At 57.8% G+C, this 261,724-nt stretch overlaps 1 protein-coding gene across 5 annotated transcripts; it reads left to right on the top strand.

Moving 5' to 3' along the window:
- Positions 1-88,540: 88,540 nt before the first annotated feature.
- ARNT2 (aryl hydrocarbon receptor nuclear translocator 2) lies at positions 88,541-230,716 on the top strand. Of its 5 annotated transcripts, none has more exons than XM_044232102.1 (19): positions 88,541-88,627; positions 124,240-124,354; positions 129,863-129,910; positions 137,519-137,720; positions 141,193-141,406; positions 169,254-169,356; positions 171,638-171,703; positions 172,005-172,090; positions 193,202-193,278; positions 194,600-194,734; positions 197,047-197,121; positions 202,279-202,430; positions 210,713-210,785; positions 211,518-211,641; positions 214,425-214,524; positions 216,671-216,809; positions 217,339-217,504; positions 225,196-225,358; positions 226,817-230,716. In XM_044232102.1, exons 1-19 carry the CDS (start codon positions 88,597-88,599, stop codon positions 227,115-227,117), a joined length of 2,370 nt encoding a protein of 789 aa, XP_044088037.1. In that variant the 5' UTR covers positions 88,541-88,596; the 3' UTR covers positions 227,118-230,716. The 5 variants fall into 5 exon arrangements, with proteins under 5 accessions (XP_044088037.1, XP_044088036.1, XP_044088040.1 ...); XM_044232101.1 differs by having other exon boundaries at positions 88,542-88,627; positions 137,507-137,720; XM_044232105.1 differs by having other exon boundaries at positions 88,544-88,627; positions 137,507-137,720; positions 225,196-225,332; positions 226,817-226,982.
- Positions 230,717-261,724: the final 31,008 nt, after the last annotated feature.

The raw sequence follows: 261,724 nt of genomic DNA, 5'->3' as shown, positions 1-261,724 counted from the left end.
TCGTGTGTTTTGGTCGTGCCAGTTATAAGCTGGGCTGCATGTAGCACAGCTCCTCGGGGAGCTGAGGAAAGCGCAGGAAACGAGACCAGACTGCCAGGGACGGGTCTGGTGGAGATCCACACGGGCAGTGGGTGGAAGCCTCGTCCGACCAGGACGTTGGCTGCGGGCTTCCGGTGAAGAACCTTAACCAAGCTGCGGGCGCTTCCTCCGTCGCCGTCGCCGGGACAAAGGGCTTACCGGCTCTCAGCTTTAGTACCTCCTACGGAGAACGGGGCATGAGGATACGGGGCTCGAAACGTCGTCGTCGGGATTGGAGAAAGCACACGCGGCTGCTAACACAGGCCCGACACAGTAAACATGTGACAAAATGAGTCATTTTTATGAATTCCAGGATGCTCGTGAGTTTCCGGATTTCCCAAGGCGAACCTGTGTTCTCCTCCTTAGTCTCCCAACAGATACCTTCCCGTTGCTCCAGATCTGTTTCCTGGGACAAATCCTACTTGCCGAATTCCCTTTTAACGCGCGGCTGGATCTGAATGTGAACGTTTCATCTGGGGCGACTGCAACCATTACGGAGTAAGATGGGAATCTGCTGACGCCTTCGTGTGTGCTGTCCTGTCACATTCTTTTGTATCAAGGTTGGGCTGACTTCTAAGCACACACTGGGGGATTTCTTTGTGATTCTGTGCTCTTTAGTGGCTCAAGGAAGACGAATTATCTAGTCCTTAAGTTTTTTATTTTATTTATTTATTTGCAAGAGAGAAAGAGCACAGGCAGGGAGCAGCAGAGGGAGAGGGGGAAGCAGGCTCCCCGCTGAGCAGAGAGCCCGATGCGGGACTCGATCCCAGGACCCTGAGACCATGACCTGAGCCAAAGGCAGAGGCTTTAACCCACTGAGACAACCAGGCGCCCCTTTTAGAAGAGTTTTGAACTCAGCCCGTGACCGGGGTCATTTTGGGGGGAAACGGGAGATGAACAACACTGTTCAATTTTTGAATAGATGAGAGTATTTTCAGATTTTCTACCTCTTCTTACAGCAATTTGGGAAATTTATTTTTTTTTAGAAATTGTTCCTATTATGTACATTCTGAACTCCAGTGACACAAAAGTGTATACAATATTCTCTTATTATTTTGCGTGTCATTCTTAGTTGCAATTATTTGCTAATTTCTTTCTTTTTAAAAAAATATGTATTTATTTGACAGTCAGAGATCACAAGTAGACAGAGAGGCAGGCAGAGAGAGAGAAGGAAGCAGGCTCCCTGCTGAGCAGAGAGCCCGATGCGGGGCTCGATCCCAGGACCCTGAGATCATGACCTGAGCCGAAGGCAGCGGCTTAACCCACTGAGCCACCCAGGCGCCCCTATGCTAACTTCTTACTTTACGCATTACTTAGCTGTGTTTCCTCTTGGTTAGGACTTCCACAATGTCTCCACTTTGCTGGTATTTAACAATCCCTGACGCTGCAGATCAACTGTGTGATTCCTCCTGCTTCCCAATGCATTACCCTCCTCACGCACTATTTTACCTTTTTAAGTCATTATCATCTGTGGCATTTCTGCCTGTCGATATTTTATGTGAAACAGGTAACCCTCCGAAAATGAGAGAGACTAGAGTGAATGTCTGTCCTGCCCAGCTTTAACCAATATTGACGTTTTGCCATGTTCGTTACCTTTTTTCAAAAATAAACAAAACAGAGTCAATTGCATATTTTAACGAAGGCCCGTGCCCCGTTTTGTATTCTTACTGTAGGAACAGGTGTCCCTACCCTGTATTTCCTGTGGGTCTTGGTCTCATCCATGTCTGTTGTTTGGACTTCATCCTGTTCTAAGAATCATCACTTCCCTGGTGTCGTGCTTCAGAAAATTTCCCCCCAGTTTGAGGTTTGTCTACTAATTTGTTCAAAGAATCTTACTTATTCTAGTTTAGGGTATTAAATTTCAGTGCCCTCGTCACTCTTCTCTTCCTGTGGCTGCTGTCTGTCCGTCTGTCTGTCAAGGCCTGGTCCTCTGTGGTTTGCGATATCGTTCCTGTTTGCATTTTCTGTTGGGCCGTCTTCTGCGTAAATGAACGGCAGAGACTTTTTATGTATGAATTTTAAGCCCCACCAACTTCCCGAGCTCTGCTAATAATCCGTTTGACTTCTGTTTAGACAGTCAGGGCGCCCGGGGGGCTCGGTCGATGACGCATCTGACTCTTGCTTACAGCTCAGGTCCTGATCTCAGGGTCGTGGGATCGAGCCCCGCCTCAGGCTCCTGTGCTCAGCTCAGAGCCCTCCTGCCGCTCACTCTCCGGCCCTCCTCGCACGCTCTCTCTTTCTAAAATAATAAATAAAGTCTTTAAAGAAAAAAAGAAAAAGAAAATCAGCGTTTGCCAGGAACAGTGTCTTTCTTTGCACACGACTGCTTTTCCTCTTTCTGTCGAATTTATCGTGGGCAAAATGGCCAACTGTGAGGGGGACAGTGGGCGCCCTTGTCTTGTTCCTTTTTTTAAAAATTTTTAAATTTTTTATTTTTTTTTAAAGATTTTATTTATTTATTAGAGAGACAGGGAGAGAGAGCGAGCACAGGCAGACAGAGAGGCAGGCAGAGGCAGAGGGAGAAGCAGGCTCCCTGCCAAGCAAGGAGCCCGATGTGGGACTCGATCCCAGGACGCTGGGATCATGACCCGAGCCGAAGGCAGCTGCTTAACCAACTGAGCCACCCAGGCGTCCCCCTTGTCTTGTTCCTTAGTTCAAAGGGAATATATCTAATTTTTCATCATAAAAATGATGGGATTGATAGGTCTGATTTCACCTTTATCTTACCTTGTTCTCTTTTTTTAGTTTTTGTTGATCTTTTTTTAGCTTCACAAGACGACAGCTTGATACATTCGTTTCCAATCTTTCTTGTGAAATATAACGATAATTTTTAAAGCTCTGGATTTTTTGAATACGATTTTTTGCTGCATGCATGGAAAAAATGTGTTATGGTTCGTGGATTTTATAGATCGTTTTCCTCATTGCTATTGATTTTTACATAGTCTCTGGTTTTTATTTTGATTTAACGGTTGTCTGGAAATGTGATTTCTCGAAAATTATTAGATAGTTAGAAATTTTTATTTATTTTAAAAAATGTATTAATTTTTAGTTTCATTGCATTGTGGCCAGAAAACACAGCCTCTTTCAGGTTTCAGGAAGATGGGGCCCTGGGGAGGGCGCGGGAGACCCCGGGGTCCTGCCCCGTCAGCACGTCCTCCCCAGCTCCGGCGCCCCACGTGTGGGTGAGGACGGCTTCCCGTGGACCCCAGCCCCAGCCACCACCTGCCTTCGGCCACGGGGAGCCCCTGACTGTAGCTGTTAGTTGTGCCCACGTAACCCCCGTCTGTGTGAACAAAATAAACATTTACTGTTTTAAGCCAAGATTGGGGTGGTCCATTACACAGCAGTCGATGGCCGGGACAGTGCCTACCGGTGCCGCTCTAGCCCGTTGTCTAAGAAAAACCCTCGTCTTTTCTTTTTACCAACACCGTTTCCTCCGTTCCAGCTGCAGCGTGAGTCTTGAAATCGGCTGGTGTCGGTTCCCCTAACGTGCTCTCAAGACTCTTGGACTTTCCTGGTTCTTTTCCTGCATGCGTCAATGTTGCAATCAGCTCATCGATTTCCACAGAAATACGCCCGCCGGGATCTCGCCCGGGGCTGGGCCCATCGGGGCCCGCGGGGGACCATCGGCGTCTTCACAGCATCGCGTGTCCCGACAACGCACGCGGCACAGCTCTACTTCTCCGAGGCTTTATTTCCTCTGACCGACTGACGTTTCCTGAACGTCTCAAATAACTCAATAACTTTCTTTTGCCTTTCCCAGACTGTTGTTCTGCTGAACGCAGATTTCTAGGTTTAAGGGGACCCTTTCTCAGAACGTTAAAGACACTGCTTGATCACTGTCTGACATTTCAGCACTTAATGTTAGAAATGAGGCACCTCGGGGCGTCTTGGTGGCTCAGTGAAGCGCCCAACGCTTGATCTCAGCTCGGGTCTTGGGGTCAGGGTGGTGAGTTCAAGCCCCATGATGGGCTCCACACCGGGCATGGAGCCTATTTAAAAAAACAAAGAAGTGAGACATCTAATTTTTCTGTCCATTGTTGGCAACAAATATGCTAATTTCTGGTCCAGAAGTTGTATAGGATTTAACCTTTGTTCCTAACATTTGAAAGGTTCTACAAAAAGATTATTAATGACTGTGTCTTTTTTCCATATTTTTTTCCTTGAGTTGGGCACTTTTTTAAAAGTAAGAAAACAATTTTACTGAGTGTGTAACAGAGATCCGGTGTCTGTCCACAGCAAAACGGTCACAGCTTGTCAAGAGGAGCATCTGTCACCAGACAGAGCTGCAGGTTTTTCCTCGTGATGAGGACTTTTAAGATTTACTCTCTCAAGTTCAAGTTCAAGCCTTTCTTCAGCTCTGAGAAATTTTTTCCTACTTTTTTCCTTTCCACATCCTCTTGGCTCTACCTTCATGGTTTTATTATGCGATACTGACTTCGGGGCTCTGTCCTCCGTGCCTCCGGCGGTCTGGCAGGTGATCGCTTGCTCCACACTCGTGACCCCGAAGGCCGCTCCGGGGGTCTTTTCCATGGGTGATCTAGTTTCCAGCCGGGTTGACCCCGTTCCTCATGGCCCCTGCTAACCCTTCTGGTTTGTCTAGCGCCCTCTGAATTTCAAAGACGTTCCCCGCTTCTCATACTGTCCTCAGGTCAGAGTAGCTCGCTCTTCCGTTATGAAGTGGTACTTTTGCTTCATAAATCAGGCTTCCTGAGGACACCCACTAACGCTTCATTCTTCCTCCTGTTCCCTCACTGCCTTTTTTTTTTTTTAAAAATTTAAAGACCATGTCTTCTAACTGCTCATGGTGTTGGGACAGTGGATGGAGGAGCTGGTGCGTCTGGGTTGGTGGCTGGTGGGTCCTTCCACCGCTGCCCTGGTTTGGCCCCTGAGCCAGCTGCTGTAGGAGCAGAGTCCACTTGGTGCCGGGGCGGGAGGGGGCTCGCAGGGCAGGGATGGTCGGGGTGGAGACTGACGCAGATTAACCCTCCCCTCCCCCCCAACAGGGTAAGATGGGAAACAAGTCCCCAACTGTAGCCACTCCAGCAGGATTCGGGGAGACGTCCTGCCTTAGCAGAAGCTCCGTGCGGGGCTCAGGGTAGAGACCTTGAACTCCCTTTGTTGGTTCTCCAATGCCCAATGCTCTCCAGGTCTTATGAGTGTGTTTGGGGTAGGATGGAAGAATGTTTTAGCGGGAAACAAGGGAACACCTCCAGTGAAGGCAAAAAAAAAGATTAGAATATGGTTGTTGCATGCCTGGGTGGCTCATTGGGTTAAGCCGCTGCCTTCAGCTCAGGTCATGATCTCAGGGTCCTGGGATCGAGTCCCGCATCGGGCTCTGCTCAGCGGGGAGCCTGCTCCTCCCTCTGCCGGCCTCTCCCCCTGTTGTGTGCTCTCTCTGTCTCTCTCTCAAAAATAAATAAGTAAAATCTTCAAAAAGTTTACCTCTGTTTTGTGCAGTACATCCTTTCCTACACGTTTCCCCTGACTTCTAAATTTCAGCTTCTTCCTTAATGTTACAAAAACAAAACAAACACGGTAACCTTGACGTGTAGAGGAAACGCGCTTCTGCTTCTCGGGGCAGACGCAGTGTCCCGCAGAGGCTCCTGCCCTGGGAGCAGGAGGGGCCCCGCACTGGTCACCTGGACCACGGCTCCCACTTTCCGCTGTTTCATGCTTATCTTCTAAATCGATCAGCATTAAAATTTTTATTCTGCCTGGGTTTACCGACACTTTGATACGTTGGTGTCATGCCCGTTACAGAATGTATTTTTCCAAAAAAGAGGACTGCTCTGGGAGGGGCACTGACTTCGAGGTCGCTTGAGGTTTTCATGGGAAATCTAGGCGTAATTACCGAGAAAAGTAAACTGAATGATGTCATTCAACACGCTGTTAGGTATAGAATTGCTAAATCATTACAACACGTGCTTCACACTCATTCGACTACATTAATTACAGCTAAATAAATGAAGGAATGAAAGAAAAAAGTTTTCAAGAAAAAAATGTCTTTTTTGGGCACTGATCTGACAGATGGAAGCAAATCCACAGCGTCCTTCGGCTTTAAAACGTCTGCTTCAAGGTTCAGCGTTTGTGTCCCACTTCCCAGCCCCCAGGGATGATGCCGGTGGCAGGTTCCTGGATCCCGGAGGTGAAGGTGCGCCTGCTCCTGCCTGCCCTGGCAGACGTCCCTGGCGGTCGGCCACGACGGTCCTCAGGATCCTCCCCGACTTCTGTTCCCCAAAGGATGACTGCTGGCCCTCTGCCTGTTTCCAGGAGTCCGTCCACGGAACCCCTCTCTCCCAAAGCTGGACCTTCGTCCCTGTCCTGTTCATGTCCGGGACACGTGGGATGTCTGGGTGCGCAGACGGCGGGAAGTGGGAGCTCGGCTGCAGGCCTGTCGTCCTGCCCGCTCTGCGCCACTTGTGCTGCATGTGCCGGCTGCAGGTGGGCTCACGGTGGGGTCCTGCCTCTTCCCTCAGGTCACCCCCAGCAGTGAGCTCCTGGGTCAGTGTTCCCCAGCCCCTGATGTGTCCCCGTGCGCTCTGAGAGCCTATGCTGAGGCGAGGACAGGCTGGGTCCTGAGAGCCCGTCCCCGGACACGCTCAGCCTCCTTGTCCCCTTTCTCCTTCCCAAAGTCTCCTGGGCGAGAGGGACCATCCAGTTTGCTGCTTCCTCTGCACGCGTGCTCCACGCCCGCCCTTGAAATTTCTGGTTCACGCCGGGAGAAGCACAGGCGTTCAGAGGCCGTGCTAGGAAACGTTCATAGCGACGTGACATTGCAGTGACATCCAAAGGGGACAGCAGACTGTCCTCAGAACGGGACACAGACGGTTGAGTCACGCGGTCCGTGCTGAGCACGGATCCTGCACAAGACCGCGGCTGGGTCCGGGACAGATTAGAAATGTAGACGGGAAGGCAGCGGCTATTCTGCGAAGCCCTGCCCTCCCTCACAGTCCCTTTCCGTCCTGGGGCCTCCAGCCCTGGCGCCTGGCTGCACACGGGGCTGCGGGAGCTTCCTGTCCATAGGACGGAAGAACTCTGTGACCTGGACAGTCGAACGGAAATCAGAGGGTGTGAGGGCGTCCTCTGCTCCCCGGGGATTCTGTATCGACTTGGCAAACAAAGTCAGAAGCTGAACGGGCCATTCTGTTTGCAGTCCCGTTGTCATGTGCTTTCGGCCGATTGGGGGAGAAGGTTAGAGGCCCAAAACCATGAGCCATACCTACACAGACTTTATAGTTTCTCTTGCATTTGTATCTCAAGGCAAGACAGTTCTGCTGAGGCTCGAATAAGCTTCCCAAAATACAACCCTTCTCCATTCTCCTTCCACATGGTGGGCTGAGAGGCCTTGGAAACTGGTAATAATTCAGATTATTCCTTCCCGACGCAGGGCAGGGAACTTCACCCGCAGCAAAGGCCGCCCCCAAGGTGATAGTTTCATTGCTCTATAGAACACCGAGAAGTTCCCGTGTAAATGGGCCTTCTCTCTCAAGGGCTTTCTTGAAAAGTGACTCCCTTTTCCAACTCTCTAAGAGCTGGATTTCCACTGCGATGGTCCCGTCGTTCATGGATTAAAGAACTCACTGTTCACTCCACGTGTTTTCATGAGAGTTGAGATTCCAACTTTCTGAAAATCATACTTGGACACTTCTGTTATCCCCTTGGGAGCCAGACAACAAAATGGACAATCATTCCCGCGGGGACGCTGACGTGCAGAGAAAATGCAGGGTCTTTATTTTACCTGTGATTTAAGTCATCTTTTTCTGAATGTTACATATGGTTCGGAATTTATCTGACCCAGTGATTTATCCCAGCACCATGAGGCAATCCGAGGGAAAACATGTTGTGTACATGGGTAGTGTGCCCGGGTCCTGGGAAAGACACCCGCGGGTGCGCCAGTGGCCCCCGTGCCCTGGTCTCCAGGGCAAGGTCACTGGTCTGCTGTTCTGTGCGCCCCGTGGCACTCCTTGGCACAGGCTGGGGACTGTGTGCCTTGGGGTTTGCTTTTGGTTCTGACACGGCTTCTCACCTGCTCTCCTGGCTGCAGAACCTGCGCCCTCGTGTCCCCGCCACGGGCCTGGCTCATGGGCTACAGAGAAGGCCAGGAGCCTCAGAGGGCAGAGCCTCCCCTCCCTGCATCTCAGAGGCCACGGCTTCTGGGGAACGGAGCTTTTAAAGAAATGTGTGCGTTCCATCTAAACGGTCCAACTGGCCCCATCAAGTTGTGGGGGCTGCTCCCCGACCGTTTTTAATGTCCAAGAATCTGAAGTGATGTGGTCTTCTAATTGCTGATGTTGGTGATCTACATTCCTGTTCTTTCCTTTTCTTCACTAGTTCATAGGTTTCATCGATACTTTCAAAAATCTAACTCTCAGCTTGGTTGTGTGTTTACTTTGATTGAACTGAGTTCTACCCTCACTTTGACTCTTCTTTCCCTTCGGTTTTCTTTGGGTTTAACTTGCCTTTCTTTTTCTGGTTGGTTCTGTTGGCAGCACACATGGCTGATGCTGGACCCGCCTTCTTTCCTCACTGATGCGCTGAGAGCTACCCCCTCCCTTTAGCACTGCATCAGCTGCCACCCACAGTTCAACGCAGTCTCTCGGTTACCTTGTGATTTCATCTGTGACCCGCGGGTAGTTTTCGGTGTTTGCTTAGTTACCGGTTATCACTACGTGATTGTCTGAGCCCTAGTGCCCCAGCTCTGCCACACAGTCTCCAGCAAAGCTCTCTCATCCCTAAGGGGCAAGGACCCCAGACCGCACTGTCCCTTCAATGGGTCTGAAGCACTTTGCTCCTTCCGGCCTCAGCTAGAAGAAAAATGGGGGGACGTTCATCTCACTGCCTTTTCTCTTTCTCACCACCCTCTACCGTTTTCATCCTGCCTTGTTTTTCCTTCCCCTGGGCCAATGCTGCCTTGTTGAATGCAGCTAGTATCTCAGGAAGGACAGGGGCAGAGCTCCGTGGGAGAGATTCATGTGCCAAAACCTCCAAGTCGGTTTGTGATATGCTGAGTAAAAAAGGAAATAAGGGAATTTGGAAAATCTCTTCTCAAGAAAATAGCCTGAGTTGCAAGGCTATTATTCCGCTGCATAATCATATTTCTGATTGTCAGGACCTGAATAGTAGTATGGCCTTTCTTGCCGCCTGCTTCCTGTAGCATTCTAATCTCCTGCCGGGCAGATCGGTGCTTAGGATGAATGAGGTGAAGGTCACACTCCCAGGAACAGGAACGAGAAAGGCCCATTCGCTTTGTACAAGTATTCCCCACCTTACAAGAGAAAGTTCTGTGCACGAGGAGCGCGGCAGCTGCGGATACCTGGGTGCAATCTGAATTTTGAAAAAGGGTTTCCGCTCCCTGTGCCCCCTCGCTCCCCCAAATACAACCCAGAAGCCTCAGCAGGAAGCTCCTTCCACGACACAGGCCCGCGTGCTGCCCAGCGCGTGCCCAGGTGAAATCAGAAAGCTCGCTCATCCGGAGGGCTGGATGTGCTGGAGTTCACGTCCTGGGACACAGTGTCCAGGCTCCCACCGTGGCCTGCCATGCGACACCAGACGAGGGACAGAACTTCAGCCTCCGTATCTTTAACACGGGGAAGTCCCGTCCCCATGCACCTCCCGGATCTGAGAAAGAACGAGGACGAGGCCCGTAGTAGACGCCCAGCATCGGACGCCGAGTCCGCGGGCAGTGGAAGTACCGGCTATTGCATTTCTTTCTGTTTTGATGGCTTCCCTCCCCAGGGCTCGGTCCCCCACGCTGTCCGCAGAAGGACGAGATGCTCCTGTCTTCGGCCCACAAACCTCCACCTGGCTCTCAGTGCCGGCTTCCCCAGAACACCACCAATGACACAGTAGGACTTGCTGTCCTCTGACAGGGGGCCACCCCACAAATGACGAGTCCCCTGGGGATACTGCCCTCCACCCAAAGGGAGATCAGAGGGCTGGGAGCTGCATCTGCAGGTACAAGGGGCTCGGGAGAGCCCCACGTGCTTGCTTCCACCACAGTAACTCACAGCAGCAGGGGAGAGCTGCAAGGGACGGGCTTGGCTGTCCCCGAGACCGATGAGTCTCCCTGAAATTAATGGTCCCTCCAAGGCAGGCAGCCGCAGAGGCTGTGTTGCTCCAAGCTGCGGGACTGGGCTGCAGAAGTGAAGACGCTGGTCAGGGACCCACAGGGCCGGCTGTGGGTTCTGCAAGTGCTCAGGAATGGGGTCCCCACTGCAGGGTTTCGTGCTACCTCTTTCATCCCCAGAGACAGAGGAAAGAGTGTCCCTGCGAGGAGCCGGCCTGCCGTAGAGACGCTGAGTGACCTTGAGCCGGCGCCGAACCTGGTGTCCTCGGCCGCGGAAGGAGCAGACTGTCCTGGAGGGCTTGGTCCTTGTGGGCAGGGCACCGTGCCGAGCACAGACGACAAGGAACCCCCGGCTCTGTCACCCCAAGTGGGCACGGACCAGTCCTCGCTGGGCAGCCCGGCCCCTGGGCCAGGGGGCTCCCCACCCACTCCCCAGTGCCCCGGGCAGGAGCAGTCCACAGGGAGGGCTTCTGAGAAAGCTTCCCCCGTGTAGCCCCCTGCCCACCCCCTCCCCAGGGCCTGGAGTGGATTTGGGGTGGTCGGGGGCGGGTTAGCAGGAAACACATTCCTGTCTTCAGAGGAGATTCCCAAGGCCCTGCGTTCCCCAGGCAGAAGGGTCAGCCTCTGCTCTCTTTCTTCCTCTCCCCTCCTTCTTCTCCCCTCCCCTCCCCTCCCCTCCCCTCCCCTCTCCTCCCTCTGCCCCACCCCCTTCCCTCCCCTCCCTTTCCCTTCCCTCCCCTCCTCTCCTTTCCCTGCCTCCTCTCCCCTCCTTCTTTCTTTCCCCCTCCCCACCCCTCCCTGCTTCCCCTGCCCTCCTGCCCTCCCTCCTTTCCTGCCCCTCCCCTCCCCTCGCCTTCCTCCCTCCGCTTCCGTCTCTCATTATGCTCCTGTCTCCCTGTTTCTCAGAGACTGTAGGGGTTTTTCCCACTTCCAGGCCTTTGTTCACACAGACCCTCTGCCTGGAGAGCCCACTCCTCTTAGGAAACCCTTCAGGTCAAGTTCAGACGTCACCCCCTCGGATCTGAAGACCCCCTATCGGTTCCTCCCCACGCACCCCGTCACCTGCCTGCCTGTGCTCACAGCACGTCCCCGGGCTACACGGGGAGGTCAAGAGCCTTGGCCCCATCGATCTGCGGTCACATGACCCATGCCCCCACCTGCCAATCCTTGGATTTGCCTCCACCACTGCCTCCTCCTCAGGAAGGAGGCTGGGCCGACCGCACCTGCCCTGCTCCCTGGCCTCCCCGCCCGGATGGCCACAGGTCAGCACGGCAATGAGGCCGGGCCCCGGGAGCCTCGAGAGCGGCCTCTGCGGCTGGTGGCTGGGGACTGGGGTGAGCAAGCCCGGCCCGCTGGGTGCAAGGTCAGACCTGTCCAAGGACGGTACCAAGACGCGTGACCAGCCAGGCGATCCCCTGTGCCCGCTGTCATGTCGGCAAACTTTCTGGAGCCGGCCCAGGGGCCTTGAAAGGAGGCCTGCGTAGCCACTCGGGGGTGAGTGATGGGGGCCAGGGGTGGGCGGCACATTGCCCTGGCAGAGTCCCTGGGATGGGGGACGGTGGCTGCGGCAAACGCCCAGCGCCCGACGCCGGAGCTGTTCTCTCAGGCAAGGCGGGTAGTGCCGAGCGGAAGGACCTCGGGGGTTGGTGTTATGGTCTTCCTTTTTTCTCGTAAAGCTCCCGGTACAGAAGTGTCTCTCCTTGCCCCCACGTGTTCATAGTGCCTCCCGACTGAGCGCCAGGAAGATGCCGTCCAGTCTCAGACAGAGCTCAGCTCGCCAGTCACTGGGGTTCTTTGTGCCTCTTCCCGTGCTGGGGCAGCGACCCCCCTCTCTCGGGGTGGACGGCGCAGGTGGAGCAGTGAACGCGTACGAACGTGTCCGCACAAGTGGACAGAGCCGTGGGTCTGCAGGCTCGGGACGCATCACACCTGCTGGGAGCAGGAGGCAGTGGGGCCCCGGGGGTGTCCACCACCATGCATGGGCCCCGCCATCCCTGCCCCTGGGCCACCTCTCGGTGCCTTTGTGCAAAGCCTGCCACAGGGTCCCGGCTGGTGTCCTGTTCCTGTCACCAAGGCTGTGGGAGACGAGAGGGGCCCCCCGCCCCCCGTGATGAACTGCCTTCCCTTGTCTAGAGTACTTGGAAGCGTCGGCTTGTTTTCTGCTGAACGTAACGCCGTGATCTCATACTCTGCTAACGTCCTCTGTCCTCTGAGCCGAGCCAGCGAAGGAACAGAGAAGACCAGAGAATTTACGGGCAAAGGCCGGTGTTCAGGTCAGCAGGGATACCCTGGTGAAGGGAGTGTTGAAATCCCACATGTTAGGATCATCCTTTTATTATTCCCGATAAATGCAGCCGTCAGGAGGGGCAGCCTGCTCAGGGTGGGCCGTGGGAACTGGGCTAGCAGATGCCGCCTCCCGGCTCAGACGAGGGCTGGGCACAGCCAGACCCCACTCTCCCCAGAGCACGTGCGGCGTAGAGAGAGACCTCCACTGCAGGAAGAGGGAAGATCGCCCGTGGGGAGGCTGGGGCAGACCCTCCGAGTCGGGCAGAAGGGCCCCTACCGAGGGAGTCACGTGGGCGGGTACTTCGCGCAGTTCTGGCTGTCGGACAGACTGAATGAGGCCGCCCTCCACCGGACGGGTGACGCTGACCCCAGGGATGGGGGCTGTGCTCCCAGCAGGTGCTCTGCGGCTGCTGGTCTGGGAGCCCTGAGGCCTGCGTCCTCACATGGTCAGACCCGACACCTGCAGAGCCACAACGCCAGGTGAATTCTAGCGGCCTCCGTGGGCAGGGAGAGAGGCTCAGGGCCGAGAGCGGGACTCGGAATCCCAGCCCAAATCCCGTTGACTCGCCGGCACCCTGGGTGGTTGGCTGAACCTGTGGCTCTGTTTCCCCAGGGGCAGAGCAGGGCGGTGAGGAGGGCCCAGCCCTCCCGGAGTCCGTGCAGAGCGCGGAGATGCAGCCGGCTGAAGGCGGACGGCGGCCAGCTGGGGCACTCCTCGCTCCCCGACTAATGCCTTGGTCTGCGGCAGGTTCACCTGCTCTCCTGGAGATCTGTAGACACTGGCCTGCACAGGGAGCGCCCAGACTTTCCCAAACAGCAGCCCGGATGCCAGCAAGTCCGTGCAGGGTCGGGCCCGTGCAGGGTCAGGTCGGCACCCGACTAACCGCCCCGGCACCTGCTTCCCCTGCTCGCAGCCCCCACCCTCTTCCCCACTTTCCCCTTTGAAACCTGCCGGCTCTGCCTGGGCAGGAGATGGTCTTTGAGACGTCAGTCCCCGGTCTTCCCTGGTGGCCAGCTCCCTGAATACAGAAAGCTTTCTCCCTCGTCTCTCGGATATTGATTTTCAGCATCAAGGAACGGAACTTGGGTTTGGAGCCGGGTCTCCGTCCGGCCACAAGATAGTCTATCTTCAGCCGCTGTGAGTGAGTCTATCCCTTCTTCGGGAGGAGCCTGGTCGAGCACCTGCGGGTCGGGCCCTGGTCATCAAGGCCCTTCTAGGCTCTGACCCCAGCCCGCCTCCCGCTGCCTGTGGGATCTCATGTTCCCCTCCAGACGGAAACACACCCTGCTCCTGGGCAGGCTCTCGTGATTCACTCGAAAACCACTCTCGCTGCTTCTGAATCTGGAGGGTGACAGCTTAGTGGGGAGCCTCGGTGGGGCTTTGTCCCGGGGCACGGAGACTCCAGGGCGGCACAGAGGGTCCCCAGAGAGAGACCAGCCTGGGCTGTGGAAGGCAGAATCGTCGCTTCCAGCCCCGTTTCATTCACTGAGGTGGCCGCAGCTTCCAGCCAGGGCTCCGGGGACGGCACATGTGGTGGGGTGAGGGGTGAGGAGACCCCAGGCGTGTTTAAAACCACCCCGAGGCTCCTCGACTTCTTCCTGATTCCCTTCTGCCACCTGCTCTCCCTGAAATGCCACCTGCTGGGCCCCATGACGTCAGCCCCGCCCACTGTCCCAAGCCCTGGGGGCCCTCCCTGCCTCCGGCCGCCCCGAGCCTCCTGTGTTCCCGCGACCACGATTCACCGGGTCTCATCCCCACGGAGTCCGCTGGGCAGCCGCCCCAGAAATGGTCCAGCGCGGGGAGAACCTGCGGGAAGCATGGAAAGGTTTGTTGCCTGCCTGGGGTCGTAGGTAGGAGACATTTCCTTCTGCGACATTTTTCAGAATTTCCTGAAACTTCTACAAAGTCCATCTATAACTTGAATCATTAGAAAAATATTTTGCTGGGAGGAGGACACTTTAAAAATAGATGCCCGGCGCTTCTTGCCCTGAATCCAAAGCCCTTGGCTATTAGGCTCTTAAAATCTTTGTCCTCCAAAGGAGCAACCTGTCTAATTCCAAAGTCCACTCTCAATAAAGGGGACAAAAATACCGCACGACAGATCAAAGGCGGACGGAGAGGCCCTTGCGCTGCACTGGCGGAAAATGGAGCAATCCTGGGCTTGTGGTGGCGAAGCAAGAAGCATTAAAAGGTGCCATCGCAGCACGCGCAGAAGCGGTTTCTCTCCGTCCCCGGGGTCGCAGTGTGTCCTCCTGTGATGCCGCAGGGCCGGTGCAGACAGGCCGGCGAGGCTCTGGCCGCTGCCTCGTGACTCTCGTGGCAAACTGATGAACTACTCGTGTCCCGGGAGGCCCGTGGGGAGGGGGCGGGGGGTTAACGTGCGTCTTCCTGAGCCGCGGAGGGACAGGGTCCTGCTGGCGGGGCCCTCCAGGGAGGCGTCCTTTAAACCCGGCAAGTGCGCCTGCTGCCCTCCTCTCTCCAGGCGGGGCTGGCCATTCCCCAGCCTCGGCCTCTCGAGTCAGGGTGCCTCGTCCGGTCGGGCTCTATTCTCCGTGAGCTCTCCCCCGGTTTAGGGGGTTCCGTGAGCTCTCCCCCAGTTTAGGGGGTTAGCACTCGGACGTCCATCGCCTGGGAGAACACGGAGCTCGGAGCATCGGGGGGTGGTTCTCGGGGGGGTCCCACGGCTGTGAGCGGCGCAGTCAAGATCCGGAGGCAGAGGCCCTCGGGGCCCCCTGGCAGAGTATCTCCAGGCTTCCGTAACCTGTGACTCCACCAGCTGAGGTACTGATTCCCGGGTCACTGTCGTCCTTGACCACCCGGCCCCATTCCACATGTGGGGAGACCTCATCTCCCACCACCTCTGCTTCTGAGACTCCTCCAAGAGGGGACCTTTGTGAGAAGCTCTCTCCTCAGAGTCACAGTGGGGGACACCTGCTCCGAAGGGGGTGGCCCTGGGGGTGGGGGGCGAGCGGCTGGAGCAGGAAGTCCGTTCTGGGCGGCGGTCCGGCCCCGAGACAGTGCAAATCCACTCTCCCCACACGGACACACTCCCAGCACCGGAGGAGCGTTCTCCGAATCAGACACGTTGTCGAGCACAAAGACGACTTTAGGAGAGTCAGCTGTCCCTGCGCGTGTCCGCTCATGGATAGCAATGGCCTTGCTCCGCCGCAGATGTGGCTCTGGGTAGAGGCGGGATTTTCAAAGCTCAGTCCACCAAAAGTGGCCACGGTTCTCTATTCTTCTGTGGACACCAAGAAGGAATGCAGCAGCCTTTGACCTGGGGTGCAGGGAAGGGAGACCCTCGCTGTGACCGCCCTGGGACCCGGGTCACACGCTGGGGGCTGAGTCCAGATGTCCGTCTGTCCAGCCCACGGGCCCCTGAAGGGCGTCTCTCAAGCATCCGTTCATAGGATGGGGAACGGACTGTTCCAGGAGGAGAGGACGGTCCTCCTGGAAGCCGCACGGCCACACTACTGAGCCAAACCACTGATAGATGTCCCTTCCAGGAACTTGGTACTATGGCTGTCCCCAAGCTGTCCCCAGGCTGTCCCCAGGCATGGGGCTTCACTGCTGTGTCAGCCTGGACCACACCCTCTCAGCAACCAGCAGGCCAGGCTCAAGTTCTTCTCCATCTGCTGTTGTCACGGACGTAATGGTGTCCCCCGCCCCCTGTACTGGGGTGCTCAACCCCATACTTCAGAGTGCGGCTGTGCTGGAGAACACACTCTCCAAACGGGCCTGGTCGTTTGCTGTTTTGGCTGTTTTTTTTTTTAAGTCGGCCTCACATCTAGCCTAGAGCCCGACGCACGGCTTGAGCTCCCGACCCTGAGACGGAGACCTGAGCTGAGATCAAGAGTCAGACGCTTCACCCACCGAGCCCCACCCCCACCCCCGAGGCGCCCCCGGGAGAAGGGTCTTTTAAAGAGATGATTAGGGCAACATGAAGTCAGACGGGCGAGCCCCAACCCCATACGCCCGACTGGGGTCCCTATGAGAAGAGAGGCGGGCACAGAGGGCACCGAGGAGGGACGTGTGAGGACGGGAGCGAGAGACCGAGGAGGGGGCTCAGAAGAAATGGGCTCTGCCCACCCGTGGATCCGGGACGTGGAGCTGCCAGCGCCGTCAGCAGGTCCGTCCCTGTTGGGGGACGCCCCGCTAGGGCGGCCCCGGAAGCTCATACGCTGTCCCGGCTGTCAGAGCTACGCCGTCGTCAACGGCTATCGGAGGGGCCAAGGGCAAAGGGGAGAGGCCGGCACCTGTCCCCTCGTCATCCTGCGGTCCCCCGTCCCAGCTCAAAGCCAGGTCACAAGCCGACTCCAGGCAGTTGTTGCGAAAGACCCTGAGGCCCCATCCCGGCTCCGTGGGAAAGAACGTCATGATTGATGAGCAGAGGCTGTTCCGGGCAAGGGAAGGAGGCGTGACAGATGGGTACCATCAATCTGCCGTCTTCTAGAACACAGGGAGCCCCACCCGCGCCAAGGAGAAGTCAGGGGAGCCAGAGCGCGCTGGGCACGGTTTAAAGGCCGAACAGTCCCCGGGCCACTTCCCGGCCAACGCTGCCAACCGCTGGACGGCAGACAGATGTCACCGTGACCGCGACCCCTGGTCAACTCACTGTGGCCACTCGAGCATGGCACGATTTATGCCCGTGGAAAGAACGCGGTTCAGTCCCCACTGCCCCGGGCCTGGATCTTGGGGGTGGAGGCACAACTTCCTGTCTTTCTGAGCCTGTCGCAGTCTCCGGGGGAGCTCGGGGACCTCTGCCATCACACCATCCCAAGGACACGGACGAAATGCCATTTTGGGGTCCATGAGTTCCATGGGGCCAAGGGACAAGGAGGCGGATCTTGTAGAAGAAGGACAGATGGCCAAGGTCCTTCTGAGTCTCAGAAGGAATTAGAAGCTCCCGTGCACCAGCCAGCCGTGATAGAGCCGATTAGAGAGGGACCCTGCCTGCAGCCTCTGCACACGTCCCCCTCCCACGCGCAAGTGGTAATCACGGCTCCGGGCGAACGCACTCGGTGGTGTTGAGTGCGGACTCTCGGTCACGGATGTCCCCCCCAGGACGGGGCAGCACAGGCGAGAAGGACCCAGACTTCACAATCCCAGGAGCTCCGTCAGGAATACCAGCTCCCCTACCCTGAGCCGACCTTGGGTGAGTCGCTTTGCTTCTCTGCTCCCAGGAAAGCAAGGGTAAGAACCGCGGCCCGGGAACTCGGCGGCATCCCGACAGCCCTCAGCCGACAGCCCTCAGCCCACGGCGAGCGCTTCCAAAACCGGACCTCCTGGGCTTTAGAGCAACTTGTCCCGGTCATCTGACCAAGGCACAGCCGGGAGCAAGTGCTGAGCTCAAGAATCCTTCTTCCCTGCGGACCCTGGAGAATGAGGCCCGGAGCCAGGGCCCACCCGGAGTCGTCAGGAAATGTCCGAACGCCCGTGAGTCAGCTCTCTGACTGCAGGAACATGGGATGCACTTGAGGAATATTTTCTCCCCAAACCATTAAAATAGTTGAAAGCGTCACTTCTAACGTTCCCATGTGGACCTCAGTGATCTAAACAATTCATTGACATGGACCCGTTCCAGAGCCTTCGACACCCAACATTCAGAGCCATTACGGTCTTCCATCAATCCGGAACTTACTGGAAGTATTAGCCTCAGAGTCTTGGAACCTTGTCAATTTTATAAACACTGTTCTTTCTAGCGTGGCCGGACAGGAGAATTTAAGGACACTTTCCTCGCTATCACTTTATTTTCCACTCCAATCATGGCCGCACTGTTGCATTTCAGAGATACCGTGCACAAACCCCTGTAGGACGAAAGCCTTTCAGTCTGTGCCGTGATAGTGCAGTCTGGCTGTGTAAATATTTGTTGGAGAAAGATTAACTAGCGAGTCAGTGTACTGGGAATGGCTGCCTCTCTCATTAGCCCAGGAAGGAAACAAACAGGAAAGATGGGCCTTTCTCTACATCACAACGTACAAGCACTCACTGAACATCCAGGCAAGTTACTTTTTTTTTTTTTTTTTCCAGGCCAGTTAAGGTTCTTCCTATTGAAAAAAAAAAAAAAAAGGCTTCTATTTCACCATGACCTTGCTCAATGTAAATTTATACTTTAAATATGTAACGGGCAGAAGTTCTCTACAGTCTTCCAAATTCATCTGACTTCAGAGACCCATTATACCTCATGCATTCGTTGCCTGCATATTGTTCATAAATAATAAATACGGCCAGAAAAAAATGACTGGGAATTAATTGTTCAGGACAAGAGCACATTCATGCAAAGATTACGCTTCAGAAATGAACAGCTGGCCCTCGATTTCTCTTCGGGACAAATGTGAAGCTACGGGTTCCAGAGAGGTTCCCAGACATAAGCGTTTGCTCGCACAACCTCCCTCCTAGTGGGTCCTCAAAGCGGGTCTTCTGCGGAGTCGCCCGAGCATGGAACCTGGCCCCGAATCCAGTTTGTAAGTCACATTTTACAGTTGGATGTGTGGCTTTATGATGTCTTTCTGCAGGCTGGCAAGGGCCACCCGTCAGGTTCGTACTGTTCCTCCCGAGGGAGCCTTCAGGAGGCAGAAGGATTCGCAGGGGACTTGAGCCCCCCAGCCCCTAGGTGTAGTACCGGACCCTGGACGCAGACGTGACATGAAAGAGTAGTGCTGCACGGCCCGGCCAAGCCAGGTCCTCCGGTCCTCTGCTGGGCTCCGGGGAGGCTCAGGGAGACCCACACAAGGAAGGCGCTGACGCAGACCTGCGCGGGAGCAGAACCCTTCCCAGCCAGGCCTGCATGGGGGCTTATCTCTGGGTCTGAAGCCACACCGTGACCTGACTGAGAATCTAGGGAGAAAGAGGGTCCCTTTGGTCCTTCCTGACAGTCTTTCCCTTCCAGAACTTTCCCAGTGGGCAACAGAGAGTCTCTTACAGAATTCGGTTCCATATTACATTCCCCAAAACACCTCCCGGAGGCATTCGGCACCCGGATCCCCGGACAGATCTGAGACATGGCCTCAGGCTTCTCGGTAGATCGGGACAGAATCCGACTGAGACCTGGCATTTCAGAAAAGCTGCCACCAACAGAACTTTTCCCCGAAGTTACATCAGTTGTGACCTTCATCAGCCACACTGAGCAATGTCTGTTTGCTGTGACTGTCAGCCCCGAGCAGGGACACAGAACTTGACGCGAAGGCGTCTGTAACTTCGATCCAGCTCCACGCACACCCCCTCCCGCTCCCCACCCCGGGACGGAGGGCCGAGGCCCGGGTGCGGAGGAAGGGGCGGCTCAGTCCGGGGGTGGGGGGCGCGCCCCGGCTCCGCGCGAGCTCCAGACTCCGGAGCCCCGAGCCCGCAGCCTCCCCGCCGGCCGCGGCTCCACCGCCTCCGCGCCCCGGGGCCGCCCTGCCCGCCGACCGCGGCGCGCTCCGGGCGCAGAGGGCGCGCGAGGGGTCCCGGGCAGCTCCGGCGGTGGCGGCTGGACCCCGGCGGGCGGACCCGCGCTCGCGGCCGGCGGGCTGGCTGCGGGGCCCGGTGCGGACGGCCCGGCCGGCGGCGCGGACGCCGCTGCGGCGGGTCCCGGGGAGCCCCGCGCTCCTTACCTGGCGAGGCCGTCCCGTGCGCTCGCGGGTCCCGGGCCGGCGGGGCGCCCGCTGCGGGGCTGGGGCGCGGGGCGCAGTCCAGGCCCGGCTCCGGGGGCGGCGGGCGGCTGCGGCTGAGTCAGCGCCCGGGAGGAGCCGGCGAGCCCGGCCCGGCCGCCGACAGGGGCTGAGAGCGGAGTCGCGGCCGCCCCGGCATTTTAAAGGCGAGGCAGCTGGATGCCGTTCAAGCGGAAACGCAGGGCGAAACTTGGCCCGCGGGGGGCGCCGGGGGAGGTGGGGGCGGGGCGCCGGCGCGCGGGGAGGGGGCGCGGGAGCGGGCGGCCGGCGGGGGCGGGGGGCGCAGACGGGGGCGCGCGGGGGTGGCAGAGGGCTCCGGCCGGGGAGGGGGCGTCGAGGCGAGGGGGTGGCAGGCGGCGGGGTTCGGGGGCGCGGGGGGGGGGGGCGGCGGGCTCCCGCCGGGGTGGGGGGCGTCCAGGCGAGGGCGCGGGGAGGGGGCGGCCCGCGGCGGGGAGCGGGCGGCGGGTCCCTGGCAGGTGCCGGAGCCGGGCGATCTCAGGGCTCCTCCAACGCGCTGCCTTGGGGGATTCGCTGGGCGGGGATGCGGGGGGCCTCTCACAGCCTCCCCCTGCAATATGCTTAAGAGCCAGACAACGTTTTCATCGAAGTTGGAGCCAGACCGGGCCGGTTTGAGAAGTCCGGTCAATGCGACTAGACCAGGGTAGAAAAACGGTGTGAAAATCTCAGATTCTGCCTTTGCAAAGCCAACCCCACCCCCACTATTTTTTTTTTTTTTTTGCCTTTTTTAAAATTGGAAAGCAGGGAAAGCGATTGGTATTTGCAGTGCATGGGATGGTTCGTCTGGAAAATCCAAAGTGCAGATGGAAACAGTAGCCTTTCCAAGGAACTGGCCTGCTGTCAGGGGAACGTGTCACAGTAGCAGTGCGCTCGGGGGCTCGCCAGCGGGTCCGGAGAGGAGCTGGAGAACTGGGATGCAGGCGGATGAGGGAATTCGGTCTAGTCTGGAAGACTAAGCACCTGCTCCTTACTGGGGGACCAGAGGAGACTTGAGCCTACCAGGGCACAGTCCTTACTCTTGGCCCAGAAGAAGGGAACGTCATCATCCTATCACATGGTCCTGATGCATTCGGCCCAACCTCCTTCAGATTCCAAGTGGGGTTTTCTTTCCGACTTGCGGTGGTGATTCTAGGTCTCTGGGGAAGTGTAGACAACAGTCAGGGGGCCGCGGCTAAGAGTAGGAGGGAAACCGGCCCGGCTGGATGAGATGATGGGAGAACACGCAGGCATGGAGGGATAAATACATAAATAACACAGAGCCCCTCGGTCTTACTGCTCCAGCGCGGGCACACGCACGCCTGCCAGACGTGCCCGGGACCCTGTGAGGCCGACCGCGCCTTGCTCTCACTTTCAGGTAAGGAAGTGCAGGCCCCGAGGGTAAAAGTCACAGGGGAAGTCACGCAGCCAGCCGTAGAGGGCCAGGGACCGAGGCGGGCATCCTGCTCCGGAGCCGGCGTCTGTGCCAGCCCTCTGTCCCCCACATGGCCTTTCTCACAAAGCAGCGGTAATGAAAACAGCCCGTTCCCGGCCCGACAAGAGTTCAGCGCAGAAGAAAGAAGAGACCAGTCAGCAGTGGTGTTTGTGGGGACACTTCAAGCAGATGGGATGGTTGAATATGTCAAAAAACATTATTTTCAAAAAAAAAAAACCAAAAAACCAGTAACAATAACTAGATGGTGATTAGCACGGGCTGATTTTCTACCCGGCTCTCTGGAGCAAAATAAATCCCCAAATCCATCAAAGAGCGAATGCAAAAAACTGAAGCCAAAAAATAGTAAGACGCACATGTAAGTATTTGTCACAAAGCCAGGATCGTGAGATGCTCTCTCATGTATATTGTGAAGCCATAAAGGAGAGCAGCAGTAGGATTATTGGGATTATAAAATACACGAACAAACGTCTTTATTTTAAAAAGAAACATAAGCAGAGTTAAAAAGTGATAAACCAAAAAAAAAAAAAAAAAAACAAAAAAAACCCCACCACCTGACTGTGTATATGACATGGGATTGCTAAGTTCAGCCAATGAAAATACAAACACCCGTTGAATTCGAATCTCAGGTAGACAACAAATAATTTTTTTTTAGTATAAGTATGTCCCATTCCTTGTTTATAGGAGAGTCAAGTTTGACTGGATGTCCTGTATTTTATCTGGTACCTCTGATATTACAGAAACATTTGAAGGTAGAAAGTTCACAAAGATCTCTTATAATCATTACAAAATAGGACCTTCCCGTTAGAGCAAGGAATAACAGAGACGCCGGCAACTGGAAATGCTAATGTCCAAAAGACGAATAGAAGAACCATCCTGCGGCCGAGAAGACACTCAGAAAGCGATGCTTTTTCCCACTAGACTGCAAATTTGAAGATACTGAGAAAGTTCGGTGCTGGTGCGGGCTTGGGGGGAAACAGGCGTTGTCTCCCGCTGTTGATGAACGTGGCAGTCAGCACAGTGTTTCCAGAAAGCAGTTTGAAAACAAGCACGCAGCTGAGCCCGTATGTGCTGAGAGATCCACCCAACAAATCCACGATCACGAATTTATCCTAAGACACAATGTTACGAGTGGACGAAAGGCATGAAGTCAATCCTTTTACTTTGCACAAAGATGTAGAATAGGGAGAAGTCCGTAACGGCTTAAACGTCCATATGGAGGGGAGAGGCTAATTAGGTAATGATTAAACTTACCGGGATTCAAGCATTGGTCTAAGCACCTCTTGCAGACACAAAAGCAAAACAGACCCGTCCCACGCCCCATGCCCCACTTTCCCCGAGTGGGAAGGTACTGTGAGTGTCCCCATCTTACAGGAAGACAGGACAGAAGGGAGGCAACTTGCCTGAGGTCCCACAGCCGGAAGCGGGGGACGGGGACTTCAACGGAGTAGTTGGTCATCAGGGAACACAAGGTCAGCTCTGTTCTCTGCCACCCGATGGGATCTCCAGGGACGGCATGCCGCGGTGACCTCATCCATGGGATCGGAGACTGTATGGTCCCTAAAAATGACAACACGGCTTTGTAGGAGTTGGCGCAGAAAATGTTCATGGCACAGTGTTAAGTGAAAAAGGAAGTTTCCAAAAACACATTGCTACAGACTGAATATCTGTGTCCCCCTACATTCTTGTGCTGAAACCTAGTCCATCATGGGAAGGTACTGGAAGGGGAGGCCTCTGGGAGGGGATCAGGTCATGAGGGTGGAGACCTCCTGAATGGGATTTGTGCCCTTAGGAAAGGGACCCCGGAGAGCTCAGTCACCTTCCTGCCTCGTGAGGATGCGTCTGTGAGCCGGAAGCTGGCCTTCCCCAGACACAGAATTTGCCTGGCACATTGATCTCGGACCTTCCAGCCTCCAGAGCAGTGAGAAATCAATGTCTGCTGTTTATAAGCCCCCCAGCTGATGGAATCTGTTGTATCAGGTTTAGTATGATCCCACTTATGTAAAATAGAAAATACTTACTTATGGCTGCATAGAGGCATAGAGGGAAGCCTGGAGGAATGGTCACTGACGTATTAGCCGGCTTTCTTTCTGACTGATGGGCGTTCTGGTGATTTTTTACTTTCGTCTTGATACTTTTCTAAATGACTCAGGTTTTTAGATTATGAACGTGTATCACTGAAATATCCGGGGCGGGGGGAGAAGAGCCAGAAAACAAAGTCTTCCTGTCTTATGATTCAGTCCTTCAGGATCTTGAAGTTCTAGGGTTTTCCCAAGCCCTCTCCGTCTGAATTCTGGGAGCTCGGATCCTGGCTGAGGACTCAGTTCTCCGCCAGGAAAATCCCAGGCATCCCTCTGGCACCGGCTGCCTGGCCCCTAGCAGAGTGAGGAGGGCAGTGCCGTGGACCTCGGACCTCTCCGGTCAAATCTAGGTGCCGTCACAAAGGACCCGGAGAGCCTGGGGGCCGTGCTGGGCACCTACTGGGCCCTGGTGTCTCAGCTGCACCATGACATGTATAAGATAGCATTATCATTGCAGAGGACAGAAATCCAAGCGAAGCCAGCTTGAGAAGTAAGGCGTATTCCCCAGAAGGGTCAGAGAATCCAGGAATCCCAGGAGAGGAGGGCCACCAGCGCCGCATAAGGGACGGAGATGCGTGTGAGCCTACACCGCTGCGGGGAGCATTGCGTCGAAGGCTTCTCTCTCCTCCCTGCCTCTGCTCCTCTCGGGGCATCCGTGCCCTCCTCTCCCCTGCGGCACGGGCTTCCTCTGCTCCTCGCTCCGCAGAAACACGGCAGCCTCCTGAGCGTCACAGAACAGCTTTGGTCACCCAAAGAGATTCATTTTCTTGGTCCTTAGCTTGAAGATGAAGTCAGGGCTTCATTGGCTCAGCTGCGGACAAGTGTCGTCCCCGTGTATGCATCGTGGACAGGCTGTGGCTCAGCTCCAGGTCACGAATCCCATTTGGGGCTGAAGAAGCAGTTTCTGCATGGAGCGTTTTGGTCCTAGTGGCCGCGGGAAGGCGAGGACAGCAAGCCTTGGGCTTTGCCAGGCAAAGTCACACGGCTGAGCCCGGTGTCAGTGGGGAGGAAGCTCCCCCAGAGCGGGGATCCCGCCCCCACCTCCAGCGCATGGGGTGTCCTAGCCAGATATGGATCGATCACCCCAGCCACTGATGGCACAGGCAGGGCTGCCATGTTCTGCCGCATCCCCCCAAAGAAGAAGGCGCAGGAGCCAGGAGTGTGACGACCGTGTGATGCCGGGAAAGGGCTAAGGGGCCACTGGGGGCCGCTGGGGGCCGCTGGGGGGCACAGGAGGGAACGCTGGGCTCGGAGTCAGACAAGCCTCGAGTTCGGATTCTTACTCCGCCGTGGCCGAGTCGCAGCGTGTGACGTCTTCTCCCTCGTGGCACAGAGGACAGTCCTCGCGGGGCTGTGACAGGGGCCAGCGCAGCATAAAACGCGAGCCACGCAGCACAGCCTGTCTCGGGGGCTCAGCCCTGTTGTTAACCCTTGAAGAGAGGACGTTGCCCACCCGCTCCTGCTCCGTGTCTGCTGGGAGCAAAGCAGTGCAGAGCCCGGGGAAGGGGGTCCGACTGCGGTCAGAGCTTCTCATGGTGGAACGTCCCCTCTCACTTTGACGCTTCCAAACAGGTTGATCTCAACAGAATTACTTAAGCGCCACTCACGTGCACCCGACTTGGACATTGAACCCTGCTGCCGCCGAGCGGGGCAGCCTGCGTTCTCGGTGATAGGGACGGAAGGTGGGGTGAATCGACCCTACCTCTGATCTCTCTTCCTCGCTTGGAGACGTCCCCATTGGCACCAGCTGGTGCCCCAGGGACGCCCCCAGGGGCCTAGAATCTGTCCCCAGGGGCTCGCAGCACATCTCTGATGGCATCACAAAGCGGCCACATAGCTCCCTGACCCCCAATTCCCACTGGTGGTCCAGGGATCCTTTACTTCAGGGGTGAAGTTCGCAAAGGGACAGTTCAGGGAAAATATTTCCAGACTCTCTGGCTCTAACCCGGCTTGGGGTGCGTGCTGGCTGAACAGGGGGCACTTTCTGTCAGGGGGATATTCAGCAAGAGGGCCCCGGGGTACAAGAGCCAGTTTAATTTTTTTAAATTTTTTCAGTCCTTAAGCCATTGGTAGCGTGAGCACCCCAGAGTGTTTTCAGCCCCGCACTGGGGAGGCCGTGTCTTGAGGTCATGCTGGTCCGTGTCCCAGGCGGGTTCCTGGGTCCGCACGGCCTTCTCTTGAGCCCCCGAGGGAGCCCACCCGCAGAGGCCAGCCCTGCCCCGTGTGGGGAGGTGTCAGCCGTGGGCTTCAACTCCATTTCGAGCTTGCAGTTTTAAAAAATTTTTACTTATTTATTTTTTTTAGAGAAAGAGCATGTGCCTATCAGGGGGTGGGGGCGGGGGAGGAGGGGCAGAGGGAACATCAAGCAGACTCCACACCCAGCATGGAGCCCGATGCAGGGCTCGATCCCAGGACCCTGAGATCAGGACCTGAGCCAAAGTCGCTTAACTCACGGAGCCACCCAGGCGCCCCCCGTCCTGCAGTCCATTTTAAGGCTCTTTCCGGGAGTCTCCATGTACAACTCCTGCTTGATGAAGTTGCCCCATCTGTAAAGTACGTGGCTGAACCCTTGGACCACTCCTCCCCACAGTGGCCGGAGCTGTCCCTTTAAAACCTGACTCCTGCTTTGCCCGAACATTTCCAGTGGTTTTCCATTTCGCTCAGCATGAAACCCAAGGTCTTTTGATGACTGACAAGTGCCAGGAGATCAGCTGGTCCCTCTCCAGCCTCCTTTCCACTCCCCACCCCCCAGGCTTCTCCTGCCCCGACATCCCCGGCCACCCCTGTCCCTGCGTCTTTGTGCTTTCTAACTGCTCTCCCCCAGAGATGAACACGAGGAGCCTCTCTCTCTCTCTCCTTCCTTGACTCAAATGTCAGCTAACTTCTGTGGTCATTCTGGGCAAAGGAGAAACTCTGTCCCTCTGCCTCTGTGTCTGCTAGAGTTCACTCCCAGGGCCAGAGCCCACGCCTACTGGGATGTCCGTGGTCTCTCTCCACTGGAGTGCCTGTCCATGCGGGCCGGGCTTGGTTTGGTTAGATCCTGCGTCTTTAACGACCGGCCCAAGTTTAGGACACGGATGCTCGGATGGCTTGCGGAGCAGGGGAGCCTGTGGCCTCGGCTGCGTGCACTGGGCGTGGGGCGCTGGCTCCCAGGATGGTTCTCCACTGTGGGGAAGCACAGCTGGAGCTTCTGCCTGATGGGCCACGTCCCAGTCCAGCCCAGCTCACTGCCTTGTAGACCCAGGAAGGAGACCCCCAACGACCCTCAGAAAAGCCCGAGGGGGCCGGCTCAGGGGCGGGCTGGGTGGAACGCACTGGACAGGGTTCTGCCCGTGACCTTGGACCAGCCCCTCTCTCTTCCTCGCCTCCTTTTCCCCACCGGGTCCGGGCATGTGGTGCTCAGGGCATCCTGTCTGCCCTGGCACTGCCCGCTCCGTCCCTGGATGGGCTTCGAGGCGGCTTTTGAGGGAAAGCTTGTTGGAAAATCCCCAGCTGTTGGCTCTCATCTGCATCGAGCTCTGGGCTCTTGTGGCGCTGCTGACGCGTGTGCTCCGGGCTCCCGGCCTCTCTGCCAGATGACGCAGCAGACTGCGGGGCAGCTCATCCTTCTCCCCCGCTCACCCCGCTCCTCGGGGCCGGGACCCCTGGGCTCAGTCGTGCTCTCGGTGAGCCTCACCGGGAAGGCCGCGGGCGGGGGCAGACTTCGGCGACAGCCCATCCCCCCTTAGCATTTTGGGGAGGGCTGAGGGGCGACCGAGTCCTGAGAGCAGAGGCTCAAGGGGAGGGGCGGGGTCTGTGGGCCGGCCCAGCTGGGGGGTCCGCAGCCCGTTCTCCTGTGGCGGCCACGCTGGTCACCCCACTTCCGGGCCGAGCAGAGCGGTGGGAAATGATGCAGGACACGAGGCCCAGAGTCCGGAAACGTCAGGCCCAAGTCCCAGATCTAGAAACCAAGTCCGCTGAGTCTTCACCTGCTGCGGCTCCTGCCGCGCCCAAAGGCCTCCCCGGCACATGGTCACACACTTGAAACTAAAGTGGTTGCGTGTGGCCAAGTGGTCCCAGAGCTCGTGGTCTGTGGCTGAGCCAGACTGTGACCCAGACTGTGGCTGACCCAGACTGTCTGGCGTCTTCGCTGCAGCAGGCGGTCAGCCCTGTGGGGGCTGACTTCCCGGCTCTGCACCATCAGCCCGAGGGTGCCCATCCCTGGGCCCCTACCTCCTCTGTCAGCCCGAATGGGGGACCGTGTGTAGGGCGGGGGTCTGCCGAGAGGCACTGTTGAGATGGACCTGCTCCGGGGAAGGTTGGGTTCACGCTGGTGACGCCCCACAGGAGCCGCGATGCTGCGGAGCCCCGGGATCCTGGGGACTTTCTGTCCCACTCTTGCCCGGGTCTGGAGTGACTCCTCCTCCCTTGGGAACTTGGGTCTCCCCACCTCAACCTGGTCTTTCGGACTCTCTCTTGGAGTGGGTCCCACCTTCCAGCTTCCCTTCTGAGACAGGCCTGCTTTCAAGGGGCTTCCTCCGACCGCTGGGCGTGCAGAAGGCAGAGACAAATGGCAGGGGGCGGTGGATTGGAGTTTCGGGAACTCCGAGTTCTCACTGACCCTTGGTCCCGATCGTCGCTCTGTGGCTCCTGACTCTGCCCCTGGTGGGTCAGGGTGGAGGTTTCCCTGAAGGTTCTGTTTGCTCAGAAACCCGCGGTCCCCAGGAGAAGCACAAGGCACCCCTGCTCCGAGAAGGACCGTTTGCCCCTCCACTCCTTGTGCACTGTCTCCCCGGAGGGCTGGGTATGAGGCACGGCTCCAGCCTCTGCTGGCGTCTCCCCAGCATCTCGTGCTCCGGCTCCAAACCTCAGCACCGTCTACCGGATGGGGGCAGCTCCGATTGGAGCAGACCGTGTCCCGGTGACGGCACCACCCGCGGGGAGAGAGGCAAAGCGGGGAGAGAAGCTCTGGACCCGGGACAGGAAGGGAGAGAGACCGGCATGAAATCTCAGGTCACTCGGTCTGTGATCTGTTCTCGTCTTATCCCCTAAGGCTGAGGACTTTCTCATCCACAGGGGTCCGTTCGACAGAGGGAGAGCCCAGGTCCCCTTCCCTGTGATTCCCGCCGCCGTGCTGGCGTCCCGTGGGGCAGCCCGCCTCGAGAGAGCCGGGCCGCCCAGAGCGCCGCCTCTCGCCGCGGAAGAGGCGCCGTCGGCTCGTCTCGTTCCCTCTCCCGTCATCCTGGGCCTGGGAATTCCACGTTCTGCCCACGGCTCCGCAGGAGGACGCGTATTTATGTCATTCTCTCTTTTGTCTTCCCATCCGCACGTGCGTGAGACCCCTCCCCGCATTCGCGGAGCAGGAATCGGAGTTTCCGTGGTGCGGTCCGTGAGTGAGCAAGCTGTGGCCCCTGCTCGCACGCAGGTCAGGGTCCAGCGGGCTAGGGTGACATTAACGGGACATTTACACGATATCTGGTTATAATCACGTTAAGTGTCATGACAGATGAGGGCAGGGCACGGCGAGGGAATGAAGGCAAGAGGAGACCCGAGTGAATCTGGGCAGTGGGGAGGCTCCCCGGAGGAGGGGATGCATGGGCTGAGGTTGAGAGCCGGAGCAGGGGCGGGGAAGGCGGGAGAATGGGAAGCCGACCAAGAGGGCCTATGTGCAAAGTCCCTGAAGTAACATGGAACTGGATGCCAAGGAGAACCGGAGGAGGGCGGGGGGGCGGCTGGGCCTGGTGGGAAGCGAGGCCAGAGTGGTGGGCAGAGGTCGAATGTGAAGGACCTCAGAGGCCTCCACGAGGATTTTGCCCTTATTCGGAGAGCAGGTTTGGCCTGAGAATGGTTCTCAGGAGGGAGGGACGTGGTCAGATTTGCATCTTAAAGTAGCGTGGGGGGAAGGTGTCGAGGTGGGTGAACACCCATGGTGGGGCCTGGCCAGGGTGGGGTGGGGGGACCCATGAGGCAGAGGGAGGGGGACTGCCAGGCGCGTTTGGGGGTACAGCCAACGGGACTTGGCAGTTCGCTAGTTTTGGGGAGTCTGGGGAGAGAGGCCTGTCCAGGACGTTGCTCAGGATGAGCCGCGGGACAAGGCAGGGCAGGGCCGGAGGGTGAGGGACTTGCCTAGGGGAGAAGCAGACTGGGGGGCACCCGATCATCGGTTGGGCCTTCATGTGTCGAATCTGGGATGTCTGGGGATGTTCGAGTGGAGATTTTGCAGCTACGGTTGGGTACACGGAATCCAGCTCAGACGAAGAAACGGGGAACGTGTGGGTAGTGGAAGTCGCACAGCAGCTGGGGCCGTCTGGGAAGAAGCAGAGGCGGGGAGGAGGGAGGACGCCCCCTCCGCGGCTACCAGCACTCCCCTCGCAAGACGGTGAAGAGGGAAGTGGCATTGCAGAGGGTGTGGGGGGCGGGGCCTCTGGGAAAAAGGGGCTGCCTGACCCAGGGAAGCTCCTGCCAGGTGGAAGCCAATATCGAAAGCTGAGAAACCACGTCCATGAGGGCTGAAAAGCAAGCCTGGGACTTGGCCGTGTCAAGGGTTGGGGTAACCTTCCCAGGAACATGGGTTGCGGAGGGCACGGAGGGAATTCAGACTGGCCAAGGAGGAGGCAGGAGGGGACGAGAAGGGGAGACCAAGGTCAGATGACTTGGGAGGAGAGAAGAAGGCGGGGGCTGTATGTGGCCCGTGGGGTTGGAAGACGCGCTTTTTGCCGTTGCCAGACTTTGTTATTGCTTGTGATTGTTTTCCAGAGGGACATGACTTGAGCGGTTTGGATGCTGGTAGGACAGCAGGGAGAGAGCGGGGCGGATGCGGATAACGGCCGATTCTTGAGGCCTGGGAAGGCTGACAGCGGGGTCTGGGAGGAGGGCTGACCTCCCCTGTCCTGTCAGAGGAAAGTGCCGCCCGGCTGCAGGTAAGGGCCACTTTGTGAACGCCCCGAGGAGGGGCCGGAGGGCGCCTTCTGCTGCTTTCTATCTTCTCTGTGAAGAGTGAGGGCCAGTGTGAGCTCCAGAGTGAGGAGGGAGGGGGCGGTCGGGGGTCAGGAGAGAGGAGAAGACACATTACCCCGAGAGGTGATTGTCAGAGCTTTGCCTTTGGAACAGCAGCAAGGTCTGGGGGGTGATGAGGCTCCGTAAGCCACAGGTTCGCCCTCCCATGCCCACTTCCCCCAGGTTCCTCATCTCAGTCCTTGTTCCAAAGGCAGATTTCTACGGTCTACGCCATGGCTGGTCTACAGCCTGACTCACGCCTCCCTGACCTCCCGGCTGCAACCAGCCACCAGGGGCAGTTAGTTCATACCTCGGCTCGCCTACCCCCTCCTTGCCGTCTGCCACTGCTCTACCCTCTTCCTTCTGCATCAGAACATTTAAAACAATCTCGGGCAAGTCCAGAGCTTAGTATCACAGACCCTGAGCCCCTGCCACTCGTTGAAGGAATACAGACATTTTGCCACATTGGCCTTGATTTTTCCTTAAAAAATGCAACACGTTACTAGAACCCTTGCCCTCACAACCTATTTGCTTTTGACTTACATTTCTAATAGGTAGACTGTCATATGCTCCAAGATTCACAGCGTGGAAGACTCCAGCCTTCTCCCGTCTCCCGATGGTACCATCTGATGTCAGGGACCGGCTGTCTCGTGAAGGGGTGTGTGTCGGTTGCCAGTTCAGCAGGGCTGCGGCAAGGAGTGGGGAGGGGCAAGGGAGGGTTAGCACCGACACATGGCGTGGAGCCACGTCCTTCCAGTCCACCAAGAACCCGTCCCCCAGTGACAACTCCATCTGGGTGTGATCCGAGCTCAGAGTCAGGGCTGAGTCAAGTCTGTCTCACTCCCGGACCTCCATCCTGCCGGCTGCCAAGGAGAAGAACGTGGCGATGGGTCATGGTCTTTGCTGCCCTGGGGACCGTGAAGGTCACTGGTGGTGGTGCAAAGGGACCCGGTGCCCTTTCCAAGGACGTTCTCGGCCGGTGGAGCAGGACCTCAGGTCCCACCACCTCGACCGGCAAGGAGGCAAGTGCATCCCTGGGAATGTCATAGAGAACGGCAGGAGGGCCGCTGGGGCGCTGGGGCACGGCGACGCCGAGCAAGGTGCAAGGCCCTCTCTGCCCCGCTGCGTTCCTGTCCCCACTTGCCCCACGTCCTGCACATCCTGGGGCTCCAGGGACCTCGCCGTCACTGGCACCAGGCCACATGGCAGGCAGAAAGCAGGATGAGTTCCCCCCGCGGCGCAGCCCGCGCAGTGTGCTTTCCCTTCAACGGAGGAACACAGCCGCCTCCCTCCAAATGCCGTGGGGACGAGTCGCCCAAGCCGTGTTTCGTCCTTGCGGGTGGGCGCAGGGAGCTCCAGCCCACGCTCTCTGTCATTCAGAAAAACATCCACTAAAGGCTCCCAGCCTGCACCAGACGCTCCCTGGTGTTAGGCACCACGGTGCCCACAGAAGGGACGCCGGCTGCCCACTGAATTCTGGACAGCCAAGAAGCGGAGCCCAAGGCAGGGCGTTGCCAGCTCCTGGACGGTCCCGGCGACCTCTCTCCCGCCCTGCCCCGGCCTTCGAACGTGTCTCCGCTGCCCCTCGCAGGCTGCCCTCGCTCCCTGTTCGTCGAGTCGGGCTTCCCCTCCACAGGGCCCCGAGAGCCCCATGAAGCTCCCGAGGGTGGGGTGACTCCGAGGGACCCCAGATGCCAAGGGCGCCTCTGGAAATATCCTTCCCCCCTCCCTGCCTGATGTCTGCATTCGGCTCAGGCCGCGCGCCCTCTGTCCTGGGCTGCTCAGGCTGCTGTACCCAATGCCACAGCTGGAGCTCAGAGACGGGGCTGATCTGTCACGGGAAGCTGCAGGCCGAGACGGAGGCCCCCAGGGGTCAGGCAGGACCTCGTCCTGGCTTCAGGCCGCCCCTTTGCTGCCCCGCTCTTGCGCGCTGGAAGGAGGAAGCTGTCCTGTCTCCTCCTGCTCCCGTGAGGGCACAAACCCCAGCGCAGGGCTCCCCCTCGTGACCTCATCCGAACCAAGTCACCCCCAAAGGTCCCACCTCTCCGTCCCGCCATATTGGGAATGGGGGCACAACGCATGAATTTGGGGGAGACACAGACGTTGGGTCCGCAGTCCCCTCCCCCCTCCCCTGACTCCACATTCTCTGTCCTGCAAGACACGTGACACTTCGGCTGGTGTGTCCTCCTCCTCCGGGATCACTGTCCCCCTCCTGACCAGCGGGCCCACCTCTCCCGCCACGGGGCGGCTCTGCCTCCGCCGTCGGGGTCCCAGCCCCCCGCCTCCCTCCTCCGCGCTCCCCTCCCCGTGTGTCTCATCCTGGTCCCGCCGGTTTCTCAGTCCGATGTGGGAGTCGCTCGGGAGGCCCGCTGCGTCCTCACGCCACACACCTGACTCCCGGCCCCGGGCCTGCCCTCCGTCCGGTCACCCTCGCCGTCACGGCCCCTCGCCTCTGCCTTCGTTATTTGCGGGCGCGTCCGTCCTCGGTCCGCTCTGCAGCGCGTGGTTGATGTGACCTTCTGAGAAGGCAACTCAGAGCTCGTCTTTCTCCTGCGGGAAGCTTCGAGACGATCCCAGTCTCCACCCCCGGGCTTGAGCCACAGCGGGGGGCAGGGGGCACGTCGGGACCCCACTGAAATCCATTGTGTCCTTTCTTTGTCCCAGAACTAATTGGAGGGAATTTCAAGACACCGACGGGAGACCAGAGAAAGGGGTTTGCCACCCCCCCATCCCCTCCCCCCCCAAAGTGACCTCAGGCCGTTCTGATGGCAGCCTCCCTGGTTTCAGCCTTCAGAGAGGGAAATGGTGTTTGCTTGTAGCCCGAGGAGTTCTGGACACTATTATTATCATTATTATTACTCTGAAGGGGTGATGCCCCCGGAGGGTTTCACCTGCAGCCGGCGCGAAGGCTGACGCTCTAATCCCTTCATTCCCTCCGGAGGCATCGCTCGCCGATGCTGGGATGCGACGATCCCTCCCGTCCGTCACGGGCCGTGGGCTCGGCACGGGGTGAGGGGTGGAGGGTGGGAGCTGTGCCGGGCCAGACCGTGCCCAGAAGACCCGCGCGGCAGCTGCCCGCCACGTTCTCGCAAGCCCCGCGTACGCGCTCTGCTGACGTCGGAGCTCATCTGCCCTTCGGACGGGCGGACACACCACTCTCTTCAGCGGCGCCATCTGCAAGGGTTAGCGGCAGGGGTCAGAGAGAGGACCAGGTCTCTGTGAGGGTGGGGCTGGCCACACGCCTGGCCGTGGTCTCTCAGGAAGAGTTTCAGGCCTTTCTGCCAGTCCTACACTGGATAAGGAACTTGTATCCAGAATATGTAAAGAGCTCTCACGACCCAACAATAAAAGGACGAACAACTCCATTAAAGAATGGGCAACAGGTGTCTCTGAAGACAGTATTTCAGATGGGCGATAAGCACGTGAAGAGATGCTTGACACCATCCGTCATGGGGGAAATGCAAACCTGGGGCCCCACAGCCGCCGGGACGGGTCCCGGGAGAAGGAGCTGGTGCGGAGGGTTGGGGGGATGGGGCGAAACGGGGTCCCTGGCACTGCGGGAGGGACAGCGAAACGACGCGTTTACTTCGAGGAACACCTGGGCAGCTCCTCACAAGGTGGTTCGCAGGGGTGACGTGCAGCGGGGAGTTCCACTCCAGGGAGCGCAGGAAACACAGGTCCTCGCAAAACTCACGCACGGGCGTCCAGAGCAGCGCTGTCCGCCCCGGCCGGAGAACGATGACGCGGCATCCCGCCGCAGGAAGGAAGCCGTCCCCGACGCACGCGGCGACACGCGGGAACGCTGGAAACGTCCTGCCGCGCTGAAGATGCAAGGAGTCCGCTGAGCGGAGACATCCGGAGCAGGAGAGTCGTGGGGGCAGGAGTAGAGGAGTCGTTTCCAGAAGCCGGGGCCGGGGGAGCTGGGAGTGGCTGCTGCTAGGGCTGGGATCTCTCTGGGGCCATAACGCTACCCAGAACTTAAACACGGTGGTGGGTGCAGCTCCGTGAACGCGAACACCGGATTTTATACCTCGAAGAAAAAGTGAGTGCGGTGGCCGGCGGATTCCGTCTTTTTTTTTTTTTTAAGATTTTATTTATTTATTTGACAGACAGATCAGAAATAGGCAGAGAGGCAGGCAGAGAGAGAGGGGGAAGCAGGCTCCCCGCTGAGCAGAGAGCCTGATGTGGGGCTCGATCCCAGGACCCTGGGATCATGACCTGAGCCGAAGGCAGAGGCTTAACCCACTGCGCCACCCAGGCACCCCCGGATTCCGTCTTGATAAGGCTATGGAGACAAACAGAAACCACGAGCAGGACAGTGTGGCTGGCACAGTGTGCAGTGGGACTGGGGACCGTCACAGAGGACTGGGGCGTAGGGGGGCCTGGGGAGCGTCCTGAGGACACGGGTGACACGGGACAGTCGTGCCCTCCCTGGCCGGAGGCTCTCGGCCAGGATGCCGAGGGTGGATTTGGAGTAGGAGGAGGTGGGGGACATTCTGTCAGCGACCAAGGACGCGTGTTGGCAGGAAGCCGGGCTGAGGTTCTAGCGGCATCTGTGTTCAGGCAGCAGAGTAACTCCCTGGTCTCAGGCTTCCCACCACCCGCCGTGGGCCCAGCTGGCAAGGCCTCCCGAGCCATGGAACCTGATTCAGCCTCCGTGGTCCCGGAGACGAGTCTTCACTGCCCCCTCACTCGTCGACACCGTCTGGCGGGTGGCCTGGCTGATCCCTTCTCCCTGGAGAAACATCCCAGGGCTCTGTGGGTCCAGGACCAGTCCCGGCCACCCACGGATGGGTGTGTGGTCACCGTTGACTCTCCGTGGGAGCGTCTGGGACTTTGAGACTCGGACACATGCAGGCAGGGTCTGTCCACGGCAGTGACATTGAGAGGGTCATAGGCTTCCGGGACCAAGGCCATTGACATCGAGGTGGCTCTGCCCTTCCTGAGGCCTGGGGGTTCAGCTAAGCCTACGGATGCTGTGAACTGACCCCCGGCCTCGTCTCCCTCCGTACCCCCTTATGCTCCGTGGGCTGGAGGGGTTTCAGAGGTGCTGCCCGCCAGACCCCTCTCCACTACCCAATGGCACAGGCAAGCCCTGTGTGGCCTGTGGGACACGGTCTGTCCCCAGTCTTGGGGACCGAGGCCCGAGGAGTTGGCTTGGCCCTCGGTGAAGGTGTGTGGGACAAAGAGCACATTCTGGAAGATCCATCAGACTCTCCCTCCGCCCAGGAAGGGTCGGGGCGAGACCACCTCGCCGAGGAAGGGACTTGGGGTGGAGAGAGGACGTTGTAACAAGGCACCTCTGTGTCTGTCAGGGGCACGTGGGGACTGTCCCTACCACGGGGATACGCCTCAGACCCCCTCCAACCAGAGCCTGCTGCCCCTGAGGCCCGTCAGGCCCGCAGCCCAGTCTCCCCCGCTACGTGTCACACACACCCCCCCGCCCCGAGTCTGCTTCTGGGGAGCCCGCGTCCGGCACACGGCACACGGACACAGGCTGCCACACTTCTGTCCCATGATCATCTGCGCGGCTGCTGGGGGAGCGGCCTCTGTCCTCCGTCCTCTGACCCAGTCCACGGGGTGCTCTGCCCGGCCGCAGAGACCACCCACCAGCCGTGGGGAACAGGACGGGCGGAGGCGCTCCGAGTCGGGAAGTCCCCGTTCGTCAGGGCACGGGGCTGTGCCGGCCGTGGACACCCCAGCGAGCGTGAAGGGAGAGGCCTGTCTTTGTATACGCGAGTGACTCCAGTGAGTTTTCAAACGCAGGAGCATATATGGTCACATTTCGGCCACGTTTACTTTTAGTGATCTTTGCCCACGGTGAGGCCACGTGGCTGGGAGCCCTGCAAGCCCTTCCCGCCTCCTCCAGAGACGATCCAGTAGACACACGCAGCTTGGTGCTGGGGCGGGGGGCAGGGGAGTCTGAGCGTCTCAGGGGCTGGGGTGCAAGGAGGCCGACCCCCTCCTCCGTCTCCTCTCCCCCAGGAGTCAGCGTCTGTGGGGAGCTGCTGGCACCTGCAGAGGACCCCCCACAGACACGGCGAGAGGCCATCGCGTGGGGCAGAGGGAGACATGGTCAGTCCGAAGGTTTGGTTAGTAAAACCAGCTCTGTGATGCGCCAGGAAGCAAAACTCATTTTTAAAAAAGATTTTATTGGGGCGCCTGGGGGGCTCAGTGGGTTAAAGCCTCTGCTTTCAACTCAGGTCATGGTCCCAGGGTCCTGGGATCCAGCCCCACATCGGGCTCTCTGCTCAGCAGGGAACCTGCTTCCTCCTCTCTCTCTGCCTGCCTCTCTGCCTACTTGTGATCTCTCTGTCAAATAAGTAAATAAAATCTTAAAAAAAATAATGAATAAGTAAAAATAAAATAAAAAATATTTTATTTATTTGTTTGATAGACAGAGATCACAAGTAGGCAGAGAGGCAGGCAGAGAGAGAAGGAAGCAGGCTCCCTGCTGAGCAGAGAGCCCGATGCGGGGCTTGATCCCAGGACCCTGAGATCATGACCTGAGTTGAAGGCAGCGGCTTAACCCACTGAGCCACCCAGGTGTCCCAGGAAGCAAAACTCTTGATGAAAAACCCATCAGGAGTCCAACGTGAGTGTGGTCGAGTGGTCAGGGGAGGGAAAGGCCTTGGAGGCCACTGGACCATCCCCTCCTTATCTGGGTCCAGGCAAGCACGGCCCCAGGTGACTCTGGACAGGGACAAAGTCTGGGGTGGGGTGGGGGGATTAGTTCCTCCTCCTCCGATTGCCAGTCCAGGACAGTATTTATCCGAAGGGGACCACATGCTAAGTGGCCCTGTAAGCTAATTAATAGAATTTAAATAAATTTTTAAAAAAGAAAAGCTCAAAAAAAAAAGTGTTTCATTAAATGTAAACATTTAAGATTTACTATAATTTTCCTAAACCCACTCTGACAGTTTTAAACTTTTTTATATACTGGCAGCCTAAAAAAACAAAACAAAACAAAACAAAACAAAACAGCCCACCCAGAACCACGGATCTGAACCCTTCTCAGCGGGAGTTTCATGAGTCAGTCGCCAACTTCCACGGCTCAGCCAACGCCCCCGCGCGCAAATGGGAATGAGAAATGCAGGTTATGGAAATCAGACATTTCAGCCATTTAAAGAATAATTTCCTGCCCATATGGGCCCCGTTGTTTCAAGTCTCAGGTCCGGGACACGACGCGTCTCCAGCCCCTCCCGCCGTTCCCTGCTCCGTGGGCCGCGGCAGCCCCGGGGGTCCCGGCGGGGCCCAGGCCGCGCTCTCACCTCCGCGCACAAACAGGGCCGGCTGTCTCTCGTCCTGGCAGGGGGAGGAGGGGTTTGGTACAGAGCGATGCCCTGTCTTAACTCGTCCCGTGAGGGCTTGTGGAGTGTGACCCGCGGCTGGGGTGGGGGCAAACGGGGGACACGCTCGGCGCTGGACTCCCAGACGCATGTGCGTCCACGGGAGTCCTTGTGCGCGTGCTCAGTGGGAAGGGGGAGTCCCTCCGGACTGCGGTCCTCCGACCGCTGGGGACCCGAGTCCCATGTCACTTGCTGATGCTGAGGTCCAAGTGTTATTCTGAAGGTCATACGGAGCTTCCCGGGGACAGGGTCCCCTTGCAAACACCAACCTGCAGGGCACCCACGTGCTCTGCTCTCCTGCCCCACAGTGGGGCTGAGTGTCCTCCTCCCGCTTCTGGCCCCCCACCTCTGCTCTGGAGCCCGTCCCACTTCCAACCCCCTGCTGGTTGGAGAATGTCTTCCTCTCCCTTGTCCCCACCAGGCAAGGTCGCCCATGGAGCCCACACACAGGCCTCTGGTGCCTGTCATGGGCCAGGCTCCGTGTCTGCGTCTGGAGATGCAACCGTGAACAAATACAGTCATCGGTGACCCTGCCTTCAGGGAATTTGGAGGTTACTGGGGCTGGGGGCTGGCAGTGGGCAGATGGGCCAGAGGGGACCCTCGGGAAGTCTCCGTGATGTAAAGTAGATGGGACCCAGGGATGGAGAAGGTCTCACATTAACACCGGAGCTGGGTTGATTGTTACCATTTGTCATTGTTTATAACCGGCCCTGGGAGTCTGTTTTCCTTTTTCTTTTCTTTTCTTCTCTTTTCTTTTCTTCTCTTCTCTTTTCTTTTCTTTTCTTTTCGATTTTATTTATTTATTTGACAAAGAGAGAGACAGAGCAGGAGAGGGCACAGGCGGGAAGGAGAGGCGGAAGCAGGCTCCCTACTGGGCAGGGAGCCCTATGTGGGGCTTAATCCCAGGACCCCTGGATCATGGCCTGAGCCGAAGGCAGACGCTTCACCGACGAGCCCCCAGGCACCCGGGAGTCTGTTTCCTCACAGCGCCCGAGAAGCAGGCCCAGGGTCAGTTCTACGAGGGTCCCAAGTCTGCGATTCCAAACGACGCTTCCGTAAGGGCTGAGACGTCAGGTCCCACCTCCCCCTCTTTCTCGCTGCAGAATTAATTAGTCCGTAACTTGCAGACACATTACTCTGACACCTCGGGGTCCCCAGAGCAGCACCTCATCAGGGAGGCAGTGCTGGACCCGGGGGGTTGGCGCCCTGAGCCCCGAGCGGGCCGCCCTCCGTGTGCGCTTGTGGGGACTCTCTGGGCTTAGGTCCTTACGCTGCCCCAACTTTCCCCGATCATTCTTTGAGATGCTGCGAATCTTTCTCCTGCTGCTTCTTCCCTTCCGTGTTTTAGAAGCTATAGGTCTTGCTCGACTACACTAGTTATTACCTTTAAGGAAAAAACATAAATTTGAAATTGTCTTTCTCTACTGAAATGAAAAATAATTCTCCTCTCCCTAAGTAAAGCAAGAAATTTAATATGCCTTTAAATCTCTCCTCCTGTCCCCATTCAACACTCTATTTTCTTGGAATAATTTGGGCTTTTAGATGGCGTTATCGTTAACAGCCTTTCCTCCTACAACCTCCTTGCGGGGGTGGGTACGTAATGTTTGCATTAACTTAATGCCCACGTTAATGGGAGTTCTTTAAACCTAACTACCCATTTCATAAGTTTATTATCACATGTTTTATTATTTGTCTCTGCTATTCCTAGAGTCCTAATTTTAACAGGACTGGTTTCTTTGGTGGGTGGGGGGATGGAGTGAGCTGTGTACCGTAGCACGCCTCCCCGTGCCCACAACTGTGCCATGACTCATCCGGGATGGGGTGCCCTTCTCCTGCCCTTGACTTTGGAGGTGGTCGTGTGACTTGTCTTGGTTAGGAGTACGTTGTCTGACATAAAAAGATATCAGTTCTCAGTTTGACCTTCAAACGTCCTCGCCCTTTTCTGCTAGTCCTCCTGTGCCCCACCACCCCAGGAGCGAGAAGCCCTCGCCCATCCGCTGGTCCCAGGCAGAATACCCCGCCGGCCCGTGGACCTACAGCGGGATGCAGTGCCATCCGCCCACATCCCCCCCGGATCAGCCAAACCTGACCAGGTCATTTGTCAGGAAATCATAGGCGACCGATTCATAGGAATTCTTCAGTTTTATCAAGAGACGCACCCTCTTGGCCTGTGACTTGTGTTAACGAGTAGAATCTAGTGCGATTTCTCAGCTGGCCCTTCGGAGGCCTGGCAGCGTCCTCTGCCCTATCCTGGGGTCCAGCCTCCCTTGGGGACAGAGAAAGGCCATGCCAGCCTCACCCGTTCCAGCCGCCTCAGGGAAGGCATCGGATCAGCTATGAGCCCTCGGAGCTGCCCGACGCACACCCGGGGACGAGCCTGCCGAGCCCAGCCCACGCCCCGAGGCTGAGGAACATTAGCTTCCAGGCTCTACCAGGAAAGAGGAAGCAAATACCGGGGGACCTGCTTCGGCCATGCCATGCCACGAAATCTTTTGTAAATAGTAGCACCCTGGAGTCGATGCGGTGGCTTGTATCCCTGGGAAGGTCACGCAGCCCACGTAGAGGTTTGCCGGGACCCCCAGCCAGGCGAGGGCAGGAGGCAGCCGCCCTCCCAGGCTGAAACAGCCCTCGGTTCCTCGGTCGGCAAACGGGACTCAAGGACCGAATTTGGTTCCTGATGTCCGACTCAAGAGGGTGCCTCTCTTGACTTGCCCGAGAAACCCAGACAGGGAGCGGGTTGGGGGGGGGCGCACCCTCGGACGGGCAGAGGGACCGCTGCTTCTCAAGCCTCAGAGGATCCCCAGCGTTGACCAGTACAGCAGCAGGGACGACGTCGAACTCAAAAAATAAAAAAAAATAACAGGTGCTTGAGGACGCCTGGCTCCTGGGGAGGTGGGAGGAGCCTTTTCTGAGGTTGGGAGGGCTTCTAAGGGAGACAAGAGCGCGTGTGCTAATATTCAGTTCAAGGTGTTTGCTGTCGTAGGAAGTCATCTTTTTAAAAACTTATGTTGTGGATGAAACACGTGGCGGGACACCCGCCCTCTCAGCAGATTTTGAAGGGCAGAGCCCAGTGCTGTCCCCTGCCTGCACGACAGTTCCTTCCTCTAAAGGACTAATTGTGTGCCCCTTGGTTAGCTTGTCTTTATTTCCGCCTCCCCCCAGCCCTGGCAACCCGACTCTACTCCTGCGTTTTCTTTCTTTCTTTTTTTTTTTTAAAGGAGTGAGCAGAGGAAGAGAGAGAACAAGAGGGAGGGAAAGAAGAAGGAAGGGGAGAGGGAGAGAGAGAGAGAATCCCCAGCAGGCTCCACGCCCAGCACGGAGCCTGAGGCGGGACTAGATCTCAAGACTCTGAGATCATGACCTGAGCCGAAATCAAGAGTCAGACTCGTAACGCATGGGGCCGCCCAGAACCCCCACGACTGTTTGCCACTCGTAGTTTAGCTGCCTCACAGAAGGGGAATTGTGTAGAATTTGCCCTTCTGCTCCTGCCTTATTTTACCCAGGGGACGTCCTCCAGGCTAATCCGTGTTGTCACGAACAGCAGGATTTCTGTCTCTTTAAAGGCTGAATGAGATCCCATTCCATTGTATGCATTTACCACGTTTCTTCCATCCACACACCTGTTGACTGAAGGATGGACTGTCTCCCTGTTTTGGCGGTTGGGAGTGACCAGGGAGGCACGTGGGGGTCCTCCTACCTCTTCAAGATGCCGGTGTCAACCCTGTGGCATGCACACTCTGCAGTGGGCTTGCCGGGTCTTCCCTCTGCACCCCACATCTTCACGGGAAGTCTGCTATGCGCGCACGCGGGTAGGCGGGCTACGCTTTCGGGAGCCGAGGACGGGGCTGGTCCTTCGTGTAGATCGGAGCACCGAGGATGGAAGGATGCACCTCTGGCCCGGAGAGGGGGTCATGGTCAGCTCTCCCTGGAACCCGGGTTGGAAGGAGGGGTGACCATGGAGGTCTGATGCCTTGGGGTCTGCAGACCCCCTGAGGAGGGCCCAACCCATGAAAACAATCATGTAGATGGTGTAGTGGGGACACTGAGGGTGCGTGGGGACAGACGGGGTCAGACTGAGAAGACATCACCAGGCGCTCCTTCAAGAAGCACAGGTCCCCGAAAAAGGCAGCCTCCACCCAGCTCCTTCCTGTCTCTGGGGCCCCGTGAGGAGCCGTTGCCTGACCAGCCAGAGAGGCTTGTCCCTCTGAGCCGGGAACCAAATGAAGGTGGTGGTTACACACTGCTACCCACGCAGAGCCTTCTGGAAGGTTCCGGAAGGAAGTGTCATCGTGAGGAAAGAGAGGAGGAAGTATGACGGACTTACGGGTAAGACGTTCCCACCTGGAAAGCTGAGGGAAGAAACCCAACCGCTTCAGGATTCAAGCCAAGAGGACACAAAGTAAACAGTCGAGTCCTCGATCGTCCTCGTAATAATTACATGGCAAAGGTCCAGGGCTCCACGAGCAGAGAGCGAGGTAATTTATAAACTACTTAGGAGTAAACCTAATAAGAAACTGGCTGGCTCTTTATTTTTAAGCATTTTTCTTAACTGGGGGACGTAAATGTCAACGTGAATAAATGCAGAGAAAATCTATGCGAGAAAGGGTCGTCGCCAAGGCAGTGGCTCTCCGAAAACTAACTCATACATGGAATGTGATTCTAACGGGTCACGAGGAGGTCATTTCCGAACGTGTCGAGTGGATTCTCAGTTCATGGAAAGGAGAGGTCACAGACGCCAAGATGTCGTTGGAGGAAATAGATTATTTATTTATTTATTTGACAGAGAGATCACAAGTAAGTAGAGAGGCAGGCAGAGAGAGAGGGTGAAGCAGGCCTCCTGCAGAGCAGAGAGCCCGATGCGGGGCTCGATCGCAGGACCCTGGGATCATGACCTGAGCCGAAGGCAGAGACTTCAATCCACTGAGCCACCCAGGCGCCCCGTTGGAGGAAATAGAATCACTGACGTCCGCGTTGCGCTCTGAGCGTTGGCTGAAGCGACCTCGGTGGGAGCCGTCCGGTTCAGGAACAACCAGGTGGGGAGAAAAGAAACCAAATGTATATTTTTTAATTGAGATATGGTGAAGATGGCGCTTTGTAGCACTGGGTGAAATAATGTTCTTTTTTTTAAAGTTTATTCATGTATTTAAGTGACCTTGACCGAGATCAAGAGCTATGCACTCCTCCAGGGGAGAGAGCCAGGCCCCCCTTTTTAATATTCATTTTTTACAATAAAATATCTGAGTGTTGGCCGGAATGCAGAAGGGTGTGGCCACTGTGGGAAACAGTGCAGAGCTCCCCGCCAAATTAAAAATAGAATTATTGTATCATCCAGGAATACCGATCTTAGGTGTTCACCCGAAAAATGAAAGCACTAACTCAGAAAGGCCTGAGCGCGCCAGTGTCCATTACAGCCCTACTTGGAGCAGCCAGGATGTGGAAGCAGCCGTGTCCGTGGACTGATGAAGGATGAGGAAGACGCGGGGTGTGTACACAAGGGAATATTTCTCCGCCTCAGGAGATGAAATCCTGCCGTGTGTGACCGCACGGACGGGCCTCAGGGCATCATGCTTGGTGAGGTAGATCCGAGCACCACAGACGTCCCGTGAGCTCCCTTGCATGTGGGATCTCGGAACCAGCACACGGAAGCCAAGCTCACCGACCCGGAGAGCACACTGGAGGTTGGGGAGGGGGAGGCTGGAGGGGGTCAAAGTCAATGGACAGGAAGAAGCTGCAGAAAGGCTCGGGTGTGGGGGAAACGGCCGAAGTCTCAGATACGAGCTGTGGGAATGGGGGGGCCTCCGACGGCATCTTCCTGGTGGGCCCCCCCCGCCACCCACGGGCCTTGGGCTCCTGGCAGTTCGTCTGTGGGTGACAGGTGCCGCGGAGTCCCCAGCACAGAGCGGGTGCACGGAAGGACATGCCGAATCAATGAATGAACACATGAATGAGCGTAGACGTGGGCCTGAAGTGCGGCTCGGTGGAATTCTGGTGTAAGTTGGCTTGTTTCCATGATCAGTCCAAGGACGCAGGCTGAGAGTCCAATTATCCCCCCAAATGCAAAATAACCCCTCAAACATGCATTTAACTTGATAGTAGTAATAAGGGATACTTAGGAAAGGTCAAAAACGGATGTGCAGATTTAAATAAAAATAAAAAGTGGGAACCTCGGGTCTTTATCCCAAAGTTAACTCCAGGCGGACGAAGTACTTACACGCGAGAGTAATAAGAGGGTCAGGAACAAAGCCCCGGACACAGCGGGGAGGGGCTGCTGTGTGCAGGCGGCCTCTGGAATGCAGGTTCCTCGGCCGGCGCCCTGGCCCGGCGGCTCCGGCCCAGCTGTGCTTGCGGGCCGAATCGATGGGAGCGCCTCCCGGCACGCGGCCCCGCAGCATCCGCCGCTTTTAAAACAACAACAAAACAACAAACCTAAAAACTCCAGTGCCCACGGGAAAGGGGATTTGCTGCACATGCAATGAAGGAACAGTATTTCCCATGTCGGACGAACATTTGGAAATCACCGGTCCTCCCTGGGGAGAAACCAGCAGTTCTCGAAGACGTGCGGAGGGGGTGGTTGACCGGCAAGCGCACCCCGTTCCGGGATCTCAGGCGCCGGCAGGAGGGGGAGACCCCCGTCCTGGACAGCGACCCCCTGGTCTATCCAAGGCCACTGAGATGTGTCCTTGTGCAAACCATCCCAGCCAGCGCTCCTGTTCGCAGTTTGCCTACTCGTGGCTGTGCCCGAAGAGCTGACGGTAAGAACGGGGGGAAACGGGTCACCAAAGGCCCCTGCGTGTATTGATGATACACACTGCGGTAAACTTGCATCGCAAAGGACACGTCCTGCTGCAGAAAGATGGCCAAGACAACGCTTTCAGTATAAAGGGAACTCGATGCCCATGCTGAATCCTATTCCGCTTTTGTAAAAATTAAATCGATAAAGTATTCAGATAGGCCGGACGGGGAGGAGCCTTCTCTCCGCACCGTGGAATTACGAATGACATTCATCTTCTATTTGCTCTCCTGTAAATTTCTACATTGCCCATGATTTCTGCAACAAAATGCGTGTGATTAAGAAAAACAATTCTGGGATGAAAAGGAAGAAGTTGATGGACCTGCCAGAGCTGCCAGAGCTGTTCCTCATCTAAGGGAGAGAGGGAGAGACGGACACTGAAGAAGCTTCCAGGGGCCTGGGAGCCGTCTGGACGGGCCGTCCTGGGGCACAAGTGCCCGGGGCCGTCAGGAGAAGAGCCGAGGCTTCCCCCTGCCTAGGTCTCCCTGAGTCGTGGGGGCCAACCTGCTGCCCTCCTTCATCTGCCTCTCCCCAAGCCTATTTACAAGAGACCCCAGGGCGGGAACCAGGCTAGTTCTCCAGAACATTCTTGTCCAACCCACATATCATTCCTCCTGCCTGAGGACTCCTGGCCCCAGGGACCGGTTTAACTTCGTGCCATGCTGTGTTATTCCTCGACTCCTACTTTTAAAATGAGAATAAACTTGTCAGTAGCAGGAGAATTAAGGGATGTACCACATGTCACAGATTCTCTTCCCATTGTAGATTTGACTGGTTCTCCCTTTCTGCCTCTGACAGTATTGGTCTCGAATAAACTTCTTTAATGCTGTTTTTTCCTTCCTTCCCTCCTTCTTTCTTCCCTTCCTTCCTTTTTTTTTTTTTTAATTAGTTTCAGGAGTAGAATTTAGTGATTCATCAGTTGCATGTGACACCCAGTGCTCACGAAGTCACGTGCCCTCCTCAGTGCCCAACCCCCCGCTACCCCATCCCCCACTCCCTCCTCCAGCAACCCTCAGTCCAGTTCCTAGATTTAAAAGTCTCACGGGGGGCACCTGGGTGGCTCAGTGGGTTAAGCCGCTGCCTTCGGCTGGGGTCATGATCTCAGGGTCCTGGGATTGAGCCCCACATCGGGGTCTCTGCTCGGCGGGGAGCCTGCTTCCTCCTCTCTCTCTCTGTCTGCCTCTCTGCCTACTTGTGATCTCTGTCTGTCAAATAAATAAATAAAATCTTAAAAAAAAAAAGTCTCACGGTTTTCTCCCTCTATGTTTCTGTCTTATTTTATTTCCCCTCCCTTCCCCTAGGATCCTCTATCTCGTGTCTTCAATTCCGCATATGAGTGAGATCATATGATGATTGTCTTTCTCTGGCTGACTTATTTCTCTTAGCATAATACCCTCTAGTTCCATTCGCGTCATTGCAAAAGGTAAAGTTTTATTCTTTTGGATGGCTGCGTAGTATTCCATTATGATGTATAGATACATCCATCTTCATCTTTATCCGTTCATCCGTTGACAGACGTCTGGGCTCTTTCCATAGCTGGAGACGGGGGGCACCGTCGTGATGGACACTGGGGACATTCTTTCTGGAAGAGCAGTGGGGACTGAGGTTTCTGCTGGACCGTCCCTGCACCCGTGTGCTGGAGGGCATCCGAGAACCACTTGGCCCCGCTCCCACCCTCTGTGCCTGCTCGACAGAGACGCATGTTGAAGCCCCAAGGCTTGGGTTCCCTTCGTCCTCCCCGTGCGACCGCCGGCCAGGTTTTCTGCGCTGTCTTCCCGTGCTCCCACCCCTTCCGCCCAGCGCTTTCGTCCTTCTGCAGGTGCTCGTAGGCTCTGGGGTCCCAGCAGCCTGTTTCCCCACATGTGAACGCAGCGGCTGGGCACCGTGGCTTCTCCCCTCCCACGAGAGACCTTCCCTGCAATGCCGGGAGAACCAGATGACAAGCTCCCCCACCCCTAGTGCTGGGTTCCACATGACTTTGCATCATTGCACGTATGATGTCAGCAACCGCCCCCCCTGCCCCACACCATCCAGCCCCCTAAGGCGCTCACTGGGACCTGGGGGTCCCAAGACATCAAGACCTGGGCTCAGGCCTCCCCTTTCACTGGTCTTCCTTCTTATTTTCCCTGTTAGTGGCACTGTCTTAGGGTTTCTAGAACAAAAGGAAAATATTGCTTCTGTGTTTCTTTAAATAGTTACACGTGATGATATCCTTCACAACAGGATTCCATTTTTGGAAAGTAAGTGTGTGTGTGTGTGTGTGTGTGTGTGCTGGACAGAAGAAAGACCATCCTCTGTCTCTGGTATCCTAAACTCCATCTGATTCCCATGTGTCACTTTGACAATCTTGATGTGTCAAGGCTCTGTCACTCATAATAGGGGTCTCGAGGCCACGGCCTTTATTTCCGTGTCTGCTCCACTTTTATGTTCTGCATAAAACAAGCCCCGCCCGTGCAGGATGTGGGACAGGCAGGTGTAAATTAGATATGCTCTCCATCTCTCCGGTGACTTTCAGTTCTATCGACCAGGATTCGGAAAGCAGAGGGATCAGCACTGGAGAGTGATGGGCGCGTGGCGGAGGACGTGATGTGCTCATGGCTGGTCTCCTAGGCTGGCACTGACCCCGGGCAGAGAGACGAGGGGGCAGGTGGAAGTGTGGGCACGGATCTTGAGTTCAGGTTTGGGCGTGTGCGCATGAGAGACCCAGGGCATCTCCACGGGGCCATGTTGGGTTGGCGGTTCCATAAGCAAGTCAGGAATCCAGAAGAGGGGATATCTGGGGACCCGTGTGCACAGATGATAGAGGGGATGAGAGTCAGAAATCCCCTTCTAACCTGAGTCACAAAGAAGAGTGCTTGCGTCATCTTGCTACGGAGCAGTACGTCAGCCCGACACTGAGGTCTTTGACTTGTTTTCTAGGCGGTGTGAGAAAGAGGCCCGGCTTCCTTCTTCTGCAGGGGAACATGCAGTGGTCCCAGCACACAGTCGGAAAGACTGTCCTCTCCTCATTAAAGTGCGTGCCCAAGACTGGCTGATGAGGACAGGAGGCTTATTTCTGGACTCCCGTCTCTGTTCCGCGGGTCTGGACCTCTGTGCCCGTGCCGCACTGTCGCATTGCCGTAGCTCCGTGGGGAGTGTCACAGTTAGGAAGTGCGGATCCTCGGACTGTTCTTGTTCCTCAGGGCTGCTTTGGCCGCTCAGGACCCGTTGCAATCCCGAAGACATTTAGGGGTGAACCTGTCCACGTGTGCAGAGAAGTCAGTTGGAGTTTTGGTGGGGACCGTGCGGGGGTGAGCAGCCATTTTAACGACGGCCGTGGGTCTCCCGGGCATCAACGGGGAGTGTCTTCCCGTCTCTGCGAATCTCCTTCAGTGCACTTCAGCATTGCTTTGTGGGTTTCAGCGTCCAAGCTCTGTACCTTGGTTGCATGTATTCCTACGTATTCGAGTCTTTTTAGTGTTCCTGTGACCGGAGCTGTTTCTCGGTTTCATTTCTGAGCGCCAGCGTGCAGAAATATGATAGAATTTTACGCATGGAGACGGCTTGTGTGTACGATCTCCTGCTCCTTTCCCCCTGCGTCCCCCAGTTTACTTGGTCTGCGAGGATGAGATCCCTTCTCACAATCTTCCTCTACGATTTCTCTAGGGAAAAAAAATAGACATTACTTTCCAGTCAAATCCACTCTGCTGTGGCAGAGACGCAAGTCAGAGCTTACCGGCCGCGTCCGACCACGGCGGACTTACGCTGTGTTCTAAGTATCTGTGACCCCTGCCCCCCAAATTCACGCATTTGAAGAAAGACCCTTTGAAGAAAATGCGGAAACAAAAGCCACGGTGCTTTTCATCCCCACGAAATGTTCCTTTACAGGATAAGGGAGGAGTTACTACGAACTGAACAACAACGTTCTGAAATCACCAGCGTACTCAGCCCGGAGACCAGGCTCCTCTACTTTCAGAGCATGTCCTACTGGTGGACACTCTCCAAAGATTCTAATAATAAATTTGCAGCCTCTGGACTCTTCCCGTCCAAGGACCGTCTCTGTCCTCCGGGCAGAGGGGCGAGACGCTGCATTTTCCTCCAGCCGCAGGTGGGCACAGCCGGGCGCGTGAACTGCGCGGCTCATCTCCCACCCCCGCGCGCTGCTTCTCTTTCTGGCCACGTCGGATGCGCGTGCGGCGTGTGCAGATGGACAGATGAGACGCAATTAGCCTCGGCCAGCTGGAAGGGCCGGGAGACAGCACCAGCGCGAATTACCCGTAATGGATGCCCACCCGTCCCCCCGGTCTGAGGAGAATACTGATGCTCCCGCGTCCCGAGGAGCGATTTCTGGTGTCAAGTGAGGTGGAGAAGGAACTTTCTCCCCCCCTTTCAGCGTCGGGACGCAGCTCATCAGAACTGATTTCCGGGAGGTCCCCAGAGACCTCGCCAACCTTATGGCAAGACACTTAGAGAGACCAACGGAATGGGTTCTTCATTAAAGTTACAAACTCGCCGGAAAAGGGCGCTCAGAGACACGTGCCTGAGCTGGCGAGCCTTCTGGCAAAGTGGTCACGGGCTCACGTGGACCTTGTCAAGTTTTGCACAGAGGAAGCCCGGATGGGGGTTGTTACCGGACTTCGGGCACGGGGAGCTGGGGGTGCCGGGGTGCGGGGGGAAGCCTAGTGCACCCCCTCTAGAAAGCTCCAGCTTGGAGCTCGATCCCCTGAGCATCCAAACTCCTACTCAGATTGACTCTCCCCTTCCCCCCGCCCTCCTCCCCGCGCTCCTTCCCGACAGGGAGCCAAGGGCCGTGGCCATCGCTCGGCTAACTCCAGGGGCCTCTCCAGGCCCGGAGACACCTGGGGCAGCTGGGACATGAATAGCCTTGCGCAGATGCGAGGGCTCCTCCTGTCCCCCCGAGACGCCTTTTTTTCGATCCCCCTCCTCCCTTTTCTGTCCGTCCCTCCAGCCCTCGGTCCCCTCAGCCCCACACCCACAGTCATCCATTCCTGACCTGTCTCTCCAAACACGAATTTAAGCTCACGTCCTCTTGCTCGAAGTAGAAGGCGGCACACGGTCACACTGTTCTGCACACCGTTGTTAGCTTCATGACGCTCTAATTTTGCGAGAAAACAGAGTCCCCTCCCCCGACCTCATCAGGAGAGACGAGTCCATTCACCAGTTTTCCTCTGATGGATATTTGGGTCATTTTTAATCTTTTAAACTTAAGGCCACAATGACTAATGTGGCGCGTACGCTGTTTTGTAGGTGTGCTACGGGGACCCCTCGCAGAAGCGTGGAGCAAAGGCAGCGTAATCGGGGTAGAGAGCCACACATCCTCCCCCTCCGGGGGGCCGGGGGGCGTTGGCCAATCTCTGCCCGCCCAGTGCCACACTGAGGCAGGGAGGGGGCAGCGTCTGCCCTCCCACCTGTGAAGGCAACAAGGGATGCATTGTCTGTACAAAACTTAAAAACCGATCATAAAACCAAATAAGAATTGGTGTGCTATGTTTTGACCCCATGACTTGGAAGGTCTACAGTCAGTGATAAAATCCTCCCTGCAAAGACCTTCGGTTGGTCTAACTTCTTCAGGATCATTGCAGTGACTGCTGGGTATTCAACATCTACAAGAGATTTTTTTTTTTTAAGGTATTTATTCACTTGACAGAGAGAGCAAGAGAACACAAGCAGGGGGAGCAGCAGGGGGAGAAGCAGGCCTGCTGTGCAGGGAGCCCGACGCGGGACTCCATCCCAGGACCCTGGGATCACGACCCGAGCTGAAGGCAGAGGCTTCAGTGACTGAGCCCCACAGGCACCCCTACATGTGATCCTGGCCTCCTGTCTACATGGATTGAGAGAGAATGTTCCTGGAGGCAGCGGGAGCGTGTCGGGAGGCTCACTACCAGTACAGCCCTGCCCACAGCCCCCGCCCTGCTCACGCCTGCCTTTGGACTGGAGTTACTTCAAATTGATCTTTCTGTGTGATCCCTTAAATCTTCTATTTGCATTTAAACCTTACAAATTTGCAGAATTTAGTCTTAAAACTCAAAAATAACTGCATATTACTGGGGCGCCTGGGTGGCTCAGTGGGTTAAAGCCTCTGCCTTCGGCTCAGGTCATGATCTCAGGGTCCTGGGATCGAGTCCCGCATCGGGCTCTCTGCTCAGCGGGGAACCTGCTTCCCTCTCTCTCTCTCTGCCTGCCTCTCTGCCTACTTGTGATCTCTGTCAAATAAATAAACAAAATCTTAAAAAGAAAAGTAACTGTGTATTATTATTTGTTACGAGTACAGACCAATATGTAGATTAAAAAAAAAAAAGAAATGACATAAAGAAGCATTAGGTCATTTTTTTAAAACTGCAGTGGTCATGTTATTTTATGTGCCTTTTGGTCTTTTTGCTGGTTTTTTCTGGTTTTTTTTTTTTTTTTTTCTGGTGATTTATTATGTGTGGGAAGTCCAAGAAAAGAAAAAGATGACTGCGTTTCTTTCTGGACACAATAACTCCGTGTTTGTTCTCATTCACTGAAAATAACCCCTAGCGAGGGGAGGGGCTGTGGAGTACGGTCTGCTCTGGGTGTCCAAGCGCCTCTGCTGTTTTCTCCGCCCCAGCCTGTGTACGGGGACCCCAGAAAGCTCACGGTGGGCTCTGTCACCGACTGTAGCATGTGGCCTCTCCAGTCCCTGGCCGTGGTGCCTCAGTGCTGGCTTGCATGGCGCCCGTCTCATCCCCCGTGAGGCTGAGCATTTCTGTGCAGAAGAGCCCCCCACGCTTCTGCTCGCTCTCCGGCCCCGGCCCGGCCCCTCCATTCCAGTCGTCCCCGCTGCTCGCTTCCTTCCGGGGGAGCCTCACCCGACACATCTCTGCCCCGGGTCATGCGCTCCCATGGCCGAGCCAGGAGCAAAGCCCAAGACTAGCTTCTCCCTGGTCTGGACCCTCTGCTTCTGTGAACATCACCTCAGCCTCCATGTGTTTGAAAAAAAGATGTTATTTATGTATTTGAGAGAGAGAGAGAACCGGACGAGGGGCAGAGGGAGACGCAGACGCCCCCTGAGCAGAGTCCGACGCGGGGCTGGATCCCAGGACCCTGAGATCGTGACCTGAGCCGAAGGCAGATGCTGAAGGGCTGAGCCCCCTGCGCCCGTCCCCATCCACTTGTGAAAGCGTCCCCAGCTACGGACGCTGTCACGTTTGGGGTCAGTCTAACCTTCCGTTCCTTTGAGGAGCGACCTCACTGATCTACCACACCCGCAATTCTCCACGTGAGGACACGGTACCTTGTTTCAGGGGCCCGTGTCGTTCTGTTAGATTCGTGCCACCGTCCCAGGCTGCGGACGCAATTTTGGCTTCTGCCGTCGGCACCTGCTCCCAAGGCTTTTGAAAGCGTATCACCGTGACGGCAGACGTGAATAGTCAGAACCACGGGTCCCGATTCTGGTCACACACACAAACCCAAATCCTACATCACGGAGCAGCGAATGTCAAGAGCAGATCTCTGTGGCGGACAAGGCGGGGTCTCCCATCCCCCTCCATTATCACGTACGGAACACGCTCCTGGAGGAGCCGCCGTGACACGCTTCTTGCTGTTTTATCATTATTTAGGAAGAAATATGTGCTCATCCTGGGAAATTTAGAAGATAAAGGGAAACATGAAGGAAAAAATGAGATTCTCCTTCCCGAGAAGACACAACACATTAGGGTCTTCTTTAGGACACGTGTCTGGGCTAAAACAGAGTAGCCCCTTGCCCCACGGGGCTGAGCCCTGGACGCACGCCTGTCCGGATGGAGACGTGTCCCCAGTATAAACTCACCCGGGAGTTTGAAGACTCAGCATGGAAAACGTAAAACGCAAAAATCTCCTTCATAGTCATCCGTATTGATTACGTGTTGAATCAGTACTTGTGACGCGCTGGGCTACGTCGCACTAGGAAACTAACTTGCGTCGTTTCCCCTGGTGGTTCGCGGCTGCTCGAGCGTCTCAAATTGCGCACGTGTCGTTCCACCGCCCGCGGCTGTGTGTTTCCCGCACGTGAGACCTTCCGGCTGTGACGACAGCAGAGGGGTCCTGCGGAGCTGTGACGCGGCTGGGTCTCCCTGCGCTCCCCGGGCCCCTGTCGGAGAGGACGCAGCTCTGGGGACACGTCTGGCAGCTTCGGAGGAGGCGCCTCGCCGCCGACCCGGCCCCTGCCTTGGCTTTGCCGCTCGTTGTTCAGGGGCTCCCGAGCGCGGGCAGGGGCTCCTCAGACCCCTACTTTCAGATCCAGTTGAAGACCCGTGTTTCTAAGTGATGAACTGTGACTTGAACATACGGTACAGTTTCCTGCGGGGCCCAGGGTTTCGTAGGTATTAGTGTGTGCACACACGCACGCGCACACACGCACGCGCACACACGCACGCGCACACACGCACGCACGCACGCAGAGTCATAATACACCCGCGATTCTACTGGTTCAGTATTTATTCAAACAAGGTTTCCAGGTTCCTTGTTTACCAGCCGTGCAAGAGAGCGCTGGGTTCAGTCTCTCCGTCCCGAGGGCAGCGCAGGCGAGCGTGGAGGAGGCGTCCGTTTCTGCACCGAGACCGAGATCAGCCAGCAGCTCCCAGCACCTTCCGGAGACACGCACCCGCGATGTCAGAACCCGCCTGGCTGCGTGCCTGTGCTCTCGAAACCAGTGTCCTGGGCCCGTTCTCCCACCGAGAGCCGCGGCTACAGCCACACCAGGTGGGTCATCGCAAGCCCAGCCGGGATTCTGGAAATCGGCTGCGAAGGCCCTCGTGACACATGTTTCGAGCCCCCACGCTGATTTAGGCAACGTGCAAGATTTTCGAGCCTCTTCGTATCCCATGTTGTGTTCCAATGCTGTGTGTCGCCGTTCCGTGTCTCATTTCCCGACTGTTACACCTGCGGCTGTGGGTTTGACCCCCCGGATTAAATAGCATCTCCCTGGACCCGCACGGGGCACCCGTCGTCAAGGGTCTCTGTGACCTGAACGCCGCGCCTCCAACCACAGGGTCACCTGACTCTGTGCGATGCCCCGGCTGCGAGTACAACCTTGGCATTCACGCAGCCACGTCATCTAGCCCAGAAATAACCAACAGATACATAGCGAGGCCTCCGATGCCTGCAGCACTATCTCGGGAGTGGGGAACCCTGAGCAGGTACCGTAGCTTGAGGGCACCCGGGGGCAGGCTGGCGGGCGGCGTCTCCCGAGGGGAAGGCAGAGGGGGAAACTAAAGTTTCTCAAATTTCTCCTGTCGCCACAGGAACAAGGAACCACGGGGACCAGAGGAACGGGAAAGGACGTCTTCCCTGCAGGAAGGAGTTCCACTGGCCTCTGGCCCTTGAAGGCAGGGACCCGTCCTCATCTTTGGAGTTCACGGAGCCCAGGGGGAGCGGGTCTTCTGTATCGTCAATGAATCGATGCGTGAGTGACACACAGAACCGGACAGTTACACAAGTTGTACCCGTGTCTCGCTGTGGGTCTCAACCACGTGCCCTTCCAGAGACGGGCCCTCCCGACGAGGACAGGCCCAGCTATGTCCCCAGACGGGGCACCTCCCCACAGAGCTCCCTACTTCCACGGCCGGGGAAGGCAGCCCCCGTAGGCACAGACTGACAGACGACGGCAGGCCAAAGGCGGTGGGCTAAGAGGCCGCAGTCTAGAGCAGCGGCTTCCGAATCAGAGTGATACACGCGAAGTGGTTGAGCAGGAAAATGGGAAATGCAGAAGCAACGATTTGTGTCCAAATAGGAGTGATTCACGGGCTGCTGTTTCGTTTTTAACTTCCAGCGAGCTCGCCTAATCTCATTCCCGGGCCGTGAACTGATACGACATTCATTCCTCGTGATATTAAACAAAACCGAAGGTGGCACATTAGTGTGCACCCGGCGCGTGGTCTGCAGCGTAATAAACCGAATTTAAGAGAACTCAGACCGTGACATTTATCTTTTAATCACGTGGAAGGAGAGCTTGGATGCATTCTCTTGGGCAAAAGCGTCTCCTTCTTTAAATAAGCCGGCCGGGCTGGGCGTCGAGCGGAGCAGTGCACACCTGCGGGGGCTCGCGCCTTCATTGCCAATTCCGGATCAATGATCTGCAAACACGCCGCGGAGACGCGTCACGCAGAGACAAAGGATGGGGCCCGGGGGAGACGCGCACGCGGACCCGCTCTCCGGTGCCGGCGCGAACAGGGGACGCAGGACACGCGCTCCAACAGAAGCGACAAGCATCTCCCCGGAACGGGGCTCTCGTCCCCTCCCGGAAACGGATCGAAGATGCGACGTGACGGCGATTCAAGAGGAATTTTCCTTTCAGCGTCGTTTGTTCCCCCGAGACCGTTTGTCTTCCGTGGATGCCCTCAAGCATGAATTTAATATCTTTACCCTAAGACAAATAGCTCCTGGGAGGCTCGGAGGACAAGGACGATGTTACAGTCTGCCGGGCGCAGTGCGATCATGAATTATTCCGCTGCCGGTTCTCCGAGTTGATTGAACAATTGTGAGCTCAGCGAAATCATCTTCAGCCTGGCCCGTGGCCCGAGAATCCATTACTCATGCACCGGCGGGTCCCTGGTCTGTCCCCGCCATGCGGTGGGGGAGCATCTTTCCTGTGCTCTTGGCCCTCGGGGTGGGCCCGCCTTTCCAGTCTTTGGACGAGTCTTCAGCCCCGCGGGCTCCTGCCTCTCGGTCTGACACCGTTTCGGATCCGAATGCCTCCGGTGAATCTGCCCGCCCAGCCCCGGAAGGCCTTTTCCTGGGAACTCTGTGAACTCCCCAGAAGGGGAGAGTCTGTCTGTCCGTGCGCCCCACTGCTCTCCCGGCCCTGTTCTCTCGCCCCGTTCGAGACGGTCAGAGAGTCCAGAGAGGCGTTCTCATTGCCTTTGTTGTTCGCTTTGCCCTGCGGTGCAGGTATGACCGACCTCACCCCGCGTCGCAGGATTGCTTAGGACAGCCTGGAGGTAGTGGCTTGGACCCTGGGAACCAGCAGGAATGCACCTGATGTCCACCCCACCGCCTCGGGGTGTTTTTTAAGGCAAGACTAGGAAGCAACCAGAGGAGAGAGGAAGCCTGAGTATTCACAGGGCTTCTCCCAGGGAGAATGGAGCCCCAAAGAGGCTGTTTCCTTCTTCCAACCAGATGGGAGAACCCCCTTCTGCCACAGCCTCAGGTGCAGAGGATGGAAGTCCCTGAAATCAGGCCTGAGAGTCACCGTCGCCTTCTCTGTCATCATCCCTGTGTCCAGCTCCTCACCTACGCACACACTCACACACACTCACACACACACACACACATACACACACGCTCTCACACACTCAATTACGCTGCATTTACCGAAGACGCCCTTTCAAGGGCTCTTCTCACGTCTCCTCTGCCTCCCTGTCTAACCCCGTCCCAGCGTATGGAAGAGCCCAACGGGGGTTTCCCATTCCTCTCTCTCCGTTCCTGCGCCCGGCCACCTACCGTCCGTCCGTCTGCGTATCATCCGTCCAGCACCTCTCTATTATCCATGCCTCCGTCCATCTATCGACCTACGTCCCCCTGCCCATCTGCAAGCAGACTTGGACTGGGGGCTTGGTCGGGGCGATGAGGCCGCCTCACGCACGCCTCCGTGCCCCCACTGTCCTGGGTCCGCGGGCTCGGGCGCACAGCTCCTTGCTAGGGGGGCACGTGCCAGGAGGGCAGGTCCTGCCTTGTCACCGCCTGCTTTCCAGACACGCACGCCTCTCGTTCCCGGGTCGGGTCACCCTTTGTGGTAGTAAACACCCTTGCGCATGACGTCTTGGGTGTTTGGTCCTTTCTCCCCTCCGGTCCCAGGAGTGAGATCAGAGCATCAAGGAGTATGATTTTGATTTTCACTGACGAACTCCCTGCCAGACTGTCTCCCAATGGTCTGAAGCCTTTCCCATTTCCATCCCTGGATGTCAGCAGCTTCTTCTTCCTGAAAGCTTGCCGGAGGGAGAGTTTACCGTTTATTTTCATTCTGTCAGTCTGATGGGCCTGACACGATGCATTATTTATTTGGCAGTTTGCAGACTTCAGAGGACGTCGAGTGTCTGTTCACGGGCTTCTTGGACACCAGGCTCTTCTCTGTTAATTGCCGATTCTTATCCTTTTAAAATTAATTTGGACGTTACAGATAACTGATTCTTTTCTCTACTCTAGGAGTTGAATTTTTTCCCAGTCTACCGTTTGTCTGCTGAATTTATAATATACAGTTTCCTCTGTGAAATACAAGCGGGTTGTTTTGAATTCTGTATCGCTCGCCATGTAAAATTAAAACAGAATTATCTTGAAAACAAATGTGTTTATCCTGCCTCTTCTCACTTCTGATTTATTGTCTTGGCACAACGACACGCACAGAAGCGATGAGCTGCGCCCAGAGCAGCAGGAAGGATTTTCTGTGGCTTAAGTAACAGTGACCACGTTTTGTGTGGGACGGGGCTCTCGGTGCGGCTTTGCTGGGTGCCTGGGTTCTGGGTCTCCCCCAAGGCTGTGATCCTGCTGTTGGCTGCGCTCCCGTGACCGCCTGGTGGGCGGGACAGAGTCTGCTACACGCTCGCAGGGCTGCCTCAGGTCCTTGCCTCACGGGCCTCTGCATGAGGTGAGAAGGAGTGCCCGCCAAGGGGGAGGTCATGGCCGTTCACGCTTGAATCTGCGAGGAACCACACGTCACTGCCCTTCTACTCTATTCACCAGAAGCAGGTCACAGGGCAGCCCACACTCTGGGGAAGGGATCCCATCACTGTGTGACTCCAGGAGTGGGGGCACGGGGGGCCGTCTTGGCAATCTGTCTGTCCCAGTGACAGAGATCATCAGCCCACGTGCTTTCTGTTTTTCAAAGGAAAACAGTTTTGTCCTAAAGTAGTGCCTTGTGCCCAATTTTGTGTTCTTTATTGGTTTGACCTTTGACTTTAAACTGAATCAATTTACTTTTATGAAATAGTACCGCATTGTCTTTTCACTCTCTCGTTAGGGACTAATATCCGTATCTTCAAAGGCACATACCAGTGCAAAGGCTGAGTTGGGGAGCCACTGGACTGGAAGTTTCCCTCTGGTTTTCAAACCCCTCGGTGCTGTTCCAGCCAGAAATTACCTTTCCAATGCGGCCGTGCTCAGCAAAGCCCAGCTCACCTGTTACAAACGCGTCCTTATTGTCTAATTAAGCTGCTTAGGATTTAGTGAACGGAGAACCCGTAAGTGCACTTTATCTCTCCTTTCCTTACGCAGATGTGGCTTGATGTGCCTTTTGAAACCGATACACTGACTTTTTACATTTTCATTTCAAGAAGAAAGGCTTTAGCCGTGTGCGAACGACATTAAATGAAAACCCCGCTTAGCAACCGGCGCGGAGACCTGGGATTTCACCGGGCACCAGTGAACCCGAGATCAGACTCACACCCGTGTTTTCTTGGAAATTAGTTCCCTGCAACCACAAAACTAAAACAGAAGGGAATTACTCTGTTTTTATGATTTTGTTTAGCCGTGCGTACTTGACTCTGTTTACTTGCTGGAGGTATAATAAACGGATAATTTGCTATTGGGAAGCCGCCCGGAGAACCGAACAGTAGGAATAGGAAGGAAAAGGACCATATTAGGGGTGGCCTGTGCTGTCTTCGGAGGCTAAAAGATGTGCAAAACACATGGTGAGAAATTTTTGATCATGAGAAGTAGCCTTCGTTCTCGGAAACCAACCAGGCTATTTTAAGTCTCTTCCGGAGCGTATCCACCTTGTGCTCAGGCTAGTGGTTTACGCATCAGATAAGCACCGGTGGGGGGGGGGGTCGAGGGCGATTTACTACAACAAGAGCGGTCAGAGGCTGAGAAGGCACGTTCGTGATTTTCACGAATGAGTGTTTTCTTGGGGCTCACAGTGCCGGGCCTGTGAGCACCACCCAAGGCGTAGGGTCACCGTTTGTTATCGGATTTAAGCTGCGGCCGCTTTGGGGACGTGCAAGTGACGAACGCCAAGCGGCACGTTTTCAAGCACAGAGTCAGAGGAGTCTGACACGCGCACACGCGAGAAGCCGTCGCACAGTCAAGATAATGAACGGACGGCCACCGCCAAGGGCTCTTCTTTGCGCCTTCGGACTCCTCCTTCCTCCCGACCCTCAGCCCCTCCCTCCCACCATCCGGGCGACCTCTGACTTGCTTTCCGGACACCATAGATGGGTTCGCATTTTCCGGATTTTTCACAAACAGATTTATCCAACACAAGCCCTTCGTTGTCTGGGCTCTGACCGAGGGCTCACTCCTTCCCACCGCCGGGTACCGGGCCACAGTACGAATGGGGCAGATTCGTGCGTCCGTTCCCTGTTGCCGAGTGTGGGGCTCATTCCAGCTTCTGGCTCTAAACGGAGCTGCTGTAAACGTCTGCATGAATGGGCTTCATAGACTTATGCTTTCACTTATTGGGTTAAATACTTAGCCGTGTGATTGGTGGGTTTTACGGCAGATGCCGGCTTAGCAACTTTATAAAGGGTCAAACCATTTGCCGAGGTGGTTTTGCCGTTTTCTGTTCCCACCAGCACTGGATAGGGGCCCCGGTTCCCCTGCACCTTTGCCACGGAATGACTTTCGTGAGTATAGATTTCTTGGGGCACATACACTCTTACCAGCGAAGAATACACACAGAACACACACTCTTACCAGTGTCAAATACACACCGTCCCCATGATTTTTCATTCCACGAGGCTCAAGGGACCTTGTTTCACTTTGAAAGTTTTCTCTGAAGCCAGCACTGCAAACGGAGTGTGTTGTAGCGGGGGACAAAGCCCGATGAGCGGCTCCCAGCTCAGGGCGCCGGGAGTCACACCCCGGTGGGGGACGGAGGCCACACAGCCCGACTCGAGGCACCACACGGGCTGGACCTCGGGTCTGCTGAGGCCCCTCTCCCATGGCCCGGGGCGCCTCGTTGGACCCTACAAACCACTGCACAACTCAGAGAGGGGCACCTGACACAGCGTGGGGGTCATCGTCATCAACCTGGGAGGCGCAGCGTCTGAGGAAGATTGAGTTTATATAAAGAAATACCGGAAATGATGCCTTTCTAACATGTCCACGCAGTGTCGACAGCCAGAAGGAGCTTCTCGGGTCAAGCAGGAGCCCAGGCCAAGCCGTGATGCAAGCAGGGGTACCACGGCTGGGAGACATGGCCGGGACCAACGTCAGCGGACATCCCCGGAACCGGTAACCCGCAGAACCAGAGCAGATCTGTGGGGCCCCGGGACCAATTAAATCCCTTTAAAAAGGGGGGGGATTGGGGCAGCAAACTGTCAGAGTCTGCAGACCTGACCCCTCTCTGTCTGACCCCTTCAGAGAGGTAACTGCCCCCCAGGCTCTGCCCGATGGGTCTCCAAACAGGACGGGGATCCTTCCCTGCGTGATCACCAGAAGCCGTCAGGGCGGAGAGCATCTCAGCCACGTGCCGGAGACAGAATGTCCTGTAGCTGGAATCACACGCTATGTGGCCTTTTCAGTGTGTGTCCCTCCCCTCAGCAACAGCTTTTTAAGAGTGCTTCGTGTCTTTTCGTGGCTCGATAGCTCCTCCATACTTGCCGTGTCGGAAACATCCCATTGTCTGGGCGCACACCACAACGGAATGACCCATCCCCCGCCGAAGGCCGTGTCGCTGGCTCCCACGTTTGGGGGAGGATGAATGCGCCGGACGTGCTGGTGTCCGTGTGGACGAGGTCGCTGGTGAGGGTATTTCGGGTCTGCGGGGACCGCCAGGCTGTCCTCTGACGCGGCCCCACCACGGCGCACTCCCCGCAGCAGCGAACGAGCTTGGGGTTTTCTGTGCTCGGGATTTTAGCCGCACTAACACGGCTGTAGTCGTGTCTCCGTGTTGTTGCTGCTTTTTAAATTGTGATTTAATTCCGTTGAATGAACGTTTACTCTATTATTAGCTTCAGAGTGGGGGTCTGCGGTTCATCAGTCGTAGGCAACGCCCAGGGCTCATCACATCACGCGCCTTCCTTGGTGCCCAGCCCCTGACTGCCCCCCCCACCCCCCCAGCCCCCGACTGCCCCACCCCCACCCCCCTCCAGCGACCCTCAGTGTGTTTCCTGTGACTCACAGTCTCTTCTGGTTTGTCTCCCTCTGTTTTCATCTGACGTGATTCTTCCTTCCCTTCCCCTATGTTCATCTGTTTTCTTAAGTTCCACATATGAGTGAAATCATGTGGTATTTGTCTTTCTCTGACTTATTTCTCTTAGCACAACAGCCTCTTGTTCCGTCCACATCTCAAATTATCCTTGAATCTTGTCATGTGGTTGTTTCGGATCTGTGATCTCTTCTTCGATGAGGTGATCTGCTAAGGTCTTTGTCCCATTTTAATTGGGCCGTTTGTTCTCTTATTGTTGAATTTTCACAGCTCTTTGTATATTTTGGTAACAGATCTTTATCAGATGTGTCTTTTGCAAATACTTTCTCCCAGTCTGTGGCTTTTTCTTTTCATTCTCTTGACATTGTCTTTTACAGAGAAGTTTTTTTTAAAATACATTTTTATTTTAGTGAAGTCCAGCATATCGAGTATTTTTTTCACAGACTGTGTCTTTGGTGTTGTATCTGAAAGTTACGACCACATTGAAGACTATCTGAATTTTTTCTTATATTCTTAATGATTTTTTCTTATATATTTTTCTTATATTGTCTTCTGAGAATTTCACTGTTTGTATTTTACATTTGGGTGTGGAATCCATCTTCTAGTTTCTGCGAAGGGCCTGAGGTCTGTGTTGGGTTCACTCTTCTGCGTGTGGAGGTCTCGCCTTGCCAGCCCCGTGTGTGGAAGGACTCCCTTCCTCCAGCTGCTCTAGTACTTGGAGATAGAGGTGGTCGAGGAGAGAAGCCCCAGAGGCGTTGGGAGTAGCCGGCATCTAGAAGCAGGAAAAACCATGTGGGGACGGAACTTCTGTTTTCCTCAGCAAGCCCTGCAGACTCAGCCGCCGACTTACCCTCAAACTGAGTGCATATGTCGCTTTGACAAAGCAAAAAGTAGGTTTTAGTTTATTTTTTTTTATTTTTTATTTTTTTAAAGATTCTATCTATTTATTTGGCAGAGAGAGATCACAAGCAGGCAGAGAGGCAGGCAGAGAGAGAGAGAGGGAAGCAGGCTCCCGGCTGAGCAGAGAGCGTGACGCGGGGCTCGATCCCAGGACCCTGGGATCATGACCCGAGCCGAAGGCAGCGGCTTAACCCACTGAGCCACCCAGGCGCCCCGCAAAAAGTAGGTTTTAGTAAACGGGCAAAAGATAGAAACAATTTACAAAAAAAAAAAAGAGAGGATGATTGGCTGGGCAGGAGCTCAGCCTCCCCCATAATCTGAGAAACGCGCGGCTCCCGGCGGGCTGGCAGCGGTCCAAGAGGCTGGGGACACTCGGGGTCGCCGGCGAGGACAGTACAGCCGCAGGATGAGACGAGGCGGGTTCACGTGCTTGTACGGGAACGTCTCCTTGCTAATTCGCGAAGTGAGGGAGGCTCGGTGTAGACACGTGCGCGGTGCGAGTCCGTTCTGGAAGGAAGAGGAATAAGGAGGAGGAGGAACCGGTGTGCGTCCTTGGGCGGCGGCATAGGAGCGTCTCCCCTCGATGTCCTCCGGGGCGTGGACGGGGAGCTGCAGGGATTAAACTTATGTGTCCCTTTGACTGGGACGTGGGGCACCCAGATGTGGGGTTCCACACTCTCTCGGTGCGGCTGGGAGGCCGTTTCTGGATAACAGTGACCCGTGAGGGGGTCGCCCGGGGAGAGCAGCTTGGCCTCCCCCACCCTGGAGCACTGACTAACAAAAGGCTGAGTACGAGAGAACCCCCTCTCCCTGCCCACCCGTCGTCCAGCCGGGATCCCGGTCGGCTCCTGCCTCCGATCCAGACTCCGTCTCCTGCTTCTCCTCAGACTCGGACCGGAGCCAACCACCAGCCCTCCCGGGACCCTGGCTTGTGCACTGGGGCTTCTCAGCTCCACGACCACGTGAGCGGGCTCCTCCCAGTAGTGTCCTCCCCTGTCCAGTGTCTAGTTTGTGCCCCACTAGTTCCCGCTCCTCTGGAGAACCCGGATAAAGAGCAGAGCAAGGGCAGAGCTAGGAGGAGGACATTCTACCTCGAATTTACGCTTTTTGAGTTTGAATCATGTACATGGACTGTGCCTTCAAAGGAATGGATTTACCTTAAATGATGAGAGTAAGTGTATAAACAAAATAATTCTGTTTATGAACAGAAACACACATTTCTTTCCACAAGCTGAGCCTCTGGGAATCGCGTTCATCTTCGGGTCCCCAAGTCCGACAGTCCTTGTCCTTCTGTGGGCAGCTCCCTCCCTCCCCTTGTCGCGCAGTCCTTCTCCGCGTCCTGTCAGCTCCGAGGCTCTCCGTGAGAGACGGAATGACCAAGAGTGACAAAATAACAAACTGTTTCAGCGACACACCCACGTTCGTAGTCCGACTCCCGTCCTGCTGGCTCAGACACAGACGGACAGACAGACAGACAGATGGAGATAAATGGAACAGAGGTCACCGGGGACACACAGGGATCGCCCAGAGTCTGATTAGGGACTTACAGTAGCAAAGAGATCTGGGCAGACAAGATGCTCACGTTGTCCTGAACGACACCTGCTGACCCAATAAACAATCGCGGAGCCCTGCGCTTCTAACTGTTTCTTGGGGAGGAAAAGTCCTTCCGGTGAGCGTGCGGGTGTGGATCTTCTAAAGGTGCTACACTTCCCTGCGTCCCGTTCCCTTTTCTCACCTAAGACCCCTCTGCCCAAGAGAGCTCCTGCATTCCCCATGGCTCTTTCCCGTTTTGGAAAAGACAGGTTTGGGGCACCTGGGTGGCTCAATCAGTTAAGCATCTGCCTTTGGCTCAGGTCATGATCCCAGGGTCCTGAGATTGAGCCCCAAGTCGGACTCCCTGTTTCTCCCTCTCCCTCTGCTGCTCTCCCTGCTTGTGTTCTCTCATTCTCCCTCTCTGTCAAATAATGGATGAAATCTTAGGAAGGAAGGAAGGAAGGAAGGAAGGAAGGAAGGAGGGAGGGAAGGAAGGAAGGGAGGGAGGGACAGGCTTACCCATCACTTATTCCAGCTGTCACCCTGGTACAGATATCAGCAGACAGTCTTCACGTGCTCTTACTAAATCATACTTCCACCTAAGACCTGGGATTCAAAATCTTTTTTAATATGATAGGTATAAAACAGTAACACAATATTTCAAAAATATATGTGTCACTGATAATTAGAGATGTTCAGAATATTTTCATGTTTATGGAACGCATTTTTCTTCCATAAAATGTTTCTTACACTATTTATCCATTATTTTTATTGGGTTGATGTTTTTAATCTGATTGATGAGTAAGAATGCTTTCATGGAGTCTCGATGCTTATCCTTGGTTAGTTACGCAGATAGGAACATTTACTCATGGATTTCAGGATTTTCTTTTTCTTTCTTTCTTCTTCTTTTTTTTTTTTTTTTCTCCTGGAGGGCTGTGAGGGGGTTCAAGTTTGAATACAATCAAATTTATCAGAATCTTCCTTAAAAGTTTACACTTTCTGATCTTCTCAAAAAACAAAACAAAACAAAGCAAAAAAACCTTTGTCATTCCTGGGATGCGAGCATATTCTTCTTCTGTATTTGTGTCCTTTTTTTTTGCTTGCTTTTCATGTTGTTAGTTTTCAACCCACCTGGATGCGATCTTTGAGTACAGAGTGAGATGGGGAAGATGACGGGTAGCCAGGAACCCCACCATCAGTTCGCCAATCCCCGTCTGCCCCCCCCGGGTAGCCAGGAACCCCACCATCAGTTCGCCAATCCCCGTCTGCTCCCCCCCCGGGTAGCCAGGAACCCCACCATCAGTTCACCAATCCCCGTCTGCCCCCCCCCGGGTAGCCAGGAACCCCACCATCAGTTCGCCAATCCCCGTCTGCTCCCCCCCTCGCCGGGTACCGACCCGTACCACGGAGTAGATGGTCCATCCTCCGTGTGTCAGCTTTCTCTTCTGTTTCCCGTGTTTGTCTGTTCCTCTGCCAGTCTTACTTTTCAGTTATTACAGTTTTGAAAAATGTTGACTTCTAGTTGGGCAAATCAAAGGTTTTTTGTTGTTGTTGTTTTTGTTTTTTGGTGACATTTTCCTGGCGTCTTTTGGCCTTTTGTTTTTCTCACATATACTCAGGAGTCAGCTTCTTAGGTCCCCAGGGAGTTCTCCTGGGCTTCAGATCGGCACAGCATTGAGTTTGTAGATTAATTTTGGAAAAACTGTCATCTTTAAGTAACTGAAATTTTTCCATTCAAGAACATGATCTAATTCTCCATTTACCAAGGGTGACCTTATATTTTCCAAGAAAGATTTAAATCCTTTTCTAGAAGATCTCAAACATCTTTACTTACAGCCAAAGTGAGTTCACCATTGTGAGTCAAACTTTCTTCCAAGTTGTATTTGCTGGGTTCCTGGGTGGCTCAGTCGGTTACGTGTCTGACTCTTGATCTCAGCTCACGTCTTCATCTCAGGGTCGTGAGTTCAAGTCCTGTGCTGGGCTCCCCGCTGGACGTGGAGCCTACTTAAAAAAAAAAAAAGTGATATTTATTCTTTGTGGCAGTTTTATAAATGGCCACGAATTCCCCCCCACGCCTCTGGCTGTGAGGGGGCGGCTCGCTCCCCTTGACTCTGGGACGGCTTTAGAATTTGCTTGTAGCCAGTCTGTTAGGGCAGAAGTGACAGGTGTGACTTCCACGGCCAAGTCAGAAAATGCCAGCAGCTTCCTCCGGGTTTCCTTGGAAAACTCATTTTCTGAAGCTGTGCTCCCCGGATGTTCTGTCTGATAACCCAGCACCACCCAAACCTCACGAGAAGCCCCCCACAGGCACCCCTCCCATGGCCACCCCAGCCCAGCCCAGAGCGAGTGAAGCAGAGAGGGTCCCCCCGCCGGCTCTTCCAGCCAGCAGTTAGCAGGGGCCGGACAGCAGCAAGGCTTGCTGTGCCTTTTCCAACCGTCTGACCCGCAGAGTCTGTAAGCATAACAGTTTCTTTTTTCTTGGGTGCGACTAGGTTGGGGTGATTTGTCACAGAGCAACAGTGAGCAGAGCATTCTTCATTGCCATTCATAGACGTCCGATGATGAGCCGGTTCAGGTCCAAAACTGGAGGCAAACATGGGCTGCAGTACATGGAACAATTCACTTAAGAAAGAAAATGGAAAGAAAACAGGAAACCATCCTTTCCTGTGGAGATGTGTGTGTTTATGGTAAAACCAGCCCTTCTTCAAAGAGAATCCGCATTTATTAGTGAAAATGAATTTGTCGATTGTACCCAACCTCTCTGCAGCCTTTATAGCTACTCCTGCCGGGGGTGTCTGACTCTGAGGCAGTGTGTGTGGATTCTCCAGGGTGTGCTTCTGTCGTTCTCCGTAGATCTATGTGCCCTGGATGCTAACCTACATTTAAATTAACATTTCCTTCTGTTAAAATTAAACATACCCACATAAACTGTATATCATTCTTTTTTTAAGATTTAAAAAAATTTATTTGACAGAGATCACAAGTAAGCAGAGAAGCAGGCAGAGAGAGAGGAGGAAGCAGGCTCCCTGCTGAGCAGAGAGCCCGATGTGGGACTCGATCCCAGGACCCCGAGATCATGACCTGAGCCGAAGGCAGAGGCTTAACCCACTGAGCCACCCAGGCTCCCCTAAACTGTATATCATTCTGCACAGTAAACTGTGACATCATTTTGAAAGCGTTTAAACCTACCTATACCACACCATCCTTTGTACTCCGTGATGTAATTTAAAAAAAAACAACAAACTGGTTGCCGTACGCGGTAGCAAACATAGCAAACGGGGAGCGGACGCTGCTCGCAACAGAGCCGAGAAGCCACGGCGCCCTTGCCCACGTTTGATAGCGTGAAGGAAAGAAGGATACTCCTAGTAAGATTGCAAGCGGACAGGAGAGATTCCGACACGGTTAAGTGGACAAGATAAACCTTAAAAAATGCAGAGAATTTTGTGATGCTGAAATGGTCCCTTATCAAAGGAAAACAGGCAGAAATATTAAAATATCAAACTGGTATAGTTCCCCAACTACTTCATAAAACTCAACCCCTCAGACAACGTGCAGGTGCTGTTTGAGAGCTGACGAGCAAATATTCCTGGAAATCGCCTTTCGCTCTCTCTGCACGGGCTTCACCTCCGACCACTCTGTGAGTAGCTCCAGGCCACGTGCAGCAGAACGGCGATCTCACCAACGGGTCCCAGGTTTTGTGAACCTGAGTCATACGACTATCATGGTCAGAAGCAAAATCATATTCAATTAAATACCTTTAATTAACGCAATAACATAAGGATATCAAGAAATAAAATAATTAATACAGTGACCTATTCTAATACCAGAAGCAAGTAGTGGAGGGGCCGTGAGGCCACAGTGACAGCCCCAGATGGAAAACACGGCAAGTTTTAACCCCGTGTTAATATCCGGGAGAAGCCGGTGGGCTTCAATACAAAAATCACTTAATGCTGAGCGATCGTAGTGGAAATCTTTAGTTGGATCCTAATTTCTACTGATATCCCAGACCCAGAGACATCATAAACCAGAGGACGGCCCTTGCTCATGGTATAAGCTCTTCATCTTTGTTCCCCCTTAGGAAACTTCCCACTGTATCCCCACCCCCACCCCCGACTTTCTGGGACTCGGGCTGCCAGCCTGGAACGGGCGGTGCATGGGGGATGCATCGAGCCTCCCCTCAAACGTGAGCTGCAGGGGGCCCAGGCATCCTGAGAAGGGACAGCTCCGAGCCGCCCCCAGGGCGTGGGGGGGCACGGATCTGGGGCTGCACGGTGTGCCTCCCGCCCCATCACCGGAGCCCTGGGCCAGGCGGGAATTGGACGTCCACCTAGCATTCGCGCACCTGCAAAGCGGGACCCCCACACTTCCTCACAAGGCCGGGGAGTGGAGGTTCAGGCCGCCGATGCGCCGCCCACTCAGTGAGGGACAGTGAGTCAGGAGCAAGGGCATTCCCCGCTCCCCGGGAAACCCAAGATGCACCTGTGACTCCTGCTGGTGATGGCCGCTAGCGCTCCCCGCGGGAGTCGGGGTCCCTCCGTGCCTGCCGTGTGTTAGGGCTTTAGCTGGGAGTTACGGGCAGACCCGGGAACAGGACGCGAGCGCTGCCTCACGCCCTGCCGGCCTTGTGCGCAAGACGAGCAACAAACCGCTGGGTCCGGAGCGAAGAGGAAAACAACACGGGGCGGCGAGGCGGGGGGCCGCTTTGCGGGAGGGCGTGCTGGGGGCCAGAGCCGCGAGGGGCTGGGGCTGGGACCCTGCGGCACTGTGGGGTGCCAGGGGCCTTCTGCGCTGGGTGGGGGTTGGGGGGCATTTGGGGCCCGGATGGGGGAGGCAGAGCAAGCAAGAGAGGGGGCACGGGGGCGGCGCGGCGGTCCGGGGCCAGACAAGCAGGATTTGGGGTGGTGTGAGGATGACGGCTCCTGCCCCTGGGAAGGCGACAGCCTGGGCCCATGACACCACTTTTAACTTGGAAGTGTCCCTCTGCTTGTCACGAAGAGGCTGTGGATGAAGGCCGGGAGGTGGGAAGGGGACTTGTGGCAGTGCAGGTGACGCGTGCTGGTGGCCTGGAGCTCGGACAGCGGTCGCGACAGGAGCCGTGACTGAGGGGCCGGAGGTGGGGTGTGAGCACGAGACAGGAGGCAGGGGGGAGCCCGGCCGCCACTGGGCCACAGGAGGACCTGCTGGGACGGGGCGGGTTTGGGAGGAGGGGTCGCCGGTGACGAAGGCTCTCGGATTATAGTGAAGACGTCACATGGCGCTGGAGGTCTCGGGTTAATATCAACGTATTAACGGTTAGCCCTGATGACACCCCACAGAGCGGACTCTACACCCGTTTTACAGATGGGGAAACAGGCACGGAGAGGCCATGTGAGCAGGAGCTCTGTGCCCGGCACCTCTCAGGACAAGGGGAGGTGACTCATCACGGAGCAGGTAGAGAAGGAAAGTTGTCCATGGCAGGTCACTAGAGACGTCGGCCGGATCACAGAAGTGGCCCTGGGACCCGAGTCACAGGTGGACCTTGCATTCAGGTCCCACGGCTCCACCTTTTCCTGGAGCCACGTGGCCGCCTCGCCTGCCACGGGTTCTACCCCTTCTGCCGTGTCCTCCTCTGCTGCGGGGCGTGGACGACACCTGTCTACCTGGACGCGGAAAGAGAAGTGGGATCAGCGTGGTGCTTTCCCGGGGCTACAGACCTCTGGAATGAGAAGGGTTCCTAAGAGCTGGGAGCTGGGACAGCCTCTGTCCCGTCCCCCAGGCCAGCTGTCCCGGAAGCCGCAGTAAACAGGGTCGACCGGAATCCAGTCTTCCTCAAGGTCAGGTCTCCTCCTTGCTCAGGAAGAAGCTCCCACCTGCTCAGGACCTGGAAAGCCAACGGTCCCCCCAGCACCTCCCGGACTCCACCGCAGGACGGTCGCAGGAGGGGATAGTAGGAGGAATGCGGCCTCCGCGCTGCCAGCTCCCAGACGGCCTTTTGTGCGCCTGGAAATGTATTCGCTCCCCCCATCCCACAACCATGGAGACCGACAGCAAAGGCATTTTTATTAAGTTCTCGCTCAGAAAGCTTCATCACGTTTCTCTGTGACACAGAAGCATACGCTGTGTCCTCTCCCCTGCCCCTGGGGTTTGGGCATCGGGCCTGTCTCTCTGTAGTTAGCTTCCCGACTACACTGGCCCGGCTGGGCTTTGTGCCGAGTCCACGGCCCCTTCCCAGTGCCCCGTCGATCCGATAGATCAACCGGTATCTACCCTTTCAGTCTGCAAACAACAAGGCGGGTCTCTGAAACCCAGCGCCCGAAGGGTTCTGATTTCACTCATTTCTTGCTGAGCCACATTCCCCGGCATGGCCGCAGCCGAGTGCAGTGTGTCTGCGCAGGAGAAAGCGGGGAAGCCGGCGGGTGGGTTGGAAGACGCCAGCGGGGGAGGCCGGGGCAGGGGGCAGAGCGGGGGCGGTGGAGGGTCCAGTCCCAGGCGTTTCCACAAACCCGTAAGAAGGGGACGAGGCCCCGACGGAGGACAGGCCTGCCGGGAGAACCGGGCCGGCGGGGAGAACGTACGCAGTGTAGCAGGCCCGGTGCCGAGCGGGCGCCCAGCTCTACCCACAGTGAGTCCTGCGAGCCCGCCGGGAAATTCCCAGGACTGCCGTGAGCCCGTCCACTTTGTGGGCTCAAGATGACCCGGCTGGACGGAGTTTCAAGCTGGGACTCACACGCAGGCCATCCCCGGTCGTGCCCGACACACACCTGGGCCAGCAAACAGCTGAAGATGTTGATTTTGCATGAACTCCCTCGAGTCCGGTCTCCCTCAGGGTCTCTGCGATCTAGCCGGGGCCTCTTACTGGCAACGGATTAGCCGCAGAAACTCTTTCACTTACTTATTTTTTAAGATCTTTAGCCTTACATCATCTCTACAGCTTGAACTCACGACCGGAGATCGAGGGTCGCACACTCGTTCGACTGAGCAGGCCGGGCGGCCGCGGCCACGGCGGGGCGAGGAGCTGTCCAGCACCAACCCCATGAGCCTCGCCGCTCCCCCTGCTTGTGCTCTGTCTCTCTCTCTCTCTCTGGCATATAAATAAATAAAATATATAAAAAAAGAAAAGTTCTAACGGAACAAAATCTCTCCTACATTTGATGGAATACACAGTTCTACCATTCGGGAGTGCCACCGTGTAGTCTAAGTTTCCCCGGGGTCTTGGAAGCCGGGCTCATCACCGAGAAACACGGGCAGGCGGCTGCCCACGGCTTCGCAGAGAAGCCAGGCCCTGGGAACGAGCGCCAGGCTACCCACGGGTCAGAGGAGGGAATTTATGACGACTTATTACAAAGTACGGATTTAATTTGGAAAAACAAGTCTCATCCTCTCTTTGTATTTTTCCAAAAAGCGGACTGCTGCTTCCGGGAGAAACAGTGCTGTTCTCCTAGGGAAGCTCAAACGGAAATGAAAGGCCGGGCACGGTCTTCTGGGCTGTCTATTAATATTAATGCCACAAGCCACAGCACACCAGGCAAAGGCCCAGCTGCATGGGGGGGTGGGCAGGGAACCGCGATCAGCTCTGGGCCTGGACCCACGCCTGGCCCTGCTCTTTGGTTAAAGGCTGTGTGTCTTCGGAAGCGTCGTTCCACCTCCCCGAGCTTTTATTTCCTTCTCTGGATAATGGAGAGAATCATGGCCTGTAGGGTTGCTTGCAAGAGGCGAACGGTGTCATTTCAAGGGAAGCTCACCTGGCCGGCACAGGGAGGCGAGGGGTTCAGGTGACGCTTGCTCACACGTGCCTCGGGTCACTGTTCCCCGACAAAAGCAGGAGCTATTTAGGATTTGGGTTGGTGACTGACTCCCGTCCACCTCCAGATGACCGTGGAGGCATGACCGTGTCGGGAACATGGCGGGTGGAGGGGGAGTGTGAACGCCAGCGTGCCCACTGCCACGTGGTGTAGACCAGTGGGTGAGAATGTAATCTGCTCCCTCCATCGCCATCACGGAGCCAGCGGGGGCTGCCCGGAGCTCAAGGCTCTGCCATATCCTGGGCTCCGGTCCCAGCCGCCCTGCCCCGCCGACACAGCGTCTCCTGATTCAGGCCGTGTCTCTTGTCACTGACTGGACACAGTCGTCGGGACCACTGCCCGGCCTGGTGGTGGTCAGAGTCCAGCAAGCATTAGGATCCCCTCGAGGGCTGGTTCAAACGCACATTTCTGGGTCTCAGCCACCGAGAATGTCTTATTCGGATGGTCTGGGGAAGAGCTCGAGGATTTGGATTTCTTTTGAAGATTTATATGTTTATTTTAGACGGAGCGAGAGCGTGAGTGTGCGGGAGCGTGGGGGAGGGGCAGAGGGAGAGAGACTCCCACTCAGACCCCGTGTGGAGCACGGAGCCCGACGCGGGGCTCGATCCCATGACCCCACGATCACGGCCCAAGCTGAAATCAAGAGCTGGGTGCTTAACCAACCTGAGCCACCCGGGCGCCCCAGAGTTTGAAGTTCTAGCACATTCCCAAGTGATGTTGATGCTTCCGGTTTGGGACGTCCTTGGAGAACGCTTGTCCAGGCTTCTCTCTCACAGGGAGCCCTCACCGCGGGGCCGTGGGGCAGACAGTGCTTCCTCCAAGACCCTCTCCCGCGGCAGCACTGCAGAGCACAGCCGGTGGGTGGGGGCTCGGCGGTTTAGCTGACCTGTGGGTTGGACCTTTCAGGCCACTGGGATTTCAAGCCGCTGGAGCCGAGGGGCTTGGCAGCCAGAGGTGTGTGGCTGAAGGGTTGGCAGTGGGCTAATGAGGGTCTGGGGGATGCCCGGTTGTGGGGAGTTACCGGTCCCTGTGGCGTAGATTCACTGTAGGCGATTTCATACTGCAGCTGTGCTACCTCGTGCAGCCTCCCAGCCGCCGACACCGAAGGCGGGAACAAAACCCTTCCTCCGGGTTTGGGAGTGTTTGCACTTATCACATCAAGTCCCGGGAGCAGAGTGGAAGCCCCGTGCATGTGTACACGTGTACGCTTGTTCTCGGGATCCCCCCAGAACGCCCCAGCAAGCAGTATAATTCCTCCCAACGAACGCTGTCTGCGAAACTTCGGTCAGAGCCGGCGTATGTCCTCCGTGTCTGGCATCTGTGTTTTAGAACCTATTTTAGACTGTGCTGGGAAAGTTACGTTTTCCGTCCGCGTTTGCCCTGAAAGGAAAGCACGGGGAGCTTGTGCTGTGCCCCACCCAGGGTGAATGGGAATCTGGTCTCTTGTCATGGGCCGGTATGGTCTCTCGTTCCACAGCAGTGATGGAAGGGTTTTTAAATCATCAGTTATCACTCATCGAAGATTGCCATGCTCTTGCCCTTTGCCTGGCAGACAGTGCTGGGGAATTCCCCGAAACCCTAAAATAATGGAAAAGCAGACCCTGTCCCCTCTTTCGATGCTGTTTCAGAGAACAGTTCTCTTCCGTAGCAGGCACGTGCCCTCCGAAGACGATCTGGGCAGCACCAGACACATCAAACCTCCAAGTGTGCGGACCCCAAAGCTGCCCACTTGGCAGGCACGGGTGGGCCGAGAAGTGGACCGTCCCCCTGCCGCCCACCACCGACGTCTGGGTTGTAGCGAGGAGTCGGCAGGACTCCTGTCTCCCAGAACCCTCTGCCGGCTGGGGTCCACGGGCAGGTGAACACTGAACACACGGCAGAGCAGGAGGGACGCCACCGAGCGTAAGAGACGAGCTTGGGCAACGCCAGGAGAAGACCCGGGCCTGGCCCGGCACCGTCGGGTCCCAGCACTCACATCTGATTTCGTGACTCGGGCATAGCCCTTGCACGAAGCAGTCCAAACTTCTGTGGAGTGTGTACGCATCACAGTCACACTGTCGGGCTGCGGGAAGGGGGGACAAGGGAAACTGAAAATGAGTTCAGGCCTAGCAGCGGACGTGGCTCGGGACGGCTTCTAGAGCACCTGGGGGAGCACGTGAGGAGCCCAGAGCCCCCTGCCCTCCACCCCCCATACAGCTCTCCCCAACCTCCCTCCCGGTGTGGCGGCCTCTCTCCTGTCTTTCTCCCGTCCGCCTTCCCAGGCACAGGCGGGAGACGGCTGCCCACAGCGGTTAAGGGTCTTCCTGAATGGAAACCACGGTAGCGGCCTAGCGGAGCTTCTAGAACAACAGGGCAGGGACCAGGCCCTCAGCCGGCGAGCAGCGTCCTCGGCGAAGGGGAGTCGCTGGGTAACCACTAGGCTGGGACGCGAGCGGGGATGCGGCCTTTGCCCCGAGGAAGCTGTCCACGTTGCACGGACAGCAAAAAGCGTCAAAATGTAACCCGCATGGCGAGGGCGGCGTAGACCAAGTGTGGTGGGGGGTCCCGCCCGGAGAAGGTGTGACAGCCGGTCGGGAAGGGACAGGAGACATGGAAATACGGCGGGAACGGAAGGGGCGCTTCCGCCGCTAGGGACTGAAAGGAAGGGGAAGGCTCGGTTCATCGCAGCGACCTCGGGTCCCAGAAACAGGATGGGGGGGCAGGGATGACCGGAGACAGGCGGCTCAGAACACGCTCCGGGAACGGCCGCTTTGGCGGTTCTACGCCTGTGATGGTGCGACCCTCCAAACGGCTGGGCCGAGCTCCTCGGGGCCCTGGGGGACCGTCCTGACCTCGTTCTGGCTGTGCCTCTGCCTGCTTTAGGCCTTTTGCATCCTGAGCCCTTGAAATCGGCCGGGTTCCCCGTTTTCATTTGCAAAATTCCTCAGAGAAGCGTGAGAGCTTTGGCAGCTGTGTGGAAAGCAAAAGAGCATCTACGCTTCGCGCGGGAGGTCAAACAGGAGCCGGCGCGTCGGAAAACACGTGCTCACACTTTCGGCTCCTTTAATTGCGAAGACAGATCAACGGTCTTGGGTGTCCAGGACTCCCGCGTCGCGAATGGGAAACAGCTACAGGAAGTGCGTCCCGCAGCGTCTATGCCAGACTTTTTTTTTTTTTTTTTTTGGTCTAATTATAAAGCAGAGGCTGGAGTCGTTTGCATCGATGTATCCAATTTCCTATTGTCAAGCGCTCTGCCTGTCCTTGATGTGATTATGTTAATGTGCTAATTAAGCGTGAGGTCCTGTGTTGCACGCTCCGCTTTCAGCAAAGGAAGACCGATGTCCCGGACTGCGCTTTCCTTGAACGTGCTCTGGGACGAAGAGGGAAAACGCCCCGTGGGAGCCGGAAACGTTATCCCGGGAGGCTGAGCGGGCTCGGGTACAATTTAGTGGGAACAACCCATCGTATTTATGAGGCACTGGAAGCAAATAAAGGAGGACTCACACGGTGCAGGGTGCCCGGCCCGGCCCACTGGCGCCACGGCCACGGCAGCCTTGCTGGTACGGGGGTCTCGGTGTTGGGGGTGCGCTGTGGGGAGGAAGAGCACAGGCTACCCCCCCTTAGGTTGCCCCCAACGCCACGTTTGACTCGAAGTTATATCCTGTTCTCTGTATTCCCTGACCCGACTTACACAGAGATTTTCATCGTCCTGCCTGTCATAACCGCTTCTGAGGTCACTGTGCAGCTCTCGAAGGCCCGGGCTTTGTCGGAGATAACGGGTGTTTCCTAGAGGAGACGGACGCGTCTGCTGTTTCAATTTGCAAATGGCCCCAGGAATGCTGGTTCCCAGACCCCCAGATCACAGAGAGAGGCCCGAGGGCCTGCCGGGAGCTCCCGCAGCCTCCCCGCATCCCTGCGCCCACACTCTGCGCTTCGGGGGCTCCCACAGCAGACGGAGCTGCGGCCGTCACGTCGGAAATGCCGCTTTGAAACGTGCTAAGAGCCGGGGTATGGAGTCGGAGCGGCCTGAGTGAATACCTCGCCTCTGTCTCTGCCTCACGTCCGGGCAGGGGAACAAAAGTGTGTCTCAGAGACACCGACGACTCTGCCGTCCGTCGCTGGCCTATGCAGCAAGACCAAAGGAACAGCACTGACGTACGTCCTTAACACCCAAATCCTTCTTTCATGTTATTGGAAGAGTTCTTTTAGATGTATCTAGATGTATCTGGAGAGCTTTTTTCATCATACACCGTTCTTTTAAAGAAATTCCAGCATAGTTCACAGACGGTGAGATTTTAGTTTTAGGTGTGCCGTGTACGACTCACCGCTTCCGTGCGGTGCTCCGCGCCCGTCATCAGCGCACTCTCCAGCCCGGCCCCTATGCCCACCGTTTCCTCACAGCTCCCCTCCGGTCACCATCCCTTGTGTTCTCCATAGTTAACAGTCTGGTTCTTGGTTTGTCTCTGTCGTTTGCTTTGTTTCCTAAATCCCACATGGGAGGGAAATCATGTGGTCTTTGACTTTCTCTGAAGGGCTTATTTCACTCAGCATAATACCCTCTAGCTCCATCCGCTTCATTGCAAAAGGCAAAATTTCATTCTTCTGATGGCTGCGTAGTATTCCATTGTGTGTGTGTGTGTATGTGTGTGTGTGTGTATACCACATCTTCTCTATCCACTCATCAGTTGATGGACATTGGGCTCTTTCCATAATTTGGCTCTTGTGGACATCACTGCTATAAATATTGGGGGACCTACAGCCCTTTGACTTAGTATTTTTTGTGCTTTAGGTAAGTACCCGTGGGTGGAATTCCTGCATCACATGGTAATTCTATTTTTAACTTTCTGAGGAGCCTCCATACTGTTTTGCAGAGTGATGCACAGCTCGCGTTCCCACCCACCGTGCACAAGGGCTCTCCTTCCTCTGCGTCCTCGCCAAGGTCTGTTGTTCCCTGTGTTGTTGATTTTAGCCCTTCTGACGGGTGTGCAGTGGGGTCTCATCACCGTTTTGGTTTGCATTCGTGTATCTCTGTTATGCACACATAAGTTCCTCTTGTCCTAAAAGTTGGAAGCATTCAGAGCTCTTCTTCTGAATCATGTTCAGCTCAGACTTGTCAGCACCCCTGTGTTTCCTTGTGCGGTCATCCCCTGGGCCATCAAGACGCTGGAAAAGGGCAGTGTTTCTTACACGAGCATTCACTGGTGTCTTCAGGACATTCTGCAAGTCTTGATGCTGTCCTTTCTGGCTCTTCCTACAAGGGACCAACAAAAGGTTTTTTTTGTCCAAGTTTCGCATGGAAAGGGGATTCCTATGGCATCTACGTGACAATGGTTGTGAAGCCCAGTGACTCTAAGGCAAACCCTGTTTCGGGAAGTATGCATGCAGAACCCATGAAGTACTGCTCTAGAAATTTCCTCCCCAGACTATTCTGAGAAAACCAGCAACGGAATCTCGGAATGGCCTCTGTGCCCGTGCAAAATTTGCTCGTGGATGTCTCTAGCAATAGTATTGCTCATCATCACCCAAACAAGGAAGCAACCCAGACGTCCTTCTGCAGGGGAGGGGATAAGCACACTGTGGTCCACCCAGACAACGGGGTTACCATTCAGCACTAAAAACAAGTGAGCAGTCTAGCCATGCGAAGACTGGAGGGACCTCACTTAGAGAAGCCAGTCTGAAAAGGCCACCTACTGTAGGATGCCGACGTGATGACCTTCTGCAAGAGGCGAAGATGTGGAAGCAATAGAAAGATGTGGGCTTGCCAGGGGTTCAGAGAAGGGCAGAGACAGGCAGGTGAGAACGGGGTATCTTGAGGGCAGTGAAACGATTTGTATACCATGGTGGACAAGAGTCATTAAACATTTGTCAAGACCCATAGAACATACAACACCCAAAGTGAACCCAGGTGTAAACTATGGACTTGGAGTGATTGTAATGTGTCAACATCACCCATTCATCAATGGAACAAATGTCCCACTGTCGTGCAGGACGTTGGTGGAGGGGGATGCATGTGGGTGCAGGGGACATTTGGGATTTTTCTGTGACTCTTAAAGTGTTCTACAAAAATAAGGTGGTCTAAAGGGAAAAGTAGCAACATTTCTAGATTAAAGAACACTCTAGAGACATGAGTATGTATAATTTTGGATCGGGCTCTTGAACCAGAATTCCCTTTTTCCATAAAGAACACTTTTTTGGATAATTGGGGAAAATGAATAATATTTGCAGCTTAGATAATTACAATGCATCCTGATCACTTCGTTTTTTGGTAATTTCTTGATTGTAATCGTGATACTGTGGTGACGTAAAACCGAGCCCTTGTTCTTAGGAAACGCACACTGAAGTGTGGCAGAAAGGGCTACGGTGTCTCTGATATTCTCAGATGCTCAGAAAAAAGATAACGTGAAGATCTATGGAGAGGAAGCAATAAAGCAAGTGTTGTAAAATGTTAACATTTGGGGTGAAATGTGTATGATCATTCTTTCTACTATTTTTACAACGTTACTGGGAGTCTGAAATTATTTTGAAATAGAAGAGTACAGAAAGTTGGGAAAGCAAACCGCTTTAAACGAACTAAAAGGAACCTAAGAGGTATTAAACTCATTCTGAAGAGGCCGTACGTTCTAGCTCTCCCCCGCATCTCCACCTGCATCTCTGTGTTGGGGACCAAGAGAAGACCTCCTCACCCTGTCGCCGATGCTACAAACAGGATGTCCAGGCACAGACCTCTGGAAACACAACTTTATGCTTTAGAGAAGTGAGGTCAGTTTGCTTCCGATTTCACCCAAACATCCAGCACAGCTGGGGGACCCATCCGGACAACCAAAACCACCAGCAGCACCAGGAACAACCCGCTCCTCACAGGGTTTGCTGACCAGGGGACCAGGGGGACCAGGCGACCAGCCCTCAGAGCACTCAGCCTCCAGGTTCCCGCCACGGGGGCCTGACCTCACCCCGGGCACGAGAACCATCGAACCTTCTCACGCTTGCTCACGCTACAGTTTCCACAGTTTCTAGCCTCCTACATCGTATTTCAGGTCACCTCATGAAGCTGGTCCAGGAAGCTACATTTCAAGTGTGCGTGTTAAAATGAGATAGCGTCGATCAGTGGGCTGGCTCTTTTTTTTTTTTTTTTGCATTAATTAATCCTCAGAGATTGAGGAAGCAAACACTTTGGACATAGACCAGTCTGGGTTCATCTACTTAGCTCTGGAACTCATTCGCTGTGTGACCTTGGGCAAGTCACTCAACCTCTCTGAATATCACTCACCAGACCTGTGAAATGAGAAAGAGAATAAGTGCATTGAAGAGTTACAAAGGGTGGGACACCTGGGTGACTTAGTCGGTTCAGCGTCTCACTTTTCATTTCAGATCAGGTCCCGATCTCAGGGTTGTGGGGTTGAACCCTGAGTTGGGGTCTGTGCTTGGCGCAGAGTCTGCTTGTCCCTCTCCCTCTGCTTCTCCCCCTGCTCGTGCTCTCTGTCTCTTAAATAAACAAATAGAATAAAATAAAATATTTTTTAAAAGTTACAAAGGGTTAAATAAAATATATACAAAAATAATTTTGAATCTTTTAGGCATTTTATGTAGATATAATATATGCATAGATACAAGCCTGCATATTCACATAATTGCACATGTGATATAGTTGTTGTTTAGATCATTTTGATTAAAGCTGGAAACCAGCAAGACCACAGCGCCCTCCGGGGCAGCCACGAGGTTCTCAGCACCAGCCTGGGGTGTGACCTTCGTGCATGGTCTGGAACATTCATTTTTTTTTTTTTTTTAACCACAAGCAGACTTGTCAGACCTTGAGAGACAGACTGAACTGACCAAATGCCAATTTATTTTTAATGGGAACAAAAATAGAAAGTACAACAGCTCCTGTGGGCCGACCAGCTCATGACCTCCTCACAGCAAACTCCTTCAGTAACCGGATTATACCAGGGAAGGAGAGGGGGTGTGTGGAGTGACGGCAGAAGAGACAGGTGACCTCGTGGCCAGTGTCCCTAAGTCACGATAGACAAATGCATCCCCCGCCGAGGGGAGGAGCCAGCCACGTGGACGGGTTCCACGGGAGCCCGGGACACACGTTGCTTCCTTGACACAGACCACGGCTTCCTGTCCACAAAGGAGTCATTGATTATATCCATTTTCTGTTTGGTTTTCTGTTTCTTTTTATAAAGATTTTATTTATTTATTTATCAGAGAGAGAGAGAGAGAGAGCGAGCACAGGCAGACAGAGAGGCAGGCAGAGGCAGAGGGAGAAGCAGGCTCCCTGCAGAACAAGGAGCCCGATGCGGGGCTCGATCCCAGGACGCTGGAATCATGACCCGAGCCGAAGGCAGCAGCTTAACCCACGGAGTCACCCAGGCGTCCTGGGTTTCTGTTTTGACTGTTGGTTGCAATTTCTCTTGCTCCTCCTCCTGGCCTCCTCCTCTTTCTTCAAATATATATTGATCTTCAGGGCAATACTCAGATTCTCGGTTCCGGTTCTTTCCGCTTGTGAGTGAAGAAAGAGCTTTCGAGTCGACATCTGCCTCGGACAATTCTGTTGCTTTCGGGTTGGCTTCCCGCCTCCGAGCTGAGCCCTGAGCTCGGTCCCAACCCAGGGTCCTGACTTCAATTTTCAGTCGCTCAGAAATAGCCGCGCCGACCCGGTGAAGGGCTCTTCTCTGTGGGCACCGAGAGAGTCACGAGGGAATCTCCCAACGAGGAGCACACCCATCCCCGGGAAAGAAGGGACCGTGAGGGTTTCAGGACATCTTCCACTAACAGCGTCTGGGACGCGTCACCCCCGGCGAGGCGGCTGGGGTCCCGCGGGCGGGGTCCCCGTCTGAGCAAATCCTTGTGAGGTGTGTGAACGAAGCAAGCCTCTGGGGGTGTGGGGGCGGTCAGGCAGACGGTTCTCACAGCACATTTTTTCATTATTAAATTAAATCTATTAATGATTAAATAATAAAAGTTATGATTACCTTGAATATTATTACTTTTCCCTTCAAGGATCATAAAGCCAAAGATGATTTGATCTACGAACCTTCTGCTTAAGTCACAGTTTTATTTATTTATTTATCTATCTATTTATAAATTTTATTTATTTATTTGACAGACAGACGACAAGTAGGCAGAGAGGCAGGCAGAGAAAGAGGGAAGCAAGCTTCCCGCTGAGCAGAGAGCCCGAAGCGGGGCTCGATCCCAGGACCCTGAGATCATGACCTGAGCTGAAGGCAGAGGCTTTAACCCACTGAGCCCCCCAGGCGCCCCAAGTCACAAGTTTAGAAGCTTGAGGGATGACAGAGACACGCGGAGATCTGTGCTTTCTCCCGAGCATTTTCTCGCTCGTCTCCCCTCACTGACGCCGTCAGTTACAGCTCACCGAACGGTGACGGGCATGAGGGAATGACCCCCTCCTAGCCGCCCCCCTTCCCCAACCTGCACTGATCTTTCTATATAACGGGAAGTTTGCTTTGTAATCATACGTCAAGCTGGAGGAGCCCAGGCGTAGGGAAGGGCACCACTGCCAGGCTCGCCACCGTCTTGTCGTGACCGCAGGGGCAGAGAGCGGAACCTGCAGCCCGGTGGGTCCGGAAGGAAAGGCGGGTCCCCCCTTTCCATCCTCTCCGGGAGCTGGTGACCGTAAACTAGTTGGCCAAGGGAGGGATCTCCCCTCTCTCTGGGAGCTTGCGCAACCGGGGCTCTGGACTTTAAGAAGCAGGGGAGGCTAGAGCACATGGGGTGGGCTGGGGCGCGGGGGCAGGCGGGCCGGTGGCTCCGACACACCCTGTCCCGTGGTTTGGCTCCGTGTTCTAATGCCAGCAAGTGGGTTTTGAGTGCAAGGGGCAGATGGGTCAGCAGCATGTGGAATGGCCAGTTTCTGGGGCCGTCAGCACCTGGCCCCGCAGCTGGAGACCCCGGAGGGATCTGGTCCCATTCACAGGTGGTGAGAAGAAGAGAAACCGCCCTTTGTGGATGAGAGCAGAGGCCTGCCCTCTGGTCGGCCCAAGACGGCAGCCCTGCTGTGGGCAACGGTGCCCAGAAGAGCAGATCCTCCTGACGGGATCCCCAGGAGACACGGGTGCCGAGCAGCAGAGAGGTCTGGAGCGGCTGACACGAAGAGGTGGCCGGCTGCAGTGCTGAGGCCCGTGGGACGTTCAGATCCCTGGAGAGCCCCAAGGCACCGGGGGGCTGGAAACCTTGTGGAAGACTAGACCCCTGCTAATGGGGAGAGGCGGTGTTCATGTCACCCTCTGAGACACAGCAGTGGAGCCACGGAAATGGACCCGCCTCCCCAGCAACCCCCACCTCACCAGGGATGCTGACGGCTCGGCCCAAAGCTGGTCCCCCTCTAACTTCGGTTCCTGATGGAGACGCAAGCAGGGACAGCTGGCGAGTTTCTAAGGTTCGCCTCTAACTTACGTTTGAGATGGGTTTTTTTTTTTTTAAGATTTTATTTATTTGACAGACGGAGATCACAGTAGGCAGAGAGGCAGACAGAGAGAGGAGGAAGCAGGCTCCCCGCTGAGCAGAGAGCCCGATGCGGGACTCGATCTCAGGACCCTGAGATCATGACCTGAGCCGAAGGCAGAGGCTTAACCCACTGAGCCACCCAGGTGCCCCTGAGATGGTTTTTTTAAAGTTCAATTCTAAAGTCCCAAGACTGTGTTTAAAATAGGGAGATATTCAGAAGACCAAAATCTCAGCCCTCCAGGAGTTCGACTCCGCGGGCTTAAACTAAACGTTCTTCGACAGAAACACGCTTACCTCCCTGTCAGTGTGACCTGTGGGGAGGGCGCCCTCGTCACCCGTCCCGTGTGTGGCCACACGCGGGCTGAGGACGGAGCAGTCACAGACCAGCCGTCCGGGTAACGAGCTCGGCCCGGGCATGGGCCCTCGGAGCGCCGAGCGGGCGCCGCGGAATGCTGAGGATCACCCGCGGACGGAGAGTGATCCTTCACCAGCCCCATTACTCGCGGCATTTTTAAGCAGTAACGACTCTTTACAAACAACATGAGCCCAAAGGCACCTCTTTAGAATCACCCTCTAAGACGGTCAGACAATCTTATTATGCTGGAAAAAAAAAAAAAAGGCCATCGGTGAGGGTAGTTTCCAAAATGGATTAATAAAATGGGAACGCGGCTACCTAAGAAATCTGAGTAAATGCCCACGGCGGCATTTCGCCATGAACAAGGTGAACTCAAAAATGCCCAAGCCAGGAAGCCACGGAGCGAGGCGACTGGAAGTCCTCGAGAGCCGAGCGTCGGGGAGCAGGGGATGCGGTGGCCGCTGGAGACAGAGCCACGGGGCTCCTGCTCACGCACCGGGGGAGCAGGAGGACTGCCCCCGAGGAGGGCGCCGAGCTCGGAGTGCCCCTTACTCATGCTCCTTCCCTCTTGGTCCCCAAGAGAGACTGATGCAGCTTTTACTATAACACGATCCGGATGATAGCAGGAAAGACGGTGAAAGCCCAGCCAGGAGGCGTTGTGAGGGACGTGCGGGGACGCGCCCTCGGCAGCGTTCACCGTGTGTCCTACCGCAGAGGACACGGCCAGAGGCGCGGTGGGCCCTGCGAGCACTGTGGTCCGGTGAGACGGTCGCCTTCCCCGCATCCGCCCCCCACTCACTCCATCACACTAGACCATCTCCTGTGGCTCGGGATAGGAGCTGGGCACCAGGGAAGAGACACAAATATGAAAGCCCAAGCTCACAACTGCATGAAATACGCATACACAAGAAACGGATCCCAGCACAGCGGGCACATGCAGAGTAAGGGGACAGCTGGCACACGGAGCCCCTTCATGGGGGAAGCTCCCCAGTTTCCGCCGGAGGAGAGGAGGCGATCGGCAATGGACGGTTCCCGAGGAAGCAGAAGCCCACGGGGAGAAGGGCATCTTGGGGAAAGGAGGTACCTCGTGCTGTGCCTCGTGTGTCGGAGACGACAGAGCTGGACTTGATCGGAGCGTCATGGCTGGTGGGGAGGGCAGGAGCTGGTGGGTGGGTACGGGGCGCTCCTTTCCAAAGACCCGCCCTTGGACTAACTCACAGATGCTTCTTCTTATTTCTCATAAACATTTCGGACTTCTTGCTAAGTCAGTCTCCGCATTTGCCTCGGATCCTTTTTTCCCCTCGTCGTAGTGGCCATCTGTGGAAACAGCCTTACGTTAAAGAACAGGACACTGTCCCTGTTCTCTGGAGCCACGGGCTCCCACCGGGAGGCGCCTTCTTCTTCTATGACTGGGTCTCCCACCCCGAGAGGGGACACGGTCACTGACCCGTGGGATGGTTGAGCCCGGGGGTGGGCATCGAAGCCGGGCAGCCCCAGCCTTGAACCCTACTGCAGGAAGAGCCAGAGCCCCTCTCCACGCGGGGGAGCCAGAGGCTGTGCCGACTCTCCTTGTCCGGAGCTGGGTCTGCCCACGGGGAGGGACGGTGGGGGACGAGGAGAGGAGACACGCAGCGAGCCCTGGGGACGCTCAGAGGCACGGTTCGGTTCTCCCGCAGTGTGACTGTGTTGGCGTCCTTCACTCTTCCCTTGGAGTCTTCCGTGGCCCGTCGTTGAGCTGTGGAGCTCTCAGTGCAAAGCGGTAAGTCCTCACCGACAGCCTCCGCCATGTTAACCGGAATGGGGCTCGCTCGTTTGCATCGATTCCCGTTTAACACAAGTATTTGCGGCTGTGACTGTGTCTCTGGGCACAGCTTCTGCTGTGCCGTCGTCTTGACGCTATTTTCCCAACTGTCAGTCGCTGTGGGTTTGGATTCCCTTTTTCTCCCCCAAAATGTGCCCCCTTTCATCCTTGGCTCCTGAACCTTCCTTCTTGGATAACAACCAGTTTCAGCAAATACGTTTTGCCAACCACATGCGAAATCGTGTTCAAAGCCTTTCTCGAATGTCAGCTCCCTTGGTTCTCACAAAACCCCTGTGGGGTGAGTAGTTTTCTCCCTGTGTCACAGACGAGGAAACTGAGGCACGGAGATGGAGCCACGCGGCAGGTGAACACAGTGTTTGCACACGGGCCGTGTGGCTCCCGAGGCCACGAGAGTGCGGTTTACAGAGCTCCACGCGGTCGAGAAGGCCACCGGCATGCCGCCGGCGACCGAGAAAGCCTGAGACCCCGCCAAGGACGGGGACAGGCACCTGCCGCACCCATGCCTGAAGAAGCCCAGGTCGTAGGATGCTGGGTTCTTCTTGCCCGAGAGCAGCTCCCGGGGACGGATTCTCCAGGGAGGAGGTTCGTGCCTGTGGGCATTTTCACCGTGGACGTGGGTGTCCGTTATGTTCTGGCTTCGGAATGTCCCTTTGTGCCACGTGTGGGGGCAGAAATCCACTCACCCCAGACTCCTTGAACCAACTAGACTCTCACCTTGACACAGACGGGATCTCCTGCGCCGACGGGGGTGTCCTTCAGACGGGATGCAGGGTCCTCCCAAGGCCTGCGTCCTGCCACCCCCTCTTCAAGGAGGTGTCTGGGTGGGGGAGTGGGAGGGGGACAAGGTCCCTGGGATCCCTGCTCCCCTCCGTCCCGAGTGGCTGGGTGGTCGCCTGGCCGGTGAACTTGAAGGCAGTTTTGGGAGGCCTGGATTGTCGCTGAGATCTGGGGCCCTGGTTTGGAGGCTTTGTTCGAGGAGCCACTCGTCTTCCTCCCCCAGGAGCCTGGGAGCCTCGGCTCAGTACCGCCGGGTCCCCTCACCCGCGGGAATGCAAGGATCCCCAGCACGCGGGACCACGAGGAGGCCACGCAGAGGCTCCACAGAGCCGGAGCGTCACGGGGGGCCCAGCCTTCTGTCCGCATCCCTCAGTCCCTCCAGAACCATCCTGAGCGGTCCCCCTCCTGCGCTCCAAATGGGGGGAAGCCCCCAGCTGTTGGCTTTTCCATCAGCTCAATGGAGGTGCCTCTGCTGGGACTCGGGCCAGAAGATGGAAGTCGGAACACGTGGGTCGGGCTGTCAGCCTGTCCTTCCCCCTTCCTCTCCCGCTTTCCCTGGGGCAGAACCAGAGGCTCTGCCCCTCCCCGGGTGTGTGTGTGTGTCTCTATGTCTGTCTGTCTATCTCTCTCTGGTGAGGGCTGGGGGTTCCTGCCACATGTTCCTTCTTCTCTGCTGGGTGATCCGAGTCACCTTCTAAAGCCTCCTGTGTGTGCAGGGCACCAGCATCACCACGTCCACGTCCATGGTCGCTGGCACTCAGCACAGGGGGTCGCCTCACCTGCCGTACCGGTGCCTTCAGGGGTTTTACCAAGCTCCAGGGCAGGGAGCAGGGTGTGTTGGTGACAGAGGACACCTGGGCCACACTCCGTTTCAAAGGCCGTGCTCCTGTCTTTCTCTGTAAACCCGCGGCCCCATTCAGCTCTCGGCTAAGTCCCTGCCTCTGAGAGTAACCGGGAGACCCACTAGCCGGGGGTTCCACCACCTTCTGTCTGGAGAAGAGCAACAAGTTGGGAAGAAGGGGGAGCAGCAGGGGGGAAACGGGGCCGAGCAGTGTGCCGCAGAGAGGTGCCCCTGCTCGCAGATTCGGCAGCCTGGCCGTCTGTCTGTCTGTCTGCCCTTCCATGCCGTCTTTTCCCGAGGAAGGTCCTGCTTTCATTCCCGGCCTCTTGCTATCTTCAAGGGAAGAGAAGAGAACAATCGTGAAGAGAAGAAACACATCGTGCGACGGGAGCCCTGTCTTTCGTGTCAGGATTCACAGGGCTGGGACGCAGGGCGAGGCGACCGGCTGCTTCCCTCCGCCAGTGTCGCCCGCGCGGGGGCCGCCGGCCCAGGGCACTTCTGGGAGAAGCACGCTCCCCGTCACGGATCACGTGCTGTGGGCCCAGCGGGTCTGCCTTCATTCCTTTTTTTAAAACATGCAAATCTCAGCTTCCAATTCAACAGCCTCCTTCGGAATTTAAAAGAGTTCTAGGTTGTTTAAAGGTTGAGCGGAATTCCTGAGCCTGTTAGCTGGTCACAGTCTACTAGCTCTCCTAATTAGCACGAGACCACTGTGCTGTGTAAACGCCACTCAGTATTCAGCAATGACTAACCGCCCCATTTCCGACTGTTTACTCAGGAGCGGGGGCTTTCCTCCACAATCGATGCTTCTGGGTATTTACCTATTGAACAAGAGGGAAGAGAGGGAGCGAGAGAGACGAGACAGAAGGTAAGGGTCCAGACCCCCCATTTCTCTACCCCTTCAGGAAACCTCCCCTGCCCAGCCACCAAATCCTGGCGCCATGGGTGAGCCGGTTCCAAGTCTTGCCGGGCTCCCGAGCCGCGTGACCTTGGGATTCTCTCCCCGGAGCCTCTGGTCCCTGATCTGCAAAGGGCGAGGGCTGAGTTGGTCAAGGTCAAAGATCACCCACCGGAGAGGTGCAGGGACTGGGGGAGAAGGTGGAATGTCTCCTTCTGTTCATGTCACACCCGTTCTCACTTACCGAAAACCACAGCGCGACAGACCCCAGACTCGAAGCAGAGTCTGGACGCGTCGCAGCCCCGAGCCGCTAGCCGTGTGCCACCTGTCTTTTGCAAAGGACAAAGGCAAAGAGAAGAATTAAAGATGTCTGCCAAGTGACCTTTGCAAAATGGGCAGCAGGGCTCAGCACAGTACGGAAGTCAAGCTTGTCAACACACAGGCATGTCCGTGTTAGGGGTGTGTGTGTGTGCGCGTGTGCACGCGCGTGTGTGTGGTGATGCGTTATGTCCCCCCAATTTCCTTTTTCAGGACAAATATCAGAAATACGTTTGTTTGCAGGCGATGTCAAAGGGAGCCACAGGTCACGGCTGATAGGAAACCCCCCCCCCCTTGGAGAAAGGCTGACTTCCAAGGGGCGCAGAGGGTGGGAGGTGCAGAGCTCGGTGGGAACAGGGGTGCGGCGAGGCCGGTGCCTTGCACGGAGACGCGCCACCAGACACAGCCGCCCGTGGCGAGCAGGGCCGGAAAGGGAACATGTAAGAGGGATTTCCCCTCGTTGGACGTGGTGCGACAAGATGAACTTGCTCTCGCATCTCCCGCCCGGAATCTTGAGTCAGTACTGCGCAGCGGGCGCGCGTGGGCATCTGATGGGGCATGCGGAAAGGAAGCTTCTCCCTTGGCGGCGTGGCGGGGACAGTCTGCTCCATTCAAGGATGCGGGGGCTGCCAGCCGGGGGCCGAGTGGCTCTTTCTCTCCTTACCTCCCTGGGCCGGGCCTATCGCGTGGCCAAATGCGACATGAAAGGAAAGATCTTGTCCATCCGCCTCTCCACGCCCTGCTCATTTCATCAGAACCCAATTTTCGTTTTCCATGATCACTCACTTCGTGGTCTCTCTGCCTGCGCCCCTTCAGCCTACCCCCCAACCCCCCGCAGCAACTGTGTGCGTCCCGAGTAGGACTATCTTCTTGGGGCTCTTCTCTTCCCCAGCCCCAGGCTAGGTCCTGGGAAAACAGAGCCCCCGTGGCTTCCTTCCCACCGTACGTACACCCAGCACCTAGCTGGCACACGCAGACACTCGATGTCTGCCCAGTCGATAACCAAATGAATATCATTAAGTGCCTGTTAGTCAGCTCAATAGTCACAAATACTCCCCAAAGACGGCGCCTATTTGAAAATACATCCCAGGCACTGTTTTTCTACCCTCCTCCCCATGCTTCTTTGGAGGGATGCGAAAGGGTCGGATGCTTCTGCAAACCTGTCTCCATGAGGAGCCATCTTGCCCTTCTCTGGCTCTCACCTGGGATGGATTCGCCCATCCGTGTGAGCTTCGCACCTGGGGCACCCGCCTCGCCCACTTTTCTTCCTATGAGCCATGAGCTTTCACAGCCATGGGAGTGTCTGCTCGAAGAACAGAGGGTCGCCCCAGCTCTCTGCAGCGTAACCTCACCAGGACATGCAGATCAAAACATTTAAAAATCTGTTCAATTCTGTCTTTGGCTGTGTCCCGACGGCTCTCGCAACAACCTCGGGTCATAGCCAAGGCCAGTCCCCGGGCCGGAGGAGCAGAGCTGAGTGCCCTCCTCAGCGCTAAGTCGTTCGCGATTCCTGGGCCGGCTGCCGGGCCGGGGCGTGCACCGAGCGCGCTCCCAAGCTGTCCGGGCCCTGGGAATTTCTGGGCGCCGGGCGCCCACCCCTCGGCCGCGGCTCCGGCCCCGGAGAGCCAGGCTGCACGGCGCCGGCATGCTAAGTGGGCCGCACTGGGCGCCTTTGTTCCCCGCGCCTCTCAGGACCGCTTCCCTCTGCATCTTAATGGGCTTCTCGCCCCACCCGCTCCGCGCCCCGGCCCCGGCCTCCGCGCTGCGTCCCGGACACCCGAGCGCCGGCCGGTCCGCCCCCCGCCCAAACCCGCGCGGGGCCGGCCCGAGCACCTGCGCCCGCCGCGCCCCCCACCCCCACCCCCACCCCGGGGGGCCCGCGGCCCGCGGCGCAAGTCTCGCGGTGCTACGGCCCGGCGGGGAGCGGCGGCCAGCGCCCCCCGCCCCGCGACAAAGGCCGGCCCGGGAGGCGGGGGCGGGGCGGGGCGGCGGCGGCGCGGGGAGCGGAGGCAGCGCCCGCCCGCGCCGTCCTTTGTGTGGCGGCGGCGGCGGCGCCTGGGCCCGCCCGCCCTCCGGGGCCCGGCTCCGCGCCGCGCTCCGCCCCGCCCGGCCTCCCGGCAAGATGGCAACCCCGGCGGCGGTCAACCCTCCGGGTGAGTAGCGGCCGCACCCGCCCGCAGGCCCGGCCCGGGCCCCGCGCGCACCGGGGACGGTGCCGGGGCGGGGGTGGGGGACAGGCGCGCCCCGGGGCCCGCGCGTCGCAGCATCAGCACCGGCCCCGCGGGCGGCGGACGCGGGCCTCGCTGTCCCCAGAAGCGCAGCGCCGGCCCGCGACCCCCTCGGCTTCCGAGAACAGCCGCCGAGGGCTTCCCCATCGCGAGCTGCCGCCTGATCGCGCCCCGGGCCCCGCGGCGTCTCCGGCGGCGGTTGGGGCGGCGGGAGGGCACCGCGCGGGCGCGGGGAAAAGTTTGGAGCCGGGATTCAACAGGGTGGCCCGGGGTGGAAGTCGCGCCTTTCCCCGCGCGGCCCGCTCCCGGGCGCCGGTCCCCTGCGCTCCCCTGTTCCCGCGCCGCGCCCTGGTCCTCGGTGGGCACCGGCGCCCGGCCCGCAGCCCCGCGGCCACCGGAGCATCCCCGCCCAGTCCGGCTCGTGCCCGCTGCCTCCGCGGGCGGACCCGCCCTCAGGGTGCGGTCTGCGACCCCAGAGCGCGCCCAGCAGATCTGGGACGGGTGACTGGGTCATGAAGAGTGGGCATGTGTACCTGTTCGGGAAGGGGAGCAGGGAGTTCTGTTTCCGGCGGGGAGAGTGCCCTACCTGGTGAGGAGGCCTCCCTGAGGGCGCCCCAGAATGGGAAGGCGGGACACCCGGGCTGGCGGCTGTCAAGTTTTGGGTGCTGCGTGCTGACAGCTACCATCCCACCTTGGTGCTTACTAAGCCCCTGAGGAGGTTGCTGGTGGCAGTCAGACCAGGCCAGCCCTCCAGGAATTCCCGGTGCAGAAAGGTCCGTGTGTTAGAGATTCAGGTGTGTGTGTGGGGGGGGTGGGGGGTGCCTAGTAAAGAAGAAAGTACGGGTCATCAGAGTTAGGAGTAAAGGGTCCCCTCCATCTTTGGCAGGGGAAAGCTTCTGGAGTTGAGACTTTTCCCAGCCCACCTTGGTGGGACTGGAGGGTTTGCCCGTGTGGAGCTGGGGGCCCACGGTCCTTGCAGGTGGAGGGGGCAGCTCGAGGGTCAGATGCACACTGGGTAGGTTTCAGTGAGTACGCGGGGCGTTGGAGGTACAGGAGGGAGCAGTGGGATTTCACTGACTTGTTTGTCTTTGAGGGACACTTTGAGGAGACTGGACCCCCCTCCCCCATCCCGCAACACACACATTAAGGAGTCCTCAGTGGTATTGAACGAGGAAGTCCCATGATCACTTCTTCAGGAAGGCGGACTTCTAGATAACATCGGAAGGCGCGAGCCTGGAGGCAGGGAGGCTGGTCGAAATGAGGCCCATGGTCGGGGGGAGGGTGGTGAGATGTCCAGGACCCAGCTCTGGACAGAGAGGAACAGCACCCTTGGGCAGGTAGGGGCAGGGCTGGACTTGGTACAGCTCAGATGTGGGTAAGGGTAAAGGGGGCAGGCCCTGGAGACACAGGGGTGGGGAGTCGGAGGCGTTCCAAGGAAGGAGGCTCCGTGAGGGACACAGGGAGTCTTGGCGCTCAGATCGGGAGCTGGTGGTCCGAAACGGCGAGCGGAGCGTGGCCCGTGTGGACACAGCTGCTCCGGCTGGCTGGTTCCCGGAGTCTGTGGTTTCAACCTGGTCGGCTGCTGGAAAATCAATAGCAAACCGATGGACTTCAGTGTTAGGACATTAAAAAAAAACAACAACGAAGGCGGTTAAACGAAGGTACTGTAGAGGCTTACATTGGAAAGAGGAGCAAAGTCAGAGCGGGCGTATACCCAGCATAGCCACACGCGGAACCCCTTACAGCACACTTGAAGGGGGTCTGACCCATACACTGTTCCAGAGGCGTCTGGACTCAGTCAGGGCAGCTGCCTGGCTTGGCGGGGCCGGGCACCCGAATGCCTGCGCCCGGGCCGGTGGGAGACTCTCCTGCCGCAGGTGTGGGTCATCTTGGGTGGGAGCCTGAGAGGGAGACTGCAGATTGGACTGGCTATAGAGGCAGGGCCCCCAAGCCTGTTGCCCCAGCCCACTGCCCCATATGCGTCTTTGAACACTGCCCCGTCTTCCTGCCTCTCCCCTTCCCGGGATGTTGTTGCTTTGCAAAGGGTAAGAGCTTGGTAAACACGGGCAAATGCACCAGGAGGCACTGAGATTTATTTGTGCTGCTCCTTTGTGCCCAGGGTCCAAAGGCCGTAGCCTGTCACCTCTCCCCCCCCTGCCCACTAGTTCCGCTTTCCCAGCCCGGGGCTGCCCGCCGGCAGGCCCCTGTACCGGTAGCTGTCTCGGTAAGGCGTGGGGAGGGCACTCTGGATCCGTGATGCTGGACGGAGCTGGAGTCTTCCCATTCTCCGGGTGTTCGGGTGATAGGACCCCCATTTAAACCTCTGATTTGCAGCTCGCAGGTCTCCTGTTTGGGTTTCAGGTCCGGATTCTAGCAGCTCCTTGGGGGAGCCGTGGTCTCTGAGGAGAGAAAGGCTGGACTCCCCCGAGTTCTCCTGGCTTGTGCCCCCCTGCCCTCCCGTCTGGGTGTCCAGTCGTGCCTGACCCCTCCCGGCTCCAGGCCCTACACGGCTCGCTGATTCTCCCTGTTCTCTCTGGCTGGGGTCGACCTCTGTGCCCTAGACCAAGGGATGGTGTTCTAGAATCTTCTGTTGCGTTTGTGCATTGTCTGTTTCACCCCCTCTTTGGGTGATATTTAAGCATTTCTGATTTATATGGAATAGGAAAGGTTTAGATTCGTTTCACGCATGGAAGGTTATCCTTCACCGAAACGGCACAGGGGACAAGGGGGCGGCCTTCCCGGAGCCTGCGCTCCACCGTCATCTCTTGTAGCAGAAGCAGGAGGGTCTCAGGCACAGTGAGACCCAAGAGCATCGGGAATTCGGCACCATCAGGCCGCTCCCTGCAACGAGCGTTTACAGGGAGTTAAGGAGGCTTGCTTGCACACGGTAAAGGAATCGAAAGGTATGATTGCAGAGACTTAGAATTTCTACTTTTTTCCTGAAATCCATGACTAGACTTCTTTTCCCTCCGTGTTTCTGGTCTTTGGAATTGAGTGTATGGCACGGGAAGGTCGTCCTCAGGGCAAACAGCTGTAGGCGGAGGGACGTTTGGGTCGGTTCAACAGAGGCATCGAACACTTCGGACGCACCAAGCACTGCTCTGGGTTTGGGCCAGGGTGAACGTGAGGAAGGATGCTCTTGGACCTCTAAGGGTTCCGAGGCTAGCGGGAGGCGCAAGGAAACTGACTCTGTAACAAACAGTAGCGTGAAGTGCGTGCTGGACAGGTGTGCTGTGTGATGCTGGAAACGCACACAGAGCGGAGAGAGCTTGTCCTACGGAGAACGTAGGGTCGTTCCGGGCTCGGGTTTGTGGGCAGACGGGGGAAGGCACGGGCTGTCCTCCCGTGGCTGTCCTCACAGAGCTCCTGGGGACCCAGAGGGACGCCCAGGGATGCGATGGACTCAGAGCTCCGAGGGACGCCCGTGGAGCTTGTGGGGGCCCCGTGGCCCTGCCCACCCCCCTGCCCCAGGGTGGAGGAGCGCCGAACCCAGCATACCCTGGAAGCCCAATTTCTTTACATATCGCATTTCACGGAACTCACGGGCCCATCAGTTACGAGACACATCGCTGTTGAAGGAAGCCCGGAGGGAAAGCTCTGCAGTTCAGCCCAGACTCTCTGTCAGTTATGTAAGGTGCGTCCGTCTCAGGTTGGCTTAAAAATGTGTGTTTAGAATCAGTCAGGTACTGTGCATTAAGAGAAAAGTTCTTTTTGCTGCTGGACCATCCACATGTGAAGCCTGTGGTCTTCTTTTTTTAAAAATGCATTTAAATTCAATTAATTAACTTACAGTGTTGGTCTGCTTTCCAGTAAAGAATCCTTTTAAGGTTGATCTTGTAGCCATGTGCCATGAAGCTGGCGATGCACCGACAGCCCACTGGCTTCTGCCCCGGGAAAGGAGTGATGTCTGAGAAAGAGGCTGGTCTGTCCCTCAGCCAGTATTTACTGAGCAACTACTATGTGCCAGGTACGGAGAGCTCAGGTGTGGGTGGTCAGCAGAGCAAAACCAGGACCGCCATGACCGCTGAGCTCCTTGCCGCCCGTGGGCACACGCAGCCGTCAGAATCCCACAGATGGGTTCGTTGTAAGATTGTTAACAGTGAAGAAAGGAAGGAGGTTTGAGGCTTGCCCCTTGGAGGGGAAACCTTTCTTAAAATTCTTTATTAGCGTTTGATTGTATTGCTTTCCCATTTGGATCGGCCCACAGAGAGCAAACTTCCTGCCAATCACCAGGTTTCGAATCTGAGCGCTCTGATATGGCAGTTTCTATAAAACAAGCTAAAGGACATTCTATCCTGGGTCCCTAGGCGGTCACGGTTTTTAAGAGTTGGGTGCATTCATCGAGGTGTCCTGGGGTTTGCTGGTTATCTTGCGCGGGCAGTCAGAGGTGCGTACTGAGCACAGAAGTCGCTGCTGCTCCCACGCTCCCAGACATTCTGTAGGTGAGAGCAGGTGGGCGTGGGGCCCCGTGGGGCCCGGGGAGGCGCCGGGTATCTGATCTGTATTGTAGCAGAGGTTCCGTAAGGCAGTCCTTGGGGGCCAGGGGGCCAGCGCTCGCTGTTGGCTGCGGGGATGGGATGCCTTCGGCCGCGGGGGCGGACGCATCTGGAAGCGGAGGAGGTATACATGGACAGAGTAGGTGAGGACGATGTAATGAGATGCCTTACGGGGTTATATTCCAGGTTGAGATTAAACGTATTTGATGTTCTTTTTTTGTGGTCGAGTGTAGTTGACACACAACGTTGTGGGAGTTCCAGGCCTGTCACCTAATGATTCTGCGGCACATGGGGCGCCCCGCCGGGCTCCTCCAAGCGCGGCTACCACCTGTCGCCGCCCAGCACGGCCGGGATACCGCTGACTGCGTTCCCTGTGCTGTTCCTTTCATTCCCGTGACTTACTCGTCCTGTACCCGGAAGCCCGGACCTCCCACTCCCCTTCCCGCATTTTGCCTGTCCCCTGACTCCCTTCCCGTCTGGTGACCACCAGTTTGTCCTCTGTGTTTGTGAGTTTTTGGTTCGTGGTTTGGTCTTCTAGCTCTCACCTACAAGTGGAATCAGGTAGTGTTTGTCTTCCCCGTCCGACTTGTGTCACTTAGCAGAATGCCCTCTAGGTCCTTTTGCGTCCTTGCAGATGACAAGGCCTCATTCTTTTCTTCGGCCGAGTCCTGCTCGGTTGCGTGTGTGCGTGCATACGCGCCACAGCTTCATCCGTGCGTCTGTCCACGGACACTTGCGTTGCCTCCTTGTCTTGGCTACTGTAGATCCTGCTGCCGAGAACACAGAGATACATGTATCCTTTTGAATTCGTTTCTGTTTTCTTTGGGTAACTGCCCGGGTGGAATTGTGGGATCGTAGGGTAATTCTATTTTCAATTTTTTGGAGGACGCCCTGTGCTGTTCTCCAGAGCCGCTGCTCCCATTTGCTACCCCAGCAACAGTGCACGAGGGTCCCCTTTCCCCGCATCCTCGCCGGCACTGGTTGTTTCTGCTGTTACTGATTTGAGCCCTTCTGACTGGGCGAGGCGGGACCTCTCTGTGGTTTCGACCTGCCTTTCCCCGATGCTGAGGGATGTGGGGCATCTTCTCGGGTGTCTGCTGCCCATCCGCATGTCTTCTTTGAAGACGTGTCTGTTCAGGTCCTCTGCACATTTTTAAATCAGATTATTTGTTGTTTGATGTTGAATCGTGTCTGTTCTCTCTGCATTTTAGATATTAACGCTTTATCAGCTGTGTCCTTGGCAAATATTTCCTTCCCTTCCGCAGGCTGCCTTTTCGATTTGTTGACTGTTTCCTTCTCTGTACAGAAGCATTTTATCTTGATAAAGTCCCACCGGTTCATTTTTGCTCGTGTTTCCCCTGCCTGAGGAGATGTAGCTAGAAAAATGTTGCAATGGCCGATGTCCAAGATGATTGCCCACTTTTCCTTTCAGGAGTTGTGTGGTTTCGGTCTCACGTTTAGGTCTTTCCTCTATTTTGAGTTGAGTTTTGTGCGTGCTGTACGAGGGGCCCATTTTTGTTCTTCCGCACGTGGCGGTCCAGTTTCCCGGCACCATGTGTTGAAGAGCCTAGACTGTCTTCCGTATTCGTCTCTTGAGGAGGCAACCTGTGCGCTGCGATCTGGGAGATGGAGAGAAACAGGGGCAAGGAGGTGCATTCTGGACGAAGGGAAGAACGTCTGCAAAGGCCCTGAGGTCTGAAAGGCCGGTCTGCCTGAGGAACCAGATAGCACAGAGTGGCCGGTGGTCCGGGAGGGGCGAAGTGGTGTGGGAAGCGGAAGGCGTGGGCGGAGGCGGCTCCCAGAGGGGAGGCCGAGGAGCCGGTCGGACTTTAGGTGCAGTAGAAGGCCGCCACGGGGTCCGGAGCCAGGGAGGGACGTGCTCTGCCCTGTGTGTCACCGTGCTGTCCCCGGCTGCTGTGTGGGGAGCAGATTGGAAGGCAGGACATGAGGCAAGGCTCCAGCTGGAGGTTGCTGACGTGGCCCGGCCGGCAGGGGAGACGGAGAGAAGTAGGAGGAGGTAAGACAGACGTTGGGGCTGGCAGGCCGTGCAGAACAGCGCCGGGGCACCAGGCTCGCCTCGTCCGTCGCAGCGGGGCCGCCCCCCACGTAGCCGCCCGCAGCAGCTCTGTCTTTGGGCAGAGCTGTCAGGACTCTGTGGCAGGGGGTGGGAGAGGGTGAGAGGAAGAGGAGGTGTCGGGGAGGCCCCCGCCGTCCGTCCCGACGCCTGGGTGGTGGGAGGCGGCAGGAAGGCGGAGACACATGGGGCCGGGGGGCGTGCTTGAGACTTGAGCATTGGACACAAGTTGGGGTGCTTCCGGGACACGGGGCTGGAGCTGTCGGGGAGGCAGCGGCCACCTGGCCCCAGGGACCTGGGCTGCAGAATGAACACTCGGGGAGGGACGTCCACTAGCCTTTCCCCGGCTCCGCCGAGCACTTTTCTTGGGGGGAGTGAGACCCCAGAGGACAGAACAGTGGGGCTGAAGTACCTTGGTCCCCGGCGGCACCCCCACTCACCGCTTCACTGTGGGTCTGCACTGACTCTCCCTCACCTGCCTAGGAACATCCTTTCCGCCTCTCTTCCTCTTGCCCTAAGGTCATGTCTGCGCGGGGCTGTAAGGTCAGGAGCCTGCCCTGGCGTGGTCCGGCGGCGCACGGCTGTGCATGGAGACATGGGCCTTTCAGACAGAGGCTGTGGGGCGGTCGTTGCGCGGGGCAGGCTGGCGGACGCGGACACACACAGAGCTTCCTGTGAGTGAACACTAACTGTCTCCCGCCTCTGGCCCAACCTCTGCCTCCGAGGCTGACACCCATCCCAGTTCACCTGTCTCTCCTGCCCACGCCACCCCCCCCCCAGGAGTGTTTCCTTGTCCAACACTGGTTTCTTCTGGTCTCAGCTTGGATTCTTACTCAGCTGGGGGGTATGGGGGGGCCTTTCCCGATGCCTCGATCCAGATAAAGCTGCCTGCACGGAGCCCCGTGGGTGGACTTCACCTCCAGAGTGCTTCGCCTCACCGGGAATGAGATGGTAAATCGTGTAGTCATTGGTGGACACCTGGGTCTCTTGCTGGCCTGGAAGCCCCACGGTGGGGGTGGGGGTGGGGATGCCTTTCTCCCTGTGCAGCCCCAGCACCTGTCATGTCGCGTCTGGTGTAGTGGGTGTCCAGGAAGGTGGCTGCGTGGGTGCCTGGGTGCCTGGTATGGATGCCTGGGTACCTGTGTATGTAGATGCGTGGGTGTCTGGGTGCGTGGGTGCATGGGTGCGTGGGTGCGTGGGTGCCAGGGAAGTATGTCACAGCTTTGTACGTGGCCACCTGTACATGCCTGCCTTGAAGACAAGAAAGCAAGGCTGCAGCCAGTGTATTTGCAGGTCTCTGAAACAGGAGGCCAGAGCCGTCTAATTTAGATTCTGGTCTTTATTTGTGGGAACTGATTTTGATCTGTAAATCCTACCAGGGTAGTCTCTCCCCAAACCAGTTCTTCCAGACTTTATCTCATTATAAAGGAAACTTGGAGAAGCACAAATCTTATCATCCTCCCCAGGAGGGGAGGTCAGACTGGTCATAACCTGGCCAGCAGCTGGGGGTAGCAGAAGACCTGTCCCCACCAGGTCCCTTATTAGAGTGCCACGGGGGTACTCCTGGAAGGGGTCCTCCCCCCCGCCTTCTGTGTGCGGAACCACGGATGGGGCTTGTATAGTGACCGGCCACCGCAGATAAGGTCCACTTGGGACTGGCCAGAGCCAGGGGCAGCTTCATTTCTGTTCAAAGGACACCCCACCAACCCCCACTGGCGGCTGCCGCGGTTGCAGCAGTCAGAGGTCGGAGCCCTGGGCCGATAGGGAGCCTCGGGCTTTCCAGACTGCAACAGCTTGACCATTTTCCAGGCAAATCCACAAACAAGCGACAATGTTCACAAGCAAGTGGTTCCCATATTTGTACGTTGTACAGAAAGAGGAGGCATCTTCTCTCACTCTGGTTGTGCTGGGAGAGTGGCCAGGCAGAGCCGCGGGGTCCCCTCGCCCCTGCTGACCGGCCTCCTTCTGTCGCCCTCATCCCCGCCCCTCCCCCGAGGCCAGCGGTGTACCTGCTCATTCTAAACAAAACAGCTGGTAAATGTACAGAAGTGAAGGTAGTTCCACCACCGGCCACGAGCATCTCTGCGTGTGTCACGGCAGGCTTTCCCGCGGAGCAGCGCGTGCGCGTACAGAGCCGGGCGTCCTTGTGTCGTGTCGTCCCCCTGTCTTGGTGCCCGGGTCACTGTGGTCTCCGTGTCAGTGCCCTGCCCGTGTCCGTTCGCTCGGCCTCTCCTGTTGGGGGGCATTTGCTGCACTTTTCCGTTTGCCCGAGTCCCCCCAACAGGGTCACAGCTGTCCCCAGAGATAAAGAGGTCGTGACGCGATTCCTGGTTTCCCTTACCTTAACGTCCTGGGAGAGAATCGACCCGTCTGGTGGGTGTCTGTGTCTGCATTTCCACCTGGTTTATGCAGAGCTTAAACCCGAGGCTCAGCCCAGCTCCGAGACCTGCCTGGGGCCCCCGCTGTACAAGTGGGGGAGCAGGATGTGGGCCCCTTGCCACGTCACCTCTCCCACGTGGCCTCCCCGTGGAAGGGGCCGGTAACTGTCCTAGAAGGCCTCGATCGCTGCCAAGTGTCCACACACGCACCTGGACGGAAGGACCCGTTTCCAACCAGACGGGCCGGCTGCCGGCGCCCGGGCTAGGAGAGCTCCCGGCAGGGTGGGGGCCATTGTCCCTTTGCCCGCGCGTCACGGCTCAGACGGTTGGTGGCCGTCACTCCAGATTCAGACGCAGGGTCAGGAGGTTTTAGTGACCGAGGGAAAGTGTGTTTGATTTTGTCCCTCCTGCACTGGGCCCCTCTCTACCCAGGCCCCGGTGGCAAAAGACAGGCTTGTTTGGTACAGCCGGGGAGGACCCCCTGGAGGGCCCCAGGGGTGCTGTGTGGAAAAAGCCACTGAAGCTGGTAAGTGACCAAAGGGAGGCAGGAGAGCAATGTGGCCGCTCTGTAGGGCCTCAGCTAAGGAGCGGAGCTCCGGACTCCTGGGCACCAGGAGGCCTGAAGTTGATTCTTGCCCCCATTTTTTAAAAAAGATTTTATTTATTCATTTGACAGAGCGATGGAGAGAGAGCACGCGCGGGGGCAGGGGCAGCAGGCAGACGGAGAGGGAGAAGCAGACCCCCCGTTGAGCTGGGAGCCCGATGTGGGACTCGATCCCAGGACCCGGCATCACGACCTGAGCCAAAGGCAGTCGCTTAACGACGGAGCCCCCCAGGCGCCCCACGTCCGTTGTTTTAAATTCAAGGAACGCGGATGATACTCTGTCTCCTCTCCGAGGGACCTCGGACTGGGCTGTGTGGCAGAGCACCGGGGAGGCTGGCATGGGGGGCAGAGGCGTGTCCACACGACACAGAGCTGCAGGGGGCATCGGGGGTCTGGAGGGCTTCCTGGTTGTCCCAGCCCTGGGGTGGGGGTGCCCTTGGCAGGGGTGGGGATGCTGTCTAACCTCTTGCAGGCATGGGGCAGCCCCCCGACAACAAAGACTTCTCCAGACTCGGATGGCCCTGGTGCCCAGGTCGGGAAGCCCTGGTCTGTGCGCATGGGCCTGCTTGTCACCTCTGGGCCGTGGCAACGGGAAAGGGGACCCAGAATGTCTGTGGGACGCGTGGCCAGGAGAGAAGAAAGGGGTGGCTCTCGCGACCACTGCCCAATGTAAGAAAACCCGGTGGCCGGAAGGATGAGACGGCCCCCTTCAGATCATCACGACACCCATGAAGAAAGTTAATTTAAATGTGAAATAACAGAACGGCAGGAATTTTTTATTATTATTTTTAGAACAGCGTTGATGTTTCTGTCCCATCAGCAGTTTGAGACGAGGCGTAGTCTGGAATCATTTGCTGTAATTTGATATGCTTGATGGAGTCCAGGCCCCCCCAAAGGATCAAATGAATGAATGTGATCAAGGCTCACAGCTGTGTTCTCTCCTTTTGAAAGCATTTCGCACCAGAAAACTTCCAGCGCGGCTCAGGCAGCCTCCCCCAGTGCCCCCGCCCCCGCCCGGAGGGTGCCGTGTCCCGTGCGGGGGAGAGTGGGATGCTGAGCGCAGCAGGCCGGCTGCGTGCGTGGCCAGCGGCTTCTGGACCGCTCTCCAGAGCAGGTGTTGTCGGGACAGGTTTATGCAAGTGACCGACAGCGCGCTGGAGGCCGAGGGCACGCCGACCCCCGCCGGCTCCTCTGACGGGCAGAGAAGGATGCTGAAGGGGTGGGCTTGGGGCAGAGGGCTCCGTCTGGGACAGGAGCCTGTGCCTTTCCCTGACGTCGGCCTCCAGCTGCCTGCCCGGCGTATCTGTCTGTGTGTCCCCGAGGCTCTGCCAAGCCTATACCTCCTCTACTTCCTCCTCCCCCTCGGTCCCCGGTGGTCATGAGTCTCCATCCACTGGCCAGAGCCAGACACTAATTATTTCAACTGCCTAGCCACCTAATTAAACAAATACTCATTTGCATGCCAACCGTGCGCTCGCCGCGGCCTGCAGAGCCAGGCGCGGTTTTTTCGCTTCTCCGGAGCTCAGCGCGTGGTCGGGGAGTCGGCCGCGTGCGAAACGATCCCATGTGGGAGGCTCGCCACAAAATAAGGAGTAGGAGAGAAAGGAGTCTTTGTTTTGGAGGCAACAGGCGGCTTCCGAAATGTCGTGAGCAGGGTGTGATGTGACCCAAGCAGTGTTCTGGAAAGCGCTCTCCGGCCACTGCATCTGCCCGCTGGGTGAAGGAGACCAGTGGCAAGGCCGCGTGGGCGGTCCAGGTGGGGAATGGGCGCAGCCTGTGGACGTGGGGGGAGACGGGGGGACCTCGGGGTCGGTTAGGAGTGAAGCCGACTGGGCCGATGACGGGCTGGACGTAGCTGATGCGGGGACGGGAGCAGCCGGGTTCCTGATGCGCCCCGGGTGTGTGTTGGGGGGGGTTGGTTAGGGCACCACATCCCAAAGCAGCAGACGTGGATGAGGTCTGGAAATTTGGGGGCATTTGGGGGGAAGTGGCGGGGGAGCACATTTGCTCTCGGACGTGTGGAGCTTGAAACACCCAGGTGATGCGGGGATTTGCCAGAAAACTTTGAGTTTCATTTCCGTTCCACTTGGAACCTGTTGTTTTTTTTAAACCCCAGTGTCCCCCGTCCCTCACACAAGGCCTGGCACATAATTAGTGCTTAATACGTATTTCTTGAGGGGATGACCGAACCGGTGTCCCTGTCTCCCGGATGACAAGCCCATGAAGAGTTATGCCGTCACCTGAGACCCACAGGCATGACATTCCTCAGGGAACGCACAGCTGCCTTCCCGTTCCTGCAGAGACGAAAAGTGGCCTGATCTCGAGGACAGCCAGACCTCTAAGGTCCCCAGACCCTGCTCTCAGCATGCAGAAATTCCTTACGTCATCTCTACCCCCTGCGTCCACAAACCCGAAAGCACAGAATGAGTCGTGCCTCACCTTCCCAGGGCAGCTCGCCCTGCCCACGCGTCCCGTCCCCGTGCTTTCATAAAAGCACCCTTTTGCACCAAATTCGTCTCAAGACCGTGGCACTTGGTGACCCCACATCACTAGGAGTAAGGACATTCTCTCGCATAGCGACAGTCTGCGACCCGAATCAAGACGTCGGCGCTAATAGGACAGCGACGTCCGGCCACGGACCTTACCCGTGTTGTCAGAGCGGTGTCCTTCAGAGCGGGAACATCGTTCGCCTGGCCCTGGGCTTAAGCCAGAGTTGCAAATTGTATTTAGTTGCGGCGTCTCTCTCTTTGTATCGTTTTCTAGCGGACCGAAGCGCGGTGTAACAATGTTACTTTAGCCTCAGTCGGGTGCACGCGGGGCTCACGCCCGTTCCCTGCGCCGCACTTGACATCACTGCGGCCGCTTTATCTGTAACTGGGCGTTGGTACCTCTGCATCCCCTGTGGTTCATGTCACTCCCCCCAACCACCACTTTGTTCCTGTATTTAAGAAATCTGGTTTTGTTGTTTTTGTTGCTTATTCGTTTGTTTGATTTCTTGTTTCCACACGTGAGGCGATCACGCGGCATTTGTCTGTCTCCGTCGGACGCGCTCTGCTTTGCGTGCTGCCCTCCAGGTCCGTCGGCGCGATGCCCTTGGCCTCCCCCTCAGGGCTGGAATCATTTCTCAGAGGCCCCTTTGGGTCTTGTTCTGTCTTTTCTTTTCCTTTGGTGGCCTTCACGTTGTGGCCTAGGGCAGGTCAGTCATTTGGTGAAATATCCCTTCGTTTCCTTTTGTTTGGTGTTGCGCAGGGTGGCATGGGCGTGGTGCTTTTTAAAATTCTTTATCAAAAACGCCACCAAAGTGACCTGTGTCACAAGACTACTTTTAGCAGTTGTCGCTCCGAAGGGGGTCTCTGGGTGGATGAGTCAGGGTCCCGGGCAGACAAGGCTACGGACGGGGATGAGCGGCTTCCGACGACCCTCCTGGCATGTTTGCTGAGCCTCGTCTCTGGGCTCTGCACACCGCTCACGGGTGGTTCCAGAGACTCCTCGGTGAGTATGGGTCCCAGGGGAGTTTTAAAAGATACCGAAAGGCTAATGCTGTCTTAAACCAAATATCCACTTCATTTGACAAATAAAGTAATTGTCATCTATCTGTGTAAGAATGATCATGTCTCTAACAAAGTCAATAGGGACTTGAAGTGTTTAATTACCAACTTTCCCGACATACAAATTGAAAAGCTTTTCAGGTAAGATGCTCATGTGGAATGCCTGAAACGCACCGCAGTTAGCAGCCAGATCATCCTGCAGACGGCAGTGAGCGTGAGACTCGTCCTGTCCTCCGTTGCTGGTGCACAGCCCGGCTTCCGTGTGTGTCTGCATCTGCGTTAAGGAAGTTAATTTGCCCCTTCTATGTCCCACTTAAAACCAAGTTGGTATTTGACTGTGACTTTGTAAAGACCTCGTGACTTAAAAACCAGAATAATTTTGGGTGTAATTTGCCTAAAGAAACTTGCTGCGTTTTCCGAAGTCTGAGAATTCCTTCCTCATCCTTCTCTCTCTCTCTCTCCTTCTCCCACCTCCTTTCCTTCCTCCCTTCTTTCACATGCCACCCCCCCCACCCTCCTCCTCTTGTCAGAGACCCAAGAGCCAGTCGGGGGGATGTTGGGACCACCCCAGTAGTTCCTGGTGGCTCACCTCGCTGGGCAGGCGTGTAAGAACCCATGGGAGTGACGTGAACGCAGTTTGCTAGGACGTGGTGCAGACGAGGGCCTCTGTTTACCCATCTGTTAAATGGGGCAGCTGTTTTATTGCTTGCCATGGGGTCTGTTCTGTGTGCTCCAGGTTCGGAGGGGAACAAGATACCCCCCTGCACTGGAAGTGGGCTTGTGGTACCCGGCCCGTGGCTCTTAGCGCCGCTGCTCCCAGACATGGGAAAGGGGGCGCTCGATGGTTTGTGGTGAGGACTGGAGGGTTGTGTGTCATAGTGTTCGGGGCGGTACCAGTTCTCACTGTTGCTGTTCCTGTCGGTGTCACGGTGGCATGGAGTGTGACCAGGGCTCCGAAGGGAAACAGGAAGAACTTGGGGAGCCCACAAGCAGGTGTGCTTACGGAAGAAGGCAGCGCTTGTGAGGAAGCCCCATGGCCCGCAGCCCTCCCAGGCTGTTGGGGGGCATCTCGTGTGCACACAGTTCCTCCTGCCTGTCTCGTCTCTGGGAATGCGGGCCCTGCCTCTGCTGTCCCCGCCCCTCACAGCCAGCACCCCTCCCTGACACGGCTGCACTCCTGTCCTGTGCGGAGTGTCCTCCTCCCCCGTCCTCCCCACCTGCTGCCTTCCAGCATGGTTTGGCTCCCAAGTGCAGACCAGTCATGCTGTCTCCTCCCTGTCCTCGCTGGCAGGGGGGTGGGGGGTGGGAGAGGGGGGCCCTCGCCCAAGCACACTGTCCCTCCCAGCCTCTCCCATGCCCTGGACAGACCAGGACGGGGCCAGCCTGACTCTGGGCCTAGAACTCGGCCTTGCACATGGTGGCTCGGTGCCTCCTTCTCCTTCCAGCTGTTTAACTGGCCCCAAGACCATCGGGTTTGTGCACTTTGTGGACAAGCGAGAAGTTAGGACTTGCCTTCATCTGTTCAGCGGGTCTGTCACCTGTCTGTCCAGCGTCGATCACGGGGCTCAGATGCTGGGACACACTGTTAGAAAGCACGGCGGGGTCTGTGCCTTCGAGCACGTACATCCGGTCTGCTGGAGGGCAGCGTCTGCCCCGGGGTCACGGAGCAAAAGGTGCCGGCGGGGAAACGCTCCCTTGCCGCGGCGGGGCAGTTAGGCCTGTCCCCCACTAGGTGGCGCCGCCACACAGGCCCTGCCCCGGCTCCGCTTGCTTCCGCTTCTCCGCCGGTTAACAGAGCACTGCCCCTCTGGCCGGTCCCAGGCCCCCTGTCAGCAGGTGACCAGGTGCTGCTGGTGCTCCGGGCTCCTGGACCACCCTGCAGGCCACAGGGCAGCGGCAGCCAAGCCCAACGCCCACTCACCCCTGCTTCGGGGCCATGGTCTCCGGGGGTCTGCCCGATGGCCGGGGCTCAGTAGCCCCACCTCCCAGCCGGCGGCTGCTGAAGCTGCTCTGAGGCCCGGCGCACCCCCTTTCCGCGGTCGTCACCCTGGCTCTCCCGGGCCGCTGCGGGAGGAAGGCGCTGGGCGAGCGAGCCGGCTGTCCCGGGAGGTGGAGGGACGGCGTTAGGTGGCCCGGGGCGGCCTGCGAGAGCGAGGGGAGGGCCGTGTCGGGGCCCCTGTGCCCTCGGGCACCCCGCGTTCTCTCTTTGGGCTTTTTCTCGTCTGTACAGTGAAGGGTTGGTCTGTGGGGTGGGGATTTGTGTCATTCTCTGTTCTGGGTGTTGATGGGCCCTTTCGACTAGAATCTCTGACTCTCAGGGCTGAATACTTAAAAAAAAACTAAATTCTTCCTCTTACTTCTCTCTTTCTAGAAATTGTTAGCTGGATGCAGACTTCTCAGAATGGTCCCCCGTCTCCTCCCCCACGCCCCACCTCCTTGATCGCGTTGGGGAGACGTAGAAAATAGACCGCTCGTTTCTTTTCCCAGAGAAAATGCCCGTGGGTCGGCCTCTGGGATTGGGCCATCGTCGCTGTCGTCGACGGGGTGTCGGGAGGAAGGGAGAGCCTGGGCGGGCGGGAGTCCGGTGTGTCGTCGTCAGCTGGAAAACAGTGACTTTCCAAAGAAGCTTAGGCTAATCTCTTTTAAAAGAAGAGGATTCTCTAATTGAGTAGAACCAAAGATGCCCGACTGTACGACCGTATTCTCCTATTTACAGCTTGAAAAAAGGGACTGAAAGGTTTGAAAATTAAAGGATTGCCCGTGGTCTGTCAGGCTCATGTGCAGGCCAAGAAAGCCACGGTCACCGTGTTAAAGTCAGTAAAAACAGAATTAACGTCAAAGCCGCGAAGTTAAGCAGTTCAGTAGCTGATACGGATTTCTCACGATGCTTGAGCACAGGCCCCATCTTACTGCAGTTTTCCCTCATCAAGTTAAATCTGCCTCGTCCCTCCCGGCTTGGCTCTTAGAACCTCCCATTTCATCTTGCCTGGGCGAGATGCACCTTTTCCCTGGGGTCATTTACCACCCTCTGGGCCTTCCCTAGCTCAGAGGCACCGGGAAGGGGCCTGAGATGCTGAGTCACTTGTGGATCTTCGTGAGACGCTCGTCCCCCAGGGGTGCTCAGGAGCCCCGTGGAGGCAGCCGGCCGGCTGTCGTTAAATCCAAGTGGGCTGTTGGGAAGTTATGGCATTGAAAAATAAACAAAATCAGGGAGTCAATGGACGGATTTAATAGCCACTAAACACAGATGAATGGAGAATTAAGGAATTAGAAAGTGGAGTGAGAGAAATTGCCGAGCATTTAGCACAGAGACAGAGTGAGGACGCACGGGTGCGTGGCCCCGAGACAGAGGTGAGGCCTCCTACTTTCGTGGATACTGTGGGGCTCCGGTCAGAGACGGCAGCGGGGACAGGGCCACCGGTGGTCGGGTCATTTTCTGGACTGAACCAGCGGCCCTGAGCCTCAGAATCTGGGGCTACAGCGGGTTCCAAGCAAGGTAAATCAGAAGAAACGCAAACCTAAACCAAGTGTAGTGAAAACAGACCTTAGCAAAGACAGAGAGGACCAAGGGAGCACAGGGACTCCACGTGACTCCGAAGGGCTCCCCACAGGAGTGCCGTGCTGGGAGCCGGAGGTGCCCCTCCATCCGTGGCTTCTCAGATGTGGTGGGCTTCTATTCCCGTGGCCCCTAAGTGACCCTGTGCACGTGGAGTCCTGATGGCTATGATTCTTTCCCACCTTCTTCAGTGACGATGGCATTTCAGCGGCATTTCTGTGGGATGACCTGCAGGACCTTGGGCCCTATTTCAGGTTCCCAAGTGTATCCACAAGGTTCAAGTGAATAAGTACTTTTCAGAACGGGACATTTAGGAGAGAAGAGAGTTCTGTGTATCCGTGCACGGATGCAGGAGAAGAGGTGGGCATGTGAGTGTGTAATGCCTGTCGTCTTCCTCCTGTGGCCAGGGGAGAAGACGGTTGAGGTCTCTGCTGCTTCTTTATGTAGCTCTGGGTTGTTGGGGGCAGCCAGGCCTCAGAACCACCGTCCCTGTACTTTCTACTTTGAGTGTAGCCAGAAGAGCACAGTTGGCTTTAGGGCATCATCTTTGTAGGGTAGAAGGGAGCCCCAGCTGCCACCAGAATTCAGTCTCTCTTGACCTTGTGTCCAGCCCAGCAAACCCCAGCTTCTCAATGGTGCCTGTCCCCAAGGCCACTCGGTGGGAGTGGACCAGGCTAAGGGAAGGGAAGGCGTGGTCGATGCAAGGTTATGGTCCTTAGTCATGTGACCATTCTACCTTGGGGTCCGTGAAGAGGGAAGGGTGTTCCAGTGCTCTTGACCAGGTTAAATTACCATGTTGAGGGGAGCACGCGTCCCACACGGGAATCATCCCTTTCAACTCGGTCCCGTTGAGCAACAGTGTTCGCCAACCCAGCTGCCGTGACAAAGTGCGTAGACCAGACGGCTCTGGCGACTCAAGCTCATTTCCTCCGTTTGGAGTCTGGGACGTGCAGGACTGAGGTGCTCGTCTGGCTCCTGGTGTGAGGCCCCCTCTTGGCGTGTGCTGTGTCCGCACAGGTGGGGACAGGGGGACAGGCTCTCTGTTGTCGCCTCTTCTCGTAAGGACACTAGTCCCAGCAGGAGGCCTCACTATCAAGGCCTCATCCACACCCGGTCGCCTCTCGGAGAGCCGCCCCCACGGGTCGTGTCAGGGTCAGGGTCTTGACACGGAAATCGGAGCGAGGCTGGGGAGGTACAATGCCGTGACAGCGCTGGTGCAAAATTAGTTTCGTTGGATGTTACTGTTGCGATCCACGTTTGGGCCATAAGGTCACAAACCCGAGAGGAAAAGGTGAGAAGAAAGTGACATCAGGGAGGGAGCCCGCGGCGGTGGCTGGTCAGGACCCAGCCGGGGCTCCTTCCCTAAGACACGGACACGCGTGCCTTTGTCCCTCAGCGACGTGTCTTCTACGGCATGTTTTACAATTATTTTCTGGCTCACACCGACTCTGTATCAGACCATCCGTCTCAGTTCTGAGCCTGAGGACATGCTGGGTAGGGTACCCGACACCGAGTAGACGCCCAGATTCCGTCCGGGAAGGCCGCGGGAGCTGTGCCTCCGACGGAAGGAAAGCGAGCTTCTGCCGGCGGAGCGAGTGGGAGGCGGCTCGCCACCTGGTCTGGGGGAGAAGCCGAGGCCGGCTTCCCTGTGGAGACGGGAGTTAACTGTGGGAGCTGTGGCACGGTACGCCAGGGAGTGGAGGGCACAGAGTCCGTCTTAGGAAGGCGTGAGCCATTTGTCTTGGGAGTCCCCGTGGTGACGCCCGGCCTGCTCGCCACCCGGGGCTTGCTTGGTGCACTCCTGGACACACACGGAACTCACAAGCCACCCCCCCCTTTTTTTTTTTTAACATTTAGGCTGTGTCAGGTCTTGGAACGTTCTCTGCCAGTCCTCAGGACCTGCCTCCCTGACAGTTCCCTGTGTTCTTGACTCTGACCTCTGGGGGATCATGGCTGCGTGTCTCTTCCCTACTTCCTGCCCGTTGACCCCGGGCCCTGCCACCCACTGACCTCTCTGGGGCTCCTGTTAGGGCCATCGCCACCAGCCCATCGTGAGCACGGTGGGTGCGGTCCTCGTGTGTGCTCTGTGCACCCGCGGGCCTATGCGGGGGCTTACACACCACCGCCGTTTGCACAGTAAAGCTGCACGTGTTGGTGATGGCGTGTGGTGTTCCTCGTGGGCCAGAGGGCGCCTCTCCCCAGCCCCGCCGGAGGCAGGGCTGGGCACTCACGCACTCCGTCCGCGTCCGCGCGTGGACCCCAGGTGTCGCAGGGAAGCTGTCCAGCAGTGTCACCGTCCGTGCTCCTGTGCGTTCGACCTGCTGACAGTTGCTGGGACATTATCTCATGAGGCATGAGGATGCTGCATGACTTACAGATGGATGGAGTCAGACTGTGACTCACCCGGAGTCCTAGGAGCGCGGGGCAGGAGCCCGGAGATTCTCCTGTGTCCCAGCCACAGTCCCCTGTTCAGCTCGACACCGAAGTGGCGCAGGAATGACCTCACTGGCTGAAGTGTCCTTGTCCGATCCGTGTTAATGCTGGGACTCGAGGAGGGCCGGGGTCCCAGGGAGGGGGAGCATGCCCCTGGGCTCCGTGTCCCACCCCAGACGCACGTGCACACGGCAGACATTTTCAGTTTGATAGGAGGGAGCTCTGTTCTCTTCCAGAAGAGAAAGGCAGAGGACCCCGAAGGAAGCAGAGAGCTACTGTTGATTGCAAGCCAGCGTCCCTTTGCAGACAAGCCCAGCTTTCTCCCCATGTCCCCTCCCCGTGGCCGCGCCGGTCTCTGGAGCCGCCCAGCAGTAATGTTTCTGCGTGGAATGACCTGACCTGAACCTTCGGGATTGATTTGTCACCATCTTCACGCCGGGAAGTGGGTTGGAAAGATGGAGGGTTCGCTTTTATGCAGTAAGTGTCTCTGGGAGATACCGTCTCCCGGAGCACAGGCCTGCGGTCGCAGCTTTCTGGGTAGAGAGCAGGGAAATGAGCTCGACCAGTCGGGGCGTCAGAACCCACGGGGGTGGCCGTGGTCCGACATTCATGACCAGCCTCTGGCCACCCTTTCTCCTCACCTCCGGGGTCCTGGCCAGCCCTCTGGTGTAGGAAGCAGAGGCCCCCTGTGCCCCCGCAGCTCCTCCTGCCTCTCCTGGTCCCTCCGCTCTTACGGTCACACCCACAAGACATCATCCTGAGAAGGTGGCCACAGGTGCCTCTTCCTTCCCCCCACCCCCAAGCCATTAGGTCTGTCTGTCCTTCTCTTAGCACTTCGGGGCTGCTCCCCAAGACTAAAGCCACTGTCCTAGGGACACTGCCTCCCCCCTGCCAGGCCTTCTGCCTCGATGCCACCACCGTACACAGCCTTCCCAGGCCTGCACTAGAGTGAGTGGGATTGGTGCTGTGGCTTCCCCGCTCCCCAGGCCCAGCCTCTCCTGCCCCTGCCCCTGCCCCCAGGCCTGGCTGCCACCCTCTTAAGGACTCCCAGTCTGAGGGAGTCCCACGGGAGACAGCAAGCATCGACCGGTGTCGTGTGTCTGGTCCAGCCGGACAGTCCAGCCCGCGGCAGAGCTGCCCAGCGAAAGCCTTTCCTCTCCTGGGAGGTCACTGGGTGTTCCCTCTCGGGACAGCCTTCGAGGACAACGGTGCACCCGAGCCTCCGCCTCGGACAGGTGTGGCACGGCAGCCTCTTCAGATGGCCCGTGGGACGGACCGCAGTCCGGGGGAGGGTCTGGCTCGGTACAGAGCCCGGCCATGCTCTCCTGGGAGCCCAGCCTCCAAGAATGGGTTTTTCTCAGGGCGGGAGTGCAGGGTGCGTCCCCCACAGCTCAGCTCCTGCAGGGCGCGGGCTGGGATGAAATGTCCGTGCACCTGCAGCGCTGCTGCGGTCGGCCGGCTGTGTGAGCTCAGCCCCTGGCTGCTTCCGGGGCCGGATGCCTGGGCTCCTTGGCAGAGGACAGAGGTTGGCAAATCAGGCGCGATCGGCCGCATGTGGCCTGCTCTTTTCTTCTGTGCCCCACAAACTGGGAAATAGTTTCACATTCTTAAATGATCGGTGTTGGGGCGGCATAAAGGAACAGTCTCTCGTGATTTGGAAATTACGTGACATTCTAATTCCGATGTTCGTAAACTGGCGCCCAGCCGGGCACGCTCGCGCACACGGCATCTGTGGCTGCTGCTGGACAAGAGCCACACGAGTGAGAGGTGGCCACGGAGAGCCTGTGGCCTCTGAAGCCCGAAGCAGCCACGCCCTGACCCTCACAGGAAGCACGCCGGCCCCCGCACAGACGCTCCAGGCCGAGGGACCTGCTGCTGGGCCGTAGCCTCTGGACACTGGATGACCGTCCTGTGAGCTCCAGGAGCCCTGGTCTTCCGCAGCCAGAGGGCGAGTCTCACGGTCCCTGAGGGCCTCTGCAGCCCGGGCTTCCCAGGGGCGCCCGGAGCCTCGGCAGTCTCTCCCTCAGGAGCCGCCCACGGCCGTCTTGGAGACCTGGGCCGCCGGCAGAGGTCGGGCCACTGAGGACAAAGCCCAGCTGGTCTGTAGCGCCGAAGAGCACAAGAACAGAAAAGAGATTCCAGAGCCTTCCGTGCGCGCAAGCATTTTTGCTATTTTGTATATTTCACAGTTAGGGAGTAATTCGCTGTTTAAAATTGAACGTAAAAATCTCTTTGTCAGATGACGCATGAATACATTCATCAAGGCACACAGTCAGCAAGAAAACCACTTTGTTTCATAGATGGTTTCCGAGAGGACGTTGTATCAGTGGAAAGAAACGTGATTTCCTTAACCGGTTTGTTGTGCAAACGGGGTGTGTTCACCTTTATCCGCCCCCCCCATTCAAGGCATTTTTACAGAAAGAATTGCATTTCAGCACCGGGGAGGGTCATCTGGTTTTGTTAGGGTTCTCCGGGTGCCCCCTGCCCCGGGGCGCCGTAGCAGGGGGTGTGTGGGAGGCCGAGAAGCAAAGCTGCCGTTCCGGACGCCCCTTAGCGCACCGACGCTGGTGTGCCGTGGGCGGCCGTGTGTGCCCCCGCACCGCCGGAGCCTGAGGCTGAGTCAAGAGGGACAAACCCAGGGCAGAGGGTGTCGGAGAGAGAGCTGGGCTGAGGTGTGTGTCCGCTCCTGGGTGCTTCTGTGTCTGGGAGAGGCCGAACATAGGTGGGCATCAGAGACTCCAGGGGCAGCTCGGGGTTGGGGGCAGGTAGGGGGAGCAGAAGGGAGGGATGGAGTGAGGGATCTGGGGAAAACCTGAGGTGGGGTGGGCAGGGGGCAGAGGCCTGTAGGGACACAGGTGGGATCCAGGAGGGAGGGACACGGGTGGAGAGGAGGAGATGGCAGGAGTAGGCTAGGAGTTAGGGGGTAAAGCCAGGAGCTGGGGTGAAGAAAGGTAAGATGTCTCCGCTTCGGGAAGGTGTTTCGTGAGTTTTCCGTGAGTCTTGAGCGCAAGGTGTGTGGGGAGGGGTGGGGGGGTCAGGTGGAAGGTGGGACAGTCCAAGACACCTCCTCCTCTTTTGTTCGTTGACCTCTGGGGGATGGCGAGACTCTGAGGAGTCGATGTGTGTCAGCCCCTCGGTACCGGGACGGGCACACGGTCGGTGACTCAGAAGCTGTCACTGTGCTGGTAACTTGGAGAAAAGCAGGAAACATTGAGGAATTCAGGCGAAGGTCACAGCATACATTGCACCGGGCTAAGTCAGAGGCCGTTTCCCAGACCAGTGGCCGCAGGTGCCAAAGGTTTTACACAAAAGCTTTGTGTAAAAAGCGCGGCCTCCACGCAGCAGCCCTGAGCTCGGAAGCTACAGAAGCAGGAACGGGCCCATGGGCAGCTCTTCTCGGAGGGCGTTACCGTGGCCGGAAGGCTGGAGCCCAAGGAGGCTCGAAGAGTGAAACCCAAAACGAAAGGAGCCAATGTCCCAGGCCGCCAGGCTCTCTAAGCCGCAGAAGGAGAGAACCGCAGGCGAGAGCTGGGGCCGGAGGCGGGACGATGGGGTGCACCAGACGAGCAGCTCGCAAGGAAACGCAGGGTGGAGGCTGGCCGAGGGCAGGGGTGTGTGTGTGTCCGGGCGGCACTGGAAACTCGCTGTGTGTGAGGACACCTGGGGACTGGGGGCTCCCCGGGAACTGGGCCGCAGCGAGGGCGAGACGTCCAGCTGTCCACATGAGCCAGGACAGGAACCCAGACCCAGGGGTGCCGGGGGCTCACCCCGCAGGGAGCGGTGAGCGGCCGGCCCCTCTCTGTGGAGAGGACAGAGCCTCCCGTCCCTGTCACTCCTGGTGCGGAGCAGCCGGGGAAAGACGCAGGGTCACTCCCTGGAGGGACACGCGTGTTCCTGTGGCCACTGGGACCCTTTGTCCCTGCCTGTGAGCTGGCGGCGTGCCCCCGCCTCTCGGAACTGATTCCCTGTATCTGCTGGGCATCACCTTTGTTTCTCACGTAGTGTTTGTCCCCTTCTCCCGTGGGGCCTCCCCTCCCCGTCCCGAACTTCCCTGAGGAGCTCCTGCTGTTCCCGCTGTCGTCAGGGAGTCCTAACGTGGTCACCGCTGAGAGCCACCGCCTTACTGTGGGAGCTCAGGAGCCTGCAGGGGACGCCTCCCCTGCCCTGCTCTCCCCCATCCCTCCCCTGCCTTGCCCTCCCCTCCCCTGCCCTCCCCCATCCCTCTTCTGCTCTTTCCCCTCCCTTTCCCTGCCCTCTCTCATCCCTTCTTTGCTCAACCCTTGCCCTCTCCCACCCACCCCCATCCCCATCCCTCCCTTCCCCTCCCCTGCCCTCCCCTCCCCTGCCCTCCCCCATCCTTCCCCTATCCTCTCCCCTGCCCTTCTCTCCCCAGCCCTGGCCTCTCCTACCTCTCCCCTCCCCTACTCTGCCATCCTCTCCCCATCCCTCCCCTCCTCATCCCTTCTTCTGGGATGGGCTGCAGGAGGCCCAGAGTTCACAGATCTCACCCGCGGGGCTCTGCTCCACTCCCCAGCTCTGTGTTCAGAGCCCCTGGACAGCCGCCATGGAGCCCAGAGTCCCGGGTCTGCTCATTTACTTTCGGCGACATCCCCTGCACCGCACCCGACTGTAGGAGTCACAAACTCTGCGTCTTCACAACTTAGAGGTTACAGGAACTGCCAAGTGGGAGGGGAACGTCCAGCGCAGCTGTTAGCGGTGCCCTCTCTCTGGCGGCCGTGCTCGAGGACCCGCGCGCACACATGCGCACACTCGCTGGAGGACCCGTGCACACAGGTGCGTGCACACACAGGGCCGCTGCACGTGCGCACGCTGGGTGTGCGTGGAGGTCAGTGAGGTGCTCTGAGTGCAGAACGGCTGCTGCTGAGGCCGTCGGGACTGGATGCATGAAGATCTGGCATTTTCGCAAAACAGGTGTCGCTACTGTTTTGTTACTGTTTCCCGGCCACCGCGTCTCAGAAGTCTGACGTCAGCTCAGACGCCGTCTGTCCAGCTCTGTCCCCATCTGTCCAGCTCCGTCCACGGCCAGGCCGCCCCGTGCTCCCGGCGCGGTGTCCCGTCCGTCAGACCAAAGCCACGTCTGTTCGCAGCGGAGTCTGCTGGCGGGACGCCTTGTTGGTGGTTCTCTGTGTTTCCCTCACATGTCCGTTCCCTCCCCTTCCTTAGTCCCTTTGTTTTCTTTGTTGTGTTCAAATGGATGATGGGTTCCTGTAGACTGACTTGGGGTGCCTGGTTCCGAAGGCTCCCCAGGTGTGCTCTTGGGGTAGCAAAGCTGAAAAGTTGGTTGTCAGGTCCTCCTTACAAAGACATGAAAGCTTCCAGGTAGAACTTTTTCGTGAAAGGCACGCGACATAAGCAGAAATTTAAAAAACCGTTGTAACAGTAATAGTCCTTTATGGCCACGCAGGCCAGAATGGCAAACAGTTCTGCGGGGACACGTGCTGGTTACAACGCCGCGATCATCCCTCTGCTTCTGCTTTGTGTCTCCGCTTCTGGCTCGGTGCATCTGTCGGTGCTGGGAGGGAGGTATGGTCATCGACAGGGGCAAGCTCATGCATTCCCTCAGCAGTTCTGCTGTTTCCACCAAAAATGTCCTTTTGCATTTAAGTATTAAAGTTCTTAATAACTGGTTTTGCACATGTGATCTATCGCTTTCACCGCCCGGCCGTGGGTGACCACGCATTCCACTCCCGCCGCAGCACATCTGTAAACCACCGGGTCGGGGGAGTGGGGACGGGTCCTGCGCACGCCGTCTGCGGGTTACTTTGTCTGGGGCGCACTGGCGGTCGAAAGTGAGTGTTCGGGCTTGCAGGGTGAGCCCACGCGGCGCGCCTTGTTCGGAGCACTGAGGGTGACCGGTGTGGTCGGTGGTCCCGGCTCGCGCACCAGGGCAAGGGGTGCTGGAGACCGTCCTGCAGGGGGTTCCACGGACTGTCCTTCCCAAGGCCCAGGCGCTGGCGCGGAAGGCCAGGCCGGAGAGAAGGTTGGAGGCAGCAGCTCCGGCAGACCCCGGCAGACGGCTGTTCGCGTGCAGGATTTTGCGCCATGAGTGTTTCCCTGCACGTTAGTCCTTGCCGTTGTGACAGTCCACAGCGGAGTGGTCCTTCTCGGGGCGGCCGCTCCGTCCTGTGTCAGCTCCTCGCTTTACGCCGGACATTTTAGTGGATTTGGTTTCTGCCCGACTCCCCAGTGTATCTGGACGGCCGACGCCTCGTCCCCTCGCGGCCCCAGCTGCCATACGGAGGCCCCTGCAGGGGTCCCAAGCGGCCCTTGTCCCTTTCACTGTGGTCGCTCCTGCTCAGGGCTCCTCCGGAAGACGAGCGTGGTCTGGTCTGCAGGCTCTGCTCCACACGGCGTCGAACTCTTCCCAGCCCCTGGTCTTTCTAGTGCTTTCCAGTCTGTGCGTCAGAGCCCCCTGCAGACTCCCACCGGTGGCCCAGGCCTGGCCCTTTCTCCTGGGGCATCAGCGCTGCTGTGCCACTCTCCGGTCCTGAAGACTTGGGCCCCGGTGGGTCACCGCAGGGTCTCAGCCAGGGCCACCAGGAAGCCCTCCTTCGGGGCAGCCTGTCCACTGACAGACCCCAGGCCTTCTCCGCGGGTGCTCTGGCCCATCTTCGCCGGGCTGCAGAGATCCCCTTTCCTGGGATGGCCTCTGGCCGTCGGATTAGATTCCGGCCGAGACCGGTGGGGCTGGGGGTCCCATCACGAGGGGCCGGCTGGGGTGGAGTTTGCTCTCAGTGTCTTGCTCCAGAGTCATGATCCCAAGGTGACCTTCTTCCTCTCTTCCTCCTAGCATGACCACTTCCCTGTCCTCTAGCTGAGTCTGTGTTTTCCGCCCTCAGGGCAGGGGCGCTGGACTTCAGGTGGCAGGGAAGCTGGCGACTGTAGTGGCGGTTCGGGAGTGGACCCCCGAGCGGACCCCCGAGCGGAGCCCCGAGCGGGCTCTGGCGCAGCGCCCACATTCCAGAGGGCACGATGCATGCCTAGGGCAGCCCGGGCAGCAGGACCGTGCCTCCGAGCCCCGTTAGCTGAGGCGGGGGCTGCCTTGAAAATGGTTCCAGTTGTTTAATGCGAAAACCCGCCTGCCGGCTGGGAGCGGCTCAGACACAGCCGGATGCCCGGTGTCCAGGCTGGAGGCACCAGCGCGTAGAGGCAGGGCCTGGCCTCTTCTCATACACGTCTGCCGCCTCCTCCCTGCTGCAGAGACCCAGGGCCTGCCTGTTGGATGGGGCTGCCTCGCGGACAACATGGGCGGGTTGAAATGTAGCAAGGACCCAGGTTCACAGTCACCCGACTCTTGGGCTCATGATCTTTCTGTACATCGGCTATAAAAATCCCACCCCATGGAGGGCTTTGGGGAATCACGTGCCCCGCCTTCCATTCGAAAGCAGAAGGGACCCTCCCTGGCTCTCCTTTCAGGATGAACCCCTTCTAATCCCCCCTCCCCCCGAGATGTGTTAATAATAACGTAGACAATTCAGACGTATACTGTGGTGGCACAAGAAACCCAAGTCCCCGGTTTTTCAGAACCTAAGCAGTTAATGTTAGAAATTTTGCTGCAAATAAATTGATCAGTATGCAAGACAGTTGTCACGGCTGAATCATGGTCCACAGTTAAGGTAAACAGATCTGTGATGACATTTTCTGAGCAGAATACAAATGCAGCTCATTTCCTCCCAGAGGTCCCTAACATTTCTTCTGCACGGATAACAGATTCTCCCAAGAAGGTGCTGGTCACAAGGAAGAGAGATCTTTGTTTAATCCCTCGGAAAAGGTAGGGCTGTGATGTGTGCTGTGCTTTCGGGGGGGAAAGAATGTTTCTGAGAGAGACGGCTGTTGGGGGGAGGGTTTTTCTCCGCTGAGCTGCCCCCCTTACCCCCCCACCCATGGAGAGACCCTTCTGGCTTTTCCTCTGTTGGAATTATCATTCAAGCATCATGTTGTTTATTGTGAAAGTTCGCATGTAATTGATTTTTTTTTTCCCAGTGTGAAGATTGAGGGGTGTTTTTCATACGGAAATGCCCGTGAACAGGGGGACGAAATGTCTGTCACTTCCTCATGTTCCTTGTATCTAGAATGCTCTCCCGTTCCCTCTTCCCCGTGTTTTTGCTGCCTGTGCTGTGTCGGAGGAATCCTGCACAATATGTCTGCATCTGAAATGTGAGATCGTCTGGGGAGGGAGGCTACGCCGTCAGCCAGCTCTGAGTTCTGTGTCATGGCGAAGCTTTCACTCCCTCGGCTTGCACTGAGGTTAAAATGAGCCGGAAACCTCACCAACTTCGCATGGGGCGGGTTGCCCTTTTGCCTGTGTGTGTCACGGGGAACCGTGCTTCCCCGGGGGGCAGGGGACCATCTGCATTTGGAAGCAGACTGCTGAGGAGAGAGGTGTTCTCTCTGCTTGTGCCTTCGCTGTTGGCTGTAGCCTGGGACCCTGCGCCGAGGTCTGCAGCTGAGGGCTGCGTGTGAGGCCAGGGAATAAATTCTAGATCTCATGGGACTCGGAGCAAGATCCAGGGACTGGGCGTGAACCGGGGGGGTGGGGGCGGGGGGCTGGGGGGGTGGCGCACGCCCCTTGAGGGCAGGACAGGGTGGGTCTGCCCAGAAAATCCACAGCAACTGAAGGAATCCATTTAGGAAAAGGGCACCTTTACGTCCTGTTTCATTGCTCCCAGGGCGTTTTCCTTGCCAGGAGGCATCACTGTGGCTACCTCCAGGAAGCCTTCTCGGATCCTCCTGGTCATTCCCACAACGCCCGTCACTTAGCCCAGTGCGCGGCTCTCACCAGGAGATTGCCCGACTGTGTGTCTCCACCCGAGGCGGGTGGGGGTGGGGGTGGGGGGCTCTGTTCCTCTCGAGTACCCGGCTTCTGCCACAGCTGCCGGCTCAGAGCTTTCAAATGCTGTTTGTAATGGAAACAGGGTCCCGTTTCGTACAGCTGCCTCTGCGAGAGGAAGCGAGGTCCCGATGAACCCTGTTTGTTAGCGGGAGAACAAGTGGAGAAACAGAGTCACGCACGGGGAAGCTGGAGCTGGGGCCAGCCCCGCGCTGGCGCACAACGCTCTGAGTCGATGGACGTAGGGAGGTGTGAAGGCGCGTGCCTGGCCCTGGCTGCAGAGTCCCCGCAGGGCAGGCGTGTGGCACGGCCGACGTAGACCCGCCACCAACCCACCATATTGTTCTTCCTCCTCCGGAAATTTTTTGCCCCATCTGGTCTCGGTGTAGGAGGATCAGGTGATCCGGCTCTTTCGAATCTTCCCTTTCTGGGAGTTGATGGTAACATAGGGAGTATTTTGAGGCACTGACATCATCTCTCTCCTCCTGGATGCCCTCTTTGCGATTCCGTCGCTCTGGCCCTGCCATCTTCTACCTGGACAGCTGCGACCTTCCTGGCTTCGCAGGAGAAGTACAGGGATGGTAAGGGTAAACACGGGGCACCAGACCTCAGCTGGATGGGGAAGGGACTGGCCAGGGACAGGCTTCCCCGGGAAAATAATGTTGGAGCTGAACTGAATGACTGTTGGGAGTTAGCTCAGTGAAGAAGGAAGGAGAGCTTTCCTCCCCCGGGGTATAGCAGGTGCAAAGGCCCTGAGGTGGGTGGGAATGTGGTGTGTTCAAGAAGCTGACGGAGCTGTGTAGCCGGAGCTCAGGAGGTGTGCTGCAGGGGTGGACGGCAGCCGGGCCACATGGGGATGGGCTGATCGTGGCCGGGAGCTCCACGTGTGTTCCAAGAGCAAGGAGAGGCCGCTGGAGGAGAGAAGCAAAGGCCTTGGCAGATCTGGCTTCCGTGAGATCGATGAGGGAGAGTAGGTGTGGGGGGGCCAAGGGAGGAGGTTCTATCGTGGGGGCTGGCAGTAGAACCCAGAGGTGGAGAGACCTCTGGGGGTAACAGCAGGATCTGACAGCTGCGTGTGGGATCGTGGCCACACTCCTGAATGAGATGAGGTGCCCTGGGGAGAACAGGGGTGGGGAGATGTGGAGGGGGCCCAGAGGAGTCCAAGAAGGTGGGGCCTGGGGGCAGGAGGGGGCAGTGGGGCCCCTGCAAGCTGAGGAGGGTGGTGTGCGGGTGGGGGGTCACCCCCAAAGGGGCCCTTCCCTGCCCTGGAACGGGCAGCTCTCTAGCAGGGTGACGGGGCAGAGGTCTGGCTGTGGAGGGCTGTGTGGGAGCCCAGGAGGCCTCAGGGTGAGACACAAGGGGGGCTTCTCCGCATGACCGACTTCCATTTGTACGATTGAAAACCTGTTTCCAACCTTGATTTAAATGTCGCCGCGTGACGTTCTCTCGGTTCCGTGCTGCGCTAGACGACTCCTTTTTCCGTGTGGTCAGCGTGGGGAGGGGAGGCGTGGGGAGGTCAGGGTGAGGACCGTGGCCCTCCCTCCCCTGCGGTGTCTGCTGGGGTTGCCCTGGGAATCTGGGGTCCGGGACTTCTGGGCCCCACAGGTGCACCTGCTCGCGGAGGCGCTCCACAGGCTGTGTCCGTGGCAGGTTTGAGACGGGGCTCACGTGTGCGTCTCTGTGTGAAGCCCTGTGGGGCCCCGGGCAGGGGAGCGGTCAGGGAGGTCGGGGGCGAGCACGTTCAGGGTCTGTCTGTAGACCCCCCTCCCCGCTCCCTGCAGTGGTGCCTGGGCCCCTGGGGGTTTAGAGGCTCCATGCTGTGCAGGGTGGTGCGTAGGGTGGCCCAGCGCAGAGCCTCGTCTGTGCTCCCCCTCCTCACGGCCTCTTGCAGCGGCCTCCCAGGACCGTGTTGCGAGCGGGCCTGCTGGGCATTCAGGAAGGCCTCTCCTAGCGCCGTCCCCTGTAAAAATGAAATCACAGAAGCAACTTAGCTCCTTACATTAAGACAGTTTTGGCAGGTTTTGTCAGCATCTGTGCGCGCGTGTGTGTGTTGACTTAGGCCACATTTAAATGAGCTTATACTTCGTGCCCAGCATCACTCCGGGGTTCTATGGATATGAGCTTCTTTCATCTTCCAAACAACTTCCTGAGGCCCTTCCCGTTAGGAGGCCCCTTTTGTAGTTAGTAGACGGAGGCACAGCCAGGTTATGTGCTCAAGGGCTCCGTAAACACACGCATGCACACAGGCACATGATGTCTTAACAGCCTTCTCTTGGGGGAAAATTAAAGGGCAGAGTGGAAATTACTTCTGCCGGCTGTCTCACATCAGTGACCTTCCTTAACCCCCCAAACAAGGGTACGAGAACGTGGCAGAGTTCCTGACGTCACAGATGGGGACTCTGCAGCGTGGGGAGGATAAGTCGCTTGCCCACGACCCCAGGGCTAGATGGAGTGACCCCAAAACATGAGGGTTTCCTGCACATCACATGAGTTCCTGTCTGGACTTCTGACCTCAGGACATCCCTTGTCACCCCGGCAGAGGGCGGGCTGCTTGCCCAGGCTCTGTCTGAGCACCCCGAGTGGTGAGGGCCCTACGGTGGCTGGCCGGGCACACAAGAGCCCGCTTGGCCCCTCACCGGCTGTGTGGCTGGACATGGCCCCTGCCTCTTTCCGCCCACGTCCCTCGTCTGTAAAGTGGGCTGACTTGACTCTTCTCTCGTACAGGGGAACACCAACACACATGAAGAGCGTGGAACGTGGTTGGCACCCAACATAAACCTTGCCGTCTTTATGCAAAAATATTTTAGTTATGTGCATAGAAAACTTTTATCATTCTCTGTAAGCCCATCCATTCTGCTGTCGGCCGGTCCTGTTGGTGAAAAGGTTTCCCCTTTCTTTGTCTTGTTCGTTCGTCGCTTCTCGCTCTCCAGCCGTCTGTGCTTTTCACCCTGTTGTCTACCAGAAACCCTCAGAAGATGTTTGTTATTCTCGCCGTGGTCATTAAATTAACACATCATTAGACTCACATTAAAGTAACACATGTTCGTTGCAAAAAAAAAAAAAAAAAACTATATGGAAAGAGTTTTTAGGAGAACATAAAACCCCACTCGGATTCCCACCCCAGAAAGGGCCACGGGAACACCCTGCTGTCCCTGCATTTGTCTTCCGGTCCCGTCCCAGGCAGGTAGCCTCACACGCCACGCCAGGACCTGCTCGGGTCTCAGGGTCCGCGTTGCCAGGGCCCCCCTCGGAAAGGCTGAGCTCACGCGCACCCCACAGGAGCAGAGGAGGGCGGCGGGCATCCGGGATCGTTTCCCCTCTGCCTGGTGCAGCGCTCAGGTTCCACTTTCCTTCATTTTGGGGTGAACTTGGAGCAGGTCTACAGTGTGCTTACAAGGCAGCTTCAAGCCCTGCCTTGGAGACCCTCGCCTCTGAGCTGGTGGGAGACCTTCCCCCGTCCGCCTTTTCTGAGGGGACATCCCAGGAGTTATCCTCCCTTCTAGTCAAGTCACGTAGAAAAGTTGCCAGATTTGGGGACCAGGTGTTCACTTTTCCAAGGAAGGCCAACAGCTGATCCCACGGGATTCGGGCATGGGTTACAGAGGAGAGAAACGCGTTTCCGTAATGTCTTTTATGGGAATGCATGGAGGGTGGCTCCTGAAAGACACTGAGGTTTAACCTTTAGAAAAGTGAATTTTAGTTTCATTGATTGAAACTTCCACTTGGCTTATTGGAATCCAGAACACTATTTCAGTGACCAAATGGCATTTCATAAAATGATAAAATGAATAAGGTTTATTCCTGAAATAAACCTTAATAGGAACAGGAGCAGATTTCCTTATCTCAAACAAGCTGCTCATTCCCGTTCAATCCAGGACCAAGCAAGGTTGCTCACCAGCACCATAATTATGACCATTTTAATCATTGTTTCTTGAGTGGCATTCTTTCCCCCCAGACCCTGTGTTGGGCGCTATTCTTAATTTTTAGAATGACCCTTCAGGGTAGATTATCATGACTTTTTGACCAGAGTGGCCTGGTCACTCTTGTAGTTGGGAAGTGTGGAGTCGTGATTTGACACCAGGTGTGCTTGATGGCAAAGCCTAGGGTCTTGGGTTACCCAGGTCTGGGCCATTATTACTGAACGTTGTTCTGAAGTTCTGGCTAATGAAATAAGACATGAAAAAAAAAACCGAAACATTTCCCCGTTGGAAATGAACATAGCATCCTTATTTGGAGTCCACAGGCTTTGTGAACTTAGAAAGTTCACAAGAATCAGCCAAAAAATGATTAGAACAAATTAGAATTTGGTGGGATGGCAAGACACAGGATGGTGACTCTGGACCCCCTTCAGCCGGGCACGCGCATTTTGAAAGGGTGACACGCGGAACTGCGAAGGTGGGAAGAGCAGTGGCTCCTTCGCGGCTGTGATGCGGGGAGGGACGGGGGAGGGAGCGGGTAGGGGATCTCGGGCCGACCCTGTGCAGAGCCACTTGTGGGGCTGGGGCGCGATCTCATGGCCCTGAGATCATGACCTGAGCCCAAACTGAGAGTCGAAAGCTTAACTGACGGACCCACCCAGGCGCCCCTGTATTCTGGAATCTAAATGGAAGAAAAAGCCAGAAAGAAGGATGGCGGGAACTGGACGGTGAGGGCAGTGGGAGGAGGTCCCCTGCTGGGTATCGGAGGACGGTGTGGGGACAGCAAGCACAGACCGCGCGGTGACCGGCGGAGAAACGGAGACGCTCGAGGCAGAGCCACGTTCAAACACAGCGTGGGAGAGAAGGCGCATCGCGGCCCTTGGAGGTAGAAGGATTCCCGGATGAGCTGAGCTTGGGACGCTTGACCTTTGCTTCTGCTGGGGACTGAGTCATGTCCCCAAAATTCCCGTGTTGAGGCCCCGGCCCCCACTGCGACTGAATCTGAAGGGAGAGCTGTTCGTGGTGATCGAGAAGGGCGCTGGTGAGGAGAGGGCCGTGGGCTTGGTGGCCTGCTAGAGGAGGGCGTGCAAGGCCACCAAGAGGAGGTGGCCGTCCGCAAGCCAGGGAGAGGGCGGCCACCGGGACGTGAGCTGGCCGGCACCGTGACCTTGGACTGCGCAGTCCCCAGACCGTGAGAAAACGGAAGTCCATTGTCGGCGGCGCCCGGCCTGCAGAATTCTGGGACGGCGGCCCGAGCTGACCCACGCATCTCCTTCAGCCTCGTCCTCCGAAAGCGTTCTCTCGCACCAGCGGAAGCTCTCCCCCTTCAAAGCAAGTGGCAGACTGGAGAGAAATGCCGGCAAGTGTTTTCAGACCATACGCCGGAGTCCTCCCTTCGTTACCGAAGGGGCTTGTGCAGACAGATGAGGAGGCAACGCCGAGTCCCCGCAGGAGAGGGTTTCCCGGACGCCTGGCGCTGGCCTCCCGTGCTGGGCCACCACCACCACCGTGTCACCCCCCCGCCGGTGGGAGCCTCTCACCTTCGCCTGTGATGGGAGGCCCCAGCCCCAGCTTGAGGGCGCTTGGAGACAGGTGCGCGTGGCCGGTGAAGCATGGGGCTGACTCGGCACACCCGCCGGCCGCATCACCTCCGCGAAGGGCCCCGTGTCCACGGCGGAGCCTGCTGGTGTCCCCGTCAGCTTGCCCTCCTGTCCCGCACAGCCGTGGAGGGCTCTGGGTGGGCTCAGTGGGGTCTTTGGGAGCAGGTGGTCGTGGGCTCGCCCTCACACAGCCGGCCCCTCTGCTGGGCGGCGGAGGCCGACCCACGTGGAGGTCCAGGGGAGCAACAGGATGCCGACGTGCAGGGAAGACCGGACCCGCCCTGCCCTGACCACGCGTGAGCAGTTGTCCGCGGACAGGGTTGGACGGCGGGTGTTCCCAACCCCTTGTCTTGTAGCCGGATTTCATGGCACTTTACTTTCTGTAACTTGTATTACAAAAACAATATTTTTGCTTTCTCGAAGTAAAATTGGATGACTGTCGTTTTGTCGAAACGCACATTGTCTCCCCCACCTTTCCCCCCTTTTATGACACGCCGGTCTGACCAAAGTTAAGCATGACTTCCTGATACAGGACTTCTCAGTACGTTTTTAAAGGATGTTGGAATCTCCAAGGATAAGCGTGTGGCTTTTCCTACTTTGCTGAACCAGGGGACCTTTTTCTCGGAGAGTCTTAAGGGTCTGCGGTTCTCTGTGGCTTATTTTGGGACGTGGTGACTTTTGTCCTCACTCCTGTTCGCGCTGGTGGCTGCTGTGCCCTCCACTTGCTTGGCGAGGGGCGGGCAGTGGACTTGATCTGTTTCAGATTAAGTTGAAACTGTTGCAAGGGAAGAGGATGCCTTTAAGAAATGGATTGTTCTCCCTGGAGGACTTCGCAGTTGTGTGCAGTAGGTTAAAAAAAAACCAACCCAGCAACTGTAACAGCTCTCCAGTTTTTGTGAACAGAGCGGAGTGGCTAAATTAAGATGTTGTCTGTTAGTATTCGAGAATTCTCCTTCCAAACTTTTCAGTGGGATAGTTTGAGTTGGTCTTAGAATGTGTTTATTAAACACGATGTCTTTGGACGTAACATGGGGCAGCTGTCCGGTGCCTCCCTGGTTTCTGGAAGGAGGGAGAGGGCAGAGACCCACCCCGTGTGAGCACGGCCCATCCCCCTGACAAGGGCCCAGATTCCCTTATTTATCCTGACCTGTTTTCTTGAGATACACTCTAGCAGACCGTGGCATCCCTTCTGAGCGGTGTGAGAGCTGAGCTGGGCAGGCGAGCGCTGGGGGCGTTTCCCTCTAGAACAGGAGGCAGCGTCGGAGAGGACACTTGAATATTTATTTAATATTTGGAGGAAAGTGGTGCCTGAGTTGAAATACCTTCTGCAAGGAGGAAGGAAAATTCTTGAACTGTGTGGTTTCTCTGAAACTGGGCATGCTTGGCATTGCCTCAACGAGCTTCCAGAAGCTTCTAGCTCGTAAGAAGTAGTGCCCCAGGGTCGTGGGGCCAGGAAAAGCGTGAGCCTCTACCCCCACACCTGCGTATCCCGGCAGTAGCCCGTATCCTGGGGAGGCCTGGCCGTGGAGAGCCGGGCCCCTCGGACGGGCCGTCATGGAGTCTGTGTGGGCACTCGCTGTCCTTGTCATGAGTGGGGAGGCCACACGAGCCCCTTTGGTCACGGTTCTGAGGATTCGGGACAGGGAACAGCCTTTCCACCTGCAGGCAAAGGCCCAGGGTGAAGGCAGCTCACCGGGGGCCCGGCCACAGGGGACAGACACCCGACTTCTGCGCGTTTGCTCCGTCTGGATTGGCTGCCCGGGCTCTGGGACACTGCCTGGATCCGTGGAAGTCTTACCCGCCGCCAGGTCACCTGGCGTCCCTTCTGAGAGCTGCAGGTCCACGCTCTTCTTCACCACTGACACTGAGCATGGGCTTCTGCCCGGGATGGGGTCCCGTTCCAAAGCAGGAGGGCAGAGCCCAGCTGGGGGAAGGGCTCCCCTGAGTCACATAACCAGCCTGGGCTGAGTGGCCTCAGGGCCTTGGGCTCTCCTTCCGGCTGCTACTTTTGGGACCACTGGACAAGTTTCTTGTTTGTTCCTCGCACTGATAAAACCTCTCTTCTTGGCTGTGTTCCAGAAATGGCTTCTGACATCCCTGGATCGGTGACATTGCCCGTGGCCCCCATGGCGGCCACCGGACCCGTGAGGATGGCCGGGGCCATGCCCGCCCGTGGAGGAAAGCGGCGTTCTGGGTAAGCAAACAGCGTTTCCAGGAACGGCTTCATACGTGTTGCGTAACAACTCTTGACCTGTTAGGGAAATGCTGTCTCTCCCTCCCGGAGAGGAAAAGCTCAGCAGTCTGCCTGCTTGTTGAGATTTTGCAAGATCCCCAAGTATGCATGTGATTTGCCTCTAAGTGTCCGCCCCAGCGGCCAGCGGGGGCCTCCTGCTTGTCTGCCTCCTGGTGGGGACGGGCTCTATGGTCCTGCTGGGCCCTGCTCAGGCTGTCTCTGGGAGCAGGGGGCTCATGGGGACTCCTGTGTGAGATGCCAGCCAAGGGCAGTGCTGTGGACCGAGCCCCAGCCCCCGTGGGCCACGAGGAGGCCCCACTGCTCGTGTGTCCGGGGAAGCCAGTCTCTGCCGGCTGGTGTGCTGGAACTCTCAGAACGTCGGCTCCTCCGGCCCCACAGCTGAAGGCCAGGCGTGTGCCTCGTGCACTGCATTGCCGGTAAAGCTGCTGAAGGTGGAACATGCCAGGACCAGGAGCCCCGGGGACATCGCCCTTGGGCTGACGGACCCCAAAACCACTCCTGCTCACAGCTGTGGCTCCTATGGTTGCAGGCGGATATCAGAAACACCAGGCAGCTAACAAAACTCCCTGTGAGGACAACGAGACATATGTACTCACAGCCCGCTGTCCCCCGGACCCCTCTCCACATCGAATCCGTGTGATTTTCAATGAACTGGAGAATAACGGTTCTCAGGAAGTAGAGTCAGCTTCTCCCCTTAGTGCTGCTTCCAACAGCCCAGGACTCCCCAGGAGCAGGGAACACACTGCCCCCAGCCCCAGGCCTGCGGGGTAGGCTCCGGTGCCGGCCGGCCGTGCTCCAGACCTGCCGTCCGTCTGCCCAGTGTGGCTCTGGAAGGGGCGGGGGACGGGCGTGCAGGGAGGCCTGGAGTGGGGTGCGCGCCCACTGCAGGTCTGGGTCGTGGGCGAACACTGCTGTGTGCTCCCCACGGTCTTGAGAGGAGGGTCTCAGCTTTGGGTTTGTACTGAGAGGGTGGGAAGGGCTGGGACACCGAGCTCAGTGGCCCCAGCGTGAGCTTTCCCCTGACTCAGGGCTCACTCCCCGGGTCCCAGTGCAGCAGGCGGAGGGCTGGTGCTCAGGGCAGGCCCGTGGTATGCTGAGTCGGCGCCTGGGGCCCAGCTGGGCAGATCCTCGAGTCCGGGGTCTCCCTGCAACCCCCCCACCCCCAGCGCCATCCTGTGGGAAGCGGCTCTTCCAGCCAGTGGGCGCCGAGCTGAGCGCATCCGTGCCGCCGCGGGGAGACGGGCCCCGTCGACCGTCCGTGTGCTGACGTCTCTTCGCACAGTCCAGGTGTTTTAAAATTATTTTCGATGTGTGTGCTCGCTCACGTCCGTTCCCTGGAGACAGAACGCTGGCGGGGGCCCACGCCTGTTTACGGAGAGGCTGGCCCAGGGAGGGGGTCGGGGTCTGGCACGGGCAGGGATGCGCAGGGCAACCCCTCTTGGCAGGCGAGCAGCCCCTCTGAGCCGGTTCTGGGCCCCCCCCAGGATTCCGGTGCTCGTTCCTCCCACCCCGCAGGGTCGGTGCTGGGGGTCTGCGCGCGGGGCTGGGCTGCTGGCCCCGAGGCCGACCCTGGCCCACGTCCAGGCCCCGACTTCCGCCGGCCGACCTGGCTGACGGCTGGACATGGGTCCGGCTCTTTCTGAAGACGTTGTCCCCAGCTGGTCTCACACGCACGCGTGCTCACACACACTCACACACACACACACAGAGCGTGCGCGGGAGGCAGGGGAGGACCCCGAGTGGGCCGACACAGAGCCTGGAGGTCATCCCACCTCCAGCCACGGGAGTCAAACATCAGGAAAGAAAAGACACGAGAGATTCGACGGAAGGGACCGCAGCGGCCGACACGCTGGCCGCCTGTGCAGGCATGGCGTGGGCCCTTTAAGACAGACGGGAGGCCGGTCCCCCACTGTCCGCTTCCTCTTCCCCGTCTCTAGGCGAGGAAACGTGCACGTGCACGGGGCCGTTCTCCGGATAATTCCTGCAGCTGCCATCGTGCACGGCTCGTCTGCGCCTGATCACGCCCGAGCGGCCGAAACACGTAGCTAAACGCCGCGTGAGCCTGTGGGGCGCAGGAGAGACAGAGGGCTCGGGTGGGGGAGAGGAAGGGGCAAGAGGTGAGCACCTGCTTCCTGCCCCCGTCCCTAACCCGGCTCCCGGGGCTGGCCTCCCTCCGTCCTGGTGCTTCCAGCCGTGCAGAGCTGGCCCTTGGCAGGTTTGAGGGTCACTGGCCGCCTGCCTGGCCCATCCCTGTGGGTCCCTTAGGCTTGAACACGCTCCCCCGTCCCTGACGGCCTTCCCCGGAGTCCCCGGCAAGCTGAGCGCTCGCTGGCCCCGGGACACAGGTGAAGGTGCAGGAGTTTCCGATTCTTTGAAAAGTGACTCCACACGCGTGGGAGAGAGGAGCAGGGGCCAGTCACCTTGTTCTCTTCCGTCGAGACCTCCCTGATCTCGGCGCCAGGGTGTTGGCGCCCGCTTCTGGGGAAGGGGACAGTGGCGGGGATGGGACAGGCTCTGCCCCCAAAGCCAGACGCTTGTTCTGGCTCCACGGTGGCCGGCCCAGGCTCTGCAGCAGGACTGTTCCTGCTCCCGTGGCTGCCCATGCTGTTAGCAGGAGCCTCGGGCCCGCCCCCGGCCCTCTGGTGCTGCCGCTCCGGGGCCTGCCCTTCTCCGGAGAGCGTCTGATGACTGCCCTTTGATAATGCGCGGTTGCGACCCAGTCCCGGTCCTGGGGACTCCTATTGCACACTCTTGACTAGTTCCAAGCTCAGAGGTGCCTTCCTGGCATTTTATCAACCGAGAATTCTCGCTCATTGCTGGGAAAGGGAGGCAGTGCGGCTTCAGCCCGTCCTTTGAAGACTGTCACAGCGTCCCCGTGTCGTTCCGAATCCTTCAGCGAGAGCACAGTGGGATGTCAGAGTTGTAGCTGGGTTTCCCTTGTTAGCCAGGTGCTTCAGGGGAAGAGAGGCACGTAAAGCAAAGGACGATTTACTTAGAGTTTTTATAGCAGAAGAAAGAAGCCCGGCCTCTGTGGGCGCGGTTAAAGCAGGGGACCAGCCGTGGTGACGCACGGCCACGGCAGCGTCCTGGGGGTGATGCTCTGAGGAACCTGCGTCCCCGGGAGCACGAGACTGGTGGGGTCAGGGCGTCGCCCCAAGGACCTGACCAGTCGTTCGTGGACTGATGTCTCTTCCGGGCTCACGCCCACATCACACTCTTCCGAATGACCGAGTCTGATGGCTGCACACGTGTGACCTCCTATGCACGGACGGGAAGGCCCCCTTTCGTGGTCTCCAAGTTTCTGTAGCAAACCCGAGCTCCCCCCGACTCCAAGAAACCCTGGCTCCAGAGTGGGGCTGCCCCTCCTTACACCCTTGGCTTCCTCCACGGAGCCACAGCTCACCTGGCCTCAGTGGCACCGTGTCCCCGCCCGTCTGCGCCATCAGGGTCCAGGGTAAACAATAGAATGGTCTTCCCGAAAACCAGGGAGACCAACCACCCTGGTTGGCCTGGGTTTTTCCCAGTTATAGCACTGATGGCCTGCGTCCTGGGATGCTCTCAGTCCGGGAAAATGGAGATGCTTTTCACCCCGAACACCCCCAAAATCCTGCAGGATGAGGCCAGGGGGCAGACCAATACATGCATCCTGCCGGAGCCCGGGCATCACCCTCCCGTGAACTTGCACTGGCATCTCGTGCTCGCTCGAGGCTTTGCCGCCTGCTAACATACATCCTGAGGAATTTTGGAAATGCAGTTTCTTCCAGAACTCTGAAATGTCTGCGGCCGCGGGGGTTGGGTCGTGTCCGTGTGCTGCTGTTCCCGCGGTGAGCACTGGAGGTCAGTGTGGCTCCGCGGCTCTGCGGCCCCGGCAGTCGTGATGGGCCCGCGCCGCGGTGGCTTCTGGTAGAGGGAGGTGGGGGCGTGGTGGCTGCGCAGGCTGTGGACGGCTTCGCTCCGAGCCGGAGTCCCTGCGTTTGGCCCCCTCTTGCCCACAGTGCAGGGGGGTCTCCCACGGCCACCTGGGGGCCCTGTGTCACCGCGGGGTGTGCATGCCGCCTTTCACTCTCCTCTCCCTTCCCAGCCCCGCCTGCCCGACCCAGGGGCTGTGGCGCGTCCATTTTCATCGCGGTCGCCTGTCCCTGCTCACATCTAACTTCGCCTTTGCTCTTTGCTCCTAGAAGCCCGTGTGGCTCACGTGCCTGGAAGTGAGGGTTCTAGTCCCTCCAGTCATCCCAGACAGACGGGTGCCCAGATTAGGGCCGTGGCCGTCCAGCACATATGCAAAACAAACATCAGCGAAGGGTCCCATTTTAAAGAAGAAAATACTCCTTTGTCCTAAATCCAGTCCCTAAGTTCCCCGAGTTGGTGCCCAGCTGAGAGAAGATCGTTTGTCTCATTAGGGTCCTCTCCTGTGTGTGTCTGTGTGTGTGTGTGCGCGCGCGTGTGTGTGTGCATGAGTGTGGGGGGTATGTGTGTGCATGTGCGTGCGTGGGTGTGCACGTGTGGGTGTGGGTGTGCGTGCGTGTGAGTGCGTGTGCATGCGTGTGGGCAGAGCTCTGCCTCTGCCCCCTGGCCCTTCCTTGTGCCCTGGGCCTCCTGTTCATTCCCCGAGTCACTGTTACCCACCAGAGCCAGGGGTGGGGGTCCCGTTCCCCCCGAGGCCAGCACACCCTCATTCCTGGGCTCAGCTCTCTGTCCTGGCTGCCGGGCAGGCCGGCCTCCCTTCCGCGTGGAGCCCATGGGACTGCACGTCTCCGGGCCCCTCGGGTCCACTGAGAGCAGGATGGCAATACTGGGGCTCCGGTCCCCCCGAGGCATTCCCCTGAACATCCCGGAGAACGAGGACATCCACACTGTGTCACCTTTTGTCCTTGGAAGGTTCCGGGTACAGTTCACATGCACAAATTACCCCGGCACCTTTGGGGTAACGTTAGCTGACCTCAGAGGGGCCTGATGTTTCGAGAAGGACAGTTTGGGCTATTAGGGAATCACACACCCATCGAGACTTTTCCATTTATGTTTATACCGAGAGGCTCAGGGAAGTGGGTTCTAAGTATTGGGTGAGTTTTAACGAGCAGACGGGTCCTTCGGGTTGCTCCGGGCCCAGATGACTGTTTCTCGGTCCCCATGCCTTTGTTTGGGTTTGGATGTTAGGGGACAGTGGCCTGGAATGCCCCTCCCTGACTCGCCCAGAGTGGCCATGTCGGCCGGCAGCTCGCCCCCCGCGAGCCCGTCACCGCCCCGAGCGGCTCCAGTTCCCCGCAAGCTTTCTGAGCCGCTGACAGCGGAGCACAAGATGAAGGACGAAACGCCGGTGGTGTTTCCTGAGGGCAGGGACTGGGACGCGTCTGGCCGGCTGAACGAGGACCCCTGGGTGGGGCCGGCCCCTCGGGTCGCCCGTGGAATGTTCTGTCTGTACTGAACCTCCTTGTGCTCTTGGTTTTTCAGGATGGACTTTGACGACGAAGATGGAGAAGGGCCCAGCAAATTTTCAAGGTGAGTTTACGTTCCTTGATCTTCAAGAAGCCGGCAGCCAGCCGTGTCCGCGGGGCGATCACAGGGATTTCAGGGTCTTCTGTCGCTGAGGAAGCCGTTGCCTGTTGTCGGAGCCCTTGCTTGCCCCTTGTCCTGTGCCCGTGGGTGACCCGGGACGGGCCATGCCCAGCCAATGTCACCAATGGAGGACACTTGACCTCTAAATGTCACTAACGGGGTATTAGCTGGGTTGGCCTTTAACTGAGACAGTGACCGCCGAGCTTTAGGGTGACGCAGGCTAGCGCTCAAGTCTAGGAAAGACTATCAAGGTGTGGCCTCTTCTGCTGCCACGGGCGGGATGGCACCCGTAAGGACGCAGGGTGGCCCGTCCTGGGCACGGGCTGTCAGACTGCGGGGGCCTCAGAGCCGCGTCGCTCACCGGCCGTGTGACCGCGTGGGAGCCGGGCTCCAGGGGCTGACCTGAGTGCAGACCGTGTCCCTGAGAAGACAGGGGGTTGCGGGGCAGGTGGTGGTCCGTCCACCGGGTATGGTAAGGCAGAGACAGCCCTGCAGACCGGTCCTCTTTCTCTCTTTTTTTCTGGTTTTGTTTGGCTGAAGTTCGCCGGAGGTTTGGGAGTGTGGAGAGAGGCACGGATCACACCATTGATCTTAGCGGAGCGCCCCTCTGTACTGATCACTCACAGAAGGGCCTGCCTGGACATCCATCCCCAACTTCAGGCAGTCCTAATAATGCCAGGTTGCTGATGAACTTGAACCCCTGCCCTGGACGATGGGTCCCTTCCTCTGCTCTCTGCACTTCACAGCTTGGAACGACGCTCTGGGTTATTTTTTCAAAGTTCTTGGAACAATATCCCTGGGGACCCCCGGGCCCACAGACCCCCTGGTCTGCTCACCCCATGGCAGTGATTGAGTGCGCTCCCCCGCTCCCCCTGAACTGGAGAGGTATAGGCGTCCCATTGCCGTGGCCTCCCAGAGTCCGCATGTCCGTAGGACACACAGAGTGTACCGTCCCCCGCAATGCTCAGGGAGACAGCAGAGAGGACACGGTGACTGCTGTGCTGCCTGATGACCCCGGGTTTTCTCATCTGAACAAGACAGGAGTTTGGGTAACAGAAGCGTGGGGTGCTGCTCCTCGGTGCTGAGAGAGCCTCAGCTCGGATGGCACCTGCTTCTTGGGAAAAGGTTTGTTCCTGAAGCAGAGCTAGCCTCGGATGAGGGCGCACGGGCACCCCTGTCTGGTCTGCTCACCTCCCCCAGCCTCCCTTCCTGAGGACGGGAGGACTCTTGGTGTCTCCGTGTTGGGATCCCCCTTGAGATAACATTCTAGTGCTGAGCTCAGGAAATGATGACTTCTGGGGTCTCCGGACGAACAGGAGGAGAGAGACAGAGGGATGTTCACTCGACATCAAGGACCGGTGTCTGCAGTGAAATCACTGAGCGGGACACAAGGAGCTCATTGTCTGCAGGACCAGCATTAAGATACAGTCCTTCCCCTCTGGGCCGCGGTCCACCCAGGCCGTCAGCGCATCAGCGTGCAGACTGAGGCTTCTGAAGGCCACAGCCTTCCCTCCGTGCCGGCAAACCAGAGGGAGGATGGGACGGGGTGTGCCGTTCGCTGCTGTTTCTGGGAGAGTTTGCAGGGTGCTGGGGTCGCATCACCACCCCCCGGGGGCGGGGTGGTCGAAGACCGTGAGCCGGTGGGGGCACCTGAGCCCCTCAGGGCTGGGGACACAGCACGGGCCACCCGCACCCTCCCCTGGGCTGGGGCCGCCGCCGCTGTGCAGGGGAGCGGCAGGGCATCTGTGGGGCTGCTCTCCCACCCGCGGGCTGCATTACCCGTCGGGGGCGGCTTCTGCCCCCTGCCCGTCTGCTTGCTGTCAGCCCCGAGGAGGTCCTCCCGCCGGCCCCGTGAGGGAGGGAGGCCGAGGCGCTGGGATGGCCCCCAGCGTGGTTCGGTGCCACAGAAGCTGAGCTGTGCCTTCCCCGCCCCCTGATGTTTGCCCAGCCGGCTTTCCCAGCCTTCCTCGAGGGTGGTCTGAAATTCGACCATCCTGCCTGCCCTCAGACCTCCCGTCTCAGTTCCCCTCTGGGAAATACGGCCACAGTCACACAGGAAGTCAGTCGTCCGTTTTCTTAGAGCAACAGCAGCTGCTTGGATCTGGGGATGCCCGTGGTCCGCAGACGAGGGCTGGGGGACCTGCAGGTGCAGCGGGGGGACAGCGGCCCTGGCGGTGGGCGCCGAGGAGAGGACAGTCGAGGGGGCCGAGCCCCAGGCCCAGCTCCGGAGCAGCCAGAGCAAGGCCGGGAGCTGGGAAGCCGTGGGGTCGATCCTGTGGGAGAGTGGGGGGGCGACTGGACACTCACAGAAGGGAGCCGCCGTCGGCAGTGGCCGGTGGGCCGTCCGTTCTCCTACCCCTTCCGCTGGTGGCATCCTCGGGATCCACCCGGGGTCCCCAGACCCCTGTCTCGGGCGCAGCGTTAGCCTCGCCCACTGCCGACGAGGAAGGAGGCCGGAGACAGAGGGCACCGGAGCAGTGGGGAGCGGCAGGGAGCCGTGTGCACACAGGGGACGCGGAAGCTGTGGGGGGTTTGGCGGAGGGAGGTCCGCTGGAGGGTGGGCAACCTGCCCCCTCACACTGAGGCTGTTGGTGTGCCGGTGCCGGGCCCCCGCACTGTGCGGCGTCTGCTGGTGCAGCCCACGGGCCGCAGGGACGAGGGCCTCGAGGCTGGTAGAGATGGGGGGCCTGCGTGTCTTGGGCGGGGTGTCTTGGCCAGAGAGGCCAGGAGGAGCAGGGGTACAGAGCAACCTTTCTCCTGGGCTGAGTCTGGGAAGGGCGGCCTGACCTCATGGGCACCTAGGGGAGTCCCCGTTGCCCAGTCACGGTCCCCCACGTGGAGGGTGACGGGCTCTCCATCTCTGGGAAAACCCATCACACAGCACAAAGCCTTTCTCCAAAGAGGCGTCTCCCTGGCCTCCGCGAGTGGGGCAGACCCTCTGGGGAGGCCAGCCCCGAGCCCCTCTGGCTCCGGCCCAGGATGGGTGCCCCGGCCCACCTGGGGGGGTGAGCACCCACCCGGCCCAGCAAGACGGAGAGCCCCCCTGGAGGAGAGGCCCAGCCCACACGCTCTGTGGTTCAGGCCATCTTCCTCCTTCGTGCCCCCAACCCCCGGCGCTCTGTCTTCTGATGAGTCCGGGATTTCTTCCTGCGCCCGCTGCTGCGCTCAGCCGCCGCCTGTGGGGAGCGGCATGAATACTGTTGCCCAGGTGGGACGGTCGGCTGACATCCGTGCTGTCACCAGCGGTCAGAGCTGCGCGCCCCGTCCCTCGTGTGATTTACATACACGTCCGTACGCGTGTGCGCGCGGTTCGTTAAAAGAAGGAACGGAAATGCATTTGTAACGTTTCTGTTATACACGTATTTGTAACGTTAGCTTTACAGCTTAGAACAACCCAGTGCTCACTGCCCTCATTCTTGTCAACCCGGTTTTTGCCGTATTTGGGCTCATTCTGTACCCTTTCTCCAAACATCCCAACGATCTTGCAGGCACTCCTGAGGCTCTGACTGTGGCCACGACGCCATGGGTGTGGGACGACCAGTAAGCTCGGAACCAAAACCCCGGCGGTGTTCCAGGGCTCTCTCACCCTTAGAGAGTGGGTCCCCATGACCTTCCTGAGGTCCCGCCGTCGGTGGCCCGTCTCTTGCCCGGGACGCCGGCAGCATCCAGCTCCGCCTGCTGGAGTTCCGCTTCTGTCCGCGGAGCGCAGCCCGTCGTGGGGAGGGAGGGAGTTGGGAAGGGCGGCCTCCCACGGGCTCGGCTTCTGTGTTTAATCCCTCCTACTCTGAAACGCTGACACTTTCCGTTTGACTCCGTGTGGTTTGGACACTCACGTGTGCCTCCTCCAGCCTGGGAGGTGTGACAATATTTTGGTTTGAATCCTTCCGTGTGGATTTACGACCCTGTTCCCGTGGCAGGTGTGATGATTACAGCCCCACGGAAGGGGGAAGACATTTGCGTGGCACGCATGCCCTGCGGGGATCTTTCCTGGCCGGCGGAGCGGAATTCTTAGACTGTGCTGAGAAGCTTCTAGACTTAGCTGAGGACGCTGGCTCTTTTGTTCCTAGGTCGGAAGATGCTCAAAGTCCTTCTGAGGCAGGGAGCATGGCCAGGAAGCAGCGAGGGTTGTCCTTTGTCATCTGACCTGCCACCATGTCTGGGACACATGTACTGGCCACATGAGCTCTCTTGACAGCAAGGAGAGGTTCGGCAGACCCGAGAGGAATGTTCCCAGACTTTCTAGACTTCTCTGTGCCCAGCATCCTTGGGTCTTATGAGCCAGAAGGTGTTGCCGACATGCTGGGTTGACCGTGGAAGAGGGGGGCCCACGAGCAACCAGAAGAGCAGGGGTTCGGTTGGGACGCCCGTATCCGTAGGTCGGGCCTGGGATTAGGGTAACATGCTTCCCACGGAAATCTGTGTCCGGTGGAGCCGCTGTCTCTCCGGAGAGACGTCTGGCGCTCGTGTGCCTGAGGCGGTTGCGACACCCTTCTCCCCTGGTCCGGCTGCCCACTCCTCCGCTTCTGTCCTGCAGAGACTTCCAGGGACAGTGTCCGGAGAACAGCAGGCTGGGTCGGGGTGGAAGTCCTCTCTGGGGCCATCCGTGGCACTGAGCTGTGTTTGCGGAGCTGCTGGGCATTTCCCTCCTTGGGACGCTGCAGCTGCTTCTCGGGCAGGGGCATCCTGGCTCCGGATCCAGGACCGGGGACCGGCTGGGGAGGAGCCTGGTCTGATCCTGCTAAGTGACCTCTGAGCCTCAGGCCCCTCTTCCACAGAGCGAGGTTGCAGGGGTCAGAGGTGGGGATCACTGAGGCCGCTCAGCTGGGAGCAGCTGTAGAAACATGCTGAGGGGCAGGGGGATCAGAGGCTGGGCTTGGTCCTCTTTGGAGGAACGAGGCTTTCTCTGCCTCCCTCTCTGTGCTGCACAGGAAGCTCATCTGCAGCCTCCCGCATGGGTGCCTTCCAGCCGCCTTGCAGAAAACTGCCTTGTGTGGTGCTGGGGGACAAGGCGCCTGCCTGCTTCCCTGGGAGGGACCCTCCTTTGCCTCTTCTGGAGAAGCCTCGGAAGCCAGGGAAACTTCCCAACTGGATATGGCTCTGTGGGTCCTCCCACAGGGCCTGTGGCCAGCCTCGTTGCGGGGCTGCACAGAATGGCTTTCTTCGGGCCTTCTCGGCTCTCCTGACATGCTGCCCTGCTGCCCAGGGAGGGCTGGCCAGGATAGGAAGGGTGTTCCCTGAAAGCCCAGCAGGATAGAACTCCCCTCCTGCTATCAGGGAGGAGGAGGCACGATCGCCTCCTCAGGAGAGCCCCTGGGCAGGAGCTCGGAGGGGTGGGCGGGCTGCCCCCTGCATCGTGACCGCCGCCCCTGAGTGGCCAGACTTCCTGCCCTGTGCCATACCCCCTTCCACAGCCTCGGGCAGCATTTTCTGCACAATCTCCTACTTGTCTGCAGGCTGGCCTGGGGGATTGGGGGGAGGCACCCAAGCAAGCTCACCAAGCCTTTCCTGGAGTCCCAGGGCCGGTGCCCCATGCCTCCTGTGACAGGTGCATGGTGCGGAGGCCGGGGAAGGGGCTGGTGAGGAAGGTCAGTTCTGGGTGGGCTCTGGAGGCTTCTTTACCTGCTTGGGAATGGCAGAGAGGAGGGACAGCATCTTCCCTGTATCTTCCCAGGAGGGACCCGGACTTTGGTGCAGCACGTGGGACTCCTCTGACCGAGTGGTTGCCTCTCATCTCCCCATGGTAACCAGGCCCTGTCCCATTACCCAAGAACCATTTCTCCTAAACAGTGTGTGTCCTTCCCTGCCCCGGGGTCTGCCCTGAGGAGTGGGAGCTGCCACAGGGCATTTGCACTGGTCCCACTGCTCAGCTGTCAGCTCGGGCGTTCTCCCAGCTTTCCCTCTGGGCTCAGGCACCCCTCCACACACACACCTCGTGCTCCCTGTTCCTCACTGCTTTCCAGGTCGAGCCCGCCCCCCAGCCGGCCTGCCTGCACCTTTCTGATCCTGCTGGTCTCCTCCACACGACACCTCCTGGTCTAGGCCCCTCCAGCCCTGTGGCCCCCTGGGCCACCGCCTCTGTCCTTTCTCCTTCTGCCCCATGGTTTTTATGCTCCGCGCGCTTTCACAGGGTTTAACTCTATACTGGCTTCATTTCCAGACTATGCAAGGCAATTCCTGTGCCTCCCCGTTACCCCCGGCTGCTGGAGGAGGGGCACGAGCGATCCTTGTCTCCTCTCGTCCCCTCCCCTGCAGTGCCCGGCCCAGTGCTCCTCGGGTAGAGAGGGTGGAAAGTGCCCACTAGGCTGGTCAGCTCGCACCAGTGCCGTGAGCTCTGCTGCGGGCCCGCCTTCCCCTGCTGGCGCAGGCAGCGGCCCTCCGTGTGTGCGGCTGGCACACGGCTGGCGCGTGGTTGTGCCCAATGGCCGGTGTATTGCCCGGTTGGGAGGGTGGGGGTCCATCCCACTTGGTAGACATGGGGTGGGCAGGCGGCCTCATCCACCCTGTGCTGTCCATGTCCCTCTCCTGCTGGGAGCCCCAGTGAAACCCTAAATTCTCCTGCAGACATCTCATGTCTTTCTAGACCATTCTTTAAACCCGAATAACATTGTGCCAGGGTGTGGAGCTGAGTTGGTACCTACTCTTTCATCCTAAAGGTAATGACAGCAGAATGCAAACATTCCACTGTCCTCTCTGCTAGTGTTCCGTCATAACCCACCACGGAGACTGACTTCAGTAATCTGTAATGGTTAATTGGCCGTGGGCTGGTTAACGAGCCAGGGGCCAGCCTGTCCTAGGCAGTGAAAGATGTGCGGGGCCCAGAGCAAAGGTTTCCCTGACGGAAGGATGGTGGGGCCCCGAGGTGCTTCTCACGATGGGCCCGAAGGAAAGCACACATCCCCGTGGGGGTAGCTCCATCTGCGTGCGGGTGTGTGCGAGCGTGCCCACCACGTGCCGGTCGCGGTGCGCAGGGCCAGGTGTGCGGATCGGGTGTGCGGATCCCGATGCACGGATCCTGGCACGTGGATCGGGCGTGCGGATCCAGGGTGTGGGTCCCAGCGGGCCGATCGGGGGTGCGGCTCCCGATGTGTTGATCCTGGCGCATGGATCAGGTGTGCAGGTCACGGTGTGAGGACTGGGTGTGCGGATCCCAGTGCGCAGGTCTCAATGCGTGGATCGCGGCGTGCGGGTTCCGGCGCGCGGATGGAGCGGAGGTCGGTTCACCTCCCGCAGCCGAAGGATAACGCCAGAATTCTCTGTGCTTGGCGCACTTGGGGGCTTGGGAACGAAGGGCAGTTCGGAACACACTGCGAGGGGAGACGGAGGCCCCTGGCGGCCTGTGCACCCCCCTGCCCCCACGCAGGGACGCAGGCCGACCGGGCCGAGCGCCGCCGCCAGCGTGCCAAGCACCAGCCCCGGGGCGCGTGTGTCTCCTGGTCGCTCGGCGCTCGCGGATGTGCCCCGTTCATCCCGCTGGGCAGTGACCCCTGCTCTGACGCGTCTCTTTCCCCGCCCCCGCCCTGTTCTTGTGCTTTCGGGAAGAGAGAACCACAGCGAGATCGAGAGGCGGCGCAGGAACAAGATGACGCAGTACATCACGGAGCTGTCGGACATGGTGCCCACGTGCAGCGCGCTGGCCCGCAAGCCCGACAAGCTCACCATCCTCCGCATGGCCGTGTCGCACATGAAGTCCATGAGGGGCACCGGCAACAAGTCCACGGACGGCGCCTACAAGCCCTCCTTCCTGACGGAGCAGGTACCGCGGTCCCCACACCGTCCGGGGGCAGGGACCGAGTAGCTGTCACCGGGGAGGGAGGCTGCGTGGGGAACCGAGATCAGATTTTATTTGCTTTCTTCGGGCGGTGTTTGTGTGACCTCCGTGTCTTTGGCTTTTATGATTCCCGTGAACCCTCATGAGGCTTCGCTGAAAACATCCGTGGGGCGGGGAGGTGGGGGCGGGGAGGTGGGGGCGGGCGGTGCGCTGGTCCGAACGCGCTGCTGCTGCTGGGCCGTGGTGCGGACGCCAGGCTGGCCGGCAGTCGTGGTGATCCATGTGCTTCTCGTTCTAGCCAAGCGAGAAGCCACTAGTATTGGTTCCTGCTGTGTAGCCACTAGTATTGGTTCCTGCTGTAAAGGGTCCAACGGTGGCCCCAAGCGTGTCCACGGACGGCTCAGGTGGCCTGGGCCCCGGGCTGCCCTTCTCACAGCTGGACAGGCCTTGAAGAGTTGGGGAGAGCAGAGGTGCGGCATGGCTTGGGGGGTGGGGATCGCATGCTACAGATGTTGTAAACCACTGCGTGAACCCAGGCTCTATTCTCTGCCCTTCCGGGTGCCACAGCGGGGACAGACCTACAGACGCTATTAGCTTCTATTGGTTCATCTTTGAAGTGAACAGGAACTTTGGGCCTCCGCATCCCCCCCCCTGCCCCGAGGGCTTTTGCAGGATCAGTGGATCAATGGAAGGATGGGCCTAGAAGGCCTTGGTGTGTGGTGGGCGTGGGGCGGGCCGGCAGGCGGTCGTGGGACAATGTGCTTGGGGTGCAGGAGCGGGGGGAGCCCCACGTGAGGGAGGATATCCGTTCCTGGGGCTCCCCAGCATCACTGGGCTCTGAGGGGCCCCAGAGTGCCCTTGGAGAGATGGAGAGCGGGGGCTTGGCATGAGGGAAACGTGAGGGCAGGGCCTGGGAGGCGGGAGCGAAAGGCGAGTCTGGAGACAGACGGTCTGCTGCTGCTGGGGCTGGACCTGATCGAGTTGGGGGCTGAGGTTCAGAGAAAGGACAAGGAAAAGGAGCGGACATGGACACAGGTGAATGCCCTCTCCTGCGGCAGAGGCGTCCTTCTCTGCCATGCTGGGGGCCCTGGGGTGCCTCCCCTCACAGGGGTGAGGGGGTCTGGCTGTATCATGACCACGGCCTGGAGGACTGGGAGCCTGGTGCCCAGCCCCGTGTCCCCCTCTGCGGACGCAGGGGCCACTCCCACCTCCTGTGATGCTGGGGCTTCCTGTGGGTGCAGTGTCTCCATGGGGGGCAGAAACGTGTTCCACACCTCCTAGTCGCTGCGGTTAAGAACAGACTTTTTTTTTTTTTTTTTTAAACTTTATTTGTTTTCTGTAGAACAAACCTTTTTATTTGCATTTAATTCACAAAAATCTTGCCAGGTCCTTGTCTGAAACGAACATCCCGGTCTCTGTGACCAAGCACTGGGCAGCGGGGAGAGCCGGCGGGCATGCGGACCAGGCGCGTCCAGCCCCTGTGTCTCCCTTGGTCCCTTGGCACGTGGTGGGTGTGAACGCAGCTGCATCTACTAAGCACCGACTGTGTGCCAAGCCCTTATCAAGCCTCCACACATAGACCTCATTTATTTTTATTTTCTTTTAGTTTAATTTAAATTCAGTTAATTAACACACAGTTAATTAGCTTCAGAGGTAGAGGTGAGGGATTCATCACGTGCGTGTAACACCCAGTGCTCCTTCCGTGCCCCCTCCGTGCCCACCCCCCAGGGACCCCATCCCCCCCAAACTCCCCTCCAGCAGCCCTCAGTGTGTTTCCTAGAGTTAAGAGTCCCTTATGGTTTGTCTCTCTCTCTGATTTCATCTTGTTTTGTTTTTCCCTCTCTTCCCCTATGATCCTCTGTTTTGTTTCTTAAATTCCACACATAAATGAAATCATGTGATAGTTGACAAGACCTCATTTAACCTCACAAAATCCCACTGAGAAGAACCGTGGGAAGAAATGGAAGCTGAGGACGGTCATGTGCCCAGAGGTGCACAGCTGAGAGCCGTGGAGGGGAGCCTGCTTTTCCTCCAGAACCCACGCTCGTGAGCCTTCCTGTCGGTTTAACCGGAGAGCAGAGGCTGGGGACCTTGATGGCCAGTGACAGGCTCCCGGAAGACGAATCTGGCGGGGGGTGGGGGGGGAGCGTAGACCGGGGGCCGCGACAAAGGTGAGGCTCCGTCCTAACACCTTCCCACGGTCCTCAGCCTCGGCCCTGGTCTCAGAACGCGCAGCTTTCCCAGACCCCTGCTCTGTGCTGTGTCCTTCCTGTTGGAAACTCTTCCGTCTTCCGATCCTGAGAAGAAAACTGCTGACCCGTTCCCTGAGCTGAGTGAGCGGATCCGCGGAAGTGCAAAGCAAGAGAAATGGACAAAATAAACTTTTCTCAGAAAATGCTGTATAGTCTTCTTTGGCCCTAGGTTCCCAGGCAGATGATGTGAGGATTCTGACCCAGCCAAGGGCTCAGGACTTCCCAGATTCTGCTCACCAGTAGACCCCATTTTCTGGTCTTTGGGTCCTTGGAGTGCCCTCAGCCGGGCCCGTGGCGTCAGAGTCCCACCTTCTGGTCTGTGTGGGGTTTCCGTGAGGCTTCTCTATTGGGCGACACCTGAACGAAGGGCTCCCAGCAAGAAGTACTTGCCGACGGCTGACCTTTGCTCTTGGGAAGGGCATCCGTTATCCGCGTCTGGGGTGTTTGGAGGCACACCTGAGGGCACAGGGGTACAAGGGCATGTGGGGGCGTTCCAAGCAGCTCCTCTCTGCCTTTACGGACAGTCACGAGCCTGGTGAGTCCGCATGACCTCCAGGCTGGTGCCGCCAGACTCTCTCCTCACTGTGAGGTGATACGGACAATGTGGGGTGCTGGGCCGTGCCCCAGCATTGCTCTGAGAGCTTGTGCGGGAGTTCTGGAAGTTTGACAGATGTACCAGTGTAAGGAGAGACCCTTGTACCCGCTGCCGGCGTTCAGCCTGGAGGGCAGGAGGAGCGGGAGCGGGAGTGCACCCCCAGCGTGGGAGCTGTGGCTGGGAGACTGTCCTTCCCGCTCTCCGCTCTCTCTTCCCCTCCCTTCCTTCCAGCAGCACCTTTTGTACCGAGCACGGTGTGCTGGGTCCCTCTTGTGCCCCAGGACATGACTGCGGTTTCACACCTCTGGCCTCCGACACAGTCTGGTGATCACTCCTTGCTTTCCATCAGCCCCCTGGGCTGGAAGTTTCCTCTCTCTCTAAGAGAGGGCTGGTTAAATCAGGGCCAGCCGTACCTGCAGTAGCTGTATCTTAGAGCTAGGACAAGCTGTGTGCCTTTTTAAGCTTATTTTTCAATTATAAAAAGGAATCAAATTTCTAAAACTACTTGCATATCACAACAAGGGAGCAAAAATGGAAGGTTGCTGAGGTGAAAATTTAATTGGATGGGGTTCGTCTGCACTCAGTCCTCCTCTTGATCTTTGCTTCCCAGGAACTGAAGCACCTCATCCTTGAAGCAGCAGATGGCTTTCTATTCGTGGTGGCGGCAGAGACCGGACGCGTGATTTATGTGTCTGACTCCGTCACCCCTGTGCTGAACCAGCCCCAGTCAGAGTGGTTTGGGAGCACCCTGTACGAACAGGTGCATCCTGACGACGTGGAGAAGCTCAGAGAGCAGCTGTGCACCTCAGAAAACTCCATGACAGGTCAGTGCGGCTCCCCCCACAGGCTGTTTGACTCTGGAGACAAACGTCTTTCCGGGGAGTTCATATTTGTGTGTCAGTTGTACTTGTATTTGACTTGCTTTGTGCAGTGGCTTCATTTACCCCATAACGCTTTTTAAAATTCGTTTTTATTACATGAATTTTTTCAATTCATTTTTTTTCCTGTATTTTACCTGCAATTAGAAGATGTGGTCACTAGGAGGCGATATCGGTACGTTGGCCAGAACCGCATATTCTGTAATGAGATTTATGCCTCAAGTATGTAATTACGTGTGATCACGATCAGGGCTTTTATTACTTAAGCTTCAGCTCCCTGCCGTGGAGTTCATTACTGCACCATTTAAATAAAGTCAGTTCTGCTGTAATGCAACATGCACGTTCCTGGAAATCACTGCAATATGCAGACTCATGAAATAGAAACCATTGTGGGGAAGACGTGGGTTAGGACCACCCAGTCAAGAAAGATCCGTGACAGTTGAAAACAAGAATAGGATCCTAGACGGGACCTTGAGGCTGGCGTGGCACTTGTTTGCAGAGGCGAGTCTTGGAAGGGTTGCCGTTGTGTGTTTTTGTGCGTCGGTACGAGGATAGTGCTGTGAAGTCAGAAGTCAGAAGAGGGCTGGGACAGCACAGGTACGGACGGGGGCTCGGACGCACGCCAGCGGGGGGGCCGGCATCTCCGTGCCCAGGCGGCTCCGTTCGGCTGCATACGTGTCTCTGTGTTCATCAGCCTGTGAACAAACTCGTTCCTCAGCAGACAAACTTCACATTCGACCAGATTGTTCCCCAGGACACAGCGTGGGAACACATTTGCATTTTCCGCACAACTGTTGGAGTAGCGCTGACTGTGCTGTGATGTTCGCATTCCGCTGTGTGGGGTACATCGGGGCCGTCCAGTCCCCGCCGTGGCGGGAGCAGCCGGGCCTGCGTTCTCCTCTGTGTCAGCCCGCGAGCCTCGCTCCCCAGGCCGGCGCTCGGCCGAAGCCGGGTGCGCGAGAGTCTGTGCTGAGCTGATTACATCAGTCCTCCCGGGCTGCCGGAGAAAAACACCTCGGAAGGTGGCCTCATTGGCAGAAATGTATTTTCTCCCCATTCCGGGCTCTAGAAGCCCCGTATCCCATGTCGGCAGGTTGGGTTCTGCTGAGCCTCTCCCCTTGCCTTGTCGACGGCGCCTGCTCGCTGCGTCCTCACGGGCCTGCTTTGCGGCCGTGCTCCGCTCCCTGCCACGTCTCTTCTCCAGTAAGGACACCAGTCATGGAGGACGCCCCGCTCTCGGCTTTATTTAATGGGAATTGCCTCCTTAAAGGCCCCGTGTCCAAATACAGTCGTGTTCCGAGGTTCTGGGGGCTAGGGCTTCAATATACCGACGGAGACCCCAGTCCAGCCCACGGCACTGCTGCTAAGACCGAGTGGAATGTTTTCCGAAGTGACAGAGAAGCTGTTTCTGGACCACAGCAGCGGTGTTCTCGGTGTCGTGTCCGTGCCCTATGAGAGGAGGGGACGGGAGGGGTCAGGTGTGAGGAGGGGCTCTGGGCTCTGCTCCCGTCCGCGTCTCTGTAACCGTGTCCCCCGGCCCGGCACGGAGCACCACGCGTGGGTCAAAGACAGTACAATAGACTCGGACACAGTCTGCTGTCCCAGCCTGGAGCCCAGTTAGAGAGTTCCACGTAGAAATTCTAAGGAAGACACCTGACAAAGTTAAGCCTTCCAGAGGGATAGGAAAAGGAAAATAAATCAGCCGGGAACTGTTGACAGCTGAAATCACCTTCTCCGGAAAGAGCCGCCTTTCCCTGCTTTCCTTAGACTTGTGTGTCTGACCACAGGATGTGGCTTTTTGAAACCCAGTCAGGAGCCCGGGCTGGGGCAGATGCAGGGTAGGGGGAGGCGATGGTCATGGGGAGGTCAGGCTCTGGCCATGGGTTTAGTGAGCTGACTCACTGGAGCTCAGTGGACCCTTGCATCCCTGGGAAACTTTAATGACAGAATTTAAAGGGGCAGCGTGAACCCCATTTGGACAGAGTATCCTTGGGGTGGGCCCTGGATGGTGGCCCCAGCTGCCTGAGTGGGGGCAGTGCAGGAATTTCTCCAGGAAGACAGAAGACCTGGGGGCTGGTGGCCAGCGAGGCCTCTGAGCTTCTGTCTGCTTGAAGTCCTCTCACGAGGAGCAGGGCAGGCTAGGGAGGGGGTCCTATGGTCAGGGGAGAAGGGGACTGGCTCTCCAGAGCTGGAAAGACGTGATGTGACTCCCAGCACTATAACCTAAAAGCTCGTGGACCCGGTGGGAAGCTTAGAAGAGCTCAGTGCAGTGGATGGGCTGGGGGTTTGTGGGGCCTCAGGACACGGGACAGGGACAGACTCTGTGACTGGCCAACATGTAGCTATCCTAAAACTGAGAATAACAAACCTCGGGGATGACTTGATGCTTTTGGTTATTGGATGGGAGTCTCAAGCCCTCCTGTCCCTTCGCTGCAGGCCTGGCAAACAGGGCCATGCTCCCCTCCCCCAGTGGGGTCACGGCGGGAGCGTGTGGGGCAGGGCCCAGGCCTTGTCCGTGGGAATTGCAGGTGGCCTGGGCCGGCTAGTGGGGCATTGAGTGGGCTCTGTGGGAGAGGCCAAGTCGCCTCATGACAGCGATGGGCCCTCAGACTCCCACGCTGGCTCCCCCAGGTCACGGCCCCTGGGGAGGGGTGCTTGCTTGTGCAGAGTCACAGGGACGGTGGCGGGGTCACCTGTCCCCCCTGCAGAGGCAGTGATGACTTCTTGTGGGAGACATCTTGCAGTAGCATGGGCCGGGTCTGTCTGTCGGGGTTCAGCCGGGAGAGGAGAGGGTGGCGTCCTCACCCACAGCAATGTTGCTGGCAGAGAAGGAGCCGGGCAGTCTGCCCCTGGGCCCATTCTGGTTCTCTCTTCCTGACCCTCCTTCTCCTCTCTCCGCCCTGGAAATTCCTAGCTCCCATTTTCGACTCTTGTCCACGGTCCCCATGTAGAATTCAGTGCACTGATTGAAGAAATGGGGGGAGCCGGAGGAGAAGCTGGAGGGCAGGTGGTGGTCGTCTTGAGTGTGGCTCTGCTGGGGCGGGGGTGGCGTGTGTGAGGCGCGGTGCTGGTGGCTGGCAGTTCGGGGGCCAGGGGGCAGCGGTATCAGGTAAGGTGTCTTCACACAGAAACATACCTCACATGGTTCCGTACCCACGGGTGCAACCCTCCGGCTGTGTCTCGAAACTGGCAGGAGCCCGTTTCCCCTGGAGCAGCGGCTCTGAGTTTGCTGACTTGGTGTTTGCCATGACGATAAAACATAACCACAGTAGATGACAAGAATCTTTTCCTCCGTGTCCTTGCTAGCTCTGAGGCTCGAGGCATGCTGACGTACAAAACATTGCACATATTCAGGGCATAGATCTTGGTGTGCACACACACGTGCACCCACGACACCATCACCGTCATCACGGTACTGAGCTTGTCCGCACCTCCAGAAATTTCCTTGTGACTTTTTACGGTTGGTTTTTTTTTTTTTTTTCTTTGCTATTTCTTTCTTGTTTTTGTGGTCAGAGCACTGGCCCTGAGCTCTATCCTCCTACCATGTTTCAAAGCAGGCATTTCTGCCTTGTTAGCGACAGACACAGTGTTACCAGTGGACTCGAGAATGTATCCACCTGGTGTGATTGCAACTTTGTAACCCTTCAGAGCCAATGCCCATTGTCCGCTGGCGCCTCTGGAAACCGCCCTTCTCTTCTCTGCTCCTGCAGCAGCTACTTTAGATGTCTCTGGAAGGAGAATCGTACAGTACTTCCCTGTGACAGCCTCACGTCAGGTAGCTTAATGGCCTCCAAGTTCATCCATACTGTCGCAAATAAGATTTCTTCCTTCCCAAGGCTGCAAGATACCACTGTACACGTGTTCCTCCTTTTCTGCCCCGTCTGTCAGTGGGCATCGGGCTTGTTTCTGTGTTTTGGCTGTTGTGAATGTGGGGTACAGACACCCCTTTGAGATCCTGATTGTGGTTCTTCTGGAGTAGACACTGTACCCAGAAGGGGGGGTTGCCTGGGCAGGGCGGAGCCTCAGGCAGCTCAGGAAGCAGAAGCAGAAGCAGAAGCAGAAGCACACCGCCTTCTCCAGTAGTTCCAGCAAATATCGCAGGACCGGCTGTCTGGGCCCCGCATGGGCCACCTTCCCTCCCCTGCCCGGCTCCCGTGGCCAGGGAGTCTCAGCTAGGGTATGAGGCCAGCGTCTCTACCCCAGGCACATGGGGTAAAAGTTGGGGGGAGGTGACTCCCTATGGGAAATAGGGGCACTGTCGCAGACGAGAGGAAGGCTTACTGGCTGGCGGGGAGAGCCGGCCTCCGTGGCATTAGAGGTGATCCTTATGGGGATGGACGGGGTTTTCTGCCAGATGTGGGGGCACATTCTCCTCTTCCAGGGAAGATATTTGGGTTTCAGTCCCCTGACTTGGGAGTGGAGCTGAAGTCAGGGATGGAAGGTTCCAGGGATAGAGGGATCATACAAGTTCGGGGGTGGTTTGCTGCAGAATTTTTTTTTTTTTTAAGATTTTATTTATTTATTTGACAACAGAGATCACAAGTAGGCAGAGAGGCAGGCAGAGAGGAGGAAGCAGGCTCTCCACTGAGCAGAGAGCCCGATGCGGGGCTCGATCCCAAGACCCTGAGATCATGACCCGAGCTGAAGGCAGAGGCTTAACCCACTGAGCCCCCCAACTCCCGGCTGCACCCACGTGCGCCCCTGCTGCAGAAATATCTCTTGTGCACGTCTGAGTGACCCGGGCCCCAGCCCACGTGCCGTCAGGGAGGAGGGGAGGCGAGGAAAGGCCCAGGGCTTTCCAGGTGATCCTGCTGCAAGGGCTGGGGTTCAGAGGGCAAGCGGCATAGCGAGCCGCCCACCTGACGGAGCCCAGAGGGAGCGAGTTCTCTGCATCCGTGGCCTTCCCAGGTCCCCCCTCACCCCCGCCCGAGGCCATCAAGCTGTGGCAGACCTTGATCCCGGGGAGCAGGAACTGGAGCCCTCCCATCCGGGACCTGGAGTACTGCCCTGTGTGGGAAGTGCCCATTTCCCGCAGGGCCGCGGGTGCGGAGGAGGGTAGCCCACGGACTGGACTGTAAGGAGCCAGGTTTGTTTGGCTCGTTTCCCCCAGCACCGACCTCTGCACTCCTTTCTTGCTTTGCTCAGAGAACCGGGTCAGCGTTTTGCTTCAGGGTAGGGAAAAACTTTGCGATAGTTCGTGCTGCGTGGTGCTGGGCCTCTGGGAGGCAAGCAGGATTAATCCCTCCCTCCTGCCCTACTCCCCCTCCCCCTCCTCTCTGCCCCCCACTTCCTCCCCCTTTCCTCCTTCCCTCCCTTTTTTTATCCAGTTGCTAATTCATTTAACTATTTATCGATCCCTTCAACAAACGTCTGTTTGCACAGCCACGGAAAGGTCTTGTGGGATGCAGCCTGTCCTTCCCCTCCCGAGACAGGAGTTCCCAGCTGCTGGTGAACGAACGGACCCCCCTTTCCTAGCTCTTCCAGCCCGGATTCTTTGTGATAATTCGGGGAGAGGCTGGGCCGTGTGGGTTCCCCAGGGCTCTGGCTGGAAAGCCCCTCGTGCATGAGTCACAAGTCCCAATCAGCTGTGATTAAGGGACCCCATCTCCCGAAGTCCAGAGATGCTTTCAGGCTTGGGTCACAGGACTTGGCCGGGCCGCGGTCTGGGCCCAGATAGCAGCTCATGAGTGTGGGCCCCCGGGGACCCCTGGTCAGGCGTCTCTGCTCATTGACCTGCCGTCCTTATTTCTAGGAGGGATTCAGTCCGGTCATTCGCTCCGGTCTCCCCCTCGTCTGGGAGAGGAGACACGTGGGGGACTCAATGCATTTTGTTTTCGTTTCTCATTCACGCTAACAGCGGGATGTTAACGACGGTCATGGGTGCTCTTACGTTTTTACACCGGGTTTTTCTTTTTTAAAGCCAGTTTAGTGGATCTCAGCCTTGACTGGACATTAGAACCAATCACACAGGGAGAGGTGACCGTGACCCTCCCGGGCTCTGGGGACAATGCTGGGCACGATTATTCTGGAAGAGCGTCCTGGGTGGCTCGGATGTGCAGGGTCAGGCGGAGAACAGTTGCTCCTGTGGCCTCGTCACAGCCCTGTGCAGGGGAGCGGTTGACCCCCGTCACAGGAGGGGAGCGTGAAACTCGCTCCCTCTGGGCTCCGTCAGGTGGGTAGCTCGCTACGCCGCTTGCCCTCATGTCCGGGAGGCTCCCCGGCAGGTGCCCAGGGCCCCCGCTAAGGCCAGACGGTGCCGCACAGTGGAGCTCGCTGTCGGTGAGGACAAAGTCTGTGTCTGGGGTCGCCCTCGAGAACCTCGGCATGGCCCGGAGCAGCCAGTCTGGCCAAAGTGGTCAGCTTCGGCCTTTGGGGCCCCTGACACAGGGGCAGGCAGACAACAGGCAGTGGGGTTCAGGGCGTATGGACGGTGAACAGTGTCAGAACTCTGGCCTCTGGGTCCCGCGTGATCTCACAGTGGGTCCCGGAGCGTGATCTCTGGTCTCGCTGCCTGAGCGTCCCCCGGGAGCCCATCGGGGACACACATTCTCGGCGGGAACCCGGACTTACCGGATCAGGAGTTCGGAGGTTCCGGTAATCTGTATTTCAACTCGCCCTCCGTGTAGTACTGACGCACACTTGAAGTTTGACAATCGCCGGTCCGGGGCCACTGTCCCGGGACTCGACCCCCATCACCTGGACTGAGTCCACCTCTGTTTGCCCTTGTCGGGTTTTTCCATCTCCGACTAGAGCTTTCCTCCTCGGGGAGGCGGGAGCGTAAGGCTTGTGAACTGTCATGTTAGCGGTGAACCTCGAGGCGAGAGTCTGTTGGTACCTGGAAGGTGAAGCCGGGTAAGATCCAGTGGGGTGCTCCGTGGGTGGGTGGCGCCTGCACATACGGGAGCCTCGTGGAAATGCAGAACCACAGGCCTCTTCTCAGGGTGCCTGACTCAGCCCCACATTGTTGTAAAGTCCCCGAAGTGATTTATATGCGCAGAAACGAGATGCGTGCCCTGAGGAATTCAGCAGGGTGTGCTGGGGGCTGGCAGCCGCCAGGGCTGGGGACAGCCTTCACCTGCCTGCGTTGGCCGGGGGTGTCAGGCGAGGCCAGATGTGTGGGGAGAGCCGTCGGAGCACGAGTGGTCCCTCACACTTGCTGTCCCTTGCTCCCTGCACCAGCCCTGGGACCTCACTCTGCAAGTCCGCTTGTCACAGACTTGCCCCCAGGACCAGGAGGAGCTTTGCAGGGTAGACAGCTGGCAACCGCCAGCACAGAGCGGGAGAGCCAGGCACCGAGGGCTGGAGGACCCAGGCTAGAGCAGAAATGAGCCCCGTTGTGCACAATGTCACCGAGCCTGGCGTGCACGGCCTGGGACGGCAGCTGGCCGGCGTCTGCCTTCTGGCTCAGCCCATTTGGGACACTTTGCAGAAGACGGTGAGGAGCAAACCAGGTTGACCTCAGCTGCACCATTAAGCCTTTCAGGGGAAGAATGACGGGCAGATCACTGGTCCCTCAGGGGCTCTGTGACCTGTGAAGTCCACCCTGCGGTATCAGTTCCGGACAAAAGACTGTCTCTTTCCAACTGTCTATCAAGACGGTAACTTCATGAAAACCATACTTGCAAGTGGATAGCTTATTTTCTTTGCAACACCCAGGCTTTGTCCTTGGACCGATGCCAAGGTCTGAAATCCAAAACACACTCCGCCGTCCATTTCTTGCCTTATTAGGTAACACGTATAAATGGAAAAAAAAAATCCTCGTTTTATCTGAGTCAGCTATTAGCGGTGTTATTGAGTTTCTGTTGCTTGAAATAGAAATAAAGTGTTTTAGTGGCAAGAAAAGCATGTTTATTTGATTTCGGCCCCTTGGTAATTGCCCAACAGCGGAGAAAACACTTGGGCCGCCGGAGAAAGCTCTGGAGTTGTGTTGCCCGAGGTGTTCCGGAAACGCATGAGGATGAAGACTGAGAGCCACAGGCTGGTCATCTTTGGAATCGTCCCGGTGACTTTCCCGCTAGAAACTGCAGCCTGCCTCGATGTCTTACCCCAGATGTTGCTCGGGCGTCCGTTCAGTCCTTTCCCGTGGCTCAATATTGATATAACCTGCCTTGTTTTCCTTTGCTTCGTGCACAGCACGCTCAGCTGCTGCACTGTTTGTCTTTTGCTCTCATATTTTATGTGGAGAAATATTTCATGGATCTGGACGGATGTCCAGCAGAGGCTGCTGGGTTCAGGCTCCCTCCGGAGTCCCAGCCGATATGGGTGGAAGCAGAGTCCATGTGCCCGCGGCAGACCCCGGTGCAGGGCCCACTTCTCCGCGCCCCTGCCTCCCCGTGCGCATGCTCTCTGGGGGTCTCGGGGGAGGCCGGGGTGGGCTAGGGGGCTTAGGAGAGGCAGCGCGGGTGGTGGAAGTGTCCCCGCACTTGGAGGCAGAGGCACCGGGTGCCAGTTACTGGCTGTTAAGTTTGAGTCAGTGACTTGACCACCCCCAAGCCTCAGTTTCCTCTTCTGTAAGTGCGGGTGGTGCTGTAGCCCCTGTAGGACTGCCCTGAAGCGTGTACAAGTGACCCGTGGGGTGGGGTTAAGGAGAGTGTTTGGGGAATGTAGAGCTCGCTTTCACTTTTCAGTGATGGAAAATCGTATTGAAACCCTAGGGGTCTTCCAGACTGACCGTCTCGCTCTGCTCTGTGTTCTTACGCCTCTAGAATGTGCGGGAGGGTCTTGGCACTTCTGCCGAGGGAAGACGGGTGGGCTTGGAGCCTTCCTAGCTTTGCCCAGGGATCTCGGGACGGCATTCTGCCTTCCAGCCTGCGCCGGAGAACGTCACACGTCCGGAGGAGCAGAGGGGCGCGCCAGTGCGCTGAGTTTCCACTTTTTCTTGCACCCACCCATCCAGCACGTGTGGACTGAGTACTAACTCGCTGTGTGTGGGTGCCGTGCGGGATGTCGGGATGTGGAGCTCTGGCTGGTGCCGTCCGGCTCTCGGGGAGTTGATGGTCTCGCAGTGAAGAGAGACTCCAAAGAAACCATCTCGTAGAACAGACATCACACATCGTGGCATGTGTTAGGCAGGAAAAGTCCAAGGGGCTTTGACAACAAGTTATATGGGACCAGTCTTTTCTGGCAGGTCGGACGGGGCCCTTGGGAGCGTGTGAGGAGCTGGAGGGGGCCGGTGGGACATGCTAGAGGGTGGGGAGAGTGGACCTTTGGTCCCATGGCCGCAAATGCCCGAGGAGACCTGTGACCGAGCTGCAGGGTGCAGAATGGGTTGGAGGGGGGCTGGAGCAGCTGAGGGGGTCAAGGTGGTGAGGGCGCTGACGGTATGCAGCAGGGACGGGATGCTGGGCCTGGGGCGCTGTAGGGCTCTGCCCTCCGCACAAACAGGGCAGCTAAAAACCCGAGGCGTGGATTCTCCGGTGCAGCGGTGAGAGGTGTGACAGGATGTCGGCAGGCTGGGTCTGGCTGGGTGCCGTGTGGAGGCTCTGCGGGGCGTCTGTTCCGTGCCTCTCTGCGGCTCTCCGGGGGTGGCCGGCGGTGCTGACGCTCAGTGATTCTAGACCCATCCCTCCTGTCTCCGCCTCGGCCACGCACGGCGTTCTCCCCGCGTCTCTGGGTCCAGATTGTCCTCTTGTCTTCAGGACCTGTCCCCAACCCAACCCATTCTGAGTCATTTGAACCGGTTTATGTCTACAGAGACCCTGTGTATAGGCGAGACCACAGTCGCAGGTTCTAGGGAGACATGCATTTTGGGGCGCACTGTGCAGCCCGGGGCCGTGATAGTGGGGACTCGGGTTCTCGGGAGGACTGCCAGCCCACTCGCTGGAAGCCAGTCCACTCGCAGCTGCCCTCTCTCTACCCGAATAGCGTTAAGAAAGCTGAGTGTTGAGGGTCCTTGGTGGCCCTGTCTTGCCAGCCCCATTGTCTCTGACGCATCTCTTCTGCCGGAAATGCATTCAGCTGTGGCGAGAACAGGAGGCTCCTTCTCATCGGCCCCAACGTGCTGTGTCGAGCCGGGCCACAGGACCACTGGACCACCGCTGCCGTGGATGCGTTTGCATCCCCTGTGGGCGCCTGCAGACCCCTCAGCCCGTGCTCGCGGACGGACGTGACTGCAGGGCAGGACGTGCTGTGTGTGCCAGCTGGGAAGTGGGGGTTTCCGGGGGGCCGTCGGTCAGAGTCACAGCCCCAGGCGAGGGTCCCCCAGGCCCCTCCCCACCGCCACACGGCACTCGCTCGGGTCCGAGCGTCATGGGGAGTGCACCACGGGTGTCTGCGGGTCCGCTTCTCTGCCACGTTCTCCTGACCCTGCTTCCTCCTCCCCGCCACCCCCCTCCGCTGCACCTGCCGCTGCTTGTCCTCCATGGCAGGGGGGCGAGGCCTGCTCAAGGGGAGATGAGCAGCCTGTCTTCCCCCTGCTCCTCCGCACCCCGTGGGTCTGGTGGGACCTGGTCGTCAGTCCCCCATCCAGCTCCAGTGGGAGCGTTTAATTTCTCAGAAGCGCTTCTTTGCTGGTCACGCCCCCTTCTCACGCTCACCCCAGCCCCTCGCCTTCACTCCTTCTCACAGGATCACGGCCTGATGCCTGGGTCCTTCCTCGGGCCGCACCTGCCACTTGGCACTGTCTTTGTGGACAGAATCAGAGCCAGACGTAGTCCAGAGCCAGGGCCAAGACCATTTCTGCAGAGAACGGTGGAAGGTCGCCACTGTAGGCTGAGGGCGGGTCCAGAGGCAGGGATCGGGGCATGCCAGAGGTGGGGGGTTGGTGCTGGGATGCCCGAGGTGGGGAGGCAGGGGCACACAGGGGCACACAGCGGACAGCGGGTGGGTGAGGGGAAGTTGGGCCCCCAGCTTGGGACCTCTTCTGCTGCGACAGGGACCTGGGCCACTCAGGTCCAGTGCTGCCAGTCTCCATTGGCATCCAGTTTCTGGATGGAAGGCCTAGCAGGTGTCGGCTCACTGATGCCGGGTGCTGTGCCTCGTTTCCTGAAGCTTCCTCTGCAGCTGGACCGTGACGCAGGGCATGGGACCCTGTGCCGTCCCTGGGCGCAAACCCCTTTCTCTTCCTGTGCTTACCTCCTATGTCTGAGGCCCTAGCACGTGTGGATCAGACTCACAGCCGGTCAGGGTCGGGGGTCTTACATGGGAGCATGCCAGGCTCTGCGAGGCTTGATGTGCTAGTGGCACCCAATGACTGGACTTTCCATGGGCCACGGAGAACGCCCCTGTGCCAGAAGTCCCAGAGAGGCACGCAGCCTCCTGCACAGTGGGGCTCAAGGGGAGTCAGGTGAGTCTGGGTTCACTGCGGGTACGCTGGGGAGCCCCGAGCCCTCCCGGCCACGCCTGAGTTGTGCAGTTGTTCCATCAGGAACCCCCCGGAGAAGGAGCCGCGGGCTCCACGGTGTCTAGGCAGAGAAGCACCTTCTGGCAGCCCCCGAGAGCAGTGAGGGGAGCCTGAAGAAGGCAAGGATGGGGTTAAGTGCTCTCAAACGGGTCAGCATTCATATTTGCCATCTCCTTTACCCATGCGTGTACCGTGAACTGGGAACTCTCGGTGTGGCTCCGAGTTCGCCCAGAGATTTCACCCCCTCCCCGCACCGTTGGCGCGTTCCTCTGGAACGCTGAGAATCCCCTTCTCGAGATCTGTGCTCTGTGGTCTCCTCTGTGAATGTGGCTCTTCCTGAAAGGGGCAACATCCAAGTCGTGCTCGAAAGCCAGCAGCTTCGTGATGAGTAAGTGTTTAAGATCCGCAGCCCTACAACAGCGGGTCTCAGTCTGGGCGCACATCAGGACTCCACTGGCTCTCACAGACCTTCCAGCGCGGGCACTCCGACCCGTGTCTCGGAATTCGACCCTGTTGTGGCGAAGTCCGGGCGTCGATACCTTTGAAAACAGCCCTGGTGATTTCGGTGTCAGCCAGAGGTTGCGAACTACCGTACCCACGCTAAAAAAACAAACAAAACCCCGGAACGAAATGAAAGAGGACAGCCCGATTTGTTTTTTATAGCAGGACAGAAATTTCAACAAGGTCAAAATAAAAAAGAAACAAAATGTTAACAATGTCATCAGTCAGCAACAATGTTGAAAAATGAGCAGCGCAAGCTCTTAAACCCTCCTCGCAGGCCTTGAATTCTTAACCAAGCATCTTTTGTCCTAACTCTGATGCTCCAGAAGTAAGCAAAGACTTTTTTTCTCCGTCTGTAAAAGGAAACGATGACAAAAATAACCTACTGGTAGGATAGTTTTGAGGCAGATACAATTGTTTTGAGTTACTTTAGGGCAAACGAAAAGACAAACGGAATCATTGCTTCTTCCTGGCATGACGCGGGTTTCAGTAAGATTCTCACGTGACGGCTGTGTTTGGTAATGCTTCGGTTAAAAATAACTCGATTGCAGAAACTGCACCGGGATCAAGAAAATTAAAATAGTTTCCTTCGGCCGTACTAAAAAAAGAGACCTATTTCTCTCTGAAATGTCATGATTCACACCCAACCGTGAAATAAAAATGCACGTACAGCAGGGATCTTTCCTGTTTGCTGCTTCCTCCGAGGAAGCTAATTGAGGCAAACATCTGCATTCGGTTTGTTCTTTATTTTTGTGGATTCTTTTCTTATACAACAACGCAAAGCCTTGCCTGCCAGCCCTTGACTCAGGCGGTGACCGAGGGACGGCTTTCAGTTTCCCCTTCCTGGCGATGACAGAAATTAGTCTCCGATGAGCTGTTTACATTGTCATTCTTTAACCTTGGCTCAAGTGCACACGTTCTGGGGACCTAGACTCATGAAAGCTCCGTGTCGTGGGGACCTCAGAGCTCCCAGGGACTGGGTCTTCTGGGGGTCGTGTGCTCCCTGCAGAAGCACCTAGAAAGGCCCCACCTGGCCTCTTTTGGATGCACACAGTGACAGAGCTGGTCACGTCAGGAGACAGCCCCGTCTGCTTGGGACGATAGGCTTATGCCCGGCGTGAAGTCCTTCTTGGTCACCCCATCTCTGTGCCCCACAGCCCAGCTGACACTGCGGGACGGGCCTAGGAATGGACACATACCGTCCAGCGTACACACGTGTGGACTCGGGGGGCGAGTCCAGACCATGGGCTTCAGAGCCAGAGGCTGCCACGGGGCCCGGTTTTACCCCAGACCACCCCATCTCAGGGCCCCTGTTTCCATCTCCGGGGTGGCGTGAGGATGGTGCCGGAGCCCGCAGGCCCAGAGCTCAGTCGGAACCGGCTACCCGCCTTTCCTCGTGGCCCGCAGCCTCCGCCTGGCCGGGTCTCTGGGCACCAAGCCTGCGTGGGCACTTGTGTGCGTGCTTCTGGAGAACGGTGCCCCCTCGGGGGATGGTCCGGGGGAAGCCGTGGACGTCAGGGGAGGAACTAGCCAAGGTGCGGTTGGGGAAAGGTCCAGCCTCAGCCTGATGCTGCAGGGGGGTCAGGCAGCTGTGTCACACCACAGGCTCTCCCGTCGGAGGCGAGAGAGTGGGCTGTCCTTGGTCGCAGACCCTGAGGAGTGGGAGACACTCCCAGGCACCTGCAAGGCCGGCTGCTTCCAAGTAGCTTCAGGGACATGCGTGTGAGAAGATGCGGGGTGAGCAGTGACCTGAAGCCCCGTCGGCCCCGGGGTGGGGTCTGCTGGTCAGCTTGGCACGAGGGGCCCGGGGATCCGCCTGCGACACCAGCAGTGTCCACGACAGACCTGCAGGGCTGGGAGCCAGCCACGGGTGGAGATGGCGACCCCCAGGCATGCCCACGAGAGCAGCCGAGGCTTGGGCTGGGGCACGACCCCTCTGGGCCCCCTCTCCAGACCGCCAGCTCCCGGGGCATGAGCACCGAGTCTTTGTGGATGAAGGGAAACCACGTTTCGGGAGGCGGAGTGCATGTCTGCTGCAAACCCGCTGTTACTTACTCAGCACGAGCCAGAGGCTGAGAGCACGTCAGTGAGCCAAACATGGTCGCCGTCCGTGAAGGAGCTGTCCTTGCGGCTATGGAGAGAACAGACAGTCCTGCGGTCAGTGCAGAACGGAAATGGTGACGTGTCCCAAGGCGGGACGTCAGGAGGCTGTGAACACACTAGCGGGGACCCCTCATTCCCGTGCTAGAAGCGGTGGGGGAGCAGGCTGAAGCCCTGAGGAAGTGCTGTTCACACTGGGATGGAGGCTGGGGATGGGGCTCGGCCGTGGGCAGGGCCTGGGAGTGTCAAGCACTTTCCCAGCCGCAAGGCCGGCATGTGCAAAGGCCCTGTGGCAAGGAGGCATTTTTCAGTCTGGGAAGGTGACTAGGACCGTGGCGTGTGATGAGGGGGAGTTTGGGCCAGTGGCAGCCACAGGGGAGCAGAGTGCTTCTAGAATTTACTAAGAGCACAAAGGGCAGCCCCTGGAAGGGTGCACAGAGACTTCCTGGATGCAGGGGAGGAGATCGTTGTGCTGTGTTTTTGGAACGCAAGAAGAAAGGGAACGAGCGTCTGCATACTACATGAAGTGCCGCGTGACGGAACTTCGCATGTGCTTCTTACTCAGTCCGTCGTGGCGATTACTTAGTTACCTACATACAGAGGTAAGTACTTAGTTAGCTACATACGGAGGTCTGGTTGTCCCAGCACCTTTGTTGAAAACACTGTCCTTCCTCCAGTGGGGGGGGGGGGCATGCTCCTTCGCCAAAAATCAGTTCTCTGTGCGTTGGCGGGGGCAGTCTGTTTCTAGACTCCATGCCAGCCCGTCGACCGCCCTCTCTGCTCCCGCACCGGTTCTGTGCGGTCTTGATTCCTGCCGCTGCGTCCTGAAATCAGGCTGCGTTCATCTCCCTGCGTTGTTCCTCTTTTCCAGCATAATTTTGGCCCCTGCGGGTTCTTTGCCTTTATTTCCACGTGAATGACACGGTCCGCTTGCCTGGCCGTGCGGAGAAGCCAAGTCCCAGACGGGGACTTGTCTGGGATGCATCCGATCTACAGCTCCGTCTGGCGAGAACCGGCACCGTCTTGAGTCCTGTGACCCGCGAGCTCTGTGCGCCGTCCATTTCCTTGTCTTTCCTCTCATTTCACGGACGTTAGTTTGTTATTGTCCGGGTACGGGCCACGGACAGATTTATCTCCCAGTATTTTGAACCTTTTGTGCCCACGTCGATGGGGGTTTCTGTTTCAGTTTCGAATTGCTCAGTAATAGGAAACGGAAATAGAACTCCTTTTCTTGCCCGACTGCACCGTTTTGGACCTTTATCACACGTAGAACATGAGGCAGAAAGGAAGTAGGGAGAGTGGACAGCTTTGTTCCCCGATTGCACAAAGAACTCGGTCTTTCCTCATTCCTTCCTGCGCCCGCACAAGTTCTCATGCTTGTCCTCGATCAGCTGGAGCAAGTTCCTCCTGCTCCAACTTTGCTGCGCGTTTTATGAAGAAGGGGTGTTGGGTTTTGTCCAATCCCTCGGTGACATCGAACGTGATGACGGTCTGGTTTTTCCTTCTTAGTTTGTTCACAGGGTGAGTTTCACTGTTTGGCGTTTTGGAGCAAAGCCCGTTTTTCATTCCTGAGTCAAACCGCGCTGGGATAATGACGTTGGACACTTTGTACGTGGTGGGGTTTGACCTGCTAACATTTTGTGTGCGGATTCTCGTCGCGGGCTCGTGCGGGATGTGGGCCTTTCTCTGCTGAGCGGAACACACTCACTGGCGTTGGCTCGTGTGGGAAACTCGGGGTCGTCCTCGTCTCCCTCCTTCTGTGCAAAATACCCCTTTTATCCAGCTGGTTTAGGTTTTTCTTGCTGTAAGTGGTGTTGAACAGTCGGGTTATGGTTTGCCTGAGGATGGCTTCCTTATGTTTATCGTACTTGGTGTTCATTTAGCTTTCTTAATCTTTGGGCTTATGGTTTTCATCATGTTTATAAGAAATATCAGCTTTCCATTCTTCGGATGTTTCTCCTGTTATCTTTCCCCGCGGCTTCTGGGGCTCCAGTTCCAAGTACCTGAGCCCGAGGCTGCCGCCCTGCAGCTCACAGATGCTCTTGTGATCGTTTCAAAGCCCTTTTTATCTGTGTGTATTTCAATTTAAATAGTTCTTTTTCCTCTGTGTTCAAGTTCCCGCATCCTTTTTTCCGACATCACCTCCCTGGCCCTTTTCTCCATCTTGTGTGTTTTCCGTCTGAGACTTGGCCGTCTTCAGGGGCAGGATTTCCATGTTGTCCTCACCCTTCTCATCCTTCCGCGGATGCCTTCCTTGGCCTTGGCGCTGGGGCCTCCCTGTGTGCACCTCCCTCGCCGGTTCTCCCGGCCACCCTAGCTCCCCAGTCCCTGGGGGGCGTGTCCCCCGCCTGGCCCGCTCAGACTGGGCCGTCTTCCTGGGCTGCGGCCGGACGCCCCCTCCAGCAACATCATGTCGTTCGGGTTTCAAATCTGAAATCCTGTTTTTCACCTAAAAGCAATCTTTCTTGGTTTCAGGTAATTTTCTTTTTATCCACGGAGGATGTCCTCTGCGTCGCCGAAATGGGTATTTCCATATTGCCTGCTTTGTTGTGTTTCACGGGGGGTGGTGGGGTGTTGTTGTGATTTCGTAATTTCTCAGATCGCTTTCTTGTTAGAGCCCGAATCTTCTCACGCGTCCGTCCGTCTTCTTCCTCACCTTCTTATTCATCCTGTCCCTGACGTGCGTTATGAGTTGAAATGGTCGTGCTCAGCATGGATTTCTTGGAAACTTAACTTTTCTACCTTGGAGCCCAGTTGCTGGGAGCAGGGGGAGCTAGGAGGCTGCGGTGGCCTGGGGGGGGGGGGCAGGGGCCTCGGCGCCCTCCCTGGAACACTGCCCCTCAGAGGCAGCTCTTCTTCCTGGGGCGGGTTGGCCACTGGAAGTCAAGGTGACAAGACAGCTCTGCCCCGGGCCTCTCTGTCCAGACCCTGGGACACTTCTCTGCTTCTGGGCCCCCTGGCCTCTTTCCTGCTTGTAGGTTTGGAGGCTTCTGCTGGGGGACCCTTCTGCTTCTCCCAGGCAGCCCCTTTGTATTTCTTACACCACGGGGCTGCCCGTGTTCACGTCACCCTCCTACCTGCCCCGTTCCTCGAAAACAAACCCCTCCTTGCTTCCCATCTCTTCAGGGCCCTCGACACTGTTTTTGTGCATGGAGGCAGATTTTTGTTGCTATTTTTGTATTTTTTGATCATTTCTTTAGCAGTTTGCTAGGGAGGCCAGGCTTGGCCTGAAACTGCCTTCTGGAAGGACACGTTGGCCCGGGCTCCTCCCACACGCCAGGCGGCCAGAGAAGGGGTAATCATTTACCGGCAAAATGAAAGCCCTCAGGCCTGCGTTTCTGGCATTTTTGCAGCATGACGCCCGGAGAGGAATGTATTTTTTTTCAAGTGCACCCCAGCATGTTCTAAACAAGATGAAGCGTTTGTACTTCTGCCTGCAGATGAAATAACAGAAGAGGCGCTGGCTGTGGGGGGTGGAGGCTGGGGGGTGACAGAGGGGAGGGAGGGGGGGTGAGGACCCCGGACTGCTGGTGGATGGGGGGGTGGCCAGTTTGTAACACAGGTCAGAGGGCGCCCTCCCCCCCGTCGTCCTGCCTGGACTGTGCGCCCGGGAGAAAGTTGGCGAGCTGTACGCTTTCCAGGGGGCCCTGCCCACTGGGTCGTTGGTGGCAAGGTGCTGGAACCTGTCACCCGCCGAGGAGCTCTGCTTGGTGTGGATACGCTCCAGAGCTCATCCTGGCCTTGTGACTGGGCCGCGGCTGTCTCTGCGATGTTCCGTGCAGACCTGCCCGGCTCCGGTGTCCTTGGTGCCGTCCCTAGAGGGCAGAGCGGCTCTGAGGAAGGACCCACCAGAAATCAGGCTGCTTGGCAAAAAGGCTGTCCGTGCGGCCTGTTGGTGGCCGAGCTCAGTCCCCGTCGCCAGCCTAATCACAGGTCCCTTTGTGTTGTACTGGTCCATGGCCAGAGCCTGGAGTCCAAACCCGGAGGAGGGATGGTTCCCTGCAGGACCGTCCCTGCTCCCTGGAACCGTCTCCCTCTCGGGGCTGGCCGGGCGCAGCGTCTGCTCAAGGACCGCGACCACGGCCGTGCACGGTCACGGCTTCCAGCACCGTCTGCTGCAGATGGGCAGCGACTCGGGCCCCGCGGCTGGGCGTCTCTCCGCCGCGCTCTGAGACACGGGCAGCGTTCAGTATTAATGCGAGTCTTACAAGTGTTTGCTTCTGAATCTGAATTATTGATAGCCTTACATTTAAAACACAAACCACACGCATTTCCCCAGACGGTGCTGAGCCGGTGAGAAGTTTTGCTTTTGCCGTATGGCGTGGCCTTTGAGAAGCACAGTCAAAATTTACTGCCGCCAACGCGCAGGGACCGGTGGGGCTTTCGGAAGCACATTTGCTGAACTTCTGCAGGGCCCTGCTTTCCCGCCTCCGGCTCAGTGACAGGCGGCCTCAGGCCCGGCTCCCCTGGGGGCTTCTGCCAGCCCAGCTCTGGTCACTGGCCCTTCTCCCACCGAGCTCCCGCTGGACGGGACTTGGCCCCTTTCTCAGACCCCCACCCCCACAAGCTTCCCTGTACCCTCTTGTGACGCTGTTGTTCTGGAAGAATCCATTGCTCTGTATGGCAATTCCCACCCCAGCGTGGTGGGGCTGTCTTTTGTAGTTCCATTTCTGTCAGAATTCACCACCTCCCTACCCCCCGATGCCTCCCAGCCCGAGTGGCACGTCCCCATGCCGTGGGAGAAGCCCGCCCGCGTGCGGTCTGGGAGGGTAGAGTGTGGCGCGGCCTGCAGGGCGAGCAAGGTGAGGAAGCTTCCCTGGTCGCTGCTGTGAAACCACGTGTCCTTACAAAACCCCTTGCAGATGCCAGTGCCAGCGTCTCTGGTGGGTAAAGGGTTGTGGGCTGGTCAGTAGGACACACACATACCCTGCCATTCGCCCCCCTTGCCCGGGAGCCTAGATTCCACCCCCCACACACACACAAACACACCAGGCCAGCCACCTGCCTGTCTTCCAGGACTGTGAACTCCATGATCCTGGCCAGCCATGGGCCGAGCATCTTCCTGGGTCCTGGGTACCCCCTGCTGGGGGTCACGGCAGCCAGTATTTTCACAGGCTCTTCTGGGGTCCCCCTCCTGGGTGTTTAGCCCAGCGTACGTCTAGGCTCTGCCGGGACGGGATCTTACTGAGCTAATTAAAGCCTCAAGTCAGTTGACCTTTAAAAATGGAGATCGTCCAAGTAGCTTTGACCTAGTCGTTTGAGCCATTATAAAGAGCAAAGGATTGTATCTGATTGGTGACAGACGGAAAGGCAGAGAGTCCAGGCCCAAAGAGGACTCCGCGTACCACTGCCGGCTTTGACGATGGAGGGGGCTGCGAGCAGATGTGTGGGAAGCCTCCTGGGAGGGACCCCCTCTTGACGCCCAGCGAGGAATGGGGCCCCTCAGGCCGGCACTGCAGGGAACCGGCTTTGCCGGGAGCTCGGATGAGCCTGGAGACAGGTTCCTGCCCAGAACCTGCAGAAAGGAGCCCAGCCCAGCCACCGCCTCGGTTTTGGCCTCGGGGGCCCCGAGCAGAGACCTCAGTCCAGCCCACCCGGGACTTGGACCCAACGAACTGTGAGCTAATAGACGGGTGTTGTTTCATGCATCTGGGTTTGTGGGAACCTGCCACGTGGCCGTAGAGACGGGGACGGCTCCCACTCTGGGGCCGCGGGGGTTCCCAAAGGCATAGACCGGGCCCCTGCTCCCCCTCGAGAGGCTCTCGGCCCGTCCTCTCCGCGAGATGCCTGGGTGTGGATCTGGACGAGCGGACCGATGTCAGCAGGACGACGAGGGTGTCTTCTTGAAGAGGGAAGCGTGCGGCAGAAGGGCTTTCCTTCCAGAACAAGAACTTGAAGGGGGCAGGGAGGAGAGTCCTTTCCAGGGCGTCTCGTTTTGTGGCCCAAGCGCGTGCGACCAGCTGTGGCCACGGATCCGAGTCCTGCGACGCTCCCGGCGCCGTTAGCCCCGCGCGCTTGAAGCCAGGGTGGGCTGAGGGGCCGCCGCCGCTCCCTGCGGGGCCGAGGGTTTCCCGAGACGGGCTTTTCTCTGACTCTGAGCGTTAGCTCCCCCCTTACCGACCTGCGAGGGGCCTTTAGTGATACTGTCGGGCGGAACCCGGGACTGCGTTCCTGTCACCGTTTCTTCCCAGGGACTGTTAGAGGACGGTCCCTGCTGCTGACCACGGGACAAGGGGTGCACCCGTCTAGGAGCCGAGGATCCTGAGTGACGGGCGGGAGGGCGAGGTGGCCTGGAATCCCGCTGTTTGTGAAGCATCTGGGGGCGGGACCCGTGTCTCATTCCGCTGTCGTCTTGTAAAGAGGGATCATAGCTACGTCATCTGTCATCTGAACCTGAGCACTGTGGGAGCGGAGAGACTCTCTAATAACTCCGCTGGGCCAGCAGCAAAGCCGGGACGGCCCCGGACCGTGCCTGCCCTGAGGGGTGCTGCCCTCCCCTAACCCTAGCCCCCGTGGATGCAGACCCCTGCCCGGGAGTCACCTGGGGATGGCTGAGATGGGCTCGTGCAACCTGACGGTGTCTACAGAAACCGGAGAAAGCAGTAAACACACACGGAAGGATTGAAGAAGGGAAGCACCGCCGGTTTTCCTGGTCGGGGTGTGTGATGCTGAAGCACACGGAGGCCACCATCCACGCCACGGTGACCTCCTGTCCCCCTGCGCCCGGCTGCTGCCGTCTGGTGGCCGTGATCCCGCTTTGTGCCGTCGGGGGGACGGTTTTGAGCGTTTGGGACAGTGAGGAGCTCGGACTCTCACGTGCCCACGGGGAGGCCAGCCTTGGCAGACTTGTTCTGGGTCTGTGGGCTTCCGTCTGCTTCGGGGACGCCGCAGCGCCGCGGGGTGTAGCCGGGACAGGGCGTCGCTCGCCGGGAATTTAAAACAACCCCGAAGCCCACGCCGCGTTCACCCAAAGCCGGAGTCAGCAGGTGTGTTTCGTCAGGGCCCAGCTTGCTTCTCTCCACGGCCACGACCGGCGGTTCTTGCAGATGGGCTCCCCGGTGCCTGCCCTCCGGCCTCTCGCAGCGGCCTCCTCCTCATGCTGGCGCGTCCCCTGGCCTGCTTCCTGCCCTGTGATGTGTCCCACGGAGAAATCATCTTTTGATTGCGGGCTGAAGACTTTATTTTCTTTTTAATTTAAGTTCAGCTAATCGACGCGTAGCGCATTGTTGGTTTCGGAGGGCGAGGTCCGTGCTCCCTCCGTGTCCTGTGACACTCCACACTCCTGCCACCCTGTGCCACCCTTGGTGCCCGTCGCCTGCCTGCCCCGGGCCGGTCACACGAGTCACACACGGGGGGTGTCGCGTGACAGCTGAGCCTCCGTGAAGTCCACAGGAGGGGCCCACCCCTCGTCCTTCCTCTGCTGTCCGAGTCCCGGGACGCCCGCATCCGTCCGCACTGCTCCGGAGGAAGTGACGGGCGCTAACGTGGAGTTAATGTGTGTAGCAAAAGGGGGTTGTTGGCACCAGAGGTTTGCACACCGCGGTGGCCGTCTTCGCCCGTGCAGGCCGTCGTGGCTTTCGTGGAGTCAGTGTCTCTGTCCTAGACCCGGTTCTCCGTGAAGCTGGAGTCGCTGCTGCGAATCAGCGAGGCTCACGGTCCTACGGCAGTGCAGGAGGGCAAGTGGGGGTGGCCGCGGTCTGCCTGTGCAGGACTCGGATTGGCTGGACCCTGTCCTAGCGGGGGACCCGTCACTATGGCCGCAGGAGCAGCGAGGAACTGCGATCGGCCCAGCTTGTGTCAGGTGCCAGCCTCCACCCGTCGCTGTAGCCGGGCACGTGGGCTCCTGCAAGCCGACGGCAAACCCTTTCCCGAGGGTCCTAGTGAAGGACCCGCACGAGAGCGCTGAGCTGCAGGAACTCTGGGACGACCCCCACCCAGAGCCCTTCTGCTGTGGGAAGAAGCAGTTTGTGGGAACTGGTGTCCTCAGGGGGGACACTGGCCCTCAGGAGCGGGAAGCTCCCTCGGTGCCACTCCCGTTCCGGGGTCCACTCCCGAGGGGCCCCACATGCTCAGCCTGGACTCCTGTGTGGGGGCGCATCGGGGCCAGTGTGCACAGCTGCCCGGGCCGCTGGGGTCAGCCCCCGAGAACAAGCGCACGTTGTCACCAGGACAGCAGCCCGAGCCCTCTCCAGCCTCTGGGCCCCCATTCAGGGGACACACGTCTTTGGAGCGACATCAAAGAGGGTCCGTCCTGGGGCCGTCGCTTTGCTTCTGTCGCTGGTCACGTCCTCCTGTTTTCCTCCTTCACGGCCTTGTTTTCTTCTTCTTTTGAAACCGAGATGAGAGGTTTCCAGTTTCTCAAGGATTCCTCCGATGAACTCGTTCTGGTTTCTGCTTGTGCTCCTGCCGCGGCCTGCGGGGCCGCGTTATGAAGCTGGGAGCCTTCCTTTGTGATCTTGTCCAACACAAACTTCGGGTCCTCCTTTTTTTTAAAAAGTTACTGCTGATGTAAATAATACAAACATCCGTGTACTGAAAACAATGGCGGAAGGGCCCGTGGCCCGCAGAGAAAGGTGCCCTGTGCTGGGGACCTGGGAGTGTTCTTCCAAAGCCGGAGTCAGCAGCTGTGTTTGGTCGGGGGCCGGGGAGCCGAGATGCTCGACCCTCTGAGTCCATCATCCACTTTCTGTCACAACGACCTCGCCCGACCGTTGTAGCACGAAAGCAGCCGGAGACAGAAACTAACCCTGCGCGTCTGTGGCCGGGTTCCAGTAAATACTTAAGTCACAGAGTGAGCCCGGTTGGGGTCTGAAGTCACAGTCTGCCAGCTCCTGTTCGAAAGCATTTCACGCTTTCGACTTAGAAAAGTTGTCCTTGTAACCCTTGAGACGTGTCGTACTTGTCCCCATGTCACAGAGTGGAGTCCAGGGCTCACTGCAGGTTCACAGGGGGCCGAGGGCAGGCGGGTGTTGGCGTTGACAGCCTGTCCTCGTGTGATGCCATAGTTCCATTTTTGGGGAATCTAGTCTAAGAAGGTCTGGATATGGTGATTTTTCCCCACCCAGTTACTGACCATGGTGCTATTTGCCACGTGGAAAACCTGGGAATAACTTCATGTCCAATAGGAAACCACCTGAGCAAAACGGTGTCGTAGAGCCTTCCAGATAACGTCCGTGATCACCGTTTTGTGAGTTTATGTTGTGACATAAGGAGGAAAAACATACACCATGGCCCCTTGGTGAATTGAAAGAAAAAACAGGCACGCACAGAGATGTTCAGGAACGCCCAGATGTTAGTACTGTTCTTCTCAAGGCAGAAAGTGTCTGGGGTGTTTACTGTGTGTGTGTGTGTGTGTGTGTGTGTGTCTGTGTGATTTTCCCAAAGACCACTTTAGTTTTAGAATAGAAGCACTTTAATGGAGAAGTAAGTACTTCTTCAACCTTTTCACCTGACACAGGCGAAAACCTTCCAGAATATTCTCTTCACTCAGAGGAGCCAGAGGCCAGGGCTGGGCCGGCTGCAGGGGAGCCTCCCTCCCAGTGGCTCTCCAGTCTGGGGCGCCGCCCTTATCTTGGGGCTCACAGAGCTGCCGCCTGCAGCCACCGACTGCTTCTCGCATTCGTGCGGGCAGCCGGTGGGGTGTCTGTGTGTCCGTCTTCAGCGCCGCGCGTGACCGTCAGTGCAGGCGGGTCCGGTCCTGTCTTGCAGCTGAGAGAACGGGGCGCCGCCGGTCCTTCCCCCAGACCCACTTGCGCCGGGGCTGCGCCTCCGTCCTGGCTGCCGCTTCCTTCTGGAATCGGATACCTCAGGTGTGGGCCCTGCCGTTCATCGCTGATGGTCCCCCTTCATGCACCAACCCGGGAAAGCATCAGCTTCCGCCGCGGCTGTGCGGGAAGCTGGCTGGGGCGTCTGGGCCGGAGCTGGCCGCCGGGTCCCCGGGCGCTGCTGGTGCCGAGGACGGATCCACACCGGAGGGAAGCTCAGCACTTCCGCACGGACGGAGGCCGATCAGGGTTGAGGGTTCCGGCGCTGGACCCTCGTGAAGCGGGGACCAGAGTGGGGCACGGCCGGTGTGCTCCAACACAAGATCTCGGACAGCGCGGCTGTAGACGCTCCACAACATCGTGCCAGGAGAGGCGCCGCCGTGGAGGAGGGTGAGCCCTGAGTGGGGGTGCTGGGGGCCTCCACGGGGGTGCTGGGACCGAGTCCGATGACGGCAGCTCTGGAAGGGAAGAGAAAGCCGGGGGACAAGCTGGCGTCCGACGCAGAGGAGAGTGACCGTGGGTGGGACGTCCGAAACGCAGCAGGTGCACAGGGCGGACGCGGGAGACGCAGCAGGTGCACAGGGCCGACGCGGGGGCTGAGGAGCTGCGGGTCGTACGCCAGGAGCACCCTGTGGAGGGCCTCTGGGGCCGGAGGGAGGTGCAGACCCGCCTCGGACCACAGGCCATCTGGGCTGTGGGAGCGCACCTCTGCCTTCCCTCTGGGGGACACGCAGCCTGGAAGCGGTCGGTCTGGCTGGTCTGCTGACTTGGGGTTCAGGGAACTTCTCAAAGAAGCCGAGGGTCTGGGGGTTTGTTTGCTGATCCCAGAGGGCACCCTGTAGGAGAGAGGGAGGAGGGAAGCAGGAGTCACAGGAGGGGTGCGGCGATGGGAGATGGCCGTGGGGGTGGGCGTTCAGCACCCGCCGAGGGGAGCGGGCTGGGATGGGTGCTGGGGCCACCTCGGGGCAGCATTGCAGAGTGAGTCCTCCGACCCGCGGATGCGGCTGGACTCTGGAAGCAGTCGGCCTTGGCCCGGACTGATTGTGCTTTGAGGGACCCACTGGGACCAGCCCCGTGGTTCTAAGCCGACCCGAGGGTTCTGTGGGCCAGGAGAGAAGACTGGAAGCCACGCATGTAGCAGCCTCTTCTCCGTGTTCCCTTCCTACTGGGGAGCCCCCTGGCAAGTAAGCCTGACAGGCCATTGCCGGGGGGACAGAGTGATCCCCGGTCCCCTTTCCCGGGACTCACTGCCCAGAGTTGGGGGGCGGCCCCTTGCCTCCATATGTCTACGCTGCTTTCAAGTCAAAAACCCAGTTTCCCAGACCTTTCAGGAGCACGTCCGTGGTATAAAGCTAAGCGTGCTTCCCCCCACAGAGCCCGGAAAGGGGCTCCTATGCCCGAGGAAACTGGAGAAGCACCAGAGAAACAAACGTGCGGCCGTCGTCTCTCGGGGTCCTGACAGCAGATCATGGAAATGTGTTTTCTCATTTCCTCGTGTTCCAGGCTCATGTGTCCCACAGCTGCGATTTATTTTCAGAGCAGACTCCAGAGTTTGACAGTCAGGCTGGCCTGCTTCGCAGCTGAAACCCTTTGCCATTTGGTAGATGATAAAGCGAGTGACAGTTTACCCGGGAGCAGCTGCAAGGGGCCGGCGTCCGCGAGCGAGACAGGCAGGTGTCAGCCCTGGGGCGGCCGCCCGCCCAGACCCCCCCGCCTGGGGCCCCGCACGGGCAGCGCCGAGCTCTCGCAGACGGTGGGGCGGGCCTCTGCTCGGGGCTGCGTTCTGGTGGACGTGTCCTGCCTGGAGATGTTTGGGCCACTGTGGGCCCGGCCCTGTGCCCTGCGGCCTCCCTGCTACTGTGGGTGCTGGGTGGGGGGGAGCCCACGAGGGATCTGGTTCCCGCCCACCGTGCCGTGTCTGGAATGTCCGATGGACACACAGGAGGTTCCGAGAAAGGTCCTGCTGGAGGTGCTGTCTTGGTGTCCTCAGCCCTCAGGCCTGGGGAGAGAGGGACAGAAGGCCCAGGCTCTGGAGTGCCACCAGCAATGGAGAGGCAGGAGAGGTTCGGGATGAGAAGGGTCCAGGAAAGAGGGACTGGTTGAGGACAGGAACCAAGTGGAGGGGGACTGCTTAATATCAGTTCGGTTTGCCTGCACACAGCGCCCCAGTGACCGGACTAGAGCTGCCCACGGGCTGGCCGTGAGTGGACAGAGCACAGGGAGCAAGAGGAGGAGCCTCAGGGTCAAAGGAGGGTTTGTTTGCCCCTCCCCCAATGAGCGACGCGCATCTGACGTGTTTGAATAGTGGAGGGGCCGGGTGGGAGGGTCTGGGGGACGGAGCAAGGCCCACGGCTCTTGGGGAGGAGCTGCAGCATTTCCTCTGCGGTGGGAGCGAGGTGGGGGGTGGTGCGGGTCAGCTTGTTTTGATGTAGAAACGGAAATAGAAGCAAAACTCATTGATACTCACGTTACTTAATGCCAATTTTGTCACGAAGTCCTTTCCTGGGGCGCACACAGGTGGGTTCAGCCCCGTGCACTGGGCCAGGAACTGTCCACGGTGCTAGGACACAGTTTTCCACTCAGTCAGTGCCTTCCCCCTGGTTCCGAGTCAAGGTCATGGTAAACGGGTGATCGGGCACGTCGGTCTGGTGCGGCGTGGCAAGTGGTGGGGGTGTCTGTTTCCTCCCGCAGACAGGACGGTGCCTGGCTCACATTTGCACCCCCAGGGCCTCACGGGGTGTCTGGCTCTACAGAAACTCGCGATAAATACTGAGTGGGTGAGGGAGGGGTGGCTGGATGGAGGGGAGCCCCACCTGCGGAACCCAGAGGAGGACTCCCAGGGGCCGTGACAGGCGAGCGGATCCAGAGGATGAGCAAGAGCTCGCCAGGTGCCCCTCACGTGGAACAGGGTGTGGACTTGGGGCAGAAAGCACGTGTCTGCACCCGTGCGAGCAGGAGGCCCTCGCGGGGTGGGCATGCTGGCCGGGTCTGGAGCCGCGCACACTCCGTCCAGGGGCCACTGGCCTGGGCCGCTCATGGAGCACCCAGGACGGGGGCGTTGGAATGGAGACATGCCCTGTGTGCGCGAGACACACCAACATCAAAGCCTCAGAGAGCGAAACAGAACGCAAAGTACCCCGGGGGCTTCACGTGCCGAAACAGTGATAGGCCAGGTGTATCGCTCAAAACGGTGCCTCTGTTTCTTCCGACTTCTTAAAACATGGGCCTGCTGGGACACGGAGGGTTACAGGGGCGGCTCCGACGTTTCCCTTGGCGGGGTACCGGGAAGTGGGGCGGAAGCGACGGGGAGGGGCAGGCAGCCTGGGAGGGCTCGCATCAGTGCTGCAGCCGGGAACACAGGTGTGTCGCCCCATGCGTGTGGTCTACACAGCTGGCGGCTGCGTGCGGGGCGGGACGCCGGAGGCTGGGAGCCCGTGAGCCTCAGCCGAGGGATGGCAGGAGGGCGGAGGCGATGGAGAGACGGGGGGCATGCAGGGGGGTGATGGAGGGAAGGACTCTCGCAGGGCGTCCGGCTTTCCGACCTCGACTTCCCTGTGGACGGTGGTGCCTCGGGTCAGGGAGCAGCGGCTGGTGCTGGCCTTGACGTTCGGCTGGCGGTCTGGGCCTGGGGCGGAGGGATGGAGGGGTGGGTGCTGGGGGCGTGCGTGTAGGACTCTCATTGTGCAGAGGCAGTCGTCCCTGGAGTGGATAAAGCGGGCAGGGGGCCCAGTGGGAGGAGAGACGGTGCACCCCTGAGGTCTCGGGGCAGGAGCGGAGGAAGGAGAGGGGCGGAGACTGAGGAAGGGGGTGCTGAGAACAGCAGCAAGGAAGGTGCTGGTGATTTCGGCAAACGCTGTGCAACGGAGCAGGGACGGCAGATGGAGACGGCGTTCTGAAGAAGAGCATGTAGAGCCGTACGGGTCCCGTGGCTCCCCGTGTTCCAGGCAGAACGGTGGGCCTCCGAGAAACAACTCACACAGCCCCGTTTGTTCCCCTTTGCGGAGCATTTGGAGAAAGCTCTCCGCCCCTCCCCCCTCACAACCCCATCAAAGTCAGAGGCTTACACCTGTGTCCCTCTCTCACTTAGGCCGGATCCTGGACCTGAAGACGGGGACGGTCAAGAAGGAGGGGCAGCAGTCTTCCATGAGGATGTGCATGGGCTCACGGAGGTCCTTCATCTGCAGGATGAGGTCTGTGGGGGACCGGGGCACTGTGGCTGGGGGGGGTCCGCACTTCCTGTCCTGCCCCAGGCTTTGCTGCAGCCACACGTCAGGGTCCGTCTGAGAGGCCCTCGTCCCTCGTCCCCGCATCCCACCATGTCTGACTTCCTATGAGCTCTGCCCCTCCCGGGTTTGCTCCCCCCGTCCCCCAGGTCTCCACTTTCTACAGGTTCTTCAACCCGTCCAGCCTCCACGTTTCTCACTGTAGTTTATGTAAGATCAATCGATTTCGTATGTTCTCTTGTGTTTCCTGGGCCGAATGATACTTTTTTTTAGAATTTAATTACGATCCTGCCGACTGACGTTCTCGGTGTAAGTATCTTGGCTCCGGGAGTGAGTGCCAGTCGGCCTGAAGAGAGGGGCTTTGAGTTAACCCTCCCACCTGCTGCGGGGGTGCCCGAGTGACTGCATCGGGGGTCATAAGAGAAGTTTCTGTCCCTGAAGAAGAAAGAACAAGGGTTTTGAGACTTCCCAGCCAGCTGAGGCCACCCTGTGCCCCAGGCCATGTCGGGAGGGGCTGTGGGGTGGCTGACGGGGAGTCCACCTGGCCTGAGGGACTCTGGAGGCTCTGAAACCAGGCAGCCGTTCTCATTCATTCAGCTACGCAGCACGTTTCCCTGCGGGCCTGCCTGTGCCAGGGGCTGTCGAGGTGCCGGGGTTCAGCCCAGAATAAGGCGAATGAAATCCCCGATCCTGCAGAGCGTGACTTTAGTCAGGGACACAGAAGTGCCACATAGATGCTCAGACTGTGAGTGCTGCTGAGGAAGATAAAACACATTGAAGGAGTAGGAAGGAGTGGGAGCTACTGGCTTGTGCCTTGGTTTTTAGGCAGGTGAGGAGAGGGCCTGTGGCCACCGTGACATTTTGAGTGGAGACCTGGGAATATCTGCGGAAAGAAAACACCAGGTAGAGGGAACAGCAAGTGCAAAGGCCCTGAGGCAGGGGTGTTCTTGGCCTGCTCAAGGGATGAAGGGCTACTCTCCCAGGAGCCGAGTGAATGGGACGTGGTGATGGGAACCCTGGTCCGGAAGGTCGGGATGTCAGGTCATCGTAAGGCATCAGCTCCTACTCTGAATGACATGGTACAACGCACGGGTGCCTGGGTCAGTGCGCACACCCATCCGCACGTGGCGGGTCTCCAGGACAGCACCCGCTGTGGACTTTCTGAGCTGTTGCCCCTAGCTGTCCCCCATGAAGGCCCTCCCTGGGAGTGTCCCCAAGTAGCCTCCATGCCATAAGCACTGGCCTGTCACGCCGGCTCAGGCAGCCCCCTCCCTGCCCTGGGTGCTCCAGGGGGGCACAGTCCAGTAGCTTTTTGTGGTCCCAGCTCCACCCGACCCGGATTCCCATGAGGCAGGCGGCATTGCCGTCTGCTGAGCCCACGACCTTGTCCTCCAAAGTGGGGTTAGTTTGAGGACGAAGCCGAGAGCCAGGCCAGCACGCCCAGGCGTTGGGGTCCTAGATCGACCCTACTGGGGGCACACACGTGCACGGGCCCCTGCCCCAGGCGGAGGACACGTGGACCCTTATCTTGGCCGTGTAGCGTGGCCGACATCCAGAGCGTTAGCGGTCATGGAGCTGGGAACGGGGAGCCCACGTGAGGGGGTACGTCAAGGAGTGAGCCGCGTCCGGCCGCAGGGCAGACCTGACTGTTCAGAGCCAGGGGGCAGTGGAGGACAGAGGCAGGAGAGGCCCCCAGAGCAGCCTGGCCTCCTGGAAGGACCCTTGGAAAGGCCGTTCTGCCCTCTGTCCGCCGTCTGCCCTTTGCCATCAGTGGCCGTGGGACGGCCGGGCAGAGCCGTGCAGGTGGTAGGGAGAGTCCCCAGATGGCAGCCCGAGATGTTTCTTGTCACCAGCGGGCCCCGTGCGTGTGGAGTTGCTGTCACTGCTGAGGCCTGAAACGACGTCACCGCAGTCATCTCCCACCTGCCCGCTTTCCTGAGAGCCCCCAGTGGCACAGACGTGAGTCTGCAGCTTGGAGCGTGGCCAGGGTTCCCTAGAGTCTTTCTGTGTCTGTGTCTCTGGGCTGGGCCCCGATCAGCGCCTACGGGGTCACACTGCCCTGGCCTTCAGGGACAGTCCAGGTTCCAGGGCACACGCAAGCCCACGTCGACACTCCGGAAGGGAGCTGGCTGCTGGGCTCAGGTCCGTGTGTGAGCGCCACAGCAGCCCCACCTTTCTGACCGTGGCGTTCTAGGCTGTAGACGCGTGCTGAGGCCTCTACTCATTCGGACTCTTTCTGGAATCGCAGGTGTGGAAACGCTCCTCTGGACCACCTCCCTCTGAACAGAATAACCACCATGAGAAAAAGGTTCAGGTCAGTAGGCTTTTCTGACATGGGTCTGGGGCCGTGCTGGGAGAAGGCCGGAGTGCGGCGAGCCACGGGCAGCAGGACCTGGAGAGGGGCTGAGCACAGGGACAGGCGTGGGGCACGCGCCTCAGGGCTGCGCGCGGGGGTAGTGGGAAGCTGGGTGCAGCTTTGCAGGAGGGAGAGCAGGCTGCTGGGAAGGCAACATCCAAACCCACAAGGCAAGCCTGACCCCTGTGGCTTAGACGGCAGAGGGGCCGTCGGTGGCCGCCAGGTGCTGAGAGCCAGCTCACAAATGCTCTTTCTTTAGGAACGGCCTTGGTCCCGTGAAAGAAGGGGAGGCCCAGTACGCTGTGGTCCACTGCACGGGGTACATCAAGGCGTGGCCCCCGGCAGGTAAGTGGGAGCCGCGCACTCATCCCAAGGGAGGCGGGCGCTCTCCTCACCTTACCCTGCTTTCCCGCTAGGGACGTCTTCTATGGAGAGAGGCAGAAAGCTCTTCTTCTTTGGGGTATGAACATAACGATCTTCGTAACTGGAAAAAATCATGAAGTGAAGGTTTCTGGAAAGCAATCCTGCAGGGGTGGTGGGAGCCTCAGCTGTTTCTGAGTTCTGTCACCTGGAGCCCGGGGTGAAGTCACAGTGGCATTTCAGACGGTACCTCCGACGTTCACTGGGAGGGTTCAGACAGACAGATGGACCGCGGCAGGGTCTGCGGAGGGTGTGGAGCCCTCCTGGCAGCGCTCAGACAGGGCGGGTGGGGATGGAAAATGGCACAGCCGCTTAGGGAACCCGGTGGCCAGTCGTCACAGCGTTAGGCGTTGAACCTGTGACGGGGGAGACCCACTCCCAGGTGAGCTCAGGAGAACCCGAAGCATTTATCCACCGAGACATGAATGTTCACAGCCACGTTCATGGCCAGAATGTGGAAGAAACCCAGACGTGCTTGCCCGCTGACAAATGGAGAAGTAGAAAATGAAGTGTCCGCACGACACAGTGTTATTCAGCCCGTCGAGGAAGCGAGGGCCGGACCCATGCTGCCACGTTGGTGAGCCTGGAAAACGTCACGCTGAGCCTGGAAGAGAAGCCGGATAACAGGCAACATGTGATCCGATTCCGATTATGTGCCGTATCCAGACAAGACGGGTCCTCCCCGACGAAAGTAGTTTTGTGGTTTCCGGGTGCCGGGGGAATGACGGGTCGTGGTCCAGCGTGTCTCGTCAGGGTGACACAGAGGTTCTGGAATCAGGTAGGGGTGATGGGCACACGACCACCCACCGCTTTGTGGGTACCGCAAGGACGGCGTCACTCGGCTTTCCTGCTCCCCTCCTCCTGCATCACCTGTGGCTCTGCTCCCGTGCGGTTCACTTACCCGTGGGCCTCGCCCCCTGCACACTGTCAGCGTCATTACTCAGAACACGCAGAGGTATATTAGCTCAATTAAGAGTAATAAAAATAAAGTTTACCTGAATGTCTTCTTTCTCTGACATTCTTCCTTCCTCTACGTGGATCCGTGTCTCTAACCTGCGTTGTTCTCAACGCAGAGAAATAACATTTTAGAAATGAGAAATTTATTTCTCAAATGTTACAAGAGAGCCTCTTGTAACATTTCTTGCAGGACAGCTCTGCTGGTGATGAGTTCTCTCTGTTTCTGTTTTTCACAGAAAGTCATTTTTCCCCCCTCACTCTTGAAGGATAATTTCACTGGATATTGGATTTTAGGGTGGTGCAGATTTTCCTCCAATACTTTAAATACTGTCTCTTCTTAGGGCGTCTGGATGGCTCAGGCAAGTGTCTGACGCTTCTTCTTGGCTCAGGTCTCGGTCTCGCGGTCGTGAGTCTGAGCCCCACATGGGGCTCCTGCTGGGCGTGGAGGCTCCTAAACGGACGAATGAATGAATATTCTCTCTCCTTGTCTCCATGGGTTCTGATGAGAAGTCCCCAGAACTCTTATCCTTGTGTTTCCACAGGTGGTGTGGGACTTTTTGTTTGTTTTTTTGTTTTGTTTTAATTTTCTGGCTTCTTTCAAGATTTTTTCTTTGTCTTTGGTTTTCGGCAGAAAACCTCAGTTGTTCCACGACGTGCCTCAGTACTTCATTTTGTTTTGCTTTTTGGTTATTTCTACTTCTTGGTCATGTCTGAGCTTCCTGCATCTGTGGTTTGGTGTCATTAATTTTGAAAGATTCTCAGACATTATTTCTTCAAAGTCCTTTGGTTCTATTCTCTTTCTTCTCCTTTTGGTATTGCGAATGTCCAGGCATCACATTGTTTGAAATGGTGCGACAAGTTGGGGGGTATTGTGTCTGGATTTTTCCTCTCTGTTTTTGTCTCTTTGCATTTTATTTTTGGGACCTTCAATCGACACGTCTTCAAGCTCACTGAGTCTTTCTTTGGCAGCATCCAGTCTACGGATGAACCTATCAAAGGCGGTCCCCATTTCTGCAGTGTTCGTTATTTCTAACATTTCCTTCTGTTTTCCTCCTGGAGTTTCCTTCCCTCTGCTTGCGTTACCACCGTCTGTTCTCCCAGTAGAGCCCTTACCGTGTTAATTACAGCTATTTTAATTGCCCATCTAGTAATTTCAAGGTCTGTGTCATTCGTTTCTGAGTCTGGTAACGATGCTTACTTTGTCTCCTCACGCTGTGTTTTTTTCTTGCCTTTAAGCACATCTTGTAAATCTGTGCTGAGATCCAGATGTGACGTGTCGGGTAATAGTGGCTGAGGTATACAGGTCGTAGTGCACAGTTTAATTTAATTTTTCCAGAAGTTGGCCATGTTTAATGTTGGCTGTGTGTACATATACACACATACACACAGCTTGACATAAATACATAAAGTACATATATTTCTTTATTTATGTACTTTTTATTTCTATGTCTTCTCCTATGTAAACCATAATGCACAAAATTGTCAGGGTGCTGCTTGCCCGAGGGCCCCAGCTCGACTCAAGACAGGAACTCATAAAGCTGCACTGCCCCAGTGTTCAGAGCCCGGACCTCTGCTCTGTAGATCTAGAAACGGTCGTGACGACGCTCTAGAACGGGTCAGCCCCGGCTGTGGGGGAGCCCTCAGAAGCTGACATCTTTCCCAGGCGCGGTCCTGCCATGCCGTGGGGTTACCTGGTCCCTGACACGGACGCTCCTGTCTGTGGTTCAGGGAATCTGCGAGCTTCTGCGCTATTTGTGAGACCAGACGTGTCTCAGAGGGTGCGGACGGTCGGGAGAGAGACTCCCACAGCCGTGCAGCTCACGAGCACACGTGATGGCCGCGTGTGTGCCCGTTTCTGAGCAAGGCTGTCCGGCTCCAGACGTGGCCCTGTCCCTCGGGGGGCACAGAGATGGGTGGCTGGGGTGGGGGAAGGGCAGCTCCTACACAGATGACCACCGCAGAGTGTGGTGAAACCACAAGCTCTGGGGACAGAGGTGGGACCTGCACCCCAAGTGACCCCAGGGTCAGAGGAGTTTCCTGGTCAACGCTTGTCCCTGGGCGGGTCGGTACCACCAAATCCAGCTCTGGGGAGCCTGTCTGGTTCTTAATGTCTTCCTCTTCGGAAGTCGTTAATCATTCTCATCATGCCAGGCGAATCCCTCATCCTGTTTCTGGCCGCAGAGTACTTTCCTTCTGACCACTTTGTCTGGGCTCCAGACCTAGGGTATCGCGAGAAATGCCACGATCGTCATGAGTCTAACTCAGAGGGTCCTTGTGGAAGGAGCAGAAGAGATGAGTCTGAGACCCAGGGTGCGGGCCCGTGGCTACCCCTGGAGCCTGCACAGATGACCCCACGCGGGCCTTCCTGAGGTCGCATGAGGTCTGTCCCCACAGCATCTGGCATGTCAGGGTGATGGCGCAGCAGGACTTAGCATGATGTCTTCGGCGACCGCCTGTACTTGTGCCAAGTGAGAAAGGGTTGAAGGAGCCAGGGTGTTTGTCTTGGAGAAAGCAAAGCATGATTTCTGTCTTGAAGTATTTGAGGGGGTGTCCTATGAAGGAGGAATTAATCTTACTTAGGATAGTTCCAGAAGGCACAGTTGGGACCAAAAGAGGAAAGTTACCAAAAGGCAGATTTTAACTCAGTTGGAAGAAATGAGCAAAGGATATGAACAGGGTATAAAAAACATGTATAAATATAAACACATACACACACTAAGCAGATGGGAAACTTTTAGTTCTGTTAGACCTACAAATCAAAATAATTTGTTATGGTCTTCCCTTCCCTTCCCTTCCTATCAAATGGCAAAATGCAAAAAAGGACAAAATACACAGCATTGGTAAGATTCAGAAAAACGGACGCCTTGATGTGCTGCTGGTGGAAATTTTATAAATCAGTGCAGACCTGTAGACTCGTTCGCTGGCGTTACCAAGTGCTTGAAGATGTCCATTCCCCAGTGGACAGGACTGCTTCTGTAGGAATTCAGTCCAGAAAATTAATCCGAGAAGTTTAAGCTTTATGTGTTATGTATACATTTATCTGTTATCTGTTATATATATGTTTCAGCATAATTTATAATCATAAAAGTATTCAATTAGTCTAAATTTCGGGGACGGAGATTTGGTTGAAGGCAGCACAGAGCATCTGATGGGATGCGTGACCACAAACTAGACTTTGCCGTCAAAGGATGCCTAAGGAGGAAGCAGAGTGCTAGGACGTGTGAACAAGAGCGGCAGGTTATGCAGCAGAAACCGATCCCAGGTTTACCTTCGTCGGAAGTGAGTAGCGCGTCTCCGCGTTGATAGATTGTACATACAATGTAACCCGGTGTTACTCCTCTAGGGCGGTGGGTTCCATCCTTGTCTCTTCTCTCTTCGCTCCCGCATTTGCCTGGCTTTTATGGGATTTTCATAATCACAAAAAAAATGATGTTTTTTGTTTTTTTAAAGATTTTATTTATTTATTTCACAGAGAGAGATCATAAGTAGGCAGAGAGGCAGGCAGAGAGAGAGAGGGGGGACACAGGCTCCTTGCTGAGCAGAGAGCCTGATGCGGGATTTGATCCGAGGACCCTGGGATCATGACCGGAGCTGAAAGCAGAGGCTTAACCCACTGAGCCACCAAGACGCCCCCAAAAATGATGTTTTAAAGAAGTCAGTCCGGGGACGCCTGGATGGCTCAGCCAGCTAAGCCCTGGCTCTTGCTTTCGGCTCAGGTCATGATATCAGGGTCGTGAGATCGAACCCCATGTTGGGCACCATGCTCAGCGGGGAGTCTGCTTGGGATTCTCTCCCCTTCTGTGCCTCCCCCCTGCTTACACTCTCTCTTAAAAAGAAGAATAAGAGGAAGAAGAAGCAGCCAATCTGAATTTTCTTTTTTTTTTATTTTTAAAGATTTTATTTATTTATTTGACAGAGAGAGATCACAAGTAGGCAGAGAGGCAGGCAGAGAGAGAGGAAGGGAAGCAGGCTCCCCGCTGAGCAGAGAGCCCGATGCGGGACTCGATCCCAGGACCCCGAGATCATGACCTGAGCCGAAGGCAGCGGCTTAACCCACTGAGCCACCCAGGCGCCCCCAATCTGAATTTTCTAAAGCACATTCCAGACAGTTGGATTAAGTGGCTTGCACTGAATTCAGAAATTACGTCTTTTTTGTTTGCATTTTGGTTTTGTTTTGTTGTTGTATTTCACTGCTGTGCGTCTACAAGGGAGAAGGTTCTGGAACACAAGCCTGTATCCACACGGGATGATTACAGCCTGCCTCGGCGATGCTCAGCTGATGCCGCCTTTTTCTGCGGCGGAGGATTCGCAGGCCCTTGGTGGAAACCACACTCTCAGCACATATGACACTTTGCGCTTCCCGCGGAGATCTCTCTAGACGCCGTGTGCGCTGCTCGCATTTCCCACCCCAGCGCTTAGCTCAGACCTGGCTCGGAGCCTCAGACCTGGCTGTATTTCCTAAAGACTGGACAGACGGACGGAGGGTGGGTGGATGGATAAAAGGAAGAAAGGGGAGAAGGAAAGACGGAAACAGAATAGTTGACCGACGGGGGTGGATATGGGAAAGAATTTCAGGCCAGAATTTCCAAAGGCGCTTGTACAATCCACTTTCCCAGAAGCCTTTTAAGCTGGAAGAGAGTCACGGGGCCGCAGCAAGGTCGCTGCGGTGAGGTCATTGGCGCGCTCAGCCCGGGGTAAGGTCACGGGGCTGGAGCAGTGACCCCCCCCCCGACTTGCGTGGGGCACTGGGAATGTTCTGGAGCCTTGCTGCATCTGCTCGCCCCAAGCTCCTTACTTACAAACGTGGCTAGAAAGGCTGAAGTCCTAAGTGCCCATGTTGCTGAAGATCTATCAGCAGGCGCCCTTGGACTTCTCCAGAGGGGAGCAGAAGAGGCAGACCTCGTGCAGCAGACGAGGGCCTCGGGAAGGAGTCCCGGACGACCCACATGCAGCCCATGGCTGCCTTCCTGGCCGACTGGCGGAGCACTTGGACCTCTGCCTGGGGCCCGCCAACACCACCGTGACTTCCCGTGGGTCCCGAGCCCCATCTGTGACACAGTGGCCTCCCCGGGCCCCCTCGCTGTGCTGTGTACTACGTGGGCTTCATCTGAAGTGTTTGGGGTGCGACAGGAAGAAGGAGCGGGCTTCCCAAGCAGTCCCCTCTGCTTCTGCACCTGCTTTGTGTCTAGAAGCAGACGCGCCGTGGCCCGCAGGCTCAGACGGTGAGGAAGTTCACCTCTCGTGAGGCGTGCTCGGAGCCCAAGGAAATGCCAACGTTGGGAAGATGACATTTTTTGCCCCAGCTGGTGTCATTGCCCTGCTGCCTTGAGTTTCAGACGGACGTCCGGCCTTGAGCCAGAGGCCATCTCCCTGCAGGCCTGTCTTCAGGGACTGTGCTCCGACTGGCTTGCTTCACCCCCAACGATCCGGGGGGGGGACTGGGGGGATCTCTGCACATGAGACCACGCGTCCGCCCAGGGGACCCACGGTCTGACCCAGGGGAAGGGGGCGCTGACCGGATCCCACGGGCCGTGCGGTGGGGAGGGGCTCCGTGGCTGGGGCCGCTCCTGCTGTAGGCTCCCTCTGCTGCAAGGCTGTCGGTGAGCCTCAGGCACAGCGCACCAGGGGCCTGAGGGGTTTGGGGGTTTGCGTCAGCATCTGCTGTGGCCAGGCCAGCACTGACCCCTCACCTGGCAGCCCAGCCTGGCCACGAGCTCGTCCCCAACGGCCCTGCACTTCTCGCACATCTCTTGTGGGACACAGCGTGTGTGTGTGTCTTGCCTTCATTTGAAAATCTCCAGAAGCTGCTTCGTCTGAATGGAGGCCCCGACCCGCCAGGTGGTGGCTGCTCCCTTGCTCTCTTTGACCCTCGGCCGTCCAGTTCTGTCTGTGGCGCCCGCACACCTCTATGCCCCCGGGGACCAGCTCCTGCTCCAGCGGGCGAGCCGAGGCCCTGGTCGGACGGAGCAGCCAGGAGAGCCCAAGCAGCAGCTGCAGATGTCGTCGGGCTCCTCACTCCTGGGCCGGGCACAGCCGCCGCTCTGCGTACTTCAGTGACGGTGCTCGAGGTCCCGCCACAGGCCAGGAGCTTTGCGAGGTCCTGGGGACCCTGAGGCTGGCTCGTCTGGCACGGGTCCTGCCCTGGTAGCTCACAGGCCAGGGGAGGGGACAGGCAGGCACGCAGGTACTGGCAGAACCTGGCATCGGGGGTCAGCAGAGGGGCACAGGTAGGGAGGCTCCCGTCCGCTGGGAGCGACACAGTCGGCTTCTCTCTCCTCCTCACTGTGACCAGCCCTCATGGAGAGCCCCACAGGCAAGGAAGGGGTAACACCAGAGCTGAAATGCAGGCAGGAAGGAGATGTAGGAATTTCCTAATTTAAAAAAACGTTTTGCAGGCACAGGGCTAGTGTGGGTGGGGGTGTGGGGTTTGAATGATGACCACAGCTCCCTTGGTGACTGCTCGCTGCCTGCTGGGCTCTAGGAGTGGCCTCTGTGTGCTTATGCTCTTTAATTTTTACGAGAACCCCGAGGAAGTGCTGGCTGTTACCGTGCCTGTCAGACAGAGGAGACGCTGAAGACCCGCGTGGTGCCGACATGAGCCCAGGTCCCAGCCGCAAGCGGGACGGCTGCGCCGTGAGACCAGACCTTCCTGATGCTCTCACCACAGTGCTCTGCTCACTGCCAGCGGGAGGGGACCTGGGCTGGCCGCCCCGGGTGGCTCACCGCAGCCGGTGAGGGAGAGGGTTGAGTCCGACCGGGCGTGGGGGCCCCATGGGCCAGGCAGGGAGTGTGGACCCTGCTCTTCAGTGCACGGAACGCCCCTGAAGGCCACTGACGGTTCCTGCAGGTCAGTCTGCACGTTGGAGTAAGGTGGGAGGAGGAGACTCACCCAGGGGCAAATCGTACCCAAATCGGGCCAGGCCTTGCAGAGGGAGGGGATGCGGGAAGTGGGAAAAGCAGGGGCGGGCTGTGAGTGCAGGGTTCGGGTCCACGATGGATTCCAGAGGCTCCGTGCCGAGGGGTGCACGAGACTGCCTCCCCTCACCGGGGCGAATGGGCGTGGAGACAACCTGGGCTTTAGATGCGGAGCGCAGAGGTCAGCTACACGGGCGGCGGCGTTCGTCATCAGTGTTTCCAGAAGTTGGTCGCCCACACTTGGTCGGCCCCGTTGGCTCAGCCTCATCCCTGGACCGCGTCCCCTCCGCCGTCTTGTCTCCCTCACTGCTGGCCTGAGCCTGCGGTGTCTCGCGGCAGGAGCGAGAGGGTGTGCCATGCCCAGTTCCTCCCCCGTCTGCGCCGTCCTCCCTGGGGCCTCCCCGCGGCTCCCCCGTGGCCGCCCCGGGAGCTCCTGGGTCGTGGGACTCCCTCTCCGGAGAGGCCTGAGACGGGCTTTTGTTTTCCTTTTCTGGCAGTCCGCTTCTCCTTTCTCCCGCGGCGCCGTCTGTAGGTTGTTTTGAGTGTATCCCTGGAATTCAGGACTCTCACTCACATGGCGTCCAGGGTCGGGCTGTTCTCATTCCTCTCCGCTGCTGCTGGGCGGCCCTCGCGCTCGCTCAGTGGGGTCTTCCCTTTCCACGGGGACGTTCATCTGCACGGCCCCAGCCTGCTTCTCCGCCCGCTCCGCCCACACCCCCGGCCGCCTCGATCCCCCCGTCGGCTCCCCTCCGGCTTACGTTGGTCAGAAACCTTTTCTTCCAAGTTCTTGGGGAGTTTCTCAGTCCGAATCCGCTACGCATGATGCCTGTTACGTTTGTAAAACTCCGCAATGGTACGTTTCACCTGAACTCAGCGCTTGCTGAACTAAGGCTGTGACCTCTTCGTAACTGTCACGTCCTCTTGCATCATGCAGGGTCATTGAGTTTGGGGGTTTCCCACTCCGTCTCCCCTCTTTCACATGCTGGTGTTTTCCCACGTGGCTCGCCCTCCAGAGGCCGCTGTGTGGTCGCCCGTTGCAAGGCTTGGGACTGCTTCCGTCACTGGCCATGCAGGTTCCAGTTCAATCTGTCAGGCCCTGGCAAGGGCAGAGGAGGAATGCTTCCCTTTCCTATCACCCCACCAAGGTTCTGTTTGCACCCAAGGATAGAGGTGGGGGCAGGAGATGACTGAGGTCACATAGGGCCCTGGTCAGACACACTGGCTTGCAGCCGCCATGCCGCCTTGTGTGGGTTCAAGCCTGGCTCTCCCTCGTGATTCGCCCCCGTCCCGCACTAACCCCAAGCCACCGTAGCTCAAAGCTCATGGGTTGGCCTTACTGGGGCCCTTCCGCACACTCCAGCTGTCCTTTCCCTTCAGACACAGGGGGCTTGTGTCTTGGTCCGCTCTTCCCTCCGTCCGGTGCTGCCCTAACCACGGACTCCCAGATTTCCTCACGCTTGCGAGTCAGCTTAGGGCAACCCTCCCGGTTTCCAGTACTGACATAGATTCTCCTAGCTCAGTTCCTGGTCACTTCCACTGTCATTTGTGAGGTTCAGGTAGTTTCTCAAGTGGTCTCTGTTCTTTTGATCTCCAGAGCTCTGCTTTGCAAAGTGAGGGGACCCATTTCTTTAGATTCACCAGCAGGAATGCACAAATGCAACATACCTGCAGGTCAGTGTCTCTCAAAATAGCTTCGGAGCTTGCACATCCCCAGAGATGCACCATGAAGCAAAGATCCTGTGGTCAGTGATGTGGGAAACTTCACGTTCTGTTTTCCCTTCCTGGAGAAGCATACTAAATGCTCTGTGTAGGCCCGAGTGATGAAACTTCATTATCTTTGTTGAAACCATGCTTCCCAAATGTATTTGGCCAGAGAAACCTTTTTTTTTCCCCTAAAACTTATTACTATTCCTCAGAGAGTATCTTGGAAGCCTGTTATGAGCGAGTGGCCCGAAGCACTTGCAGAGGTGGTTGTTTTCTCCCCTGCATCTGGCACAGGGCACAGATATGTCTTAATTCATGTGAAGATGTCAGTTCAGGAAAGACTCCGTCCAGCGTTACTGAAGAACAGGCCAACTTCCCATGAGTGTCTGCACAGGGTTCACGCCAGCCCGGGTAAGAGATGAACACACATTTCTGGCCAATGCTGGGGTTTTATCCCAAACAGCGGTTTCCAGTTACACACTTGTTTTGCATGACTCAGGATTTATTCAAACCTGGTGTTAGTGCAGCGAGTTTCCAAAAGAAAGGTAATTGAACGTGGGGCAAAATGAGCTTGTGACACTGATTAGGGAATGACAGGAATCTGTTAAAATGGCTGGAATTATCCCGTTCCTATTAAAACCCACTTGGATAAATGTTGTGGCTCCTGCCAGGAACCGTTCCCTCCTGACACCATCTCCTGGCGGCTCTGGCATCCCGCTGAGCAGCCCAGCACTCGTCTCTCGGGTCTAATACTAACCACATGGCACCACGGAGATCTGGCTCTCTGTGTCCCCCGGCAGCCAGCGAGCTCCTTGAGAGAAGGCGCGGGGTCTCATGCTGAATCTCAGGGCAGCCCGGCCACGGCCACGGAGGAGGAGCTCACAAAGTGTATCAAACACGACAGAGGGCATGGCTGAACTTGGACCTGGCCTTTGGACCCACAGAATGCCAGAGCCACAGAGAACCTCGCACGTCGCCTCGGGCCAGCCCCTCCTGCCTGCGGAGGTAGAACCAGAGTCCCACATGACTCTGTCTCATGGACCCGAGCATCCCTCCCCCGCCCTCGAACCCAGAGGAAGCCTGTAGCCAAGCCGAGGCTACCTCTTCTGAAGAGTGCTGAGGACGACCCCTTCCACGTCCCAGGGCAAGCAGGAACTGGTCGTACCGATTTCCAGGTGCTGGGCACCGTGTTCTGTGCTGGTGGACGTGTTCTCATCCAGTGCACTGCAGCTCCATTTCACAGATCGCGACTGTCCGCAGTCCCGTTTCCTGAACCGCCGGGAGGCTGAGGCTCTGCAGTCAGCACGAGGAGAGTCAGGATGCCGAGTCGAGGCTCCCGTCCTCCGGGACTGGGGCCCCTCATCACCGTCGAGCCACTCTCTTCCCAACGACTTATCTTCTGGGGCGCCTGGCTGGCTCAGTCGGTAGACCACGCCGCTCCTGACCTCAGGGTCATGAGTTCGAGCCCCACGATAGGCATGGAGCCTACTTTATTTTTTTTTTTTAAGATTTTATTTATTTATTTGACAGAGAGAGATCACAAGTAGGCAGAGAGGCAGGCAGAGAGAGAGGAGGAAGCAGGCTCCCTGTTGAGCAGAGAGCCTGACGTGGGGCTTGATCCCAGGACCCTGGGATCATGACCCGAGCCGAAAGCAGAGGCTTTAACCCACTGAGCCACCCAGGCGCCCCTGAAGCCTACTTTAAATATAAACAAACAGACCCTCCAAAGATGTGTCTTCTGTGACGTTGGTGTCAGCCACGAAGACCACTTTTCCCGGAAGCATCTTTCCTGGAACCAGTTTGGCTACTCGGGCACTCGCTGGGAGGCCTCCACAGCATCCTGTCCTCTAAGACCCTGTCACCACCCCTTCAAATATGAAGACAATTTGCGCCTCCCTGTGTTGGGGGGCCTGGGGTAACCCGCAGAGTCAGCTGCTGTGTTCTGAGACGTGCTCTCCAAAGGATACACAGGCCTTCTTTTGCTCCTGGCTTAGGCCAAGGGCCATTTTCTAAGAGGCCCCATGGGGCCAGTACGCTGTAGGGAGAGACCAGAAGGGGATCTTAGCCAACCGGTAGCAGAAAATTACTGTATTCAAAAGTCTTTGCCCTTCCTGTCGTTCGGGAAGATGCCTCCTTGGATGAGCTGCGCCCCCCTGAGCCGATCTGGAGGTGTGCTTTCGCAGATGGGGATCAATGGCACTGAAATTGGTGACCAGCGGGGAGCCTTCTGAGCTTTTCCGAAAAGGGGCTTGAAATTGGATGGAGGCGGTGCTTTGGTGGGGTGTGGACTTGGCCGATAGTGTGGCCCGTGGCTGGGGGAGGTGGGGTGGGAGGGGGTGGGGAGAGCACCGTGATGGGACAGGCATGTGGAGGCAGCCCTGGGGGTGGAGGACGAAGGTCCGTGGGAGGAAGGAGCAGCCCTACTGGGGCAGTGGTCCCCGTGATGAAGGTGCCCTGGACGCAGCCAGGTCTCGGGGCCTGCAAGAGGCAGGTGGCCGTGGGCTTGGCTTGCGAAGAACACGTCTTCCAAGGGCCGAGTGGAAGGGGCTCATCTGGGAGCCAGTTAGTTTGAGAAAGGGGAGCAGGGGCGAGTGGGGCCTGGTGTTCATGGGGCAGACGATGGAGCGGAAAGCAGTGAGACACCGGAGAAGGTGAGGGGCGCAGGGTGGCCTGAGGGGCCGGCGGAGGCGAGCAGTGGGACTGGGGGTGCCAGCCGGTGACCAGCGAGCCCAGTGCTGTTGTGGGGGGGGGGGAGCCGCAGCACAGCCCCCAGCGGGACTGAGGCCGGGCGTGCCTTCTGCACCGGTGGGAGGTGTTGGATTCTAGAAGGCAGCTGGTGGGGTGCCTCGTTGTGTCTGTGAGAGCTGAAAGTCCCCGTGAGGTCCTGCCGTCAAGGTGGGGAGCGCAGGAGAGGCTCAGTGTTCTTTGGCTTCCCTTGGAAAACAGCCCACTGCATTCCACTGAAACCCTCCCCCCTGCAAGGAAGGTGACAGGGCCTCCGTCTCACGGTGGGGGGTCACAGCCCCCTCCTCCCCTTATGGACAGTGAAGCTGAGGCCTAGAGAGGGGCTGCTGATGTGCCCCCTGTCCCTTTCTCCCGATGTCCCCCCTGTCCCTCCCTGTGGCCTGAGTGGCTCAGCCCTTGCTGGCTAGCCTTTCGTTTGCAGATCATGATGTATTGGAAACAAAGCTGTAGCTTCTGAGTCCAAGTATAAACAGAAAATACTCATTTACGACTGTCTTTTTAGACAAAAAATGATGCATGTAAATTGTCAAGATTTAGGAGCAGCTCATTTTGGAAAGCAGTGTTGCAGTTCTGCCAGTTGTTTTAGAATTAAACTTCTAGCACCATGGGGTGCATTTTCTCTCAGTGTGGGGGGGTCAAGGGGTAGAGTTCTAACGTCTGGATCTGAGTACACCATACACACAGTCCTGCCATGTGGGAGAACAAGGCACCACCTCAGAAGACTTTCAGAGTATGCACAGCCCCCCTTTTCAAGTACCAGATGGCATGTGCTGGCCCTTATTTTTATCCTGGTGTCTTTATTTTCTTAAGATAACTATGACAAAACTAACCCATCTCCATTAAGTAAATATAAAAGGCCTATAAAATCTTGGAAAAAACAGTAAAATTCACCCACAAACCCATTTTTTAAAATCTTTAAAAGGTTATGAACTAAAAATAAGTCTCCCTTCCTACCCAGGTCCCATCCTGAAGAACCAACTGATAACATCCCAGTGCTTCTTATTCTGTGTGTGTGTCTGTGTGTGTGTGTGTCTATACAGTTGAAGCTCATGTATATTTTATTACATAGCCTGTTTTTAAACTTATCATGGGTATCATAAATATGTTTCCAAGGTAGGACATGTAGTGCTACTTCCTTCTCTAAAGTGGCTGCACAGTAGCTCATCGCCATGCCTCAGATAGGAGCACTGAGGTGGTTTTTAGGTTGGGGCTCCTGCAGGGGATTCTTCAGTGAATGTCCTTGTGCACATTCTTGACCCACAAGTGCTGGTGTGTATGCCGGGTCACCTCAGCATTGGAATAACAAAGCTATAAGTCCTTTTTCATAGAAACTGCCATATTTCCCCTACAAGGCAGGATGGGAGTGTATCTGTCTGTCCACATTCCCACCAACAATGATTCCATTGTTTTGTAAGTTTTGCCAGTCTTATAGTGTAGGGGGGAAAGGATGTATTTCAAATTGGATTTTTTTTCTTAGCAAGGTTGAACGTCTTTTCCTGGGTATGTTGACTCTCTGTATTCTCCTGCAAGTTGCTTGTTCATGGTGTATGCCCATTTTCCTGTCAGGTGGTGTGTTTTCTTCATTTATTTAGAGGAGGTCTTTATAACGTTATGAATATTAAACCTTTGTTTATTGTATGTTGCAAGTATTTTCTTCTAGCTTGACATTAAGTTCCTGATTTTGTTTGTATTGTTTTTTGCTGCATGGAGTGAATGAGGGACACAGAACATGGTCTCATCTTTCCCTGCTGGTTCAGAGCTCTTGTGACAGACTTCCAGGGCTGGATACAATTCAGCAATGTCTTCAGGGCTTTTCAGCCCACTGCTACCCCCTGATGGTGTTGTTTCGTTGGTGGTTGCTTTAGTTTGTTTCTTTTTGCTCTCCGTAGGATTTGCTGTTGTCAAGTCCATCTGCTGGTGGCTGACACTTGTTTCTTCCCATGTGCCTCTTTTTGTCCTGTCTCCAGCTGATCACAAATTGCAGGTTCTCATCCTTCATGGCCTAAACAACGACACACCCCACGTGCTGGCATCCTGCATTAAAGGGAATAAAACAGGTGATGGGTTGGGCCCTGGCAGCCTGTTTTGAGAGCAGAGTGTGCACACTGATGTGAATGGCCTCGGGACATCTGTGAGGGAAGCACAGAAACCTCGTTCTGGTTGCTGAGATGATAGAGAACTTTCCAGATGGATGAGGCGTGTGTAGGTTTTTGCCTTACATGTGAGACCTCCTGATGGCACAGGTGCTCAGAGCCCAGACGTCAGTGTAACCACACCAGAGTCACCATGACACCACGTGAAACCTCCTCCCCCTGGTGCCATCCAGAGCCATTCGTCCCCAGGACCTGCCAGTCCCACCAGACAGAAACACCCAATGCTCGCCAGCCCTTGTCTATAAAGCCTTCCCCAGGGTTCCACCAACCTCCTATCATGGCTACTATTACAGCTGGTTTGCATCTGTTTTCCCTGCTTCTGCGGTGCACCTGGAGGGCAAGGACCACGTCGTGTGCATTTCTGCGGTATATAAACCGTGGGCACAGGGCTTAGAGCACAGGAGGGAGCTGGCGAGTATTTGGTACCTAAGTCTCTCTTTGCATCTCCTGATCACGCACCCTGCAGCACCAATCTGGGAGGCTCCCAGATTTGCCAATATCACTGTTTAACATTTTTATTTAATCATTATTGTTGAAAGAATGTATGCAACTTTATAACAAAACACTAAGTAAGAAAACAGAAGTGGCAAACTGGTTTTGTTTTATGGCCCATTCTGATGGACTGTTTGGGGTCTGCTTCTCTAATGAGTGGGGAAAAGCCCACGCTCAATTCGTGATGCTTGTGAGGGACACAGGAGGGCACTGTCTCAGCTCATGTGCAGTGTCTGTGTCATGGCTGACCCACTAGGAAGGGCAAAAGCAGACACAGAGTACCCATGGAAGGCACTATAGGTTGAACAGTGTTTTCCCAAAAATCATAGATTGAAGTCCTAAGCCCCAATATTTCAGAATTTGACCTCTTTGGATATAGAGTCCTTGCAGATGTAATTAGTTAAGTGAAAAAGAGGTCATACTGAAACATGGTGGGTTCCTGATCCCGTATAACTGGTATCCTTATAAAAGGGCAAATCAACTATTGGTATAAAGGAATCTATCCTGAGTAACTTTTGGTGAAGGATAGAGATCAAATGAAACCCTAATTACAAACTATTTTGTAATTAGCAACCATGGCCCCACAACATCTCGAGACTTGGGGCACGTGGCTAAAACAGGGTTTAAAGAGAGCTGTGTCTCGAAATGCTTTCATTATTAAATGTGGGGAAATTAGGAATTTAACTTAAAAATTGGGAATTTAATTTATGCAAGTAGAATTTATTTGACCTATGAGCAAGGAAAAGAAAACAAAATGTCATGTGCAGACTAAGAAGATGCAGTTAATGAAGAAGGAAAAATGAAAAAATCTTATTTGGAAACAAAAGTATTGCCCTAATGATGCATAGTTCTTCATGAAGACTTGTAAAGGAGGAAACCTCTGACAATCTAATTCTAATTTAAAAAAAATAATAAAAATAAATGCATGTTAAGAATGAAGAGATTTATCAGAGAATATGTAAAAACTTAGGAACAAACAGTGTGGATAATTGAGATTTATGCATGTTAAGATTTTTAGGAAGAAACTAATTTCTGGGAAAATATGTAACCAGATTTGAATAAAGAAAAGAAAAAAAATCAAAGGTAGATTAAAAAAATTGTAAAAACTGACAAGGAATTGCTCTCTATGTGGTACCAGGCCTGGAGGTTTTATGGGCAAATTATTTAAACACTTGCAGAGTAGAGGAAGATATGGGAAGTGTGCTGCTTTGTTTGTTCAAGTTAGTACGATTTTGGTACAAAAACTGCTAAGGGTATATTGGGAAAAAAAAAAAACCCAAAACTGTGAACTGAATTTCATTTGTCAGTATAAGACACTAAATACAAGTGTTAGCAAACCAAATTAATAGTTACACATAATGATTGCAAGACTAAGGGGCTTAACATTAGAAAATCTGTTAATGTAATTAATTAACCAAAGGAGAAAGCCTGTGTGACAAAAATTCATTTCAGTTAGTAAACTTTAAAAATAAATATCTTTATAAACTAATAATAGAACTGGATTTCCTTAACAGAGACAGAAGGAATGCTGGACCCGCCCATCAGCACCTGACAGAATGGGGACCGTTGGTGAATGGGGACCGTTGGTCGTTGGTTGGGTCTCCACTGGGGGCGGGGGGAGGGGTAAGGCTCGCTCTCACACTCACACAGCAACACTGTGTGCTTCTACCCACGCCGTAAAGAGGAGGGAAGGAGGCATAATTACTACTGAAAGGAAGAGAGGAAAGAACAGGACGATGAAATTACCATTTCATAAACAATTTGCAGATGATGTGACGATCTCTCTGAAAAACCGAATCCAATCCGTGGAAGGTCTTCCCGGAGACTAAGAGCCATTTAGAAAATAAAAGAAGAAAATGAAGAAGAAAGAAAGAAAAGAAAAAAAAACCCACAATTTGAAACATACCCTTTTGGAGAGCAATGTTGCAGCATATGTGTTAAAAATATTAACATGAGGGGCGCCTGGGTGGCTCCGTCGTTAAGTGTCTGCCTTCAGCTCAGGTCATGATCTCAGGGTCCTGGGATCCAGCCCCGCATTGGGCTCCCTGCTCAGCGGGAGGCCTGCTTCTCCCTCTGCTGCTGCTCCCCCTGCTTGTGCGTGTGCTCTCTCTTTAAAAAAAAAAAAAATATATATATATATATATATATATATATATATATATATATATATAAACTTGAAATATATAAGAGCGCTTGAACTGCAGAATAATGTTGAGGGGCACGTGGGAGCCGTTTACCTGGAGCATCAGGCATGGTCTTTGATACGAAGCTTTAACATTACAGACATTTTAGTTCATGCCAAGCCCGTGTGCAGATTTGCTACCATTTCAGTAATTGTGCCACTGACATTTCTTTCAAGTGAAAGTTAATTCTGAAATTCATATGGGCCAATAAATATAAAAATAGCCAACAAAATCCTGATAAGCAGAGTACTGAGGAAAAACTGTCATACCAAACCTGAAAATGTGTATGTTAAAGCCTGAATAATTAAAATGTGATAAATTGAACTTAAAAGTCAAATTATTGAACCAAAGACCGACAAGAGACCCAAGTCTCCTTAGAAATGTGCTGTGTGATGAAGGAAGCATTTCAGTTAGTGGGAAAAGGAAAAAATTAGTCAGCAGTACATCATTTGAGGACAACTGACTAATCTTTTGGGAAAACATGAAGTCAAACATATCAAAATAAATTTCAGATTTATTAAAGATAAATATGAAACTTTAAAACTACTCTATGAAAATGTGGGTGAATATTTTCCATAATTGTAGGGTAGAGGTCATTTCAGAGAATGAACCCCAAAGGCAGGAACCAGAGAGTAAAAACAGACAGTTTGGATTCTATGTACTTTAATCATATTCTATATAAAAACAAACAGAGAAAATACTTTATAGGAAACACACTTAGTAAGAAACTTGCCTGGGACCCATATATTCTTACTATGTAAGGAGAGTTTCAAAATTCATGAGGGAAAAACCCCAGACAGATGCCTTCCCAGGCTGTCCATAAAGGAGCGAATGGAAAACAAGTCTGAATCAGGTGAAATAAAAGAAAGGCAAATATAACTGATAGTCAAGTACCATATATGTTCTTCAAACCAGCGATTTCACTTCTAGGAATTTGATAAGAAGGAAGCCCTCGTTGTGCTCACAGACTTTTCTGGGAGGATGTGTATGGTTGCAGTACTGAGGCCAGCAGTGAGCTGGGGCACCACATGGTGGAGAACCATAGAGATGGGTCGGATGAAGGACGGTGCATCCGTAGGAAGAAAACGGGAAAGACAGATGTTCTAACACGTTGAAAGATTTTCCCAGCAAGTTCTACAGTTTCCAAAGCGGTTGGAAACAATATAAGCAGGGAAAAATCATCTCATTATATATATAGACACACAGTAAAGGGCATAAAGAGTATTAACATAATTAAAGTTAATTTTAACACTTTTCTTTTATTTTTCTAATTTCAACACTTACTCCAGAAAGACTGGACAGATGTATACCGAAATGTTTCCTTTGGTATATATATTTTTTTCTTTTAAGATTTTATTTATTTATTTGACAGAGATCACAAGTAGGCAGAGAAGCAGGCAGAAAGAGAGGGGGAAGTAGGCTCCCTGCTGAGCAGAGGGCAGGATGCGGGGCTCAATCCCAGGGTCCTGGGATCATGACCTGAGCCGAAGGCAGAGGCTTTAACCCACTGAGCCACCCAGGAGCCTATATATATATATATATATATATATATATTTTTTTTTTTTTTTAAATGGGACTTTGGAATAGCTTCTTACTCCCTTCAATGCCACTTCTTTTTTTTCCCAAAATCATTTTTTTAACCAGTTTTGTTGACATATAATGAACACATCTTCAAATCTTCAGTAAACCCGAACTTCCTTAAAGGACCGGGTTCTTTACATGCCTCCATCACCCACTTTGAGTGTTTTGTTATTTGGATTTTGGTGCACCAAGAAAGTTTTGCAGCTGTCAACAAAATTAGTTTTAGGATACTTCTGTCACCGCAATAAGGAACTCCATACACAACAATGGCTAGTCCCCTTCCCCCCCAAGTTCTAGGCACCTGTTTTCCATATCTATGGGTGTGCATCGTCTGAACATTTCCTATAGACTCATAGGGTATGTGATCTTTTGTGTCTGCCTTTTTTCCCTCCCTGCAATGCTGTCGAGGTTCACCCACGCTGTAGCACGAGTCACACTCCCTATTTGTGACTGGAGACCATTCCATTGTATGGAGTTACCCATTTTGCTCATCCACTCATCAGTGGGTTTTAGATGTTAGGGTTGTTTCCACTTTGGGGGGCTATTGTGAATAGAGCTGCCGTGAGCATTCCTGTACAGGTTTTGTGTGGGCAGATGTTTTTATTTCTCTTGGATGTACCACTTGGGGTGGAATGGCTGGGTCATATGGTGGACCAGTGGTTAGCCTCATGACGGAGCTGCCAGACTGTTTTCCAGAGCCCTGGCGCCATTTTACATTCCTGCCAGTGGTGTACAGGGCTCTAATTTCTCCACATCTTTACCAACACTTGTTATTGCATGTTTTTCTGTTGGAGTCATTGTGAGAGGTGTGAGGTGGTATCTCACTGTGGTTTTGATTTGCATTTCTCAGTGATTCATGATGCTGAGCATCTTTCCATGTGCTTATTAGTCATCTGTGTATCTTTTTTGGAGTAACATTCAGATCCTTTGCTCATTTTTACTTGGGAATATCTGTCTTTTTATTACTGGGGCCTAAGTCAGAACTGTGTTTAGAGATCATGTACTACTTGAGAGTACTACACAAAGGATGCTTGAAAAATAGAGGAAATCCAGACATCTGGCTGATAACCTAAAGATCACCCGGTACCACCCGGCCAGAGGCGGTGGGTTGGAATGGAGTGTGATCCTCATTCTTTCCTCCTGCTGACGCCCGTGCCCACCCCTTCTTCCTGCCACTCCTCTGCAGCTGCCTCCCACGTTCCCCGGCACTTAGATCTGGGCAGCGGCTCGCCAGGGGTGTGTCGAGGCCACCTAGACGGACATGTCCTCTGGCCTCATCCCATTCCTGGAGAAGTGGAGCCCAGTGTCCTGAGAGACACTGTGAGGTGTTGGGCAGCATGGAAGGCACTTACCTCCCTACAACTGTCATAACCAACTGCAGATGCTCAAAACCTTGCACCGTGAGCGACCGGATGCCAGGCCTTATTGCCCAGAGCAGAAGACTCTTTCCTGACCAAAGAACACGGAGGATTGTTGTAACCAAGTCCCACCCACCCACAGCTCTGGTTTTCTTTTATTTTCTTTTTTTTTTAAATACTTTGTTTTTAAGTCATCTCTACATCCAACATGGGGCTCGAACTCACAACCCTGATATCAAGAGTTGCAGGAACAAGGGGCGTTAGAGAGTAGTAGGGAATTTGGGTAAATTGGAAGGGGAGGTGAACCATGAGAGACTATGGACTCTGAAAAACAGTCTGAGGGGTTTGAAGTGGCGGAGGGGGTGGGCGGTTGGGGTACCAGGTGGTGGGTATTATAGAGGGCACGGCTTGCATGGAGCACTGGGTGTGGTGAAAAAATAATGAATACTGTTTTTCTGAAAATAAATAAATTGGGGGAAAAAAAAAAAAAAGAGTTGCAGGCGGCCCCAACGGAGGCAGCCAGATGGCCCCATCAAGCACTGGTTATTAGTGCTGAGTAACCATCACCCATTTCTCCTTTTAGCCCCTGTAAAGGAACTATTTCCATAACCGGAAATGCCCCCTTACACCTCTTCCTGAGATTTCCTTTGTAGCTTGATTTACAAATTTTGCAAATGTGTAAATGAATCATGGGCATCTCATCTTCCTTGAGCTCCTCTGCCCCGTGTACAGATGCCCAGGCTCTGGTCTCCAGGAAGTTATCGGAGGCGTCAGGCAGCGAGGGGAGCCGGGCAGGAGTGGGCACCGGCTAATTCACTCGCTTCCTTGCAGACCCTGAGTGGGCCTTGTGGATCTGCATTTTGGGTTCACAGATAAACATCCGGGATGCTCTTGCCCCTTTGCTGCCCACCTTGGGCACGTTGCTGACGCTGGCTTTTCTCATTCCAGGAATGACTATCCCCGAGGAGGACGCTGAGGTGGGGCAGGGCAGCAAGTACTGCCTCGTGGCCATCGGAAGACTCCAGGTGAGGGCGAGGGCACAGCTCTCTGCAGGGCCAGAGAGGGGCTTGCGATTCTAGGGAGCAGGTGCATGTGACTCTGCCCACTCTGACCCCCGGGTGCCCAGCGTTCTCTGGCTTCTAGTCCCTGTCTGCACAGGGGTGAGGCTGGATCTGGGAGAGCACAGGAAAACACGTGGTGAACCATGGCCCAGAGGGCCCCACTCAGTCCATTCCTGCTCGGGTGCCGGCCACAGCAGGGTCAGCCTCTGCTCCCAAGGCAGTGGGCTGATCACCTTGAACGCTTCCCCAAGGTCCTCAAGATGAAGCACTAAGTCCTCTCCAGCCTCATCCCTCCCGTCCCCCTTGTGCTTGATTCCCACGCTCCTGTAAGCCTTTTCTGCAGATCCACAGGCTCCTGCCCAACCTGTGGGCCCTGCGGGCTGTTCCAGCTATCTGCTGTTCCCGGTTCCCTTTCTCCCCGCTCCGCCCTTCACTCATATTTATGCCTCCTCCAAGGTCTCGCTGGGGGGATGCCTTTATCCACGTCATCAAAATCATTCTTTGCCTCTTCCCTGCACTTCCTGCAATGTGCTCACCTGTTGGCTTTCCTTCCTTACAGCCCGTCTTCTTAGCAGAGGCTGTGCCCCTTCCCTGGACGCTCTCCTCTCAAAAGCCACGTGGGAGACATGGCTTTTTAATCCCGTGAAAATGAAATGTGCCACATCATGCCCGTAAAGCCCATGGGCTCGGTGTCTGGCACACACAGTAGCCACTCAGTGGACTGGACCCCTCCTCGTTTGCCCTGTGGCCCCGCCAGCCCTTCCCCTGCCGGCGGTGTGTGCCCAGAGCACACTAGCCTGTCGTGCTTTTGGGTCCTAGTTCCTTCCGCCCTCAGACAAATGAATAAGAGGTTTCATTAGCACGTGATAAGCATGGCTTATTCCGTACGGGTGGGTGAAGTGCATTCGCTCTGCAAATGTCTGCTTTGCGAATTCGTTGACCAGTTCCTCAGGCTCCTTGGTAAGGGGACAGTGGGAGGCGGAGGGTGTTAGCGTTCCCAAGCACCAGCAACGTACCAGGCGTTGTGCCGGGGATTGGTGTGCAGAATCTCGCCCCACCCTCTGAGATACACGGTTGGTGATTCCCACTGCCTGATAAGGACACGGGCCCCCAGCAGTGCAAGGCAGCGCATGGTGGCCATTAGTGGGAGGTGTGGCCAGTGCGCTTTGAACACTGGGGCTCGGATCTGTGACATAGACACCACGTGGATTCTTCCCATCCTCTCTCGTGCCCCCCTGTCTCTGTCTCCATCAGAAGCATCTCAGTGTGGCTGTCCCCTTTCCAGGTGACCAGCTCTCCCGTGTGCATGGACATGAGTGGGATGTCAGTGCCCACGGAGTTTTTATCTCGGCATAACTCCGACGGGATCATCACGTTCGTGGACCCAAGATGCATCAGCGTCATCGGCTACCAACCCCAGGTAGGCGGTTCTCAGCCCATGGCAGTCGGCTAGAGGTTTAGCTTCACTTGAGATGCACTTGTCTCATTTGTGCGAGGGCCAGCGGGTGACAGCGGACGGCACACGGCATAAAAATCCAGCTTGCTGCCTGGAGACAGCTCTGTCCTTCCAAAGCAAGAAAGGCGTTAACTCTTACAATCAACTCTTCCATTTTTTCCCTAACTCTCCCTCCCGTCTCACTGGTTGTTCACAAACCAGAGTTAAGACGCTCCGTGGGAATCGCTGAACTTAGATGAACAGCAGACAGGACATCTCCTTCTTGCAAACCTCAAAAACGAGATTAATGTGAAGGGCTCTGAAACGTCTTGAAAGATGTTCACTCGTTTTTGCCTAATCCCTTGTTTTTTAAATGTGTTCGGAACTTGCGTCTACAGGGGTATAGTTTCAGATCTCTGTTCCGGACCTTTTTCTTTTTTTTTAAAGTGAGCATCATAAGAAACACCAGAAGGCAGGAGAAATTAATCTAAATTAAAATAAACCAAAGAGAAGTGCACCCAGGTAGCTTAGTGGGTTAAGCTTCTGCCTCCGGCTGTCATGATCTCAGGGTCCTGGGATCAAGTCCCATGTCAGACTCTCTGCTGGGTGGGGAATCTGCTTCTCCCTCGCCCGCCACTCCCCCTGCCGTGTGTGTGCACGCACTCACTCTCTCTCTCTCTGTGTCAGATAAAAACCTAAAATCTTAAAAAAAGAATAAACCACAGAGAACATCACCATACGTGTTGTGAGAGCTTTCAGCAGGCCCCGGGTTTGAGGACAGGTAGCTGGAGGGGACATTTGGGAGATAATCGAAGGAAGATTAATATGTGTGGAATATCGGGTGATTGAATCGAACAATTATTGATTTTTTTTTTTTAGGTGTCATATGGAATGTTAAGGTTTTGGAGGATATTCTTTTTTTGAGATACACACTTTGGAGACGGGTGTCCTATTGTCTCCTTCCAAATGATTCAGAAAGAGATTTTTCAGTGTGTCTGTAGATACGAAAGATTTTTCATTTGTGTACTCTTCCGTGGCCTTCATTTACATATATTCTTATTCACACACAACCGAAAGATAGGAAAATGCAGAGGCGACCGTCTAGGGACAGGATATTCAGGGGTTTTTCATATGACCCTTTCAGCTTTTACATAGATTCAAATTTCTCCCAAAATTAAAAAAAAAAACACCTTTAAAAAAAGAAAGGAAGGAAAAGATCTCTGTTCTGAGGAACAAAGCTGGGACACGTTGACGTGGGCACTTCAAGCACACGTATTATCTGAGAGCTGGAAACAAGTCCAGGTGCGCCCCGCTGGCTCTGTCCGCAGAGCGTGCAGCTCTTGATGTCGGAGTGGTGAGTTCAAGCCCCGTGCTGGGTTAGACACTACTTAAATAAATAAACTTTCAGAAAAGAAGAAGAGACCCAGAAACAGTCCAGCTTGAAACAGGGAGCCATGCGAGTAACTGTACATCTCTAGTTTGACGCGAACTTGAGATGGTTGGAAGCAGTGAGGGACGCGAGTCCCAGAGCGGCCGTCGCCTCGGCCGGTGGTGTTTCCAGATTCATTTATGCACCAGCACCCCCTGCGTCGAGACGCTTCTTGGCGCGCAGACAAGACCTGCTGCCCACGTCCGTGTCCGCTCCCGTGGAGGCTGTCGCGGGTTTGGGTTCTGGCCAACAAGGTCATTTTTCTCCTTGGCTGCCTGAGACTCATCCACGGGACCCCTTTCCCGTCCCCCACGTGGAGCCGTGCGACGGTTAATCTGAGTCCGGCGGCTTTTTGTCCTGGGCTCGCGCCAGGTGCTCTGAGTAAGAAGCGGGTGACGGTCCGTGCGGTTACCTTGGGGTCCCAGCTCCTGTGACGGTCAGTGCGGTTACCGTGGGGTCCCAGCTCCTGTGACGGTCCGTGCGGTTACCGTGGGGTCCCAGCTCCTGTCCGGCCCCGAGCGCGTCCGTGGCCGCATTTCAGCACTGCAGGCCTGTCTGTCCTCATGCTACTGTTTGCTTTCTTCTTGTGTTTATTATAGTATGTTTGTTGCGGTTTGTCTCTCGAAGGCAAACGGAAACGAAATCACCCTCTGACGGTGCGGGTCCAGGGCCCTGGCGAGATCGGAGTGGGCGGGAGCGCCCAGGATGGCAGGCGGGCATCGAAGCCGGGCCCTCACCGCCCCAGGGACATCCTGCACGCTGGGGGACCGAGGGACGTGGGGCGAAGGGGGTCCAAGGACGCGGCCGTCCGATGGCAATGCATCCGCCACGGGAATCACGGGGTCTCACGGCTTGTCTCTTTCTTCAGGATCTTCTAGGGAAGGACATTCTGGAATTCTGCCACTCCGAGGACCAGAGCCACCTGCGCGAGAGCTTTCAGCAGGTACCGCTGCGCTTGCCGACGGCTACTGCGGCACCGGGGGCCCGGGCAGGTGACCGGGGGAACACGCCAGGCAGGCTGCAGGGGGCTACCCGAGGCATCGGTCAGGGGCCTGGCTGCCAGGACTCCCAGTTGAGGGGGAGGGGGTACCCACTGGGAAGCTGTGCCTGTGTCCAAAGGGCAGATGATGGGGAGGTCAGGGGTGTCAGGGAGGTCAGATGATGGGAAGCAGGGAGGGTCTCCCAGGGGAGGGAACTGGGGACAGGAGGAGCCCACCCCCGACAGAGCATTCCAGATGGGTGGCCGGCACCCAGAGAGGCAGAAGAATGTGGTCTATTGAGGAGTTGCATGTAGCCCCTTGGTCTGGAGTGACACTTGCCACCGGTCGTGGGGGGACCCACGGTAGAGGCTGTTGAGCCCCCCGGAGGGGTGGACGTTCTCCCCCCGTCATTTCTGGGAGGCTCCGCCAAGGACCGTGAGCTGAGCAGTGGGTCTGAGAGACAGCGCGGGTACATGGGGAGTAGGTGTGGGAACCCCGGGAACAGAGGTGCCGTGGGAAGCTGTGGACGGTCCACGGAGGAGAGGACAGGTGGGGGCGCAGCCTGAGGTGACCACTGTAGGCTCGGTGGCACTCGGCGCGGCAGCGAAGGGGGACTGGGAGGGAGGCCGCCTGTCGCTGAGTGTTGAGTGTCACCCCGTCTGCACCGTGATGCCCGGCGCTGAGCACGTGCTCTGTGTTGTGCTTGCGCCCCACAGACACCTCTGTGCATCCCGCGGCTTGTCCTGGGGGTGGGGGGGAGCGTTGCCGTTATGTCTCAGGGGAGAAAGCAGAGCCTCGGGGACGTAGGAGGGCCTAAGACCACACGGTGGGCGCGTGAGGACCGGGAGTCTGAGGGCCTGTCGCCTCCTGGGCCCAGGCTCAGCCGTGACGGCAGAGAACGAGTTCCTCCTCTGAGACCTTGGGGGGCTCACAGGAGCCCCAGGAAAGAGAGGACTGGGCTCTGTTATAGGATGCGGGCCTTGGAGATCCGCTCCAGGAGGGGCTGATAGTCTCTCAGTCGCCTGATGGGACAGGCCCTCTGGCCAGCTCCCCTCGACGTCTGCTGCTCCGTTCACGCCCCGTGTCGGGTGGTCTCGGAGCCCCCCGCCTGCCGCTTGGGCTCGGTCCTTGCCTGCCTTCTCTCCCCTTTTCCTACAGTGTCTCCCTCGCGACTTTATCCGGGGATAGCACAGATGGTCACTGACATTCCGCTCCTGCCACACCTGCTCAGAGCACCGCGGCCTCCAGAGGCTTGCCCGTCCCGTCCATGTCCCCCTCGTGCCCCCCGTACCCCCTACTTCCGCAGGCCCAGAGCTGAGACACAGTTGGCCCCCCTCCTCTGGTCGCGCTGCCCCCGTGCAGCCCTCACGTCCTCTTCCCCCTAAAAGGCATGTGCCGCCGGCCCCTTCTCCCTGTGCTCCTTCCCACCAACCTTGACCAGGCCACCCCCTTCTCATCTTCAGCAGTGCGGCGGTGTCCTTGCCGGGCTCCCTACTTGGCTCCTGCCCACCCCACGTGATTTGAGAGACACAAATTCAGCTCTGCCACATCTTTGCGTAAACGTGCCCATGGCTTCCCGGTGCCCCTGGAATCTGATCTAAGCTTCGTACCACTGCAGCCAGCCCAGGGTGACCCTTGCCGCACGTGTGTTACCCACACTCGTTCATGGCTCATGGTCACGTGGGTCTTCTGGGGCCTTGAGCACTTCATGCTATTTCCCACCTCAGGCCCTTTGCACATGTTCCTCTGGACTAGAATGCAGTCCCCTCACTCTTCCCAGGACCGATGTCTTCTTATTGATCAGATTTTAACTCCAGTCCTCTCAGAGCTGCCGTCAATGGCCCTGCTAGTGAAGACAGCCCCCACCCACCTTCTCAGGCTCCTGTTTGCCCTACAGAACGGTTCCAGCTGGTAATTGTTTCTCCGCCGACTTCCCTTCCCCCCACCCTGTCTACTGACACGTCAGCTCCCTGCGGACAGGTCCCACGTCTGGTGCCCACCACCGCATGTGCTCGTGGGTGAGCGGCCCGGGACAACGCAGTCTAAGTGGACGGCGACTTTCATTCTGGAACAGTGTGAACAGACAAACATGAAGCACGGCCAGAGTGCGTCCTTCATGCCTCATCTTTGCCAGTGCATGGAGATTTTACTACGTGGTGGCCTGGGTCGGCTTCCCTCTTCTGGGTCTGTGGGAACGAAGCTCTGGCAGCAATGAGCGTCCCTCCGCGGCCAGCGAGCAGGCAGATCCCTGGTCCACGCGATCTCAGGTGGTCCTCCGCACTCACCATCCGTCATCAGCCCCACTCTTCACGGTGGACGGTGGGACGCAGAGCGTTTCGGTCGCCGGCCCCAAAACCCTCAGCAGGACATTAACAGAGCGAGGGCCGGAGCTGCCCGCTTCTAGCGTGTTCTCCTGTCGCCGTGCACACAGGCCTCTCCGTCGGACCGCACGGCGACGCCAGCAGAAGCTGGGTGGTTCTGGACAGAAACAGGAGGAACATTACCCCCGATCCCGCGGCACCAGCTCACAGACCTCTCACCCCAGGGCGCGGCCAGCCCACGGCAGGCGGGACACGGAGCCGGAGCCGGAGCCGCGCCTGAGAGCCGGGGGCCCCGTGGTCACAGCGCTCAGCGGGCGGGGGCCAGGCGGCCACAGAGACATCCTGGAGCACCAGCCTCGGCCCCTCGTGTGTGTTCTTTGGGCCCCAGCCACTGGGGAACGAATGTTGATAGAGGGAAGTGGCTTGTTTTTGCAGAAGCGCCGAGGGAGCTGTGTCAGCCCGGAGTCAGCCTTGGAACTCTCTGGATTGAAACCAGAGCATTTGCGTGGCCCGGACGTGAGACCCTCAGAGTGCCGTCAAGTTCCTGAGGAATTTGGGTTGGGTGGGGTGGCCTGAGCCCGGGCGGGGGACAAGAGTCTGCCCTTGGCTCACTCTCGGACCCTCGCCGGCTTACATTTCTTTTGGCAGCCGCGTGGAAGGGTGGGACCCAGCCAGACCCAGACCCAGGAGGGCACCATGGAGGGCACGGGCTCCTGAAGGGCACGATGGAGGGACCCGAGTGTGGCCCCGCCCCTCCCGAGCCTCCGGCCTCTGCACACCCCAGGCTCCCACGCACAGAGTGTGTGCCTCCTGCCAGGGTGCCTCACTCGCCGACCACGTCCCCACCTCGAGCCCTTGGGGACTTCTGCCCCCTCCGTGAGGAACCCTTTCCGGACCCTGCGGTGTCCTGTTGATGGTGTGGCTCTGAGCTGGGGCTCGGCCTGCTGTGTCTGGGCTCCTCTTCGGCCAAAGGTGCTCCTGGAGACGGTGGGCCGTGGGGTCCGGCGATCCAGATCCCGGCCCTGCCTCGGGCACGGCTTGGTCAGGAGACCTTGGTGGCACATTTAACTCCATCAGGGCTCAGATGCCGGACGCGCACAGTGCCCTAGGGAGGCCCACACGAGGTGACTTGGGTCACACACTGAGCCGGAACCGGGCCCTGGGAGGGTGCGGAGCCGCTGCTCCCTCCCGCTGCTCCCTCCCGCCCGAGGGCCCAGCTTCGTGCACAGACGGCGCCTTGGCAAGTGTCTGCCGCTTGGAAGCTAAGGGTCCCCACGGTCTCAAGTGTCCCGTGAGGACAGACACTTGTGTGTGGCATCTTCAGGGAGCCCAAGGACACAGGTCTCAGAAGGAGCAAGGTGAACACTGGTTTTCCCTGTGTCTTATCCCACGGGACCCCCTCAGAAATGGTGACCTCAGGGGCATGTGGCCTGGAGCGACCGCCCTGGGAGGAAAGAGCCAGCTTCCTGCTGCGACCGCACCCCTGCCGCCAGGCGTGGCCACTGCGCCTCGCCTCCGGGCCTCACCTCACCCAGCGTGGGTGTGCGTCCCTCTGGGCGCTGGTCTGGTTTCCTTATCACTCAGGCTCTCCGCCAGGGAGTCTAAGCTCCAGGTTTCATTCCGTCCGGCTTCCCCAGGGGCGCTGCCGAAAGAGGGTGGGCGCCCAGGCTGTGTCAGCCCCGCTCATGGGGCCAGAAGCCCCGTCGAGAATTCAGAAACGGAGCTCCATGGGCCCCCTTTCATGCCAAGCTTGGGGCTGAGGGCGGAGGGAGGGGACAGGACTCAGGTGACCAAGAGGTCTCTCCCCGTCCCTGTCCCTAGGCTGTCCACAGATATTCAGCAGGAAATAAACTACAAGTCAGGGACTTAAGGAGTAGAGATGGGCCCTCCCTGACCCTGGGGCCAGGGCCCTGTTCTTATCTCCGATCACACTTTGGACTCATGGTCAGTCAGCCCAGGTGCCCCAAGCCCAGAGCCTTCTCTGTCCTGAGCAACCCCAGGATCTGGAGAACACAGGCCTGTGGAGAGGAGAGCCCCGCCGCCTTGCTTTGTCCTGGGACTCTGCTCACACCCAAGCCCCCGCCCACCCGCCCGTCATTCGTAGACGCTCGCTCCTGTTTCTGCTGCAGCCTGGAGAGCTTCTGCCCCTTGGGTGCTCCGTGCACACCCCGGCGGCCCCTGGGCGTGCACACCCATAGCTCGGCATCTTCTTGTGCCTGGATCGTGTGTGTCTGCGGGGAGAACAAGGGCAGGCAAAACACACTGCAGTTTGGAAGCAAGACCTTGGTTCCTTCCCAGCTTCCCCAGCAGCGTTGTCTGATCTCGGGCAGCTTACTTACTTTCTCTAGGACTTGGTATTAAACCTTGGTAAACAGTCACACCCCGGTGAGGGTGGACGTTGGGAAGCAGGTTGGAAGCCCTGCTGTGGCATAGACTCGGGCTTATGCACGTGAGGGAGGAAGCAGCAAGAGCCCCGATACAATGTAACCACGCACCTAACGTGGGCAGCGGAGGAGTGGGCGCTGCTGGTATCAGACCAGAGCAGCCTAGCTGCCCGGGCGGAGAGGGGGGGCACTCAGCGGATAGAGCGTCATGAACCATTTGAAAAAGCTGAGGGGTCCGGGTACAAGGCGGGTGTCGCTGAGCCTGTGGCAGAGGGCGGGCTGCAGAGATGGAGGAGCGCCCCAGCGGCGCCCGTTCCCCGCCCCTGTCCTGCCGGCCCCACCGCGCGCCCATTCTGAGCCCCCAGGGGCGTCCCCGCCGCCGGGCACTGACCCCCTCCCACCGGTGTCTCCGCAGGTGGTGAAGCTCAAGGGCCAGGTGCTGTCGGTCATGTACCGGCTGCGCACCAAGACGCGCGAGTGGATGCTGATTCGCACCAGCAGCTTCACGTTCCAGAACCCCTACTCCGACGAGATGGAGTACGTCATCTGCACCAACACCAACGTCAAGTACGTGCTTGCCGTGCCCCCGGCCAGGTCTGGGCACCTTTCCCGAGTCCGCCCTGGAGCTCTCTCTCCACATGGGCTCCGGCGCCCCCACAGCCGGTGGCCCCCGCGGGACCTGAGGAGCAGGCCTGGGGCTGAGGGGGGCTGTGGGCCGCGTCACGGCTTCCCCTCCCTTGCCCTGCCACGCTCCTGCCCCTGCTTCCCAAGCCCGAGGGACGGCCCCCATGGCTGCCCCACCCCCCAGCCTCGAGGCAGGTGTCCTGCTTGCTGGGCCTCGCTGTGCCCCCGGCATGCAGAGCCCGGCATGGCCGAGCCAGGTGCCCTCCGGCTACAGGCATCCCTGCTGAGAGGGCCTGATTTCTTGGCCTTATGGAAGCAGGGCCGGGGAGCGAGGCCGGGGCTGCGGCAGCCCCAGAGTCTGGGGGGTGGCAGCGTAGGGACACACGGGCCCCCCGCTGCTCAGTCATCCACACGTTCCTCCGGCTCCAGGCCCCGTGGTGCCAGCTCACCGCTCCCCCCGTGTGCCGGCATGTTCGCCCAGAGCCCGGGCTCCAGGCTCGACCGTGCTTCCTGTGACCCGGAGTTGTGTGTCATGTGGCTTCTCAGAGCTCACTGTCCTGTCTGTGCAAAGGGGTGTGGCAGCGCTGCTGTGGGGCTGCCGTGGGGCTGCCGTGGGGCTGGAGATCGGGCTCCCAGCTACAGGCAGGTCACGCTTCCTCCCGTGATTTGTTGTCGAGGGACGCAGGGCAAAGAACCAGCATGATCAAAGGCAAAGCGACGTCCAAGGCTACGTGAGCTGGTGTCGGGGCCCCCCATGTGCCGGGGCGTGAGAGGAGCTGCCGTCAAACTGTTCCTCGGTGGCCACGTGGGTCAGTGACACTGCTGTCCTGTGTCCTCCCAGGCCCAACTCTGACGGACGCCACCCCTGCCATCTCCCCTCCTCTCCCGACAGCCGTCCTGGTGATGGTGCCTGGTTGGCGACCACAACCTGCCGGCCTGCTCAGGGCTCTGGCCCCATTGAGTCTCTCAGCTGCCTGGATTGGGGCGTCCCCCTCAGGGTGCCCCTGCTCTGGCCTCCTCCCCGGGCAGTCCCACCCTGTGTCTCAGCCTCAGCCCTGCTCCTGGCCCACAAGGCCCCGAGCTGGACAGCCCGGTCCACTCATGCGAGGTTCCTCGGCACGGCTGACCTGGGTTTGGATGCCGGCCCCCGCTGGATGGGTCACTGTGTCGTCCAAGGCTCAGGTGCCTTGTCTGGAAAGTGGGGAGAACAGCCTTGAGCCCGGGTCCTGCCTGTAGACGGTGCGTGTGAAGCCGTGGGGGGGATCGCAGGCCCAGGGCTGGGCCTGGCGTGTGGGGCCGGCCGCGGCTGACCAGAACCGTGTCGGTGCGTGGAGTGGCGCCTGCCAGCGTGTCCCGGTTCGCCCCTTCCGGGCCGCCCCCACCCGCTGTGGGCTCTGGAGGTGTACTTGCTTCTTCAGGCTCCGCGCAGATGGTCCTGCCTCCTCCTGGTGGCAGGAATGAGGGTCCCTGGAGCCGATCGGGCTCTCCCAGCACATCCTCCCTCTCCTGTGGGCCAAGCCCCTCTTCAGGCCCTGCCACGGGCTCCTCCCGAGACTCGGCACCGTCTCCGGCTTCCCGAACGGGGAGCTCCGGGTCTCCCTGGCCCTCCAGTCTTTCTCTGCCAGCCCTCTGTCGGGGCCCCATCCCTTTGTCCCCCTCACAGCCTGGCCTTGGCCCCCAACTCTGCTCACTCGCTTTCCCAGTGGCCGTAGCGATCGGGCAGATCATCACTGGTTATTCCCCCAACCGCGCGACCCCCTCGTGTCCCTCTGCTCCCCCTGCCTCGGCCTGCCTGGCACCGTGGCTCTTCTCCGTCTCCCAGCCGCGCCGTTCCGGGCTGTAGGAAGAGCGGGTGTGCACGGCAGCCACAGATCCGGCTGTTTCCCCCGTGTCCGAGAGGGTCTCGCAGCTGCGTGGTAAACTCCGTATGACCAGGGTCTGTCACTCCCAGCCTTCTCCATGTGGGGAGGAGGGTCCTTGCTGAGAGAGTGGAGAGGCAGCTGCAACCCCGGGCCCATCTCCCCGCAGGGTCTCATGGCTGAGGTGACCGTGTGCTCCCGGCCTGGGGGCAGCCGGTGGGGGCGGTGGGAGCCCTGGAGGGAGGATGCCAGCTTGGCTCGGTCAGTGTCTGCTCACGTTGTCACTGGTGCGTTCTGTCCTGGTCCCTCTGCTGCCACTGTTGGTCGTGCAGACAGGCAAGCCTGTCTAGTACGCAGTTCTAGAACCTTCATTCTCATGTCAGCTTACTGGCTGGGGGGGTCGGGGGGAGCCGCCTGGTCTCTGATGCAGCCTCGTCACCCGCCACCCTGCTGCCTCACGTCCCCCCACACCTGTGTGCTGCCGGGTGCCTGCTACCTGGCTTGTGGGGGGCCGAGGGGTGTCTCCCCCAGGTGATGAGTCTCACGGCATCGTGGGGACAGCCCTCACCCTGCTCTCAGACCCAAGGCTGGCCCCGGGCACGAGTCAGCTCTGCAGCACGTCTGGGCCCCGTGGGGTTCAGACCCGATCCTAGCCAGGCATCTGGCGAGACCTCTTGGTTTGGGTCAGAGGGCGGGTGAAGCCCCCGTTCCTGGGTTTTTATTTCTGTTCTACTTTCCACCTTTCCTCACTGAGGCCCATGTTTGTATGGGCGTCAGCCATCTGGGCTGGCTACTCTTGGCAACGGGTGCTCCCAGAGTCCCACAGGAGGACACGGGCCCTGGGCAGGTTCTAGGACGCGTGGGGCGCCCACCACCAGGGAGGGGCCGTGTTCCCTGGACAGAGGCACGTGGTGAGGACGCAGGCCCAGAGAGGGAGCACGTCCGCCACAGCCTCCGATTCCACCTTCCCGTGGGTAGTGATGCCCCAGGGCCCAGAAGGACAGGCGGGACCATCCTCCTCAGGGACCGCAGAGGCTCTGCTGTGAGCTCTGAGGCAGGGGCCCGGGGCCAACGGGCTGTATCCCGTGTCACAGGACAGCTGCTCCGGGCAGCTCCGTGGGGTTGGAGGAGATGAGAACGCCCCCTCAGACCTGACGGCGACCTTTTCCCGGTGGCAGTGGCGGGAGATGTCCGCTGTGGGCAGCAGAGGGCAGTGACGACCAGGAGGCGAGCCCGCGGCCCACTGCATGCGTTGTCTGGGCTCGGCCTGCAGCAGGCGGACTCGCTGCCCCAGGAAGGTCCGTCTGTGCTCATGCTCAGGGCCAGAAAGGCGTGCCGCCTTCGGGCAGGAGTGTGTGGAAGGAGCCGCCTGGAGAACGGAGTGTGCCGTCTTAGCCCACGTGCGAGGCTGCCGAGGGGAAGGTCTCCGTGCCGTGCGCCGGCTCCCGTGGCGTTGGAGGGAGAAGGCCAGGAGGCACAGCCCGGGGTCTCGTGTGCTCACAGCACCCGTGTCCGGGCGGTGCGTGTGCTCGGGGCCGAGTCTGTCTTGTGGGGACACAGCGTGGGCTCTAGCGGGGGCCGGGGCTTCTGCACACGCACGAGCTAGCGGCGGGCCAGTGCCGGTGCTGGCTCGTCTTCAGGGGCTCGTGAAGCCCCTTGGCAGGTCCTGACGGCCTTGTTCCAAGGCCACCGTCGGTCTTCGTGACCACGGATGCTCTCTGCTGGTCTGCGCGCTTCCTCAGGCCCCCACTACATCCGGTCGTGTGGCGTCCCTCGCCCCCCGCCAGCCGTCTGTCCGCACGTGCTCAGTGGGGCCCACCCAGTCCAGCAACACCCGCCCCCCGGGACGGCAGGACCCTGCAGCCTGGAGTGGGCTGTGAGAGCGGGTGACCTTCCTCATCTCCGCAGACCTTAGCCAGGGACGGGCCCGCGCTCCCGGCCACCAGGCCCCAGCCTCGGACTTGTCCCCCGTCCCAGCCTCCCAGGCACCTGCGGCAGACGACCTGGCAGAGAACGGGGCCCCACGGCTTCTGTCTGGGAGCCTCTCTGGGCCATCTCCCCCTCCCCTGCCTCTTCCCCCGTGCCCCGCAGAGACCTCCGCCCTGTGTCAGGGCATCCTCCGTCCCCTTCCTGACCAGCTCGCCCTGCCTTCCGTCCAGCCCACACGGAGCAGCTCATGTGGCCCCAGGAGCTGTCGCCTTCACACGCTCCTGCCACTCCCCCGTAGAATCAACTCCAAACCCCAGGACGGGCACTCGGGGTCCTGCCGGTGGGCGTGCAGACGGCGCTCAGTCCGCGGCGGGCACGGTAAGCCTCACTCCGGTCGGTCGGGCTCAGGAGCCCCAGGGCTCCTCGCCAGATCCCGGTTCTCCCAGAGCTGCGGTCTCTGCTGCGTCTGACACCGTGGTGGCGGGTCATGCTCTTGCTCAGGCTGAGGAAGACCCTTTGTCCCGGGGAGCGTCGGCCGTCCCAGCCGCCTCGGCCAGCCCCCGACACCTCTGCCGCAGGGAGGCCGCGCTGACAGAAAGCCCCGGCCTGACGTCCTGGTGTGGGATCCTCAGCTCTCGTCCCCAGCAGATGGGGAGGTGGGCAGCGGGGTCCCGTGCATGTGCTGTTGGTGGAGCCCGAAGCAGCCACATCCTTCCCCGCCCCCCTGGAATTTGCAGACCTACCAAAGTTTATTTTTATTCCATTGCCCTGAAATGTCCAAGGAAGCCCATCAGACTTCTTCCCAGGACGGGCGCCTGCGAGTCAGCATTTCCTCCGTGGGTGTGCCACTACGGGCACCGAGACCAAAGTCAGCCGGATGGGGCGGCTGTGTCCGGACCACAGGGGCGCGGTCAGACCCCTGGGGACCTGCTGGCCACGCCAGAGACCCTGGTTCCTACCTCCCCCTGGAAGGAGCTTTCTCAAGCTCAGAAGGTGACAGAGCAGAGAGCAAGCTCCCACCCGCGTGCCTGTGGCCCTTGCTGGTGCCCTCGCACACAGTGGAAGTGCGGGCTCTTCCTCCCTGCAGCTCAGACCTACAGGGGGCGCCCGGCACACAGCCCCACTCCGTGGTCTTGCCCATTCCCTGATAGTCTGTGCCCTGGTGGGACATGGGCTCAGCCACAAGCGGGAGCGGCCGGTGTTCCTTGGACAAGCACAGGTGGGCTGAAGCCTGGGCTCTGGGAAAGTTGTGAAGGAGGAGAGAGACGGAGGAGAGAGGCATTCCCTGTCTGGTCCCACAGAAGCCCCAGAGCACAGCTCTGCCCTCCCTTCTGCCGCTCTGGAATGGAAGAGGTGGGGTGATGGTCCTTGTTACGTCGTGGGACGGAGTGTGGGTCCGTAGACGGGTCTGAGTGCTGTGTGCACTGTCCCGGGCACGTGTTCGGGACTCTGAGCCCCCGTTCTGCATCCGTGAAATGGGCAGGCTGCGGACGGAGGACGGCGAGGCCGGGGCCAGCCCTGAGCTCTGCGCTCAGGCTTCAGGGGCCCCGTGTGTAACCAAATTAGTGAAACCCTGGAGTAAGAATAAGGAAAGAAAGAAAGTTATGATTTTTCTACAGATCGTTATATTCTTTTAAAATTCTTTGAAATAGCAATTAAAAATTCTTTTCAGTGCCCCTGTTTCCAGGCGTTGCGGGTGTGGGTGCAGACGGCCTGGGGGAACGCGCCGTGTTTTCTGGCTCACCTTTCCCCTGGGCTCTCGCCCCCAGGGTGGGAGACAAGCCGCCTGTTCTCCCCGCACGGGCCACAGCACATGTCCTGCCCGCTGTCCTCCCAGACCCTGTCCACGTCCTGAGGACCCCTACCACGTGGGTCTGCACGTCCCATCCTCTCCTCTGGGTCTAACCCAGAGCCTGCTGTGGCCGTTTCAGTGGCTTCCCGGGACAGGCAGCCCACCCGGGCTGGATCTAAATACACTGGTCAGGGGTCCTCCAGCGAGGTCGTCTTCTGAGAGGTCTTCCCAGGGGGGCCACACGTGAAGGGTGCAGTGCGGGGGTGAGTGGTGTCCACACTGTCCCTCTCTCTGGCCACCGGAGAAGAGTTCAGGGACAGAATTCCGCTTAGGTTGTGTTTCTCGGTGGTGGGAGTGGCAGGAGGTGGACTCGGGCCGTTTGTGGCACAGATTTTCACGACCAGCTCCGCGAAGGAGGGAGCGGCCGCCGCGGGACGCAGTGAGTCCCCAGCAGAGGAGGGAAGCCGAGACTGGCCTTGTCTCGGGTGGGGGCTGTGGACCGGCTCTTGCTCTGCTCGGGGAGCGGAAGTGGTCAGCCATCCGGACAACCGCCCCTGGACCTACACGGCCTAGTGTGCTCCGTCTACACCTCCCACAGCCTCGGGGCACCTGGATGTCCGCAAGCTGCCCTTAACTTTTGTGGAGGGGATGGTGTGCGCCCCTTCTCCTCGGGCCTCCAGCTCTCCGGCCACTGGAGGGACTGGCTGGGGGCAGCGGGGTGAGAGTCGGGGGCTCCCCTGTCCCAGGGCAGGAGGAACACAGCTGCCGCTGAGGCCGGGCTCCCGGCTGGCCGCATGTCCCACCAGTCTCCTCGCCGGCCAGCACAGTGGCTCCCCTGCGGCTGCCTCCCCCGGGGGGGTGTCCTCCATGCCATGAGGTGGCCACTGCCCCAAACCCTCTTCAGAGCACGGGGGCTTCTCTGTGCACCCCACTTCTCCAGGCCTCCGTGCGCTCTGTTGTGAAGGGAGTTCGGCAGACGTCCTCGGGGAGGGCTCGGGGCTCCCTGTGTGAGCCCAGCGAGAGTTGCCTTGACAGCAGGGGCCCGGGGTAAGTGTGCAGAGGACGGAGGTGTCCTTCCTGCTGGCCTGCTGCAGTCGGCAGCTCCCCTTGGCCAGACCACATGGCCTCCTCCAGAGCAGGCCCCCCCACAGGACCCCCTCTGCGGGGACGCTCCCCCGCTGGCTCCTGCCCTCCCTGCATTTGGCTTCTGGGCTCGCTGGCAGACTTGCCCTTCCCCACAGCCCCTGTGCCTCCGGCCCCCAGCAGAGGGGATGGCATCTTTGAGGGGTTCCTCCCCTGCCTCCAGGCTCAGAGCGCGGGGCGGGCGTGGGGGAGACGACCCGCACCTCGCGGGTGTTCAGAAGGGACCACGCAGATCGCTCTGGCTTCGAAACACACGGCGACAACGGATGAGGAAGTCTGGCCAGTTGACGCGAACACGGAAGAGACATTCTCCAAATTTTTTTCGCCACGTGGGCCACGTGCTGTCCGAGGCCATAGTCCCAGCGCACAGATTTTGTCCTGAGCTCGTCCACACGCTCGGACCGTACCTCCCTGCGTCCGCGACGGTCCTCGCAGCGGCGGCCGGGGGCAGCCGGGAGCACGCGCTCCGTGACTCGACAGACACGTCCGCCGGTCGCTCCCCTTGCGGCCGACTCCGTGTAGACCGAGCTCGTCTCCGGCCGCCGGGTACGTCCCTGCACAAGCCCCGGCAGCAGGCGACTCCCGGAGGAGTGGGCCTGTCCCGGGACCTGCCGGGGACGCCAGGAAGGCGGTAAGCCGCGCGCTTCCCTGCGGGCTGTGGCCTTCCCGCAGCAACCAGGGCGCTCGGCGTGGTCACCCGCCTGGGCGCGAAGACGCGTTCTGTGACTTTGCTCCGACGTGCGCTTACTCGCTGTCCGACCGGTGGACGCGGCTCCAGGTCCCGCCGGTTCTATGAGTAGCCGGTCTCTGTGTCCTGCCTGCGTGTTCACGCTCTCACGGTCCCTCGCGTCCTCCCCGTTGACCCCGGGCACGGGTGTGTGTGTGACGTTGGTCGGTACTTCGCTGATCGCCGTTCGCCTCTCATTCTCGTTGGCGTTTAGAGTTGGAGGCAGCGCTGTCGTCCCCTCCCTCATTTTTAGGCTCTGAGCTGCTGTAGGGCTCGCTGCCCCTTGGGAGGAACACGGTTTCCATCATCTGAAACATAAAGTAGCCGTTTCTTATAAGGAGGCTCTTTCTGTCCCCAAAGGAGCAGCTTGGGGTGTGCCGTGTGCCGGGCAAGGTCCAGGCTCCGTAAACGCACGTCCGCGGGCGGGCAGGTCCCGGCAGCCGCTCTGCACTCGCGTGGGGGCATTAACACTGCGGGAGGCCAGGGCCACCGGCGTGTCTGTGTCGATCGGAATTTGTCCTGAAGTTTTCTCACTGGCGCACAAAGAAATCTTAAACCAGAATTTATTTCCTACATGCAGGCAGCCTCCGGTACAGAGCTTGAGGTCTTGCTTTGAGGCTTTAAAGAGTCTTCATAAAATAAAGTAAATAAAAACTGAACCCGTCTAGGGGTCCATCGGTGTCTCCCCTGCGGCGTGGGGCTCGGGCGGGCTCTGGTCCTGCCCCGCGCGTGCCACGCCCTTCCTTGGTGACGCTGTTGCCTTCCTGTCCCTCAGGCAGCTCCAGCAGCAGCAAGCGGAGTTGGAAGTGCACCAGCGGGACGGGCTATCGTCCTACGACTTGTCGCAGGTGAGCTCCTGGGGACTGTCTGCAGCCCAAGGGACCGGGGACTGCGCCCGACCCTTAGCTTGATTCCCCCACCACCCCCCCAGCCAAGCAGGCGCAACTGTTCCGTCCAGCCACTCGGTGCAGGGGCCTGGCTCCCCCGGGGGTCTCCCGTGACCCTTCGGCAGAACTGGGCCATGAAGGAGGCAGGACCCGTGAAGCCCGGGTGGCAGGTTTTGGCCAATACAGAGATGGCGGGGCCCGTGGTAGCTTTCTGGACGCCGTCTCACAAACTAGGAAGCCGATGGAGGCAGCTCCGGACCTGTCAGCCCTCCCCTGCCCAGCCGTCTGTCCTGCTTTGGTCCAGTCCCCATCTGCTTCCACGCCTGGTCCTGCCTTGAGTCCCCTCTCCCTGCGCTGCCCCCCTCCCTTCTCCCCTCCTCTTCCCTCCGCCTTTCCTGCTGTGTCGGAGAGTGGGCCTCCTCGGGAAGCCACACGTGTCCTGGGCTTTAGCCTACGCGGATTATTATGTATCTTTCCAGAAGTGATCGGTGTGACCCCGTCATCTTTTCCGTGACCTCCAGGTCACACCCCCACCCCGACTGTCCTTGGCCTCTGTCAACAGAAAAGCCCCCACACCCCCCCACCTGTAAAACCTCCAGCCCGAAGTGTCTGTGAGACAGGAGGAGGGGACCCCTCCAAGGTGACGTTCTGTGTCTCACACGTGGGACACGGTCGTATTTTCATGCGGAACAGGTTCCCGTCCCCAACCTGCCGGCTGGCGTTCATGAAGCCGGGAAGTCCGTGGAAAAGGCGGATGCCATCTTCTCCCAGGAAAGGGACCCCCGGTTCGCTGAGATGTTTGCGGGGATCAGTGCATGTAAGTTTCCCGACGGCGCCGGGGCCTGGCGGGGGTGGGGGGCGGGGCACTGCGGCCGGGCCGTGGGGAGATGCCCCCCCAGGAGAGGCCCCCGCAGGTGGGTTTTCCGTGTGCGAGAGCCCCAGAACAGGAGCCTGGTGGACCCTGGCCCCCCGCTCGCCCCTTCCCTGGGGCCCCGGACCACACGCCTCCTGCATGCAAGGGTGGGAAACGAATGGCACGTGGACGCCCAGTAGTCGCTCGGTCGTGGTCATCGAGTGGCCTCTGCCTCCGTCAGCGCCGTCGCCGGAGAAAGTGGCGCGTGCTGGATCGAGCTGTCCTGTGACGCCCGTGCCTGCCGTTGCCCCTTCCGGTCAGATTACCATTAAGGTCAGCAAAATACACAATCTGGAAAGGTCTGTGTCGTTCCAAAATTCAGCAGAAGGATCCCGTTTTGTGGGAGTCAAGGAATTTCTGGGAGTTGCAGTGCAGGGGGCATCCGCTGAGGAGAGAAGCCGAGGGAAGACCGGGCTCAGCCCCGCTGCCGTCCGCACATGTGCTGCCAACGGGGCCGTCATTCCCGCTGGGGCAGCCGCTGTGCAGCCGAGGAAGGGGCAGCGCCGTCTCCCACGAGGGCCACGCGTGCTGACCCGTGGGGCGCGGTAACCTGTGGGCCCCGACACGCTGCCCGCCTTCATCAGGGGCTCTTGATGTTGGCGGAGAAGAAAGCAAACGGTAGCACGTCTCAACGTCTTCTCTCCCCCCAGAGAAGCCTGAGGTGTCGGACCAGACCCTGCAGCGTTTCTAGGAAATCCACGTGAAGTTGTGGTGTGACACAGACAAGACACGTTCCCATGTAGGTGGCCGAAGGGGCGAGGAGAACGGGAGAGCCCCCACGTGTCCAGCCGCCAGGCTGCGCCCGCACACGGGAAGCCGCAGGTCGATGCACCCGGACACGCACCATCCACCCAGAGCTCCCGAGCGCTCGGCTTGCCGGGGACTGGGCTTGTCTGTGGGGTGAATCAGAACACAGAACGCGGGGGTGGAAGGGGCGGGCTGAGAAAGCAGGAGTGCGGAGGGGACACCAGGAACCCTGACGACCAGGATACAAATCGCCAGAAGATACAGAAGATGCAGAAAAACCAGAACCCAATGGATTCGGCCAAGACCCGGGCGCATCTTGGGTTAGGGTCATAAACAGAAATTTCTCGTTGGCCTGTATGTTTTTTTCCTCTGATATTTCTAGAACCGCATAGCTTCCAGTGTGTTCAAAAATAGCCACTCTTGAAAGGAGGGAAGAGAAAAGAAGGCAGGAAGTCTCGCTTCCAAGAAAAGATGAGGACGTTTTTAGCAAATTGCAAAACACTTGGGGGAAAAGTGAAATCATAAGAAAGTCTGAATGTCATGATGGTAGAATCCACGGGTGTCCAAGGACCCGACGGCAGCTCCCGGGTCACGTGCTGCCCAATGGGCCGTGTCCAACCTCATGCGGTGAACTGGGGCACGGAGGGGTGGGGGCCTGGTGCCCGCGGACCCCGGAAGGCACCGTCGTCCGAGCGCCGTGGGCGACAGAGCTGCTCTACACCGTGACCTGACGGGGAGGTGCATGTATCGTGAGCCCTGGAACGTGGGAAAGAGTAACTGGAAATACACGAAAATCCGATGAACGCAAGTTGCGGTGGGAGATCTCAAGGTGCGTTTCTTCGTCTCCCGCACATCAAGCAGATCAAAGTCACAACACGAAGAAAACTATAGAAGATCGAATAATAAAATCAAGACTTTCCATACACTCAATTTTGTGCCCTAAAAATGTTTCAGAGCAGTCAGGAAAAAATGTGCTTCTCGTTGACCCAAACCACCGAGAATCGCCAGAAAGTGACAAGAGTCACTTACCTTAAGTGAAAAGTCACGAGAAGTCCCTCGGGCGCCGCTCCCCCGGGACCGCGAGCTGCGTCTTCATCTGCAAGACTAGAGCCTGCGGACCGCTCGGAAATGAGAGGCCGGGCCCTTCCGCCCTTGGGTGTTTCCTCTGGGCGCCCTGTCTCCGCAGCAAAGGGAACGAACCAGGGAAACTGCTCAGGGCTCAGTGTGACAAAACGTCACAGGAGAGGTTTGCACGCGTGGGAGATTCAGCACGTGACCGCCGGCACCGTCCCCTCGGCCGCAAGCCCCCGAGCCTGAGCGTCCATCGCTGCTCGTGTGCACCCCGGGGGGATCCCCCACAAGCCAGAGACGGGTACAGGCGAGGGGTCTGCGTAGGCCCCAAATCCTTGCCACGTAACTAACGTTGACGTCCTTTGTTCCCGTGTCTTGTGGGTGGGCTGTCAGGGGTCGTGGGAGCAACGGGCGCAGGAGTTTTGATGTCATAGGGCAGTGAGAGGCTCTAGAACAAACATGTCCAACCCCCCTGCCCCATCGTAGGGCAGAGCTGGGCTCTGAGCTCCGGCACGGCTCCTCCGAGCCACGGTTCTGTGTTTCCTCCACGGCGTGGACGGAGTCAGTCGTGTCTGAGGAAGAACGTCCACTGGGCCTTTCTGTCTTCCCAAGTCTTGGAACGGGCCTGCTTTCCAGGGCGCATGGCCAGGCCTCGGTGCCAGAGGACAGCCCAGCGCCCTCCTATGCACGGAAGGCCCCGGGAGATGGAGGGCGCAGAGGCGAGGGCAGGGCAGGCACACGTGGACGGGCAGCCGGGGTGGGTCTGTCCTGCTTGGGGACGCCCAGCCCCGCACCCGCCCCCCGGCTGCCCGCGCCGTGGTCTGGAGGCCGCGGAGCCCTTGAGTGTGACCCTCGCTGTGCTCTTCTAGCGGACAAGAAGATGATGAGCTCAGCGCCCGCGGCCGGGACGCAGCAAATCTACTCCCAGGGCAGCCCGTTCCCCCCGGGGCACTCCGGGAAGGCCTTCAGGTATGCACGGTTGGGGGGGGGGCTGGGGGCCGTGGCAGCACCTCTGGTCTGGGGCCAGCAGGACGAGGCGGGGTCCCCCAGGGAGCGGCTGCCGTGCCGTCCTCACCAGCCTGCCCCGGACATCGGGTGCTCCCGACCCCGACCCCAGCTGCCAGATCCTCCGTCTGGACAGAGGCAGCAGGGAGGGGCGGAGGCCGGAGGTGAGGAGGGAGCCGTTGGAGATGGGAACAGAGCGGGGAAGGCCTGGCCGACTGTGAGCCGAGCCTGGGAGCAAAGGTCACGTGGCCCCTTGGGGACGCAGAGGGACCGCCTCCAGAACGCGCTGAGCGAGGCCTGGAAGGCCGCAGGCAGGGAGACGCTCGGGTCTGGGCGAAGCAGGAGGAGGCTGCGGAGGCCTCGAATGCCACGCTGGGGGGCCGGAGGGGAAGAGGGGCTTGGGGAAACGGGGTCCGGGAGAAGGTCCGGGGGGCGGCGTGGAAAGGGAGGTGCTGGCGGTTCACAGGACACGTGGTCGCGCTCCAGACGCTGAGCCGGGTGAGGCTGTTTCATGGAAACAGGAGTCGGAGGGCAGTGGTGGAGGAGAGGCCGGCTCGTGGCCAGCTGGCTGTGCGGGGAAGGGGCGGGACGGCGGCCCCTGCGCACAGTCCGGGGTCGGGAAAGCCTCTCTCGATGCTCGTCTGTGGAAGGGCGGGAGGGAAGGACGGACGGAGGGAGACAGGGAATGAGGGAGAGGTGCATGGACGGTCGAAGGAGGGAGGGAGGGGGGAGGGAGGGAGGGATGGACATCTGCGAGCTGCTAGGCCGGGCCGTGAGCCGGAATTCCTGTCAGTGTGAGGGGCCCGGGCTGGCGGGCGTGGGCAGGGCAGGGGTGGGTGAGGCAGTCGGAGGTCCGTCGCCCCGAGCTCTGGCAGAGCAAGTGCGTCCTCACGCTGAGCCCGGCCGGGGCCTGGCAGCCGTGACCCACCTGGGTGCACGGAGGCAGGCGTCCCTGGGGGCTCTGGGGAGTGCCGGGCATCGGCTTGCTGGGCACAGGGTCCGGCCCTCGTCCGCCAGTGCCCCGGGAGGACGTGAGGGCCGAGCGGGTGGGGAGAGACCCCGACCCACAGAGAACAGGATCCGCAGAGGCTTTCCGAGGCCGCCGGCTCATCAGGAGGGAGGGTGGGGAGGGGCGTTATGTTGAGGGAGGGGTGGCGGCAGGAGGGTGCTGTGCCCGTGGGGGGGCTGGGACGAGGAGGCAGGGACACAGTGGGAGCGTCCCTATCTGACGAGGGGCCAGAGGGCACGGAACAAGTCTGATAACACACGCAGTGAGCCCGTACCCACTCTTCTCTGCGGGCCCGTACGCTGCCTTTCTTTGAAACCCACGGTCAGCCTGGCCCGCAGCCCTGGCTCCCTCCTGGGCCCGCAGCGCTGCTCCGCCCTGAGCTGCTCCAGGACGAAGGGCATGAAGCCAAACGGAAGCTCCCACCTCCCTGCTTTATCACGCGTGTCGTGGGATACTGTAGCATCGCCACGGCTGGAAAACGCTGCGGGCGGCGGGGTGTGCCGCTGGCCTGGGAGCCCAGACGGCCGGTCAGACGCGGCACCTGCGGGGGGGCCGGGCACAGAGGCACCTGGGACTCACCAGCCAGTGCCCCATACTGACCAGAGGACGTGGGAGACGCAGGGCGGTGGGGTCCGGCTCCCCACAGCGTTCTCCGGGTGGGGTGTCCCCCGACAGGCTGTCCTGTTAAGACCAGCCCCTTGATAGCCCGTGGCCCAGTCCCACAGTCCAGAGCCCGTAGGCGCCCCACGGGGACGCGTTAACCCACGCGCAGGGCCTTGGGTCCGCACTGAGGCTCATTTTCACGCTGAGGAGCTTCTCCCTCGGAGACACGGGGTGGGCGGCCCGGAGGAGAGAGTGGGGCCCGGGGTCCAGGGGGGAGCACGAGGCAGGCCACAGAGGTGACACAGAGAGGGTCCCAGGGGAGAGGAGGAGCACCAGGGGACTGGCCACCCGTGGGCCGCCTTGTCCCGCTGTGTTGTGTGCTAGAGAGACAGACGGACAGACAGAGGTGGCTGCTGCGAGCCAACAGGGGGTGCCCCCGGGGGGCCTGCGTAGGGGTGAGGCGTCTCCTCGGGACGAACGCGGTCTCATCCCTTCCAGCTCTTCCGTGGTCCACGTGCCTGGCGTGAATGACATCCAGTCCTCCTCGTCAACCGGCCAGAACATGACCCAGATCTCCCGGCAGCTGAACCAGAGTCAGGTGGCCTGGACGGGGAGCCGACCACCCTTTCCCGGACAGGTAGGGGCTCCGGGGAGGGAGATGTTCCCAGGTCCAGGCGGGTCAGAGCACCCGGGAGGGGCCCAACAGCAGAGTCCCATGTGCTTTCCGCGGCCTGAGTCCTGCCATGGACGGGAAGCTGGGGGATGGGGCAGATCCACAGACGCTCTGTGATGAGCGAGCCCCCCTCACCACTCTGGACCCCCGTCGCCCCAGCCAGAGTGCGTGAGGACCCCCAGCCCCGGGACACACACCGCTCCCTGGTAGGCACTGTGACACAGGCATCGGGTGGCCCAGGGGACTCCTCCGTGTGTTTGTAGTGCCAGGCCCCCATCAGCAAAAGCCGTAGGACCCCCATCCTTGTAGGGCGGGGGGTGACATCACCCAGACCCGCCCCAGTTTCTGGACCCACACATGCCGGGCTGACGCCAGGTTGGACCCAGGTGGACAGGAGCGCTGCGGGGAGTTGCCGTCAGCCCGTGCGGCCTGGGGACCGGGACAGGGGCCTGCTGGTGACGCTTCCCTTCTCTTTGCTGTGTCCTGATCATAGCAAATCCCGTCCCAGTCCGGCAAGACTCAGTCATCTCCCTTTGGGATCGGCACGAGCCACACCTACCCGGCGGACCCGGCCTCCTACAGCCCCCTGTCCAGCCCAGCTACCTCCTCGCCCAGCGGGAATGCCTACTCCAGTCTCGCCAACCGGACGCCAGGGTTCGGTAGGTGGGGAAGGAGGGCAGGACCGCGGGAGAGCCGGCAGAAGCGCTTTCTGAACGTCCTGAGTACGGGGGGCTGAGCCCCGAGCTCCCGGAACCCGGGGACCAAGCCTGGGGGTCTCCAGGTGCCGTGGTGATCCTCGGTCGCTGGGGGCTTGGGTCTCGGCTGAGTGAGGCAACTTTGTCATGTCAAGGCTCTGGGACTGTGGTCCTGTGTGCCAAAGTGCTGTTGTACCCGTTATGGCCTTGGCGAGGACGTTCGCATGCCCGTGTCCAGAGCGCCCTCATCTTGCTTCAGACACGCGGGTGGCCGACTCTGTGGGTCCGTCCTGTACATAAGAGACGCTGTGAGGTTCCCCCTCAGCTGATCGTCCCAGGAAGGATCCCGTCCCATGTCAGAGCTCCTGCCCCAGCTTCCCAGAACCTCAGGCCATAGGGGTTCAGTGGCCGCTCCCCGTGGTGCCGCTTCCATGTGGGTCTGACGGGCCCGGGCCCCACCTTGATCGGGAGGGGCTGCCAGGCGCCCTGAGCCTCCTGAGCGGGGGCCCATCCTCTCTCAGGGCGGCCACCGTGACCCACCCGTGCGGCTCACGGGGCGTCTCTGCGGGACGGACGCCCTCAGGCGAGCGTGGGGCTGAGCCCACACACCCCGGGTTTCCACCTGGCAAGTCAGCCCCAGGGGAGCCGCTGTGTCCGCCGCTGCCCGCTCCCTGTCCCGCCCGGGGCACGGCACTTCCTGAACCCTCGCCGGCTGTGCCCCTGTTCGTTCACATGGAGCATGTTTTCCTGCTCAACCTCAAGCCAAGCCTGAGTATTGTCCCCCAGCGGGAGCTCAGCCACGTGGTCCCCGTTTCTGGAGGGAAGGGTCCCCGGCCTCTTGCTCGTTCTAGCCTGCCGGACACCCAACTCAGAAACCTCCGGACTCTGGAAGCCGCTGGCCCCCAGGGAGCCCCTACCCCCTGGTCTTTGCCTCGGCTGTCGATGGGAGAGGGTCCCCATCCGGGCACAGCGGCCACGCCCCCGTTGGCTCCTGGCTGCCCTGCCCTCACAGGACCCGCCGACCACAGCTGGCGCTTACCAGACGCTCACGACCTGCTCGGCACAGGCATGTCTGAATTCCCATAACTCTCACGGCAGCCGGAAGAGGGAGATGCCTGATTTCTCCCATTTCACAGATAGATAAACTGAGGCGTGGTGAGGTCAGATAGAGGTCACAGCGCCCTCGTGTCCAGACTCTGCTTGCCCCCGTCCTCTGATCCGTTGTTAGGGGCACATGGGACTTGGGTGGGGACTGGGTGTCCCGGCGGAGGTTTCTTGATTCATACCAATGAGGGGCTGGGCCCCACTGCGTGAGTGCGCGGAGACCACGGACAGGGCTCCTGCGGTCTCACCATCAAGCCCTCCCTTGTTGACCTTGACCCAGCAGGGCAGGAGGAAGCGGTCTCTCATGTTTGGAAACCAGGCCCTGGAGAAGAGGTCAGGGAGCGGGGGAGGAGCTTGGGGTAGGGGCCAGTCTTGGTGGGCATGGGCTGCCTAAGGACAACTGTGGGTCAGTGGCAGGAGACCCCAGCAGGGGAGGGGACGGGGTGCAGAGGGGCCCAGAGGGTAGGACAGGCTGTGCATGGGATGTGTGGCCAGTGGAAAACAAACAGCCTCGACTCCAAGGGGCTCCAGGGAAACGGGGTCTGCGGAGGCGGGCGTGGGGGGCAGGTATTGGTCAGGTCGGAGAGAAGAGAGTGTGCCTGTGGTTCGTGAACGAGGACGTGCTCCCGAGCCAGTGGGAGGGTGCAGGGAAGACAGAGGTAAAGGGGTGCGTGGGGAAGAGGCAGAGGCGCCTGTTGATGGTGCCAGCCTCTGAGTGAACACAAGCCTGCGGATCCACCAACCGCACTCCTGCGGGCAGGGGACTCCCGCCTCGCCGTGCGCGGGACCCAAGCGCCCCCTGCAAGGGCATGGCGAGATGGTGGTGCCGTGGGGCCTGCTGGTCGGGTCTGGAGGGTATGCAGGCCCAGCCCCCAACTCCCCACAGTACCCAGCTCAGCGAGCTGTCCTGGGCCGGATTCCAGAGCCCCGACGGCCCTGTCTCACGGGCAGGCGTCTGGGAGAGCTGGGGAGCCGACCATCACCAAGTGTGGGCCCTGGTGACTGACATCGGGGGAACGGGCCGTGCCCGGGCTTCTGCAGGGGCTCCTCGAGGTGGCCGGTGTATGGGGTTCCCTTCTTGAGTGAGGCATCCGGCCTCCTCGTTCCGGATCCATCCGTGAGCCGCAGGCTCCTTTCGCTCCCCTGGCTTCCAGGAGTGAGACCAAAGCCCTCCTGCCATTTCGGGGCTGTGGACGGACGCTGAGCCGTGCGACTGATGCATGTGTGTTTCCAGCCCTGGTTCCGGTTTCGGCTCGCCACGGGTCTTACCTCATTTGACAGGGAGAGTCTGGAAGCAGGACGAGAACCCTTCACTGAGGGGCTGACAAGTGCAGGTGCTGCTTCCTAACAGCTGGTGGGGAGGGTGCGGCCGACGGGGCACAGACAGGGCGCAGACGCCACACCTGTCGTATGGCTCGGGGCGCTTCCTTCACTGACCCTTAGCTAATGGGGTTGCTGGAACGCCCTGGCGAGGACAGGCAGGTGAACCCGTGTGGCAGCTTCCTGCTCCAAGCCTGGAGGTCCCACCTCCCCGAAGGTGTGTCTGTGCGGGGGACAGAGCCCCGCGGCGGTAAGTGGACTGGCCAGGGGCTGGGGGCCTCGGCTGGTCGCTCCCCAGACGGAGCCTACAGGAGCCGCCGCTGGGCCTCCCGCACGCCGCCAGTCCCCACGCTGCAGACAGAAAAACATCTGAACCAGGAGAGAAGCCCCTTCCTCAGTGCGCCTGCAGGTCTCTCCAGCACCTTTAGCGGACAAAGTCTAACCTCAAAGTCTAACCGCCCAGCGGGTGGGGGAGACGTGTTTCCGGCCTGCGGCTCCTACCCCACGAGGCAGCGCCAGGAGGGATGGCGTGGGGCCGAGAGGCAGTAAACCCACAGCACGTGCTGAGCCCTGAGACCTGAGGTCCCTGAACAGCAGCGTCTCCGTCTCCGCCACCTGCCTGCCGATGCGTCCGTGTGTCTTGGGGAAATGCCGGGCCAAGCACACGGCTGTGCAGGGGAAGTGGCCCAAGGGGCCAGGGCAGACCAGGCGCTCCTCCTCGGACTCGCCCAGGGTCTAAATAATGTGACCGCCTCACCCGCGCGCTTCCGGACACAGACCGGGCAGGCAGGGACAAGCCATTGCTTCCTGCCCTCCGCGTGTCCCAGTTTAGGAAGAGGCAGCTGACCCACCCCGCACATGCCCGGCACGAGTCCGTGCAGATCCTCTCGGGTCACAGCAGATAACATGACGGCGTGAGTGCAGCGTCTTTTCTGAGGCTCAAGAAATGCCTCGGTCAAGTCACCGGCCTTCCCGGAGGGAGCCCTGTCCGTCTGCACGCCTGCTTCGGAGAGGAAGCGGAGGGAACGTGTCGTTCCACAAGAGTCTGAAGATGTTTGCAGCGGGAAGGCGGATGAGAAATGAGGGACAGGCCCGGGCAGGTGTGGCGGGGGAGGGGTGGGCATTTCCATGACCTGGAACGTGTGCAGACACCACACCCCGAACCTCCAGGTCCTGCCCTTCTCACCAGCAATTTAGGGAATCAGAGACTGTCCCTCCGCTCCCAGTTAGCGATGAAGAGTGAGGTCTGGGGCAGAAAGCATGGGAAACGTGCCCTTGGTGGGACGTGCAGGAGCCCCACCCAGAGGCATTTCTAGAACAAGCTGGCACTTGGATGCTCTTGGCTGACTCTGTCCACGAGGCCTCCCAGCGTCAGTGCTGTGGACGTTTTGAGCCATTTCTCTGTCTCAGGAGCTACCTTGTTTGTGTGGCTGTTCAGCTGCGTCCCCAGCCTCCCCCTACCCGCCCCCTTGCATTTATGATTGCGAGAGGTATCTCTAGACGTGTCCCCTGCACATCAGGGTCACCCTGGCTAGACCCCCTGTGCCCCCCACCCCCGGCCGCAGAGGGCCTCTGAGCAGCAGTTCCCGCAGCTCTGGAGAAGCTCACCGGAAACCGTCAGCAAGTGACCTGGCAGCCTCGGACGCCGAACAACTGTCTTGGGAGGAAGATGCCGTCCCTTCCTGCCACCACCTAGGAACCCACACGCTTCTCCGGGTTCTGAAGTCTGGTCTGAAAGGCCCCCCACTTGGCCCTGACGGTGGCAACGCCACGCGTGCTCTGCTTGGGCCACGGGGCTGACGGGGCCCCCACCTTCAGCCTGGGCCGCAGCAGCCCGGACCGGGCTCAGGAAGCCGGCAGAGCAAAGACGGGATGGCCGGAGCCCAGCTCGAGTTTGCAGCCGTACACACGCAGCTTCCGGAGCAACACGGCGTCTGAGGATGTCGTGACCCCTGGGGTTTTCTCCAGAAAGAGGCTTGTGGCCGCATGGTGGGTGCAGGCCACGTCTCTCGCCTGCTCAGCGTTGCTCTGTGGTTGGGCGCTGTGGCTCCGCGGGCCGGGGTCTGGGCTGAGAGCACCCGGCGCTGTGTGTCACAGTCACTACTGTTCTGAGAGTGCGGAGGTCACGCGTGCGGCTCAGAGCTACGCGGACTCCGTAACGGGCCGGAAGAGCGGCCTCCCCGGGACCCTCCCGTCGGACGGCGTGAACGCAGCCCGCTGGTCACGGCCTGGGAGGCGGCTTCCCCGAGGAAGACCATCAGCTGTGACATCTGCTTCCCTGTCTCCCCACGCAGCCTACACCCCCTTGCTGCGCTCGGGGCCGTCCTGATGACCCGGACCCTGGTCTGCTGCCCCTGCAAAGCTGGGCTTGGTCGCCCCCGGGGCCGAGGCTCTCAGCTCCATGTCCAGGGTCTGGTGGGCGTCGGATATAAACTCTCAGTGTCCCAAGTGAACGCACGCGAGCCCTGTGTCAGAGAGACCTCGGTTCCAAGGGGGTCCGGCATTTCGGGTGGAGCAGGCAGATTTCCGGAGCTTCAGTTCCTTGTCTGGAAGCGGTGGGAGATGCGGCCGTCTCAGCGGCAGAGGGAAGAGGAAATGAGATCAGGTCGAAGCCCAGCACACACCTGTTTCCAGAAGTACCACGTCCCTCCCTCCTCGGCTCTTGATGCCATTCCCGAAGCCATCCCGTAACCGGTTTTTTCTACTGCAAACATTTAAGAAGAGCCTGTCCCTTCCCGGCAGTTTAAGAACGGATCCTGCAAGCGTGCGTGTGTGCCGAGTACAAGTGACCCCGTCGGTCTCCACGCCTCCGCCCACCGTCTGCCCGGTCCCCCGCAGTCCCTGAGACCGACTGACATGGGAACGTGCGTTCCCTTCTGCGGTTCCACACCGATGAGCGCCGGGAAGCGTCCGTGGGAGCAGAAGTAAGGGTTGGGAGGACACAAGGCCACGCAAGCGGAGAGTGGGTTCTGGAGCTCGCATCCATTGGGGCTCTGGACGCGGGCAGAACCCTCCGGGGCAAAGGGGGTCCGTGATTGGGGGCAGGCGGGCCACCGGGGTGGCAGGGGGCAAGGTGGGTGCAAAGCAGAAGTGGGGCTACACAGGCTCTCGGGACCCTGGCGGGCTGGGCTGGTTTGGGGCAGTTTTAGGAAGATGAGGGGGAGCTGTGCATTCCGGAGACAGCTGCTGGCCCGGGACGGAGGGAAGCGGACAGGCCCGGAGATGCGGTGTTCAGGACCGTGGGCTGGACGTGAGCGTCCTTCGCTGGGCTTTCCCACGGGGACAGTCCGGAGAGGGGAGATGCTGGCTTCAGGCACAGGGATGCCGGGCACTTCTCAGAGACTTGGCCGTGGCCCCAGGACCGGAGCCTAGAGAAGCAGACTGCACATCCGGCCCGCGGAGACGCGGACCCCACGCGGGCCCCACGTCTCCTGGCCATCCGCCGGCTGTCAGTTCCTCCTGCCACCCGCGCTCCAGGACTCAGGCACCGTATGCCGTGCGGACATCCCCACGGTGGCCTCCTCCTGACCAGTTCCTTCCTTGCCTCTCGGCCCTGGACGGCCGTGTTCCTGAATGCGCAGGCGTGTGCAGGCCACTCCTCCACGTGCCTCGGAACCCCGGGTTCCTGCCACCCTCCCGTGGGACCCCCGAGCCGTGGCTCGCCCTTAGCCCGTCACACTTGGACCCTTATCCCCAGAGCCACCTGCAGGTCCCTGGGCGGGGCCTCCTGAGCCCCGCCCCCGCTCAGCTGCTGACTGTCCCCTACCGGGCTCTTCTACTTCCGGGACAAATTAGGTGTCCCCCTGAGAGTTGGTACCTTTGCCGCTCTCCCGGGTCCCAGTGGCTCCCGCCCGTGTGGCGCTGCCTTTCCCCTTCCCCCGCCGTGCTGTGAGCTCCCCCGGAGGCACCGTCCTGCTCTCCCTCCTGGGTGCACACCTGCACCAAGCCTGGGCTGGGGCCAGAGCCCAGGACCCCAGCGTATGAATCAGGGGGACTCAGTGGTGGCCATAGCTGGAAGGAAAAGTGGAGGGAAGTAATTCCTGACGGGCAAGACCCCAGCGAGGAGTCACTGTTGTGGCCGGCAGGGGCTGCGCGTGGCCTCCTGAGCAGCGGTCAGTCGATTTTAATCCCTGATCCGGAAGCATCAGGGGTTAAATCTGATTGTAGGGGGCATGACTCCTCTTCCCAGCTGTTACCATGCAGAGTTCCGGACGCACCTGTCGCGAGGCCTTAGGGAGAACGTAGGTGTTTTGTTGTAACTTTCGTGTCTCGGGTCGTGTGTCAGATATGTGTGTGTAAGACAGACAGAGACGGGGACAGAGGGGGAGGCTGGGGCTGTCCCTGAACACTTAGTGGCCTCAGCTCCGGGAGCCCAGCGTCCGTCCTCAGGGAGGACCAGAGCCGTTGGGAAGAGCAGAGACGTTCCTGAGCTTTTCTGGCGGAGCCTCCGGAAAGCTCATCCTCTTAGGCTGAAACTTTAAAACAGTTTAGACAGGTTTGTGCCCCTGCTTCCTACTGGGTTCCTCCGTTGTGTGTTCCCTGTGAGGTGTAAGAGGCCGGGCCGCCGTCCTTACACGTTACCGGCCTCATTCCTACGAGGAAGCGCTTCGTGTCTGAGCCCCGATGCCTTTGGCTTCAAGCCGTCCGGGACTAAGAAACCCTCGGAGGCAAGAGGAGAGGCCGTGGCTCTGGGCACCTGTGGAAGGACCTCGTGGAAGGCCACGTGTGGCCCCAGCAAGTTACCCGAAACCTGTGAGGGTGGCGGAGCTCAGGGCACGCTGAGGTGACCTCCTCCTCCGGCCGAGTCAGGCTCCTGCGGAGAGCAGCCTGGGGACGAGGGGTCTGCAGGGGTACTGCGTGGAGGGCTTGTCTCCGCCCATGCTCAGGGCCCCCGACACGCCCCCGCCCAAGCTCCGTGCGAGCCCACCCAGGGCACCAGGGCTCCAAGGCTTCGAGCACCCCCCCCCGGTCGGGGCGCCCTGGGAGAGCCCCCCCACCTCGTCCCTGCACCCCTTGACAGGGAGCTCCCGCTTCGGTCTCACCCCCCGGCCGTGTGGTGCGAGGGGGACCTGTAACCGGCCGGTTCCTGCGAGCACGTGGGGGACCGCGTGTCCCGCCCGCCCGACGGAGCCGCTCGCCAGCGTGGGGCGCGCTGGGCTGCCGTGGGTCTTGGTCTCGCGGGGCCGCGACGCGGCTGTTAAAGGCGGTGTCCTGTACGTCGGGTCTTTCAGCCGAGAGCGGACAGAGTAGCGGGCAGTTCCCAGGGCGGCCGTCGGAAGTCTGGTCGCAGTGGCAAAGCCAGCACCACGGCCAGCAGAGCGGCGACCAGCACCCGCACCCGCAGCCCGGCCAGACCGAAGTGTTCCAGGTAAATCCAGCCAGCACAGCCTTCTCGTAGGTACCGGCGCCTTCTCTCTGCTTCCTTTCCCCTCGCTCTCTGCTGCGGCCCCTACGGGTCCTTAGGGGTCCGGGTCCTGGCCCAGCCTGGGGGGAGGGGCCGGGAGCTGAGGCCTCAGCTGCCCTCCCTGCTGGGGACACCCGGGCCCTTCACAGCAGTCATTGGTGGAGACCCCCCGGGCCATCCCTCGTGATGGCAGCCCTGACCTAGCTGTGCAGCTGGAGGGGACCCTGGGACAGCCCCTCAGAGCAGTGCTTGGGCCCCACGGGGTTTCCCTGGCCCCACCTTCAGTCAGAAGTTTCCCCTGGAGGAAGGTTCCAGATGGAGGCCTGAGCCTGTCAGTGACCCCTGAGCCACGGGCTTGGCCTGTCCCACCAGCCTGCGTGAGAAGCTCCTCCCCTAGAGCAGAGGCACCAGCATCCCCGTCACCGTTAGCCCAGAGCTCCAGGTCTGCCCAGCAAAGCAGGGATGGGCAGGAAGCCCATGGAGGGAGGGATTGGAGGCCCCCCCGGTTGGTAACCGCACCTTCCCAAGGGAGGGTCCACTCTCCTTGTCCCTAGCACCTGTCCCACCCAGCCAAGCAACATCTTCGAAGGCAAAGGTCTAGAACCCAGAGGTCCCTCTCGATCTCCAGAGGGGCAGCGTTCTGACCTCCCTCCTCCATCCTTACGCCTCACAGCCGTGTGTAAGGCAGAATTCCCCAACTGGGTTGTTCACGCTCACGAGGCTGAAAAGAATTCTTGGTCAGATAAGTTCGTGAAACACTGGCTGAGCAAATTATTCAGGTTCTTGCCTGCCGTCCTTATCAGAGCCTCTATTATACTCATTAGCACTGAGGATTTTTAGGAGGTAGGCAGAGTGTGCCATTTCCCAAACTCCCTCGTCCACCGAATTCTTTTCTCGAAGAATATCTCATGGGCCGGAATCTGACAGAACACACTTTGAGAAATTTGCCAGACGGGATTGAAATAGTGCTATTCCCATTCTCTAGGTGGGTAGTCTGAGGCCCACAGAACCTGAGGGGCTTGTTGGAAGTGAAGCCCGACCACACAGGCATATGGCTGTGCCCTCACAATACGCAGGAGCCTGGCCCTGAGTTTATGTTGCATTTTGAGCATCAGCCATGGGTCCCTTGCTGGGTGCCCGGCCAGATTCACCACCCGGCGGGGTCCCTGTCCGCCTGGTGTCCTGGCTCAGCCTCACACGGACACGGGTTATGTCCTGAGGTTGTGTTGAGGTGCTGAGATACCAGTCCCGGGGGCGAGCAGCTTCCCGCCTCTGGGCATTTGAGGACCCCTGAGTGTCCCCCAGACACCCGGAGCCCATCGCGGGGCCGCCCCCTGGGCAGGGGGATGGATGAGAATGAGGGTGAGTGGCAGGCTGGGCTCCTGGGGCGTGCGAGTGCCCAGGACGAGGAGCTGACCCCCGCGGCTTTCTTCTCTGCCCTCCCGCAGGACATGCTGCCCATGCCCGGAGATCCGACCCAGGGGACCGGCAACTATAACATCGAAGACTTCGCGGACCTGGGCATGTTCCCGCCGTTTTCCGAGTAGCGGCAGGCAGGGTGCGGCCGGCGCTGGGCCGAGCCCCGCGTGCGATGCCGGCGCCCCCCGTGTTGGCGGGGCCCCCCCACACCCTGCTTGCCCCGCCGCGGGACCCCCCAGCAGAAGGCATCTCACCCCCCCGCCACCCCCGGCACAGCACCGCTCAGGCCGCGGCCAGGGGTGCCCAGCCACCCGCCGGGAGCCCTGGTAGACACGGGGGGGCCGTTGTATTTATTGTACTTTCTCTGTGTATGTTTGGGAGGTGAGTCCGCTGGGCCCTCAAGGTCTGGTTGTGAATAATGTCGTAGTCGACCGTGTTCACCTGGAAGACGTCCAGTCACAGTCCCGAGTGCCCAGGCCTGCCTGGGACACGGGTTTCTTCTTGCCTTCGACGTCTGTGGACACGTGGGGCTTGGGCGCTAGAAGGGGGGTGAGCAGGACGTGTGGCCTTTGTCCTCCGAGCTAGGACCCAGAAGAGGCCCCCACTCCCCCGTCCCCGGCTCAGCCAAGTCTGTGTGTGCCTCTGTCCGTCCGTCCCTCGTGCTGTAGGGTGTGTGTGCTCTGTGCAGTGTGACGTGAATCCCTGTCCCAGTGGGTGTGCCGTGCCCCGTGTGTGTCGTGTGGCCAGAGTAAGCCGCCAGGATCCAGGGCTGTCGGGCCGGGCAGAGCAGGCTGGCATTTCAGTATCCCCCAAGTCCTGGCTGGGAACGAACTTGTTTTAATGGGCCCCCTCCCACGTCCAGGCGCCCCTCTGAGAGGATGCAGCCACCTCCTCTTCCAGGAGGCCCCCGAGGGAGTGCGGGCCCTTCCCGCTTACCTGTGGGTGTCCCCCACCCAGCTCCCAGCCCACGCCTGTGAGGGCCCACCTTGAGGTCACAGAGCCCGAGGGAAAGCAGGATGTCCAGGCCTCCCCGTCCTTCTGTGCCTCCTCCCCCAGCACCCGCCGTGGCAGCCACAGCACTCGGTGACCCTGGACAGGGGCAGGGCACGGACCCCTGTGCAGAGACCGGCTCTTAGAAACACCTCCCGCCAGGCCGCTGGGGACAGTGGCACCTCGTGGGGGCCGAGTGCAGGTCTGTGAGGCACGAGGCCGGGCTTCGCCGTCTGATTCGGGTACACGCTCGCTGGGGCCTTGCATTGTCCAGGGGGTCTCCCGACGGAAGAGTGACTCTAGAAGCTTCTGCCCGGCTGAGCCCATGGTCGCTGTGTTTCCCTGTCTCAGTGACCTCGCGTTCCCGTGCGCCATGCACTGAGGCGGGCTCCCAGCCTCTCGCCTCTGACTTCAGCCGCGCGTCCGTTCGTCCCCCCATCCGTGGGCTTGCGGACTCCCGTGTGGGACGGAAGCCGCGCTGGCCGGGGCAGGTGGAGGTGTCCCCCTCCCAGGAGGTCCCTGCATCCCTCCCAGGGCCCCCCAGGCAGACCTCCTCAGGCACTGGCTCAGAAATACCCCACCCCGGGGTTTCGGAAGACCCCGCGCAGTGCGGGGGCTTCTGAGCTGCCCGAGAGCTGAGTGAGCCCAGCCTGTGGGAAGGAGCGGGGTGGGGGGTTGCACGAGCCTCTGCTTCGCTGTGGGTTAAGCGCCATCCCGTGGGAGTCCAGAGGGGACCGCTGTGCTCTGTCTCGCTGGGGGCTCCACCGGCAGAAGTCCAGCATTGTGCGGTGGTCGGCGGTGGCCAGGAGTCAGCAGTGGGTGCTCCCGGCTCCAAGACAGAGTCCACGCGGGCTGAACCGTTCCCAGAGCGGCTCTTAGTCCTTCGCACACAGCGGTGACTGGGTCCTGGGTTCAAGGTCCTCCCCCCGCCCCTCCCCCGGGACTTGGGTGGAGCCAACCCCATGCACCGCAACAGTGCCAGAGCCAGAGGGGGATTCCCCCGTGTGGGCCCCGCCCTTGGGGTCCCCTCCGCCCCCGCAGCCTGAGCCAACCCCAAGGAGGGGCACGATCATTTCCAAGAAAGGTACAGAAATCACTTTCAGATCAAAGAATGATCTGATTCATGGTGTCTCCATGAAACGGAAACAGACTTTCTTTGGCCTTTCACCTGTGAGTTTGGAAGTTTTGGGCTTTCGTGTTCGTTTTTTCGTTTCCCGGAGAGAACTGGGGGTTTCCTGAGAGGTGCCCCTCAGCCTGACGCGGTGACCCGGGGCTGTGCTGGACACCAGGGGGGTGTGGGAGGGGCAGGCGAGCCTGGTCCCCAACAGCTCTGCGACCACTTCTGTCTGTCCCTGAAGGCTCGGTCTTGGAAGGTGGGGACCGCCGGTGACCGTAGGCCGGGCGTGATGGGGAATGTCGTGACTGGGCGGCCCGGGCTCCTGGCCTCCCAGCCGCGTCCCAGGAGCGCCCACAGGGAAGCCGCTGGCAGTCCGACCGGCTGGTGTCAGTGCTCTGTCCTCTCCACTCCCCACCCCGCTGCTTGCTTCTGGCTCCTGGAAGCCATCCCGCGGCCAGTACGAAAACAGGACTGGGAGGATCTCTGACCCAAGAGATGTCGCCTCGAGGAATCTTGCGACAGCGCAGGAGAAGAGTTCAAGCTGCTGGGGGTCTCATCCGCTTGGGAGGAGAGAGCCCCGTGGCAGGCCAGGGCAGCCAAGAGGAGACCGTGCGTGGACCCAGCTGTTGGCACGTCCTCCAGCCAGGCCCAGCCCAGGCTCCTGTCCCGCCGGAGACGCAGCCCAGCTGGGCCGGGACTCCCTCCCTCTCTCCTGCCTGCTCTCCTTGAGCCCGGAGGGTGGGCCTCCCACAGAACAGGCCGGGGCTGCGGCAGCCCGGGCCCTGGGCGAGGACGCGAAGCAGCCATCTTGAGGCTCACCCAACACTTGGCTAGTGACGGTGGCCATGGGCAAGGAGGTTCTAGAACATTCTACCTATATGTCCCTCCCACGAGTTTTGTCTTTAGCTGCGGTTTCAGGGAGTGACAGTCCATCACAAACAGCCGCGTCCTCCTCGGCGTCCCGAGACGGTCAGCGCACCCCTACGCCGTTTCACGCGCCCGTTACAGAGTCGGAGCTCCTGGGAGTTGAGGGAAGTTCCTTCGGGGGCCTCGGGCCTCTCGGCCAGTGACGAGACCGTGTGTCCCGCAGATGAGCCGCAGGTGACCGGGACCTCCCATCCATGTCCGCTAGCCTTCGCCAAGGGACGGGACGACCCCGGGGAACTGAGCCGTGATCTCGTCCTCGTACGCCAGCCCCTGGGAGCCGCCGAGCTCTGCCCGGCCCACGGGCCCCCTGCCCGTGTGGCCTGTCATGTGGCCCCACCAAAGTGCTGGTGCGTCGCGAGTCAGGGCACAGGTGGGCTTGGCTGTGCCGGAAACCCCGAGTCGGGTCGTTCCTTGCCGGGGGTCCCTTCCCGCCTCTCTCCACCAGCTCCTCGCGGGGTGTGCCGAGGGGCCCCCCGCTGCCCGGGCCCGACACAACTGGAGAGGCACCCCGCCGGGCTGCAGGCCGCTGTTCGCCTAGAGGTGTGCCTGGGTCTGGTGGCCAAAGCTGGTGCTGTGGTCCAGCAGCCCCCCAAAGCCTGCGTGGGGCCACGCACAGGCGAGGGGCCAGGCTGGCCGGATGTGGGGCGACTGGCTCCCCGGGACAGCCTTGTTCTTCGGCGAGGACGGGCTTCGTGGACTCTGTAAGCACGCCGTCATTTCCCTTGTAGCCTCTCTTCGTCTGGCTGTGAGCTGTGCTGTGGACACATCCTCCTGTGTATTTCTGGAATGTTCTCTCAGACTAACGGTCATTGAGTTGGTTGTGTATATGTGTAACTAATGTAACTGCCTTTTCAGATTTCATCCCAATAAAGATGACTTTGCTCTGAACAGCGAACCGTGCGGCCGGCGTCGTGACTGAGCGGTCTGGGGAGACCTCCTGGACTTGGGGTGCGTCTGGCTTCACGCCTCTCGCTCCTGCTGAGGGCTCTGCTCTGCCTCTCGCTGCCGGCCGGGAGCAGAGAGTCCCTGGCGCTAACGAGGGGCCCTTTTGGGGGTCTGTCTACACAGGAGAGACAGGTGCTTGCCTTTATCGACAGGCGCCGCTCCCCAGGAGGCTCTGGGACTCATGAGAGACCTGGGCTACGTGCTCGTCAGTCCCAGCTCCTCCACGACGAACCCGGACTCGAGAAGTGCAGGGACCACCCGAGAACAGACAGGGAGGGAGTGGCAGGACCTCAGGATCTCAGCCCTCACTCCAAACCCTGTACCTGCTGTCTTCTCCAAACACTCCTTTTATTTTTATTTTTTTAATTTTTAAAAAATTCTCCATACGTTAGTATTTTAATATGCTCACGCCTCCAGGAAATACTTACAAATTCTAACCTTTCTCTGTGGAGAGATGACTATTTGGGGTCTAGCAAATGCCAGAGTGAAATCATTTAAATGCTTTCCCACTAAAGTCTACCAGTCCTATTTTTTTTTACAGCTTTGTTGAGCTATGATTGATATAAAATAAACTGCATGTATTTAAAGCATACGTGGGAGAAATCTCTGTGACCTTGAGTTAGGCTTAGATTTCTTAGATAAGCCACTCAAAGCATGATCTGTAGAAGAATAAAATTATAAATTGGACTTCGTAAAAAATTCAAACCTTTGCTCTTTAAAGACATGGTTAGCAGGATGGAAAGATCCCCCATTGACTGGGAGGAAATGATTGTGAGCCATGTATCTGGCAAAGGACTTGTATCCAAAATACGTAAAGAACGCTTACAACTCAATAAACAAGTCAGTACAAAGCAGGCCAAAGATTTGGACAGATACTTCGTGAAAGAAGATACGAAGTGGGAAATAAACTCAGGAAAACATGGCTGGGGTCACTCGTCATCAGGGAAATGCACATTCTAATTCCACGAGCCTTTAGAATGTTTTAACATTTAAACAGACTGATGGCAGCAGATCTTGTCCAGCCTGTGGAGTGCCTAGACATCCCCACATACCTGCTGGTGCCGCAGTCCCTTTGCACAACAGCGAGGCAGCTTCTTATAAAGTTAAGCACACGTGTACCATATGACCTAGTCTTTCCACATCTCGGTGTTTATTTTCCCAGCGGAAATGGGAACGTGTTTCCCCACCAAGACCGCAATGGGACTACTCATTGCAGCTGTATCTGTAATCACCGAGAGCCAGAAACCCCCTAAAATGTCCATCAGAAGGTGAGTGGGGAAATCGGGGTAGATCTGCACAATGAACAGTACTCAGCAATGACGGGAACAGAGTGTGGACGTAAGCGACGATAAGATAGAGCTCAAAAGCATCACACAGAGCAGAAGCATCCAGGCACAAAGGTACGACCTGATTGCACAGAGACGACATTTCAGGAAAGAACCAGCTCATCAGCAGGACGGGAAGCGTGTCCGTGGTTCTGGGGCTGGAGGGAAGGAGGACGGAAGAGGGGATGGGGAGGTTCTAGATTTGATGGGCAGTTGCAGAGGTGTATACAAATGATATAAATCGTCAAACTGTTCCCTGAAAAGGAGCCCTTTAAGTTCTAATATGTTTAAATTCTACCCGAATTAACTTGATATAAAAATAATCACAGGGGAGGTTTATTGTGCCATTTGATAAGATAATCCCAAATTTCCTATGGAAATACATTTAATACATTTAATTGAATGAGATATTTAAAGAAGAGGAGGAGGAAAAGGAGGCGAAAAATGGAGCATTTAGCCTTCTAGACCCCAGAAGCTTTGGGATGAAAAGTGTGGTTTTGGTGTGGGTCTGGAACCCTAGATCAGGGGAACATGGCAAAGAAACCAGGAGGACACACACAGTCTGAAGTCAGATCGTCCTTTGGGAGAGGAGAGGAGAGCCCACACCGCAGGTCACGGGGACCAGGCTACCTGTCCGTGGTGACAAGGAAATGGCAGAAACAAAACATTTGACCCTTATCTCACCCAAGATGCAAAATGCAGTATGCAGAAAAGACACTCCACCAAGGTGAGAAGACCTGAACGTTGAAAAGTGGTACCTTAGAACATTTAGGGAAAACAAAACAAAACTAGGAAACTATATTTATGGAATCAAATCCAGGATTTCTCACACCAGGAGACCACAAAAACACTGAAAAAATGCCCAGCTTAAAAATATGTGGAAAGACAACCGGTGTGGACTGGTAGGAAGTGTTTGTGATTTATATTGTCTGTGCCCAACAGAGTAGTATCGGGACAAAGTACTCAGCGTCTGTGAAGGGTTCATTAAAACCGATGAGAAAAATACAACCCCACACACCCCTGCCACAGGGTCTCAGCCGTCCATGCATAAAACTCACAGGGCAGCAAACACATCAGGAGGGGCGGGACCTCCCTAGAAATCGGGGAAATGCAAAACTGAAACAAGATAACCGCGTCCTGGGACCCAGCCAGCTCTGATAAACAGTTGTTACTGAGGCTGTGCCGAAGCGGGGATCCCGGCCGGTGGGAAGCGGCAGGACGCTCTGGTGAGTTAGGAGACATCCTGCAGGACCCCTGCCTCAGGGACCCCAAGTCCAAGCCCTGTCCCAGGAAGCGTCCCGCAGGAACGCGAGACGACAGTGGAAAGGGGATTCGTCGTGCCGCATGTAGCAGCGAAAAGCGAGAAACACGGAACCATCCCTCGGTGGAGACAGGAATAAACGCATCTAGTCACGCGCAGTGATACGCTGTCGCCGGAAAGGGGTCTCGTTGCAGCGTGCAAAAGTTCTAAAACTGGGGCACCGAATGTAAAATACGCTTTGTATTTTTGTAACTCAGCACAATCACCTATTTGGTGCATAAGCAGATGAGTAGTTCGGGTCTGGAGGAGAGTCTCGCGGACGGACCGACAGGTACAGCCCGGGACAGAGCGGCGAAGGGACCGTGTGACCAGAAGAGAAGGCTGGGATGGCTGAGTTTCTTCAAACGAGTCAAGAAATGAGGGGGTGGGTTGAAAGGAAAGGGCAGAAGAAAGGGATCTGAAGAATTAGAGCAACATGTCCAACAGTGGGTCTCATCTTGGCGCCGAGCAGAGTGGAGGGTGGGCGCGTATGGCCCCTTCTCAGATCCGCCGTGTTCTGGAAACAGCTGATAAGTGCCCCAAGTCAGTCGATGAGAAAGTAGCTATTCAGTCTCGGGGAAACACAAGTCGAAAACCATCCTTCCAGGGCGCCTGGGGGGCTCAGTGGGTTAAGCCTCTGCCTTCTGCTCAGGTCATGATCTCAGGGTCCTGGGATCGAGCCCCGCATCGGGCTCTCTGCTCAGCGGGGAGCCTGCTTCCCTTCCTCTCTCTCTGCCTGCCTCTCTGCTATTTGTGATCTCTGTCTGTCAAATAAATAAATAAAATCTAAAAAAGAAAAAGTCCTTCCATTAAATGTCACACAGCATCACCTCCGTATGCAAACACACGCAGAGCAACCCCACTTCGGGCCTGATGGTTGTGAGCCTGTTTCTCCCCCAGACTCTCCCCCGCGTGTTCTCAGACCACCTGCTGGCGGGGGGCTGGGGCTCCCCAGGGAAGACGCTGCGCCTCTGGAAACCCCGTTCCTGGGGAGAGAGGTGGGCAGACAGAACAAGACATTCCAGAATGTGCGAAGGGTTTGGACATAAAGGACCCCCTCCCGCACCGACACAGACAGGGAGTGGGGGGGGGGTCGTGTGGAAGGGCCTGATGGGTTTGGCTTCACCAACAGGCCCCGGCTGGGGCCCGTCAACCACACAGCCTTCCTGGGTTCCCACCTCTAAGGCCCGGTCCCTTACAGGCCCTGGAGCGGGTATGCCGCCCCTCAGCAGGACACCGGTGGGAAAGGACCGGAACACCACTCCCTGTGGTCACAGCCAGCTCCCAGTTCTTCCCACGGAGGTCATGGCCGAGTCACACATGGGTCTGGAAAGCCAAGAGGGCGGCCAGGGGCTGGCGAGGGGGAGAAAGCAGCAGGGGCACAGTGGCCGTCCCCCGGCGTGAGAGCCATCCTCCTCCACGAAGCTCCTCGGGAGCAGAACCCGCGTCCACTACTGGGCCTCATGGAACAGCTGCCCCCGGAATGGCCACCGAGTTCTCCCCATGGCCGTGTCTGGGCTAGGCAGAGCCACGGAGCCACAGTGGGGGCCGGTCAGCCCTGCAACGATCAAGATCTCAGCTCGCAGGGGCTGGTGGAGGTGCGGGGTGGGGGGTCTGCCCTGCAGGCCTGTGGCTCCCGCACAGACAAGAGGAAGGGCAGCCGAGAGTCGGGGGAGTCCCAGCTGGTGGCCACCGACTGAGCCCCAGGCAGACGGCCCGTCTGGGGCCATGTGGACCAGGACCACGGTCAACAGGAATGGGACTCGAGTGCCTCCCCTCTGGGACCATGGAGCATGGCCCTGTTTATCGCTGGAAACATCCAGGGGACTGTTTTCCCTTCCTTGTGAGTGAGGCAGGGAGGCCGTATGAGGGGAGGCGGGCATTTGACCCCAGCCAGGCTCCGAAGGCGGCCTGGGGAGGGACGTCCTGGGAAGGCTGGGCCACCCAGGCATGGAGGCCCTCCCTGTCGCCTGACAAGAGAGGCCACACCTGGGACGGAAAATCTGAAGGTAAGAAGCAATGGGGGAAGGCAGGTCAGGCTGTGGCCCAGGTCCAAATAGGGACGCTGGTCCCCAGTGTGTCCTCGACCCAAGGACTCGAGGCCCCAGGAGGACCTGAGCACAGGGCACAGGCTGGGGTGGGAGAACACAGCGCCCCCGAGGAGACCACGGAAGGCCAGTGAGGGACAAGCTGCTGGGGGCCCGCCGTCCCCTCTCCCTCACTCCAGCCCCCTCTGCCTTCCCTCTCGGGCACAGGAACCCCGTCTCTGTCGAAGGATTGTCCTCGGCTCCCGGGCCCCGCTCGCCAACGTACAAGGCCGGGGCACCTGGGATCTTCTATCTCAACAGGAGCTGCCCCTTAGCAAGGACCCACGGGTGCAGGGGTGCCAAAAGCCCCCCCTCCTCCGCTCACCCCGCTCCCCTGCAGCCCCACTCCCCTGCTGAGGGCTCTCCACGCCGTCCTGTCCGGGTGCTCTCCGGGTGCTCGAGCCTTCCTGGGAGACGGAGATATTCTTACCCTCTGTGGAAACCCTATTTGCTGGACACCGGGACCCGCTCTGTCTCCTTTCTGATCCCACTCTCGGGGTGGGGGGGGTCTCCCTTCCCTGGTGGTCAAGTTCCGCCATCTTGAGTGTCCGTGAACAGCGTCCCCTCCGGCCCCGGACGGCTGCATGGTGGAGGTGATGGCAGACGGACGAGCCTCCTCCCTGCCTGGCCTTCCAAGAGCCCCTTGGGTCCCTCGCACGAGAACATGCTTCTTAGAGCTGCTTCTGAAGACCCCAGCCTCACACCGAACATGGACATAGAATTCAGAACACGTGGCTACCGTATGGTTCTGGCAGAACAAAAGGCAAAGATGATGTCTTTTTTTTTTTTTTTTAAGATTTTATTTATTTATTTGATAGGCAGAGATCACAAGCAGGCAGAGAGGCAGGCAGAGAGAGAGAGAGGGGGAAGCAGGTTCCCCGCTGAGCAGAGAGCCCGATGCGGGGCTCGATCCCAGGACCCTGAGATCATGACCTGAGCCAAAGGCAGAGGCTTAACCCACTGAGCCCCCCAGGCGCCCCCCAGAACATGTCTTTTAAAGAGCTGTATGTACAGAGGATTGAGCCTTTACTTGTCAATAAAAACACAAATTTTTTGGTAATATTTGGTGCTGTGCTTGGGACAGGACTCTGCCCTCGAGGATTCCTCTCCAGGGCCTGGGAAAGTAGCTCCCCCCGTTTACCTGGGACTTTCCAGTTGCAGCCGTGGCAGCCGACATCCCGAAAACGAAGACAAGGACATCGGGTCACCCACCGGGGACCCCAGCGTTTGCTGGCGGTGACGGCAGCGCCCTGGACAGGAAGAAAGACAGGATGGCAGACGGCCAGAGCTGGCCAGGATCTCGGTGGGAACTCTGAGCAGCATTCTCAGGTGACAGGAGAGGAAAGGGAGGCCAGAAGTTCACTCAAATCTCACCTTGTTTCCCAGAACGTTTAGCCGTAAAGGGACGCTGCTCTTGGCCCTGATGGTCTCGTTGAATGAGGCCACTAATCACACACGGACCCCATGGAGAGTGGGGGACTTTCTTTCTCTTCCTTTTTTTTTTCTTTCAGCTAGGATCTAGCCCAGCCTGGATCCCAATTCAGGACCCGAACCCACAACCCTGAGATCAAGAGCTGGACGCCTCACCGACTGAGCTGCCCAGGCACCCCAAAGCCAAGCATCCTCCACGCCACCAGCAACTGCTTGGACCTGTGGAGAATGACGCTTCCCCTATGACCCTGGTCAGCGGTGCGTGTCCTGCCCAAGAATGCTGGCAAGGGAACGGCCGAGAAGGCCACCCGGCCTGGCGGCTTGGTCGGTCGAGGGACGCCTGGAGTCTTCGAGGCTGATTTTCCGTGCAGAACAGCAGTGTCCACCCTGAGGAAACCCAGCACACGATCCCTGGTCTCACCCGCCCCTCTGAGGACCCTGAGGACCCAGAGCCGGTCCCAGGGGAGGGAGAGGGAAAGAGGCCTGGGGCAGACAGGCCACGGGCAGGGGCCACACAGAGCTCATGGCCCGCCATGCGGCGTCCCACGTGGAGGTCACATTCCCCCCTGGGCCACCGTGACAAGTGAGCACCCCCCAGGTGGCTTCAGACAGCATCAGTGTATTCTCGGGATTCTGGAGACCATGTTCTGGAATCAAGGTGCTGGCAGGGCGGGCTCCGTCCGGAGGTCACAAGGCAGCGTCTGAGCCGAGCCTCTTCAAGGTTTTGGTGGCTGCCAGCCAGCCTCGGTGTTCCTCGGCGTGTGTCCGCATGCCCTGGTCTCTGCCTGCGGGTCCACAAGACCTTTCCGAGTCCCTGGGTCTCCCGTCTCCCCCTCCTTTCTCTTACAGGGACCCACCTGCTGATTTAGAGCCGACCCTAAATCCAGGATCTAATTTCAGGATCCTTAACCTCATTATGTCTGCGAAGACCCTATTTCCAGGTAAGGCCACTTTCCGTGCACCAGGGCTAAGGACTCGGACCTATATCAGGAACCACAGCTCAGCCCTGCGCACACAGCAAGGTGTGAGGGACAGTTTCGGTGGCCGGGTCTTCTGCAAAGGCTGGCAGGGCTGCAGACTGTTCAGAAGCATGGAGATGGCCAAATGGAAGATCCCGGAATTCTAGGAGTGGCCCATCGTCCCCTCGCTGCTGGGGTGGGGACCGGGGGGAGTAGCTGCTGAAAACGCCCTCGGATGCGCGGGCACAACAGGTGAGGGAGGGGGAAACACAGAGGGCGCGGGGCCGAGCCTGGCCTCACTACGGGGCCGAGCCTGGGCTCACTGCAGCGCCGAGTCTGAGCGCAGGCTAAGAGGAGGCTGGGTCTGATTTGGGAGGAGAAAGCCATCTGCGGAACAGAGCGTGATGGGTGCGGTGCCCCACATGGGATTGTCCCATGTGCTGTGCGTCTGCGTTTCTCAGGAACAGTGACCCCTGTAAGGGCGGTTCCCGAAGGAGAAGCCTATTTCCAGCTCAACCGGGTGAGGACGCACATGTTTCCCAGCGTCAGAGGGAGAGTCTGTGCTGACCCCATGGAGACACGGCTTGGCTTCCCGCGTGGGCGAGAGGCTGTGCTGGGGACAGCACCCACCCTGGAGCACCCAGTTAGGGACCCGGAGCTCTGAGTTAGGGACCGTGGAACACTGAGTCCGGGAGCCCTGCCCACGAGTTAGGGAGCCCTGCCTGGAACACTGAGTCAGGGAGCAGGGAGCCCTGAGTTAGGAGGGAGGCGCATGAGCTAGGGAGCCCGCCCACGAGTGCGGAGCAGGGGAACAGTATCTTTTCTGACCAGGTGCGGCACTCGAGGTGTCTTCCCTCCTTTCTGTTCCTGAATAAAAACATGAACGTGGCATGGAGTGTGTTTTAGGAGGATTATTCTGGAAAGAGGGTGACAGTTACATGTCCTTTACTGAACTACCCCGTGACGCACCTTGTGTGTGTTTATTTTTTTTAAGATACTATTTTTAAGTCATCTGTGCCCCCAGGGTGGAGCCCGAACCCACAACCCCCAGTCCACAAGTCACGTGCTCTTCCGACCCAGCCAGCCCGCTGCCCCGCGCTGTATGTTTCTGAGATAAAACGCCCATGCCGTCCAGTCCGCCCTGTGAAATCGGACGGTCCGGTGGTTCCAGACCACGAGGAAGCTTGCGCGGCCGTCCGGGTGTTCATCCCGACCGAGTCGTCGCCCCGGGAGGACACCCGCGCCCCTTAGCCTCAGTCGCTCTGCCCTTGTCGCCTCCGCGCCTTCCTGACGGCCGCGTCTGCGCGGGAGCCTGCGGCCGAGGAGCCGGGCCGCGTGTGACCTCTCGCGTCCGCTCACGCCTCACCCCTGCTGGAGCGTCTCCGAACCTCGGCTCTTCCAATGCCAGATCTTGTTCCCCGGGGGCCCTTTGGGATCGTTTCCACACTTTGGATATTGTGGGTAAAATCAGGCTGAGCATCCGTTCACGGTTGGTGCGGACGACCAGGAGGGGTGGGGTCGTGGCGGGGTCCCGGGGTAAGGCCGCATTTCCCTTTCTGAGGAGCCGCCCCCTCCATGATCCGCGGCCCCCAGTCTCCGCTGCCCATCCCCCCCCACCCCCCACCGCCTTGACTTTCCCGCCGCGCTAGTAGGGGTCGTGGGTGGCTCGCCGGCCGTTTCTTCGCCCAGTCTCCACGGCTGACGGCGTCGATGTGTCCTCACATATTCAGTGTCCGTGGGTCCAGCTCCTGTGGAGAAATGTCCGTTCAGATCCTCTGCGCGTATTGCATTGGATCTTTTGTCTTTGGTACGGTTGAGACGTAGGAGTTAGGATTGGCGACTTCCTTCTCCCACTCCGCGGTTCTCTTCTCACCTCCTTGGTGAGGTGTCCTGTGAAGCACGAAGGTCCCCGATGTGGATGGACGGGGTCCCATCTACCTTCTGCGGCTCTTCTTCGTGCCTTTGGAGTCGTATGGAAGAAACCGTGTCTATGCTGTGGTCAAAAATCCCGACGCCCACATTTGTCGTAGGACTTGTATTGTTCCCGCCCTCCGCTTCGCTCTTTGGCCCATGTTGAGTTAATTTTTGTGGATGAGGTGGTGGTCCACGTGGGTCCTTCTGCACGTAGAGACGCAGCTGTCCGGCCCCGTTTGTCACAGAGGCTCCTCTGCCCCCGGGGTGGGAAGCAAACCATCCGGGTGAGGATTCCGTCCTGGACTCTCCGTTTCATTCCGATGATCGACCCGTCTACACTTGCGCCTGCGCCCCAGTCCTGACTGCTGCAGCTTCACAGGGATTTCTGAAACGGGAAGCTATGAGCCCTGTTTTCCCGCTCTGTTTCCCCGAAGGCCTGCTTGGCTCCTCCGGTCCCCTGCATTTCTGCGTGAATGAGTGAATTTTACGACCAGGAACGTGCCAGTCTATGAACAGGAGTAATTCTAGAACCGGCTCTTCGCTCTAGCGGGAGGGCAGCTGGGGCTCTGCGGCCGTGGCAGGCAGCCCGAGGGTCCGCGCGGGGGCTCACTGTCTTAACAGCGTTTGGCCTCACAACCCACAAACACGGAACGCGGTTCATTTATTTAGGTTTTTAGTTCCTTCAACAAGGTTTTCGTTTCCTTTTTCCTTTTTTATACGGTTGCTTGCTTGCTTGATTAATTTTTATTAATTAATTATGTTACATTAATTAATTAAAAACGAATTGGTTTTTAGTTTCAAGCGTCCGAGTCGTACGCGTCTCTCGTCTGGTTTATTCCCGAGAGGCTCTTGATCGTGTAAGCGCAATCACCGTCCAGCTTTCGTTTTCCGAACGCTCATTGCTGGTGCAAACACAGCCGACGTGTGCACCCTCTTGGGCCGCGAGGCCTTGGAGACTCAGTGAGAGGTTCCAGTGGCCTTTTGCCCGTCTGCAGACACCTTGGGGTTTCTCGGGATCGGTCGAGATCATGTCCCCTGCGAATAGACGTAGTTGCTCTTCTGCTTCCCAGCCGGGATGGCTCTTGCTTCGTTCTCGACCTCCCCAGCAGAAGCTCCGGCTCAGGGTGGCGCGGCCGCCGTGGGAGCCGCTGGCCTTGGCTGGCTCCTGACCTGAAGGGAAAAGCCTTCGTTCTGCCATCGCCAAGTGCAACGTGCTCTCTGCAAATGACCCCCGCCCTCATTTGGTGCGTGTTTCCGTGCTCAAGGGTGTTGGATTTTGTCAAGTGTTTCTTCTGCATCGATTGCGTTGGTTACGATCACCGACGAGGCTTCCGTGCTCCGCTCTACGAATGCGGTGCGTGTCCGCGACAGGGCTTTGCTTCTGCGGGGCCGGTCCTCCGCGAATCCCCCTCCCTATTGTTTCTCATCTCGGACATTGTGGTTCTCACCTAGAAGTCCAAGTGGGGCTTCTTTATGTCTCCTGTGCGTCTAGGGAACATCATCCTGGGCCTCCCTCAGGCCCCGTAGTGACCGTGGGGTCACAATGGGTTTGAGGTTCTTTTCTGGGTCATCACCCGTCAGCTGAATCGTCTCCTCGTCGTGGGTCGTACTTCCCTGTTTCTTCAAGGGCCTGGGCAGTCTTGACTGGATGACAGACATCGGCTTCACCTTTGTGGACGCAGGTGGCTTCCTGCCCTCTCACATACCTGCAGTTCTGTTCCGGCACGCAGCGGAGTCACAGAAACGGGCTGAGTCTTCCGAATCTTGATTTTAAGCTGTTTCGGGAGGGATAGGTCACTGTTCCCCTTTCATGAGGTGGTGCCCTCGGAGCATACCCCCCGCCCCCGTCCCACCGATGCCGCGGATTGTGAAGCTCCTGTTTCCAGCTCTGGATGCCGGAGCCAATCCCCGATCTGTGGGGGCACCGGGAGACCCGCTCTCTGCTGCTCTCGGGTGGCTCTTTCCCTGACCTTAAACCGTTCCCTCCCTGATTACTCTCGCCCAGGGAAGACTCAAGAAATCCTCTCTAAGAGCCCCGTGATCAGAACAGAGGCCGGTAAGGTGCGATCACGCCTGTGCCCCACAGTCTCGAGCTGACACTGTGCCTTGCAGACGCCAGCCTCCTGGGCCTCCCTGGACTCCAAGCTCTTTCTCTTCAGTCCAGCGGCCCCAGACGCTGCCCAGACGCCCTCTCTCGCTGCGCAGCATTCTAGAAGAAACACAGGCTCTACACTGGGGCATTAACCTCCGCTAACCTCCTAGCTTCTGCTCCCTCGGGAGTCGCTGTCTCCTGTCACCAGCGTTGCCTAACCCGTGTTTCATGCATTTTCTCTGAGTTATCTGACTCAGGGAGGAGCCGCTGTTTCTCCACCTTGGCTAGAAGCAGATGCCGCCTGCCTCACTTTTTGGAGTCAGGCTGGTATCCTGAGTCGAGATTCGGAAGCCTGAAGCTGGCCTCCGCTCCGACCACAGGGCCCCGTCTCTGCCTGCTCCCGCCCGAGCCCCGGACCTGCCTCTCTGGTGATCTCCTTGCACCTGTGAACCCCGCTGCGTGGGGCATTGGGAACTGCTCGCTGCTGGGAGGGGCTGGACACCTGTTCCGACCCTTCTCCCGCCTGCATCCTCGTACAGATGCCCACTGTCCCCCGGGGTCCTGGCCCGGCCCAGGCTGGCTGCAGCAGGGGGCCGCGAAGCCAGCAGAGATCTCCGGTCCTTCCCTCCACAGTGCAGCTATGAGCCGTCTCTTTCACTCCGGGGTTGGTTTCATTCGTCCTCCTTCCGGCCGAGGGCGGCAGCCTCAGCTCCGTGAGGTCCGGGATCTTGTTTTGGTCCCAAGAGCAGAGGATATGCGACCGGACACATGGGGCATACAAAGTATTTGCTAAATTACTTATTTCTGAATTTCCCCCTCTCACCTGCCAGAAAACTTGAGCTTTTTCTTCCTATTGGGTACGAAGGACTGTACTGTTCTAGGTCGCAGCCCCCCTCCCTGGCCTTGGGGTTAGAGTCCCCGTGCAATCCGCCAGACAGAAGGGCCCACAGAAGACGGAAAACACCCAGATTGCTAAATGGGAAAAGACATGAGCAGGTGAGTCCAGGACATTCTGCACCCGACTTTAGGCCTCGTGCTCGCTGCGACGGACAGACGTCTGCGATGGACAGACGTCTTTTGATGTAGAGGATGTCCAAGTTTAAAGCTAAGCCTTTCCTATTAACAATACGGGACTTTCAGCCATGAGAGGATTCGCTAAATTAACACATGGATGAGACAATACTACGGCGAAAGTGAACCAGAGTGACAGCACTGAGAGCCCGCAGGGGCATGAAGACGGGTTACCCAGAGGGGGCCCGTGGGGACAGGCAACGGTTTGGCCACTCAGAGGTGATTCAGCGGGTCCTTTCAAAACTGCGAGTAGAGGTACCGTGACCCAGCCGGTGCAGGGTTGGCCTCTCATCCCGGGAAAATGAAGACTTTTTTTTTTTTTTTAAAGATTTTATTTATTTGTTTGACAGAGATCACAAGCAGGCAGAGAGGCAGGCAGAGGGCGGGCAGGGGTGGGGTGGGGAAGCAGGCTCCCTGCTGAGCAGAGAACCCGATGTGGGGCTCGATCCCAGGACCCTGAGATCACGACCTGAGCCGAAGGCAGCGGCTTTAACCCACGGAGCCACCCAGGCGCCCCAAGACTTATTTTTTCTCCCAAGAATTTATAAAGGAATGTTCCTCACAGCTTTATGCATAAGTAAAAGTGTTCTTCAATGGATAAAAACAAAACACAACAAAAAAATCCCAAACCCCTAGGCTGCCTCCATACCATAGACCCGACCCAGCCGCTAAGGGGAACGAGGTGTTGGCTCGCATGAGGCCTGGCCTGAGCGAGAGGACACCTGCTGCTTGACTCTAGTTACTGTGACGTCCAGAGAGTAACAGTCCAGGAACGGGGATGGGCGGGCAGTTGCAGGGTGTAGGGTGAGGCTATGGAGGGCAACAAGAGCCCGGCTGTTGGTACAGCTGGGTCCTGCACACACTCACGCACACTAACACACACTCATACGAGTGTGTCTAGAACCGGAGAACTCCCGGTGAGCTCTGGGTCGCCCCAGGGTCCCTGTGTCAGGACACTGTTCTACGGCTGTAGAAACCCGTCCGATGGAACGAGGGGGCGGGGCGAGAGAAGGGCGCCCCCCACCCCTCCCGACCTTTCTTTCCAACTTCTGCGAATCTAGAATTCGTTCAAAATAGAGAGTCCGTTTTAAAACGGGGCTTGGGCGCAGCCTAGATGCAGCGTATTTATAAACTACAAAACGCTTTTCCGACCCCCGCTCGGCCCTTGCTGCCTTCCCGCCGTGCTAGTGGGAGCTCGCTCCCGACACTCAGGAAGGCCAAGAGGGAACCATAATTTTTTGCAGCAGACGTGTATTAAGGAAGTGACCTCAGCTGTGTTCGAGGACGCTGCTATCAAGATCTGACCTGGAAAGTGTCCACGGGCTCTGGAGTTCAGTTCCCTGGGGACCCAGCAAGCGAAATCTAGCAGCGAGGCCGAGGCAGGGGTCAGGTGCCTTGTCTTTGAGGACTAAACCCTGGAGGCCATTCAGAACAGGATCCAGACACCGGGGAAAAGATACTAACGTGATCGCCAACCGGGGAGTCCAAGGGGACACCTCGATTTCAGAGACGAGGCTGCACCAGTGGACGGAACGGCAAGTTGGCCCGATGGCTCCGGGGGCTGGACACAGCCTGCAGGTGGACGTGACCACAGCGGGGAAGAGCCGGGGGTGAGGCCAGGGGCCCGACGGACGCTTCCGCGCACACAAGCACCCGCTCGCAGGACACGAGGCTCGCCACAGAAACCCACAAGGGTCCCAGCTCACGCTGGCTGCACTTGGCCTCAAAGAACGGCATTCTGCAGCTGTCGGAAGCATAAAAAATGGGACCTGCGTGGGCTGTTCTTCCTCCGCTAAGTGGTCATTATTGATCCCGGCCGTAGAGCTCCGGTCCCCCGGGGCCTCGAAAAGACCATTGCAGGTTTCTGCCTGCTGTTCGGTGGGAGGTCATGAGCCACGCAGACCTCTGCGCGCACCCCATCCGCTCACCCAGGACCTGGGAATTTATTACTCAATGGGAGGAAGAGCTAAACCCACAAAATTCTTCATTTCGGCTCCATTTACGTGATAGGGTAACGATTTAATATTCTGCTGCCTTTCTCTCTACCCACCGCCACTCCCGTAGCAGGAAGAGCCCCCCCCCCATCTATCCTACCAGAAAGTGGCTCAGAAAGAAATGCAAGGGTTACGTAAAGACACGAGGCACACGAGGCGCCCAAGTCAAGGTACTTCGTGGGATCCAACCTTTGCCGAAAGCCTTAAAGTGTTTTCTAGGTATTCCAGGATCTGGAATTCAAAAGTCAGAAGCTTGGAGGGCGGAGTGGAGCTTTAACCTCCCATTGAGGAAGGAGGACTCGGGCTCCTTCCCCAAGAGTGATCTGAAACAGGGGGGTGGGGCTCAGACTATGTCACCCCGAGATGGGCCACTTCGGGAGGAGCTCGAGAAACCGCATGTGCAAGGACACTGCGCCTCCTTCGTTGACTCTGAAAGCAGGAGACCCGGCCCCCCGTGAAAGGCGGGTAGACGGGATCCATCAGCGGAGACGGGGAACCCAGGAGCGAGAAGGTCTCAGGAACAAGCCCTGTGACCTCCTCACCACTCACCGCCCACACCCCAAGCCCCTGGTCTTGTCCGTTCTTCACAAACGTAGGGTTTCTTGGTCTAACACGTATGAAAGCCTCCTGCTCCGACCACTGCTCGGAGTCTCACGTCTCCGTGGGCTCCTGTCCATACACGCGTGCGTAAGTCACTTGTTTTGCTCCTGTTACTCTGGCTTTTTAGCGAGGGCGTGGGAGTGTCTCAGGCAAGGATCTCGAAGAGTCGCGGGGAAATGGTGTTTCCTCCCCTGCACACCCACAGGGGAGTAAGAGCTTGTCCTGCAGACCTGAGAGGAGACTGGGAGTGGGCAAGCCTGGGGCGCCGGTGCTGAGCTCTCGAGGAAGCCTGGCCCCCGTGTGGTGGCCGTCCCCAGGGTTTGCGGGTGTCCCTGACCAGCAGGGCTCTGCCTCCTTGATAGCAAAGCAGCTCAGCCCCTGAACCGAAGGCAGCAACGGTCAGGCGGGTGCCGAGGACGAGTAAGGGCCCCTCTGTCCCATGGGGGTTGCAGAAGGGCTGGGGAAGCCGGTGACCCTCAGGGGTGTGGGGTTGGAACGAGAACGACACGGGGAGCGTAGTCTCCCGGTGACCAAAGCCCACCGTCCACAGCCCTCCCGACCCCGGAGAGGCTTCCACATGATTCCCATCACTGCCCCGTGAGCCTCCGTGAGAGCATTTTCTGCCTCCGTTCCTGCCGTCGGTGCACATCCATCGGCTCCCTTCGCAGACCCAGAGCTCCCTGAAGGGGAACTGCGGGCTTTACCTCGGGTTCAGCCGGGCCAGGCCTGACCTCGGTGGCTCAGTGACTATTTGCCGAACGTCACCACAAAGGTGGGCTCACGCTACCACTGAGGATATTTATTCCAAAGAGCGAATGTAGCATCAGATCCATTAGCTCCTCCGAAATAGGTTTTTCCAAGAAGCTTTGAATCAGCAGACCAGGTTGGACACCGTTTCCAAACCTGTGAGGTCCCGGGGGGCTACGGTAACGAATCACCATGAAGGCTTTTATCTCCCGTCTTTCTGGAGGCTGGAAATCCAAAACTACTCTCACTGGGTGAAAATCGGGGAGTCGGCTGGCTGGTTCCCTGGGGAGGGTCCGGGGAGAATCTGTTCCCCACCTTTCCGGCACCTGTGGGTGCCTGGTTTCCTCCGCTCCTGAACCCCTTCCTCACAAGAGGGTCAGCTCCTATTTGCAGGGTCACAGCTGCTGCAAGTCCCGACCCCCCTGACCCGCATTCAGAGGACACTGTGCCTGCCTCAGACCCTCCCGAACGTCCGGGACTCTTCCCCTCTCGGGATCTTTATGTCACATCTGCAAAGTGTCTTTTGCCGGGAAAGGTAACACATTCGCAGGCTCCACGGGTTGAGACGTGGACATCTTTAGGGGCCGCTTGTCCAGCCCGCCATGCTGGCTAGAGGACGGCAGCCTCATGCCGTGGGGAGGGCTGTCATGGGGGGGCTCTCCTACAGTGCAGGATGCTCCCTGGCTTTCCTCCCATGGGCGGAGCAGGAGCAGCCAGAACCCCAGATGCGTCCGGAGCGTGTCTGTGCACCTCCAGTGGGTGCCCTACTCCTCGTTCATGAATGCCAGGGTCTTCGGGTATAGACGGGAGTGTCACCATGTTGCTCTGGACACAGGGAACAGATGCCTGTGAGAAAAGCTGTCTGCGCCCGGGAATGCGCCTCCTGCCATCCGTGCGATGAAGCCTGCACCCCTCCCTCTCGCCCGCAGCCCCTGTGAGCACCAAGTGTGTCCGTGACCGTGATTGAGTAGGCTTAGGGCTGGAGGTGAGGTGTCCTCCCCAGAGGACGTAAATGAGGGCCTCTTGAGCTCGAAATGCAAATGACTCCCATGTGACTTAGTCGTGCAGAGCAGTTCAGGCACGCCTGGCCTCCCGTTTTCCTTGGGGTCAGCAGGAGCCCCCCTCACACGTGCACACACAGTCACACCACGGCTTGGCTGTCAGGACCTCTCCAGGACAGGGGAGGGCCTGCTGGACAGCGTCCACTTCGGTTGGTGAAGACGGGGTGACCCCGTGAGGACATGACCAGGCGGATGGTGAGCGCCGCAGAGGGAGGGGAGCCGTCCCTTGGCGAACTCAGAGCCCCGGCCCACCCCTTCCGGCCCATCTTCCACGCTGTGGGTCCCCGGTAGCTACCTGCATGTGCAAGTCCCTGCGACCCACAGCTCTTCCTAGAGCCCTTCCTGGCTCCCCCTGTGCTTCCCTTCCCCAAGGAATCTGGGCTCTCCCACTTGGCCTCCCAGGCTTGCCCTCAGAGCCCCACTCATCACCCCAGCCCCAGCCCCTCCCCCTGCCCCGCCCCCGCCTCCGCTCAGCTACTTCTGCAGGTGCTGCCTCTGTCGGCCGTGCGGCTGGCCGCTGACCACTCAGCAGCTCTACTTCCAAGGCCTCCGCCTCAGTTCATGGCCCTGTACAACTCAGCTTAAGCTGGACCCGTCCCGGAAGCCTTTCCTGGCCCCCTGGCCCGTGCGGGGCGCTCCAGTGCACACGCACACACTCACTCCCATGCACGGAAGGACCTGGTGTATTTCCCACCGGATGGTCCTCTTGAGGGGCAAGGACCATGTCACACTCACCTCTGCGTCTCCCGTGTGTCCTGCTGGGCTTGGCACCCAGTAGGAGCCGAATTAAAATGAGCTCAAGAAATCTGCTTTCCACAGCAGACGCTGAGCTGACCTGCCTGACGCTCCCGTGACAGTGGGCTCGGCTGGTCATTCACCGGACGTCGGGCAAGCCGCCTGCGACCCCGGGGTTTATGCCAAGCTCCCCTGGTGGCAGCTCAACGGTGAAGCCAGCGAACCCAGAACGTCAGAAACTACCGAAAAGGGCAGCTATGATGGAAGCCGGTAGCCGTTACTCACCACTGACATTTGTTTTTCAGCCAAACCGGGTTTCTTGATTAATGGTTTTGTAAAACACTCGGGGAGAATATAAAAACAAATGAACGTGATGTTGTCTGATTCCCGAATCCCTGCCAACCGCCATCTGTAACACATCGCCAGTCTGGCAAGTGACGAGCTTCTCTCCTCCCTACCCAAGCCTTTTGAGTCCTGGGGTGGGACTCGACAGCCCAACCGCGGCAGAAGTCCTGAGAAAGGGCACATTGATGTCACTGGGCCCAGGGAGACACACACACGGGACAGTCACCCTCTCCTGCTGAAGCCTGGTACGTAATGCCAGAGAGCTCTGTTTTGTGTTTCTTCACTTCCTTTCTTCTCTGCCCTCAAATGACTTTGACATTGAGGAAGTTAAAAAAAAAAAAAAAAGAAAGAAAAAGAAAAAAAAAAGAGTGTTTTTTTCTACCAAGCGTTGGACTCGGTTGATACTCAAGGCAGTCAGCTTCCCTGCCATGTTCTAGAGCAGCCGTCCTTTGTCGACCTGGATACCCTGTAAGGATCCCTCACAGCATCCCGGTGAGGTCATGACCGGGATCCACAGTTTACGGGTGTGGAGCTGAACCCCATCCCTGCTAACTCTACCAACGCGCTGCTGGGTGACAGAACAGTGATCCGAACTGCTTTCCGCTTTGACTTCCAAGCCCACGCTCTTGGCTACTGTGGGCGACGTCAGAGGCCTCGCACTCCCCACCCCCATGACCCGCACATGCTCTCTGAGTCGTATAATTCTAGCACCCAGAGGCACGCGCACCACCTTACTAACCGTCGTCGGCACTCCTGCGGAAGCAGCAAGCCCCTGCCTCCCGAGGCAGCTGGTTCCAGCTCGGCTCAGAAAACGCGGTGAATAAAGTCTTCTCCTAGTTGAGTCCGAATTTATGATGACTCTGCCCATCGGTATTATTTTGGATCCCGGGGGTCCCGTAGAACCGTCTTCCACAAGATGGCCTTCAAAGTGTCTGGAGACAATGTCCCCAACGCTGGGCTGCACCAGGACAGGGGACTGAGCCCTGGGACTCGACAAGGGGCTAGCGCGGAAGCTGGATGCCGAGAGGGGACAGGCCGTGAGTACGTCTGTGGCCCTCAGCTCTGCTGCTTCTCCATCTAAGGTCCTTCTCGAACCAACATCTAAATTCTCCACCTGCTAAGTTTTTCTCAAATGGACCTGAATTGAGGTGTTTTTCTCCCCTTGGGACTAAAGAAGGAATAACTCTACTAATGATGGTCCGGAGACACAGTGACGAGGAAAGGCCTTCACAGGGCGAGAAGCTCAGTAGGACAGTGACTGGGTCTGTCCCATCCTCTGGCTGCAACCAGAGCGTCCCTCATGGAACCACGGTGGCTGAAACTATATGGCTCCAAAGCCTAAAATATTACCTCAGTGGCTGGACCTAACCGGTGATTCCCAAGCCCGTTCCTCCCCAGCCTACGTTCCCCATCTTGGAGGTGATGGTTACGGCTTGGCTTTTCCTTCCCCTGTTCCTCTCTCTTCTGTTGCTGCTGGGTTTTGTGAAAAAGAACTTTAAAAAGAGATGACAAAGGCCAGAGAGGTAATATTTTAGGCTTTGGAGCCATATAGTTTCAGACACAATGCTACCCTTCCACTGTGGCAAGAAAGCAGCCAAGACGAATGGGTATAGTGATCAAGAAAACGTTAATGTTGGACACTGAAATCTGAATTTTATACAATCTTAGTTTCAAAAACATTACCTATGTTTTTCAGATATTTAAAAGTTTAAAAATCATTCCTAGGTTGCCGAGCTGTAAAAAACAGGCAGAAGACCATAAGTTAGCCCACACACCATAGTTTTCAGACGGCTGTTCTAGAACGTTCACTGATCCCAGTTGTCAGCCAGGGTCAGAGACTCTGGACCACATGATCTGCCAAAAGGCTGTGGCTCCGGACTCTGAATTTGGGCCATGTGGAATGTATACCCTTGATGACTCCTTTGGAGATAATGTGCATCCTGTCTCCGCGTGGTTTCTGCCTCCGCCTCCCCACTTCTCTGCCCGTGGCCGTGCCAAGCCCAACATCAGCCGCCTCATCACATCCGTTTGCGTCTTAACTTTGCAGTGTCTGTCGCTCCTTGGAAGGCTTGGCTTGCACGAGGGGAATATCTGACAGCTGTCTTGAGCTTTGACTCATGGCTGCAAAAGGGAAAATGCCTAAAAATTAATTTCCTAGTGGACGAACTGTGATTAAGGAAAGACATGAAGGTTTAGGGACAAGAGCGTTTTTAATGGGAAGCGAAGCCCTCGGAGAAGCTGGAGCGAACCCAGAGCTGGACCGGGCCGTTGAGCTGGACCAGCTGAGGATACAGTAGATCCTCTTTGAGCTAAAAACAGGTATTTTCCAATCTTACAAACATTCCCTAAACTCAGTCTAAGCAACTTTTGGTGTTGTGATAGAGCTTTTGTGAAACCCCAGAGCTACTTTCAATATTATTTTAAGTTGTTTGCAGCAAGTTGTTTTTCTCAGTCTGGAAGTGGGAGTTTTGATTTTTGCTAAATATTGTTATTTCTCTCAAATCCTTTGTTTGTCTTAGGAAAGTCCCGGGGCTCTTGTTCCTGTTTGCGTGTTGGCTGCTTCGTCCAAGCAGCTTGGTTGAACTCATCCCCCGCTGCCATTTTATGTGCTGCTGGGGAAAAGGAAGACCACACAGCTGGGGTCACCAGGAACAGGTCAGTGAACTCCCCATCACTGTTCTGCACCCGGAATGGGCATAAATCCCCCAGGTACCGGGTCAGGAAGGTGGGGTGAGAGTATAGAGCAGACACGAGTCCAATCTCACTTCCCAGAAGAAGACAAGACACGCCCGGAGGACCTACGTCAACCCCGTCTGACCCCCAAGTGTGAGGAAGAAATGACACAGGCTTTCAAGCCATCAGCAAAGTGATTATGTGAAACCCAGTGGCTCCATTGCAAATACACGCTAGTTCACAGATTACGGGATGCATTGAAGGGCTTCCATTTACGACACATAACTGACTCTTAAGAACAGTTTGTAGATTATATAATAAATATGAAAAAGCATAAAAACAGACAGTGATGAATTAAAGTGATCCATTCCTCAATTAAACCTAAAATTGCTGTGGGATCCAGAAATTCTACTTCTAGGCATATATTCAAGAGATTTGAAACCAGGGACTCAGACAGATACATCCACACCCATGTTCATAGTAATGTCAGTCACAAGAGGCAAAAAGTGGAAACAACCCAGGCATGCGTGCACAGAGGCATGGATCTACTCTGGCGTACACACAATGGGTTATTACTCAACCCTAAAAGGGAAGGAGTTCTGACACCTGCTGCAACATAGAGGAACTTTGAAGACAATGTGCTAATGAAATACAGTAAAGAGAAAAAGAAAAATGTTGTATGACTTCACTCATATGCAGTGACAACAGTAATCAAATTAGTAGGGACCAAAAGTAGGCAGGTGGCTACTGTTTCACGCACACAGAGTTTCATTCTGGGAAGATGGAGTTCTGGAGGCGCATTCACAGCAAGGGGATGTGTTTACCACCGCTGAGCTGCACATTTAAAAATGGGTAAAATGGTAAGTTTCACGTGGTGCATCTTTTATCATAAGAAAAAATTACCCATTAAAAAAAGAAGTACAAAGCCTATACTCCAAAAACCATCAAAAGTTGTTGAAAGAAAAGGCGTAGAAGACCTAAATAAATCAAAAGTGTCTTTTGTTCACGAGCTAGAAGACGGAACTATTGTTAGGGTGTCGGTACAGACGGGACCCATGCAGTGATCTCCAGGTCCGACACGGCGCTCCTCAAAACCTCAGTCAACCTCTTGGCAGAATGATGAGCCAGTTCTAAAATTTATGTGGAAATTTAAGGGACTCAGACTAGCCAAAAATTTCCTTTCAAGATTTTTATTTTTAAGTTTTCTCCACACCCAACCCTGAGATCAAGAGTCGTATGCTCCACGGACCGAGCCAGCCAGGAGGCCCTAGCCAAAGCACTTTTAAGAGGAAGAGAACAAAACTGGGAAACTCAGACTTCCCAATTTTAAACTTACTGCAGAACTGTTGTACTGAAGAAACCAGTGTGGTTCCAGCCTCTGGATGGACACAAAGGTCAACAGAATAGAACCGAGAGTCCAGAAACAAGCCCTCAGGCCTACAGCCAATCGGTTTTCCACAAGACCGCCAAGACCCTGCGCTGGGGAATGAACAGCGTTTCCAAGAACGGTTCTGGAACACTGTATATGCACATGCAAAAGCAGAATTGGACCCCTACCTCACACCGGATCCTGAAGTTGGCATGGACCAAAGATCAAATGTAATCAAATGTAGCCACCACGCACGGTTGGAGGGATTGTAAAGTGGTGTAGAGACGGCCTGGCAGGTCCTCAGAGGACACAGAGTTTCCACAGGACCCAGCGGTTCCACTGCAGGAACACACCCGAGAGAAATGCAAACATATACCCGTGTGAAAACTGGTACCTGAATGTTCACAGCAGCTTCATTCCTAGCAGCTGGGAGCGGAAATTTCAATCCAGCCCAAATTCCAACCGAGCGATGGGTGAATCAATACAGTGTGTGGTATATGCGTACAATACAGTATCATTCAGTCATAAACGTGAGCAGGTCGTGAGTCAGGCTGCAACATGGACGAACCTGGAAAGCATTATTCTGAGTGAAAGAAGCCAGACACGGAGGACCACATACCGTATGATTTCATGGGCGGCCTCCACAAATCGGGAGAGACAAAGTCGATTACGGCTTGCCTCGGGCTCGGGGAGCAGGTGCAAAATGGAGAGCGACCCCTAATGGGTACGGAGCTTCTTCTGGGGGTGACGAAGATATTCTGGAACTGATTGTACTAACGGTTGCACACCTGTGAATATCCGAACATCCCTGAATTGTGTATCTTAAATAGATGAATCCTGTGGTATGTGAATTACATCTCCAAAAGCTGTTAACAACAAAAAACTGTCCATAACCATTGTTAGCATTCTGGTATACATTTTTACAGCTCTTTTTCCATATATGTATACATTTTTAAATAAAATTAAGAATGTTGGGGCGCCTGGGTGGCTCAGTGGGTTAAGCCTCTGCCTTCGGCTCAGGCCATAATCTCAGGGTCCTGGGATCGAGCCCCGCATCGGGCTCTTTTCTCAGCGGGGAGCCTGCTTCCCCCCCTCTCTCTGCCTGCCTCTCTGCCTGCTTGTGATCTATCTCTCTCTCTCTCTCTCTCTCTCTCGTCAAATAAATAAATAAAGATCTTTTAAAAAAAGTTTTAATTAAGAATGTTATGTTGTAGATCCTGTATTTTTTCCTAACTATTTATTTTCATATCATTAGTCTTCTACAGAATTCTTTAACAGAATTATTTTTCTTTCTTTTTCCAATTTTTTAAATAAGATTTTATTTCTTCGATGAGACACCTAGATGGCTCAGAGGTTAAGCTGCTGCCTTTAGCCCAGGTCATGATCCCAGGGTCGTGGGATCGAGTCCCGGATCTGGTTCCTTGCTCCGGGGGGAGCCTGCTTCTCTCTCTGCCTCTGCCTGCCTCTCTGCCTGCTTGTGCGCACTCTTTCTCTCTCTGGCAAATAAATAAATAAAATCTTAAAAAAATAAAAAATAAAAACGATTTTATTTATTTGAGAGACAGAGAGCATAAGCAGGGCGAAGGGCAGAGAGAGAGGCAGATGCAGACCCCCCTTGGAGCAGGGATCCTGATGCAGGTCATGATCCCAGGACCCCAATCCCGGCACGAGTTAAAGTTTGAGCATTGTTCAAAAGCAGTGGATTACGAATTTATCTAATCTAATTTATCTAACCGGGGATTTCCGGAAAATTCTGATGGCTGTCTTGGTAGTGGGCTGGAACCAGTCCCTACCAGCTCACAAGAGCCGATTGTTAAAAATTTCAGAAAATGTGGGCACGCGGCCCAGGTTTTTAGCACAGACGCCCTGGAAATCATACACACACCTGCAGTTGCATTTATTAAAAATAATAAGTATTCAAAACTCTTCTCCTCCAAATTATCTTACCGCACTTTACCAGTATCTATATCCTTGAGATTACTTATACCTGTTTTATCTGCAGGATGAAAACGCTGCGTAATGGTTTGGGCACTGAAGCCTCTCTTCCCGACTCTGCGTCCAGCAGGCAGGTGAAATCCAGCCCCACGGGGTGTTCACGCCACACAAAGTAGCAGATGCTGCCGACCAAGGAGCCGTTAAGCTCTGACCAGGGCACCGCGGCCCGTGCCCACCCCCCGCCTGCAGACACTGTGGAGTCGGGGGTCTGCAGAGAGGCCGGGCTTTGGAGTTAAAAGGAAAAACATCAGCAGGTGATTCTCCTGCGCAGCCAAGTTTGGGGACCCTATTGTCCTGACAGATAGCTCTGGGCAGCGTCCGGTGGGAGGCTTCGTGGGCAGCTGTCCAGAGGCTGGGGTCCTCAGCCTGCAGGGCGTCCTTGCCTCTCTGGGGCCCAAGTAGGTGAAGCGAAGGGTGAGGAGCCGGGAGGGGACACCGGGGCCACCTGAGGACCTCACACCCCATGCAAACCACACCCTGGGCTACTCAGCCCCAGACAAGGGTGATCACGTGTGGGATGCTGGCCCAGGGATGCCCAAGCCTCTGGGTTGCTTTTACTTCCCAAAAATCTGGGTTTGGGGGGTGCCTCCCCATCTTTAGGAAACCACTGAGGCTGAGCAAGGCACGTTGGCTGTCCCCCCCGATCTGAACCCCTGGGCGCAGGGCGAGGAGACTGGTGTGGAGCTCAGAGGCGGGACACCTCCCGACGGCGTGAACCACACTTCCCACACCCTGACTGAGCTGCCGGCCCGGCCGCCTCCCCCCAGGAGCCTGGAGTAGGTCGCCTCTGTCCACTGCAGCCACAGGGACCTGTCCTGCCCCGCCAGCAGGAGCCGCAGACGGTGCCGTGCGTCTCCGGAGGAGAACCAGCCTCCTCGGAAGCCGATGCAGAGCCGCCCTACGGCTGCCCGACTCCTGGTCACTTGCAGGCGCCGATGTGTCAGGGGATAAGGTTCAAGGCGGTCTTGGTGCCGTCCCCCAGCCACAGAGGTGAGGGTGTGGGTCCCTGTCCTTCGGGGAAGCAGAAGTTGCTCTGTGTGATCCCACGGAGGGGACGGAAGACAGCAGCCCTGGAAAAGTCGGAAGAGCAGATCCAAGGGCCAGGGGGGCTCAGGGGCTCAGGGGTGCCCCTTGGACGAGAGTGCTAACAGGGCCGGGGGGCTACCCTGGAGTCTGGGATCTAGATTCATGATGCACAGGAGGAGGCTTGGTGCTGCCTCTGATGCTGCTATTGGGGGCGGCAGCCAGCCAGGTTTCCCCCCCCACCCCGCCCCCGCCGGCCGTGACAGCCCGAGCGGTGCCCCGGCCCCACCCAGCATCTCATGTGGAGAGGGTGCCGTGCCCGCCGCTGCCATCGGAAGGGAATCCCGCCTGCCGGCTGCTGTAGGAGCCCTCACCGGGAAGGGCTACTCTGCCTCCCACCTTCCGGCGGCCTGCAGGTGCCCCCTCCCCCTGGGACCACCGGGAACCGGGAGGCAGCATCTAAGTGCAGTGTGCGGGGTCCCAGCCTCCTGCCCCTGGAGGAGGAGGTGATGGGGCCGGGGTGGGGAGCAAATGACCAGCTCAGAGAGTGCAGAACCTCTCAGGGCCCGAGACACTGAGACAGAGACAGAAACGGCCTCCTGTGCACCCACCCTGGGCAGAACGTGAGCTTGGAGGACACTGATCCTACACATTCACTCGGGCTTTGGCAGGTGCGCCCGCTGGGTTTTTCTCTCATCCCACTCAGGGTGCAGAGCCCGTTTGTGATTTCCAGTGCTCCCTGGGATCCTTTGCCCTACACAGAGACTGGGGCCCTGGGGCCCGGATGGTGGGACAGGGGACAGGATGGTGGCAACCCGGGGGGGGGGCTCTCTGAATGGACCAGGAGGCTGGTTCTGTCGTCCGTTCTGTCGTCACTCCTGGCTCAGCGTACCAGCGGGAGAGCAGAGTCTGGATTCGCATCACTCTTTTTGATAAAAAGACGGGGAAATCCAGCTTCCATTTCTCTGGTTTTGAACAGGACCTTCTCTGGCACGGACCTCTAAGTGGGGTGTCACGTTCTGTAACAACCCACTTCTGTGATGGGCGTCACAGCCAATCTCCCGTCGGCTTCCTGCAGAGGCATCGGAGAGGAGCCCAGGGGCCAGCAAGGGTCGCGGCTGCCGGCCGTAAGGCTCCTGCAGGTGCTTGGTCTGGAGGAAGGGCAGGTGTTCTGGGCAGCGCCTACAGGGGTGAGATGAGCTCCCCAGTGCCCTCAGACCTCCTGGATGTCGGGACGGGTGGCAGACGGTGGCGGTGGGGGCGGGGAGCGGGGCTCTGCCGAGTTGTGTCCTGCAGTTCCCATCACTTCGTGCTGGGATGCAGACAGGACCGACGGCAAGAAGAGGCCCCAGGCCCGGCCCGGCCCAAGCCAACCTCGTCCTTCAAAATCACGCGTCCAGCTCCTCCGGCAAGGGAGGAACCCTGCCCGGCTCCCACAGAGGTTTCCCTGACTCTGTTTGATGCCCTTGCCGGAGGAGCTGGCCTTGCTCTGTCCCGTGGATATGGCAGCGAAATATTTCATTTCCTGTCTGGCCCGTATCCTTTTGTGGATGAAGTTACATCGACTTGTTGGGCCTTGGTGAAGCCTCCTTCCAAAACCAGGAGTTGGCAGGGGAGTGGCCAGCCCGCAGGGGGAGGCTTGGCACAGGGCAGGGCAGCAGCTGCTGCGTGGAGGAGCCTCCCCACGCCGGAATGGACCACTCCTGCGGGGCCCTGCCAGTGTCAGGAGCACAGAGCAGCCGACGGGACAGATGGGAGACAGAGACCCGGAGAGCTGCACCCCATGGGTACGGCCCATGTCTCTCCCTTCCACGTGCTGCTTACGGATCCGCCCTTATACACGCGGCTTGATGTGGCTGGGCATGGGGCTGGGGCTGGGACTGGGGCTGATGAACCCAATTTTCCAGAACCACTAGCCAGGTGGCCGCCTTTTAGGTTTTGCCAAAAGGAGGCAATAGAGAGAAATGGAAAGGAAAGAGGAGGGAGGTGGGAGACTCCTCCAGCCAGCAGCGGCCTCTGCCTCTGGCCTCCAGCCTCCTCGGGCACCCCCAGCACCAGCCCTGCCTAGGGAACGCCAGGTCTGAGGGGCAAACAAGAGGCACCGGAAGTTCTAGACGGTCATCCCGAACATGTCTGTCACGCAAGAAGCAAGGCACACCCAGGAAGCCAGCTCCCACCCGCCCCACACAGAGGACAAAGGACTCAAAGAGGCAATTCCGAGAAAAACGCATGAATGGCTGAAACAAAACAAAATCTAATGCAGTCAGCCATGTACACACGTGTTCAACTCTACCAATACGTCTTAAAAAGGAATGAAAAATCAGGAATGCCGTTTTCCATGAACAGACATTTCTGCAAAGAAGACAGCCAGATGGCCAACAGACACATGAGAAAGTGCTCCACATCACACGGCATCAGGGAAACACAAATCAAAACCATAGTGAGATACGACCTCACACCAGTCAAAATGGCTAAAATTAACAAGTCAGGAAATGACAGATGCTGGCGAGGATGTGGAGAAAGGGGAACCCTCCAACACTGTTGGTGGGAATGCAAGCTGGGGCAACCAGCATGGAGGTTCCTCAAAAAGTTGAAAATAGAGCTACCCTATGACCCAGCAATTGCACTACGGGGTATTTACCCTAAAGATACAAACGTAGTGATCCGAAGGGGCACGTGCACCCGAATGTTTATAGCAGCAATGTCCACAGTAGCCAAACTATGGAAATAACCTAGATGTCCATCAACAGATGAATGGATCAAGAAGATGTGGTATATATATATATATATATATAATGCAGCCATCAAAAGAAATGAAAACTTGCCATTTGTGACAACGTGGACAGAACTAGAGGGTATCATGCTTAGTGAAATAAGTCAGTTGGAGAAAGACAATTATGATGTGATCTCCCTGATATGAGGAAGTGGTGATGCAACATGGGGGCTTAAGGGGGTAGGAGAAGAATGAATGAAACAAGATGGGAATGGGAGGGAGACAAACCATAAGAGACTCTTAATCTCACAAAACAAACTGAGGGTTGCTGGGGGAGGTGGGTAGGGAGAGGGGGGTGGGGTTATGGACATTGGGGAGGGTATGTGCTATGGTGAGTGCTGTGAAGTGTGTAAACCTGGCGATTCACAGACCCGTACCCCTGGGGATAATAATATATGTTAATAAAAATAATTAACAAAAAAAAGAAATGGCGTTTCCCACTTATGTTCACCAAGGTATCAGGATGATAACCATTGATTCTCAGTAAATAGTCATTAATGGCGCAAAATAGATCAGGTAATGGTTGTGTGTTCGATGGTTATTCATGGTGCTGGCGAAGTTAGTAAGAAGTTCGAGACATTAAATAAATACTGTAAATCCACAACACGAAATACTTTTTAGACCTTTAGATGTCTAAATAATATGTTTAACATGTATTAAATGTACTACTTAGTCTGAATGTAACAGTACCCTTAAAATGTTTAAATAGAACATTAAGATAGTCCTGTAAATGAGTACTTACTGACCTAGAAATGTCTGCAGAATATTACTTGATAAAGTAAAATAAAAAAAAAAAACAGAAAACGCACAAATTTAAAAATAAATCGTGTGTGCACATGGGATGATCCGCTTGTATTAACTACACGTGTGTAAGTGCGCGTACTGTGTGCATCTACACACGCAAGCACGATGCACGTACAGGTCTCAAACAGATTTTTTTTTTTAAAGATTTTATTTATTTGACAGTCAGAGATCACAAGCAGGCATAGAGGCAGGCAGAGAGAGATGTGGAAGCAGGCTCCCCGCTGAGCAGAGAGCCCGATGCGGGACTCGATCCCAGGACCCTGAGATCATGACCTGAGCCGAAGGCAGAAGCTTAACCCACTGAGCCACCCAGGCGCCCCAGATGTTTTGATGTCTTTTTTTAAAGGGAAGTTTCTTAAGGTCCCTGTGTCCCGGCTAAGCCCCAAACCAATTAATGGTCATTCTGACTGACTGGGCGGGCTCGGAGCTCGGGGGAACAGGTCAGGTGACGACAAGGCACAGCCAGGCTTGCAGAACACGCCCTAGTCTAGTCTACACGGTCTCCTCACCTCCAAAATGTAGGCGTGTTTGTGTGAGTGGCTCCCATCTCTTGGTGCACCTGGTCCTCGAGGAGTCCCCAGGCCAGGCTTACGGCAAAGGAGATGGGGAACATTTGGCTGGGGTCGGGGGGTCGGGGCATCCGGGCTGTGTGCGGCTGGCACGGTTTCCCCTGGGCCAGCCATCCCCGGGGTATCAGAAGAACGAACATTCTGTCTTAGTTGGTTCTATCGCGCTTCCTCCAAAGGGGTAAGTAAGGTGGGTAACAGCCAGAAGCGGAGACGGAACCACCTATTGGGCTCTGTCATTGCTTCCGGGAGAAGTGGGTCCAGAAGTTTCCGCACATCAAATTGGCGCTGAGTAAGTACGTCAAGGAACCCAACACGTGGGCGAGGCAGTAGGGTGCAGAGCTGCCTGGCCTGCCGGCCTCCTGCAGCCTCTCCCAGCTCGGCGGCCCACCGGTCAGGACCCCCCACCCCCGCTCCCACCCCTGGGACCCCCGGGTCCGATGTGGGACGGTGCTGCTGGGTGGTGGGGGGCATAATTGTTGTGCCTGAGTTTTTGCGTCTGAGAGACCACCAAGGAGCCAAGCACCGATGCAGTCACACGAGGGTTTATTTGACAAGCTGAAGCTTGGGCCCAAGTATACCCCGCACAGCGGAGTAGGGACTTGGACCCTGAGCTTACTTAAGGCAGGGGTACTTATGGGTTCCTGCTACTAAAGCAGGTGGGGCTTCCTGGAACCAAAGCAGGGTGGGGGCAAGTTCAGCCCTTGGGCACAGGGGTCTGAGACCGGCTGCCGGAGCTAAGATGGAGGTACTTATGCTAAGGCTAAACCTGAGGTGGGACGGCCTTGATTTTTCTCGGCCTCCACGAATTCCCCCTCTACCCTCTAGCGTCTGCGGCTGAGACGCCATGTTATAAAAGGCAGGTTAGCAAGGAAAAACCAACAGAAATTTAATTATAGGAAACCTCGTATTTGTGGGAGAAACTCAGGAAAACAGAGTAAAATTCTCCAAGCCTCCACTTGAAATACCATTTTGGGCTAAAAGCTAAAGAAAGCTGTCGGGAGGGGTGGGGGGGCAGTGTCCGGGTTCCTGGGAAGGGCCCCGTCCGCAGGGGCAAGGCTTGCTATGCAGATGGCGATCCGCGGGGGCTCCGGTGGGAAAGGGTTTCTAGAGACTGGGAATCCACTTCCTCCCGGCTGGAGGTACAGACCCGGGCACCCCCTCGCAGATGCAGATTTCCCTTGTAAATGTAAATTCCCCTCACAAAAGACCAGCTTCTATTCCCCGAGCCTGAATCCCCAGATTGTCTCCCCTGGCCCAGTTTCTGAAAGACAATCAGCTCCTTAAATCCCTGCGCCCCCCGGGAAGCATCCCGCAGGCGGCGGAAGGCCGCTGCCCTCCCTGGCTTTCCCGCCACCAGAGCTGCAGTCTGCGCTGGTCCCCGCGGCTCTTTCCAGGTCCAAGTGCGCGGCCCGGAGAGCTCACGCGAGCAGAGAGGGGAACATCTGGCTGGAAACTGTGCTGACGTCTGGACCCCACAGCCTGGGTGACCCCCTTCCAGCTGCTTCCGGTGGGCTCCAGTCATTGGTGGCGTGTAAAGGGCTCCGGGGACCTCTGCGCAACCCGGTTTGAAGATCACCATTTTAAGGAGGAAAGTTTTGGGCGGAAGCTCGAAGAAGGGAACAGGCACCCATGCACGCGCGCACACACACACCCCCGTGGGCACACACACGCGCGTGCGCGCTCACCCACGGCACAAGCCCAGGCTGTCTCTCCAGCCTGCTGGCAAGAGCCCCAGTAGCTCCGACGTTCACGTGACCGAACTCCTCTCCTTCAAGAGTGACCTTGCTTTAGGTGGGATCACTTCCTTCGGAAATAAAAGAAAATGCCTCCATTGCTTTCGACAACTAGTGTTCATCTTTGAGACGGTTTTGCAAAACAACTGTTCTCCACTTTGGAAGCCTCGAGCCTCCGAGTCTGCCTCTGCTGACCTACGCGGACAGCCGGCAATGCTGCAGGGAAGTTTTCACAGAGGAGCGGAGGGCTCCCCCAGTAACCCCCGTTCTGCAGCTGGGGCGCCGAGACCCCGAGACCCCGAGACCCCGACAGCCTCCCAGTGTGGTGCTCAGGGCTGAGCAAAAGGTCAGGAGCTGG

Source organism: Neovison vison, chromosome 13 (genome assembly GCF_020171115.1).
Source record: "Neovison vison isolate M4711 chromosome 13, ASM_NN_V1, whole genome shotgun sequence".
In the NCBI taxonomy this organism is placed as follows: Eukaryota; Metazoa; Chordata; class Mammalia; order Carnivora; family Mustelidae; genus Neogale; species Neogale vison.
This window is presented reverse-complemented; position numbering and strand designations above follow the sequence as displayed.

Coding starts and splice junctions, on each gene's coding strand:
- ARNT2 (XM_044232101.1), top strand. CDS start 88,597: ATGGCAACCCCGGCGGCGGTCAACCCTCCGG. Junction 141,407..169,253: donor CTCAGAAAACTCCATGACAG/GTCAGTGCGGCT, acceptor TCTCTCACTTAG/GCCGGATCCTGGACCTGAAG. Junction 197,122..202,278: donor TGCGCGAGAGCTTTCAGCAG/GTACCGCTGCGC, acceptor GTGTCTCCGCAG/GTGGTGAAGCTCAAGGGCCA.